This window comes from Talpa europaea (genome assembly GCF_964194135.1).
Source record: "Talpa europaea genome assembly, chromosome: 9".
In the NCBI taxonomy this organism is placed as follows: Eukaryota; Metazoa; Chordata; class Mammalia; order Eulipotyphla; family Talpidae; genus Talpa; species Talpa europaea.
Window position 1 is genome coordinate 99,662,878 of NC_140076.1, and position 288,358 is coordinate 99,951,235.

Consider the following 288,358-nt stretch of genomic DNA (forward strand, 5'->3'; position numbering starts at 1 on the left):
TCTGACCCTTTGTTTTGTTTCTCAACATTCTATAGATAAGTGAAACCATCCAGCATTTGCCTTTCTCTTAGATTCTGACATACTTTGCTTAGGATACTCCATCCTTGTCCCAAATGGCAAGTATTCATTTATTTTTTATGGCTATATAGTAGTCCATTGGGTATATATACAATATTTTTTTAATTCACTCCTCTGCCTTGGGCACTTCAGTGCTTTGGTTGCTTGGCTTTTACAAATAGTGTTGCAATAAACATAGGAGTGCATATATCCCACTGAGTTGGTGTTTTTACATTCTTGGGTAGATATCTAGGAGGGAAATTGCTGGGTCATATGTAGATATATTTTCAATATTTTGAGAAAATTCTACACTGTTTTTCATAAGGGATCAATCAGTGTACATTCCCACTAACAGTATATAAGATTCCCTTTATACATCCATGCCAATACTTGTTATTTCTGGTCTTTTTGATATGGGTGATTCTCTGAAGTGTGAAATGGTATCTTAATGTGCTTTCGATTTGCAATTTTCCTGATGATAAGTGATGATGAGCATTTTTTGTCTGTGCCTGTTGGCCATCTGCATGACTTTGCAGAAGTGGCTATTAAGCTTTTCTGTCCATTTTTTATTTGGTTTCGTTGTTGAGTTGTATGAGTTATTTGTAGATATTGGCTATTAGCCTCTTGTTAGATGAATGATGTGCAAATGTTCTCTTATTCAGTAGGGTGTCTTTTCTTTTAATAAAGTTATTTGTTTGTTTATTGTTGTACAGAAGCATATTAGTTTGCTATATTCCATTCTTTATTTTTGCTTTTGTTTCCCCAGCCATTGGAATCATAAAGACATCTATGAAGCCAATGTGGTGGGGTGTTTTGCTTATGTTTTCTTCTATGTATCTTATGGTTTCAGGTCTTACATCCAAGCCTTTAATACATTTGATTTAATTTTTTAAAGATTTATTTATTTATGCATACAAGAACTGGGGTACGGCCAGAGGTGTGGGGGTTGAAAGGATTCACCAGAGACAGAGTGGGGAACAGAACAGGCAGATCAACTGAAGTACACTGCTTAGGGGAGCAGCAGGTGAGACAGGAGAGGTCTGCTGCGCCATATGGGTTGCTCCCTGGCCGGCCAGGGCATCAAACTGTGCTACAGAGGCTGCGGAAGCGTCATAGGTCATGTCTTAACCCCTTGAGCCACCAGGGAGGCCCTGATTTAATTTTTGTGTGCAATGTTAGATAGTGATCTACTTTCATTGTTTTGCATGTGGCTGTCCAGTTTTTCCAACACCATTTGTGAAAGAAACTTTCCTTCCTCTGATGTACACACTTTGCTCCTTTGTTGTAAATTAACTTCTGACAGACATTTTTCAATCAATTGCTGCACTCTTTTCCCAGTAGGACTCAACATGATCTTGGAAATCCTTCTTAAAATAACAACATATGCGTTCAATATCCAGAGATGGACTTTAAATGCCTTTAGTATAACTTCCAAATCTGAAATATATTGATATTTCAGTTTCCTCATCATCTACTTTTTTGATAAAACTGTTGTGAGGATACCTAAAATAGTCCATTATACAATGCAAAGATGACAGCTAAGATAAATATTTTTCTATGGTATAAAAATTGGCTACTGCACTAACAGGTACAAGTGATTTTTACCTATAGCCTAGAAGTCCCTACTGTATGCAGATGTTTTTGTTTAGCCTATAGATTAGAGTACATACATGTTTCTCACTAGACTGTGTGCTTCCTGAGGGCAGGACATATGTCTTGCATCCTTGTATTTCTGGCACTAAGTATCTTATCAGGAGCACACAGTGTGCCCAATGCTTGTTGAACTGGCATTAGAATAAAACCTAGATATTTCACTATTTTTGTACTTGTGCTCCTCTGTTACCACAATATAAGATGAGTCCAGTAGTTCAAAATTTTGCCTTACACTACATTAGGCATTTTCTATTCACTGTAAGTTTAAATTTTATATGATTTAGTCTGGGTATTTTTATCCAATTCTTTGATGATGTTTGTAAGTCAGCACATAAGATATTCTTCTAAATTATGTAATAATGTGCCTGCATTTCACTGGAGATAGCTCCACAAATGAAATTATTAATCTAACCACACATGTTTACTTCCTAAGGTACAATAACCTAACATCGTGATAGAATCTTTGATTTTATTACTGTGTTCAGTCTTGGTACCATCTACCACTTGATTTTGAGAAAGCAAAGGAAAATCTTTTCATCTGAGCCTTCTTGAGCATTGTACACCTTATTTCCTAAGAAATTAGGATTCAACTTGCTCTATTCTTAGGGTGGGGTATTTTAGTTTATAGAAATATTGAGACAGCAATGCACCAGCAAATTTGCATTGGGAGGTGAGATGAATATTTCAAGCTCATATTCATACTGCCTTGGGAGGAATTTGTAATCTGGCTCCCACAGCTGTTGCTACGTGAACCAGAGGGGTCGTTTTCCTCTGGCTAAGCCAGTAGGGGGTTCCCAAAGCCTGTCTGTACTGCAAGATGCTCTCTGCATTTTTATTACTTGCTGTAACCTTAACAACTGTGTTTGGAACTGCATGATTTAAAAAAAAAATCCCCTTATAAATTATGTATGTCTCTATTGACTTTAAATATGCTCATTCACAGGTTCTGTGTTTGGAAGAAAACAAAGAATATTTGGAAGAAGCTAGATTCTTAAATATTTTTCAAGAAAGAGAGCTAAATCAAGAAGCTAATTTATCTGAATATTCTCAGAGATCAATTTTGGAATGATGTCATAAAATCTGGTGTATGTGTGTGTGTCTGTGTGTGCATGTATATGTGTGTACTTGACAAGATCACAAGTGTTAGCACTGATCCATCCATTTTACCTGCCTCTCCCTCGGCAGCATAGTGCTGCTTCAACAATTGAGTAACTATTAAGGATAGAAAGCTCTGTGATAGTACAAGGCTGTCAGCTAAAGAAAGAAGAAGCAATACATTTCAAGGGAGAAAATTCCCTAAAATAAGACAAACAGGGAGGAACATATATTGGGTGCCAAGTTTTCCATATCATCGTATGACTTAGAGCAACGTAATTCTTTGCACATAGTAGGTTTTCAGCAAATACTTATCTATCTGACATTCTCTATTCCTCACGTTGAGGAATTCCTTGGGGCGGTTTAATAATTTTGCTTTGGATGAAAAAACACATCAAGATGTATTAGCAACATATGGTTTACATAATATAAATATGTCAGCTTCTGAAAACACTTGCTGCTTTTGTTTTCATAGAACTTGCTTTAGGAAGAGAAAAATTGGTTTCAATATTTGCCTCTGATTATCTGAGAGGAGGCATTCAGTCCTTTGGGCCATGCTGTTCTACTTCTTGATTCACATGAGCCCTTAAGTTCATTCCTGAATGTGAAATGCATGTTATAGCATCTGACCACGTGACCAATGGCACAAGGATGAAGTCATGGCTAAAAATTACTTGCGATTTGGAAAGGTTAGTTTCTATAGATTTTACGTGCACAGGGTTGATATGCATGACGAGGTTGGTTGGTTGGTTGTTTTTATTTCCCCATTCAACTGCAATACATTTCCTTCAGTGAGCTTTGAATGGGTCTTATGAAGAAGATTTTCAAGTGGTGCCTAGGAGAGCAAGGCAGTCATCACTGACTTTACAAAAGCTGCTGTGGATAGATGTTGCCGTATCACCAACATTTCTGGTGATTTAAATTCAGCACTAAATTGGTTCTGATAATGTTAACCAACAAATTGGATGCAATTCCAGTAGCACATATTCTGACATCTTATCTAGGGGATCTCAGCTGTCCTCCTGTAGAAATAAGTTTGGAGCAGAGTTGCAATGCAACCTTAATTACAAGGCAGATGGACCAGCTACAAATGGATGTTCCGCTGCAAGATGTTCTGTTCCAGAGAAGATGCAATCAGTTCAAGCTGTTTTTTGACTTATATTTCAGATTGTGGTCTTGTAAACAGGTCTGAAAATAGCCACTTATTTAAAAAGACTATCAATTCCTATAATTAGGGTATGCCTTAAAAATTAATACTAAAAAGAATTAGGGCTGGAGGATGAAGTAGCTTTCAGTTTTGAATTACTAGCTGGATGGCTATAGCACTTAGTTCTTAAAAGAGAAGGAAGCAGGTCATTAGAGGGGATGCATCTAAATGCTGTGTGTCAGAAATGAAAGGAAAATGGAGTTTCCTTGGTGCTGAAGAACTGTGTAATTAGCTGGGATAACAAGCATTGATATTTATTGTAGGGGAACACAAGGAAGAAATTGAAAAAAAAAAACAAAACTCCTGGTGTCTGTACTCCACATCTGCTGAACTAATTTGGGGGTAATTTTATCATTTTAATCTGCATGATGCTCTTCCCCAGTCGCTAAAGTACCCTGGTGTATACCAGATGTCAGACTTTTAATGAGGCCTCCGAGGCTCAGGATGGGTTTGATTGCAGGTGTTTAATGCCTGCCAGGCCTTTAGATAAACCCACAAACCGGTGTTTCTGGTTTGCTGGTTCCTACTATCGAAGCCCTTCAGGAAATGATAATGGCTTCTCCAGCCACTAGGAGGAGCTGGAGGCTATTCTGTTTTCCATGCTCAACTTCACCCAAGCATCCTGCAGACCTAAGAGCGAAAGACCACAAGTATGCTAGGGTACTGTGTTAGTGTTAAGAAAGATGGGATTAAAGCTCCCAACCTAACGAGGTATGACTTGAAGGAAAGTGATTGCAGATATACGATTCGGTTGCTAAAGTACTGGATTTAAATCATACCAAAGCACTGAATTTCTGAGTCTCAGTTTTTTTCAGCTTTAATATAAGGATAGTACTTTTAAAATATTTTTGCTGAGTTAATATTGGTTTACATCATTGTTTCCAATATAAGGATAATATTAATTGTTATCCCTCATATTTATTTTTTAATTCTTTCAGCCACTTTATACCTTTTTGTTGCAGAATGTAATCTTTCTATATTTAAATATTGATAGACAAGAATTTACTAATAACATGTTGTTTTCTGGATACTTTGTAATTTCCTTGTTCCTCTCTTCCTGTCTTGCTGTTTTCCTTTGTGAACTGATTTTTCTTGCCTTGTATGTTTGATTTGTGGTTACTGGAAGCTGACATAAAAAATCTTATAAATATAAAAGGCTACTTTGTACTGATAACAATTTAGCTTCAATTAAATACAAAAACTCTACCCTTTTACATCTAAGATATGGTCTCTTGTATTTTCCACTTCATTGTATTCCTCAATGTATTTTGTCTGTTTATTGTTTTCCTACTTTTGTTAAACTGCGTTCTCTGTTTTCTTATAGCACACTGAGGTTTCTTAAAACAACTATTTTAAATTCTTTATTGGGTAAATTGCAAATGTAGATGTTTTATGCATCAGCTTCTAGAACATTATTATGACTCCTCAGTGACATCATGCTTTCTTGTTTTTTTGTGTCCCTGGAAGGCTTGAATTGCTATTTTCACATTTAAAATAATACCTCCTCTTGTCTTTACTGACTGAATTCAGGAGAGAAATATCACTGTGAGTGCCGCCAGAGGATCTGAGGCTTTCTCTGACCTGTTCCATATTTTTTCTCCCACTTGTGGCAGAATTCTTAAACTTATATGTTTCTCTTGATCCTAGAAAGCACCAAGCTGGATACCAATAACCTCCCTTTGCTTTCTCAAGAACAGTGATAAATGCTTAGGTTTGTAGACTCTCCCAGGCCCACAGATTCAGACCAGCTTTCAGAGCGTGCTCATCAGTCATTTGCAAAAGTCTGCTAACACCACCATCGGAAATGAACACAGGAAGCCCGCATCACCACAGGGGAAGGGATGAGGCATATGTGGTTCTGGGGGGTGTCCTTGAGCTAGTCACAAGAATCTGGGGGTAGGGAAACCCTGGAGATTCATGGTTAGACTTCCTTGTGGAGTCTGTAGTTTTGTTAGTAGAACCCACAATCTTTTTTTTTTTTAAAAAAGGGATTTATTTTATTTATACAAGAGCCAGGGTACAGGCCAGATGTGTGGGAGGGTGAGAGGATTCACTGTGCTCAACTGCCTGTGCCATCAGGGAGACCCTTCTTTTTTTTTTTTTTTTAAAGATTTACTTATGCATACAAGAATGGGGGTACAGGCCAGAGGTGTGGTAGGTGAGAGGATTCACCAGAGAGAGAGTGGAGAGCATAACAGGTAGACTGACTGAAATACACTGCTGAGGGGAGCAGCAGGTGAGTCAGGAGAGATCTGCTGCACCATGTGGGTAGCTCCCTGGCCGGCCAGGATGGAACTTGTGCTGCAGAAGCTACGTAACTTCATAGTGCTGTGCTTAACCCCTTGTGCCACCAGGGAGGCCCCACATCTCTTTCTTAACTTCATTTCAAACCCTAGGTATGCTGTCGACTACTGCCTCCCCTCCCCATCATGTGACTCATGACTCAGTACTCTGGATAAAGTGAGAGACAAGTGGGCTTTTTGGATGTGTATTACATGAGTGAGGGAACCACATACTCACATGCTCTCACTCTCCCCCATGGAGAAATCATGGACAAGAAAGGTTCTCTTGTTCCTAAGCTGTGCAGCCTTGGGGAGGGGTGATGTTGGTAAAGTCAAGCCATTCTTAGTACCCTTATAATCCCCAGGGCAAGGGAGTGTTCGGTTTCCCTGCCCCACCCTAAGGAAGGGTGGATCTGGATGGGGAGATGAAACTATCCATAGAAAAGACTAGGAGAAGGGGTCTGCTCCCAGTGGGTAGCTAGGGTAGCTGCCTGGCTGGTCTGGGAGATGTGGGGTCTGGTGTGGAACTCGTATTGCAGTGGCTGTGGATAGCTTCATAGCGCTGTGTATGTATTAACCCCTTGCACCACCAGGGAGGCCCAGTATTGTAACTCTTTAATCAAATGCTTATTCACTTAAAAATCTTTCTAGTCTCTCTACCATATTTTATTTTCTATGTTCTCTATTAAACAGCTCTCAGGTATCACTGGTCATAAGGGACTTTCTTTTATTGGACAAATGGGTATTCTTATTTCCCCTAAGCTCACATTCTATTTACGACAGCTTTGATTCTGACAAGTCTTTCTCCCTTACTTTCAGATGATCAATTTTTGGTTCAACATGTAGACTATACTTTTCATTCTCTTAGTCTTTGATATCTCATTCATTTAGGCAGATATTCCTGGATTTGAAGACCAACTGGATGGACTATTTTGAGAAAGAATATCTTTTAGCATTAGTATCCTGATCCTTAAAACGTGAATAATAATGAATAATTCATAGCATCGTGTATTAATGCTATAAACACCATAGCGATAGTACACAATTAATACACCATAATGCAGATAAACACCATACCTGGCACATGGTGAGCGCTCTGTAAATAGGCCAGATTGCTGGAGGAAGGTTGGAGTCCTTGGGGCAGAGAGAGACAGGCAATCTAATAGTAGCTTGACTTCACAACCTAGCCCCTATTTCATCAGAGGATGGATTCCAAACTTTCACCCTCATATAATCCCCTCTCTTCCTTCCTTCCTTTGGCACTAACACATTTCCCTTTGTCCATTCATATTTCCCCTTTCCATACCACTTGTCCAAGCCTCCAAATCTACCAGTGATTAAGTAGCCAAGTGTAAGTTGGAGCTCTTTTTATTAGTCACTGATGCTTTTGTATTTTCACTGCTGATGGGGACGAGTCAACAGTGAGGAAATGCCTTGCTTAGATCTGGAGAAAATCTGTCACGAAGGTGCTGTCAGCCAGAAAGGCAATCTGGGGACCTTCTGGATGGAAAAGGACAAGGACCAATGGTCAGGGCCAAGCTAAAAGATTGTTGGGACTCTCAAAAACACCTACTGTTCATCACAAATGAGGTAACCTTTAGCTCAGATTTCTAACACACAACTCCTTTGGTAGCTGATTTTTTCATTGTTTGGCTTCTGCCAGGTTGGATACACGTTGAAGTAAAAAATAAAAGCAAAACAAAACCCTCTTGCCACCCCTGATGAATCTGGTGAGAATTTTTTTCAACAGGTAACAACTCCTCTGAGAACAGTCCATTGACAGCTACTTGGAGTCAGCAGCAGAGCGGAAATTGAAAAACCACATGTGATAGTGCTGCTTGGTGAGAACTAGACATTCCCCCTAAACTTTAAACCTTTTAATATACCTGCCAAGGCATTTTCTGAATTAGAAAATTGCAAAAGTAACTAAAAAAAGAAAACTACTGAGAAGGTGAAAATATTTTTGCTGACATACAGGACGGGAAGAAAGAACTTTCAATGCTATTTTGTAAAGGACTGTGTCACATATCTTTGTAAGTTACTTCTGTATTTGTACATATCAGCAATGAGTATGGAATAAGTGCAGAAGAGAAGGAGATTCCAAATTTAGATAGAATATTACATTCCACTCAACACATGTAACTGGATTATTTAAAATATAATGAAAGAGGTACAAAAGGTGCTTTTTCTTTTTCTTCAATAAATATTGAGCAGATATTTTTGAAATATTAGTTAAAATGTGCAAGAAGTTATTAATAATCTAAATTATCCATATGTCTAGGTGTATCCTTGAGCCAAGGTGTCAGGGTGTCCTGTTTCAGATTTAGATAAATTTCCTTTGCTTTGTTCATAAATGTAATAATAAACTGCTTGATAAATAAAACATATTGCTGATAGTTCATCCTAAATAGGAAGGGGAAATTAAATTAAAATGTTAGTAACATTGTACTCCACGCTCGTTTTGTTCTATCATATTCTATAAATGTTGATTCATCATCTCTAACATAGTCTTTAAATATAGTGAATTCTCCAAATCCTTGTGTCTGTTTTTAAAGGATGACAGACAGAAAATTATTTTTTTTTAATTAATCATGTAAGCAAATGTGTTCTAAGTTCCTACATTGTGTGCTTTTGTGGATTCATGGTAATTGGAGCAGAGAACAAAAACAGGTAGTAAAGAATTACTTCTCTGAGAAAGAGATACTTGCGCTAATATAAAAACGTTGTAAATGGAACAGACAGCAGAGAAATTGAAGTGCCCTGTATGGAAAAGGTGGGACAAAGTGTGGGGTGTGAGTTAAGTTGCTTTCTAAGGGTAACACACTTAGTGGGCTGGACACCCAACTCTGAAGGAATCAAAATATATTCCCTTTAACTGACGCTAGAACAAAGCTCTGTTTTCAGAGCTTAGATATCAAAGAACAAGCCTCTAGCCTGGGCCTAATGGAGACCTGAAAACTCTTACATGGTAATTCAAAGTGAAAACAAAAAAATACATGTGACAAAGTCCATTAATGTGCTAATGGCTACTTTGATGCCTTCTGAAATATTAGATACTTTCAATAGGTATCTTTCTCTTTTTTTCAGAGCCTCTACTGTCTTGTTTTTTTAAACACATAAATGAGGACAGACAGAGGCCAGGCTTTCGCCACTCGGAAGAAAATTCCATGCTAGGCTGAAGGTTGACAAACGAAGGGATTGAACTTTAAGGTCTTTGCAGTTTCTTGAACTTAAACTTGGTATTAACTGGACTTTTATGTATTAGGAAACACTCTTTTCTAGTGGAATATGAAAATCTGTGGCTTTTTGCTTTCTTATGTATAATGTCCAAAGAGCATACTTGATGAAAACATGTGAGATTTGCAACCATGCCAAAGACATTAAATACAGATTTATATTTGCATTGGGAGGTTGAAAATAATTTTTTTGCTTAAATATCATAAAACAGATTTTTTTTATTTTCAAATCAACTGCACTTTTACATCTTGAATGTCTTCTGGCCATGCCTGTCTAGCTAACTCATCATTTTCAACAGTGGGGCTCTGGGGGTTCAGTGAACATGGAGTATGAGATCCTGGCTCTTCCCTTTCTTTCCCAATCCACTCATCAAGCAAACATTCTACACCACTGTGAAGAGTGGGAAGGCACTGGAACTCTTTCTTTATTATGTCTCAGTCTCTACCACAGTGCCTCCCATGTAGTACGGGCTTAATTACTGTTTATTAATTTTTTCACCTAAAGGTTTCACCCGAACTCAAACATTCAGCTGGAAATTCCCATCACAGGAAGGTGTTTAGATCAGGCATGGTAAGTAGTCCAAGTTTAAAATAAAGTGCAGACTAACCTAAAGTGAGCACAATTCTGGGCGATCCAGAAAGCATCCAGTATTCAATGTCACCATTTCTCTGGGATACCAGGAAACTGATTTGGTCTTCCATGTTAATCAAGGGTGAAGTAATTCTAGGCCCTCATTGCTTATAGTTAGCTAGAACATGGGCTAGTGAGTGTAAAATACAATAGTTTCCAGGATGTCTCTTCTATCCATTTTCTATAACATAAAATATTTAATAATGTCAAATATGTTGCAAGTCATGGTAAATAAAGCTAAATAAGACATGATCCCTATCTCAAGCATTTTTCAGTCTACAAAAGACAAAGGGATTTAACAAACAGTGATGAAATATTATGGGTGTTCTGATAAAAACTGATGTAGGTACTATGTTTGTAGAGTAAAAAAGAAATCATTTGCCTATTGAGATTTGACTTGCTTGATGTTTCTATCAGTTTATAATATTTTAAAAGAATCTTGACATATGAATGGCAATTCTTTGCTAGTCCTTAAAGTTTGTATTGTTTCACTTTGGAAAATAAGGGAAAGAAAATCACATATTAACCTGTAAGTGGGAACTGTCTGTAAATTAATTTTAAGTTACCTCCTTTTGGAAAACTAGTGCATGTCATAACTAAGTTATCTGCAGCAGTAGTTTGTCAGGCAGATGGAGTTCCCAGGCACAGAAAAGGGAAACTGTGGGTGTGCTTAGTGAATACAACTGTCCACTGTGGAGAATAGGTGGGAACATGGGTGACCTGGACCTATCACCTTCATTTTCTGAGCAGAAATTTGTGGTGTTCTCTGTCAAATATCTTTACTGCATATCTGATCTGAGCTTGAAATTGGAAAACTTTGGAGGATATTTAATGTCTATTTCTAAAACATAACTGACTATATGAAAGCCCAAAGAAGGAAGATATGGTGAAGAGGGAAAGCAGTACCACCAAATGATAAAAGAAGTATTATAGGAATGTGTTTATTAAGTCCAGGTGCTGTTTTCTAAATTCTAAAATTTCTCATGGTTCTTCAGAACATATGGGTTTAATTATATTTTTATAGCAGATGTTCAAAGACAATTTTTGCTTGCCAAAGACTGGGAAATGTCCAACCAAAAGGAGACGGGAGTGATAAATTTGACAGGAGTTTGGTGATGAGTGTATTAAGATAACAAATAGAATTTACATACTTAGATGCTTATTTTTATTGCAAAAGACTTTTGGGAAAATATTTAAACCACTATTTAAGGTCTCTAATATCATAAATGCCTACTAATTGGTTTGTATCTATCCTGCTTGTCATTTCAATTCAGCCTGTTCTATAACCACTGCATTTTCTAAATCTATTTCATGAAATCTAAAAATTGAATAATTTGCCAGTGAAAAGATATGAAAGGAAAGTCTTCTAGACTGAGTTTTCAAAGTGCTTTTCTTCTTCACATTCTGGTATTTTTCTCACCATTGGATGCCCAGTAATTCAATGAAATAATCAGTTGATTGGTTATATTCATACTAACCAAATTTAGCTAAACTGATGACTTTCACTAAATTGACACTGATTTTCATTTCCAACAACCACAATAGCCTTCTTCTTCTCAAGTCAATTCCTCCCCTGAGTCTGAGACTGTTGAAGTGGCAATTGGGGTGTTCCCATATTAAAAAAACTAGCAACAAAAAATGTTGGTGAGGATGTGGAGAAAAAGGAACGCTCCTGCACTGCTGGTGGGAGTGCAAAATGGTCCAACCACTATGGAAAGCTGTGTGGAGATTCCTCAACCTGCTAAAGACAGAGCTTCTATGTGATCCAGCAATTCCACTCCTAGGTATTTACCCAAAGGACACAGAAACATTAATTCAGAAGGGCACCTGCACCCCAATGTTTATAGAAGCACTATTTACAATAGCTAAGCTATGGAAACAACCCAAATGCCCCAAAATAGATGACTGGATCAAGAAGATATGGTAAATATACACGATTGAATATTACTCAGCAATCAAAAAAGATAAGCTCATGCCATTTGCAGCAACATGGATGGAGCTGGAAGAGATCATGCTCAGTGAAATAAGTCAGAAAGAAAAAGAAAAATAACAGGTAGTCTCGCTCATAGCAGGAATTTAGAAAACCTAAATAAGGTACCAGGAAAAGGGCTATATTTATAACAAAATCAAAATTAATATCAACAAGCAACTATAAACCAGACACACACTACGAGAGGAAGGGAGTAGGATCAAAAAAGTGGGGTGGGAATTGCGTGGGGACTATAACCAAGATGAAAATGCATACATTGTGCAAAAATGAAAAATGATGTAAAAAATACATAAAATTTAAAAAATAATAAATAAATAAAATTGGGATGTTCCTTGGTAGGCAAGAATCAAAAAGAAGCAGGATGTTTTGGGGGATGATTTTTACTGATCAGTCCCCCTCCCTGCTTTATTTTAGTTTCCACCTCTCCAATGAGTAAAAAAATGTGTTATGGTTCATGTATATCAAACTCATTTTCTGATTTTCGTTTTTCTGTGATCCATGATGTTATATTCACTTCTCTTAATGCACTCTGTCTTTGGAAAGATTTTAGAAGTCACGTAGTGTCACCTCCACAGTACTTGTTGATGTATACAAAGCTCTGTTGATGTACACTAGGAGGGAAAGTACTCGATGTAAGGAGCATCATGATTACATTTTTAGAGATTGTTGGCCCAAGAGATCCTGGTGATGGTTGTCTTTGCAGATTGCAATCTGCCAAGATCTATAGCCTGGTTGCAACAATTCACGTAGATAGATTTCACATGGAAGGTACATCTACCCTGCTCCAACATTTCCAAAGTTTAATCCCATTACAACATCTGCTCAAAGTCTAGGGTTTCATCCTATAAATCAGGTCTAAGTTCATCATATGTAGGTCCTCAAGTACAACTTCTTCAGTACAGTACCTCTCAAAATAAAGAGTTGTGAACTACGAGACAAATTATCAGCACACTAGCTCTCCTCGAAGCATACAATTCTGGTGTAAGGTAACTGCTCAAAAATGGGCTATGCAAGAGATACACAGTGTTCCATGGTTCACAGCAGATTTAAAAATCTAGTGGAAGCCATATGTCAGCTCTTTTATTAGCACTCAGTTCTACTCTATGGAGCTGTTCTCAGTATTTCTTGGTTCTGTCCTCTGATTTCTTCATCTTTCACAAGAAAGAAGCTGTGGTTTCAGTTGAGAGTCTTCTTAGTCGGCTTCCTGCCTTAATGTTGCACAATTTTCCTTTCATTTTATTCTGTATCTGCCCTTTTGATCTATGGCAGCAAAGCTTGTACCAAAACAATTCTCTTAACAATTTTAAAACTTTTCTTTGTCTTTTGTTGGTGTCCATTCCAACAGACAGAAAACCACAAGGACTAGTGTCTTTAAGGCTGACCCTCTTCTGTCTTCTGAAAAGAAGCTAAAGGACAAAACACAGTTTTTAGCAAGTCTTATGTTTTGGTGGAACGAGCAAGGCATACACTTAAGATCTTTACAGTGACTTCTGTTTGTAGGAAAAATTTTAAGGCACTCTGGAACTTTCTGAAGTCCACAAAAGAGCTTGTAGTCTCATCCAGAATTTGATCTTCGGTGTGATACTTAATTTGAGGATCATTTGCCATCTGGAGAGCCTGGGAATGAGAAATAATTGCATTTTTTGAGCCCAGCAAGTTATGACTCTTTGATATTTAACAGTTTTTTCTTTAGCTCAACGTGTTTCTTTCATATTTTATCAAAGCCTGAGAAGCCAGGTGCAATTTTAATATTTTGCCTGGAAATCTCCTTAGCTATATATTATGTTCATGCAGTACATTTCACATTTTTCACATTCAGTGGGCAATCCTGTTGCCAAGGCTTCTGTACTACATTAGGAATCTACTGTTGTAGCTTCCCAAAACATTTTCCTTGAGGCCCTCACGTGTAGACTTTGGGTTTTCAGGCTCTTTATCTATCTGTTAACACCTTCAGTCCCTTTAAAATTTCAATAATAGTCTTTTTAAACTCCCTTCAACTTCAACCCACTATTTCATGCCCAACCTGTATCTTTGTTATGACAGAACCCATTTCCAAGTATTAAATTATGCATCTATCGTTATATAACAATTCACTCTAAATCATAGTAGCTTAAAACAGCAACAATCATTTGTTTTGGGCAGAGCTCTATGGCGATAGGGAAGTGTTGTTCCATGCCACATGAAATAGGACCACTTGATTGTGGCCTGGAAGATCCAATTTCAAAATGGTTTACTTAGTGGAGGCTATTGACTGGATTACACATGATTTTCACCAGGACTCTTGATTCTTCTTCATGTTGATTTTCCATGGGTTTCTTGGATTTCCTCACAGCATGGCGGCCAGATTTCAGTACTGAGCACTCAAGAAAGCAAGATGGGGCCTCCCCTTGTGGCATGGTGGCTGAGCGCTGGGTTGCGAGGCTGCCCGCAGCCTCTGCAGCGCCGGTTTGATCCCCGGCCACCAGCGAGGGTCCCACAAAAAAAAAAAAAGAAAAAAAAAAAAGAAAAAAAAAAAAGAAAGCAAGATGGAAGTGCATGGAATTCTCATGACCTAGCCTCACCTCGGTGGATGAATATTTTTTGAGGCATATCAAGGTCAGATTATTGGAAGAGCATGTTAAATGAGCAATATTGTTGTGTCATTCTTAGAAAACAGCCTTCTACAAACGAGTTGCAATTTATGTCCATCTTTGAGTTACTTATTGACTATTCTTAAATCTTTATCAGTTGACTTTTTATTGATATGTGCAAATTATTGAAGATATTAATGTATCATCTATCATATCCATTGCCAATATTCCCCCCACCAACCCCAGAACATTTCTTTTTATGTGGATTTCAATGAATTTTAAATGGGCCAATCTAGTGCAGCTATCCCAGTGTGCTGTGTCTTAAGATTCTCTGGAATCTTACTTGTTAAATATGTGAAAATAAACAGTAAAAGGAAGCAAATAATTTATAAAGCAAAAGTAAGGATAATCTTATTCTAGTGGCATATTTAAAAGAAAGAATTTTCAAGAGTAAGTAATTAGAATATATCTTTATATGAAGATGGTGCCTGACATATAAGAAGTGCTGGTTTAGTACTTGTTTCCTTCCACCAAGGGCAGCCTAAGTTTGGATTCCCCAAAAGCTATCCTTGAGAGAAAAATGTGTGCATAAGTCATTTATTTGGGAAGGGATTTCAACAGAGTGAGGGAGTGGAAAAGTGAGCCAGGAAGGAGAGAAGGTGTCACAGTTAGGTTATCAGTGTGGATAAGTGAACTCACTACATGTATCTTTAAAATACTATAAAGAACACACCTCAGAATAATTCCACCAAGGGGCAAGGAGATTTCAGGCCATCCACTCCAGCCCCTCATGGGCTCACTGCTACTTCTTGGAGCACTTAACCTACAGGCACTTCTAGCCTCTCTGGATTACAGAAGTGTGAGATAAAAGCCTTTTTATGTAGAGTGATTATACCACAGACATAGGTGCCCCCACATGCTGGTGTCCATGACATGTTGGATAGGGGATAAAGAAAAGAAAAACTATCAAACTGAAATAACAGAAAAAGAGGAAGGAAAACAAGAACTTCATTTGTGGAAGGAAAAATAATTCTACAGCTCCTAAGAATGATGCAACACCAACTAAACTTACTATAGTGTTTGTGTCAAGTGATATAACAGAGAAAGCTTTAAATCAGTTTTGTATTTAATTATCAAAGATGAATATGTGAAGTGGTACATTTTTCAATCAAAAGTAATAGCATTTTGGCTGAAAGTTACCTGCTTAAAATCTGCCCTTGTCTTGAATGAAATAGAAAAGGTACTGGAGGAGAGAATGCTAGTTTACTCTGGAAAGATAGGAGTTCTAACACAAGTGAGAGCGCAAATAGCAAAATGGAATGGGAAGTCAGTCTGTAGCCTCTGAAGGTAATGACATACTTGTGATTACTTATTGCCTATTATTTACTATCTATTGGGCCCTTAGAAACTACCTACTCTTTACCTTAACCGCACACTGTCACAGTCTGATTACCATTTAGTACTGATCTCCCAGTGAATGCTAATAAAATTAACTTAACAAACATACAGAATAAAGTGAAATGTCAACTTTTATTACATATTTTTCTTCCATCTGCCAGAGTGATTTTAAATGCCAGCTTTGAAAAGTAAAGAGACAATCAGCAGTCCTTTCAGTGGCACTTGCATATGGCTGCCTCTGGCATACGGCATTGGGATGTTCGCATGCTGGCCCAGACATGCTGAGCCCTGGCCTGGTGGTGGCATTGAGCTGCACATGGCTGTAATCCCTTGTCCATCTGTGTCTTTTCTCTGCCTGCGATGAGCTGTTATGGTTGGACAGCTCTGTTTTGTCCTCCCTTTTGTAAGAGTTTCTTGAATTTTGAATCTTGGCTGTTGCATTGGCAAAAGTTCTACTCTCCTCTTTAAGAGAGATGCTGCATCTTCCATTCCTTAAATATTTATTTATTTATGCATAAAAGAACTGGGTACAGGCCAGAGGTGTAGGGGGTGAGAGGATTCATGAGAGCAAAGGTGGGTAGTAGAACAGGCAGACTGACTGAAATGCACTGCTAAGGGGAGCAGCGGGCGAGAGAGAAGAGGTCTGCTGCACCATGTGGGTAGCTCCCTTGCCAGTCGGGGATTGAACTCATGATGCACAGGCTGTGGAAAGCTTCACAGGCTGTGCTTAAGCCCTTGCGCCACCAGGAAGGCTCTGCATCTTCTATTCTTAATGGACCACCATCATTGATTGTGAGCCACCAATGTGCTTCCCTGTTTGGGGTTCTGCTGGTAATTGTCTCATGAAATATGGTAGTTTGAGATAAACTGTGGAGAATACAAAGGGCTGAATTTTTCCTCTCTGTGGATACATCAAACAGCCTAACCTGAGATTTTAGTAACCCACCCAGAATAAAATTAGCTACTTTGGTCAGATTCTACTATAGCATTATACATATTGCCTTCACACAGGTCATCAATATTTACTTATTGCATATTTTCTTCACTTATTTATTTTGTATAGTCCCACCAGAACACAGTTTCTAAGAAGGCAGGGACTCTGCATTTCTTCTATATAGGTTTGCTTCTGCATGCCTGATACATAGCAAGGACTCAGTAAATACACTTTGAACAATCGAGTAAATGTCATCTTGTTGCCTATTGAGTTCATCCATTTTATTTTTTTTTTTTTTTTATTTATTTATTTATTTTTATTTTTTATAATTCTTACATCATTTTTCATTTTTGCACCATGCATGCATTTTCGTTTTGGTTATATTCCCTGTATAATTCCCACCCCCCCTTATTTTGACCCTAATCCCCCTGCCCCAGTACTGTGTCTCTGGTCTACAGTTGCTTGTTGATTTTGATTTTCTCTTTATTATAATTAGTCTTTTTCCTGATCCCTTATTTAGGTTTTCCAAATTCCTGCTATGAGTGAGACAATCTGGTATTTTTCTTTTACTTTCTGGCTTATTTTGCTGAGCATGACCCCTTCCAGCTTCATCCATGTTGCCGCAAATTGCATGAGTTTATCTTTTTTCGATTGGTGAGTAATATTCCATGGTGTATATGTACCACGTCTTCCTTTTTTTTTTTTTTTTTATAAATTTTATTGTTATATTCCCCATACAATTGCAGCCCCCCATTCTGACCCCAATCCCTCCCCTCCCGCCCCCGCCCCCCTAAAAGTGTCTCTGGTTCATAGTTTTTTGTTGATTTTGATTTTCACTTTCTTATAGTTATTCATTTTCCTGGTCCCTTATTTAAGTTTTCTAGATTCCTGCTATGAGTGAGACCATCCGGTATTTTTCTTTTTCTTTTTGGCTTATTTCGCTGAGCATGATCCCTTCCAGCGCCATCCATGTTGCTGCAAATTGCATGTGTTTATCTTTTTTGAATGCTGAGTAATATTCCATGGTATATATGTACCACATCTTCTTGATCCAGTCATCTATTTTTGGGCATTTGGGTTGTTTCCAAAGCTTAGCTATTGTAAACAGTGCTGCTATAAACATAGGGGTGCAGGTGTTCTTTGGAATTGATGTTTCTGTGTCCTTTGGGTAAATACCTAGGAGTGGAATTGCTGGGTCATATGGAAGCTCTATGTTTAGTAGGTCCAGAAATCTCCACACAGCTTTCCACAGTGGTTGGACCAGTTTGCACTCCCACCAACAGTGCAGAAGAGTTCCTTTTTCTCCACACCCTCGCCAACATTTGTTGTTGCTAGTTTTTTTAATATGTGCCATTCTCACTGGTGTAAGATGGTATCTCATGGTAGTTTTGATTTGCATTTCCCTGATGACAAGTGATGTTGAACATTTTTTCATATGCCTGTTGGCCATTTGCATTTCCTCTTCAGAGAAGTTTCTTTTAAGCTCTTCTGCCCATTTTTTGACTGGATTATTTTCTTTGTTGTTGTTGAGACTCATCAGCTCTTTGCAGATTTTTGTGATCAGTCCTTTATCATTAGTGTTGGGTGCAAAAATGTTCTCCCAGTTGGTGGGGTTTCTCTTTGTTTTTGTTATTGTCTCTTTTGCTGTGCAAAAGCTCTTTAATTTGATATAGTCCCAGCTGTTTATCTTTGCCTTCACTATCACAGCTTTGGGTGATGTGTCTGTAAAGATGTCTTTGATGTGCAAATCACGTAGTGTTTCGCCTATATTTCCTTCTATATATTTTATGGTTTCAGGTCTTATGTCTAGTTCTTTAATCCATTTTGAGTTGATTTTTGTGTATGGTGTGAGGTGGTGGTCAAGCTTCATTCTTTTGCATGTAGCGACCCAGTTTTCCCAGCACCATTTATTGAACAAACTTTCTTTGCTCCAATGCATAGTCTTTGCTCCTTTGTCAAAGATTAGTTGACCATAAACCTGTGGGTTTATTTCTGGATTTTCTATTCGATTCCATTGGTCTGTATGTCTGTTCTTGTTCCAATACCATGCGGTTTTGATGATTATGGCTTTGTAGTATAGTTTGAAGTCTGGGAGTCTGATGCCTCCATTCCCTTCTTTTTTTTTCAGGAGAGCTTTGGCTATTCGGGGTTTTTTGTGATTCCATATGAATTTCATCAATAATTGTTCTATTTCTTTGAAGAATGACATTGAAATTTTGATTGGAATAGCATTGAATCTGTATATTGCTTTTGGAAGGATGGCCATTTTAATAATGTTTATTCTTCCAATCCATGAGCAGGGGATGTCTCTCCATTTCTTTGTGTCTTCTTCTATTTCTTTTAACAGTGTTTTATAGTTTTCTTTGTATAGGTCCTTTACCTCTTTTGTTAGATTTATTCCCAAATATTTGATTTTTTTTGTTTCAATAACAAAAGGGATGGTCTTTTTGATTTCTTCTTCTTCAGATTTATTGTTTGTGTATAGGAAGGCTACTGACTTTTGCGTGTTGATTTTGTATCCTGCCACTTTACTGAACTGATTGATGAGTTGAATTAGCTTTTCTGTGGAGTTTTTGGGGTTCTCTATGTATAATATCATATCGTCTGCAAATAGTGATAGTTTGACTTCTTCTTTTCCTATTTGGATTCCTTGGATGTCTTTCTCTTGTCTTATTGCCCTGGCTAGGACTTCCAGTATTATATTGAAAAGCAATGGTGAGAGTGGACATCCTTGTCTTGTTCCAGATCTTAATGGAATTGCTTTCAGCTTTTCACCATTGAGAATGATACTGGCTGTTGGCTTGTCATAGATGGCCTTTATGATGTTGAGGTATGTTCCTTGTATCCCAAGAATTTCAAGGGCTTTTATCATGAATGGGTGTTGCACTTTGTCGAAAGCTTTCTCAGCATCTATTGATATTATCATATGGTTTTTATATTTCTTTTTGTTGATGTGTTGGATAACGTTGATTGATTTTCGGATGTTAAACCATCCTTGTGCCCCTGGAATGAATCCAACTTGGTCGTGGTGAATTATCTTATGGATACATTGTTGGATTCTGATAGCTAAAATTTTATTGAGGATTTTTGCATCAGTGTTCATTAGGGAGATTGGCCTGTAGTTTTCCTTTTTTGTGTTGTCCTTGTTCGGTTTTGGTATTAGTGTAATGTTGGCTTCATAGAACGTGTTTGGTATTGTCCCTTCCTTCTCAATTTTTTGGAAGAGTTTGTGAAGGATAGGCACTAATTCGTCTCTGAATGTTTGGTAGAATTCATTTGTAAATCCATCAGGTCCTGGGCTTTTGTTCTTGGGGAGGTTTTTGATTACCATTTCAATTTCGCTAATTGTAATTGGTCTGTTTAGGTGTTTTATTTCTTCTTTATCTAGCTTTGGGTGATGGTAGAGTTGTAGGAATTTGTCCATCTCCTCTAGATTGTTAAACTTGTTTCCATATAACTGTTCATAGTAGTTACTGATTATTCTTTTGATTTCTGCTGTGTCCGTTGTGATTTCTCCTCTTTCATTGATGATCCTGTTTATTTGTGCTTTCTCCCTTTTTTCCTTTGTGAGCCTGGCTAGGGGTTTGTCTATTTTATTGATTTTTTCAAAGAACCAGCTCTTGGTTTCATTGATCTTTTGGATTGTTTTTTTAGTTTCAATTTCATTTATTTCTGCTTTGGTTTTTATTATTTCTTTTCTTCTACTGGTTTTGGGGTTTTTTTGTTGTTCTTTTTCTAGATCTTTGAGCTTCGAGATTAGGTTGTTTCTTTGCGTTCTTTCTTGTTTCTTGATGTGAGCTTCTATTGCTATATATTTTCCTCTTATTACTGCTTTTGCTGCATCCCATACATTTAGGATATTGGTGTCCTCCTTGTCGTTCAATTCAAAAAATTTTTTAATTTCTTCTTTGATCTCCTCATTAGTCCAATGGTCTTCCAGTAGTGTGGTTTTTAATCTCCATGAGGTAGGAAAGTTCCTTGCCTTCTTTTTATGGTTTATTTCTAGTTTGATGCCTTCATGGTCAGAAAAGATGGTTGATATGATTTCAATCTTGGTGTATCTGTTGATGTTTGTCTTGTGCCCCAGTATGTGATCGATCCTGGAGAATGATCCGTGTGCGCTTGAGAAAAATGTGTACTCCATTTTTTTGGGGTTTAGTGTTCTATAGATGTCTGTTAAGCCCAATTGCTCTAGGTCTTTATTTAGAGCTTTGGTTTCTTTACTTATTTTTTGTCTTGTTGATCTATCCATTGTTGATAGTGGTGTGTTGAAGTCTCCCACTACGTATGTGTTTTCTCTGATGTCTGTTTTCAGAGAGGACAACAGTTGTCTGATATATTTTGGTGCTCCTTCGTTTGGTGAGTATATGTTAATGAGTGTTATTTCTTCTTGAAGTATTGTCCCCTTGATCATAATGTAGTGACCATTGGGGTCTCTTTTTATCTTTTTGAGTTTGAAATCTGTTTTATCTGATATAAGTATAGCTGTTCCTGCTTTCTTTTTTGGTCCATTTGCTTGTAGGATTGTTTTCCATCCTTTAACTTTGAGCCTATTTTTATCTTTTGTAGCTAAATGTGTTTCCTGGAGACAGCAAAAGGTTGGGTTTTGTTTCTTAATCCAGGCTGCAACTCTGTGTCTTTTTATTGAAGAGTTTAGTCCATTTACATTTAGAGTTAATATTGATATGTTAACATCTGTATTTGCCATTGTGTTTGTCTTTCCTTTGATTTTATTTATTTATTCTTTTAATAACTTTTTTTTTTTTTTTGGCCTTCTTTCATTGTTATTCGTCGCTCTGAGGTTCTGGCTTTAGGACTCCTTGTAGTATTTTTTGGAGTGGGGGTTTAGTTGCAATGAAATTCCGGAGTTTCTGTTTGTCTGGGAAGGTCCATATTCTTTCTTCAAAGAGGAAGGAGAGCTTTGCGGGATAGAGTATTCTTGGTTGGCATCTGTTTTCTTGGAGTCTGTTGACTATGTCCCTCCACTCTCTCCTTGCCCGTAGTGTTTCTTCGGAGAAGTCTGATGTCAGCCTGATTGGTTTTCCTTTGAATGTTATCTGTTTCTTCCCTCTTGCCAGCTTCATTATTTTTTCCTTGTCCTGGATTCTTGGGAGCTTTACTATTATGTGTCTTGCTGTATTTTTCCTTTCGTCGTGGAAGTTTGGTGTTCTTCTTGCTTCTTGTATATCAATTTTCAGCTCCTTCTTCACATTTGGGAAGTTCTCTTCAATTATCTCTTTGAATATTTTCTCTGTTCCTACATCTCTCTCCTCTCCTTCTGGTATTCCTATAACTCTTATATTTCCTTTCCTCATGGAGTCAGATAGTTCCCGAAGTCTTTCTTCGTTCTTTTTCCTTCGTACTTCTCTTTCCTTTTCTGTTTTGGTTCTTTTTATTTCTGTGTCTTCAAGATTACTTATTCGTTCTTCCATTTCATCTATTCTGCTTTCATTGCTTTTCCCAGAATTCTTTAGTTCTTCCATTAATTCTTTGATCTCCTGCATTTCTTTTACTTCCCTCTTTAGGGACTCAATTTCTTTCTTCTGACCATTGTTTTCCCTCTCTAGGGACTCAATTGCATTCTTCTGATCGTTGATTATTTTTCCCTTATCATTGTTTTCCTTTATGACTTCTGTCAGTTTTTTAATCATGGCAATTTTAAATTCTCTTTCTGGAAGGCTCAGAAATTCTTCCAAGTTATTGTCGTTGCAATCTGGGGGCTGGCTTTCTTTTTGTGGTGTGCTTTTTCTCTGGAGAGTTGCTAGGTTGCGTGTGGTTCTTCTCCTCCCTACTGTCTGTTTTCTAATTTGCCGTATGCGTTGGGACACTGTGTTGTTGGGACTTGCCGGCATCTTGGGTGGGCTTCTCTGTTCCCCTCTGGTTCTTCCAGGAGTCATCTGTCAGTTTCAAGCAGCCTTTACTGGAGAAAGGTCCCTGTTCTAAAATGCCGATGTGGGGACACACTCCCCTGTGCGCCTGGTCTGCCCCGGCGGTGGGTTCCTGCTTCCCTCTGGGCTTGGACTGCAGGCCAGAGGGGGTCTGGCGTGGGCGAACTTCCCCCGCTCACCTCTGGCTCCTGAGGAAGCCTTCTGCAGGTAGTCTTTACTGAAGAAATGCCCCTGTTCTAAAATGGTGATGTGGGACACACTCCCTGCGCTTCTGGTCTCAGGCACACTCTTCTGCGCGCCTGATCTGCCCCGGCTGTGGGTGCTCGCTCTCCCTGTGGGCTCAGACTACTTGTTCAGAAGGGGCCCGGTGTGGGCTAACTCCCCAGCTGGCCACTAGCTCCTTCAGTAGCCTGTGCTGGGGTCAAGTCGCTAGGTGGCACCAGAGATCTCTCCTAGAGCCCTTGGGGAGCTGATTTTCCACCCCGTGGGACAGGGAGCAGAGCGGGGATGGTAGGGTACACCTCAACAGCTTTGGGGTGCTGTGTCTGCCTTGTGCCCCACCGTCGTGGGGAACCCACGCCCCTAATTTCGTGCCCCGGGTCTCAGTTCCAAAGCCCTCAGTTCCAGGACGCGGGCTGTAGCCCAGATCAGTGGCGCGGGAATGGCGCCTTTTGAATCCCGCTCCCCTGCCTGGGCGCCTTGTTCCTGCTCACTCAGGGAGGGCCTCGCCCGGGTCTCAGTTCCAAAGCCCTCAGTTCCAGGACGCGGGCTGTAGCCCAGATCAGTGGCTCGGGAATGGCGCCTTTTGAATCCCGCTCCCCTGCCTGGGCGCCTTGTTCCTGCTCACTCAGGGAGGGCCTCGCCCGGGTCTCAGTTCCAAAGCCCTCAGTTCCAGGACGTGGGCTGTAGCCCAGATCAGTGGCGCGGGAATGGCGCCTTTTGAATCCCGCTCCCCTGCCTGGGCGCCTTGTTCCTGCTCACTCAGGGAGGGCCTCGCCCGGGTCTCAGTTCCAAAGCCCTCAGTTCCAGGACGTGGGCTGTAGCCCAGATCAGTGGCGCGGGAATGGCGCCTTTTGAATCCCGCTCCCCTGCCTGGGCACCTTGTTCCTGCTCACTCAGGGAGGGCCTCTGCTGTCTCCCCGCAAGCCTAGGTCGCAGGCACAGGGGCCTGGGCAGCTGCAATCCGAGCGCCGCTTTCGCGCAAGCTTACCGGGCGGCCGGGGCTGTGTGCTGGTGCTGGTCTCCTCCTGGTGGGCGGGGCTCTCTTTTTAATGGCGCGTGGAGCTCACCTCCGCGGCGGATCCTGCAGGGTTCGCCTCAGCTCCCGTTCACGGGGTGTGGTGGCTGAAATAGTTCCTTTCCACTCACAGTCCCGCTTGCTGCATCCGTTTTTCTTGTTGGGCGTTTTGGTTTGTTGTTTCCCTGGTCTCTGCCGGTCGGAGAGTGCCGCCTCTGTGGGCGGGGGAGGGGAGCAGGGTTCTGCGCTTCCCTCCCTTCTCGTCCTCTTTTATGGCCACTTTCTTCTTCGGGCAGTTTGCTGGAGTCGTCCGTTTATCTTCCGTGTCCCAGTTCTCACTGGGACCTGCCGCTTTTCCTCCCTATTAACTTTTTTTAATGGGAGATCTTACTCGCAGCGTCTCCTCGCCGCCATGTTGCTCCGCCCCTCCGAGTTCATCCATTTTAAAGGTAGTTAAGAATCAGGATACAAGGGGCCTCCATGGTGGTGCAAGGGATTAAGACATAGCACTCTAAAGCTATCCTCAGCCACTGCAGCACAAGTTCGATCCCCGGCCAGGGAGCTAACACACATGGTGCAGCAGACTTCTCCTAACTCGCCTGCTGCTCCCCTCAGCAGTGTATTTCAGTCATTCCGTCTGTTCTGCTCCCCACCCTGTCTCTGATGTATCCTCTCAGCCCCCGCATCTCTGGCCTGTACCCCAGTTCTTGTATGCATAAATAAATAAATCTTAAAAAAAAAGAACCAATAAACTGGTAAGAATGGAGCTCACCTTCCTAAAGAGATGGTACCTAAAAGGATAGCTGCAAATTTACCTCAGAATAGTCCTTCCCTTTTCACTGTAGCACCCTGCAAGTTAAAAATGAACAAATCAGAATCGCTGAACTATCATCTCATTTTGTGTGTCTGGCTGGTCATGCCAAAGTGAATCTGAGTTTGAAGGTGGAAGGTACAAGGTCACATTGCTTAAGGTGCAAGGCTGATGACTGGCTAATACAAGATAATGAGCTCTCGGAAGCAGTCTTACAGATATGAAGGCAGAAATATAGGAAGAGTAAAGGTGCTGATTGGAAAGACTAGTGGAGACATGTTGTGCGTTGGTAAAGAGATGACTAGAAACTGAGGAAGTTTCTCAAGTTTATCAAGGGAAGAGGTTGACATGAAATTAAACTGCTTGGCTGTGGCAGTTTCCCAGAGAGGTGACTAACATGTATATTCTCGCTGTCATTAGAAGCAATAATATAAGTCCTCCCAGGCAGCCATGCTAGAGATCATTCCTCTTCTCAAAAACTGCTTCTTCCAGAGAAATGCAGCGCTCTGTTGGAGACCTGGACCAGTCAGGTGTGAAATGCTCCCATCCCTTTGGCAGAGTTCCCACTGTGCCCAAACACTAGCAGTGTTTGTTTTTTTTAAGAGATCCAAACTCATCCTTGTATGTAGTTCTGATCATTACAAAATATTTTTTTAATATTTGTTTTGGTATGTTTTAACTTTAGTTTTCATTCTATTATTCTTTAGGGACTTTTTTCAAATGGCTAGGCTCTCAAAATACTTTGAAGGCATTCATTATTCTTTGTACTCCTCAGGGTAATTAACTCTAGTGACCACATCAGATAAACCCTGACTTCTCAGTGGTTTAACATCATAAAGCCTTCTTTCTTCACATGTGGGTCAGGTATCTTTCTGAATCTTGTAATTATGCTTCCACAGCTATGAGCTTTCAGATCATTCTGCCACAAGATAAGAGAGGTGGAAGCAACAAAGGGACTGTTATTTGTCTCATCCTCAGTGTGACACACATTACTCAATTCTGACCAGGGTTGGTATGTGGCCGTAACATAACTGCAAGGGACTTTGGGAAAGTTAGAAGAGCACATGCATATTCAGTCAACTCTAAATGTGTTGTCTGCTACATGCTATACTCACAGTTTTTAAATTTTTTACAACTGGTTAATATTTTTTCCTGTTATTTTTTTAATTAAAGAATAATTGACACATAACATTATATTAATTTCAGGTATCTAACATAATAATTTGATGTTTGTGTATATTAGAAAGTAATCACCAAAATAAGTCTAGGTAATATAGTACAACATCTTTTTAAAAAAGATTTACTTCATTTATGCATGCAAGAACTGGGGTGTAGGCCAGAGTTATGGGGGGGGTGAGAGGATTTACCAGAGATAGAGTTGGGAGCAGAACAGGAGGATTTACTGAAATACGCTGCTGGGGGGAGCAGCAGGTGAGACAGGAAAGGTCTGCTGTGCCATATGGGTTAACTCCCTGGCTGGGGATCGAACTCGTGCCTGCCATGGCTGATGTGAGCTTGATAGCACTGAGACTTTAATCCCTGCACCACCAGGGAGGCCCTATAACATCTTTTCTTATAGAACAGAATTCCAAGTACCCTCTTCACCCTAAAAATCTATGGTCTGCCATGTACTTCATCAACCATGCTACCCTGCCTGTTTAGGAATTTTTCTCTATCCACCATTGTATCCAGGCAACTTTCCCCCTCAAAGATACTGACAGATAAATAGGAAATTAAAATATAAGAAGTATGCTAATGATGTAGGTATAGAAGCTATAGCCACACAGAGGAATACCAACCTAGATCCTTCCTAGAGGAAAAAATATTTAATCTGAAGATATGAAGTCAAGAAACTAGGAGAACTAAGGGTGAATGTGTCAGGCAGAGGGAAGGGCATATGGGAAGCCAAAGGTCTAAGTAGAACAGTGAGCATCAAGGATTCGAAGACTTCCATTGCTACTAGAAGGAGAGTGTGAAGAAGGGCTGGGCAGGGATGAGTGGTTTGGTTTAAGTAAGATATCTGGATAGATGTGCATTTATCTTTTAATCAGTTAAAATTTTAGTTTATTCTTCATTTTATTTCTATCTGAGATTCCAGGTATGCGATGAAAACTTTCATTAAAGAACCAGTGCTACTTCTCAATACAGATTCAACGGCATGTAAAATATACTCATGGTTCTCACTGTATTGTATAGATGAGTAATGGGATTCATTGAAGCTTTTTTTTTTAAAGATTTTTTTATTTGTGCAAAGAAGAACTAGGGTATAGGCCAGAGGTGCAGGGGGTGAGAGGATTCATAAGAAACAGAGTGGAGTGCAGAACAGGAGTATCTACTGAAATACACTGCTGAGGGGAATAGCAGGCAAGACAGGAGAGGTCTGCTGCACTATGTGGGTCAGCTCTCTGGCCAGGGATTGAACTCATGCTGCAGTGGCTGTAGATAGCTTCATAGTGCTGAGTCTTAACCCCTTACGCATCAATCAAAAAAAGATAAACTCATGCAATTTGCAGCAACATGAATGGAGCTAGAAGGGATCATACTCAGCAAAATAAGACAGAAACAAAATGATCTTTCTAAAATATGTCTGATTCTTGCATCTCCTTGCTTAAAAACTTCAGTGAAGTTTTGATTGCTGAGTAGTATTCCATTGGGTATATGTACCACATCTTCTTGATCCAGTCATCTATTTTTGGGCATTTGGGTTGTTTCCATAGCTTAGCTATTGTAAATAGTGCTACTATAAACAGAGGGGTGCAGGTGCCCTTTTGAATTAATATTTTTGTGTCCTTTGGGTAAATACCTAGGAGTGGAATTGCTGGATCATATGGAAAATACCGGGTGGTCTCACTCATAGCAGGAATGTAGAAATCCTAAATAAGAGATCAGGGAAAAGACTAATTATAATAAAGTAAAAATAAAAATCAACAAGCAACTATAAACCAGAGACACACTACGGGAGTTGGGGGGAGGAGGGATTAGGGTCAAAATAAGGGGGGGTGGGAATTGTAAGGGGACTATAACCAAGATGAAAATGCATACATTGTGCAGAAATGAAAAATGATGTAAAAAATATATTAAAGAAAAATTAATTAATTAATTAAAAGGAAGATCATTTTGATTTCAGATGGGGAGATCAGATTCAGGAAATGGCAGAAAGAATGAGCAGTTAACATAAAAATCACAGTAGGAATAGGTAACATTTTATATTAATTTAGAGATATTGGAGAGCTTAAAAGACACCTTTCAAGTTATCTCCACTTTTGTCATTTAAAACTCATGTCCAATTAGATTGCTAACCCACCTATATTTCAAATAGCCAAAATTTCACCTTTGGTTTAAGTAGGATATCTGAATAGATATGCATTTACCTTTTTATCAGTTAAAATTTTAATTCATTCTTCATTTTATTTCTATCTGAGTTTCTAGGTACACAATGAATACTTCATTAAGGAACCAGGAAGAACATCCTATATAAAATAAGCAAATTTTAAAATTGTATCTACTGTCTCTCAGATGATCTATTCAGTAATTCCCTGATTTTAAAATACTGCTTTGGAATATTTTGAAGTTGAAAGTCTTTACATACCTTCAGGAATACAAATAACAAACTTATAAATTAAATGGAAGACGCCCTACCTCTACTAGTAATTTTGTTTCAAGGATGATTTTTCATATGATTGTCTCTTCAATATACTAATCTGGCAAGAAAAACTTTTCAAAACTATTAATTAGGTTCATCTTTTGAAGATGGATTTAAAGTGTACATATTTCAAAATAGTAAAAGGGCTTCCCTGGTGGCGCAAGGGGTTAAGACGCAAACTATGAAGCTGTCCACAGCCGCTGCAGCATGAGTTAAATCTCCCGCCAGCCAGGGAGTTGCCCAATTGGCGCAGCAGACCTCTTCTGACTCGCCCGCTGCTCCCCTCAGCAGTGTATTTCAATTGATCTGCCTGTTCTGTTCCCCACTCTGTCTCTGGCAAATCCTTTCACCGCCATAACTCTGGCCTCTACCCCAGTTCTTTGCATAAATAAATAAATTAAAAAAAAAATAATAAAATACATTCATCAGAGGACACACTTCAAATAGTAGTGTCTTTTGGACAAGAACAAAGGTTCATCCTGACCCACAGATTTTAAGTTGTGAGATAACAACATCTAAAGGGAAGAGACTGTTGATTTCACATTAACTGCAGATACGGAGCTTCTTTGATCAAACTTGGAGCGGCGATGTTGATATATACGTAGGAAGATATTACTTAAAATTTTAAAGCATATGTGTGGCATGTTAGCAAAGCAGCTCCTTTGCACACATACCTGCAGATGAGACACATTCGCCATCTGCCCAAGAAGGAGACATGTTGTGCTCACATAGTTAGAGCTGATCTCTCTGGCAAAGAAATGAAACTCTCAGTAGGGGCTGAGCACCACCACAGAGTTGAAATTCTTGTTAAATTAAGATTATCCAACCCCACTGAGGAGGATAATCCATTTACATATTTACACTCCAAGCTCTTAATTTTCTAGACAGGCCTAAATAAGAACTGCACTTTGTACAAGAAAACAAGGAAATTAAATATTTATCACATTCCTTTCCCTTTTCCACCTACATTATGTAATAAATAACAAAAAAAAGGGGGGTTGCCAATAGTATTCACCAGCTTTAATTTCCAAATTATTTCATTTTGAATGTTTAATCTTTATGAGGGTAAGAATCTAAACACATTTGGCCTTTTGCTATCTTGCTTACAACATACAAAGAAGTGTTCAGTAAATTTTCACAGAGTGAAATTATGTGAATGAATGATCATATTTTATTTTTGTCTCTTAGAGAACTCTGTCACGAAATCATGCTACTTTTATGTTTTCAAGCTAGAACTAGATTTATAAAGTCAAATTTACATTTCATTATCCATAGAGTACAATAAATTAGTCTAATTTTTAAAGTACTAATAAAATCAATTACAAGAAATCTATTCATCTTTGTGCACAAATTGTTAATAATGCTAAATCCTCTTAAGCATTAAGTACCTCTTTACTTGATATTTACTTGATGTTTTAAGGAAAATGTTACTATATTAGCTGTTGTTACTGATTCATACTTTGGTGGCAAAATAAGAATCCTTATCACCATCACCATTCTTCAAAATGGGTATTCAAAACATTTTCACATGTTTTTAAAGTTTTCAAAAGACTTTAGATAATAGAATCTCCTTTGATCTTCACAGGGTCTGGACTCGCATTATAATATTTACTTTTAGGGACCTATGAGGACAGGAATGTGATTATTTTTGTAGTTATTTAATTTTTTTTAAGATTTATTTATTTACAATAAAGAACTGGGGCACAGGCCAGAGGTTGTGGGTGGTGAGAGGATCCACCAGAGACAGTGGGGAACAGAACAGGCAGACCGACCGAAACACACTGCTGAGGGGAGCAGCAGGCAAGTCCAGAGAGGTCAGCCACGCCATGTGGACACCTCCCCGGCTGGCCAGGGGATCGAACTCATGCTGCAGAGGCTGCAGATAGCTTCACAGTGCTGCCCTCAACCCCTTGCACCACCAAGGAGGCCCACATTTGTAGTTATTGATTAAAGAAAAGTCCCAGTCCAACATAGCCAACTCAGCATTTTAAATTCTGTCTGAATAAATCTCCAGCATGTGAGCAGCTCTGCATGAGCGATTTGGTTGCTAATCGGCATTAACTTTGTGCCTTGCTTTGTTTTAAGTAGATGAAAAGGAAACACAAAACTCTGAGCTATTAAAATAATTTGTCTCCTTTAAAAATTATACTTACATGAAATGGTAATTATAGTGGTTATTCAAAAACATGGAGAAGTGTGTAGGATAGAATGTTAAGTGGAATACATTTTATGTAAAAGTTAGATGCAAATAGATAAAGATTGGAAGCTAACACAAAAAAAATTAGAATAGTTAGGGTTGTGGTAACCATTTTTCTTTTTATCAAATTGTTTTCAAAACTTAGCAGCATTATCATTTTTCTTTTTAGGATGGTGAGGTAATGCATTCTGGTACCACTATAGGAAAAAAAATGTTAACACATAGTCTGGGATTACTTTATGAGAAAAGATATGATGTCTTCAGAAATGGTACAGTATTTTGTGTCTTTAGTATAGACATTCAGTTCATATACCTTTATCTTTTTATTTAAAAACAAACATTTTCCATTTATGTTATGACAAGCTATTAAATTCAGGCAAGTACATGTTGACAATTCTAAACAAAAATAAACTGTAGATTACAGATATTCAAATATAGTACTAGAATGGAAAGGACTAAAATAGAAATAATTATTAATGAAAAGGAAGAAATAATCACACTCAGTTCTATAAATCCAAGTAAGTAGAGAATAATATTTTAAATTTAATTTATTTTAAAATTCTTCCCTACACCACATTTTTCACTTAAAAGTGTACAACTTTAAAATGTTAACGTTCCAGACCTCATGATTAGCTTGTGACATGGATATACATAATGATATTTTGTGCTTGTCAACCTAGAATTCATACCATGTGCTGTTCAATGCATAACTATTGTTTATTTGCAACAGAAAAATTAAAAATCGATGTATGCTATTTTTACGAATAGAATAAAACTATTTACTCTCGAAATTATATTTTTTCTAAAACATTGTGAAATAATGATTAGTAGGAATTAAATGAAAGCTTTACCTATTCAACGACCTTGTCATTTTTGTCTTCTGTTTTTATCCGATAGTATCATCTAGTCGTCATCCAGAGCATGAGACTGTCCTGAACTTTCATTCTCAAGAATGTTTTCAAATCACCTTCATACCAGAAATGATAAGTTGCCCCCTCCCCATCCCATAATTCCAAGAGAACATCACACATTAAAATTTCTGTATCAGGGATCAAAGGGAAGCTACAGCAACTTTGTGGTTACAATAAGAGGAAAAACAATTGAGTTTGATGTATGACTTAATCTGGAGAAATCAGGTTTGCAAAGAGCTCTGTTGTGAGAAACACAGAGATACACACAGAGGTTAGACTGGAATGTTGATATTATTAAATATCCAAGGGTGCAAAATCTGCTCACGTATACTAACCATCAAAATGACATTCTGAGCATAAAAGATTTAAAATGAAAAGGAATCATGGGTCTGGAATGCGCAGTCAATAATATGACAGCTATAAAAGGCTTACTTTGGAATTCAGAAATCAAAAAGGAGCTGTAGTCTGCAGCTCCATTAGGAATTAGACCCAAACCACTTCTCCTTTGATGACAGTATTCAACTGTGCATTTTAGATCTTCCCAACAGAAAGCCTAATGAGCCCTGTGGAGGCCACACAACCTGCCAAGAAAATAATCCATCCTCCAAAAGCCCCAGCAACAGTATACTCAATGCTCAGAAAAAATGCTGAAATGTTGTCATTCAAAAAAAAAAAAAAATCTGCCATCTTTTTTGCAATCTTCCCTAGCAATCCTGAAGAATCTAAACTACTGACTGTCAAAAGTGACCTTCCTGGTGTGTCAGACAATGTCTGCCAAGGCTTCTCAAATTGCCCAGCTGGAGGGCCCAGAGCTGAGGACCACCCACAATGCATTGGTTCACTGCCCTGCTACCATGTATCCTGTCCTTAACATTCTTATTTCCATTTCATTTTGAAGTTATATTTTAAGGCCATATAATCCATAGGCTGGTGAGTGAGCAAACCTGACAGTGGGTGTGTTACAAAGGACAGAACTGTCTTTTATTTTTTTTTAAACTTTCCTCCCTTCTTTTTAATACCTATTATTGGCCATTCTTTTCTCATTAAATATTAATATTGTGTTTATTTTCATTAAAAAAATATAAAAATTGTCCTTGGAGCATTCCGAGATTAATATTTCTGACTCCAAGGTAGGTACTTCTCGGTGTATTGCTAAGAAAATAATAGACATGCAACCATGAGTAAGGCACCATTTCTGCCCTGGGGGACTTGTATTATAGTTATTACACAGACAAGTATAATTGTAGTTACAATACAGGATACTAAGTACTGTAATAAGGCAACAACAGAGACCTAAATAGTACCTAATGTGTGTACCAAATTTATCTTGGAGAACTGAGGAAACTTACTGGAGCAAATGATGATTAAAGTGAGACCTGAAAAAGGAATGGGAGTTGCCTTCTGAATGTGCCACCCTTTGATTATACAATAAAGAATTTAGAAGATCAAGGTTGTGATTTCAGCTGGCAAGTCACTTGAACTCTCTGCATCCTGGTTATCTCTTCTCTGAAAATAGTTGTGCCAAACTGATAAGATTATTTTAAGGATGTCTGGGACAAAGTAAAATGGGAATCCAGTGACAAACTCACCCTGTCCTTTATTAATTCCAAAAACTTAAATGGTGTGGTAGGCAAGCTTGTAGATTATCATGTCCTGGTATTTTTTCCTTTGTATAATCCTCTTAAGTATGGCCTGATTTATTGACTCAGTTGTAAAATAGAATATGGCAGAAACAATGGGATGTCATTTCTAAAATAAAGTAATAAAAAGACTGAGATTCTGTGTTGGACTCAACTTCTCACTCATTTTCCCTTGGAATGCTGACCTCAAGGAAGCCAGTTGCCATGACATTGGACAGCCCAATGCAGAGCTACCTATGCAGCACGAAACCAAGCTCTGACAATAACCATGTAGCGAAGGGCCTCCCTGATGACCTAAGGGTAAGTCTCAGCACTACGAACTCTAGGGCCTGAGTTTGTTCTCCACCAAGGAACTAACCCACATATGGTGCAGCAGACCTCTCCTGTGTGCTGGCTGCTCCCCTCTGCAGTGCATTTCAGTAAATCTGCCTGTTCTGCTCCCTACTCTGTCTCTGGTGAATCCTCTCACCCCCTGAACATCTGGTCTACACCCCAGTTCTTCTACACAAAAATAAAAATAAATTATTTTTTAAAAAAAAGAAGCAATAACAAGTCTTAAAAAAAAGTATTATTTAAAAAAAATTATGTAGTGAGCTGGGAAAAGAAAAAAAGTTGAACTTTGAGATGAGACCACAACTCTGACCAATAGCTACCTTAGCAGAGACCTTGGGCTGGTTGTAGCCTTGTTCTGCTGGGCCTAGATTCCTGACAGGCTCCTTAAACACCTTGGAATTTCCACTGAAACTGCAGAAGGATCATGCTTGAGAAGTCATGAACATGACCATCCCCAGAAAATTAAAGGCAATACTAAAATAGTTTCTCCCTAACAAATTGAAATGCGAGCCTCCATAAAATAGTCTGGCAATAATTTAACTGTGATAAGCAAGAAGTTTTAATTTTGATCAAATCTAATTTATCTTATTTTTTCCTTCTTTGGGTACTTTAGGTATTATAATTTAAGAAAATATTGCCTTATTTTAGGGACAGGGAGATTTATGCCATTTTCTTCCTGAGGTCTTACAGTTCTAGCTCTTGCATGTAGGTCTTTTTCTATCTTGAATAAATTTTTCATGTGAGTTAAGAGTCACACTTTGTTCTTCTGTGTTTGGATATCCAGCTGTCCCCAAGCCATAGTTGAAAAAGCTATTTTTTTCTCATGCGAAATATCTAGATATCCAGGATGACAATAATCTGTTGACCATAAATAAGGTATTTCTGAACTTCAGTTCTATTCCAGTGGTATGTGTGTATCTATGCTAATTTGAAAGAGTGAATCCTTCCACTTGCCTTTTACTTCCATGGACATATTTAAAATGGCTTATGTAAATCTTTGTCTACAATGATAAAGGTATGTATGGGTTTCTTAAAAAACAAATTTGATTTTTTTTTTCTTGTACATAGAGCCTACTTGTTTCTGCATCTTGTATTTCTTCCTTGCCAACTGGACATTTCAGTAATACAAGGTGCAACTCTGGAACTCAGATTCTACTCTTTAGCCAGAACTTGCCTTGTTGCTTTTATTGTCGTTACTTCTGCTTATTTAATAACTTTGCTGAAGTAATTCTGTAAAGTTAGGTTCGCTGTAATGTGTGACCCCTGAAGTCTCTGAAGAGCTTGGTGATCAGCTAATTGGACAGAAATAAGCTAATTAGACAGAGCTTTCCTTACATGCCTAAACCCAAACAAGTCTCCCAACCTTTGACAAGGGGTTCCGTGTATATTAGGGAGGCCTTTAATACTCAGGCAGACAAGCAATCCTCTGTGCACCCTTCACGGGATTGTGTTCAATATGGCTTACATGTATGAATTGTAAATGTAAATTTTCAATTATTTGCTGGGATCTCACTGCACTCTCAGCCAAAGTGCCTACAAATGGCCTCTCTGGCTAACATGAATGAGAATTCTTGCATGGCTGCTCGAAGCTGCAAGCACACGTAGACCAATGAACAAGGCAGAAAAGGCGTTATCTTTTCATATCCAGATTTCAATATTATACACAATCACTTCTGCATCCTTTTGGTAACATGAGTCACAAGCACGCAGATTCAAGGTGAGGGGCCGTAGAGCACATTTCTCCATCAGAGCTGTGTCAAAGAATTTCACGTATTTTTAAAACTGCCACAAAATGTGAAAAATGATAAATGGTAAAATAAAAAAGAAGAAAACATGTTAAAAAATAAATAAAATAAAACTTCCACAACTGAAAATAAATGAAAAAAAATTTTTTTGGTGGTGTTGTTTTGAAGAAGAGTTGAAATTTAGCCCCATCTAGCCTCAGTGGAAAACATTTTTGAGAGATTTTAGATTACATTTAGAAGCTGAGATCCATGTTATTATAAAATATACAATTTTTCTGTTAAGTTTCACTGTTTACAGTATTTCTATCAATTGAGTATGTTGGGCAGCAGTCAGGATTTGAATGGAATTAAGCATAAACATGTCCTTTTTGGTTTAGCAACTTTTTAGGGCTGCATTTCTAAGCGACCTGTTAGTTCACCTACATCAGAATAAGATTAGGCAAAAACATTGAGGGTTCTTTGGTCCAAAGGTCTTAAAGAGATTCTTTTATTTATCATTCATGTTTACACATATGACAAATTCACTCATTTATCCGTTACCTTTTGTTCCTTTTTCTAGGAAGCAAGAGAAAGTAGCCTCAACTGGAATGGCCACATTTGAGTTCTATGATTTCAACTCCCTACTGTGAGAGATATTGGTTAAGAGGTATCAAGGCCCTTCTGCAGGAAAAACACTTGGTCTGAGGCCTGCCTTTGGTCATGAAGATCACCTCTGATTGGACAAAGAACCCACTGATTTAGTCCTGACCAGTCATATTTAAAAGGAAAAACTGAGCTCTCTGATACTTTTGCAAATTTTCTTTCAACTCTGCAAAATCCCGTTCATCTCATAACAGGACATGGGCTCAGGGCCAGGGAAAGTGATGAGCGCTTCATTTATTTGCTGCAGCCTTTTGAAACATGTTGAATTGTGGGAAGGAGGGGTATTTATAAGCCTAGACTTTATCTCAAATGTCACTATTGATTTTGAAATGAGGCTGGTAAAATGCTTATTTATGACCACCTGCATTCCTTCATTCAAGACAAATTTGGTAGTAGAGTAAGAATTTATTTGTTTCGTTTTCTTTGACTCTGACATGATGATGTATTTGACAAATAGAAGCCATATTATTCTATTGTGCAAGAAAAAATTGATATAACTTCAAATGGTTCTTCTCAGACTCATTTTTCAAACAGGACTCCTGGTTTAGTTGGAAGCTAATGGCTGACACAGGCAGTATATGGAAAAACTGTTATTTTATGGTTATGCTCAAAAGTAAATGAGATGCTGTGGCTGGCAGTCAGTCAGTCCACTCTGTTAAGCATCATTTGTTCTCAGTAATGAATGATATCCTCTCAACATTTAACTTTTCTTGTGATCTAAAAAGTTTCCTGTTTTTTCAAAATCTTTTTGGGGAACTCAATTTGCAACTCTATTCTTTTTTAAAAATGTATTTTCTTACATCATTAAATTTTAGACAGCATTTGCTTTCTCCCCTCAGGTATAGTCCCCGAAGTTCTCCGACCACCATAGCACCCCATGATCCATCACCATAGTCCCTTGTGCTCTTCCTTCCTCTGTTTTAACCCTTTTCCCGCCCCCTGCCCTGCTGTATGCCTCAGATCCATATGGTCAGCTTGCAAGTTCTGTCTTTTATCTGACCTTTTGTAAAAACTATTTCTTGAAAACAAATGACAAAATATTTGAAACTAGTGCCACTTATAATAATGTCACCTTTCTCTGTTTTATCTATGTTTGAAGTTGAGTGTGAGGTGCCTTATGCTTTTAAAAGTCCCTTCTTCAGTGAGTCTTTTGCCACCAGCTGATGTTTCTCCTTTTTCCAAATCTGGGCCATAAATATGGAGTCCCTGGGGAACCTCAGATTTTTGGGTCGATCCTCACTTGAACTGGGAGCTCCAGACTTAGAAAGATGAAATGAAGGGACTCCAATTACTGGAGCAAAAGACAGATTAGAGTCATTCATTTTAATACTTTGTTTTACAACTGAGGTAAATGAGGCCAGAAGTGCATAGATGATTTTTCCAACTCACACAATCCTTTCCAACTCATACAATCTTTTCCAACCAATCCTTTTTTTATTGAACATGGGGAGAAAAATAAAGCAATTTGGTAAGTCAGTACTATAGAGCGTGATGGCCATGGGACGATTATACTGTCTCTGTTACTTGCAGTTCCTAGTTCCTAGGAAATGCAAATTTTGCATTTGTGAAGCTCTTGCTATAAATTACTGGTTAAAGCTCATCTGATGGTGATAATCACTTCTGTATTGTTTGTTTCCTCTTCACTATTGAACAGAGAATTTCTTTCTAGATCGTAACTTTTCCTCTTTGTAATTTAGATACTAGCATATAGATTTTCCCTATTGATTGAAGGTTTTCTTTTTCATGCCGTAAAAGTGATGGTATTCACTACATGTCCAGGCTCTTGCTGATTTGCCCAAACCTGTATCTTTCTAAGTTCATAAGCCTTTAGTTGTAGAAGAGACTAACAGCATTAAATAAATTTAACTGTCTCCTTTGCTCTAGCAAACTAAGGAGCCATCTGATGCAACTTCTTTTTTTTTTTTTTTAAACTACTTTTTTTTTTTAATTTTTTATAGAGGCATGTTTTATTTATTTGTTTGTTTGTTTGTTTTGTTTTTGTTTATACATGCACTGGGTACAGTCAGAAGCGCGGGAGGGTGAGAGAATTCACCAGAGCCAGAGCGTGGAGCAGAGCAGGCAGAAGGACCAGAGTACACTGCTGAGGGGAGCAGCGGGCGGCAGGAGAGGTCTGCACGCCATGTGGGACCCTCCTCAGGTGGCCGGGGAGCAGCCGGGGATCGAACCGGCGCCGCAGAGGCCTCGGGCAGCTTCGCAACCCAGCGCTCAACTGCTGCGCCACCGGGGAGGCCCCTGATGCAACTTCTATGATATCTCAATAAGCAACTGTGTCACTATAACTATTTCTGATGTACCAATTCTCATGTATTCCCAGCTACCTTTTTTTCATTAAATAATAGAACTCATATCTATTTTTGACGAACTTTAGTGGAATATTAAAATCATTTTAGAACTCGACTCAATACTACATACTTTAAAGAGGACCTGCTATTAAATAAGAAAAGGTTTTTTGGGGAGCAGCAGGCCAGTCAGAGGAGGTCTGCTGCACCATGTAGGTTGCACCCTGGCCAACCGGGGGCAGGGATCGAACTAGTGCTGAGGAGGATGTGGACAGCTTCATGGGTTGTGTCTTAACCCCTAGCGCCACCAGGGAGGCCCCTAAGAAAAGGTTTTGTAAAGCAAAAGTAGCACATAGTGATCTCAGGTGTTCTTTAAGTATCATTTTCCCTCAGCCTTAATATTTGCTAATAAAAGTATAGGTTTTTTAAAATCACTACTCATAAAAAATAACATTTAAAAGAATATGAGGCCTGCTCCCCTCAGCAGTGTTTTTCATCAGTCTGCCTGTTCTATTTCGTCACGCTGTCTCCGGTGAATCCTCTCACCTTCCTGCGCATCTGGCCTGTACCCCCGTTCTTGAATAAAAATAAATAAATCTTTAAAAAAATAAAAGAATACGAGAAAACACTTCAGCCAATAGCACATGTGTGCCACACTGTGATTTCACCAGGCATTATGAGTATTTAAAAGAAACAACTCCACATTGTTAAATTATGTAATTTGAAAAATTTACCACTGGATAAACTTTGCTCTTCTTTGATAAGGACATAATTTTCAATAAGATGATTTTTTTTGAACAGGCGTAATTCACTTTATTTTCTGGTATAAAAATTATGTGGAGGCCAAGGTGAGCCTGGGTCCTCTCCACCAAGACCCTCGTGGGTCTTCACCAGGTGTTCAGCGAATCCATGATCCCGCAACTTGGTGAACACTGTCTCTTTCCAGACATGGGGGTGAGATAGCCGAAGGTCTTGGAGATGGTAACCAAGGTGGCCTTGGTGAAGTAGCCCAAGGTGGCGGAGCAGCCCCTGGCTGAGGGGTTAAGAGTCATCAACACTGGGCATCAGCAGCAGCCTCTTGGGCACAGGGGCTCAGATGATGCCAGTGTCCCTGGGGGCAGGGATGAGGTGCATCAGCACAGAGCCACAGTGACTGGCCACCTTGCAAGGGACAGTGTTGGGCTTGGTGCTCTTGCTTCCCCAGTAGCCTTGCCGCACGGGGACGAGGGGCCAGGATGATGGCCCCTCAGATGACAGTGGGTTCCTCCTTGGAGCATTTAACACCCAGACCAACAAGTCCATTGAAATCCTGATGGTGACAAAAATTCCTGGAATTTGGTCCGCTGGCCATCACAGGAATGCTTTTGCATGGGCATAATTTTCAAAACTTCGTCCTTGAGGAACAGCCCCAGGAAATGTCAATGATCTCAGATTCCTTCATGGGCAAGGAGAATCAAGATCGCTTCCCACCCTCGGGCCTCTACCAAAGCCACCTCGACTTCCCATTCCAGGGCCACCCTGACCTCCAGGCCTTCATGCAGCACTGGCAGGGCTGCTATTTGGTGTGTTTGCAGATATGCAGCAAGGTGATTTTTTTTAAAGATTTATTTATTTATGCATACAGGAACTGGGGTACAGGCCAGAGGTGCAGGAGGGTGAGAGGATTCACCAGAGACAGAGCAGGAGCAGAACAGGCAGACTGACTGAAATACACTGCTGAGGGGAGCAGCAGGTGAGACAGGAAAGGTCTGCTGCACCATGTGGGTAGCTCCCTGGTCAGCGTGGGATGGAACCCACACTCTAGAGGCTGCTGACAGCTTCACAGCGCTGCGCTCAAACCCACCACTAGAGAGGCCCAGCAAGGTGATTTTTTTTCAAACTAAATTCAAGTGTGTTTTCTTTCTCTTTCAAAGTGTTTTCTGTCAACTCCCTTTAATGAAGAATAATTGCCTCAAATAAATTGATGCTGGTCGGTGCATATTTCCCTTAGGATAGCCTTCCCCACCCCCATCCCAAAACCAGGCACAAGTCATTTGCTTGGGTTTATAAGTTCTTAGAAAATGCTTTTGCAATCATTGCCTTTCAATGAATGGCGTTCACAGCACTGGAATTTGGAATCTCTTATTTATAACAGCCAATTAAACAAAAGTGCTGCTGATAGATCAGAGCTAGTTTGGGGGAAAGTTCTTCTGAAAAGCTAAGTCCTGCTACTGAATGCTACCTTGATTTTAATGGTTCTTAATAGAACCAAATTTTTGCTTAATAGCAAAAAAAAATCAGAAAACTCAATCATACCTCATAAGATCAGCCCCAACGCACACAAGAATTCATACATATTATTGAAGAATGGTTGTGACCAATAATTATATTCAATCTCATTTATATCTTCAAACTGTCAGGGATGAGTGGAAGTAAAACTATGTCAAAACTCTTCAACCATAAGCTTAAATTCTTTCTTTAGAAATACTGCTCTCTATATTAATCATACTCCTGGGTATTAATCATACTCCTGGATATTAATCATACTCCTGGATATTAATCATACTCCTGAAATAAGGTTTAGTATCATTGCCCCACAATCCTATTTCTCTCCTGCTTCTAATAGTGGGTAGGATTTTCTGTTGTTGATTATATAAAAAGCAGTCGGTTTGAAAGTGGCTCAGAACACCCAAGTCCAGTTCAGGAGCCTTGGAAATGACTCTATAATTCCTCCCCAACTTGGCTCATTCTATTTTGTCATCTTCTATGGATATGTCTCTGTGACATTTATGCCCAAACTTTATCTCCCACTTTCATAGCGTGAGTTGTTGCCCATAGTTCCACTGATGAGGGACTACTTTTCCTAGACTTTTTGCATCTGGTTAAATGATTTTCATCAATGGAAAATGAACTTCACCTTTGGACCTGGGTACTTAGACCATCTACAATATCTGTCATCCTCCCATTCTCTTCCTGCTGGCTAGAGGCAGAGGACAAAGACATCCTAAAGGAATCCAGAGCTACAAGACAGAAGACCATGGTGCTTTGACTCACAGAAGAAGGAAATTATGTCTGACAAACAGTAATAGTCACATTGGACTTTTGTGTGAGTGAAAAATGAGTTTCTATTGGGGTTAGCCAAGGAAATTCGGTATTTACTTGTTACAGCAGTAACATTTCTTAACTGTAATAGATTCATATACTTTTATGAATTTACCAAGAAATAAAACTCACTTGGTCTTTTCTGAAATTTTTTGTATTCTCAACTCCTATTCAGTGTCTAGTACACTGTCTGTATGCTCAGTGGGTAACAGTAAAATTGTCTCACATTGAGTTCTTGCTATGTGATCATCACTGTGCTAAAAGGTATTTTTTTTGTACACTATTACAATCATCTTTGCATCACATTATAAAATCATTGGAAGAGAACATGTGTAAATTTACTCATCTTTGTGTTTTGCACAAATCACCTTTAATCCTCTAACAAGCATATATTGAAGGTCCTTAATAATAGAAGGCATTCATACATTGTGCAAAAATGAAAAATGATGTAAAAAATAATTAAAATAAAATTTAAAAAGTAAGCCAGGTTTAAAAAAAATAACAGAAGGCTATTTTTCAGTTTGTGTACATTTAAGCATTTTTTGAGTGTTTTTACTGTGCAGTTTTACAATATGTACAAACCAAAAGAAGGTAGTTTTTTGTTTTTTTTTAAATAGAGGCATGTTTTATTTATTTATTTGTTTGTTTTGTTTATACATGCACTGGGTACAGTCAGGAGCGCGGGAGGGTGAGCGAATTCACCAGAGCCAGAGCGGGGAGCAGAGCAAGCAGAAGGACCGAAGTACACTGCTGAGGAGAGCAGCGGGCGGCGGGAGAGGTCTGCGCGCCATGTGGGACCCTCCTCCGGTGGAAGGGGAGCAGCCGGGGATTGAACCGGCGCTGCAGAGGCCGTGCAGCTTTGCAACCCAGCGCTCAACCGCTGCGCCACCGGGGAGGCCCCAAAAGAAGGTAGTTTTATTATTTGACAGAGTGGTTGGGTAGCCAAATGCTGATATTAACACAATTAACAAACTTAACTCATAGTAGAACATTAAAATGAAGCTAGTTTGTAACTTGGTCATGTAAAACTCAAGTAGAAAGTTATTTGTTTGTTAGTATTCCCATAACAAAGTACCAAAAACAGGGGTTTTTGGTAGAAAAATTTCTGTCAAAAGTAACAAATTTATTGTCTTACAGCTCTGGAGGCTACAAATCTGACCATAACGTATTGGTGGGGTGGGTTCCTTCTGAGGGTTGTGAGGAAGAATCTGTGATATGCCTTTTGTTAAGTTCCTGGTGGTTGGCTGGCAGTCTTTGCAGTTGTTTAGCTTTTACAAGAACCCCCCTTGATTCTGCCTTTACACAGGGCTCTCCCAAGTGTCCATCTGTCTCCAAAGTCACATTGGATTCAAACCTGCCCTGATGACCTCATTTTAACTTGATTACTTTTTTAAAGATCCTATGTGCAAAAACTGTCACATTCTCTGGTACTTGTTGTAAACTTCAGCAAGTGAATTTGAAGAAGGGGGAGGATCAGGGCCTCACTGGTGGCACAAGGGTTAAGATGCAACCTATGAAGCTATCCACAGCCACTGCAGCACGAGTTTGATTCCCGGCCAGCCAGGGAGCTACCCACATGGTGCAGCAGACCTCTCCTGTCTCGCCTGTTGCTCCCGTCAGCAGTGTACTTTGGTCAATCTGACTGTTCTGTTCCCCACTCTGTCTCTGGTGAATCCTCTCACCCGCCATGCCTCTGGCCTGTACCCGAGGTCTTGTATGCATAAATAAATAAATCTTAAAAAAATTAAAAAATAAATTTATAAAAAAAAAGAATTCAAACTATAACAAATATTCACTTAGTGAACACTGAACACTAGAGAGATCCTGGGTGCCAGGCTCTATATTAGGTGGTAAGAAAATAAGTGATGAGCAAAACAGACATGGCCCTTATTCCAATCACTTATTATCTTACATGCACCTCTCTAGTCTAAAGTGCTGTCCACTGAACCCCACCGGACTCTTTGAGTTACTGGACTCTGGGTTATTTTGATAAATTACTTTAATATTTCAATCCCATATTTCCAACAACTGAAAAAATATCTCCTCTTTTCCCAGTCCTGGACAATAAACAATTCAGTTATATTTAATAAGTGAATTTATTCCACCTAGACATAAAGTTTAAATATTAGAAAGCTATTTATTTTCCTTTTAGAGCCTCTGATTGGCCCTTATTGAATTAATTCTGGCTGTTCTCAAATTATGTAACCATAACATGGAAAGCAAATTAATTGTTATTTAATGTAACATTGCTTTTTATTAACTTTGCATTTCTGTTATTAAAAATGCTTTATACACTTTAGGCCTGATGTTTGTGAAGTTAAGCAATTTGAAAAGTGGTATACTAATGACCTTTTAAAATATTCTTACCACATCGTTCTTTCTAGTGTTTGAGCCTCGTGCATAGAAAAATATATTAATAATAGTAAGTAAATGCCAGGTAAAGGGAGGGAAGGAGTCCTGGGAAGAGGTGAGTATGACAGCCCTCAGAGGAAGGATCTTGTCCTGAAGAAAAGCTGAGGAATTGAAGAGGAAACTGAAAAAAAATGAATGTTTTTTTAAGGCTTCTCCTAGAAGGAGTTAGGAAGCTGACCTTTGAGATATGAGGCATACAGAGTAGCACTTTGTTATCAGAAAGTTTGCCAGTATCTTGAGGAAAAAAAATAGAGAAGAAAAAAGCATCCTTTCATTCAGGTGATTTCTGGGCCCAGTAAAGATTTATCTCCGTGTTACTGTTACTGACCTAACTTGGTCATATTGCTTGCACTCAGAAAGCCAAACTGAGTGTTTGGAAACACTGAGTGGTGGAAACACCAGAGTGTTCCCACAAAGGAAATGTTTCATTTACAAGTGACCTTATATTGGGAAGACAGAAGAGTCAGCACTCAAGTCAAGGCTGCCTTTGAGAGTGGTGAGTGAGGGAAAAGAAAAGGAAAGAGAGGATTGTGGAAACATAAAGTTTGAGGAGAGTTTCTTCATCTGGGGGGCACCAGGAAGTCTAGGGGTAGTCCACCCCAAGACTCTTGGTATTTCAAGAGTAGTTGCTTTCTTCTTTGTTGGGTGTTCATCAGTCACTGATGGTATCACTAGCTTCGAAAGGAACAGAAATATTTTTTTAAGCTTTAGGCACTTGTCTTCATGGCCCCGAGGAATGTACTGAGTGGGTTCTAGGGCAATGAGCATGTCAATATTTTTGGTTCAGGCCAGACCACATGACTGGCATCTGGGTAGCTTGAACAGAAGTGAGTTACCCAAAGTGGGGAGTGGAGGCAGTACTGCTCCACCCCAGTCAAATTCCTGGTAAATTTTCCTTCATATTGTCATTAACCAAAATTTACAGTGCTGATGCTGAAAATAGCATTTCTTTCCTTGCATCAAAAAATGTTTGCATTTTTAGGTCTCCCCGGTGGCGCAGCGGTTGAGCGCAGGGTTGCGAAGCTGCCCGCAGTCTCTGCAGTGTCGGTTCGATCCCGGCTGCTCCCCGGCCACCGGAGGAGGGTCCCAGATGGCTCGCAGACCTCTCCTGCCGCCCGCTGCTCCCCTCAGCAGTGTACTTCGGTCCTTCTGCCTGCTCTGCTCCCCGCTCTGACTCTGGTGAATTCTCTCACCGTCCTGCGCTTCTGACTGTACCCAGTGCATGTATAAATAAATAAATAAATAAATCTTAAAAAAAAAAAAGTTTGCATTTTTGAGTCAAAGTACAGGTCTCATGGCATCCGCAAATGTGTTTCTTAATTAGATGATGAGAGTCATTTGAATCTCTTCATTTTCTAGATGCAATCTTTAGTGTGTATGTGCTCAGAGTTTGGAAACTTGGTGTGTTTTACAGTAGAATCAGGGAGGATTTTGGAAGGTAAAGTAGTAAAATCAACCACTGTTTTGACTTTTTTTTCCTTTGAGGCACAATAGTTTCTTTTAAAGTTTCTCTTATATAAATAATAGTTTCTCATAAAGTTACTCTATTGCTGTGGTAGCAAATTATTACATTTTTTAAATACATCTGAGCTTTAGAAGAATAAAATCAAGGTGTAGCGTAGACCTGCATTTCTTCTGGAGGTTTTACTGGGAAATCAATTTCCTTCTCATTTTCTGCTGCTAGAATCTGCCAGATCCTTAGATCTTGGTCTCTGCCTTGAACTACACCAAACTCTTGCACCCATTGGTGGTACATCTCCCACATTTTAATTGACTCTTTTGTCCTTCTTATTAGGATTCTTGTGATTATATTAGACCCACTTGGGTAATCTGGAATATCTTCTTCATTTCAAGACCCTTCATTTAATCAAATCTGTACTTCCTTTTATCATGTAAAGAAGCAAAGTCACAATTTCTGGGGATTTGGATTTCTTTGAATCCAAATGGACATCATATTCTGTCTACAACTATACTGAAAATCCAATTTCTTCAAGTATTGTTTCTGGAAGCATTGGGTTCACTGTTTATTGACATTATAAGTGGTCAATTATGGGTTGTATTAGGGATCTTGATAAAATTGCATTAGAATGTTTACTTGCTATCTAAAAATACCTTCAAAATTTGCTCTTAAAACAACAATAAATATTTATCATCTTACTCAGTTTCTGTGGGTCAGTAGTGGCTTAGCTGGGAAGTTATGGCTCCCTTTCTTTCATGAGGTTTCAGTCAAGATGTGATCTGGGACTACAGTCATCTGAAGGTTTCACTAAGTCTGGAACTTGCTTCCAAGATGTCTCACTCCCATGGAGGGCAAGTTGGTGATGACCTTTAAAGAGAGGCTTCAGTTCTTTGCAACACAACCTCTCCGAGGCTTTTTAAAAAAAGGATTCACCAGAGACAGAGTGGGGAACAGAACAGGCAGATTGACCAAAGCACACTGCTGAGGGGAGCAGCGGGTGAGTCAGGAGAGGTCTGCAGCACCATGTGAGTAGCTCCCGGGCCGGGGATCGAACTGGTGCTGCAGTGGCTGTGGATAGCTTCATAGGTTGCGTCTTAACCCCTTGTGCCACCAGGGAGGCCCCTGTCCTAAGCCTCTTGAGTGTTCTCATGATGCAGCAATAGAGTTCCCCTAGGGAGAGCAAAGCAAGAAAGAGCAAGTCCAAAACCACAGTGTTTTATGAAGTACCCTTGGAAGACACAGTATCCAACTGGCCCCTCAGGTCAGTCATCAATCAGCGTAGGGGTGGACTAAATAAGGCAGGATACCAAGAGGGAGGAATCTTTGGGAGCCATGTAAGAGCTTGGCTATCAGATGATGAGTATTCTTTTGGAGTGATTGAGTGTTAACTACCTATGAGATCAAGGAACTATTGCAGGTCAAGTGATCTTTATAAAAGCAGCTACATGTTCCCCTAAGATAACGCAACAAAAGGCAGTTATAAGCATTTTCTCAGACGTAAGAAAAAAGCTGATCAAATAGAATGAATGTTAGATTCCAATATGCTGACTTGAAATTCAATGATTTTATTCTAAAACAAGTCATATTGGAAAATATACTTTCCACTGTCAAAAAAATATATGTATAGTGTATGGTCTACTATATTTCATCAGATAAGTGCTAGGAATTGACTTCTGACTGTAGTCTAATGATCTAGTAAATTAACCCCTAACAACAGTTTCCCTCTGCTGAAAAACCAACTTAAAAAAAAAAAGGTACGTGTAGAGTTATGAGAGAGATGGGCATCTGGCCATTGGTAGTTTTTCTTTTTTAATATAGTGGCCTGACAGTTTCTCATCTCAGAGGTTTCAGAACGCTCACCTTTCAGAACACTCTCCAGTGGCTTTTGGGATTCATCACATCCCACTTAGTCTGTTTCAGAATATTGACAAATGGCATACTTCAGTTCAATATTTAGGATTTTCTGGCATTATAGTTTTCTTGCTTTCTGCTTCTAACAGTAGCCAAAATTGTTTTGAGCTACCCCATCATACCTTCATTTATCCTCCAGCTGAAAAAACAGGGAGTGGAAAAAGGAAGACAAGAGAAAGGTAAGAGATGGGGGATTGGGAGGGAGGGGAGAGAGAGAGAGAGAGAGAGAGAGAGAGAGAAAGAGAGAGAGAAAGAGAGAGAGAGGAGAACCTCTGTTATCACATGGAAACTAATTTTGTCATCAATAGGTGTCAGATCTTCAAAGTTGTCAGCAGTTTGGAGTTGGCTGAGACTGCCAGAGATGCACAGTAACACTTTCTTATGGCACCGAAGGAAGTGTCAAGATAGAGCAGACACTTCAGCAGCCAGAAAAGCAGATTTAGCGACTGCCATTCTCTCATGGGCTATTTCTAGCGACCAGGATTTTTCTGTCATTAAGAACAAGTTTAAAACCAGATTAGTCTCTGAGGTCAATATGTGTCCTTTGAGTCTCTTATGGGGTGGCTGTTTTGCCTCTTGCATTTATAGTACATCAGGTACTAGAGATGAGATAGGAGTTACTGTAGCTCTTATTGTTGTCTTCTGGATCCTTCTCTTTCCTTTCTAAATCAACAGATTACACCACGTACAGCCCATCTACCAACTCATTTGCCAAACAACACCCCCTTATTCCATGAAGATGTTAGATCCCGGCTTACTGCCACTTTCTCCAACACTACTCCTGTCAAAATAGTGGTTATTTCAATGTTCACTTAGGTTATTTTTTTGAAACCCCTAACATCTCGTTTCATTAACTGCTCTCCTCCAGCAATTTTTCCCCCCTCTAAATCATCTCAGATTTAACTCCCACTGATAATAGTGTGGAAATTCCTCCATAATATTAAATCCAATAATAGTCTCTCTACACCATCTCTTAGCTCATGTGCCCACTCATAATCCCTATTTCAACACCTTTCAGGGTTAAATTCCATTGATTCTACCAGAGTTTTACTTATTCATGTCTTCCCTCCTTCTTCTTTCAATTCCATTGTCAATGATTATAATCACTTCCTTGCATATACTTTCATCTTGTTTGTTTTTGGGCAAAATCCCAATTCAGTTCAATGTAAATATCTGTTGGGTTTATGCTTGTACCTGTTCAGGTGAAAATGTCTGGAGAAAAGCAGCAACTATCATATGACAGTTTCGCATAACTTTACTATAGTTTTTCAAATGGGGTTATTAATGCTGCTCAACAGTAATGCCATCTACAATAGCTCCTGCTGCATTCATTTCCTCTTTCTCCCATCTAACTATTTCATACCTCCTCTTTCCTCCGCAAACATCTTTTCTCCAATGCCTTCCTCGCCTTCCTGTTGAAGCAATCAGAAGAGCATTCCCCAAGTGCTTGGTGCATCTGTGCACTTTCTATTCCTCGCGTTACCATTGAGGAATTGCCTATGCTCTGAGGTAAGACCAACTTCCCCTTTGTGCTAGATCCCATTATCCTGTGCCCATTCAAAGATATAGCTTCAACCAATTCTATCATTTTATGTCTGAGTTCATAGTAACTGTACTCTAATAAAATTTTCCTCATTAGTACTCAAAAACATTCCATCTTACAATTACTTCCAACTTAAATATTACTCTCTTGATCCAATTTCTCCCATCCAGCCCTTCAGCTGCAACCCTATTGTGTTTTCTTCTCTTAGAACAACCCTTTTCAGAATAATTGTCTCTACATAGTTTTACTCCCTCTCCATTTTCTCTTGAATTCACGATAGCCAGGCTTTCACCCCCACCATTCCAACACAGCTCATCTTTTCCAGGTCACCAGTTGACTTGCATGTTCAAAGGTCAAGTTCTCATCTTATTTGACCTATAAGAAGAAACCAGGGCCTCCCCTGGTGGCGCAGTGGTTGAGCACTGAGCTGCAAAGCTGCCCACAGCCTCTGCAGCACCGGTTCAATCCCCGGCCGCCAGCGAAGTTCCCACATGGCACACAGACCTCTCCTGCCGTGCCCACTGCTCCCCTCGGCAGTATATTTCAGCCAGTCTGCCTGTTCTGTTCCCTGCTCTGGTTCTGGTGAATTCTCTCACCCTCCCATGCTTCTGACTGTACCCCGGCTCTTGTATAAATAAATAAATAAATCTTAAAAAAAAAAAGAAGAAACTGAAGTTTGATCATCTTCCCTCCTAAATACACTGTCACCAAATTTCCAGTGTCTTAGTTTTCCAACTACCTCATTGGCCACGTTTCAGTTTCCTTTGATGATTCTTTCTCATCTCCTTGGTAACAATGTTGGGGTTTCTCAGAGTGATATCTTACGCTATTAGTATTTTCAGCATGTATGTTCATAGTATTTTATGTAAATCATATCTTTATATGTATCTTTCCAATAGAGCCCTCTATTACTTTTTTGTATTTGTCAAAGTCTTAATCCTGGTTAAATCTACACTTTACACATATACAATATATATTTAAGGAACATACTCTATGTGATCTCAATCTCTTAAATTTATTCTATTTTTATGGCCCTGCAGATAGTCTGCTTTGATGAATTTTTCAAGTACACTTGAAAGCAAAATATTTTCTAGAGTTGAACATTGTGCGTTATAAATGTCAAACAGGTTAAGATAGTTAGAAGTAGTCTATTCTTCTATATCCTACTAATTTTTTTTAACCAATTCATCTGTCAATTACTGAGAGAAATGTGTGAAAATCTCCAAGTGTTACTGCAGACTTACCTAGTGTTTTTCCTCCTTATCCCCCCATTTTTTCCAAGCACTGCTTAAATATATTTAGGGTCATTATATCCACCTAATAAATTGACACTTTTATTATTATGAATTCTCACTTTAAAAAATATTTATTTATTTATGCATATAAGAACTGGGGTACAGGCCAAAGGTGTTGGGGGGTAAGAGGATTCACCAGAGACAGAGTGGGGAGCAGAACAGAAGGACTGACCGAAGTACTATGCTGAGGGAGTAGCGGGCAAGGGCAAGTCAGGATAGGTTTGCTGGCTGGGGATGGAATTTGTGCTGCAGTGGCTGCGGATAGCTTCAGGGGTTGTGTCTTAACCAGGAAGACCCAATTCTCACTCTATCTCTGTTAGTACTCATTTGTGAACCATAAAGCGTATCTACTGAGTGAAATATCAATGTGGATACCTGGATTTATCAAATTTAGTGTTTGCACAGCATATAATTTCTTGTCCTTTTACTTTCAATGTAGCTGTGTTCTTATACTTAAAATAGCTCCCTATCAATATAATTTAGTTGAGTCTTTTTTTTTTCCTTTGCAGTCTGGCAATCACCATCTTTTAAACAGAGTGGTTTTTAATCTAATTAGGTGTATTGTAATTACTAATATGGCTGGACTTAAGCTTACCATCTTGCTCATTTTGTATGTGTCCCATCTGTCATTTGTTCTTTTCTAAGAAATTTTTTAAAAAATAATATTGATGTTTAACCTTATATTTACCATTTTTAGTGTTACTCATTACCTTCTACTGGTCTAGACATTCTCTAGGAACGTTTCTCTTCCACCCGAGAACATCTTTACTATTTGTGAATTGTGGGTTTGCTGATGTGGAATTTCCTAAGGTAATACTTGCCTTTGAAATCCCTTTATTTTGCCTTCATTTTTGGATAGATATTTTTGCTGTTCTCAATAGCTAGGAAGAATGGAATTTCATAATTATCCCCAGCTTTAATTATGGGCTTGGGTTTTATATCCATTTATTTTTTTCCAATGAATATTTATTTTGCTCCTAGAATAAGGCAGATTCAAATTTCTATTTTTCTTGGAACTTAAATTCTAGTGGGGAAGACAGGTAATAATAAACAAATCAATTACTTTGCATATTTATAAGAGCCATGCAGCATAAAAGGATTCTTGGGCTGTGGTGTTTCTGCTGTAGAAAGGCTGGTCAGGGAAAGTATCTCTGAGAGGTGACATTTGAACTAAAACTGCATGAGGTGGAATCAGCCTGGGGAACAGCTGTTGTTGTGGACACTGAAAGCAGCAAGTCTAAAGACAGAAAAGACCCTGATAGGTTCTCAAGACAGTGTAAAAGTCAATGAAGAGAATAGCAATGATGAGGCTTATTTCTCTCCCTTGTAAGTTAGTAGTGAACTTAGATTCCATCCTGTAAAACAGGAAAAATAATAGCTTTCTTGCTGGGTTGTGTAAAGATTAAATATAATAAAAGATTAAATATTTGCCTGTTGGGGTCAGTTCTGGAAGATTATGGAACTTCCCGAGAGAAAATTCATTCTGTAGGAAGGAATAATAAAGAGACATGCTTTACCCAGCAACAAATGCCCCCTTCAGAGGGAGGAAAGGTTTCTGAGAATGGGTTGGGGGCGGGGGTTGGTATCACACAAAATTCAGTCCCTATCAATCCAGTCATGGAGTATGGGCAATTTTGTCTGTGTTGACAATACGAAAGAGGGAACCAGAAGTAAAAAGTTTAAAATATGTTTACTTAAAGTATTGGAACACAGATGGAAATTACAGAGTTCACATGAGAAAGTATAAATCTTTCTGTCTGGAGAGTATTTTTGTTTTTACAGATAACACAGTAGCTTCAGTGCTTTGGCTTATATGGCAAAGTACCTGGATTGAGCTGGCAATTCCTGGAGAAGTAATGAAGTCTAGTGAATAAGATAACAGTCCCTGGTGGCTGAGGCACCTTAAAAGAGGTTATAGTGGTACCTGGAAAATATGTGGGGTTCATAGGCGTGGTGGTACTTACTCAGCAAGTATGAGAAAGCTGGAGATTCCTAGTGGAGTCAGACCTACCCAAGGAGCAAAGTGGTACCCAGAAGATGCCATGGTACCTGGCAGGAGTACCAGGCAGGAGAGTATTATTGTCTTGATGCTGTGGCCAAACTATCTTGGAAAAAGAGGTGTGGAACCAGTTTTGAGTCAGATTCTATCTTGTCTCTAAGCTGCCATGTTGAGACATTTTGGTGCAAATTAAACAGTGTGACTCAGCCATTTGGTGACTATGAAAAAAACGAGTTCCTTGGCTGATTGTAACAGCAGAACTTCACAGTGCAGTTTTGTGTCTGACCTGTTTTGTCCATCAATCAGAGACAGACAAACGGACTTAAGAATTCAAAAATTGGACCTCCTTGGTGGCACAGGGGTTCAAGTCTCAGCGATATCAAGCTATCGCCAGTCACTGAGGCATGAGTTCAATCCCCGGCCAGGGAGGTGGCCCGCATATGGTGCAGCAGACCTTTCCTGTCTCGCCCGCAGCTCCCTTCAGCAGTGTATTTCAGTAGATCTGCCTATTCTGCTCCCCACTCTGTCTCTGGTGAATCCTCTCACCCCCCAACACCTCTGGCCTACACCTCAGATTTTGTATGCATAAATAAATCTTTTTTTAAAGATTAATTTATTTACTTATACAAGCACTGGGTACAGTCAGAAGCGCAGGAGGGTGAGAGAATTCACCAGAGCCAGAGTGGGGAACAGAATAGGCAGACTGACTAAATACACTGCTGAGGGTAATGGCGGGCACAGCAGGAGATCTGCGCGCCATGTGGGACCCTCACTGTTGGCTGGGGATAGAACCTGCGCTGCAGAGGCTGCCAGCAGCTTCGCAGACCAGTGCTCAACCGCTGCGCCACCAGGGGAGGCCCAGCATAAATAAATCTTCAAAAAAAAAAAAAAAAAAGAGTCCAGAAGATTTACCACAAATGACCTAACCTCAGACCATTTCCCTGTCGGATTATTTAAATCACCCCTCATCCCTTATTCTGGTGCAATACTACTTGGGACTGCCCCTTGAAATCATGATTCTTAAATAAATGCTTTGATTATATGACAGGCTGATTATTTTTATGGTGAACAGAGAAGGGGAGGGAGGAAGCCAGGGGTGTAGGGGAAGGAGAGGAGATATGGCAGACTGTGAAAGAGCAACTGACACCTTGAACTGCATTCTGGAAATTTGTAGAGAAACTTGGGAGATGGATAGCAAGGGACTGGACATCTTAATGTGGGGGTGAGACAGGAAAATGTGTGCATGCCTCATGCTGTGCCAGATATAAATAAAGTTGAGGTCCATCTACAGCAACCAGTAAAATACAAGATGCCCAGTTAACTTTGAATTTCAGATAGTGAATGAATAATTCTTTAATATAAGCATGTCCCAAATATTGCATAGGGCATACCAAAAATATTGTTTGTCTGAAATTCAAGGCTGGGCATCTGTATTTTAATTTACCAAATTGTAAACGTGTGCCTATAAAAACCCCATGTTTTTATGGTGTGGTCTAGTTTGAAAAATTGCCATTTCTTATGTAGCAAACTTCCCAGCAGACTTAAAATTTATTTTTAATTTTTAATTTACAAATTATTTACTTAAAACACAGTGCCACCTAGCTGAGACTTTGCTATTTAATGGTTTCATACCCATTTCATGTAAGGCTCAAGGAAGCAGTAACAATCTCTCCTGTGTTGCTATATGAAAATTTATAAGCTTCAGTTTATTTCATTGCCTCATTGGAAGAACCCAATGGGCATTTTCTCTAGAAACTTAGTTTCTAATCAGACAGTCTGCATTTCTTAAATCATAGCAAAGTACAGGCTGAGAACTTTTTTTTTTAAAGATTTTATTTTTATTTATACAAGAGTTGGGATACAGATCAGAGGCATGGGAGGGTGAGAGGAATCACCAGAGACAGAGCGGGGAGCAGAAGAGGCAGACGGACCGAAAGCACTGCTGAGGGGAGCAGTGGGCAAGACTGGAGAGGTCTGGGCCTCCCCGGTGGCGCAGCGGTTGAGCGCTGGGTTGCGAAGCTGCCCGCAGCCTCTGCAGCGCCCGGTTCCATCCCCGGCTGCTCCCCGGCCACCGGAGGAGGGTCCCACATGGCGCGCAGACCTCTCCTGCCGCCCGCTGCTCCCCTCAGCAGTGTACTTTGGTCCTTCTGCCTGCTCTGTTCCCCGCTCTGGCTCTGGTGAATTCTCTCACCCTCTGGCGCTTCTGACTGTACCCAGTGCTTGCATAAATAATAAATAAATAAATAAATCTTTAAAAAAAAAAAAAAAGACTGGAGAGGTCTGCTGCGCCATGTGGGTATCTCCCTGGCCAGCCGAGAATCAACCCCATGCTGCAGAGGCTGCAGACAGCTCCATAGCACTGCGCTCAAGCCACTGCGCCACCGGGGAGGCCCTAGGCTGAGAACTTTTGAAGGAATAAAAAGATAAATTACCAAGCTTGGAGTTGGAAGAAGTTAGAAATTTTCTAAAAAGCATTTTGGCAGTGGAGGAACTATGGTGAGAAACTTTAGGTAGCCTGGATTGTGAAGAAACTAAAAGGGGGCATGCTGAAGTTGATTTGAAAATTTAGTCTTTTTCACAATTTTCTCAGAGTTCAGTCCTGGCTATGCTTCTAGATATCCTGACTTTGCTCTGGTTCTAGAATTAAATTTTCCTGAGAACCAACTTAATATCATTAGAGCAAATCACAACTTCTTGAAATTTCTTGGTCCTCGTGTGCGAAAGCTAGATCACTTGGTTTCTCACTGTGAACAGATTTGATTGTTCTTTCTGTATCCACTTTGAGTTGTCCAATCAAAACTGATTATGAGCTGCCTCTTGGCTCAGTGAGAATAATTCAGTGATGGATGAAAAATGTCTGCATAAAAAAATGGAGTGTGGCTGGAAGACAGTTGTAGTAATATGGACTGAGAGTGATGGATTAAACTGCTACCTTCAGGAGTGTTTCAACCTATATATTCAGGGCAAGAGCAACAAGAACCAGGCAAGTTCCCCCAAACCAATTCAAACACATGGGCGTGGCAGATCTTTAAGTAGGATTATTGCATCAAGAGTAGTAAATGGGAGAGAGAGATGGTATCCCAAGCCTGGGAGGGATTGTGCTCAAATTTGATGCCCTTACACCTATGAGGGGAACCCTAGAGTCTGCATGAAGAGTAATTCTCTAGGGCGCACAGTAGGTTGATTAACTCATTTACTGTTTTTAGTGTAGGTGAGGGGAATCCTGCAAATAGAGACTGTAAGAAAAACAAGTTAAAATCAGGCTATTTTTCCTATTTTTCACCTTCCAAAAAACAGACAGCCCGTAACCTTGAAATGCGATGTTTTCCACCTTGCTGACACACAACAAACAACAGATGGGCCTTGCATTTGCAACAGCGTATCAGTTGTGTGGCTGTGGGCACTTAACCAGGGACCGGAAAGTAGAATTGCTGTTCTGCTTTCAGTCTCTGCCAGTGTTTACGTCTAGTTTCAGCATTAAAGGCCTGCAAAATCCACCGAAGTCTCCAAAAATTCCCTTTTTGTCTGTGAGAACTGGCAACGAACCTGCCCAGCCTGGTTGCACAACACAGCCCTAGTTAGAATATGGTAGAAATGGAAGCCTCAAGGGATAGAGGTGCCAAATATGGCATATTTCCCAATAATTCTCCCTTCAGCGTTCATGTTCATGGCCGTCTTTGCTAACTCACCCTTAGTGGGATTCTTTCCCACTAAGCCAGGATGCAACTTCACAATCCGTCTTAACTGAGCAGCCCAGACAGCAATTACTAATATTGATTGGAAACTGATTTGACATTTGGGGCCTGAGACCAGATTCTGAGCTAACACAATTTCACACCAAGCTCAAAAGAGTGTAGCAAATTTGGTTTCCGGAACTAAAAAAGCAATAGATTGGGAAGAGTCGAAGTTCAAGAAATGGATACAAGAATCAGGGCACAGGAAATGCCCTGAGCTTCGGTCCTGAGCGCCCCACCAGCTCCATTGTCTGCGTCTCCTAGACCCGGAGAAAAGGAGTCCTGAAAAAATCACCTAAAAATGAAGACGCCTGTGGTTCTTGGTTAAGGTAATTATCTCTCTAGTATTTTGAGTTCCTCAATGTTGTATTAGATAGTATTTTACTATGAAAAAGTCTCTCCCTTTCTATGAAACCTTTCTATGAGAACCTTTCTATGAGAAAAAGGTTCTCCCTTTCTATGAGAACCTTTGAAAATGTTTGAATAATTTGTAAATGAAGGTGCACTGTATTTGAATGGTTTTTAAAATCCTTGCCACATACATTGATTTTTTGAAATGCTGTTTTAATTCCAGGATGTTGTATATATTTGACTTACATCACAGAACTTATGACTATCCTCTGCCTTTTACAGTTATCAGCAAAAACTCAAAGCAGGTATTGATTTATATGATGCAAACGCCAAGGATGGTTTTCTTACCCTCTTCACCCTTCCTCCACCGACTCCCTGCACACCTTTCTGAATTGTGTTTTAAAGTGCTGACTATATTGAGTTTGTACAAAGTGCTGCTTATACTTACAAGTAGACCTGGTTGCTTAAACAGTTATCACATCGATTGCTTCAAAAACAGGCTCACCTATTTTGTTTATTTTGTCAGGTTTTGTCTGCTTCTACCAAAGGTTTTTGCATAGTGGCTAAGAGCAAAGACTTGAACTTGGTTTGAGTTTAAGTTTTGTATCTTATTATCTGGCAGTTTTGTACCTTATTACTTATTTTACTCAAATTATTAAATGTGTCCCTTTCCTTATGTGTAAAATGGGGGTAATAATAATGTGACTTATAGGGATCATAAAAAGATTTTTTTTAAAGATTGATTTATTTATGCATACAAGAGCTGGGGTACAGACCAGAGATGAGGGGGGATGAACATACTCAACAGAAAAGGCAGACTGACTGAAATACACTGCTGAAAGGAGCAGCAGGAGAGTCAGGAGAGGTCGCTGGGCCATGTGGGTTGCTCCCTGGCTGGCTGGGGATCAAACTCGAGCTGCAGAGGCTGCAGACTGCCCCATAGTCTATTGCTTAACCCCTTGAGCCATCAGGGAGGCCCTTAGAGATTTTTGTTGTTATAGTCTTCTCCATCCCCTACTCAAAGGTCTGTAACCTTTTAAATTCCTGTATTTTGTTTCATTCCATTCCCTAGAATCAGTCCTGGTACAGACAAGAAAAATTTAAATAAATTCAAACTAGACTTTTAGGATTAGCCTAAAAGCCTCATTCATTGTCTCCCCACATCCCTTTTCCCTCTCTTTCCTCTCTTCTTCTTTCTTTTCATCCTTTCAAAAAAACTGTATGAAGAGCCCATGTGAGCCAAGCTTGCTCACAGGCATGGAAAACAGAAAGATTAAAATTACCTCCTCTTTGGATGGAAGCACTAAGCTCCAGTCCCCACTTAAGGAGTGAGGTAGTTAGGCCCTCCTCTCTGTTATGTTAATTAGTTAATTACACTTCTGCTTTGCTGTTTTGTCTATGTGTCCATTATCCCCAATTATTTATTCAACCATTTATTTATATCAGCATCCATCATTAGCATTTATTTTATACTTTGGATTATAATACGAGACCAATTTATTTTCTTGTTCAAACTATTCCAGTGTTGTCTGTGGGGAATGCTTTGGTCATTACCTTTGTTTCTTCAACATACCTCTCCCCCTTCATTTAGTGTGTTGTGTATTATCATTTCCTTTCTTTATATCACTCCAAGTTGTCCCTGGTGCATCTTGTTTATTTCCTGCCCCAGTTCTAGAACCAGCTATTTTGTGGTTCCACTCACTGGAGAATGGTATTAAAAACCAAGATAGAGGCACTGAGCATGCCTGTCTACACTGCTTCTAGACATTCTCTTCATTCTCTTCGGAATATCCTAGGTAAGCTGAGGTTAATCTGAGCAGTGGTAATGAAGATGTGGAAGGGTTTGGTTATGTGCCACTTGTTAGTAAGCAGTTGAGAAATTGGCAGTAACAAGCAAAAAAAAAAAAATGGGGGGATGGGAAATGATAGCTTGAGCCGGATCATCACCGTGAATATGTTTGTAGCTGAAGGCAAGGATCCAGTGACAATGGGAGCAGTTTCAAGACGCAGAATGGGAGTAGACATTTACTGAGGAAACATTATTTTATCTGCAAAGTATCAGCAAGATGTCATTATTTTGTTATGGTTTTCATTAATATGCGCCAGTGAAACACCACAAATTAAAAATGTCCAAAATAATTACTCATAGGCCAGTTAGTAATTGTTGCTACCTTCCTTCATTTAGCAATAAACGTGAAGAGATTTTTCAAATGTGTGTTACAAGTGCTTATATGGTACATTTTAGTTTCTCAAAGCACTGTTAGATGTCTTCCTTTTGCTTTAAGATTCATCCCATGAGGTAGTATAAATGTTATTTCCCTCCGTCTTACAAAGAAGTAAAATGAGGGACAGAATTTCAGTGACTAACTCAAGGTCATCATTTTACCAATAAAATTAAAACTGAAAGTTGGTTTTCTTCGCTGTCAAGCTTGTATTTTTCTCACTCCAGCCCAGGGTATCTCAATCCGGGTACTAAGGACATTTGGGGACAGAAAATTCTTTGTGGTGGGTGCTGTCTGGCACACTGTAGGCAGGATTTTTAGCAGCATTTCTGGTCTCTACCCACAGGATGTCAGTAACAAAATCTCCCCATGTTTGACAATGTTTCTATAGACATTGCCAATGACCTGTAATGGGGGCGGGGGGGGGGGGGGGGGGGAGATTGACTCCCTGTTTTAGAAGTACTTGCCTTAGTCTGTCATCTCTTTTCAGGCAATGAAGATAGATTCACACACACACCCCAAAACTTGAACAAATGAGGTATCAGATATCTTAACATTTAATCCACATCTCAGTGTAATGTATTAGAAATAAGATATGACTAATTATGTCATTCATTAAAATTTTGTTTGAGATATAGGACATCATTGCAGTAATAATTTGTTTAGAAATCATGCAAATGTTAAATTTAGAATTATAAGTTAGGATAGGATAAAATTTGGGTAGATCAGAGTACCTGGATATTAGGATTTCAGTGAAGATCAAATTCTATGGATGGGGAGGCATTTTCTCTCAACTCTTAATTATATTTTGTGTCCATTACATAAACAATATGATAGAATTACATGTTAACCATTTTGTAAAGGTAATGGAAGGACTGAAATAGGTTTTTAAATTACTTCAGATTTGCTAGTTCTAGATTTCACTTTTCATGTTCTCTTTTAATCTTATGCATTTACATGCATGATTTTTACATCACACTTATTATAGGGTATAATTTACATCCTTTTAAATTTAAAATTATATCATAAACATTTTTCCTGTTGCTACATAGTGTGCATAATTGCCATTTTAATGATATAATATTCAGTGTAGCTGACAAGATGTAATTCATTTAACCATTCCCCTCTTGCTCTATACTCAAGTTGCTCTGATATCACAATAACACTGTAACAATCATCTTTGTGATTATTAAATTATATCACTTTTGGGGACAGATTCATAGGAGTGAATTTACTGAGTCAGAGTTATGAGCATTTTAGAGGTTCATGAAATATAGTGCCAAATTGCTTTCCAAAAGGATTTACACTGCTAGCAGAAATATGTTTGTATCGTTATATTACATTCTTGCCAGAATTGGGCAACTTAATCTCTTTTCTATGTTATATAAATTAATAGTTACAAAATTCACTTCAAGTCTTTAGTTGATGTTAATGATCTAGGGTATTCATGAGAAAGGAACATTTCTTTGGTGTATATACTTCCTAACACCATACTATAACATTTTACTGATTGCCTAAAATATCTACCCAGCCTCTACCTTATCACTTCAGTGTGCCTCGATACCTTTTCCCTGCTTTATTTTTCTTAATAACATTTTGTAAATATATGACATTGTATTATACAATTACATTTTTATTAGGTCCTATAAAATGAAAACTTGCTATAAATAAGGGTTTGTGTTATTTGTTTGTTTATTGATAATGTTTTTGGCTAAAAATACTCTGGGAGGGGCCTTCCCTGGTGGCACAGGTGGTTGAGCGCAGCACTGTGAAGCTGTCCGCAGCCTCTGCAGTGTGGGCTCGATCCTGGCTGGCCAGCAAGAATCCCATATGGCGAAGCAGACCTCTCCTGTCTCACCCGCTGCTCCACTCAGCAGTGTATTTCTTCAGTTTGCCTGTTCTGTTCTCCGCTCTGTCTCTGGTGAATCTTCTCACCCTCCCACGCATCTGGCCTGTACCCCGGTTCTTGTATAAAAATAAATAAATCTTTAAAAAAATACTCTGGGGCACTCACCTAGATCCAGGTAGATTTCCCATATTCACTTTCCCTTTTTAAGACAATATTAGGACAGGACTAGCCCTGGGGGTTCTTATTATGATTGCAAGATATCCTTCAGCAATAACCATAGGAGACTTCATGAAAAATAGAGGTTTGTTATTTATGAGACCTGGATGCTATGCACCACACCTGGGCCACAAAAAGGTTGCAGGTAAGTATAGAGAGAGCGTGGGCCTGGGATCCTGCTTTTAGTGAGACTGAGATGCAGTGTTCTAGGGCTTCAGGGGCTTGCTTATTATTGGAGAAGAATGTTTATAACAGCTGGAATTTAAAGTTGGGTATGGGGGGATGGGGCAAAAAAGGAAAAAAGGAAAGGCAGGAGTCAAAATTAACCAGGATCTGTAAACCGAATGAGCCTCACTGTAGGATGTGACCTGGGTATTATTGGTCTTGGGGATGATCACCAGCTTCAATTCGCCCTCTTTGAAGTGGATGTCTTTTTTGATATGGATGTGTTGGCATCCAACTGGAGTCAGGAAATTGCATAACAAAAAAGAAAAGTCAACTATGGGAGTTGAAGTTATACTACTACTATCTGGGTTGGTACTGGTGGGTAGTAAGGTTTGGATAAACGATGGATGAATATATGAAGGATTTAGTTTGTTTATTGTAATTTGTGATGATACCATTCTAATAGATGGTTATTGGGATTGCTAACACGTATTTGGTACTTTTTCCTTTTTTTGTACCGCCCTACCTCTACTGCATTTGAATGTGGTTGATGGTGGTCTGTTTGCTTTGGCCAGTGATAGGTGATGTGTCTTTTTGGACAGACTAAGACCAATGCACACTCACCACTGGTATCTTTTCCTACTGTCCAAATACCTGTTCCAAATAGCCTCTCCCCTGCCAGCCTGGTCTCAATTTAGGATGACTATGAAAGAGATTAAATAGATCAGAGCCTCCAAGTGATCCTTGTTTGACATGTGTGAACCAGAAAAAAACAATAAATACTTTATGCTGAGATTTAAAGGTTGACTGTTATTACAGTAAAATTCTAGTTTGATTTGACTGAGAGTGTTTAGTAGGTTTAAATAATAAACTAAATCACAGAGCCAGCAGTGGAGAAACCAAGAATCAAATCTGGTTCTGTCTGTACCTTTTCCACTATTCCAGAGTAACACAGACAGTATAATTAGGTGAATGAGCTGTTAAGATTGAGGTGGCATAAACAGGGGAAAAAATTGTTTCACAAGTCTAGGAATGACAAATCTGAAATCAAGGCATCAGTGGGATTGGCTCTCTCAGAAGGCTGAGGGAGAATTTGTTCCATACCTCTCAACCTGGCTCTTGTTGGTTTGCTGGCAAATTTTCTAGCTCTCTGGCATGTAGAAGCATCATCTTGATCTCTGCTTTATTTTCACATGACAGTTCTTGAGTGTGTTTGTACAAATTTTCCATTTCTATAAGGACACCAGTCACATCGGATAAAGGCCCTCTCTCTACTCCATTATGACTTCATAGCTCATTACATCTGTGACTACTCTGTAGATTCACATCCTGAGATACTTGGGGTTAAAACTTCAACATATTCATTTTAAGGGGATACACTTTACCCATGATAATAGAAACAAGTGCTTTTTTGGCCTAATACCTAAAGTGAAATAAATATACATGTTTAAGCTATATAAAATACCATCAGTTGATAGCAGGGTACAGTGTATAATGATTTTATGATTTTTCTCTAGATTAATTTAGACATAAGTGGATTTAGCTTACCATTCTTCCTATTATCCTTACCATGTTCCTGGAAATCTGTTGACTTAGAAAGAGTCAGCAATAAGGAAAAGACTGGAAGTTGAAAGATAGCAGTGCTATCTCTTAAAAAGATAGTAGTGTTATCTCTGAAATAGTGTTAGAGCCTCAGATGATGGTGGCTCAGCCTCAGATGATGGTGGCCCATATGGATATACCTATCCATATATCTTTAGAGTTTCAAGATTAAGATAAAGTATTTAGAATAAACATAAAGGCATTTGAAATTGTACATATATGATCCCAGATGCTGTCATCTTGTCTTATGAATTGTCCATTAAAAAATAATTCTGAATCATTTGTCTTATTTGAGAAAATAAACAAATTAATATCCCTTAACAAAAGGTACTGAATCACAAATAAACTAAACCAGCTTAGAGTAAGAGAGCTTGAAATTTTCATAGCCTTGAAATTTCACTTTTAATAACTGCAATTTAGGATCTCAAAGGTTTAAATTTTATTTATAATAGAACTATATTAACATTGAACCATACGCTAAAATCATTCTTTAAGAGAGCACACCTAATTATTTGACATCTACTTGCACTCTTGCAATTATGCTCTAGCATCCAGAAATCTGTTTATTTTTTTCTTTTAATAGTGAGAAAATAAATATCCTGTTTTCAACATATGCTTATCCATAAGAAATAACCATGGTTCCATTTTTGACTATCAGATGACTTTAATTACTAAATTTGGACCATCAGAAATAAGTAGAACAGCAAATAAGTCAGAATAAATGCAGTGAAAACACCTATCACAAAGTCCTTAACTTTTATTATTTATTTATTTATTTATTTATTTTTGTGGGACCCTTGCCGGTGGCCGGGGATCGAACTGGTGCTGCAGAGGCTGTGGGCAGCCTCGCAACCCAGCGCTCAACCGCTGCGCCACCAGGGGAGGCCCTTCCTTAACTTTTATTTTATAAGAAGAATCCACTTCAGACTAATTGACTTAACTGTACATGTGATAATAGCACCATAGTTAGGTGTTCTGTTAATATCCTTTAGTTTTTCTGTAGACCATAACTGTAAGAGATAAAATTTTAAGGCAGTGGGCAGTTGTTATGAAGTAAGTGTGCCACCCCAACATATAAGTGGAAGCCCTAGCCCCAAGTGTGACTGCATTTGGAGATAGGCCCTTTGGGGAGGTAATTTAGTTAAGTGGGGTCTTAAAAACAGGGCCCTAACCCATAGAACTAGTGTCTTTGTGAGAAGAGGAAATACCAGAACTCTCTACTAGCATGTGTACAAAGGAAAGGTCCCTTGGAGAAAGCAAAAAGGTGGCTTCCTGCACCCCAGGAGAGAGCTTTCAACACACACTAATCCTGCTGCTACTCTGATCTTGGATTTCAGGCAACAGAAGTGTGAGCAAATAAATTACTGTTATCTAAGCCACGCAGTTTGTGGTATTCTGTTAGAGCAGCCTGAGTTCACAAATACAATAGCGCACTGGAGCAGGTGAGTGTTGCGAAGAGAGATTTCAAGACAAGAAATAATGAAAATTAACAGTAGAGGGCAGAGAAAACCATAAGAAAGTAAACAGGAACAAAATCAAACAATCATAGCTTCTGAAATTCTTTAGATCAAGAGAGCAAACTCCCCTAAATAGCCCAAGAGCTTTACTTTGTTAGAGCACCGAAAAATGATTACTGTTCACAACGTTAAATTATGTATCTACATACACTAAGACTGAATGTGAATGATATAATTTAGAAAATTACTTAATGTATAAATTCAAGTTATTTGGAATCACTTTTCTCAATTTCCCCACTATTTCTTTCAATGAATAGTCTGGATAATTGCAGTGGTACTCCATAGTTTTTAATCTTTATTTTTTTTTTAATTGAAGAAATTTAGTATTACCATAATGCCATTATATAATATATAGAGGATATTCAAATTTTAATAGTTTTCTCAATAATGCCCTTTCTAGCATTTTGTCCCTAATCTGTTTGATTCAAAATCACCATTGCATTTTTTGTAATATTTTTTATTGAGGTAACATTGGTTTATAACACTGTATATGATTTAGGCGTATAGATTCATACCCCTCTAGATGTTTGTCATTACACCGTTCACGACCAGAGCACCCAGAGTCCTCCACCATAACCAGTGGGCTGCCTCCAGGAAGTGGCTCCTGATAAAAATACATTTCAAGCCACTGATAAGATTATTTCTTAATTTGGCCATACAAAAGTAATTGATCAAATAATTACTATAGAGAGAGATCTATTAATAAGCAGTTATGAGACTACAGACTACAAAAATCTTATTCTGGGTATTAATACAAAGTTAAATAACATTTCTTTTAAAAGTTTATATATACATATATGTATGTTTACATGTGATATATACACGCATACTATAATATATATGAGGGATTAAATATACATATGTTTGTGTCTCCGTGTTTGCATATAAGTATAAGCATCTCTGTATACATATGTAGATGTATCTGTATAAACATATATGTACATGTACATACATGCATATATAATCTTCACTTTTTGCAGCAGAGATCATAAAAATAATCATGCAAATTGAGTTTGTGCAATAAAGAGAAAGGATATAGTTTCCAAACCAAGCACCCAAAGTTACCCTTCCCCTTGTGGGTAAATGCTCTGCCAAACAACGTTGGCCCATGCATGGCAACTGAGGCCCAAAGCTTGCCACGCCCCTACAACAGTTCCGTCTGGTGGGGACCCATAGGAAAAGGGTCAGGTAAGTCTGGGAGGAAAAGAGCAAAGTCAAGATCAAGATAAAGGCTGTGATTGTCAGCTTTCCCACAGGTCTCTCACCCACATCTCTGTCTCTTTCAAGTGTCTCCTTCCATGTTCCCCAAGTCTCTGGTACAAGTCCAAGCAAGTACAGTTTCTTCTTCACATGTCTCTCTGCTCCAGGTGCCTCCTCCAATTCTACTTCTTGATCTCCAACTCTCTCTGCATCTTCTTAGTGCTTTCTTCTAGCTTCCAGTTGCTAGTCAGCTCCACCCTCCCTTGGATGGGGCGGGGAACCTGAAACCTCCCCTTTCTTTTTTTTTTTTTTTTAAAGACTTTTTTTTTTAAGATTTATTTTTATTTATTTATACAAGCACTGGGTACAGTCAGAAGCACGGGAGGGTGAGAGAATTCACCAGAGCCAGAACGGGGAGCAGAGCAGGCAGAAGGACCGAAGTACACTGCTGAGGGGAACAGCGGGCGGCAGGAGAGGTCTGCGCGCCATGTGGGACCCTCCTCTGGTGGCCAGGGAGCAGCCGGGGATCGAACCGGCGCTGCAGAGGCTGCGGGCAGCTTCGTAACCCAGCGCTCAACCGCTGCGCCACCGGGGAGGCCCTGAAACCTCCCCTTTCTATGGCTATCAGACTATTACATCAAGTGACCCCCAGATAAAGAAGTATATCCAGCCAAGATTAACCTGATTATCCATCAGGGATGAACCCAGCTCGTATTAGAAAAAGGCTTTGTTGATCCATAGACTGTTGAGTGTGGTCAGCTAATACTGGGGGGAGGCCGGGAGGTGTGGTGGTGAAAGAATTCACCAGCGACGGCGAACAGAAAAGGTGGATTTATTGAAATATACTGCTAAAAACTGAAGCAGGGTGCAAGAAGGGAGAAGTCTGCATGTGAATTAGGATTTGGGGCTCTCTTTTGTAACCTGTTTGGATTGGCTTTTCAAGACTGGGAGAGTCTATCGCTGGGTGATGTTTGTCCTTTTTCTGCATTTCCTTGAAATTCTCCATAGTCCCCTATTGGTCAAGAGGGCCAGGTTTCCATGGCAACTTCAGTAGTCTTGTTATAGAGCAACCCCGATATTAAACGGGTTCCTGGCTGTGGGTCCTCACCCGCGCGCTTTAAAGGGACTTATGAATACTCTACTACAGACACACACAAAAGGGTTAATACAAGGTTTATTTACAAGAGAAAAAGAAATAAGGAAAATGTACAACTCAGGGAGAAAATTGGGAAATAAAGTCTTTAATGCGTCCTACCCGATCCGACGACCTGGAAACCCAAAGTCACTCTCAGAGCTGGCCAGACGCTGCGAGCTGGCTGAGAGCCCAAAAATGGAGAGCCCCCAAAGCCCACGTGTCTGCCTTTTGTATCCACCTGGCTGCTTAACCCCACTCTCAGGTCCCAGCCACCTTCCCTTGGGTGGTGATGGGATTTGGAGTTCCCAGTGTCTTTGGCTTTGACCTGGGGTGGGGGTGGAGTCCACAAAGCCTATATGGAATTTGCTTTGGGACATCCTTTTCCCCCTAACACACTCTCTCTCTCTCTCTCTCTCTCTCTCTCTCTCTCTCTCTCTCTCTCTCCCTCCCCCCCCCATCTACTTTGTGTCTTCTAGCATTGTTTAGATGAGCAAAGTCCAAACTTAAGTTTTAATTTTATTAAGTGATACCTAGAGAGTGAGGGATAGTAAGTGCCTGTTACCACAGCATTTTAGGGCTTCTTAAAATCATAATCACCAAATTGCAAAGAGCTGTTTATGGAGGCAATGTATTTTAAAAATTACCCTTAATTGTGTATGTGATTTAGAAAACTGTCTTTGGCTTAGTCCTTCACTAGTTAACTCCAAGTAAGGTCTCCCACCTTAACTTTAAACCTTCAACCGTGGGGGCTGAACAGTATAATTTAAAGCAGCAAGGACCATGTCTGTTGTTAATTTAGTCACTGAATTGCAAAATAGCAAATATAAAATGAATGAAGAATGGTTTCCTTGAGCAGAAACAATACCTTTAGGGAAACCTAATTAAAACTTAAGAGTGTCTCAATATTTTATAAAGGATTTCTTTTTTTAATGTCAATATAAACATACTTTTTTTTCCTGTTGGAGTGAAAAAAATTACCTCCTTTTCTAAAAGTGATTGTATTTCAGTGAAAAATGAAAATAGAAAAATCTTTGTAAGTGCAATAATAGTTAGGTAAATAGACTAGAGAATGATGCCTGTCAAAGAATACACAATGGAATACTACTCAGTGACCACAAAAGATAAATTCCTTCCACTTGAAGCATTTGAAGTAACATGGATGGCGCTGGATGGGATTATTCTCATTGAAATAAATCAGGAGGAGAAAGACAAATACCAGGTGATGTCATTTATGTGTGGGCTATAGAGAAACTATGGGTCAGGTAAAGTCAAACTTAAAAAGTGTTCTTCCCTTACCCATCCCCCAAAAAGAAAGAGAAGTCTCAGAAGTCAACTATCTGAAAGGTAGAGATGGCTCAGTATCCTCTCATCTATATTTACTTATGTGGGGGTCCTAGGGAGCCAGGTCGCAGATTTGAAAATATCAGTATGAATGTACAATTAAGATTCTATAAGCCACCCATGACCAAAAAATTTGGGGTTAAGGAGAGTGTATTTATTTTTTAAACTTTGACTATGTCCCTCTGAGGCTTATCAGGCTAAGAACCAGCTATCCTCTAAAGTAGAAGGAACAGGAATGAGGAATTTGAATGCTCTTTTGAGAAAAGACTCTTTCACTTGAAATCTGGAATAAATTTCCTTAATTGATATTTTTAAAGACTCATAATTCACAAAATTTATTAGAAAGCCCAGACCTGGAAACTGTGAGAAGATTGATGTTTGCGAGGTGTAAATAAAACCATTTGGTGTATGTCCAACTATTTAAAGCAAGCCATCAAAGTTTAATAAATAGTGCCCTAGAGGCAGGAATATGAACATTTACATCTATTCTTTAGCACCTTCCTCATAAATAAGAGGCAGGTTATGTAGATGTATATCTGTTTTGTGTCCCAGGGAGTTTCCAGGAGGTTGTGATTTACAAATAATGGGGTTGATAAGATCCCCGGATGGCCCCAGGGATGTAGAGGTTAACTTTGCTGCCCAAAGAACTGGTTAGCTCTGAACCTTTGTGATTTTTTTCCGCACCTTTTTCAGTCACTCTGACAGTCTCATTTTCATCACATTAATAAGCATTTTTTATTCTCTACACTTGAGAAATGATTCATACAAACATGAGGAAAAAACCAAACTTAATTTTTAAATTTAATTTTAAAATTTTATTTGAAAAATACAATACACAGCAGAGAATTTCTTCCTCCCCTACTGCACTTTCACAAAGAAAACTGTATGGTAAATGTAAGTGAGCTATTTGGCTAGGATAGATCCTGAGGAAAGAGAGGCCCAGTTAGGAGTGGGATAGACAAAAGTTTGTCAAAGAAGGTTCTCCTCTCTTTTAACATAAAAGAGCCTTTTAAATAATCTTAGGAATCAGATAAAACATGTGCAGAATTTCTGCCATGCAAACAGAGACTACTGAAATTTTCAGGCTGACCAATTTATACTGACCTGGGCCCCAAGTAAGTAGAATAAAAAGATGCCTTTATCAGAAAGATACATGTTTGCCTGCTTTTGCTAGACTATGTATATACATATTTACACAAGTTAATATTTTCTTAAGCCTGGTTTTCATTATTCTTGGTAACAGCATCATGGTTAAGGACTCCTGGCTGACTTTTGCCTTAGGCATCTGTCCTTAATGGCAGGATCAGTCATTACACAGTCTTAGGCCCATGACATTTAAATAGTAGAGATGGCCTTACTTTGATCCTAGATTAAACTTGGGTTTTTAGGAACAACAGCTTCTGCATTAGACCAGGGTTAGACAGGTGTGTAGATAAGACATTTACATACGTATATATACCTAAGACTTCCAGTGGAAAAACAATTCTAATTGGCTCCTTGGAGGCCACTGCTAAAACTTAACAGAACTGGCTAGCTCTGGAAGTCATATCTTCTAAAACAATGTGATCATCTCTTACTTACACACCCAATAAAAGAATTCTTTACCGTTCCTGCCCTAAAAAGTCTTTCAAGAGGGTCAAGACATTCCAAGTTTGTACGTTTGAAATTTCCGACAGAATTTAATTTTTATAGAAGCATGTTTTGTTTTGTTTTTTGCTTTGACCCTATTGGAAGTCCTTTACCTCCTGCAGTGATGGAATTGAGCAAGTTATATCTAGGGAATAATGGGCAAGTCTTTGGTTATATTTAGTTGCAGATTTGAAAGTTAAATAAAAAGTTGAAAGTTAATTTTCTTTAGTACTGACAAGGTAGGAAGATTCATTTTAGTCAGGTAACTACTGCTCATATAAGTCAGATACTCAGGATAGATTTAAAGATTGTAAAGATACTGTTGAGTATATTGAATGCTTTTCTCATGTTCTAGTTCATCTTCCTTATATTATCAGGATTTTCATTCTTAATTCCATGGGGTCACTGTAAAGGTTGGCCCTCACGCCGCTCAGAGAGGTAGGGGTTAGTGCAGGTGGGGAAGGGTGGCAAGACACATCTGATTTAGGTTTTGATTTCATAATAGATCTCACCTGTACAATCCTGACATGACTCTTTCAAAACATGTTACTATATAATTCTATATTTGAAAAGTGTTCATTAAAAAAAAATATTTACAATACACTTTTGCTTTCTAAGCTCTATTTTGCTATTTCCTCATTTTTGAAAACATAGGAGATGCCCACAATGCTACTGACCTCTGAAAGGCCTCAGTGTGTCCAAAATGATTTTAAAAAGGAATACTATTTTGGTATTAGAAAATCTGAATTTTAGTTTTCACTGTTTCTTATAACAGTGGAACCGAGCATGTTATTTACCCTGTTTTGTCTTAATTTTCTTCATCTGTAAAACTAAAGTCATATTCCTAACATTTACCTGGGCATATTGTAAGGATCAGATGAATTATATAGGAAAAGTATAAAGTACTTTACATATGCAAAGTAAAATATATCAACCATATTTGTTAATGTAATTTCTATAAATTATGTATCAGGGTGGGGTTCTTTCCACTTTATGTGAAATTGTGACTGGTAAATAGCTTAAGAATGGGGCCTCTGACCACTCTTGAGGACAATATTATCAATGAAAAATTACTCAATAAATAGATACCACTGCTGGACTTAGTCACTTACCTATCCTAAGCACTGCCTGCATTCAAAACTGTAAGTCAATAATTAAACCACAATTGTCAGGAACAGAAGTTCAAATAAATAATATTTAATTATGATACATTACTTATTACAGTAAAAATTGGCATATTCCCCTTCAAAAGCAGAAGCACCAGTCTTAGAATGTATAGTATGAATAGTATTTAAGTGAAATATAGCTTAATATTATGTGCAAACAGTATTTTAGTATAGAACATACTTTCTAAAAGTAAAGTAATTTCACACACTGAAATCTGTTAGAATGGGAATAATGTCATGCTGAATAATAAAATAAAAACCCCCATGACTTTCCAAGTCCACTTCAAATGAAATATGGTTTACTGCTAAACAGATATAAGAAAAATTAAAAAGCTTAACTAGCCCAAAATGGAGGGATTCCTCTACAAATAGGACTTGTGTTTTTCACATCATTGCAGTGATTCTGTGAGAAACAAAAGTGAACATTTGATTTAAGAATTTGTCCAGCCTGTCAACATGTTTTTATTGAACACCTACTTTGTGCAGGTCTTTGCTGTAGGTGCTGGGGAGTCAGAGAAGAAAAAGACACAGTCCTGCCCTTGAGGAGCTCACAGTCTAGTGGGGGAAACAGATAGATTAACACTGATTTGAAAAATTATAAAATTATTAGACAACTTTATAAAGTCTTGTAATCAAATAAACTTTGGGTGTTATGGATGGATGGTGAAGAGGGATGATGTCCAGTGCAGTGCAAAGCCGTCTGCATCAATATCATGTGACTTCTGCGAAGGCAGTGATGTGGTTCTGTAAAAGGAAAAGGAGTGACAGAGTCAGTGTCTTGGGGGGAATTGGCTTTTAAGACACTTAGAGCTTTTCTGAATAACCACTAGCCTAGTTTAAAACTGCCCAATATATGTTCACATTGCAGAAAGATACAGCATTATTAAACTAAGTTCAGTGTATTATTACCTAAACTTAGCTGCTAATTATATATTTTATTCAATATTCCTAATTAACCAAATAGATTAAAATGTTATACCTACTTTATTTAAAATTAAGAGGAAATTTGCAAAGATAAAAATGGCAATACCAGACACGTTAATATTCTGTTCAGTGTTAATGGAATTTTAATGCTGCACTGGAGTTTCAGATTAATTACTCCCTGTGAGACAGATGGCATAGAATGAGGTGGCAAAATGCTCAGACTAAAACAGCATTTGCTAACTGACAAAGATCTACTTAAACACTTCATTTTTGATGCATGAATCCAAGCACCAGGCTGCAATTTCTATTGTTTACCTCAACCAGAAAATTCTTCACACTCTATTTTTTTTTAAGCAACAGGATTGTGTACCAAGAAACCGTGCATAATTGCTAATATTTAAATGGATTCAGACAAGCAACAGGCCCTGTCATGGCTGCTGAAATAGTGCACTGGAAAATTGATAAGGCATAATTAATCACACCACATATAGGGATATGTCAAGATCTAAAAACAGCCCACCATTAAGAGCAGGATTACAAAGGGATCTTAGGAGCACATTATCACTTTGGACTGTTTTTCATTTGGTTTTTGTGTTCTCTTTTTAAGTCAAAGACATCATAAATAGAATTTCATATAATGATTGCCACCCTATTTCTTCCATGTATATATGTAACTTTCAAGCTAATGGGTTTGCACTAGTTAAAATATACTTAAGATGTGTGTGAAGAAAAAATTTCACTGAAATTAAGCATATTAAACCACAACTAGAAGGATAACACTACCGATTAAAGTATTATTTCTAGGTTTGACCCACTTAAACCTAGAGAAAAAAAAAATATGAGTAGTGGATGAGCAATGAGCAGTGTATGTTGACTTTTTACTACTCACAAGACCTTAGCAACTAATTTCCTATTAAAAAATGCATGATGAGATTTTGGAGATTCAGCAGCTCCTCTCTAAGCTTTCCCTACAAAAGCACAAGGATAACTTTAGAACAAAACCATTTATCAGAGTTATTTAATGCACTACGATTGCATAAAAACTGAAAATCATGCATCACAGTTTTATTTCCAGTGACCCTGTGGGGACTTAAAATCTATGAATTGAGATAATACAATCTGATACACAGGCTCTTGCTACAAAATTGACAGGAGTGCCAGCCCACTAAACAGGACCTAGCACATTGTAATTGCTGGAAAAATGGTAAAATATAAATTGAAGATTAGGGGCTTCCCTGGTGGCACAGGGGTTAAGAGTGCTATCAAGGTATCACCAGCATCTCTTCTGACACACCCGCTGCTCCTCTCAACAGTGTATTTCAGTAGATCTGCCTGTTTTGCTCCCCACTCTCTCTGGTGAGTCCTCTCACCCCAGCAACTCTGGTCTACACCCCGGTTCTTGTAAGCATAAATAAATATTTTTTTTAATGAATAAATCTTAAAAAATACAAATTGAAGATTAATCAATCAGTGCTAACTGGTGGGTACGGAAAGGATGAAGAAGTGACAGTTGAAAGGAAGGGAGATGAGAAAAATGCAAGGTGTTGCAAAGGTCCCTGGCCTAGATAGCAGTGTTTTCTTGCTGTAGATAATGAAGTGTCCAAAGGGCTCATTCAATCTGCTGAAGTTGATCCCAGGTGGAGGGGACAGCCATGACCTTGGAAGCTAGGCCTGAAATATTAGCAGATCTCAATAGAGCAAAAAGTGATCAGAACCAGATCATGGATGATCGTTGCAGGGAGGATTGAAGTAAAGAAGAAACCAAGTGACAAGTAAAATCTGGAGAGAGTGATAAAGAATCTGCCACAGATGCAGGGAGATTATATAAATGGTCCTCTAACCCTGGACATACTGAGGAGGAAAGTGGATGTTAATCATAGGGACAATATACTTAAGTCAGGACTCTCCCAAATAGTGATATTAGATTACCTTTGACAAGGCATTGAATGTGAAACTCTGTGCCATTGAAATCTAAGAAATACAGGATTCGTTCTTGGAATTTAAAAACCACATCATGGTGCAGCAGACCTCTCCTGACTTGCCCGCTGCTCCCCTCAGCAGTGTACTTCAGTCAATCTGCCTGTTCTGTTCCCCACTCTGTCTCTGGTGAATCCTCTCACCCCCTGCATCTCTGGCCTGTACCCCAGCTCTTGTATACATAAATAAATCTTTAAAAAAATAAAAAATAAAAATAAAAACCACATCATGGTGGCAATAAGATCTTCCTTTCGCTGTCCGTTAATCCTAAACGATATTACCCTTTTCCTTATGCTGTCGTTGCCAAGTAAAACTACACAGGTAACAGTTATTTCTATTTAAAAAAAATATTTTAGCATAGAAGAACTAGGGTGCAGGTCAGAGGTGTGTGAGGAAGGGGTGTGAAAGGATTCACCAGAGACAGAATGGGGAGCAGAACAGGTATGTACTGAAATACACTGTTGAGAAGAGCAGCCGGTGAGAGAGGAGAGGTCTGCTGCGCCATGTGGGTTACCTTCCTGGCCAAGGATCAAAGTCAGGCCCTAGCAGTGATAGTGCTGAGATTTAACCTCTAGGCCACCAGGGAGGCTCAGTAACAGTTTATTTCTAGACTGATGACATTTTCAGCTCTCAGTCTCAGGGTTCTGTGGAAACACCATCCCCCCCCCCCCCCCCCCCCCCCCCCCCGTTAGCACATGTTCAGTTACACAGCAAGCTTAAGTTTTAACCTCTGAGATGATTTTTTTCCTATTGACCTCCTCCTGAGGGTCTATCATTTAAAGGTGCTTGTTAGCAGCGAGAGAAACAGATGAAAACATAACTGTGAAGTGACTGGGCATTGGGAAGAGGAAATACAGGGGGAATTTAATAATAGGTCTAAGTACATGAGAGGAGTACTCTGCAGCACAGGGCCATCTGTTTATTAACTTCGATGTCTAAGAGCCAATGAACCCACACCACAGACTGAAGGAGATGGATTATTTATCTCAGTAGGCTTTAAAAAACAGGGTTAATTCTCTTCTGGCACAGAGGAGGTTTTCCCCGAAGGAATCTAGAAAAAGGACAAGTCAATTACTTAAGATCCTTATCATTTATGTTCCTATCATTCTATGTCATAAAAATTACATTAGCAAAGACCGTACATTCATACTTTGAAATATACAGATAGCAAATTCCTATGCAGAAAGTGATGTTATTGCATACTTCCCCATCAGCATTTTTCTTAGTAGCACCAAAAACCAAAATTGCATTTAATATTTTCAGATCATCTGCCTGAGGAGTGAACTCTCTGGGGGCAAATGAGGCAACGAGGGATTTCTATTTTTAATCTGGCTAAATTCTTAATATGCAACAACATTAAAGCTGATTAGATGATAGTGCAAACACACACTAGGCAAACCAAAAACTCATGCACAAACGTTTGACTGGGAATCCCAAAAGGAAAGGGGTCATGTAATTTTTAGTGCCATTACTGACACCTTCCGTAATATGTTGCAGAAATAAATTCTAGCCTTTTACCCAGGCAGGGGAAGAACAAGCAGTATTTCAGGACTGGTAAGGTCAGGAAAGCTTTATCGCTCATACATGAGGTCTCAGACCTGGGTAGTCCCATAAGGTCTGAGCCCTGGTCTAGAGTTTCTTTTATACATAACCACTTTACATTGATAAAGTTGGTTAGTTAGCATACAAATTCTTGACACAAGAAAAGGGGAGAAAACAGATCTTGGAGGGTGGCTTTGGAGATCAGTCAGCCTAGCAGGCTGCCAGACCTTGTTTAGATATGCTTGTTAAGGAAGCAAACTTGTTATTTACTTTACATTTCCAGGTCTATGACTCTGTAACAGGGAAAGATTTCCTTTTCTTGGCAGTTCCCTTTCAAATACACCGAGGCTTATAGAGATGACATCTTGACACCAAAGAGTTGAAGACCAGGCTGTTACATTCATTAGAAAGCATTCCTTATCACAGCAAATCAGCAAGCAAAATACTGAGTCTGTTCCTTGAGTGCAGAGTTCCCATCAGAATAAGCCCATGCATCTAAAAAGCAGTTTTGGATTCACAAATTTGATAAATTCTGATATCTATAGTATATTTTTTTAATGTTTTAAGTCCTCCACTTTATTCTTTCTTTTATACCTCCATTTATAGAAATTATACCCTATAATTTAAAAAAAATCATTTATTTATTACATAAAAATTTGGCAAAGACAAAATCTCCTACTTGTGATTTCCCATTGTAAAAAATGGGTAAATGCAAAAAAGAGCCTAGCAGGCAGGAAAACACACTAACATGTCATTATTATTCAGGGCTACTTGACTTTGAGAAATATTAAATCACAATTAATGAGTAAAAAGATCGGTGAAAAATTCAATATATATATATGAAAAATGAATAACCACCACAGTGATCTGGTGCCCAGATTCCTTTAGGTTTTAATGGAGATCTACACAGAAGGACAGATTTTTCTATATTGGCCTTAGCTTTGCAATCGAACTCCAGCACCAGTGCGCTCAAGCGCACATACGTTTATTGCCTTAATTGAAGGTGTTCACGGTGGCTTATTCCCAATATCCAGCTGAAGAGCCTTGCAAGACAGTCTTTAAAGGACTTTTCCTGTGAATTTTCTTCTTGATCATTCTCAATAGGTTCGATTCGGGACACCTACAAAATGTGTATTATACATTATTTAAGTTTTTATTTAAATGCTGACTTATTACTTGGACGTAGTACTGCTTTATTTAAAACTGTATGTTGCCATAATGTTAGATCAAATGCTGAGGTTAAATAGTGTTTCAGTTTCTTTCAAGATGATTATAAACAGTCTTTGTGTTTTTGTTAGGGGGGAAAGAATGTGAGGACCCACAGCCAGGCAACCCGTTGTATATTGGGGCTGCTCGGTAACATTTTCATGTGAGTTTATTAGTGTTTTTTTTTTCTTGACAACAGAAAAGGCAGATTTATTGAAATACACTGCTAAGAGAAGCAGGGGCAAGACAGAAGAGGTCTGTTGCACCAGCAGTCAGTTTTTAACCTAAATATAAAAGGAAATAAGTGAATATAATATTTTCAGTTCAGTGATTTGTCTTTAGCACTCTTGGTAAGGAAGCTGCATGGTAAGTAGATGTGTTACAGTGAGGAAGCGTGTTGTCAACCGGTTGAGATGGGCTCTGTGAGAGGGGGAATTTTTTAAGCAATTTATCTTTTCAAAATCCCAGCTTTCTCATCTGTGAAAAGGAAATAACATTACCTATTTAAGTAGATGTTTATGAAGATTAAATATGATTAAATACACAAAGGTCCTTGTCTCTATTCAAACATACCTGTACAATTTAGAAAAGTTACAGAAACAAAAGAAAAAAAGAAAAAAATCCAGAATTTAAAAATAATTGTTTGAAATGTCACAATTATAGAAAACTTTAAAACCCAAATGTTTCTTATAAGATTGGTGCAAGCTCATTTGGTGGCAGAAACGAATCTTAAATTGCTATGAGGTGATTTATATTGTGTTGTGCTATAGAAGTATCCATCTTTGATTGCAAAGTGCAAAAATGCAAGGTCTTGCTTCTGTGACAGAATACACAGTATCTTTCCCCTAAAACACAAACTATAGTTTTAATCCTGGGGGAAAAAAAAAAAAAAAAACAAACCCAAACATTTAGCATTAAGAATTTAGGATTAGGCAGCACAGTCCTATGACAAAGTCACTAATTCTGTAAGATGCAGTCTATATTTTATCAGGGGTAGATAGATGTCATCACCAAGTATTGACCCCCTTTATTTTATTTGCTTGCTTGCTTCGTTGTGTCCTTTGAAGGGGCAAAATGGGCAAAAAAGAGGAGGAAGAAAATCAGTGGGGCAAGGCGTGTGAGCTCTAAGACTATCAATTTACAATTGCTCCTGGTAGGTGTGAAGTTGGTTTTGTGGGAGGAACAGTATGTCCTGAATGAACTTCACGCATTGATGTTTAATGGACTCCGCCCCCACATAGTAGCAAGTCCAGGCTCTGAATACTGCAACTCCCATCATGCTGTGAAACCACCATGACCCTTGACTTCTTGAAGGGGGAGATTGCTGGGAACTAAGGGTGGAGTTAAGCAGCCACTCTTGATATAAAACACAACACTGGTGCACCTGGGAGTCTTGGGTTTTTGCCTACCTGCAGGGAGTGCCGGGGTCATGGGGCAGCATTGCAGGTAGGATGTATTGAGTAATTAATCTCTCTCTCCCTTGCCTCTCTTTTTATCCCCCTGTAAATAAACCCTTTATTAACCATTCTCTCTGTGCCTGCCCTTGGGTCTTTTTTAAGTGCATTGGTGAAGAGTCACCCCCAGGCCATTCCATTTCCTTTTGGGGATGTCCTAGAACAGATAAGTATTGTAGTAATGAGAAATTATCAGAATTCCACATTTGAGGCCACAAAACAGATTGTAAAATTTATGTGAAGCAATTTCTTATTTCAAGAAATTGGAGATAGGGAGACAAAAGCTAAAATTTCTCTTGGGAAAAGTGACTTTTTGGCAACCTTTTCTTTGCTATGGCGCTTCTGTTGTAGCTCAAAGTTTTATATTAACACAGAGTTGTGTTTCCATCCAGGAGATTCCTTTTTGTACTCTTTGGAGAAAGGTACTAAGAGCTACTCTCTGGTGGAGTTGTTAACCTCCTAGAGAAAAGAGAAATCTCTAGGCAGCTTTTTCCTAATAAGCTAATTAAATCAGAGGCAGGCTCAGCATTTATTGGAGCATAAGCTACAGATCTTATGAAGTATTTCCAAGTCCTAGGGAGCCAAAGAAGCTGAAGGCTTTCCACGCTGGTGCTTTAGGAGCACTGATTCTTGGTCTTGGCTGCAAATTGGAATCACCTGGGGGCTTTAAAAACATCCGGATTCAACCCCACAGGTTTGGGTTTAATTGTTTTGAGGTGGCTTGGTCAAGGGAGTTCCAAAAGCTCTCCAGGTGATTTTAACGTGCAGCCAATTTTGAAAAACACTGTATCAGAAAGCACTGTACCAGCTGCACCAGGGTATCCAGATCACCTGAGGAGCCTGTAACAGTTCAGATCACCAGTCCCAAGCCCAGGTCCACTGGATCAGAGTCTCTGGCATGCAGCTGGAAATATGCCGGTTTTGTAAGTGCTGCAAGTGATGGATTCCCTTTTACACTAGTCTGAGAGCCGCCTGAAGTTGTAGAAAAGTAACTGGTTAGTAAAGAAAGCGTTATCAGATATGTAAAATGAATATTTTCTTTAGAATGCCATCGGTTCTCTGGGAAAAAGAGCGTTGCCTTAAAAAAAGCTAGGAATCCTGAGTGCGTCTTAAAAACAAAGTTGTTTTCAAATATGTTTGGGAAGACGCACTCATCGTATTCCTTGCCTAAGCTTCATAGTTGATTCCATAAAGGTGTTGAGAAGATCTGTAGCAAAAATTTGTTGCTTTCCTTTGACTTTGGTGGATTTGGGTATCTGTCTACTCTGAGAAGTTTCATAAGCTTTCTAACTCCAGTGACCTCCTGTTCACCACTCTTTTAGCCTGTAGTTACAACTATTCTCTCAACCATTAACCATGCCAGAAATACCAAATCCCAATTTACCTCCTATTCTGGCTCCCTCACACTATGAAATTTCTTTGGCCAGTTTGGAAATTTCCAGACTCGATTTGTGTATTTCACTTCATCTTGCTCCTTTTCAATTCTATTGTTTTTCCCACTTATTCTGGACCCCACCTAATACTGTTGAATGAAATCCTCAAGTCTCTTACCTCATCTACCAAATAAATCTGTGTACAATCTTGTTCCTCTGAAGAAATTACTTGGGTAATTACTTGGGTAACAGTTCTGCAGTCTCCCCTTATTAGAGATGTTTCCAGCGTTGTTAAGTTTGGATGAGTCCCCTTTTGTGGTCTCTAATAGTCATGTATGCCTGCTCCATATTTTCTTATATAATGATCTATCTCCCCGCTAGATTATAAAAGCTCATGAGTCCTGAAAATGTGCCATAGTGTTACTTATTTGGTATTTGTTTTATTGCATATTTCGTTTATTCCAAATCTAATTACAGATAAAATTTTACTGCATATAACAAACCAATAGGGAGGGTAACATCCACAAATTGTACCGATGTTTTGTTTTACATTCATTTTTAAATATATAACTAAATGGTTTAATTTCTCTAGCTTTAAAAAATGCTTTATATTTACTAAACAAGCTGCCTCATGCCACTAGTAGAGAAGAATTAGAGAATGTAGACACTGGATCAAATGCAACAATAACTTGTATAAAGAGAAGCTGATTAAAACTCCTCATTAGAAAAACTTGCCTATTTTCAAAAATACTAGTCAGTAAAAATGTGACTGAGCCATATCAACATTCAGTTCAGAATCAATCAAAACCATAAGGGCTGTTAACTATGACACAGACACTTTGGAAAAATTTTTATAAAGGCAAATATAGTTACCATAGCCCCAGCAGTTGTATCCCTCAGTATTTAAGATACATATATAAAAAAATTCACACAAAAACCTGTTCATAGACTTTTATACCAGTTTTATTCGTTATTGTGAAAAACTGCAGATAGCCCAGATGTCCTTCAATTGGTTCATGGATAACAACAAGAAAATCTGTGCATTCTATCCTGCAGTGAAAAGGGAAAAAAAAAAAACCAAAAATAGATGCAGGTAATAATATGAATGAATTTCAAATGCATTATGGTAAGTGAAAGAAGCCAGACATAAAGGCTACATCTGAGTCCATTTATATGACATCATATGATAGGAATTAAAAAAAAAAAAAGGTGAAACTATAGGAAGAGATAACAGATCAGTAGTTGCCAGGAGTTGGGAATGAAGAAGGGGAAAAGGGGAAATATTTTAAGGTGATAATGAACGTGATTATGGTGATATGCCCTTGTCAAAATTCATAAAATTGTATGGTAAGAAAGGGGAATTTTACAAGTTAATTTTACAAGTTATATATTAATGCCCTCACAAACTCCAATTAAAAAAATTAGAACCATTAGTTATATATGAATTAAGCCTAAAAGACAAGTGATGTCTAGTCTTTGTCAGTTATTAAAGTCTAATCAGTTGCAAAAGAAAGATATAAAATGTGAGAAGATATTAAAAACATACAAACCAAAATAATTTACTTTGTTTATTTTTGACCTAGAAGATGACTATGGTGAAGATGATTGAGAATATTCTCCATTATTGGGTGCGGACATAAAGGTATGAATCAAAGCAAAAGTCTTGAAACATTTTCAGTATTTCCACTTAATGATTTAATATTGCAAATAACTAATTGAACTGACAGACATTTTAGACTTTTTATTGTGGTGTATTTTTTTTTTTTTTAAAGATTTATTTATTTATTTGTACAAGCACTGGGTACAGTCAGAAGCGCGGGAGGGTGAGAGAATTCACCAGAGCCAGAGCAGGGAGCAGCGCAGGCAGAAGGACCGAAGTACACTGCTGAGGGGAGCAGCGGGTGGCAGGAGAGGTCTGCGCGCCATGTGGGACCCTCCTCTGGTGGTCAGGGAGCAGCCGGGGATCGAACCAGTGCTGCAGAGGCTGCGGGCAGCTTCGCAACCCAGTGCTCAGCCGCTGCGCCACCAGGGAGGCCCTATTGTGGTGTATTTTTATAGTTGTGGAATAGTGGAAGTACAAACAGTTCTCTAGCCAGGTAGTGATTTATGTAAATGAATTAGAACTTTTTCAGTGTAATTGTGTCATTTTGCATAATACACTGCTTAGGAATTTGAACTTTGAAGTGATAAATTCAGAACATGAGAGGAAATGGGAAATATGGTTCCATATTCTTGTTTCACACAAATTGTGTGACCTTGGGCAAGTTACTGGAAAACAGAAATAAGACACACTCAAATGAGTTCTATAAAAAGCAACATGATATTTTATGTGTAAAATTCTTTGCATAATTCCAGACGCTTTTTAAGCTCTCATTGAAGATTAACTATTACGCTTGGTGTGATTATTGATCTGTAACCATTGCCTATGAAATACTTTTATATGTGCTAGAGCAGGGTACCAAAAAGATCACCCAGGGCAGTCCTGTTCAGTACACAAACCCCACAGGTACATTCATGGGTCTGGAAAGCTACTTTAAGAAAGCATTTTCAGTGACTACTGTAGTAGAATATGGATACTTCCTATTCATTTTGTTTTGTTTATCCAGATTTTCAAATTTTAAATAATACATATGGATGGCCGGTTGCTTTTTTAAATTTTTTTTATTTTTATTTTTTAAAGATTTATTTTATTTATACAAGAACTGGGGTACAGGCCAGATGCGTGGGAGGGTGAGAGGATTCACCAGAGACAGAGCGGGGAACAGAACAGGCAGACTGACAAAATACACTGCTGAGGGGAGCAGCAGGCGAGACAAGAGGTCTGCTGCGCCATGTGGGTTGTTCCAAGGCCAGCGGGCATCAAACTGGCATTGCAGAGGCTGCGGACAGCTTCACAGTGCTGTGCTCAACTGCCTGCACCACCAGGGAGGTGGTTGTTTGTTTGTTTTTTTTTTTTAAAGATTTATTTATTTATGCATACAGGAACTGGAGTACAGGCCAGAGGTGCAGGGGTAGAGGGTGTGAGAGGATTCACCAGAGACAGAGTGTTTAGCAAAACAGGCAGACTGACTGAAATACACTGCTGAGGGGAGTAGTGGGCGAGTTAGGCGAGGTCTGCTGTGCCATGTGAGTTAGCTCCCAGGCTGGGGATCGCTTCATAATGCTATGTCTTAACCCCCTGAGCCACCAGGGGGGCCCCACCGGTTACTTTTTTAATGGAAATAACAAACAATACAAAATGGTTGTTCATAAAATAGTGAGTGAGATCACTGTTCATTTTTCTAGTTTTAATTGAATAAAAGTTAGCATTTTCTTTACCAAAAAAAAATCTTCATAGTATTATGGTACTCTGATTAAAGTACCTCCTGTGGACACAAATGTAAGAAAAGTGGGGTATGAATTGGTATAAGCAGTTTCTCATCTATAATAATGCGCATTAGGAATGATTTTTTTAAATCATCAGAGTTTTATTTGCTTCTTAACTAATGATTGCAGGAGTCACAATCTAAAGATGCAGTCATCAGCTCCATAGTTATCCATACAGATGATAGGAGAACAGATGTTTATACTCCAAAGTAATTTACTGAAAGATGCTTTTATAAAAGATCTTTTAGAGAAATAAAAAAATCTTTTATTCTTTGTGTAGTATATTATGATTTATAAATAATGTGGAGAAATAAATACTGAGGCATAAATACTAGAGCATAAATAGGAAAAGTGACATATGGCATAGTAATAATGAAATGTGCTAGTTTTTCTAACCTTAAAAGGGTGATGTTGGAATTTTTTAGCTTGCATTTTCCATTGACTTTTTTTAAGCAAAATTAAATTTAACTGATGAGGAAAGAGTATAGCATATAAACATTGTTTTGCTTAAAATATTTTTCAAAAGTGCTCAAAGTTTAGATCGAAGAGAATGCCTAAAATATGAATACATTTAGTTTCACTAACTATTCCAATATCGGATCACTAATAAAGTTGTTTTGACAAGGTCCTGTATAACATTTATATTATAGTTCAGCAGCTCTGTAAAACAAAGATTTGCATTATAGAATAGCAACAGAATTTTAAATAGATTGCCGTGGTTATTCATACACAGCATTCTGAAACCTCAAAGGAATTTACTGCAGAGAGCACAGTAATGTATAATCATATTTGTCTTGGCAAGAAACCATGGGATTGTTTTGCTGTTGCTATGACACTAATGTATGCAACATTTTACATTGTAATATTTTCTGCCACATGTGCTATGTATGACAAGGGCAATCTGTATAAACTTTTAAATCCATGAAATACATCTATCTATAAGGGTATCCTAGTATGAAAATCCTATTAAGGGAATCATTATTGCAAGGGAGAAGTAACTTGTGTTAAGCACCTACTATATAACCAAAAAATTAATTTGTGATAATTCAGTCAGTTGTCTTATACAGGGGAACTGTAATTACATCACAGAAGAGAAATCACCTGTCTAGTTCCATCTAGTTATTATATGGATTGGGTTTCAAACCCAGGATTTTCAACTCCATCCCCGCTCCCTAAATTCAGCTCAGACTTTTCCCTGTAATCTTAGCAATCTGCAAAACAGTCACCTTAAAGGTAATTAATGCATATGCTTCTGCAGGTCACTGATTTTCCTCAGAATTTCCCTGTCCATGTAAATTTTCTTTGCTGTTGCTGTGGGAATTAAATATGGTTCCATCTGCAATAGTACACACTTAGGACATTTCTAGATTTTTGCAACTGTCATTACTGTTTACCACTCTCTTTCAGGTGATAATTCTGTTCACCAGGGAGTGCTAGCACGCTACCTGCTTCCTGGGTACTGCAGGTGGGTGAGAAGCACCTTTTATGAAGCACAAAACTATAATGCTGTAAATTATTCTTACCATTACCTTCCCTTTCTTCTTGTTGGCAAGAGGGAATTCCCTTTGGTTTAATTGATTAGATCACATAAACCTAAGAAAAAACAATGCCTAGGTTTAGGTGGAAAAATTATTTTCTCAGAAAAACATTTTCTCTACCTGGCTATAGTCACAAAATTAGCTTTCAAAGTTATCAAAATAGCCATGAGTGGCTACAGAGGTTGCTCTAAACTCTCTGAACAAAACTGTGTTAATTCCCCTTAGACTACTTGGAAATATTCCATTTTCTATCAAAGCTCATCCATCTTTATATTCGTTTTTAAATTATTGTTCCCTTGCCAGATAAAGTGTCCTTGTCTTTATGAAGTGTCAATTAAATTTGATAATGCACACACATGTATTATTTGCATGTGCTTACCTATGCAAATCTGAATGGAAGCATTCTGCCTCAGAGTAGGAAAAAGCAGGGGGAAAAGGAAGGGAAAGGACAAAAGAGGTCAGTGCCTGATCCAGGAGGACCCCTGGAAGGAAAGGCACTGCGTCCTTACCCATTAGGTACCTTCGATAGAAATAAGAGAGGACAGGAAAATGGCATAGAGGAAAGGTCAGCATGTTTTTTTAAACATTTATTTATTTATGCATACAAGAATTGGGGTATAGGCCAGAGGTGTGGGGTGGGTGAGAGGATTCACCAGAGACAGAGTGGGGAGTAGAACAGATAGATCTACTGAAATACACTGCTGAGGGGAGCAGCAGGTGAGACAGAAGAGGTCTGCTGTGCCATGTGGGTCACTTCCCTGGCTGGGGGTTGAACTCCTGCTGCAGTGGCTGCGGACAGCTTCATAGGTTGCCTCTTAACTGCTTGTGCCACCAGGGAGGCCCGGTCAGCATGTTTTTGACTGAGAGTGGGAGACATTTTCTTAGTAACAGTTGTCCAACAGAGCTTCTCCACTATAAGTCATTGGTGTAGTTAAGTAACTCATGCTATATAGGTAGCAGACTGAAAGACTGTCTGCAAAATTCTTATGTTGAAACCAAGTCTACAACGTGATGGTATTTAAAGGTGGGGCCTTTGGGAAATGATTAGGTCCTAAGGTTGGAGCCCTTGTGAATGGCATTAATGCCCTTGTAAGAGAGAGTCTATAGGGTTTCCTCATGTGTCCCCTCATGTGAGGACACAGGGAGAAAATGGCCATTTAGAACTAGGATGTGGCCTTTTACTAGACACTAAGTTGGCTATGCCTTGATCTTAGACTTCCCAGTTTCCAGTACTCTGAGAAATAAATTCCTCGTGTTTATAAACCACCCAGTCTATGGTACTTGTTATAGCAGCCCAAGTGGACCAAGACAGCTCCTCTGACCAGAATGAGCACCAGACTAAAGCAGACTTTGCCAAAATACACCACATGGCTACTCTGATAATCTAGTCCATGCCATCTTTATCGGATGAATTGTTAAACAGCCTCGCAAATTGATTTATTATGTTTTATTTAGTTTTTTTTTTTAACTTCAGTACCTCTCTACTATTTATTCTCTACTCTGAGCATACCATTTCCTTGATTAGATCCTCCGATGGTTTTCCACAGTTTACAGGGTAACAATCATCTCCATCAATGTCACATAAAACACCTTCCATAGATTTTCATCAGAAGTGATAGAATACTTTTCAATATATGTATTTTTAATTTGCATTTGCTCTCTAATAATTTGCCTCTTCATGAATCTCGCCCATCTTTCAGTTATATTTTTATATTATAGACATCAACCCAGTGACAATGGTTTTATTTATATTTTGTCACTGGCCTTTTATAAATGGTTTTTAAATATTCTTTGTAACTTTTATTTTTAAAACATCTCAAACTTATATTTTTCGAGTCAGCAATGCCAAGAATAAAATAGTGAGTCTTTCCTTTTTAAGTCTAGAAATGATCAAACTTTGGCACTTTTGTTGGTATTACCTAGGATTTCCATATCTTTTTGTCATCAGTCCCCTTTTTTACATAGCTTCAGTAAATAAATTCTATAATTTCTCAGTTTCTGTTACTCTGTTTACCACATCCCATTCTGATTATGTAAAAGGTTTCCATTCTTCCAATTAATTTATACCATGACTTTCCCAACTTGAGAGCTGTAGATATCAGTGTGTTGCTTATGTTAGCTGGCAAACGTTATATGGTATCTTGCCATTTGTAATATAATTCTGAAATTTTTATTTATTTATTTATTTATTTTTTAATTTTTTTTTTTATAGAGGCATGCTTTATTTATTTGTTTGCTGGTTTGTTTGTTTGTTTTGTTTATACATGCACTGGGTACAGTCAGAAGCGCGGGAGGGTGAGAGAATTCACCAGAGCCAGAGCGGGGAGCAGAGCAGGCAGAAGGACCGAAGTACACTGCTGAGGGGAGCAGCGGGCGGCAGGAGAAGTCTGCGCGCCATGTGGGACCCTCCTCTGGTGGCCGGGGAGCAGCCGGGGATCGAACCGGCGCCGCAGAGGCCGCGCGCAGTTTCGCAACCCAGCGCTCAACTGCTGCGCCACCGGGGAGGCCCAATTTTTTTTTATTTTAATATAGTGTAGTAGTTAAGAGCTCAGACTCTATTGCCTTTTTTGAATTATTTTATTATGCATACAATAGCTGGGGTGTAGGCCAGAGGTACAGCGGGGAAGGTGAGAGGATTCAGCAGAGAGAAAGTGGGGAGCAGAACAGGCAAGACAGGAGGGGGTCTGCTGCACCATGTTGGTTGCTCTCTGGCTGGGGATTGAAGTCATGCTGCAGTGGCTGCTGATAACTTCATTGTCATGCTGAGACTTAACCCCTTGTGCCACCAGGGAGGGCCCTGTTTTTTATTGAGGTAACATTGATTTAGCACACTGTGTGATTCAGGCCTCCCTGGTGGTGCAATGGTTGAGCGCTGCACTGTGAAGCTGTCCATAGCCTCTGCAGTGTGGGTTTGATCCCAGCCAGCTGGCGAGAGTCCCACACGGCGTGGCAGACCTCTCCTGTCTGGCATGCTGCTCCCCTCAGCAGTGCATTTCGTCAGTCTGCCTGTTCTGTTTCTGGCTCTGTCTCTGGGGAATCCTCTCACCCTCCCAGACATCTGGTCTGTACCCCGGATCTTGCATAAATAAATAAATCTTAAAAAAATTTATAACACTGTGTGATTCAGAGGTATAGGATCACCTCCATCAGATGTATGTCACCACATCACACCACCACCAAGACACACCAGTTTTCTCCCTCCAGCTCCCTTTCTCTCTCTGGTAGCCTCCATTCTAGTGTTGCATTTCTACCAGCCATCCTCAACTGATCTGGTTTTACTTGTTTTGTTTCTCCATATTCCACATAGAAGTGACACCATGTAGTGCTTGTGTTTTACCTTCTGATTAGTTTCTTTAGCATTATAACCTCTACTTCCATCCACATTGTCACAAATGGCAAGAGTTCATCTTTCTAGAACTGAGCAGTAGTCCACTGTGTGTATGCGCCACTCTTCTGACTTTGTGTAATTAAGTTGTTTCCATAGCTTGACTGTTACACATAGTACTGCAGTGAACAGAGCAGTTCATATATCCCTTTGAATAAGTGCTTTTGCATTCTTTGGGTAGATACCCAGGAGTGGAATTGCTGGATCCTAAGGTAGACCTACTTGTAATATTTTGAGAAAAATTCATACTGTTTTCCACAGGGACTGGACCAGTCTGCATCCACACCATCTACATACAAGGGTTCCCTTTTCTCGGCATCCTCACCAACACGTGATATTTCTGGTCTTTTTGAGTATATCTGATATTTTATAGTTACTTTAATTTTACCTTGCATCTATTTAGCTCTTGCAGCCTAAAGATGCAAGTATTTATTTGATTAAAAAAAAATTCCTTATGGAATATCTCAATATTGCTACAGCTCCATTTGTCCTGTTCCTCATGCCCTACCATGATCTGTATCAGATTTCTGTTAGGTTTTTCACATCTATTATGTTTTGTCCGATCAGTTTTATTCTCTTACATATTTACTACATACACTGAAACCTGTTCTAACATAAGTGACTTGACTTCAGTGTGGATTTTGTTCTTTATAACTTCTAGCATTGGCTTTAATACTGCTGTGACATAGTTTGTTTTCTTAGTTCCTTATTGTGCCACTTATCTTTCATCTCTCATTTCACATATTTAATTACCTTAAAAGTGGATGGGTGATGCTATCTACAGTGAGTTTAATTAAATGTCTTGTAGTTGATCTTTTCTTCCAAAAACATTTTTTTTTAATCTCTTGAAATGTCTCCCTCCCTTCTTTGTCATAAAATCATTTTAAAGAACATAAACAGAATTGGGATAGATTCGTTTATCTTATTTTCATAAAATGAGCTGGAGAAGATTCATCAAAGATCTCTTGACTGTTTCTATGAATAGTCAGGGAATCATCCACCGAGATCTTGAGCTGAGAGCTGGAGAATGAAGTGTATATTGTAAACCATTAAGTTGATAATAGGGCTTCATCATCTGGCATGAACTCATAGTAAAGAGATATCAGAGGGTGAGAGGAAAGCTTCCTGCCTGAAGGTTTTCTTTTGGTGTGTATTTGCCTATTTGCTAAATCTTCTCAAAATGATGTTGGTCCAACAATCTGAAACCCGAAATGGACAGGGTTTCTTATTCTTTTAGAGGGTGATCCTGTCTCTCATTCTCACTTTTTGAAAGTTTGGGGTTCTAGTGAGATTCTATAAGATTTTAGCCACTTGCAATCTTGAATTTCTTTATTGGCAAAGAAAAATTTTAGTTGTCCTTTGATGACTTCCTTCAAACTGGATCATTAATACTATATACTTGAAAATTTATTCTGTGTAGTTTTCACTCAGAGGCATAGCTACTAAAATATTAATTCCCACTTTCCTCTTGCAAATAAAGGAGACTAAATGGTATAAATGTTTCCATCAGCACTTCCTAGGAGGATGAGACTTTCCTTTCTTGATCTTCTAAGAGTAACTAATAGTGTCTTCCTGTTTGGAGACTTGGGGCAGCCAGCAGTATTGAAGCTTTTGTTTATTGTGCAGGATGCTTTATAAACAAAGTTGGCTCTCTGGGGGCCTTGGGTGGGTGGGAACTTTGTGGATCCATAAATGAGAGATGTATGCGCACAACTTGAGTGCAGGGTTCCTGCACAGGTAGGACCTGAATGGGAATGGCTGCAGGTGTGCCAAGGGAGACTGGACTCTGGCCATAGACATGAGGATTAGGAGCTACAACCCAGGTCTCCATGCACAATTTGAAAGAGAAAAATAGACCAACACTTTCAAAAGGATTGTGTGAGTCACAGGGATTTAAATTATTCTGGGGGTGGGGGGAAAGCTTTTCAGTTTTGTGTAATTGGCTTCATTATACACATTACCTACCTACTTACATACATTCATCAATTTAATGGACTTTGGTAATCTGAACATATCAGTATGAGGACTCATAACCAGGACCTCCCCTTTGAGAACAATACAAGAAAACAATGACTGAAAAATATAATTTTACTTTATTATATAATAGAGTATAATAATAATAATAATAATAATATCCTATAGTATTATAGAAAGAAAAGGGAAAAAAGAGATGGAGGGAGAATGAAAATGAAATCCACTTCATTATTTCAGTTTCCTCCTTAGGTTTAAACATTATTCTCAGGCTGGTATCTGTTTGTTTTTTTTCTCATTTACACAGTTTTTTTTATATCTTGGTATTGAGAACTATTTACACAGTATCTTGCATAACTGGCTTCATTATATACATACTATATCTTTGCCTGCCTGCCTATTTATAATACTATCAACTTAAAAAAAATAACTTGACAGTACGTAGTGAAAAAATTTCCACATCTTGATTTACCTCATCCATTTTAACCTTTAAATAGTAGAAATAATTAGAGTTGGCAGTGATTAAGGACATCATGTGTGCTAGATACTGTTCTGAGTGCTTTACTATTAGCTTATTGAACTCTCCTAACGATCGTGCTATGAATGAGAACACTGGGTCACAGAGCATTATTTTAGGTAAGATGCCAAAGGTATACCTCCAGAACTATGAGCAGCAAATCCTAGCCAGTGTCCCTCCAGAACTATGAGCAGAAACACCACACTGTAATGTACTGGATCTCATTGTAGGCCTGGACCGCCACTGATTTAATAAGTCACTACTGACAGACATTTAGACTGTGCATGATTTGATATTACAAAGAGCTGCAATGGAGTAATTGGTAACTTAAATATTTAGTGGACATTAGGATATGATGGGCTCATTTTCACAGATGATTAATTCTTTAAAAAAAAAAAAACCCAAATGTAATGACTGTTCAGATTCTTTGAGAAAAATCATGACTTTTCCTCATTAAGTATGGTAATTAGGGATATGACAGACTCCCTATAATTAAGGGACAAATTGCTAGCATAAAAATAAAGAATGCTTGTATGCTGTAATTACTCGGTAGCTTACAGTTTATCAAATACGTACTATGAACATAAGAGGTTATGTAAGTACATAACGTCTAAAAGAAACCCTTTGCATTCTCCTCACAAAACGGACGACCGGATAATGATAGCTTGGCTTAACAGTGCTAACCTATTGGCATGACTGCAGACCAAGTTTTAGTACCAGATCCCTTCCCTCAGAGGGCCTTTAAAGATTTAAAGTCACTTTCCAACTATCAATTATTAGGATCATACTGGGAAAAATTTTGCAATCTCTTGTTTCCCGTTGTGTTTTATGATGAAAAGCAACATGTTTATTCCAAATACTTCTTATCATAAAAAGAAAAATCTTTTGTGGGCTTCCCTTAAATGATGTCTTTCCTCCCTTGCTGGCTGATGAGCACAAATACATGTCCTCTCAGCAGCAGAATTCCAAAGGGAAGCCCGAGATGTATTCCCAGCACCTTGAGCCATGATCTTCCTGTGGTCTGTGTGAATGTTGGGAGCAGACCACACTCTGTGCAAACAGCATTCTGCCTGGAAACAGGAATGAAAAGAGCGGAGAGGGAAGTCGGGGTTCAGGGTGTGGTGCCAATGCACTCTGCTGGGTAAAGGGGAGAATCAAAACAGATTCAATTCATCTTTGTTCCCTAACTACCAGAGAGAAAACAAAGCACATGCATTTGTCACAAACAAAAAAAGATAACAAAAGTTAATAACACTGGTATTTTGCAATTTATAGATTCTAATAAAATGTTTTTGCTTTCTCCATCAATTATTTTAAATGAAGTCAACAACAAATTTAAAAAACAATCATTTTATAGTATGATGTAACGATACATAAGAATACTTGGCAATCTAGTAAGCTACTAAAGAATGCTTAGGGAGATAAATAGGTTAAAAAGCAGAATACTGGTTATTATTCAAATTCAGTTACATAAAGACTGGTGGTTACCTTGACCATTCTCGTCAAAATATGATGACAATCTCTTCCTAAATTCTATTACTTCCTATATTTAAGTTAAGGTATAATTTTGTATGATTCATATGCAAACCATTTTTTATCACAGGTATTTTGAAATATTATAATTTCTCTGTTCTGTTTATTAATGATGTAGGCTTTTGAAAATTGCTTATCCTCTTGGAAGTTTAGCTTTCAAACTGAAAAATGGGAAATTTTATTGTAATAGGGCATCGGCTAAGCCTCTGAGAAAAGAGATTACAATCTAGTGAATTGGAGGGGCGGAAAGAAGTTTATTTCTTGGAACCATATAGCGTGTGAATGTTGATGGGCTTGTGAGCTAACCAGGAACCAGACTTTCTAGGTGGACCTTAGAAAGCTAAAGTTTACTCCAGTCATTATCCTTTTCGTTTGGCAAAGGGGAAGATACTGTCCAGCACAAGAACCTTCAAAAGATGAATCAGAGACTTTACTTACTATTGCTTATGTTCCATTGTTCTATTTTTAGTTCATAGTCACATCTCACACTGCAACAGAAGTTGGTAAGTATCAACAATAGCTGGGCAGTTATGGATGTAAGCTAAAATTAGTTTAGGGAATTCAATTATTAGAAGTGAAGATGAGGAAGGGTTTAGTAGTCTTTGCCATATAGTGATACCCATCTTTGAGAAATTGTTAGATGGAATGAAATTATTGATGCAGTAATGATGATGCAAACATTAATGAAATAAATTGCATTACTTACAGAGCATAACAGTTGTTTTATGGACTTGCCATAAACAGCATAGTTCTTGACACATGCTGACTCGTCATTAAATGTAAATGTTAGCTGTCATCATCATTATCATCATCTAGTATCTTAACCTGAAATGCTTAAATTCCCTCCACTGAATCATGGAAAAGTGATTATATAACTATTTTGAATACCTATAGTAAAGTGAAATTTCATTGCTCCTAGCCAGCTATTCTGTTCTCAGGAAGTTTTTCTTCTTTCTACAAATTATCTTTTTACACTCTTTTTATCCTAAATGTGATCTTTGATGCCCTGCAGAGCAAATTGCATCTTTCTGTAATACAATAATCATTAACATATTCATAGAAAGGCATTACTACTTTGCCTGATTTTGCTTTTTCTCCAACCACAGTCCTTCATAATCCATGATTTGAGTTCATTCACTAACTCTGGGCATAGTCATCCACTCATTTAACAAATATTTATTGGGTGCCAATTATTTTATCAAAGTTCACATTAAAACCATCTCCAAGGGCAGTGCACAACATTCCAAGTTGGTCTGAGCAGGGCTGAGCAAAGCAAACCATCAATCCCCTTATTCAGAATCTTATTTCCCTAACTGGAATTTCGGTAAGATCATGTTAACACTTCGGTAGATATATCTTGCTGTTGACACATGCTGAGTGATAGCCTACAATACCTTTGAGACCTTAAGTCAGTGATTCATGCAGTTAACTTAGATGTACCTTAGCCCAACAGGAGATGTTTCTACTCCAAAACGTTTCTTACATGTATAGTTATCAATTGTATCTTATTGTAATTTCTCCAAAACTTTTATTCTTTTATCCAATATATAATCACAGATTTACACCATCTAAACACTTGATTAGCATGTCATTGACCTCTTTAAGATATAGTGATCAAAATATAGATGCAAACAGGGCTAAGGAGAAGCCATTAGTAACGTTATGAACAATCAGCTACTTACAAATACACGAGTGCACTGCCATTTAAGAAATACTACCCTAGCTAATTCATAGAAATCTCTTTTTTTTTTTTTTTTTTTTGTTAAATTCCTGGCATCTGTGTTTAGTATCACGTCCAGTGAGGGCTTAATCTACTACTGGAATGCTACCTGGTCTGGCTCCATTCAGCCCCAGCTGACTTTCAGTGCTTCTCTGAGTAGGAGCACACAATCAGTGTTTTCCTGCTGCTATACCTTTCTGCATTGTGACTCAACAAATACTTACCAAATCCTGGTTCTGTGTCAGACATAATACTGAGTAGCTTCTTATATAAATGGAGCATGGGAGAAATGGAATGAATTTCATGAAAAAAATAAGATAGTAGAACTTCTTATTTTGCTTGTGTTTTGAGATCATTGCACAATATTCCTTATCTTAGAAGCTATGGCAAAGTACACAATATATCCCATGTACAGGCACTCAGCTTTTAGCATAAGAGAGTCAGAAATATTATAAATGTGACAGGCATTTTTCTAAGATGATGTGTTCAGTAACTAAATTCCTACTAAATATTACATTAGACTTTGAGCTTGTTTCAGTAAATCAAAAATGACTGTGCAGAGACTCTCAGGAATAGTTACTCATTTGCTGTAGATAACAATCACATTTTAGAATTTAAATTATGAATCACCTGTACAGATGTTACCTTTTCCAAAGGACTTTCTACTCGAGGAATGCTGATCATTGGCATCTGTGCCAGATTATCCATGTGTATATGCTCATTTTCTGGTTGTCTTCCTTTGAAATTATTTACCACACACACTACCTAAAATTTCAGAAAAGAAAAATTTGTTAAAGCAAAGCAATGTTCCCTACAACTATGATAATTTTGAACAGCTTAAAACTTATTATTAACAGAGTATTAACATTATTAAAACATGGCATGTATATACATATATCCATATTTATCTTGTATAAATTTTATTTTTTATTTTTATTTTTATTTTTATTTATTTTTTTTTATAGAGGCATGCTTTTATTTGTTTGCTGGTTTGTTTGTTTTTTGTTTTGTTTATACATGCACTGGGTACAGTCAGAAGCACGGGAGGGTGAGAGAATTCACCAGAGCCAGAGCGGGGAGCAGAGCAGACAGAAGGACCGAAGTACACTGCTGAGGGGAGCAGCGGGCGGCAGGAGAGGTCTGCGCGCCATGTGGGACCCTCCTCCAGTGGCCTGGGAGCAGCCGGGGATCGAACCGGCGCCGCAGAGGCCGCGGGCAGCTTCGCAACCCAGCGCTCAACCGCTGCGCCACCGGGGAGGCCCTTATTTTTTTATTTTTAAAAGAATATTTATGCATACAAGAACTGGTGTGGGGGCTGAGAGACAGAGAAAGAGTGGGGAACAGAACAGGCAGACTGACTGAAATACACTGCTGAGGGGAGCAAAGGGCGAGACAGGAGAGGTCTGCGGCACCATGTGGGTCACCTCCCTAGCTGGGGATCGAACTTCTGCTGCAGTGGCTGTGGATAGCTTCATAGTGTCCGTCTTAACCCCTTGTGCGACCAGGGAGGCCCCATATAAATTTTAATAGTTACTTTAATGTTAATATATAACTCAGTTAATAATGACCACTTTATTATAAAATTTTCATTAGATTTTGTTATAGTCAGTGTTCAGATCATCCAAAAATAACATCATAACCTTATAAAAATTCACAGCAAGCTAACCTTTCCCTTATGTGGCTAACCTACAACTTTGTTCAAATGCTAATTATTTCCCATTGCTTCAAGAGCACTATATTCATAATAAACTTTCTACAATCAGTGCACTCTAATTTAGTAGCAACCCTTTAATTAACCTGCTTATTATCTATTATTGTATCCCATATATACTTGGCATGTCAACGATAGCTTACCGGGGCCACTACTACTATAAATGATCCTTCATATAAAGGGAATAGACCCTTGTTTCAGTTCATTGTTTCCCATAGGTGACAGAATTTGAACTAAAACTAAGGTTCTCATAGTTTGTGGTGCACACAAATGAAGTTCTAATACTGTTAAAGGTTAATATTCCTAAGCCCTCCCCTAAACATTCTGATTTTACAGATGAAAGATGGTGCCTAGAAGTTGGTATTTTAAAATGTATTCCAAATACTTGTGATGCAGATGGACTATACTTAATCAAGCAGTGAAGTAAATAATGTAGGAAAAGTACTTGCTATTATTTGCTTATATTAATTAGTGGGTAAGCTATTCTTGAGTTCTTTATCTGAGTTCTATATTTTATCAAATACAAGTCAGAACTTACTGGCAGTTATAACCTAACATTTAAAAAATGTTTAATATGTAATTATTCATTTGTATATTTTCACAAATCCTCCATTGGAAAGCTTCTTCAGTAGGGCTTATCACTGAATTTTTTCCAAAGCTAATTAATTATTGGTTCTTCTCAAGTTTTTAAATAAAATTTATCAATCTGCAAAATAATAACATGATATTTCATCTCAGAAAAAGCATTTCCTTGCAAACTGTTATATGTGTATTACTCTTGCACTCCCTTGAGTAGTTACAAGAGGGCTGTGGAAGAAAGTAAAATATTCCCTCCTTCATTCATAGATCAAATATTTCCTGAGAATCTCCATTGTGCCAGACCCTCTACTGAATACTGGAATACTCAGTGAAGAAAACAGAAGCTTCTTCATGAGGAGCTTACATTCCAGTGGACTTGATAGCAAAACCTGAGACCAAAAGCAATGTACATGATATATTAAAAATTGAATCACGCTGTGGAGAATAGTGAACTAGGGATTGGGAAAAGCGTCTTCAAGGAGGAGCAGCCATTTTAAATATGATTCTTCATTAGGAATGATGAGGGGCTAAGTTCAAGTTCACACATTAGCAAGTAGAAAGGCAGGATTCAACCAAGGTTTGTTGGATGCCTGGAGCCCTATTTGGTTAGAGAAATAGAGAAAGGGCATTCCTACCAAGCTAAACGTACAGGCTGGACAGAGTCTGCCTGAGATGAGAAACTTCTAAAACTGACCACGTTTGAAGTATAAGATTACACTGTAAAAAGGAAAAAAGTTATCTTGACTGGGAAGAGTGCAGCCAGATTACTAGCGATCCCAGAATGCAGTGAAGTGTCTGGATTTGTTTTTATGCTTTTAGCTTTTTTACTAGCAATGAATTACATTGTTCTGTGTACAGAAAAGGAATACAGTTGAAGGGTGTTTAGAGGAAAGCCTCAAGTGAGGAATCAACTAGGAACGAAGAGATCAACATAGAGAACAAACACGGATCTTTAAAATTGACAGGATATGGTCAATATGCAGGAGAAATAAGGAAAAGAGGAAATAGTTCTGTAGTGGAAATGAACTGGGACTAGATGAATCACCAGGTGTGGAGGATGAATGAGAATGAGTCAAAGGCAAATGCTAGACTTTGGGTCTGGGTGACTGGGGGATGACACAGTCATCCTTTAACAGAAACACAGGCTTGGAGATGGTTATGCTCATTTTGTTGGAATCACTTTAGATTCTGCACACACTGCAAGAAAACTGGATACATCCCAGAATGTTGCAAGCAAGCCAGAACTGTCGTCACTGCTTGAAATAGTCTCCTTAGTTGTGCAAATGTGGGATCCAGGAATCATCATAGTTCGTTTCCCCCCCTTTTTCCCCATCTTCTCCAAACCATTTCTCTCCTAAACACCCCCCTGGACATCTTCCCTCTCCTGGTGTCCTCTGAGGTCCAGTTTCTGCCATCTTATTTCCCTGGTTCCCCGTAACCTGTCTCCTCTATCCTCACCTGGAGTTTCATTTTGCATCCAGTATATTTTCAAAGCACAGATTTTATCATAGAATAAAAGGGACAGAGAGAAAACAAACTCATTTATGGGGCTTATTTCAGTCATTCATGTGGCCATTCACTAAGCTTACCACCGTTTCTTTTGACCTTAATAAATCCTATAATAATCCTTTAAGGAGGTTGTTATTAGTTTCATTTAGAGAGGAGGAAGCTGAGGATCCAAAAGGTGAGAGAAGGTGCTCACTGGCACAAACTGAGTACATAAAGGAGCTGGGATTCAAGCTGGCTGTTCCTGTTTCCACTCATTTCAACACAGTGGCGCTCAAAACAGCTATATTTTAAACAACCCAGATAAATCTAACACAAAAGGACATTCAGCCTGGTGTGCCTTTCCATGCTCCTATCTCGTCACTTAAGCTGGATGACAGGCACCACTCCAGGATGCCCTTGGCCTGGAATGTACTAGGTAAGCATGTTCATGTACATGCTTATTGCGGGAAGCATCTCGTTGTCTCTGTGCACTTTGCAATTTGTGTCTCATTCCTTTTCACCAGCCTAGATATACCTGCTTTGCAAACTTCTCACATTTATATATCAGCGCCCTCCCAACTTTTCCCTAATCCCAACCTCTGTCATTACATTTAACCCTCTGTAATACAAACTCTTTGTCTGTCTCATCCTACCAGAATGCAATCTCTTTATGTAGCCTGTGTCTTTTTCATGTATTTTTTCCCAGCACCAAGCACAGTGCCTGCATTATGGGAGGGCCACAGTAAAGGTTTACTTTCGAAGGAAAAGAAGGGTGGGAATGTGTGGGGGAATAGCCCGGCAATTATTTTCTGACTCCCTCCCAAACTGGACGGTACTTGAGCCTCCTTGCATCCTGCACAGCGCTGGCACCTGTAGGCAGTCAGACTCAGAGACAGCTGTAAGTGAATGCGTAAATGCTGGTTCCATTGTTAATAGTTAAAGCATTATTTCCCATGGCTTTTCAACTGGAGCACTTTCCTGGGTGTGTGCTGATTTAATTGGAGGCCATTATACATGTTCTGAACATGAGCACTAGGCGGGTAGTTGGAGGGTCACAGTCCAACAGCATGCACCACATGGTTCTCAGTGGGGAAGTGACTGGGACGATGCAGGGTTCTAGTTAGGGCTTTGCAGTGTATCCAGATGTTCACTGGAAGTAAAGGGAAGTTGGCAGCAGTCACTGGGAGGATGTTCTGGACTCGTGGAGCTGAATTGCAGTTACATTGATAGTAGTTACTTAAATTCTGACTTTTGGTATGCTCCGTCCCTTGCCTGTGATTATTTTCTTAGAATTTAAGTTTTTTTTTTTTTTCGTTTGTTCTATTGCTTTTTCAAATGTCTTAACCGATTTCAACCACAGTGAGTAAAGCAAAGGAATGGTTTTGGTTCAGATTTGAGCCCTAGCTTTCCTGAAGGTGCAAGGTATCTCTGGAGAGAGTGAGAGGGTAGGTCTCAGTCTCCTGGTGACCTGGAGAATCAGAATATGATGCCAGAAGAGCAGCAACACTGGGCAGAGAGTTGGAGGAGGCCTGCTTGACCACAGGGAAGTCTAAGGCCAGGCACCTTAATGGCTCACATTCTTGGTAGTGGGAAGATTCGTGTATGTTTTTGTTTACTGGCTATTAACTAGTGAGAAGGGGTTGAGGAAGGAAATTTAATTGTGAGAGGCAATTTAAATGTAATCAAGAGGGAAATAGTGCCTCACATATGATGTGTTACACAAAAAATATGTTTTGATTTATAGTCCACATTTTTTCATTTGGGTGAAATGTTATATATTCATATTGTACTGATTACTTCTAAAGCTAGATGGAAATATATTTTCCAATAACCAAAGCCTACAGAAATATTCCAGGGAGATTCTGTGATGAGGTGAAGCCTGGTTACTCCCATTAGAAGTCACTGCTTAAGCTTTTCACTACTCGGAAAAATCCGATTTGCAGTCGTATTGTCTTGGAAATTATTCATGAATTTTAAGCTACTGAAGTGAACTGGTTCATCTCACAAATGAGGTTTTCCTGTAGTGTGCACTATGAGATGGCGGTTCACGGAGAGTTCTTGCTGAGGTACTCGAGTGCTTGCTCGCACATGGTCCAGATACTCTAGGATGTACTAAAAATTGTTCAAGGGTTTAAACAACTGTCTTAAAACCTATTCGAGGAGGACTCTGTGTTTTTAGCCCTGTTTATTTGAAAATATTTTGTTCCTCTTTAAGTGTAGAATTTACATGTTTTTATTCTCTAACCTGACTTTAGGCAGAACGAATGATGGAGGAAGAAGAAATGAATGACATAAAAACATGTATTATCATTTATATACCACATCAAATAAGCCCAATGATTCACACTTGTATTTTCTTAAGGGTGGCTATACAAGTTAATTAAAAACCCATTATAGCCAGAAAAATTTTGTACTTACCAGAAATACTGCTATAGATATCCCAACCAGAAAGCCTGCTATCACGTCTGACCAGTGATTTCGATACTCTGCTACTCTGTTGAGTCCAGTAAGAAAGGCCAGACACATTAGGCCCAAGCATAGGACCGGCTTAGCAAGTCTTGTTCCTTTGGCTTTGATTGTATTGGTAATGTACATCTGAAATTTGAAATGAAAAGCATGACTTCTCATGGTAGCATTTCCTGAATACATATCTATGTGGATGTACATACACACATTTATAGACACATCTATGCCTGTGTGGCTCAAATAAATAATAAATGTTTTGAATGAAGCTTCTTAAAAGTGGAATTTGAGAAGTTCTGATTAATTTTACTTACCTGATATTTACTACTGGCCGTTTCTTATGTAATATAAATCACTAGAAACACATCTAGAATAGAGAGCATCTAGAATCATCTAGAAACAGAGCATATACTCGTGTCTTTTAACATTTAATGTACCTATTGTTTGAATTGAATTTACATTTTAGATCAATTGTATTAGAAGAGGGAAGATGAATGTGTGTAGTGTTGGTGTTTTTGAATGCTCTATTGAGAGGATACAGACTTGATAAAATCAGAACTTGTGAACAGAATTATAAAAAATAAAACACAGTAGGTTTTGACAACAGATATTTGGAGAAGTAAGATTCAATGGTTCAGTGGAATCCCAAGGTTTGCTTTCCAGCTGTTAAACTTTATCAGCCAGAAATAGAACATAAAAAATGTGATTATAATGGGGAAAAATGTGTCACCTAAAACCAGAACAGAACAAGAATTGGATACCCACATTCCTGGCATTGCCACACGTGCCAGTGAAGAGCATGCAGTGTTAATGGATTAAATGAACCGTGTCCCCGTGTTGTGGGGTCACTATGTTCAATAAATCAAATCTGATTTATTCTATAGCCCAGTTGCTTATCATTTAAGCCATGTGCTGGTATAGGAGCATATCTGTTGGGGAAACCTGTCTATTTTACTTTTTTTTTTTTAATTTCTAATCATTAGTAGAATAAATATGAAAGAGATGGCTTGGTGAGTACACTCAGTTTTTATGGTATTAATGTCAGTACTTGATACTGGCGTTATACCTAAGAGATGAAACCAAGTTTCTTTTTTTGGGGGGTTTTTAGTTCATGGCAACCATTTTAGGATGCTATGACTCAGTCATTATATGCTCCCTGCACCACCCTCCCTATCCAGGGCAAGGTTTGTAGCCCTAAGTTGTCAGAAGGATTTGTATGAATATTTAAATAACCCTTGGGGCACAAAGATCTACTTAGCTAAGTTCAAGCCCTTTGCAGTCCATCACAGGTTTAAATACTGTAGGGAAAAAGAAAAGTTGAATTGTCTCCATCTCAGACCTGTGGCCTTAGGAGCTAAAGCAACGTATTCTAAGCTTGTACTCAGAAGAGATGATTAATTTCATTTATGAAGTATAAGTATATATGAGAAGGAAAGAGAAAGATGAGAAAGAGGGAATGATGTTCTTGCCATTCTGAGAGAATGTGTTAAGAGCTCTGCCTGCACAAATTAACAAGGCAAGCATATCACACCATTTCAGGTCTCCAGTGATGCAGAATAGAGCAGTTCCTTATGTGATTAGTGCATATGAATAGAGAGTGAAATTTGGGTTGCTGGAGAGATTTCCTTTAACACAGCTTCAGGACAGATTAATGATTTTTTTTTCTTGAAAGATTTATTTATGCATACAAAACTGGGGTACAGGCCAGAGATGCAGGGTGTGAGAATATTCACCAGAGACAGAGTGGGGAACAGAACAGGCAGACTGACTGAAATACACTGCTGAGGGGAGCAGCGGGCTAAGGGAGGAGAAGTCTGTTGCAGGAGAGGTCCCCTGCCCGGCTGGCTGGCCGGGGATCGAACTCATGCTGTACAGGCTGGGAAGAGCTTCGCAGTGCTGTGCTTAACTCCTTGTGCTGCCAGGGAGGCCAGATTAATGATTTCTTACCTTTTCATTTCTTCACAACTGTCAGAACCATCCTTATTAAGATAAAATAAATGTGGGATGATAACTGAATAATATTAATGCTATTATGAAAGTTAACATTTAAATGAATGATCCCTGCTCAAGACCATGCTTTAAGCATTTTTATATTAAATACCATATTAAGTCCTTAAAAATGACCGTATAAGTCAGGTAACATGGTTACTTCACTTTGTAGGTGAAAAATCTGACTCAAGCTAAGGCTTACAATGAAGAATATACACCTTGACTCTCGAGGTGACCTTGTTGAGAGAGGACAATGGCCAATTTTTATGTAATAGGGAGAGCAAAATGGGAAGTAAGGGGAAAACAGGTACCTCTCAACCTTCCTGTTTTCTTTCTTCATTGATTTCTTGCCTGGAGGAAATGCCCAATTCACATAAGTATCACTGAATGCAAGAGAGCTGAGATTAAAGATTAGAGAAAGAAGGCCACTGCAGTATCATAGGGGTGAAGTTACATTTCTGCTAGGCTGTTAGGAAGAAGTTGGCAGCGTGGTCCATGTGAAAATCTACAGGATCTTTCTTTCTTTCCTTTTTTTTTTTTTTTTTTTGAAATTTTGCCTTCCTTTTCATCTCCAAAACCCATCTCAGATGCAGCCCAAGTCCTTCCTTGTCCAAGTTATGTAGGCCTAAAATAATCTCTAAGCCTGGATACAACCCTCTACAGTTTCTCTTCAATATTACGATCATCCCTAAGTTGCTTTAATGATGCAAGCATGTTTTATAAGGAAATGTAAGACAGTCTAGTCACTGTGCAAACTGTGCACAAACTTCCACTTTAGGTGTAGCCTGGGACTTGTTGCTTCTTCCATCAGATTCCTGCTTAAAAGGCTAGAAGCAGAATGGAAGACTGAAGTTTAAAGGTTATAGGGGAATGGCCTCCCTGGTGGCACAGAGCTGTCAAGCTATCACCAGCCACTGCAGCATGAGTTTGATCCCTGGCCAGGGAGCTAATCCACATACGGCGCAGCAGACCTCTCTTGTCTTGCCTGCTGCTCCCCTCAGCTGTGAATTTCAGTAGATCTGCCTGCTCTGCTCCCCACTCTTTGGTGAATCTTCTCACTGCCTGTACCTCTGGCCTACACCCCAGTTAAATAAAAATAAATCTTTAAAGGTTATAGAGGAAGGTGACTTTGTTCAAAAATATTCAACTTTGAGGTGGATCTTTACAGTGTTTTATATTACACAGATTTTTTCTGGGGCATAATCAGTTGACATGGCTATCACAAAAGAAAAATTAGTTTCCACTTAATATCTGGCAACTGTTTAGTACTTTATGAATGGAAGTGCCTTTTAACCAGTTTAATTGTGTTATCTGTACAGAAAGTCTGTTAGTCTTAATTTGCAAAATAGGAAATTATGGCATAAAAATCTATTAAGTTTGGGTACAGGACAAAAATTGATTATGCATGCTCCCTTGGTTTTTAATTCACTTAGGAAAGCATGTAGGTTAACCAGATGTCAAAATGTAGCTAAAATAAAGCAAACAGAAGGAGGTATGATTTGAGCTGGATGGTATCCACTCATTCCTCAGGGGTCAGTGGATGCTAACTATCTTCTGGGCCAACACATTTAGGCATTATTAGCAGACCTCATTCATCCATTCCAGGAATATTTAGTAACACAGAGACACAGAACACCGATGCTGATCACATGCTCCTCATTAACAGGCTGGTATATGTTCTACATTTTTTCTCCTTGTGAGTAGAAACATCTATATAATCACTGACACACACAGAAAGGGATTTTGCTTGTTTCCTTTTACTAAAATGTAATCACAATGCTTATATTACTCAGTAATGTGAACTGACTCACTTGTTATAATAAACATTCATCTGTTGGGTAAATTTAGAAAGAATGTACAGTTTTATAACAATACTATTATAAGCGTTTAGTATACATACTTGAAACTTTCTTCAAAGAGGACACATCTAACGTAATACTCAGAAAGATGAGTACAAAAGTTGCTTTTTTTTTTGTGTGTGTGTGTAGAAGACCTGAGATGTAGGCCAGAGGTACAGGGGTGAGAGGATTCACCAGAATGTGAGCAGAGTGGGGAGCAGAACAAGCAGCTCTACTAAAATACACTGCTGAGGGGAGCAGTGGACACGAGAGACAGGAGAGGTCTGCTGCGCCATATGTGGGTTAGCTCCCTGGCTGGGGATCAAACTCAAGCCACAGTGGTAAAAGCGCTGAGACTTAACCTCCCTAGGCCACCAGGGAGGTCCTAGCTTGTCCTTTCTTAGGATATCTGTCACAATGAATGGTTTTTATTAGGTTTGGTTGTTTCTGTCAAAATGAGGATGTAGAAGCCAAGTCTGTGTTCTGCACTGGAAACCTTGTGCTTAGTTAGCTCTTGCCAGCAACACATTGAGTAAAAGAATAAAAGAAAGAATGGTTGAAAAAAGCAAAGGCACAGAGGAAGAGATTATGAGTATTTTCTTTGTGGCATTTCCACTACCTAAAACCCTATTCTCTATTTCTATGTATATGTTTTTATCTGTTCCTTTTCCTGGAATACTCTGTTAGAATGGACTGTCCATTCAGTCAGTGTTCTACTTGGCATGCATTGAACACCTTCTACATAGTAGGCATTCAAAAATTATTCAGTGATTGAATGAATCAATGTAAGAATGCCATACTTGGGGGAAAGTGAATTTTGAACTTTCTATTTTCTGAAAGTACATATAACTCTCTGAAATGCTCTTGCATATGTATTTTTCTTTTTTACAAGCTGGGCTGGATACTTCCTATCAGGCTAGGGAGATGCATGTTGGAATTCTGACCTGTAGAACTCAAGACAGTGAAATTGAGTTATTATCAAGTTTGTGATAATTAGGCATGATGTCAAAAAAAAAAAAAAACCCTACTGCAATAACAAGTCAGTATCTGCTTAATATATGAGTGAATGAATGTACTGGGTGCTCGCAAAATTATCCATAGGAGGAGATAACTGTGGCACAGAGATCACATCTACTTTGGAGTGAGTAAGATCCTACCTGTTGAGTCCTATCTCTGTCCCTTCAATTAGACAAGTCATTCATCCTACCTAAGCTTTGGTCTCCTGATGTATGAAATACAGAGCACTAAAAGGATTAAATGACATAATAAAGCATGTTCTGGACATAGCACAGAGCTTGGCCCCTACTGGCTCCTCAGTAACTGCAGGGGTTAAGTCAGGGCCAGGCTAGAGACCATACAGAACCAGGGCCCTGATGTTGAGGGCAGTGCCTGACATGTGGAATCATTAGTTTTCTAGGGGTGTCATGGCCACAAATGTAGAGAAATTAGTTCCTTCTCTTGTATTCTTGGTTCATGCCATACCCCTACCCCGCCCTTTTAAGTTCTACGCCTAAAGACATCCACTAATGGGTAGTTTGCAGGAGATTATCATGTACTCTTTAGCTTTTGATTCCTCTTTCCTACGGACTAATTGACCTCAGTTCTGCCCATCCCTATAGAAACCCTTCAGTGGCCAGATCCCCCTCCACAGCCTAAACACAATTCAGACCTTTCAGGACTGTGATGGGGAGGTACTTGTGATCTACTGTGGTCCCCCAAAATGTAGATCCCCAAATTAAGCTCAACGGTGCACCTGTCCTCTGACCACACTTTATTTAGTCTTACTCATGGGTTGATACGTCATAATCAAGATGTGATTGACTTGTCTTTAAGCTGATTTTCAGGTTTCGACTATTTTGCTTAATATAATCTAAAAGAGCAATAGGTTTATTTTAACCATATAGCATTATTTGTCTTATTGTACATGATCTACTAAATCCTCCAAGACTTCCCCACAAGGACTGATTCCCTGGCAAGTTACCCTTATCTTAGATTCCTGGAATTGTTTAAAAAAATGAAAATTTTGTAATTGTTTTCAAAATGACATTCCATCCTGTCAAGACCATTCTGAATGTTTATGCTGCCATCTCTCACATTACTTCTCTTTCTCCCAGTTTCCCTTTAGTTCCATATAGCTAATAACCAGTTAGCATGTAGGATCGAACTTGATGGCACTGATCTCGAAGTCTGTTCAATATTTGTAAATAGATTTGGCACAAAGATATTCAACAAAATTGGGGGATTCACTTAATACTCCAGTTATGCAGTGTCCTGGTCTTACTGCATCCATACTTACCTACGTTAATAAATTTGCCAAACAGCAGTGTAAAGGTATCTTTAGGGTGCAGGGTATGGAGCCGACTTGTGATGGCAGATAATGGGATGGAGGAAAGGCCATAGTCAAGATTTGTGTTTACATAATTCAGACCTTTCAGGGCTGTGATGGGAGATGCAATAAATGGTGTATAGTGAAGTCATAAATTTTATATACTGTAGTCTAGATGCCATAAAGCATGTAACTACTCTTTTCCCTAGCTAATCTGAATTTCATCACGCACATCCATCCTGCACTGAAAAGGAAAAGAATGGAAGAGGGAGAATGTTGAATAAACATTTATTTCTCATATCTAACTTTCTGGCAAAAGGACATAGGGGTCTGGTTTAAGGCCTGAGAGACCTCAGTGGCCAACTCCCAAAAGGTCACAGTGCTGCCCCCACTGAGTGTTTCCTCAGTCTCCATTGGCCCACACAGCTGAGTGCTGCCCCCATGGGGCAAGATGGGAGATCACTGGTAACCTCTGCTAATGCCTGCAAACCTGTGTTCCCTCGATCCATCCAAGCTCATGGGCTGCAGAGACCCTCAGAATATCCAGCACAATATCATCCTACCCCAGGGGAGTGGTCTGCCCTCCCTGGCTGATAGCGTCCTCTGTTCCACTCTCCTCTGCTGCACACCCTCCTCACCCCAGGGGTGCAGTGGAGTCAAGTTGCCCAGCTTCAAGCCTGAAATAAGAGGCAAGCACATCTGTTTCCTGTGTTCTCGTCAGCCACTCGAGTTTGTATTATCTTGTGGCCAGCTTCCTTCTCAGAGTTTCTAACCTAAGGGTGCTCACCTTTGCTCTCCTCCAGTACTCCCACTTCCTAGACCCCCAAATGCTGCCGTTTTCTTCATGGGGCTGGTGGTACTATTGTACTTCTTGTGTAGCTTATCTTATATCTCTTATGGGCATATAATAAAATACTGAGGTCTTTATATTTGCTTCTGGAATTAAATATAGTTTCAGAAATTAGAAATTCTTATTCTCTTTTTACAGAGATAAGGTATTCAAAGTCGTCTTTTCTGACTGGTATTCACTCAGCTCTCTTTTTCCCTTCAGCTCGATTGAGGTATAGTGGGCAAATAAAATTTATATGTCCTTCGATGTACAACTTGATGGTTTTATATACATAAACAATGTGAATTAATCACTATGACCAATTAGTTGGCATTCATTATTTCACAGTTACCATTGTGTGTATATTGAGTACATTTTAAGACTGTACCTGCCCTGTTAACAAATTTCAAATATAAATATAGTAATGTTAACTAGTCATTTACTATGTTAAATTCATGCTCACTGTCTCACACACAGGAATATTATTCAGTCTTTAAAAAAGAGAAAATCGAGGGCCTCCCTGGTGGTGCAAGGGATTAAATCTCAGCACTATGAAGCAGCCACTGCAGCATGAGTTCCATCCCTGGCCAGGGAGCTACCCACATGGTGCAGCAGACCTCTCCTGCCTCGCCTACTGCTCCCCTCAGCAGTGTATTTTAGTGGATTTGCCTGTTCTATTCCCCACTCTGTTTCTGGTGAATCCTCTTACCCACCCACCTCTGCGCGCCTATGGCCTACTCCCCAGCTCTTGTATGCATAAATAAATAAAATAAATCCTTAAAAAAAATCCTGCCATTTGCAACAACACAGATGAACCTGGTGGACAGTATGCTAAATGATAAAAGGCAGACACAGAAAGGCAAATACTGCATGGATCTCCCTTATATGTGGACTCTTTTTAGTTAAAATCATAGGCGCAGAAAGTAGAATGGTTGTCAGGAGTTTGACGAGCGGGAAATGGAGATGATGACCCTTTCCTTATGGTTTAGCCTAATATGAGGCACCAAATAATAGATGAAAAATCCGAGAGCTGTGTTGTCCAATGTGGCAGTCACTAGCTAGTTAACTGTTGAGCACTTGGATTGTGGCTAGTGGACCAAGGATCAGAATTTCCATTTTGTTTAATTTTAGTCTATTTAAATTATAAAACTGATAATTTGATTATTAGAAAACTCCTGAATATATTTGGGGAAAATCTGGGTATATGCAGCTACATTTTACATAGCAAATTCTATGAAGTCTAAATACAGATCAATATTCCCAATGAAAATTCAGTATCTGAATTCAGATATATTACAAAATGTCAACCATATACTGGATTTTGAAAACTTTACAGATTTCCTCCCCAGATACTGAATAATTTTTATATTGACACGCATTGGCATGGTATCATCTTAGAGTTGGTTAAATAAAATATATTTTAAAAATTAACTTTAAAACCTAAGTAGAACTGTTAGAAAATTAAAAATTATACATGCAGTTCATTTTGTATTTCTATTGGACAATGCCAAAGTAGACAAGAACATCCCTATTTTAGGGTAATGAATAATATATCAGTTTATATTCAAACAAGATTACACAAATTCATCATTTATCCCTATTTAAATATTATATTGCTTGGAATTGAATACTGAACCTAAAATCATTTTTTAGAATACTTGTGTCATTGAAAAATACTTGTCTTTACCTCTTTATACTTTTATATTTATCAATATATTGTTATTCATATAGAGCATAATGTAAAATGATACTAATTTAAATTTCAGCATTAAGCTATCATATTCGGTCTATTTTTTCAGATTCTGATTAGCACAACAGCTGTTTTACCTCATCAAGTTAGTCAATTGTTTTTTATTGATTTCTTTAGATCCTTGGACAATTCCATATTTTCAGTGCAAACCAGGAGGAAAAGCTCAATTATAGGAGGTTAGTATTCTGGTTAGTAATCTGTGTTAATATGTCAGTAATCTGTGGCTTAAGACTATTTACTTTTCATAGTCTTAGTTACATTAATCTGTAAAGTGAAGATGATGATAACAGTTTGTAACATTTAATGTAATGATCATAGAAGGAATATAAATTTCATTCTCACCCGGCGACATGAAAGTTTTTTTTTTGCTTTGTGAATGAAACAAATCTAAAATTTTAAAAGAGCTGGATTTGAATTATAACTACACATTTTTGGAAGAAATAAATTTAGTTGCCAGACTTGTGGCAACTATGTTTATAGGTTCTTAAACATATACTGGACTTGAAAATTCAAGAGTAACTTTCACTTTCTTTACAATATATTTCATGGGTACTAACAAAAGATTACATAACCACAGACACTGAATTTATCATGTAGCTGATCTTGAATGGGCAAACTGAGGACTGAACAAATGTGATGTAAATAATAACAACCTCAGTGTTGAGGACCAGCTGGTGCGTGCAGTTAGGATCGGAATATGCTCAGTGACTCAGCTGTCCCCTGCACAATGGCCAATTGATGGTCTGCTGGTAAATAACAGCCCCTTCATCAAGGACACATGTACCTTATCCCTGAAGTACAGCCCTGGCTGATTTTGCATGCAGACCATTTCTCTGCGCTGTGACCCCCTGATAAATATATTGTACCTGTGGTACTTCGTCTATCAACTAGAAGAACAAACAGCACTTCTACTTGACATCTTCTGTCACCTACAAGATTGAGAATGACACCTATTTATCATCTAACATTCATTTTCCATGTACCAGATGAAAAATAAGATCATACTTAGATGAAGAGAGTTTGTTGTTTTATTCCTGATTGTGACACAAGGAAGAGAAAACTGCATGACACGTGCGGAGTTATATGCCAGAAAAAGGTACTTGATTCCTAGGATTTTAAAGTCCTCTCATCACTGAGATTTAAAATTCACTGACTAGCAAACAGCAAATTAAAATTAATATGTAAAAAACTAACCTGGAGATTTTAAGTACTACCAAAAAAGTACACTAGACTGCAAGATAAATTTAGTAATTAATAGGCAAAGCTATTAACATAGCCATTGAAAAAATTAATGTCAGTGACAAGAAACATGCAGTAAAACAGTGAAAATATATCTCAAATAACTGATTAATCCTCAGACTTTTAGAATTTATTTTTTCATATTTCTCAGACTTTGTTCAGTTAAGAAACTATAATTAATAATGTGATTATCCATGTGCATTATCTTGGTGTGATACATACTGTATATAATGTAGCTAGATGTCATAGAATCAGAAAAAAATTCAATAATAATATTTGAATTCCAGATCTTGAGATATTACCTTAATTTACATGATAATAGGAAAAGACTCATACCATACCTTAAAAAGGTAAATGCAATATCACTACAAGAAAAAGATGTGTATCACAAGGCATATATGCACACACACACAGTTTCATAGTCATTGTGGGTATATATGAATTTTCATTCAACTAAAAGCTGCCAAGATACATTCTCATTGTGCCCCCACAATTTGCTACACTCACTTCACTCCTCCTTATAAAGAAAGAAAATGGAAAATATGAAACCCCATTGCTGATCTCTCCTCTCCCACACCCATCAGCTTCTATGCTTTACCCCAAATGCTCTGGGTTTGGGGCACATGAATTGTTAGATGTCAAAAATGCCTCTCTCCTTGGTGCCTCTGTGAGCCTCAGATCATAAGCTCAGCCTCCATCCCAGCTGGAGAAATGAACTTATTTTCATTTTGCTTTCCAGCATTTTGTTCATAACTGTTAGGAAAAGATACCATTTTTTTGTATTGAAACAAACAATCTGTTTACTCTCTCTTTTTAAAAAAGATTTATTTATGCATGTAAGAACTGGGATACAGGCCAGAGGTGTGGGGTGAGAGGATTCACCAGAGACAGAGTGGGGAGCAGAACAGGCAGTCTGACCGAAATACACTGCTGAGGGGAGCAAGGGGCGAGACAGGAGAGGTTTGCTGCGCTATGTGGGAATCTCCCTGGCCGGCCAGGAATCGAACTTGGGCTGCAGAAGCTGCAGATAGCTTCACAGTGCTGTGCTTAACCCCTTGTGCCAACAGGGAGGCCCCTGTTGTTTTCTCTTTTACCAGATTATAAGTGTTGGGAATTCCTTTCCTCTGTCACCCAGTGGCAATAGCATGGTGTTGGGGACAGACATAAGAAAGATTAAGATTTACTGGATGCTCATTTATGCATGGAGGACTGTGCTAGTCTGTATGTCGGTCAGGAAATCCAGATAATCCATGGCATTGACACCTAACAGTGGGGAAACTAAGACATAGAAAGGCTAAGGAACTTGCCCATGGATTTGTGACTGACTGTTGAAGTCAGGCTCCAAACTTAAGCAAGTTGGGTACAAAGTCTGTGCTCTGGGCAGGAACTCTGCATTATGCATAGAGAAGTCTTTAGCTTAGCCTGGGTGGGAGTGGAGCTCCAGGAGTTCTCCAAGCAGAGGTGAGAGTATGCAGAAAGGAGAAACTGGAGGAACTAAAAATAACTCAGTGTATCAGACTGAAGGCTCTGTGGGTAGGAGCAGGGATGAGCACTGGAGGTACATGCAGAGAGCAAAGGGACAGAAAATTAGGTCAGAAGGGGCAGGTTACCAAAGGCCTTGTACATCCAGTGAAGGAGTTTGGATTTTATTAAAAGGAAAATGGAAAGTAATTAAAGAAATGTGAAGAAATGAGAGGTGGATATTTGAGTTTTAAATATCCCTTTGTTTGAAATGGCTCCAGGTGTTAGATCACCAGGCCTGACTGGAGTGATGGCTGCATTGGAAACATTGGATAAACATTTAAAGAGGTGAATTGAAGACTTATCGGTTAACTGTGTGTGCCTGTGTGCGTGTGCGTGTGCGTGTGTGTGTGTGTGAGATTCGTTTGAAGGAGCTTGAACTGGAGATCAGTGGGGCTGGAAAGTACGGTAGGGAAGCACAAAGCAGAGCTTTCTTAGGTCTTAGTCAACAGAAGCTACTTCCTAGAGAGGAAATCTGTATTCCCACCTGGAGGGACAGTTAATGTTACACATACACTGAGAATCAAAATGTTTCACCTGTTTTTTTAATAGAAATATGGAACTCCATGGTAGCCTTATGGCATTAACAGTTAAGATACTAAATTTAAGACACTAGACTGGAAGGTCCTCAAGGTCGGGGGTGAAGGGTAGAAGTGGGGGGGGGGTTTGGCCGGTGATGGTGTTTGATTTTTGTCTTATTCCATACTTTACACCTGCCCCCCAGTACAGACATGGGAATATAGGAAGCAAAGACTTGGGGATATAGGAACTATGTGAATGAAGGAACAGCATACTGCATTTGAGAAATGGACTTGTAACTATAACACACTGGAAAATATAATTAAAACAAAATATGCAACATTTGCAGCGAATTCCACAATGTATAAGCTAATGTGAATTTTAACTTTTTTCACTTCGGCAATTTTTTAAGTGTGTAATACCTTTTATGTTTCAGAAATGACCTCTAAGAAGTTGAATGTTTTCCAGGATTCTATTGATTTCTGAAAAATTAATGCATTTGGCAGGCTATGGTAATAGAATCTCTACTTTCTCTCCTGTTTTCATCCTTTAAGAGGCATCCATATTCAGTGGCCTTGGTGCATGGTTCATGTCCCCTGTGAAATGAAGGCCCAAGTTCCAGTTGTTACTCTCCAGTACTTATGGATGTGGCATCAGTGAGTGATTTATCCTCTCTGAGCCTTAGATTTTCAGTTGGTCAAATGTGGAAGATATTGATGTTGCCTGGCTACAGTCCCACAATCCCTTATCTTTTAGTTGAGAATGTGTTTGATTTGGAACTCTTTGAGTTGAGACGTATTCAAATTCAGAATTTTTTCAGATTTTAGAAATGTAATGTGATACATGTACTGCTGGTTACATGACACACTGGTGGAGTAAGATGCTGCTTCCCGCAATGAAACATTCACATTTCAACATTAAAATATATGGAAATTCACAGAAAGGAGAATAAATAAGACTTTGGAAGTACCTTCACATTAATTCACCACATTAATTCAGAGCAGATCAGATTTTGCTACCCAGCAACCAACCGAAATATAACATAGACTTGCTTTGAAAATGTTTTGTTTTTGTTTGGGTGACTTCAGAATTGATGAGATAGGACTGAGACATTGAGCTGTTTGGAGACCCAGACCCGGATGCAATAATGACACTGAAGGATCAAAATGAGGAGTGAGTTCATGTAGCTAAAGCTGGTGCTGTAACCGCTTGGTAATTCTGGCTCAGGCAGTTGGTGGACAGTGACTCCCAACAGGGAAAGGTTCCCACCTGGCTTTGAAAACAGAAAATACTTTAAAGACACACTGACCATTCAAATAGCAGAAATGTATTATCTGTCTTGGGGACACATTTCCTTGTAAAGGAGCAGCTAGGGGCTGGTCAGAGGTGGGGGTGCATTTTGAAAACATGAAGTGGAATGAGGAAAGGCAGGGCCTCCCTGATGGTCTAGGGGTTAAGTCTCAGGGCTATTGCTGTTAGGGCCTGAGTTTGAAACCCAGCCAGGGAGCTAACCCAGATGGCACAGCAGACCTCTCTTGCCTCACCCACTTGTACCCTCAGCAGTGTATTTCAGTAGAGCTGCCTGTTCTGCTCCCCACTCTGTCTCTAGTGAATCCTCTCACCCCCTGCACCTCTGGCCTGCACCCCAGTTCTACACTGCATCAATAAATAAAAATAAATCTTCAAAAAAAAAAAAGAAATGAGGAAAGGCACCAAGAGATGTGGTGTAAAGCATGTGCTTGGCAGAATGAGTTGGCTGGCTTTTCTATATGTGTGAAGAATTGTGTTAGGAATACCAGTCTGGCCTTGAAAGCTGTGTGAATGAATGTGGTCAAACATGAAGGAGAGGGGTAGGCAGATATCATAGGTGCTTGAGATGCTAGAGTATGATGTACGAGGTAGGTGGAGCAGTGTGGGGTGCAGTGAAAGAAGAGGGAAAGCAGGAGCCCGTGGTTCTCACCACATCCCTACACCACTTCCAACATGGAATCAGGAAGCATGAACACTTGATCTTACTCAGGGGATAAACCTCAAGGGAACATGAATGATGGGAGAGATTATTTCACAGGTATGCTCCTTGAACACTTCTGCTTTGCTGGGTCTTTGAACTTGGAGGGCAAGAGGACATAGCTTAGGGAGCAGTGGCAGGAGTAGGCTTATAGACAGGCAGGAGCTGGTATCTGGTATTATTCCACATAGCAGATATGGCAGAGAAGGGAAGGTGGGCTCTATATTTCTGGGCAGACAAGAAAAGAGATTTCCTAGAACACCATTAAAAACATACCCCATGCGCCAGGGGAAAAAAAAACAAAAAACAACAGATTAAAAGTTTAAAAACAAGACAAGTTTTCATGAGAAGGAAAGAGAAGCAAGTAGAATACATTCATTGCCTTATGAATTTTTAGTGAATATTGATCATGCCCTTATTGTGTCCTAGACAATGTGCTTGGCCTAGGAATGCCACAAGAGGGAAATTTTTCACTGTTGACCCTAAGGAACTCTCAGTCTAAGAGAAGAGAGCCATGTAAAAATATTACTACTATTGCAAATCAGGAATAAGAATAATTGAAGCACAAATCACAGGAAACAGAAGTCATATTAATCAATGGTTCTTTCCAGATCCTGAGTAGAAAGAAATATATACGGTCCTTCCCTTCTCTTAAGAAAAATTGACACAACTATCTCGACATGGGGGATGGATCAGAAAAACATTTCTGTTTTTTTTTTTTAAATAAGATTGAAATATAAAGAGACAGGAGGAGAAAGAGGGATGGAAGAGAATTTAAGCCAGAACAAGGGGTAGAAGCTCATTTACTTGAAGGAAAGGTCAGGCAGTGTACCCATACCAAGTTGACTAATAGAGAAGAGGCCAACACTAAAAGTGGGGTGTGTGGCCCCAGTCTTGTATTCCCTGTCTAAGGAATGAGAGATACTGAGGCCAACAGAAAAGAAGATGTGCCTTGTAGAGTGAGGAGCTGTGCTTAGCTCCAGTTGCTGTCACCGGGGCATATAAATTTAGGGCTACCCTATCACTAATAAGTGCACAGTGTTCTGACATGAGGATCTCCAGTTCTAAAAACTTGGCAAGTTAGTATGTTCATTGTGCTAGATGCACTGGATTAGCTGTGTACCATTAGTTCACAACCCAAGGGTGCAAGGAAGAACATGGAAAGTACAAGGAAGAGCATGGAAAGCTCAAGGGAGGGCAAGTGGTTAAATAGCTAGTTCCCTATTGAATTCAGAATAATGTTGCAACGTTTAATCATGACGTACAAGGCCCTTCTGTTACAAGGCCTTTCCTTCAGCCTCGTCTTCTCTTTCTCTTCCAGAGTCTAGGCTGGAGCCATGCACAACTGCTTCCAATTCCTCCCCCAGAGAGCCACATACTCTGCAATCCTGACTCTCTGACTCCTTGTAGTTGGTTTAATAATGAATCCCGTGAGAAGAAATATCTAAATTCTAATCCCTGAATTTATTGAAGGTACCATATATGAAAAAGATGTTTGCAAATGTCAGTAATTATGCATATAAGGCACTTTGTGACCATAAAATTATATAGACTTATAAAAGAGCAATTTTCAGAAAATCCAGATGTTTCTAAATCATAGTCTAGGAATTCTTAGGAAAGTCACAAAGGAGCTTCCAAAGCATTTACCAGAACAGTGTAAAATAAAAATGAGAGGCCCCTTGTTCAAAAACCATTAGGTAAACTAAGGGTCTGAAAAAGACAAGCTGGGCCTCCCTGGTGGCGCAAGGAGTTAAGTACAGCACTCTGAAGCTATCTGGCCTGCCAGGGAGCTACCCACATGGCGCAGCAGACCTCTCCTGTCTCGACTATTCCCATCAGCAGTGTATTTCAGTAGATCTGCCTGTTCCCTTCCCCACTCTGCTCTGGCGAATCCTCTCACCTCCCGCACCTCTGGCCTGTATCCCAGGTCTCATATGCATAAATAAATAAATCTTTAAAAAGAGAGAGAAAAAGACAAGCTTAAAAAACAACCCTTGAAAGTTGACTGTAGAACTGAAACATCCAGAGAGGGGAGAGGTGGGGAATGGATGAGAACAGAGAAGGAAGAACAGTGGGTGATAGTAGGGGTTTGGGGGGAACCATTGGTGATTTGCTGGCAAGTAAACTTCAGTGGCGATACTTGAGGGGGGATCCTATACTTCCAAAATACCAACAGTGATGTAAGCCAATATTATCTCAGTAAAAATAAACCATCATGTCTCTAGATGGGACAGCAGAGCATTACACCAAGTGTGGGGGCTCCCTAAGCACAGGTTACACACCTGTGAAGCCAGTCCTTCTAGTTATGGTCTCCCCTTAGACAGTTATCTGAGCAGTAACAGGAAGAATAAATGGATTGCAAAATTGGCAAGAGAGGGCTGTCAGCAATTTTATTAGTAGTCTTGGCAAGCAATGATGAAGAGAACCTGAGACAGATTTGTCAAAGTGGAAATGAGGTTTATCCTAAAGTGGTGCCTTTTAGGACTCTTTAGGTTTACTATTGAATTTTTCCAATTTTAATTGTATTTTTAAATAACCCCAAAGTGATCATCTTGACACTGAAGTGCTTCAGAAAATAAAAAGTATACCCTGTAGGAAAACTTTACGGAATAAAGAAAATCAATTGAAGAATGGGTTAAAAGACCCTGTGACTCTTGGGTAAACATGCCCCCCCTTAACTCAGTGGTGTCACTGTAAGTTTAACTTGAAAGCAACGAATATATGAGCACATTAGGGCCATTAAGAATACTTAAGTACAAGAACTACTCCTGATTTCTGTGAAGTAGTTTTTCTCTAGCAGTTCTTCTTTGGTGAGTGCACTGTGATTTCTGGCTCAGCCTCCTGAGCAGTCAGTAGGGCTCGAAATTTGCCCTGTGCCGTGGCCTGTCAGCAGCGAAGGACATGCATGATGCAAGTCCAGACTGTGCTCACAGGGAGCTAGAGAGATGACAGCCACTCAGAACAATGGGGCAGGGCTAAGGCACCTGGAATTCTGCATCGTCAGCACCTGGTGGCGCTCAGTTTGCTGCCTGCAGAGAGTGTTTTGGAGAGTACACGTGGGAGGAATTCTAAGCTCTAGTCCCAGCTCCGGCCCATACCAGTTGTGACCCTGGGCTGCTTATTAAATTTCTCAGAGCCTCAGTTTTCTCATCTCTAATTTGGGAATTAGAATAGTGCCAGTGGCATACGAATGTGGGTTGAACAAGATCATCTACTTAAAGTACTGATACAGTGCTGGCACACATTAAAAGAGCATTACCTAGTTGTTCACAAATAACGGTGTATTCTTTTTAGAGGAAATCAAAGTCAAAGGGATTTTATCTTTTAGGGCTTTTTAGAGGGTTTAAGGAATATTCTCAAATTGGCTGCTGGAGGATATAAAACCGCCAGAGGCTCAGTTAGGGACAGGGACCCCTCCAGCCAGCATCTTTGAGAATCCAGTTCTGCTGCCTGTATATCCTCAGGCAATTGCAGGTGAGGAAGATTCCTTGCATGTGCAGCGGGGATTCCCTGCCCTCAGGATGTGCACAGAGCTCCTCAGGCATCATTTCCACAATTATGAAACTGTGAAGTGAGAGGGCTTATTGGGACCTCATATAAATGTCTGAGTGTAACCCCCAGTACCTCTCTTGGCTCTAATTGCCATAGAACATGCAAATGCTTGATTTATTGAATGAAGTAGACTTATTTAAACAAGTCAGAGCAATTCATCATCCAGTGCTTTGTGTATGCAGAGCCTGCCTATTCCTAAGTCTTGATTTCCTCTCAGCGTGGTGGCCCCTTAGGCAGAGCTCTGAGTACCATTTTAGGCATCACTATACTTTTGTGATTATTTATTAAGGGGTAGGGGCAAGGAGTCTGTTTAAACTTCCTAGTTATAAATAATAAGCACTTGAGACATGGTTCTGGTTGTTTGAACCAATCAACCTATTTTTCAAAGTCTGTTTTATATTCATGAAATGGCTGCCATTGTGGTAGCTGTAAAAAAATGACCTCAAACCTCAGTGAATTTATAATCTTTTGGAGGCAGAGGTACACAAATAATAATAAAACAACATGGCAAACCTTTGCCCTTTTTAAGTGCTCATTACCAAGGTTTTCCCAGTCAGAACACAGACAATGATAAACTGTTTGGGGCAGCAGCAGCAGTCAGTCCAGGCCCAGGCAATAAAGGTGGTGCAATAATAAAACCTACAAGATGCCTGCTTTTATGATTGTCATGCTCTGGCAGTTATAAACAAAGTTAGTTATTCACCCTCCTGCCCCCCCGTCTCTCACTGGACATGGCAGAGTATATCCTTTAAATATGGCTGCAGCTCTCCCTAACCTCTTGCTTTCTTATCACTCATTAAGAGGCAAATAACATTTCCATCAGATCTGGGAAGGCTTGTCACTTGCTTGTAACCAACAAAATGCAGCAGAACTCATAAGAGCTGGCTAACTTCTGCCTACTACACTGGAACATGGCTTGGGAGTCTTGTAGGAAACCTGGAGTCACCATGCCGTGAAGAAGTCAAGACATAATGAAAGATCAGTTGTAGGTAGCCCCATCTTCATATCCTCCCAGCCCAGATGGCAGGCATGTGCATGAACAACCCTTCCATGATTCCAGGTCCCAGATAGCAGGAAACCCTTGGTCAGCCTTTTACCCTTCCCATTTCAGATGAGAAACAATTACGGAGCAGAGACAAGAAAGTGCAGAATGTTTTTTTTTTTTTCCTAAATGTTTGACCTACAGAATCAGTGAATCTAGTAAATTGTCATTTTATGCCACCCAGTTTGCAAGGTTATGATGTCATGTTAAATGGAACCTTGGTTTCAGTTGAAATAATTGCTACTGAGTGTTAATAGACATGTAAGTTTCAAATTAGCACATTTTGGTTACATAATCTCTAATAAATATTACACAAAGGAATCCAATTTCATCTTCCAGCATGTGGATTCAGCTAGGCAATTCAGCTAATCATAGGAGAATAAGTCTGTAGAGGCTGGGAATCATTCAAGTTTTGGTTAGAGTGTCTGTGACCTCAATTGTGTTACATTTATATTTTTTTAAGATTTATTTATTTATGCATACAAGAGCTAGGGAACAGGCCACAGATGTGGGGGGTGAGAGGATTCACCAGAGACAGAGTGGGGAACAGAATAGGCAGACTGACTGAAAAACACTGCCGAGGGGAGCAGTGGGTGAGACAGGAAAGGCCTGCCGCACCATGTGGGTAGCTCCCTGGCAGGGATCGAACTCATGCTGCAGAGGCTGCAGATTACTTCATAGTGCGGAGCTTAAAAGCCCTTGCGCCCACCTGCGAGGCCCCTTGTGGTACATTTAAACAGATTTGAGAGGTGAAAAAACACGAGAGCATGAAATAGTAAAGAGGAAGAGAACTTGAGTTATCTCAGTTCTGATAAGCTATGTGATTACTGAGACTGAAATTTAATGAAATAATGAGATCTTTCATTACATTGAAATAATATAAATGCAAGGCATATATTTTTGTTGGGTGAGTACAATTTTAGTTCATACATCAAAACACAGAATTTCTAAGTCTTTATAGTCAAAATATATTTTGTTTACTTTAAAACCAAAAATGAATCAAATAATGAGTATTACTGTTACCACATAACTGTTAAGAAGTTTTCCATATAAAGGAAATTAAAAAATGGCTTGCTATGGTATCAAATATGCTTTGGTATCAACTATACCTTCAGTGTGCCACTGATGATGAGTAGATTAATTTCTTTTTTTTAAAAAAAAGATTTATTTATTTATACAAGAAACCGGGTACAGGCCAGATGTGTGGGAGGGTGAGAGGATTCACCAGAGACAGAGCAGGGAGCAGAACAGGCAGACTGATGAAATATACTGCTGCGGGGAGCAGCGGGCTAGACAGAAGAGGTCTGCTGTGCCATGTGGGTCACTCCGATGCCAGCGGGCATCAAACCGGTGCTGCAGAGGCTGTGGACAGCTTCACAGTGCAGTGCTCAACTGCCTGTGCCACCAGGGAGGCCCAGTAACTTAATTTCAATTAAAAATATAAAAAGGCCTACAAAAAATCCATGAACCTTCATCTCAGTCACAAAAGCAAAGAACAAGAGGACCCATCTCTTGTGAGTAGGAAATCCCACATGGTGTGCTTGCTTTGTGAGAAGCGTGTCCTCTGCCTCACCACCGAAGTCTGCATGAGAGTTGTATATATCACTTTCCTCAGCACCTGGCAAGCAGGCGGCTGGCACATGATCCCTGCTTAACTGATCAGATGTGCCAGCAAGTGACACAAACAGATAAAGTGGACTTGCTGGTGGAGGCCTGGAGAGGCAGCGGCAGCTGTGGGGTCCACAGTCCCCGGGCTCAGTGTCAGGTCTTGACCACACTCTTCCTGTGTTCTGATGGTGACTGTGATCTGGCTGTACAGGTTCCTCAGTCCTGTTCACTCCCTGAACTTTGCTTGTCACCCAGTTTTCCACCTCACTTTGTCTAAATCTGCCACACTCACTTTATTTGCAGTAGAGAACACCAACTAATACATAAAAGGTGAATAGAAGTTGAACTAGGCTGATGGGGAGTAAGAGGCACTGGGGATACTGTAATGTAAAGAACAGAAATAGTATTAAAGTAGGAAAAAACATTGGAATGAGAAGCTGGTACTGGTCTAGTGTGATGGGAGTTCATATAAACCAAGAACTTAGCTTGAAAAAGTGAGCATTAGGACAGGAGGTGTCTTAGTCAGCTGGGGCTGCCATGACAGTACCATCGGCCCAGAGGTTTAGACAATAGATGTATGTTTTCTCATGGAGGCTGGAAGTCTAAGATCAGAAGTTGCCATGGCCGGGCTGGGCTGAGAGCCTGCAGCCCTCATCTAAATCTAACTGCTTCCCATAGGTCCCACCTCCAAATACCACCTACTGGAGAAAAGGGGTTCAACATAAGAATAGGGGTGCGGAGGGGTGACACAGTTCAGCCCATAGCAGAGAAGACAAGTTTTAGCCAGGACCAAACAAAGCCTTGTATGGTACATGTAGGACTGTGAGTCTTGAAAGGTTGGCGAGGGCAGGGTATGGGAAGCTTGTGCAAAGAGATGAAAACTCAGACTTTAGGCGTGTTTCTCCAATGATAGAGCTGAATGAAGAAGGGGGTGTGAAAAAAATTTTTTTTAGGAAGCTTAATGGAAAGGCTCCTGCACCAGTCAAGGTGAATGATAAAGCAGCTGAAATCCAGCAGTGGAAGGGTGGGGGTGGGGCTGGGGGAAGGAGAGTTTGGATGTGAGAGGTATTTCGAATGTGGAACCAACAGAATTAATCAGACATCTGGATGCGGGGGTGTGGAAGTGGGAGGAGTTGAGGGTGACTCAGAGATGTCAAGCTTGGGAGCTGGGTGGGTAGAGATGCCAATATCACATCAGAGGATACAAAAGCAGGGACTAGTATGGAGCAACAGCAGACCATGATTTTGGTGTTGGAAATGCTGGGGTTGAGGGAGATAATGGGCCACCATCTAGTTATGCTCAAGTTAGGAATAAAGGACTCCAGGAAGGAGATCTGGGGTGTCTTGAAAAGATACGGGGTGGGGGGCTGGTAATGGAGGAGACCATCCTTGGGAGGGATAACTGGTAAGACAGGAAGTTCAAGTACAGAAACCTGGTAAACGCTGGTAGCTGGTTTTCAGACTTTGCAATGAAGCACTTAATGAAGAAGAAAGCAAGAGCTCTTTAAGTATTAAAAAGAAAGTTCAGACAAGAAGGGGTGATGGACAGTATCAGTGTTGTGAAGGCAGCCAGCAGGACAGGATCTAAAGAGGCTCCTGATAAGATCAAGGGTGGGTGACGTTGAGACTCAGAGTGAGTGAGTGTGTGTGTGTGGGGTGTGGGTGGGGAGAGATAGTGAGCAAAACCCCTATTATAACTAGTTTATAAGGTGAGGAAATTTCATCTTTTAGAAATTTCAGAGGTAAAATAGCAGGTCAAATTATGACATGATTAAATGTGGCTGTTGATTATATATTTTTTGAGCATGTCCAAGGAAATCATTTTCTTGCATTGTACACAGCTAATGGCATATATCTCTTACAGATATTTGCCTGATTGATGTGTGTGACAAAGAAAGCACATAGTAAATGTACTGTATGTAAAGTACTCAGAGAGTGAGAAGCCTCTTCTCTAGTGCAACAGAGGCTCCCTCATGATTTGCACCCACTTTTCCTGCTTACCAGGCCAATAACTATGGCTAAGTTGCTCTGGATATGAAGAGGCTGATAAGGAAAGCAAGAGATCATAACCCCCAAAGCTACAAGATACAGCCAACACATATCAGCAGGAGTCGAGGGACGGCTGTGTGTTGGATTTTAAAGGTCTTTATCAAGGATGCTCAAACAAACAGGATGAGAGTGTCTGCTGACTGCTGAGGGGAAGGCACTATCTCTGAGGATGTGGGATTTAATATTCTAGTCATGTACCTATGTTTAACCATTAGAAGCCTGAGGGGGTGGGGGCAGGAGGGTCTTCAGTTATCATAATGCAGAAGGCCTGAGTGACAGCAAGGGGACTTGACCAGCAGAAGATGTGAGATGATTTAGAGAATATAGCTTCCCCTAGGGGCAAAAGAGATGGGTAACTAATGTATCTACCAAATATAGAAAATGACAAGAAGACAAGAATGTAGAACTGAGAGTGGATGCCCTAATAAAAAGTTTCAATCCTTTGGAGTGTCATCAAACCAGAAGAGGGGGCAGATCCCAGAGGGAAAGTATATATTGTCATGAATTCCTTAGTCATTCACCAAAAGGATCTATGTATTTTTACTCAGAGAACTAGATAGTTGGGAAAAGAGATGAACCAGATATTTTCAGAACTACAGGACAAAGAATCTAAGTGGACACTGATATTTAGGTACTTGAAATAGGATCTTAATGGCCCATGTAACAATAGGGACAGATGGAGATTAGGTAATAAATGAGTCCAGGCCAAAATCTGGTTCACAGAGGATCCCCTAGCTCCAATGAATACATCTTGTCATTATTTCCCCCTTGGCAGGTGGAGTACTGGGGGAATGTAATTGGAAATTTATGAAGCTCTCCCTTCTCCCACTAACATAGTACATCTAAAGCAATTTTGTATTTGGGGAAGAGAGATGGAGAACATTTGATGCCACCCATTAGGATCTCAAGAATGCAGGAATGGTGGTCTTTTTAACCCTATTTCCATTTAATTCACCACATCTCCACTGATCTTGGAGGAAACTGTAGGCAACTGGCACTCAATCAAGTGGTAGTGGTCATGGACTTGTCCAGTGCGTTCTTCTCTAGCCCATTTGAGAAAGGATGAGAAACAGTTGGTGTTCACGAGGGGTAGGCAAGCTCTGACCTCAATGTGTGTCAGTGCTGTGTTAACTCTTCTGCTTTCTGGCATCATCTGAAGATGTGGACCATTTGTTCTCTTTGCAGATAAACACTGGATCCATCATATCAAAGACTTTGTCCTGATCGGGCAAGATAAACAGGACGTGGCTAACACACTGGAGACCTTGCAAGACACTTTCAGATGATGGGAAATAAACTCTGTGAGATTCATGGGTGTGGGGCATTAGTACAGTTTTCAGTCTAGACACCAGACCCAAAATAAAAGACAGATGATTGCATCTTGTATCCTTACCACAAAGAAGGAAGCCAGTACCTTTAGATCACTTTGTTTTCTGGGGAAACACATTCCACACCTATGAATAGTGCTTTGTTTCACATAGCAACTAACGAAAATATGACAGTTCTGAGTGTGGCCTGGAATGGGAAAGAGCTTAGAAAAGGTAATAAGCTGTGGGGCCAGTAACCCTGCCATTTGGGTTACATGATCCAGCTGACCCTCTGGTGTCAGAAGTGCGTTGGTGATGGGAAAAGACACAGTCTGGACCTTGCGAGAAGTCCTAGTTGAGCAATCAGAATGTTGGCTTCTAGAATTCAGGAGCAAGATCATGAGAATTACATGAGAGAATGATGTTTCTTTTGAAATACAGATTTGAGCAGGTTAATGGGCCTGGCAGAGAGGAAATGTGTGACCCAGGGATGTTCAGATCTCCCCATTAAAATCTCAATGCAATTGCTCATCAGGGAGTTCTAATCAGCCATGAGCATTGTCTATGCCAGTTAGGCTATTATGTAGCCAACTAGTGTACATCATAAAGAAATTAAAAATAACTTAGATGCTGTCATTTTAAAAGCAGGTAAAATCCTTAGCACCTCAAGTGATGTGCAGAACATAAAATATTAAAAATTAAGCATCATAAGAATAAAATATGCATTCCACAAAATCAAAGTACAATTAAAATTCAGTCATCAAAACCATTAATGTTACCATTAGTGCTTGAGTACTTGGTTACCAGGAAAATAAGAGATGAAACAGGAACTCTTGGCGTGCACACTTTTTCAACAATCTGTTAACAATTGTTTTAGCCATAATTTGGGAAGTGAATCTTCCTAATTCATCTTGTACAACACTGAATTCAAATTAACTAGTTTTTTTTTTCTTTCTAAGGTTTGTAAGGCACTGTACTCTGTGGATAACTCAAAATCTGGCTGCCTGTCTTCACTGGGGTACATTCTGGGATATAGTGTGATATGAAAGACCACACACAGTAAGTCCTCACTTAATGTCTTCAGTAGGTTTTTGGAAAATGCAATTTTAAGCAAAATGATGTATCACAAAATGAGATCCTCATGAAAGTGGAGGTTAGGAAATGGATATAGGCAGGCAGTCAGGAGCAGGGTCCCCCAAATGCATTCATCAGCCTGATTGAGAAACAGTCACAGACCAAGAAGGTGCCCACTCCCAACAAGTCTATTAAAAACGGAATATTTAGAACACTCACATGGTAACACAATGCTCAGGCAACATACCAAGGCTAGTTTCAGAAGGATAGGCCAGGTAATGTGGGCAAACTCAGTGGACTTTGTAGCTTAAGAGACCACACATGGGGGCCTCCCTGGTGGCGCAGTGGTTGAGCGCTGGGTTGCGAAGCTGCCCGCGACCTCTGCGGCGCCAGTTCGACCCCCGGCTGCTCCCAGGCCACTGGAGGAGGGTCCCACATGGCGCGCAGACCTCTCCTGCCGCCCGCTGCTCCCCTCAGCAGTGTACTTCGGTCCTTCTGCCTGCTCTGCTCCCCGCTCTGGCTCTGGTGAATCCTCTCACCCTCCTGCGCTTCTGACTGTACCCAGTGCATGTATAAACAAAACAAATGAACAAGTAAATAAATAAAACATGCCTCTAAAAAAAAAAATTAAAAAAAAAAAAAAAGACCACACATGGGCTCATGACAGCAAGAGACATAACTCAGAAACATCCCATGACCAATCCCCCACTTCTTGCCCACTATACCCATATAAGCACCTGCTTCTTGCCCCCTCAGCAGCTACCCACCTAGGACCCTTCTCTGTTCAGAGAGCTTTCCTGCCCATCTTCCTACCTGTCAGTAAATCTCTTGCTTTTCAGAACTGTTCTTGAGGTTGAATTGTTTCCTCAGACCCCAGGCCTTCTCCCTAAACCTGATCCATCAGGGCTGTGATTCTGATTCACCGCTATCAGTCAAATCTGTCTCTTTTAACATTTTCTCCCTCTGTTCTCTGGAGGACCTTGCGTGATCCTTGAAGCACATGAGGCAGCTGGCCTAGGCTACCCTAGGGAGCTGCTGAAGACTTCTTGAGGAGTTCATGTACCACCTATAGCCCAACATGGTAGAGAACATAGTCTCCTTCCTTTGAACTCTCCTCTAAAAATCTCAACTGGCTTCACCTTTCTCTCCTCGCAGGCTTTTTTAAGCGCTGGCAGCTCTTCTTACTGCACTACTCTGGTGAGCTTTCTGGGAACCCAGAAGCTGTTGGGTGAGTTCTGTGGAACTCTGAAAATGCTGAAGGGTGAGTGTGTTGTCCTTTGCTTTCATTTCTATAGTCTTTGAGCTACTGAAAAGGCTCCCCAAAATTACCAGGACTGTGTTGGCCAGTTAAAAACCACTAGGGTGACCGTAAGCCTAAAGTCGCAGGGGACACTTTATGTGGTATAGAGAGGGGAGAATCCCCCATCTCTTTTGAGGCGGGTACATTGTGCTCTCTCGAACCACTTTCTCTTTCCACTATGACTGTCCATCTTAGTCACAGGTCCCTGTGTCCCGCTACAGCCACCTTCGCTCGTCGCCTTGGAGACCGTTTTTTAGGCCCAGACCTCCTTTTCTTTCTGTCCCGGCTCTTTCCCCAGCACCCCTCATACGAGTGTCCTTTCTGTAAAGGACCTAGGTGGGGACTAGGGGTATCCCTCCATGATGTATCTGATCCTCGCTGTTCCCCCATTTGGCTGCGCCTCCTAAATCACATCCTTAATTGCACTGCCCCCCCAGACCCTTACACCCGTCGGGTAGACTCTTGTGCATGGTTTCGCTTTAATAGTCGGTGGCTTTTAAATTTGGCCCGAGTTCTGATTTCCACCCATACTTCCCAGAGCACGGCATGGTACATATTAATCGAAGATATTCTCCCATATACACATTCTAAAACGCCCCAAATTCCGTCCTCGCAAATTGTCCATCCTACCTGGCTTGGCCCCACAGTTCCCTCTTTGACGTCCCTGATCCTCCGTTCACTGACTGCAAACATTTTCCTAGAAGCCAGGAAGCAGTTCTCCTTTTACTATATCTGGGCAGATCATCAGGCTTCCGAGACCCGTCCCCAGATCGAGGTACCCGCGTACATGTGCATGCACATGGAGAGGAACAGGGACAGAACAAGGGGGCGACGCCGGCGGCGTAGGTAAGGGTGATGAGCCTACTGGACCATTTGCAGTTTGTCTACCTCTCACAGGTCTCCAACCCAGAAAGTTTTGGTTAGGTCAGAGATGACAGAGAAAGGATGCTCCTCCTGTCATTCTCTTCCACATGGCTAATAAACTCTCTACTGCTTACCCCTGAAATGTGTCCTTAAAAACTGAGACTATTTTGCTCCATCTTCAGTCCCTCAGAAATGCCTGATCATCTTTTGCACACCTGCCTGGCCATCCAATAAGCTGGAGGTGGGGAGTGCTGGCTCCCAGAGGGGATTATCAGTTACAATACTGTCTTCAGTTAGAGTGTTTTCATGACAAGTCAGAGTCCCATATGTCTAGGTGTTCTTTGCCTTATGTGAAAATCAGGATTTATGTCATTCATGTAAAATAGACGTGGCCCTTTTGACCACGGTCTCCTGTCCCTGCAAGGGAAAACAACAACCCGATTGCTCAGATTCTGAAGAGCATCCAAAGCCTACCTCAAAGTGCCTCCTAAGGGGCCCCCTCAAGCCCTTTATCCCTCCTCACCTTCCATCCTCTCTACCCTGGGCCCCTGTAAAACCCTCCAGGTGCTATTCTCTGTGCTTTCCAGAAGACGCCAAATGGCAGCTGGGGACCAACCATGTCCCCTTTCCCCTGAAAGACCTCAAGAAAATTAGGGAAACTTTGGGGAAGATTTCGCAAAACCCAGACAAATATCTGCATTACTGAAGGGTTATGGGCTACCTGGTCCAAACCAATAAATTATTCCAAGCTGTCTGCTGTAGTTCAGGGACCCAGTTCAAATCCATCTTTGTCCCTGGAATACCTGAGAGAGGCTTTAGTCCAACATAGAAAGTGATATCCGGGAACTAATTCTAAAAGCTAAATTCATCTCTCAGTCTGCCCCCAACACTAGGAGGAAGTTACGAAGACCAGCTTTGGACCCAGACCCCACGCTGGAGAAGCTCATAAAGGTGGCCAATTCTGTCTATCACAGTAGCGATCAGGAGGCGGCTCCCCAGCAAGAGATGAGAAAGTAAGGTTACTGCCCTAGGGGCCACTTTGCGGGCTTTCCACTTCTGCTCCCCAGAAAAGAACCCCCAACAGCTGCCTATTTTGATTGTGGCAAACAAGATCACTTTAAAAGGATTGTCTTCATAATAAACTGGGCCCAGACTACAAGGGCAGCCACTGGAAACCAGGGTACCCCTGAGATGAAGGCCTCAGGGATCAGTTCAGGCCTCCCAGTTGGTCCAGAGGGATTGAGGGCTTGCCTCATTCCTGTTGGAACAGCCACAATTGCCATTTAGGAACCTTGCGTTCTTTTGGGGGTTGAGGGGATTGGATATCAACTTTTTATTAGACACTGGGGCCACCTACTCTGTTCTTATCTCCCACTGGGGTCTGTTCTCTGAAACTGCCACTGCGCGGTACAGGGTGTGTCTGGGATCTCTACTCTATCATTTTACTGAGCCCCTAAGCAGCTCCTGGGACTCCCACCTCCTCTCCCGATCCTTTGTGGTCATGCCTGACTACCTGACCCCACTCCTGGGCAGGATGTCCTGGTCCAGACCTCACCCAGTCATCCTTGCCACTGTAAAGTGGGAAGGCCAAGAGTCCAGAATTCATCACTTGGGTGTAAAGGCCTGGAAACCTGTGCCTGCTTCACAGCCAGCTACAGCCCCTCCTTCTCAGTACAGCTGTGAGACTCTTGAGGATTTGAGATTCCTGTTCTGTAGACATCTGGTGAGGCCAGTCCAGACCCGCCCCATGTGCTTCTTCTCGTTATAGCCACTCTTTTTGTGTCACACTGTTTGAATGCACCTCTCCCACTGCCCCGTAATTTTGCAGAGCAAGGCGGGGTCTTTGTTGTTGTTAATAAATCTTATTGTGCCTTCAACTCCAGCTCACCAGTGAAAGAGGACATCCTCACCCTGTATGACAAGGCTTCATGGCTCCACAACCTTAAGGAAACATCTGCCACCCAACTCTGGGACCAGATGAAGGGGTGCATTCCCTTCACTGCTTGGTTCCTCCCGCTTTTGGGACCATTACTAGCCATCCTGCTGCTTCTCATTTTTGGTCCATGTCACTTAAATCTTATCTTCAAATTTGTTTCTTCCAGGCTGCAAACTTGGTCAAGCGCCAGGTGGTGGTCCAGATGGACCCACCTTTGACCGTCCTCACTGATTTCTACCAGGGCACCTTGGATAGACCCCCTTCTGGGTGTAATCCCTGACTGCACATCCTTCGCCCCCTCTCAGCAGGAAGTAGCCAGATCGGTCATCGCCCAGTTCCCCTAATGGCAGTTGGGGTTACAACTCTGAAGTGGGGGATGAAGGGAAGAAGGTAGGAAATGGATATAGGCAGGCAGTTAGGAACAGGGTGCCCCAAGTCATTTATCAGCCTCACTGGGAAGCAGGCACAGACCAAGAAGGTAGTCCCCCTTCAACTCAATTAAAAAATGGCATATTCAAAATTCCTACTCAGTAGCACAATAATAACACAGGGCTCAAGCAATAGACCAAGGCTAGTACGTTTGAGAAGGGTAGGCAAGGTAATGTGGGCAAAATAGGAGACGCCCACAAACTCAGTGGCCCCTTGGTAGCCTAAGAGACCCTTGCCAATCAGAAAGAGGCACAGCGCAGACCAAACCCTCACACTTTGCTCACCATAAGCACCTGCTTCTTACCCCCTCAGTGGCTACCCATTTGGGACCCCTTTGTTCAGAGTGCTTTCATGTTCTTCCTAGTTCTCAATAAATCTCTTGGTTTTCTGTAACTTTGGTTTCGATATTGAATTATTTCCTTGCCAGAGACAAGAACTGAGAAAGAGCCTGACTGGGGTCCTCAGACTCTGGGCATGCTCTCTAACCCCAGTTTACTCAAATAGTGTCATTTTGTCCAACCTGAGATGAGTTATTTTTTTTCTTATCAAAGTTACACTGAAATGATACTGAGTTAACATTATTTGAGGGGATTCTTTGGTAGCTTTGGTTGACACTGATTTGGGTCACATTCCTGACTCTCACACAAGCTAACCAACCTCAAAAAAGCTATTAATTAGCTATTTTTGTCATCAGTTTTGTAGCCTATTGAATGAAGATGGCCTCACTTTCATCCAGCCACTATAAAGATTAAAACAGAGAGAGTCAGGCAGGGGCCTCCCTGGGGTGCAGGAGGTTAAGACTTAACTTATGAAGCAATCCGCAACCACTGCAGCACACATTCGATCCCTGGCCAGGGAGATACCCACATGGCGCAGCAGACCTCTCCTGCCTCTCCCACTGCTCCCCTCAGCAGTGTATGTCTGTTGATCTGCCTGCTCTGTTCCCCACTCTGCCTCTGGTGAATCTTCTTATTGCCACCCCCTCTACCTCTGGCCTGTGCCCCGGTTCTTATGTGCATAAATAAATAAATCTTTAAAAAAAGAAAAAGAGGCAGGCATATAAAATACCTAATATGCTAGGCAAAGAGGTACTTTTCAATAATTAGTAGCTTATTCAATAATTGGGGATCAGGAGGTTGAAAGGTTGCAGCAGAGAGGAAAACTAAAATTGGAGCAGGGGCTATTTAGCATTAGGGTTTAGGAAAGCTGATGATGGTGTAGAAATCTTGAAGTGTGCACAGGAGGACTTTCTCTGGGTCCAGGTCTGACTTTTCCTATTCCTGTGCCATAATAAGAGAAAGTGCTTAGGGATTCCCTGACTGCTCTGACCTGTAGTCACCTTTACGCAGCTCAAGCCCATGGAAGCTCATTTGAGTCTAAAGCTCATGTCATCCCTGGCATTTTATTTAGTCTGACTCTGGTTTCATCTGCAGTAGCATTCCCAGTCCCAACACACAAACCACCTGAGTTCATATCCTTATTTCATGTGTAAGGATCTCTAACAGTGTCCTTAAGACATGCCTCTTTTAGTTTCTTTGCTTTTAAATTCCTCTTATACTTTTTAAACTTCAGAAGGAATTTATGTCAGTGTGTACAGGCTTGTTGCATTCTAGGTGTTCAATACCAATTTTTGGAAGCAAATGAATTTTGAAGCACCACTTTTGTAATGTCATTTGTCAACTTTATTAACTCATGCATGAAGTCACAGATTTATATAAATAATTTTATAAGATGATTTATTTTTAAAAAATATTTATTCATCTATTATGCATACAAGAGCTGGGGTGCAGGCCAGAGATGCAGGGGGTGAGAGAATGCGCCAGAGACAGAATGGGGAGGAGAACAGGCAGATATACTGAAATACACTGCTTGGGGGACCAAGGAGTGAGACAGCAGAGGTCTGCTGCGCCATGTGGGTCAGCTCACTGGCCAGGGGTCGAACTCATGGTGCAGTGGCTGCGGACAGCTTCACAGTGCTGTCTCAACCCTTGCGCCACCGGGGTGGCTCCAATTCTTTTTTTTTAATCTTTATATTTTTATTTTTTTTAATTTTATATATTTTTTACATCATTTTTCATTTTTGCACAATGTGTGCATTTTCATCTTGGTTATAGTCCCCATAAAATTCCCACCCCCCTTTTTTTGATCCTACTCCCCCCCCCATAGTGTGTGTCTAGTTTATAGCTGCTTATTGATTTTGATTTTAATATAAATATAGTCCTTTTCATGGTCCCTTATTTAGGTTTTCTAAATTCCTGCTATGAGTGAGACCATCCGGTATTTTTCTTTTTCTTTGGCTTATTTCACTGAGCATGATCCCTTCCAGCTCCATTCATGTTGCTGTAAATTGAATGAGTTTATCTTTTTTGATTGCTGAGTAATATTCCATTGGGTATATGTACCACATCTTCTTGATCCAGTCATCTATTTTGGGGCATTTGGGTTGTTTCCATAGCTTGGCTATTGTAAATAATGCTGCTATAAACATAGAGGTGCAGGTGCCTTTCTGAATTAATGTTTCTGTGTCCTTTGGGTAAATACCTAGGAGTGGAATTGCTGGATCATATGGAAGCTCCATCTTTAGCAGGTTGAGGAATCTCCACACAGCTTTCCATAGTGGTTGGACCAGTTCACACTCCCACCAGCAGTGTGGGAGAGTTCCTTTTTCTCGGCATCCTCACCAACATTTGTCATTAGTTTTTTCAATATGTGCCATTCTTACTGGTGTAAGATGGTATCTCATTGTAGTTTTGATTTGTATTTCCCTGATACAAGTGATGTTGAACATTTTTTCATATACCTGTTGGGCATTTGCATTTCCTCTTTGGGGAAGTTTCTTTTTAGCTCTTCTGCCCATTTTTTGACTGGATTATTTTCTTTGTTTTTTGTTGTCTCATCAGCTCTTTGTAGATTTTTGTGATCAGCCCTTTATCATTAGTGTTCTGTGCAAAAATTTTCTCCCAGTCGGTGGGGTGTCTCTTTGTTTTGGTTGCTGTCTCTTTTGCTGTGCAGTTCTTTAATTTGATGTTTTCCCAGCTGTTTATCTTTGCCTTCACTATCACTGCTTTGGGTGATGTGTCTTTAAAGATGTTACTAAGGTGCATGTCATGTAGTGTTTCACCTATATTTCCTTCTATATATTTTATGGTTTCAGGTCTTATGTCTAGTAATTTAATACATTTTGAGTTGGTTTTCGTGCATGGTGTGAGGTAGTAGTCAAGCTTTATTCTTTTGCATGTAGCAACCCAGTTTTCCCAGCACCATTTATTGAACAAACTTTCTTTGTTCCATTGCATATTCTTTGCTCCTTTGTCAAAGATTAGTTGACCTTAAATCTGTGGGTTTATTGCTGGATTTTCTATTTGGTTCCATTGGTCTGTGTGTCTGTTCTTGTTCCAATACCATGCAGTTTTGATTATTATGGCTTTGTAGTATAGTTTGTAGTCTGGGAGTGTGATACCTCAATCCCCCCTTTTTTTTCAGGAGAGCATTGGCTATTTGGGGTTTTTGGTGGCCCCATATGAATTTCATCAATATTCTGTTTCTTTGAAGAACGTCATTGAGATTTTTATTGGAATGGCATTGAATCTGTAAATTGCTTTTGGTAAGATGGCCATTTTGATAATTCTTCCAACCCATGAGCAGGGGATTTCTTTCCATTTCTTTGTGTCATCTTCTATTTCTTTTAACAGTGTTTTATAGTTTTCTTTGTATAGGTCCTTTATTGTTAGGTTTATTCCCAAGCATTTGATTTTTTTTGTTTCAATAATAAAAGTGATGGTTTTCTTAATTTCTTCTTCAGATTTATTGTTTGTGTCTAGGAAGGCTACTGATTTTTGTGTGTTGATTTTGTATCCTGCTACTTCACTAAACTGATTGATTAGTTTGATTAGTTTTTCTGTGGAGTTTTTGGGGTTCTCTGTATATTATCATATCATCTGTGAATAGTAACTTTTTAACTGCTTCCTTCCCTATTTGGATTCCTTGTATGTCTTTCTCTTGTTTTATTGCTCTGGCTAGGACTTCCAGTATTATATGGAAAAGCAGCTGGTGAGAGTGGACATCCTTGTCTTGTTCCAGATCTTAATGGAAATGCGTTTAACTTTTCACCATTGAGAGTGGCCCTGATTCTTAATTTGTTCTTGTTCATCTTTAAATCATATTGTTTCCCACATATATAGCTTATATAAGGTTACCTTCTCAATAAGGTCCTAATTGTTTTGGCTGTTTCTTACTCCCTACTTTTGCTCTCACTGTTCTCTAATCTGAGACATCTCTGCCCATCCAAATTATTCTCATCTCCAACATTCATCCCAAATACCATTCACTTCTGAAGCTCTCCCCTGCTGTTTGCCACTGTGACACTGAATGGCTTCCTTCCTAGACACTGCTGAATGGCTCTCCTTGTCATTACCAGATACACTAACCATCATATTCCACCTAGAACTTCACTAAGTACCATGTCCTCAGAGGTAGCTTACCCAGTGGGTATTGTACCTGGTGTCTGTGACACTTCTAGGGACCCATGAAACTATAAAGTTCTATTAAATACAGAAGTTAAAAGTGAACATTTAGGTTGGAGAAAGTGTTTAATATATCTATAAATTCATTTTTATAGCAACAAAGTTATAAGACAACTTTTTTTAATCGCAAAGGGGGTCCATAAAGGCATAAGACCTGGTGGCCTACAGAGGCTCTAATATACCCCTATCCTACATTACCCTGTTAATAGTAAGTCCTGTATTTTCCAATTACAATATACAAGATGCTGCCAGAAGTCTCCAAACTGGTTTGCTAACACCTAAGAAACCTCAGACAAATTAATGGAATTCTGTGACATGTTTGTCAGTATTTCCAAGAGCCTAATAGAATAGTATTATTTATCCATAATAATCCCATACGCATTAGCTAGAATGTCAGTGCTCTTTGCTTTTGGCTGGAACTATATTAAGTCAATTGGCAGTACTGGTGATCTCATGCTGGTTAGTGGTTCTGTTACACTATAGAAAACAGGCATTTCTGTGCTGTGACTAGAGAGCCAGATAACACCAAAAGCCACATGTTCATCACAGAATTCCCACATATAGGTGTCCCTTACAGAAGCCAGGTGATTTAGGTAAAGATGCAGACTATCCATGTGTTTGTAATCATTTTCTTAACTGTTTATTATCACCCCTACCATCTTAATAATAGTATGCAATTCAAAACAGCATTATATGTTTTTTATGATGGTTCATTGATTAATATCTGGCCCTAAACTGGGATGGGAAAAATTAATAGGAGATTTAAAAACATGGAGTTTACGGAGGAGTGTGCAAGAAGGGAAAGAAGGTAAGTTGTAAAGAGTCCATGGTTGTGAAAATAGCGGAACCTAATAGCTGCTTCACAGATGTCTTTTGTAACTTCCCACACCCCGACCAGTAACACTTAGCTGCAGGCTGACAGGAGAAATGTCAATTGACTAACAGTAGTGCTTGTAACACCAGCAGTCACAGTAATAGTATAGTAGTCACATTATGTGTGGGAGCTCAATAAGTACTTTTTGATCTATTACCTAGTAGACAAGATTTGTTCATTTGAAATCTGGAGCACAGGACCTTCTACATGTCAGCATTCAATTACTCCCGAGCAGGGAAGATTTAGAGCAATGACTTTCTCATGCAGGCATATCTCATCAGCCAGTGAAGACAAATAGTGAAAGGCAAACCAGAGCTTGTCTTTTTACCTACCCCTAACCCTTTTCTTCCAAACACCAAGCCTGATCAGTCTCAAGAAATTAAAAACAGTGCTAAAATGGGAACCAAAGGTGGGGGCCGGGTCATTCTCTGTGGGTTCTTATCCGTGGGTGCTCATCTAACTATAAGACTACTCACGCTCAGGGGCCAGCAACAATGGGGTTTATTTAACAAACAGGAGATTGGGGGAAAAGAAGGAATTTCTAAGGCCACAAGTGGCTGGCTGTCTCATCCCAGGTAATGACCACAGTGTTCAGAAAAGGTTGCTTGTACAGGATGGCACTGTCCCATCAGCAAGCAGTGGGCCAGAACTCATCTTACAGTGGCAGTTGGAGGTGCTCACAGATGGGGCCACTGCAGTGACACTATAGCAGTCATCTGCAGTAGTCTGAAGGCCAGGCTGGCCAGCACTAGGTACTGGACTGGACAGCAATAGCAATAGCACTGGGAGGCTGTGCTGGATGACCAGAAGCAGTGGAGTGTTCTCAAAGGTGAGCAGACACAGAGTACCAGTTACCTGTCAACAATGCTGCACATCACTTTCCAGTTGTGCCAGTCACCACCAGTCACCCAGGAGGCAGTATCAGGCACCCCAATATTAATAGCTTTTTGTGAGCTGCTTGTCTGACCCAATAGCTAACAGTTCATAAGACACCAGGCCCTTGGCTACCTGTGCAAGGTGGTGTCAGAGTCAGGGGCTAAGAGGTACAGTGGCCAGGACTGCGAAGGTCTACAGAAGCCTGCAGATCTATGTAGGTCTCTCAGCATGGCCTGGGCACTGCTCATGGGCAGAGTACTTGGTCATAGGAGGGAAAGTCCCCACTGCTGCCCCCACTGCCTTTAGAGCTCCTGGTGGGAAAACTTGCTGCTGCCCAAGCAGATGCTGCCAGAGCCCCAGGGGCTCCAGTGGGGGAGGGGCCATACACTTCTGGCACCAACAAAGCTAGCAGGCCCTGCCATTTGAGCAGCAGGGCCAAATTACAAAATCAACTGCTGCATGTAAACTGGAATGCATCCCCCAAATTCCTGTAGCCTGGAATGAGAAGTCTGCTCATGTTCCTGTATAGAATTAGGTAAAAGTACCTTAACAGACACCAGTGGGCTGTGTTTATTTGCTACTTAGTAGCCTGTGAGTAGAACTGCTGCAGGTGGAACCTTGGAGGCTTTTGATACAAGAAGCCATGTGGGAAGTGAGAGGTCACTGATTGGATGACTGGCTGCTATGAGGAGACACACAGAGGCGTTACATTATAGAGATTACCAGAGCCTTGTCTTTTTATCTACCCCCAACCTTTTCCCTCCAAACACCATCCCTGATCAGTCTCAAGAAATTAAAACAGTGCTAAAAAGGGAACCAAAGGTGGGGGTGAGGTCACTGTCTGATACTCTTGAGAAAGGACTCTAGTAAATTCAATGTTCACAAATCCTTTCTGCCCCAGCATACTGACCTCTTCACAATGTGCCTCTGCTGCAACTTGCACCTATCGGGTGCAGTCTAACTTTTTCCCCCATCACCCTTGGGATTCACTTGGACCATGGAATACAAAGATGGGGTTGCTGGACAAGTTTTGAAGCCTAAGCTTCAAGGTGCCTTGCATCTTTGGTTTTTTCCTTCTTTGAAGGCTACTATAAGATGCTGTCAGAGACGATGACCTATAAAGAAGACCCCCCCAAGAGCGAGCAAGACCCAGATATGTCCCCGTAGAGTCCAGCTCCAGTCAACTGGTCAATTGATTGTGATCTATGAAGGAAGCAAGGACTGATGCCAGGAAAACCACAGGTCATCCCACTGAATTTGGTAGGTGATTGATTGCTATTGTTTTGAAGTTTAGGGTGGTTTGTTATGTAGGAACAGATAAAAGAAATAGGCCAATAAATGTACCAATTCTTTTTTTTTTTAAATTATCTTCAGAAAATCTAAAGCCAGAACTGGAAGTGATCTAACTAAATAGGTCATTTTGTGTCTTTCAGTTTCAGTGGTTTATGAACTTAATTGGAAAGTCACTAAACATTATTTCTCATTCTCAACTTCGAAGTTCACTTTAACTTGAAAAAATGTTACCCATCTTATAGGGAAAGAAATACCACAAAGCTGAATTTAAATATATTCTAATGCAATTTAATGCTGAATTATAAATTTAACAGTAGAAGGTTAAGTAACCTTCAGAATAGCTTACTGGGAAATCAGCAGTATTTGCAAAAATAGGCATAGAGATTTTTCTCCCTTGAAAGTTCTCAGTAAAGCAAAAGAGAACAACTGTGTGATCAAATGATCCCCAAAGCCTTAATTAAAGTCAGATGTTAAGGGAGAATTCAAGTTCTTTAATTTTATTTACTAATTTACAAAGAGAAGCATCAGAAAAAATATTTCTTAGTTCTTATTTACATTCTTCATAATAGGGTTCATTCATTCTTATTTTTTGTGTTTACATATGTTTATAACATTTATACCATATTAAACAAATATATCTCTACCTAAATACAGCAATAAGCCTAGTTCCACAGGGAATAGTGAATATATGGCTGTGTTCCCCTATTTACCTACTCATCAAAATTCTGGCAAGCTTTTCATGAGACTATATTAGTTAGAAACACCCTAACATTTCTATTATAAAGTTTTCCCAAGGTGTTTCTGGTGAAACTGGGAAGAAATATTTTTGTATATAGGATCAAATATAACAGCAAAATCTGACCGTAATGCCTACATTTGCAGCAGGAGTTATATTCAGAGTTGCCATAGCAGCCACCCACACACACACACACACACACACATACACACACAAAGGGGTGGTAGGAGAAGAGAGAAAAGCAGTTAGCAAAGAACAGAATCTATTGTTAAAAAGACAGAGGTACCCTTCAATGTAATTACAAGCAGGAACCCTAACTTTTAGTCTAAACCACTGTTTGGTGATAGATTTCTAAGTTTTACTAAATGCTTTTTACTCTCAACATCTGAACTCTTGACTTTAACCTTTATGGAAGCTGAGATTATAAGGTAGAGAAGAAGCGATTTCACTTGTATACCTTGGGGTTGATATGATTTAATGATTCCCTCTATGAAACATTTGGTATCATTGTAACCAGGAAAATTTGTGGTTCTATGGGTCTGGATGAGTATTTGAGGGCTTTCGAATGTCCTTGACTATAAAATGGGTATAATACAATGACAGTACGTCAAGGAGTTATTAGGAAGATTTAAGTAGTACAAATAATTATTACATAAAAATGAGGACAAATAAAGAATTTTAAGCAATAGATAAAATGGGTAAATTTTTATTAAGTATATACTGCTATATATTAAATTAGTAAAAAGGATCTGTTACTTTAGCATCTGACACAGCAAATGCTCAATAAATATTCTATAATAGTAATACAGTAAATTATCAGCACATTTACCACCATTGGTAAACCCTGGGTACACAGCAAAATCGATCATCTCTTAGTACTAAATAATCATGTAACAGTATTTGGACTCAGAGTATTCTGGAATTTGTCTGAAGAGAGGGTTCAATCACATATGTATGGACAGATATACTTGCAATTCATAGTCAGATACATATAAATACCACATTTATATATGATGCAATGAATGAAAAGTATTTTGTGATTTCTGTTTCATTCAAGTTTTAAATCTTCATCTTGAGGCTGAATGCTACATATTCTAGGAGGACGGAGAGACTAGTTAAAAATATGCAGAGATTACATATCTCATATCAGGTCTAGAGGTATCTTAGAATGCAAAGCAGAAAGCAAGTCCGATGGGATAAAGGAAACTGGGAAACAGTAGCAGAATTGGAAGCAGACAGAAGGCAAGAGGGAATTGTCACTGACACATGGTACAAAATCAGAACATAGTGGCAGAGAAGTGAATAGATGGTATCTGATCCCTAACCCTATGCAATTTTTCTTGATGGGATTTTTAAAAATTTCAGGCAGGAAGGGATCGCATGAGCTTGACTTAAAAACTTTTAAAATGTTCAAACGCATTCTGGCCTCCAAAATTATCCTACTATTGTGAACGTTATGAACAATGCTATATACTCTTTCTAAATTGTCAGTAATTTTTATCTCCAGGCACAGGTAGGGCATTGATACATGGTCACAGGGTATCACAGCATATTATCTCTGCTTTTAGAGCTAACCTGACATGACTGTATCTGGAACATCAGAAACGCTTCCATGGTCATACAGTTCTTTGAAAGTAAAAATAACTGAGTTGCTTTCAAATCATTAGAAATGACTAAATCTGATTTCTGAGTCTTTACAAATGACCAAATTGGTTCTGAGTCTTTTGTCAATGATCTAAAACAAGATGGAAGTAACTTACTGGCACCTTCAGAAAGTAGGATCCAAAGGTATTTAAATTCTCCAAATTTATTACTAGAGCTATGGAAAAGCCTACAGAGCACTCTTCTGGGGTGCACTGGGTGATGGAGGGAAAGCTTGTATCAAGGACTGCCTGCCAAGGCTGCCATTTCTTTCTACTGCCTATCAGAGCAATGTACTCAGGGTGAGCAAGAGCTTTCACCTGAAGGGCCTGAGATAAATGCACTTGGGGTCTAAATCTCACCATTAAAATAATAGCAGGGCCTCCCTGGTGGCACAGGGGTTAAGCACCACACTATGAAGCAATCGCAGCCTCTGCAGCACGAGTGCAATCCCTGGCTGGCCAGGGAGCAACCCACATTGCGCAGCAGACCTCCCCTGACTCTCCTGCTGCTCCTCTCAGCAGTGTATTTCCATTGATCTGCCTTTTCTGTTCCCCGCTCTGTCTCTGATGAATCTTCTAACCCCCCTGCATCTCTGGCCTGTACCCCAGCTCTTGTATGCATAAATAAATAAATCTTAAAAAATAAAATAATAGCAAACACTCAAGAATAAAAGAAAGACATAAGTTGTGAGCACATATTTTGGTTACTTCCATGAAAAGCTATTTAGATTGGTCGAAATATTAAGATGCTATAGTTACCAATAACAAAATGTTTTCTAGAAAAAAGAGTGCCCCTTCCTCACCCACACCAGAGAATATCAAAACTGGAGTAGACAATTGTGGTATCTGGTCTGGGCAGTTCTCTTAAATCTCACTGTTATAAGCTCATGGGGGACTGCTGTGGAACAAATTTGTTCCCATTAAGCCCTATTTAATAGAAAGACAAACATACTCTCAACTGGAAATGCTAATGGCTATATTTTTTAATACCACAGACTACCCACACATAACCTCATGAGAGTCAACTGACTTAATTTTATTCTCAATGCAAACAGCTATTATTGAACATAAATTAAATGGTCTACCGAAGGCTGTTAATGAGACTTCTGGTATGGTAGGAGAAATTATTTTGATGTCGGTAAAACTCACAAATATAAAGACTGGTTTGTAATCTTTACTTACTGTCAGATACATCGCTGCATAGACGCTGAGAGCTGCTTCTTTGGATGGAAAAGTTTTCCTCGCTCTCATGATGAGATCTGGGTTGCCAGTGCAGGCCTCTTCCCCACTGATGAACTGGGTGTACTGCTGACATCCCAGCGCGGTGTAGTTGGGTTTGCACAGAGCAAGGAAATGGGGAGCCAGATTCCCTGTCACTACTTGTCCAGCATTTACAAAGATATCCGTAGCAAATAGTCCAAACGTGTAAATTCCTGAAAAACAAACCATTTTAACTCTTTAGTCTTTGTATATTTCAGTTTACAGTCAACCAGCACAGAAATATTTTAGAAACTATAGAATAGTTCAAGCATACATACATATGTTCCTTCCATCTCATCCCTCTCCAATTTCTCTCTTTCTTTCTGGAGCAGTGGGAGTGTTAAATTATTTAACATATTGAGCTGTCTACCACTGGCTAAATTTTTATTCATGGCAAGTTTATAAGACATAGGATAAAAGAAGAATAGATATTCTAAGAGTGAGTTTAGGAATGGGAATGTTTCTCTTGAGAAGTTGCAGTCTCTCACCTTCTACCAAAATACCAATCTTTATCTTGTCCCTATCTTTAAAAATACTTTTTGTCTTCCTAGCACAAAGGAAAGCAGTTGTCTCCCTTTGATTATGCCTCTTAAGTCCATTCAGACGGATGTTAACTCTGCTGGAGATACTAATTAGCAGTAAAATCCAATGCCATCAGTCTTCATTTCAAGATCGTGAAAAATTTTAAATAAAGTAGAATATTTCAGATTAATCTCTTCATTGCTTTCAGAAACAATTTTAAGTCACAATAACTGGTAACTTAGTTGCAAATTTTCTTTTATGGATTGAGTTTAATTGATCAAATTTGGGTCAATTTAGTAAATAATAAAGCAATCAAAATTATAATTTTTCAGTTCTCTTCACAGTATTAAGAATTATTTGCTCTGGTTACTTGAAGGCATAAAATTAGATATGGAAAATTTCTCTCACTTTTGTAAGGGACTTGCGTATTTACTCAGATAATAAAAACATTTCCTAAATTCAAAGTCATCAGTCATTATTGCAAAAACTTATTTTCTACTTATATAGGATAGGCAAAATAAATTATTTAGCCTCATTTTCAATTAAACTGACACATCCAACTTTCAAAGAAGTGGGACTGAGGTGAAGAAATTCACTCTTTCAATCTTTAGGGAAATAAAATCAATCAGGACATTTTAAAACTGAACCAAAAATAATACTTCCCAAACAGCTGGTTCATTAAATAGTCATATAATATTGTCATAGGAATTAGATGCTGTCCTTCTTAGTCATGCTCTTTGGAGTAATTCCTAAGTCTTAGCATAAATTTACTGACTGTTGTGTAGAAAATCACCAGGAAATTTGCACAGGATCAAATAATTTTCCAGCATTAGATGCACGGCTATCCTTTTACTTTTCAAAATTTTATGTAAGATCATAAAATTTTCATGCACAAGCCTGCACATAGCAAAATCTATGTGTAGACAAATGGCAATGAAACAAAGTCCTTAGTTCTGCCTCTAAACATTTTTAAAGGAAACAAAAGTTCCATCCTTATAGCTCAGCATTCTACAAGTCATAAGTAAGTGTTATCAAGGGCAGAAGTTTGAGGGAGGCAGAGATATAAGATAGTGGAGCTCGAGAATGTTGGTGTATACAACCTTTCCTTGCCAAGCCTCATGACCTAACAAGAGGGGCTAAGTAACAAGTTTTTACCTCTATGTCCTTGAAATTAAGGCCATAAGATGTGCTCAATTTTACCCAACTAAACCCTTCTTTTTACCTGGTGTAATAAACTTTCCTGTTTAAATTAGAGAGAAATATTTGATAAGGATATGGAATGTCTGTTGATACGTGTAAAGGTTCCCAAATGTGCTTTAGAATTAAACTATTAGCTCCTCAGGCCCAAGGCCAATATTGCAGTTGACTACAAAGACACATATTAAAATGAGATCTCAGGGTGCCTCCACTCTGCTGATCCCAAAATAAACTCTCTATAAAGAATGATGCCCTATTATAGTAAAGCTTTGCTTACAAGCTTTGTTACAATAAATAAGAAACATCCGAATCATGATAAACAAGGAAACAAATCAAACACTGCTAAACCTTTCATAAAATTTTACAGAAATTATAAAACATGCAAAAACTTAAAAGCATGCTCTACTTTGTGCTACATGCTCTTTCTGCAAAAGCAGAAAAATTTTACTTAAAGTAAGTAAAATATTTCCTTAACAGTGTTTGGGAACCTGTCAACTTTCAGTTCTGGGTATATTATTACACATTGCTTATTTTGTTATTAATTGACTCTAACTCAAAGAAATACATTAAGGGCACAGTATAACACAAATGAAAAAAAAAACTGTTTATATAAAGTTTCCTGTCTAAAAGTTTTCCCTTTAAAAGTATAAATCAGGGCTCTGTAGATGTATAATTTGATGATAGAAATGAACAGTTTTAAATATGAAGACCTTACCCCAAAAACTCCACAGAAAAGCTAATTCAACTCATCAATCAGTTCAGTAAAGTGGCAGGATACAAAATCAACACGCAAAAGTCAGTAGCCTTCCTATACACAAACAATAAATCTGAAGAAGAAGAAATCAAAAAGACCATCCCTTTTGTTATTGAAACAAAAAAAATCAAATATTTGGGAATAAATCTAACAAAAGAGGTAAAGGACCTATACAAAGAAAACTATAAAACACTGTTAAAAGAAATAGAAGAAGACACAAAGAAATGGAGAGACATCCCCTGCTCATGGATTGGAAGAATAAACATTATTAAAATGGCCATCCTTCCAAAAGCAATATACAGATTCAATGCTATTCCAATCAAAATTTCAATGTCATTCTTCAAAGAAATAGAACAATTATTGATGAAATTCATATGGAATCACAAAAAACCCCGAATAGCCAAAGCTCTCCTGAAAAAAAAAGAAGGGAATGGAGGCATCAGACTCCCAGACTTCAAACTATACTACAAAGCCATAATCATCAAAACCGCATGGTATTGGAACAAGAACAGACATACAGACCAATGGAATCGAATAGAAAATCCAGAAATAAACCCACAGGTTTATGGTCAACTAATCTTTGACAAAGGAGCAAAGACTATGCATTGGAGCAAAGAAAGTTTGTTCAATAAATGGTGCTGGGAAAACTGGGTCGCTACATGCAAAAGAATGAAGCTTGACCACCACCTCACACCATACACAAAAATCAACTCAAAATGGATTAAAGAACTAGACATAAGACCTGAAACCATAAAATATATAGAAGGAAATATAGGCGAAACACTACGTGATTTGCACATCAAAGACATCTTTACAGACACATCACCCAAAGCAGTGATAGTGAAGGCAAAGATAAACAGCTGGGACTATATCAAATTAAAGAGCTTTTGCACAGCAAAAGAGACAATAACAAAAACAAAGAGAAACCCCACCAACTGGGAGAACATTTTTGCACCCAACACTAATGATAAAGGACTGATCACAAAAATCTGCAAAGAGCTGATGAGACTCAACAACAACAAAGAAAATAATCCAGTCAAAAAATGGGCAGAAGAGCTTAAAAGAAACTTCTCTGAAGAGGAAATGCAAATGGCCAACAGGCATATGAAAAAATGTTCAACATCACTTGTCATCAGGGAAATGCAAATCAAAACTACCATGAGATACCATCTTACACCAGTGAGAATGGCACATATTAAAAAAACTAGCAACAACAAATGTTGGCGAGGGTGTGGAGAAAAAGGAACTCTTCTGCACTGTTGGTGGGAGTGCAAACTGGTCCAACCACTGTGGAAAGCTGTGTGGAGATTTCTGGACCTACTAAACATAGAGCTTCCATATGACCCAGCAATTCCACTCCTAGGTATTTACCCAAAGGACACAGAAACATCAATTCCAAAGAACACCTGCACCCCTATGTTTATAGCAGCACTGTTTACAATAGCTAAGCTTTGGAAACAACCCAAATGCCCAAAAATAGATGACTGGATCAAGAAGATGTGGTACATATATACCATGGAATATTACTCAGCATTCAAAAAAGATAAACACATGCAATTTGCTGCAACATGGATGGCGCTGGAAGGGATCATGCTCAGCGAAATAAGCCAAAAAGAAAAAGAAAAATACCGGATGGTCTCACTCATAGCAGGAATCTAGAAAACTTAAATAAGGGACCAGGAAAATGAATAACTATAAGAAAGTGAAAATCAAAATCAACAAAAAACTATGAACCAGAGACACTTTTAGGGGGGCGGGGGCGGGAGGGGAGGGATTGGGGTCAGAATGGGGGGCTGCAATTGTATGGGGAATATAACAATAAAATTTATAAAAAAAAAAAAATCATTAAAAAAAAAATAAATAAATAAAGTAGATGCCTGATTCCAAAAAAAAAAAAAATAAATAAATAAATAAATAAAAACTTACTGGGTTGTAGGAAATATCTACATCTAAGAAAGAAATTGTTTAAATATTCTATTCAGCCTCTAATTTTCATTAAACTTCACAATATTGTTGTATGTTTCTGTATAAACAGCTATTCTATCATGAATTATTCTGGCAACCTTCAAAATTTAGTTAAAGATAGCAAATTTCTTCTGCAAATGTATGAAAAATTGACATTCTTAATAAAGCATATTCTAGTTGGAGTTTAAAAAAAAAAAAAAAATAAATAAATAAATATGAAGACCTTTTGTCTCCAGAGAAATTTAAAGGCATGATGACATTTTACTAATCTTTAGAGAGTTTATATATAGATTAAATGATCTCTGCATAATATCTTCAAGCTTCACCTTGTTCCCATCAATATGAGAAACACATTGAAAGGTTATAGCATTCTTAATCTTAATTCTTTTTTTAAGATTTATTTTTATTTATTTTTGCATACAAGAACAGGCCAGAGGTACAGGTGGTGAGAGGGTTCACCAGCGACAGAGTAGGGAGCAGAACAGGAGAATTTACTGAAATACATTGCTGAGGGGAGCAGTGGGCAAGACAGGAGAGGTCTGCTACGCCATATGGGTCAGCTCCCTGGCTGGGGATCCAATTCATGTTGCAGTGGCTGGTGACAGCTTCATAGTGTTGAGACTTAATCCCTTGCACCACCAGAGAGGTCCCCTTTATCTTAATTCAGATCAGAATCTATCTTAAATGTTAATTAGTATATACAAGACACACTTATTTTTATTTGATAAATCCAGGCATAATAACTTATATTAGATTTACGTTACTTAAAAAATTTGTCTTGATCAAGCTTTTATTGAATTGATAAGTTTTACAATATTTGTCAATGTTCATAGATATTATTGCTAGAAATTGAAGTTGAAAGTTGAAGTATCAGTGAATCTTGACCTCTAATAAAATCACTAATACATTTTGTTTACATAAAAAAACAGCTCAGACATATTGCTTGGTATGCTACATACAGTAATTGCAAATACATTTTGTTATTGACCAAGCTATTTTTCTTGGCCTTCATTGTATTCAGCAGGCTATCTAGATTATCATTCCCCCCAAGCATTTTTGTTCTGAAATTTTATATACATTGCAAATAATTTCTCTTATTTATATAATTTTTGGGTTACTTAAAGATTTAAATATTTAAGTGTGTGATGTTCTTTTTTTTCCTTAAAATAATATGAAAACGATACCCTGAAATGGAGTCCTGCATTATTAGAAAATGGTATGTAACATTTATTTTTAAAACCAAATTGAAAAATTTCAAGAAAAAATATAACCTAATATTTACATAGAGTTAAAATAGGGCTCATTTTAAAGACTAGTTTATACACATAATCATTGTTTCAGTAATAATAAAAACAATTCACTGAGCACATACCAAGAAATCGTACAGTCCGCCGCACCAGTGGGTTTATATAGCAACAGTCTCCAGTTAAAATAGTTTTTTCCTGGTTTTCAAAGTCCCTTGTGGCCAGTTGTAGGCAAAACACAGCAGTTTCTCCAACTATTATCTTGCAAAGAAATAAAAGGTTAAAAAAGTTAGAACTAAACCAATATAAATGTAGAATGCTTTTTTTATTTTCAAAAATGCAAAGAAAAGAGGCTTCTGTGAGAATAGTAATATCAAATACAAAATCAAACCAATACTTACTTATTCATATATTTTTCTATTGTATTTTTTGAGGTAATCTTGGTATACAACACTGTATGATTCAGAGGTACAGGCTCACACCTCTTCAAATGTATGTTACTACACCACACTGAAGCACCCATATAATCCTGCACCATAGTTCATTGGACCCCGGCCTCCCTTTTACTCCACCTTCCCCCTTTGATAGAGTCAGTTCTTTTTTTTTTTTTTTTCAGATTTATTTATTTATACAAGAACTGGGGTATAGGCCAGATGCATGGGAAGGTGAGAGGATTCACCAGAGACAGAGCAGGGAATAGAATAGGCAGACTGACGAAATACACTACTGAGGGGAGCAGCGGGCATGACAGGAGAGGTCTGCCGCGCCATGTGGGATCCTTGCCAATCCCGGCTGTGATCGAACCAGCGCAGCAGAGGCTGCGTACAGCTTCACAGCACAGCGCTCAAAAACCAATGCCACCAGGGGAGGCCCTAATAGAGTCAGTTCTTCAGTCAGATTTGTAGCCTAGGTTTTGGTTTGGTTTTATCTGAGCCTTTCTTTTATTTCTCTGTATTCCACATAAGAGTGAAATCATCCATTGACCAGACCGTTTTATCACAGCCTTGTCCGTATGTATACCACCCGCATTTCCCTTAAGACAAGGGAATATTAAACCGATAAATTATGAATACAAATGGACTATAATATTTTTTTTCTAAAAGACTTCATTAAAAATGAAATATACAAAGGATCTTTGCTTTAAGGAAGCGCTCACTTATTTTTCATGTGTAATTAAATTCCATGTTTTATATTTAAGTGCTTGTGTCTTGTTTAAATTTGACTCTGCCGGAGAAATAAGAACAATTCTCTAGGCAAATATTTTTGAAAGGAACTAATATAGGCATACTAATTTAAAATTATTTTAATTATTTTATAACAAGGGGGGAAAGTCAGTTCATACGTGTTTAGACTTGAAACTACCCATTGCCAAAATTCTCATTATTCTATCCTGAGACGTTATTAAGAATTGTGAAGATTAGTGTGCTGTTTATGCTTTTGTAAACATATATCATTTTAACCTTCATAAAATCCATAGGAGACAGGGAATATTATCATATCTCTTTTACAAGTAAAGAAACCAAGACTTGGAACTCAAATAGTTACCCAAGGTTACAGAGATAATAAAGGAGAAAAACCAAGTTCTGATAACAGATTCTTTGCTTGATTATTCTAGGCCCTCTCTTTTGTTGGTGTCTGTATCACTTGGAGTGGTTTTCATCTCAAAATCACCCAACAAGGAATTAAATGAAGTGTTACTATTCCATTTTAGAGATGTAAAAAATGGAAACTTGGAGTAGTTAACTAATTTTCTCCCCATTAGGTCTGTCAGAAGCCAAGCATTTCTGACTCAGCTCCAAAGCTTTCGGCTATTTAATATCATGAACAACACTAAAAATAAAATCAAGAGAAAAGAAACCGGAGCCAATAAATAGTACATCTCTTAATCTGTCATTGTTAAGGATTGTTTTTAGTACATCTTGTCAAGGTGAAGTAATAGGGAGTCCCTGACATCCTCTGGGGAAATGCTTTTGAGGTCTTCATGTTAAGTAGTATCTATGATTACAGGATAGTCAAAATAAGTGGGAGGAAAGAGAAGGAGGTCACCGGAGATTAGGTGCTTGATTTACTTTAACTCAAAGATGAACAACAGATGATGAGGCATCTCTTAATTTTTATCCTTTTTTCTTCCTCCTCCTCTTTCCTTACTACATGTCTTCTTCTAAGTAGGTCAGGGTGCAAGATTAAACCAGAAGATGTTGAACTGAGCTATATTAAAGGAATCTGGTCTTGTCTACCTAGTGGGATAGACTGAAATAGGAGAGGCTAGAGAACTCAGCTTTCCAAATCCTCCTGAAATGTTAACTTGGGTGAAGTAAAGCAGCAGTGTGATGAATCAGTTCATTCCACCCAAAGAGACACAAGAGATTGTACTTTATGGGTTTTTCAGTTACCACCAAGTCCCTAGGAGAAACTGACAAATAGACAAACTGTGTGCTTGACACCTTCTTATTTATTTCCCTTTCTGAATCACTCTTTCATGCTCTACCTCCTCTCTGCTGCTCCTTGAAAGAAGGAGTCTGAGTCTTCATTTTCAATTCCTTCCAGGATTGCTTTGCCCTAGAATCCTCCAGTTCTAATGTTCTGTCACCCATTTCCCCCATGAGTTCTATAACACCCCCCAACTTTGCCCTCTCTGACTTCTCCACAGCAGGTATGATGAGATGTCTACCCACAGGGCTGCCCCCCCACAGCTCACTGAAACCCCAGTACAGTCTGCTAACACACTAAGAGCCCTAGAATATATTAAAATAATATACCTAACAATTCATACTTATGAAATTCATCCTCAATAGAGCTCATTTTTCAATAGATCAGAAAGTCTTAGTTTGCTTCAGACATTTTACCTGACTCCTCATGACGAACTTCGTGTGTGAGGAAGGCTCTGCTCTGTACCCCACCTCTTCTAACTAGATCTTCTACCCTTAACCCTTGACTTGCTAATTCTTAGTTACCAGCTTCCTACCAGGCTGAGAATTACCTTGTCTTATATTCCTTGCCCCAGGGTAATTCTTCCAGTAATCTTTATGAGGCTCACATCTTACCTGCCTGTCTCTCAGGACACTGCCTGTTTTTAAATTTCCTGTTCGTGACTTGAGATTATCTGTCAAAACACTGGCTCAATTAATACTGTTTGGCTGTTACTAAAAGAAATCCACCCAATCTGGAACTGATTCCAGGATGGGCGGGTTATCTCAGAACCTATCTCAGAATCAAAATTACTCAGGAATTCAGCCAGCTGTTCCCTGAGTCTCATTTTTTTCCCCCCTCTGGAATGACACTATGTCTCCCATCTCAACACTTCTCTAAATGCCTGGCTCAGTCTTCTTTTTTTGCAAGTTGCTTCCCTCTCTCTGGGTGTGTATGATTGCCCAATAATCTCTGCGAGTCTCATCTTGAATATGTCAGCTCAGTTTAAGGCAAATTCAGAAGGGCTAGAAACAACAAGTACTGGTAAGGCTGTGGAGAGAAAGGAAGACTCTTGTACATTTTTGGTGGAAATGTAGACTGGTCCACCCTATATGGAAAACAGTATGGAGATTCCTTAAAAAACTGAAAGGAGAAATATCATATGATTCAGCAATACCCTCCTAGCTATTTATCAAAAAACAACCCCACTAATTCAAAAATATATATGCACCCCTCTGTTCATCACAGCAACATTCACGATGGTCAAGACATGCAAACAACCTAAATGTCCATCGACAGTTCCAAAATAAATTCTGGTATAAAAACACAATGGCAGGGCCTCCCCTGGTGATGCAGGTAGTTGAGCGCTGCACTGTGAAGCTGTCCACAGCCTCTGCAGCACCTGTTCGATCCCCGCCGGCCAGTGAGGGTCTCACATGGCGCGGCAGACCCCTCCTGTCGTGCCCACTGCTCCCCTCAGCAGTGTATTTCATCAGTCTGCCTGTTCTTTTCCCCGCTCTGTCTCTGGTGGATCCTTTCACCCTCCCGCGCATCTGGTCTGTATTCTGGATCTTGTATAAATAAATAAATAAATAAATCTTAAAAACAAAACAAAACAAAACAAAAAAAAACCCACAATGGCATTCTACTCACCTATTGAAATGATAAAATCTTGCCTTTTGTGACACATGAATGGAATCTGATAGGAGGAGAGGGTAGAGGGGGTCAATTTGGTAGTGTGAATGGCACTAAAACTCTGGTGGGTGTGGCGAGGTCTGTATACATATAGAGGTGTGAGGAGCTGTATTCCCCAAACCTACATAGTATTGTAAGCCAAAGGGAGTCAATATAACTTTATTAAAAAGGGGTATATTTAGGGAAAAAAATCCTGTTTACAATTTTCAATGTGTCTTCATAGCCAATGGAGTAACACAAATTGACATTAGAGACTGTTTACAAATTGACATGGGTTCAGGTGAGTCTGAACCCATCTTATTCAATGTTGGCAATTCCACATGTTCTTTGGACATGCTATGTTCTGGTTACAGCCTCCCGTCATTCCAGGCATTTCTGTATAGCCAGGCTTTCATCCTGGTCTATGGTTTAGCAGGGCATACCTTGGTCGGCATTTCTGTGCTTACAGGATTGAAATATTGCTGCAGCCTGGAACTAAGGTTATTAGAGAGAGTGAAAGTTTGGTGTCTTTTGTTGTGATCCCTGTAAGATTCAGCAGTGTTTTTCTGGCCAGGATAGAAAATAAATACTTTAGACTTTTCAGGCCAAATAATCTTTGAAGAAACTTGTTAACTCTGCCATTGTAATACATTAGCATTCATAGATCTGATCTAAAGGAATGGGCATGTTTGTGTTACAATAAAATTTTATTTATGAAAACTGCAAAAAAAAATATTGCTTACTGTGTGCAACATTATTTCTATTCCTAGTTGCCACTCTTCTCTCCAGCTCTCTGGGTTCTAACAGCACTTGATATATTTATTCACATGGTTTTTATAAGTTTCAGTAACACCTGTTTCCTCCACTTGACTGACAGTTTCTCAGAGACAGGGACTGTATAATGCTTATCTTTAGACTTCCAGTTTTAAAGCACAGTGACAGGCAGTACATGTGAATGGCTGTGTGAATGAATGACATGCAGTTCATTTCACCCACATTATAAAGAAGACCTATTCAGAGAGAAACAGAGAATTTAAACACAATTTCTAGGACGACCAGAATCTGAATCCAAGTTCAGAGCTATTTTGACTGATCAGGCTCTGTCTAAGAATTTACAAGCTTTTCCTCCAACTTTTCCAAGTGAAGCCAAGGCAGTCCCTGTGCCCCACTCACTCCTCAAGGCTCAGATCACAGCTGTGTGTTCTACTACATTCTGACCATTTCTCCAGTTATATAGGGCAGGTATGAGGACACAAGTCACCTCATAAGGACTTTTACAACTCCTGGGGTAGCCTGTAAGATACCCCAGAAGAAGAAAAAGATCGTTTTGACACATCTACTCTCCAACAAGACCTTTGTAACTACTGTTTTTGTCCTTTATGAAATTTCTTCATGTGTCTTCTGCATGCAGAATTGAGGGCCTTGTGATTTGACCATTTTCTCACTGTTTATAAGAAAGGCTTCTTGGGCCTCCCTGGTAGCGCAAGGGATTAAGCACAGTGCTGTGAAGCTGTCCGCAGTCTCTGCAGCACGAATTCAATCCCTAGCCGGCCAGGGACCTACTCACATGGCACAGCAGACCTCTCCTGTCTCGCCCGCTGCTCCCTTCAGCAGTGTATTTCAGTAGATCTGCCTGTTCTGCACCCCGCTTTCTCTGGTGAATCCTCTAATCCCCTGAACCTCTGGCCTGTACCCCAGTTCTTGTATGCATAAATAAATACATCTTAAAAGTAAGGCTTCTTAATCTGGAGTCACTGTCTGCCAATTTCATTAGATTGCCCTTGGGTAAAGCGCGTAACTGGTTTGCCTTTTCTCATGGGACAGGAGTAAAGACAGCAGCACTGGGAGGGCACAGAACCCAGATGTGGGGGTGCTAAAAGCTTGACACTTTGAAATTTTCCTTGATAAAATTTTCTTTCATCTGTGAACTAATAAATGAAAGCTGTTTCCAGAGAGAATTGAGGTGATGAACGATGTTAACAGAGTTTGGGAAGGCGCAGGGCCCCGCCTGCCTGCCATAGCTCTGGCAGTCTATTCGGAGTAAAAAAGGAGCAGAACATGAGAAAGAAGGCCTGCAGACCCCAAGGGGAGGTTGCAGTGGGGGGCTGGGTCAGTTGTTTATAGGGGTACTCCTCTCCTACCTCAGCAAAAGCTCTCCATTCATTGGAACACAAAACAAAAAGCAGAAACAGACGACTGACAGAGCGAGTGCAGGCTGGCGCGGGAAGTGCAGAGCTGTCAACCCTCACTTCATTTCTTGCATCTGCTTTCTAGCGCCCCTCATCTTGGCTCACTGACACATCCCACCCCCACTTCTCCTCTGCCAGAGCAAGCACCTGCCTGTTCCCCAGCTCTACAGGAAGCCCTGAAGCAACCTCCATGAAAGGTTAGTGTCTATTTACGGTCTATGTCAATTTTATCTGAAAGGTGACAAGATTTCCACCAAGGGCTGAGGAGGTGACACTGAAAGGCTCTCACAGCCTCACCTACACAGCCAGGACTGTGTCTGAGCAACTGTGTTTTTCCTTGAGGCATAGTCCTCTCCCCATCACCTTCTTAGAGGCAAGAGTTGGATCCCACCTAGCCTGATAAATGAAAGCCTAGTATTGCACAGACCTCCCAAATCAGAGTAGAGTTCCCTATGAAACGCCATTCTCTTCTAGAGTCACTCCGTTATGCTTTATTACACCCAGTGTTGACACTTAATACCCTGCGTGGATATGAGCCCAACGTACACATTCCCCCTTCCTAAATAACAACTTATTATTGATACATTTCATCTCATCTTTGAGGACAGATCTTACACCCATTCCTATTTCTTATCCTTTACCCTAGGTGGCACTTAGTTAAAAAAAAAAAAAGGTCCCATCTTGCCAATGAATACCAAGCGCAAAATTGTGAATCATAAATCTCCAAGTATAAATGAATACATATCTCTTTTATGAGCATATACATTGCTCTCATACCTCAATTCCCAGAGGCTGACCCTCTGCTATCTATATCCCTTAACGACAAAATACCAAAGTCAGTTTTTCCAGGAACATAAAATCATGGTAGACTTTCATCAAATGCCAAACTCCAAATAGCTTTACGTTTCCGTTTATAAAAATCCAATTAGAAATTTCTCTCCACTTCAACTGGTAGTGACTCAAAGATATTCATGCATCATTGGTTTGAAATTGGTACAGGGAAACTATTTCACATGTAACACAGCAGTAGAGGTCATGTAATCACTGTGAAGTGAGTCTCACACTTCAGAAATATATCCAATAATATCTGAACTTTAATTCAAAAATGTATTAGTCATGGGACACTTAAATTTTAAAATGGGGGTAGGCATTTATATTTAGGTTCCTATCAAACATCTTGCAGTCTTGGTCGTTACACAGACACATACAAAGAGTTCATTTCCCTTCATTAATTCCAAGCTAATCAAGGAAAGTTCTACCTATACTGAGAGGTAAAAAGCTATGCTGGATACTTTCTCATTAACTTTGTGTCACGAAGCAGACACTTAGATTTCTTCTTTGTGTATAATAGACTTCAGCACCCCTGTTAAGACAGTTGCAAATTTAAATGTTCTTACCACAAAACAAAAATGATAATTATATGATAGAATGGAGATGATAGCTAAGGCTACAGTGGTTATCACTTTGCAATACATAAATGTATCAAATCAACACATTTTCTCCCTTAAAGTAACACATGTTGTATATCAATTATATCTCTCCATAAAGCTTAGGAAAATGTTTTTTTCTTTAAAGCTAACTTAAGTGGTGTTTACTAGGTTTTATTCACTGTTCTCAGTGCTTTGCAAATTTTTACCAATGTTTGAAACAACCCTATGAGACAGGCCTTGCTATTAAAATCCAATTACAGATGGAGGAAATAGAATGTAAAGTAACTACCTAGAGTTAATATAGAGGGAGGAACCAGCATCTAAACCCAAGGAACTTTATCTCCCAAACCCATGCTATTAATCTTTCTTTATGTGTCACTGGTGGTGATTAAGATTGTGGGTACATGGTGACCAGGAGCCCCAGTACCCAAGAGAGTACTGTTTTGGTGAAGCAGTGAATCAAGGGGCCAAGAATTCAATTTGTTCCTTAAGTTAAGGTGTGCAGTGTTTAAGAAACCTCTTAAAAGTTGGCAAGTAACACAGGAAACTGCCACCCCAAACACTGGAAAGGACAAGCCTATTAAATCATTTTTAAGTGGGGAATCAGGAAAAGACATTTGTCCATTTTGAAAGTGTCCTATGGATAGTGGTTCTCACATGTGGCCCACAAACTAGCAGAACCTGGGAAGTAAACAAAAATGCAAATGCTTAGGTCTCACCCTGGATCTACTGACTCAAACTCTGGGTCTGTCGCTCAGCCATCTGTGTTTTAATAATCCCTCCAAACCTTCTACAGGAGTAAAAAATTCCGGATTCTTTCATGTTTCAATTTGTAAGGGATATTTTTAAGGGGAAATTTTTTTTAAGATTTATTTATTTATACAAGAACCATGGTACAGGCGAGATGTGCGAGAGGGTGAGAGGATTCACCAGAGACAGAGTGTAGAACAGAACAGGCAGACTGATGAAATACACTGCTGAGGGGAGCAGCGGGTGAGACAAGAGAGGTCTGATGCACCATGTGGGTAGCTCCCTGGCCAGCCAGGATCGAACCCACACTGCAAAGGCTGCAGACAGCTTCACAGTGCAGCACTCAACTGCTTGTGCCACCAGGGTGGCCCTATATTTAAAGGGATTTTTAGATATTTACTTGAACAGGAAGTTACTATGTACTTGAAGTGTGCGAGGGGCTATATGAACCATTGTAATGAAGCGTGGAGTCAGATAAAGATTCAGTGACACCTAAAATAAAAAGAAATTCAAAGTTCTCCCTTTCTAGACATTTTAAGTGAGATTTGTAGAAATGGAACATCCTGACAAGCTACTCAAAGCTCAGCTCCCCTGCAGGCCATCCTCCTCCACTGGCCCTCAGTTCACTGTATTCTCACTGCCTGAAGTGCAGGAGGCTGTTAGCTTACCTGCCAAGACAGAGAGACAAAAAGGATTCTAGTAAATAAATAAAGAAGGGATAAGGTAGCGAATGAAAGGTGACTGACAATGGGGCACGCAAGTGACCAATGCTGGTGTTCCTTTTTTGGAACACTCTGGCAAAAAGAGATCCAGTCTTCTTCAACCCTATTTAAGCAGTAGAGTCAATATTTACCTTCCAAGGCCTGAGGAAGAGAGAACAGGATGGAGGAGAAGTATTGTCTGCAGTGTCTGTCCCAAGCACTGGGAAGGCATACTTGTCTGCAGAGCAGCATAATGAGTGTGAACTTTAGGGGCGGGCTGAATCTCCTCTGCCTCTTGTTAGCATAATGACCTCAGGTAAGTCACAGTAACTTCTCTCTGCCTCAGTGTCTTCATCAATGACAAGGAGACAATGGAAATAATACCATCATAGACTGTTGTAAGGATTGAATGAGTTAATTGCTACAAAGTTCTTAGACTAGGAGCAAGCACAGAGGAAACACTGCACACCTTAGTTATTTTTAGATCACCTTGAAGGTTCTGTTCAGGTCAGATCTGTGATGAGTTAATGCTTGCATTAATGGGACCCATGGACCCTGGAAAATGAGAATTAAGGAGTTGACATATTAGAACTATGTGAAAGTTCAGACATGATTCACAGTTCTGAATCATATTTGTGGGGCGCAGGGGCTGAATGAGGATACAGAAAGAAACTGGTCTGCTTAACAAGGTATAGAGTTATAAACTATGTGCATTTTGATTTTTAATGATGAGAAGCTTGTGAAACCATTAAAAATTATAGTTAAATGCTGCTAATTAAATTTTACATGCTTTTCACATTTGACCCAACTATGTAAATGTAGTGAACACAAACTATAAGAAAAATGAATTGTGAAAGTATTATAATGCAAACTCATTTTGCATACTTATAGATTTTTAGACTTTAATACACAAGGTCAAATTTTCCATGTTCACAAATCTGTAGGTTGGTAATTTTATTAATGTACCTGTCATCCCTCAAAAGAACTTACTCATACTTGATAAAAGCTAGTATATAAACAATATTAGCAGGCTTTCAAGCTCTTCTAAAATACACATTTGAATGAATTTCTTCTGTTCCTAATCAGTAATACAAAAACAATGTAATAAAATTTAAATACTCTTTGGGACTCTGAGATGGTGAAGCTTTTAGAAAGGAGCCTTTGAAGCACAGACAATAATTAGAAGTCCCTATGTCAGCACTTCTATTTTTAAGAGGATGTTAAGTGGTATTATGGGGAGAGGGGGAACTTCTGGTTAAAAAAAAATTAAAAAATCAGCTTAACAAATACAGATTCTAATTCCTCCTGCAGATTCACAACACATGTGAGCACATCAAGATTCATAATTTCTAGTTTCCCATGAGGGCATTATTTTATTATCTTCATTTTATAGTGAGGACACTAGTGCAGAGAGATTCTATAACTTACCTAAGGTCATTCACCTTATAAGTCATAAAACCAGGACTGGAATCCATGCAGTACAGTTCAGAAGTTCAACTTGACATAATGTTTTATTATTTTATTTTAGGAAGAAAATCTGGCAGTTAAAGCTTTTTTTGTCTGAAACTCCACATTTATGAGTATAATTTCCTCCCAATTAGCTTTCTTGCATGAACCAAAATCATGACAGTTAGCTAAAGAAGACAGTTACCTTTACAGCCCAGTGTTTTCCAGATGTATTTGATCTTATAATTTATGTCCTAAGAACAGTCCTAAATATCTGGTAGAGATTGTATCCCAGAAAGAGTAGGGAGAGTAAGTAAAAGCAAGACTTTCTAGAGAAGAGAAACTCACATTTAGGAAGGTTTAGCTAGGCAATATTTGGTAACTGGATAAAAGATTTAGAGTTCTCCAGAAAGAAAATGTATCATTGAGAAAGGTGAATTCTGTAATAACGATGAACTCATGTACTACTTCCCTGGTTACTATGAAGTGATGCGAACAAAGTTTAAGACCAAAAAGTACTGATTCACATAATGAGAGAGAAAAATACTACGTTACAAGGTGACAGAGGTGGGAAATAAAAAAGGCATTTATGTAGCATTCTGAGATGGAAGCACAGAAGAAAGGGGCCAGGGACGGATGTTGGGATTTGCCTGACCTTTCAGATCTGTGGCTCAGAATTATACCAAGGTGCCCTACTTTGTCCTGATGGACTTCCTTGGCTGTCTGCTGGGAACTGAGTCTGGGGAGAACTTTCAGAGGATGCAAGTCAGTGTGGTGACTTCCTTACTGTTTTGTAGCAGAGAGTAGTTCTACCTCTATTTTTTCTATTTTTTATTTTGCTAGTTCAGAAAAGCCATGCCGCTCTATGGTTTTGATTTCTTCTGTACCAAAATGTGGAATTCTGCTGTGCAACAGGACTGAGTTATTTCTGGTCTCCTTCAGGTGTCTGACCGCATTAAGGGAATATGCATTCAGGAGGGTGAACCTTAAGGCTGGGCAACAGTGTCCTTTTCATGAAAATAGGTTCTTGAGGTGACAGCGCTGCCCTGGTAAGCAGAAATAGTATTCTTTACAATTTCAAATTCATCATACAGATCTTCCCCTTGAGGCCATCTTCTTCCTGTTCTCTAGGCTTTCATTTCTCCCATCTATAAACAGACTGCCAGAACAAATGTCTTTATGCCATTCATTTTTTACAGGAAAAATGACCAGACATTTGAAGGACTTTATTTTTAAAACATTTTCACAGAAAGAGTAAATATAAAGTTGATTGCACAGGAAATCCTTATACTTCACCAAGCCATTCCAAATGTTTGATGAGACTGTATGAAGAAAAGCATGATTGAAACTTGAAAATGAATGAGATCAATCTTGGAGCATGAACTCATTTTGTAGTCTCGTCTCATTTGTATTTGGTGTGAGTGCAACTTTCCAGCTTACTGCTCACAGTGTATCAGGAAAAGGTATAATTATAATTTAAATGTGAAACCTTAACAGTTCTGATTCAGTTGAATTTATTAAGCAGGCCAATTTAAGGGTTTCCATTATATAATGGGAAATATTTTTAAAATGCCTTTTATCCCAAATGCCTTTAAGTTCACAATATACACATATTTATTGTCTCTATCATTAAATATATTTCTTCCATCATCATGTTAAAAGCTGACATGTACCAGTTACCAAAGACTATTCTAGATACCTCACATAGGTCAATTTGATTTAGTACTCACAATCACAATCATAGGTATTATTACCCCTTTTTAAATAGATAGATAAACTAAGGCACAAAAAGGTTAAGTAGTGTATCCATTAGTAAATGGCAGATCTGCCTGAAATTCAAACCCCGGATCTGGCTCCAGTTTTAATATTATATTTATCAAAATTTTTTGCAAGAATGGAGTTATTGCACTTTATAAAATACACATTAACCTATTTTATCATTCAATGTCAAACCTGACATTATAATATTTCATCATTTTGCTTTATTTTAGGAAGAAAAGTTTAGCAGTTGAAGTTTTTCATATGAACTTATGCACTTATGAATATAATTTCTCCTACTTAGTTTTTTTTTTTTTGCACAAATATGGGAATCTGTTCTCTTTTTCAACAGAGCTAGATAAGTAAGGTTTATAGATATGATGCTTTAGGGAACAGTTCTATTTATTCAAAATAAGAGTGGATGACGTAGTCTGTATAGGTGGAGTGCAGTGGGGCTGGGAATATTTATTTCCATAATCATACCAGTTTACTGCATCTTATTTTTAGAATCAGTCTGATTTTAAAATGTTCAACAAAATACTTCCTGTTGAAGTATTGGTGATGGAGCAGTTTTGTGGAAGAAAAACAAAACTTTGAAGAAAAGTTAGAGATTCATACTATTTCTCAAAAGAATAACAACATTCTTATTTGAAGAAGATGAAAACGACAATAGAAGCCTGCAGAATTAACATGAAAAATTTTCCATTGATTCAAATTATCAAGCGTATGTATAAAAGAGCATGACTTTAGGGACCTCCCTGGTGGTGCAAGGGGTTAAGATACAACCTATGAAGCGATCTGCAGCCACTGCAGTATGAATTCTGTCCCCAGCCAGGGAGCTACCCACATGGCGTAGCAGACCTCTCCTGACTTGCCCGCTGCTCCCCTCAGCAGTGTATTTCAGTCAGTCCACCTGTTCTGTTCCCCACTCTGTCTCTGGTGAATGCTCTCACCCCCATATACCTCTGGCCTGTACCCCAGTTCTTAAATGCATAAATAAATACATCTTTAAAAAAAAGATTAAAAAAACAGCATGACTTTGAAATCTTCCATTTCTTCCATGTATAACTTACTCAGTTTCAATATTGTTTTCCCACCAGCTTTCTTGTGGGATTCATTTTAGCATTTACACATATTTGAACATGCGAAAAATTGCCCTGCAATAAGAATCTGTGACTTTTTATACCTGGAAGGAATTTCATCTAATCCATCCCCTTTATTCTTCAGAAAACTCATTCATATGTCCAAACCAGGCATGATCTTAGATTCTGTTTCTCTACTGAGTCCTACTGTGGGTTGTCAAACTATTTAGAGCCATCAGAGCTTCGGGACACAGAATGCCAGCTCTAAGCACTCTGGCACCAAAGTCCACTACTTTGAGCAGCGATAACCAAGGAAGGTTTAGAAGCCGTTTTCCTCTAGTCTTTCCTTTCTATTACTTTCACAAACAAAGTGAGTCTTTGCGAGCCTTTTATCACATGAAATATTTTCATGCTAACAGTGCTTCTCATGGAGATCCAGGAAGTGCTGGTCCCCCTCTGGGCTCTTCCCTGGGATGGTCTATTTAAGAGAGTGGTAACAATACTTCAGAAAGTTGAACAAGCCCCTATTTGCAGAGTACAGTACTAACTGCTGTGCAAAGAACACAGAGCCAAACTCTCAGATTTTTGCCTTTGACTTCCATGTTGGTTTTTGGGAGGTAATGGGTCTGAACAGATACTGGATGGGAAGAACAGGAGTCTCTCATGGGGATGAGAGAAATGGACCCTCATTTAGTAATCTCTCTCTTCCCCAGCTCCCCCTTTGTGCTCTAGGATATGTCGATCACAGTTTTTTGTACAGTTATGTATTACATTTCATAGTGGCAGACATTTTGAAAATTTGACAATTTATTACCAAAGGTAAATCTGTAATAGACAGTTGAAATCCAACCAGTACTAGAGTTTTATGAATGTGTGACTCAGTCAACATAGCAATCCAGTGAATACAGGACTCAAATACTTTCCAAAACATCTCCTCAAAAAGGAACAGGAAACAATTCTACTTAATGAGCAATTCTGAGCATAATTTGCTGGCCAGCAGTTTTAGATGGCTATTAAAATCTCAATCAAGTTTTCTTTCAAAATCTTAATTACAATTTCTCCATATGAACTTAAGCAAAATAGTATTGAAATCAACCTGTTGTGTGCAGTACTAATCATTTAAAGGTTTATTTAATATCAGTATTTATAATTTGAGACAGTATTATTCAACTGAATGAAAATCCATATCCTAAAATAAAACAAAAAATTCCATTTAATAAATGTGGTTTGAATCCACATTTATATATAGAAGACACTGCTATTCACCTAATTGAAGTTAACCATCCCTTTTCCTCACAAAGTATTACTTTTATTCAGTTATCAAATTTCTCTTAATGAAATTCAGGACAGTTAGAGTCATACCCAGTCTCCAAGGATGAATCATTTGTCATGTCTTGATGGTCATATCTACGACCTGTTTAGGCCTGAACATGTGATGATGTTCCTTTTTTTTTTTAATTTTTGCATAGAAGAACTGGGGTGTAGGCCAGAGGTGCCCAGGGTGGGGTTCGTGGTGAGAGGATTCATCAGGGACAGACTGGGGAGCAGAACAGGCAGTTCTACTGAGATATACTGCTGAGGGAAGCAGCGGGTGAGACAGGAGAGGTCTGCTGTGCCATGTGGGTTAGCTCCCTGGCTGGGGATCGAACTCAGGCCATAGCCATGATAGTACTGAGATTTAACCCCAAAGCTGCCAGGGAGACCCTGTGATGAATGTCTAACTAAGAAAGAAGTAAGAGACGTCTGCCAAGGATGGGTACTTCAAAATGGGGGTTCATGCTTTTACACAGAGACTCAGAAGAAATACTCCTGTGCTAGACTTCTTTGTGTTTGCATGTGATTTCTAGATCCAGGATGGCTATTGTGTGAGCACAAGAGAAGCCAGCCAAGAGCAGAGCAGAGACATGTTAATGAGCAGAGCAGGAGACGGAAACCTGATCCTTGAGCTGTCACTCCAATGCTGAATTAGTCATTTCTGAGCCATTCTTACTTAACACTTCCTGTTCTATGACATAGTAAAATTTCCTTACTATTTTAATGGTTAAGTCAGAGCTTTCTGTTTACAGATGAATGCAATCTAGTTGATACAAAAAATATGGTCTTGAACTTGTGAGGTACTGTGGAGGATAAAATTAAAAATACACACATATCAACCAATATTCTAGTGCCATGTTGGAAAATGAGGGGGTCGAAAGTAGGAAGGGAAGATATTAAATTGGTCAAAGGTAAGGTGAGGAGTGAGAAAAAGAATCTCATGAAAGCTTTTTTAGGCATGTGGCTTAAAAAGGAGAGGGTTAGGGGCCTCCCCGGTGGCGCAGCCATTGAGCGCTGGGCTGCGAAGCTGCCCTCAGCCTCTGCAGCGCTGGTTCGATCCCTGGCCAACGGCGAGGGTCCCACATGGCACACAGACCTCTCCTGCCGCACCCGCTGCTCTCCTCAGCAGTGTATTTCGTCAGTCTGCCTGTTCTGTTCCCTGCTCTGGCTCTGGTGAATTCTCTCACCCTCCTGCACTTCTGACTGTACCCAGTGCTTGAATATATAAATCTTAAAAAAAAAAAAAAAAGAGGGCTAGGCTTATCATGGGCAAAGTTAAATGAGTGCAGACTGGGAAAAAGATTGAGAGAAGAAATAGGAAATAGAGTTTTACAGGTAGGGTGGCCACATAATTTATCATCCAAATTACCTACACTTCTGAGTGTGAAATGGGTACATAGTGATATTGATACCAAGACAACAAGAACAAACCAGGATTGACCCAGGCAAACTAGGACATTTGGTTACCTCATTACACAAAAAGGAACATATAAATCCTCCGAGAAGAGGATAGGATGTTCCTGAGAAACAAGAGTAAGTGGTTCAAACTGACTGGAACATGGACTGGATATGGGGGCCTAGAGGGAAATAATCCTGAGACCGTGATGTAAATGCTTTGTGATCCAGGTGAAAAGTCAATATTTCATTTGGGTCACATTGGGAGGCTGTAGCTTTTCCAGGTGGGGGTGTGGTGTGATCACTTATGCTTCAGGAAAATCAATCTGGAAGCAGGGGACACTAGTGGGATGGTTGAAGAGCCTGGTAAATAACTGCTGCAGTAATCTTTTCTGGATATGAGCCAGGCTTAGAGCAGTGAGAAGCAGAGGGTACATGCCAATAAGGAGGAGGAGACAGCACGGGAAAGAAAGGCTTACAGGTACATTTCCAAATGACCTACAATGTGGGAATGGGGATTAAAAAAGAGGAGAAAACAAGGACACAGAGCAGGAGTGTCAGCTAAATGGAAGAAAATGAATGATCAGGTCATGGAAACCAGAAGAGGGGAGACTGTCCAGAAGGGGATTTCCTTGATCAGCCATATGCAGTGTTGCAAAGAAGTGGAGGAAGTTAGTATCTAAGCAAGAAAGTTGTTGTTGGTAACCTCTAAGAAAGGGCTGGACAGTGATGAAAGAAACTTTTCATCTTGTCTTTGCCTTTCAGAAAATCTTATTAGTTGATTCAATGGAGCAATTCCCCAATCTAACCTTAGACCACCAGACAGTGGGTTTGACTTAAATAATGGAATCAATTTGGTGAGTGGAAGGTGGGACTCTGAAATAGATCACAAGTGTTTCATCTTCCATCCTTCTTAGCTCTACACCAACCACGCCCCATCCCCTTCACAAAGCCAGGTCACTCCAGCATACTTCTCTCCCTTGTGTTACCAAAGCTTAAGCTCAGATCTCCTTGATCTCTGAAAACTCTGATCTTAGACAGGAGAGACGACACAGCTGTAGTTCAAGCTCAGGGATTCAGCACCAAGTCTCATCTGCTGCTAATTCAGGTTGAACATTCTGGCCTATATTTGATAAAAAGATTTATGTATCATTCCTGAAATACAGTTTCTACTTTGTACTTGATTTCAACTAGCCGATGCCTACCTATTTCTGAGTCTCACTTCATTCACCTACTTAGCACTCCAGTCCCTCTAAGGATGACAGTCAGTTCCTGCCTGACTCCCAGGCAGTGGAGCTCTGCTTAGCTATATGGCAGTGAAGGCACTACTCTCTTTTTCAGCATCAGATTTTGCTAAATGTACCAGGTCCTAGATGCCTGGTGCTACGTCTTACCCAATATCAGCAGATGCCACTACTCCCAATGGAACCTCCTTGATGCAAACTTTTCTAGAACACTTGTCTTCTGAACTTTCCTGCTATATTCTGTAGCAGATCCCAATGCCCAGTGCACCTCTGGGAAAGTCTAAACCTTCTGTGTCCATTCTTCAATCATTTCCATGTCCCAGTTCTTTCTAATTTAATCTATTCCATTGGGTTATACAGACCAATTCCATTGGTAATAGGTTTTTGTATTCAATTTCACCTTTGCAAAGAGCATCCAAGCAAGTGAGAACACTTGTAAATTGGAACCAGGGAAAACAGACTTTAAATTGTCTCCCCCTTTAACAAAAATCATGGCATGTGATGCAGGTACTTGGACATGTACAGAAAGCAATGAGAAAAGCTGATCCATGTATACAGAAGCCTTTTAAGGTTGTAGTAGCATATTTATTGCCAATATTTGCAGTGTGAATAAAGTTGTCAACAATGATATTTTGGTGATGACACTTGAAGTAAAAGTAAAAGTATAGCCCACATGTAATTTGAGGAAGTATTAACTTCTCCCAGTATCTACCCACCCTTATCTGATGCCTCTGATAATGGAACCAAATACAGACATAAGCTCCAGACAGGGGTATGTGCGGCATGAAAGTGTTGGTGGAACCCAGGGGTATTTACATCATTAGCATCGTCAATAAAAGTAAAGGAAGAAGAAAATTTCTCCATTTCCAGGAAACCTGGGTCCAAGTTCTGCCACACCAACAAAGAATAAGAGCTGTAGTCTCTTGAGGGTGGTGGTGAATGCCATATTTTGTTAATATTTGTCATGCTCACATAATTTCCCCACTATATTGTGAGTTCTGTGAGTGCTGCCTTTTTATCACTTAACTTTTATTTCTAATAAATTGGGCATTTAATAGGTATCCATAGAGCCTCCTTGGTGGCACAGATTGTTAAGCACAGCACTGTGAAGCTATCCACAGCCTCTGCAGCATGAGTCTGATCCCCAGCCGGCCAGGGAGCTACCCACATGGTGCAGCAGACTTCTGTCTTGTCCACTGCCCCCCTCAGCAGTGTATTTCCATCAGTCTGCCTGTTCTGTTCCCCACTCTGTCTCTGGTGAATCCTCTCACCCCCTGCACCTCTGGCCTGTACCCCAGTTCTTGTATGCATAAATAAATTAAATCTTTTAAAAAATAGGTATTCATTAAGAGTTGAATTAACAAATGACTGAACAGATTATGATAGAGCTAGGGGTAATAGTTGTAGTTCTAGAAAATATACCAACTTCATGGATGCTGGAGATAAGATAAAATTCTATTCAAACAACAACAACAACAACAAAAAAAACCCAAGGATACCTAAAAGATGCCATGAATAACCTTTCTCCACAACTGCTTTAACATATGCAGACAGCTGGCAAAAAAGGAAGGGGTGATTAGGGGCAAATCTACACACAACAGTGAATCATTTCCTCCCACGGTAAGACATGGGAAGGGATAATGTGTGCTAATCCACTTAAAACTTCAAAACCCCCCATATAGTTTACATCCTTCTCTATTTCATAATCTTGATGAAAAAGTATTTTATTTAAAAAATATTTTCAAATCTTATTTGAAACACAGTAAACCAAGTGTGTGTTAATTTGAAAAAACTTGAAAATCTATTTAGGTCTGTCTTCTGAAGCACAGATCAAATGGTGCATATCAATTCAAGAGCACTCCTAAGTCACAGGAAACCACTACGTTTCCTTTAAACAACAGAAAAAAAAAAATGTATCGGACCTGCCTGCCCAATACAGTTGCCATTTGCCTTGAGCACTGACGATTGAGCATTCAAAAGGCTTGGTACCAAAAAAAATAATAAAGAGTAACTTATTCATGATTTTTTATAATCATGATTTTTTTTATAATCATTCAGTAGCCAAATACTGAAACAGTATTTGGCTATCCAGGATTGAACAACGTGTTAGTAAAATTAATTTTATCTATTTTTTAAAATTTTTAAAATGTGGCTACTAGAAAATTAAAAAAAAGGTATATATTAAATGTTCATATTGGAGATCATGGGACTGCATTCGATTTTTACATCCCCTGGACCATTATAATCGCAGATGGCTCAATAGGTCCTGGGTTTTCAGAGATGCCAGAGCAAAGAAAGAGCTGTGTGGTGTTATGGATAGATATTTTATGTGTTTATTTAGCATGAATGTATGATTGATTTCCTAAGGCAGAAGCATAAAATTAAATGTGAGGAGAGCTTTCAAAAAACTTCATTTTTTAAAATTACAGTGTCTTAGTCTTTAAAAGATAAAGCACCCTATGATAGACCCTCTCAGACAACTGGGCATACATTTGTGGATGGATTAAATAAATATACATGAAACTCTTAGAGTGCATGACAGGCAGTTTTAATCAATTGTCCTGACATTTTCATGTTACTGAATTAGATCCAGCTCTGACCTGTCAATCACATCTGAGGTCTAACCTGCAACAATCCACTGACCGTCCATTATTCCTACATAGTCTCACGAAAAGAAATAGATCAGGATTCTTACAAATCAACTTACAAAGTTTGTACCTTGATTTCCCCACCACCACCTTCAGAAAGTAAGATTATCACTGTTTCTAAAAACATGTGTGGTAATGTATCTAGAAGTTCTAAACTTGGTTTTTCTTAACTATGATTTTTTTTTGCCAATCAGCTAAGATTTTTAAATAACCTTTTTTATAGATACAAGTTATTTCAATGCACTAAGTTCAATAAACTCTTCTATGTGAACCACCTCTTCCCTTAATCTAGTTCTTCACCTTAACATTGTGAACACATTCTTCCTAGTATGTTTTTCATCTGTTAGTTTCCCTGTAAGTGGCCAGCTGTTGTCTGATATTTGCATGGGAGGGTCGGCTTATCCTCTGGGAGGGAACTAGTCTCTTTACCTAAAGAGGTTCTTATAGAACATTTGTATCATTATATACAGTATACACACATACTACAATAGATGAATCTTTTGGAATGTACCTGAAAATTGGTCTTATAAACCAGTAACCAAAACAAATGATGAGAAGGTAGAATAGCAAGAAAACGATTTCAGAGTGCCTATGCAACACTGACTCTACCTCTGGTATTATAGCTGTGAAACAGATCATTATAATGTAACTTTAGACAAAAGTCATGAAATTTTTGACACCTCCAAACTTTTGTCTGTCAAAAGCAAGAGGAAAAAGGCAGAAATAGGTTCTAATTCCACTAACATGTACAATGGCAGAGTCTCAACTCAGACTTCCTGATTGATTTATTTTTGTATCGCTACAATTTTGCACAATTCCAGAGACAGAAGACATTCAGTGAATGTTAGCTGAAGAAAGAAATGGAGTAAGAGACAGAGGGTGGGCAGGTGACAGAAGAAAAATAAAATGAGACTTGGCTGAGCTAGTTAACAAACTGGGCAGTTGCCATCTGAATAAATGGTGTTAGCGATGACAAGTGTAGGATCTGGTTGGGAGAGTCATGTACCTGACCCCATAGCTATGATTTGGTGGCAGTGTGATGTCACCCCTAAACACACTCACTTAAAACTCATGCCTTTGCCAATATTTTCAGATGCTGAAAACTATTATTATGACATGCATATCAAGGCTTCTTAATTCTATTACCTCACATCTGTTATTGAGACACTGCTCAGAGGACAGACTCTTCTTCAAGGACATATGAAAATCTACAAGCCCTCACATTTACATTTTTATCATATCCACTTATCTGGGATCCTACATCAATTGAAAATAATTTTTAAGAAGCAGAATTGACATAGGGAAGAGATGAAAAGAAAGTAAAATACAAATAGAGAATGTTCTATTCAGTCTTTCTTTCATTTCTATTCTAATTTATGTTCTTATTGGTCTAGCTGTTTTCTCCTAATTCAAAACACCAGTTGTCTATTTCAAGTCAATATTATCTCAGTTCACTAGTTGAATATGTTTATGTCTCTAGATCCTTCTCACCTTCCATCATAAATGTGACATTTTCAACTGGCATCTCAATTGCTTGAAGACCACAGGGAATTTTTAGCCCTTTCTCTAAATTCCCTTCTCTCTATCAATGATGGTTCATGGTTGCATTTAAACTGATTGCACTTAAATTATTGCTTTCTTCACTTGTTATTCTCTCTTCCTATAATCAAATGGACTAGGTGGAAGAAATATACTCCTTTTAGAAGCTCCCCTGAACACATCCCTCGCATATTATTGGCAGGTGGTAGTAAAAGAATGAATTTTTAGAGCCAGAGGCCTTGTGGTTTCAAATTACTTAATTTTATAAAAGTTAAATTTTTTTGAGTCTGTTACTTTTGCAAAAGGGTGTTGATGATACCAAATGACAGAATTGTTGTTAAAATTGAATTAGCATCCTCCCAAAGTTAACATGCTCAGAAACACTAGCATCTCCCAAATGATTACCTACTTAAAAAAAAGAATCAATGAGGTGAAGTACAGCCCGTTATTATACTAATTCATTGCAGTTCAAGGATCTGAACTCAGATATGGCTGATTCTATATCTTTTCTCCTTCTCTTCTTCTTTTCCTCTTCTCCAACCAAACCCAACCACTTCAGTCCCTTTCATTCAGTCATCAAGGAACTAAAATACCATATCTTCAGTTTAATTTCAAGCTGGTATTTTCTTCAGTGGGTGACGACAGTATTTAACTAGTTATTCATTCATGCATCACATAGTGACTAAATGTCTCCCAATTCCAGGCACTCTTCCAGGGATGAGTTTACGAAGCATTAAGGTTATTTCTTCATGAGTCTGGATTATTGACTAGACTGTAAAATTCTGGAGGTCAGAAGAGCCCTTCATATATATGTTGCAAAAAAAAATTCAAAACAGAGGTTTAAAACACCAGGGACAGGTTCTAATCTAAGCTCTGCCACTGGTTTGGCTGCAAAACTATAAACCTGGGTTTTATTACCTCTAAATAATAATACCCATGTCACATGATTATGCTGTGAGCCTTCCTGTAGGTGACAGTTCTGTGTAAATTCAAGGGGCCATGTTGTTTTATGGTTGATGCCACATTGTAATTTAATACATGAATACCAGGATGAATGTTCTGCAGGTCATTTCTGCACCAGCAGCTGTAAGGTCAGAAGTTTGGTTCCCTATCAAGGCTTTCTTAATTCTATTACCTCGCATCTGTTATTGAGACACTGCTCAGTATTAATTTCTGAGCCCCTGTATGCTGCCTGCTGGGAAGGGTTCTGCTCTCAGCTGCTGCTGATCCTGATGTGATCTGCCAATCCCCAGTGCTCGGACTGTGTGTGTGCAGCCTCTTCTTGCCACCCAGTTCTGTCCTTTGTCCCCTCTGAACTTTCAGATTCTCACCATCCTGCCTTGTGCTGCTCAGGTGTGACCTCTGCTTACCACCTCTTTCCTGCCTCTACACTGCCTGACTCTGTCCTGTTTCTAGTGTCTTGACCAGGCTGCCATTTCATCAGTGACCATGGCTGATGACTAGTGATGGTCTCTGATAATGACGTGGGAGAGTGGCGTGCCAGAAACCTACCTGCCCACCACCTAATCCTTGCATTTGCCTTCTCCATCCTAAATGTAGCACTGGTCCATCAGGAGTCAGAGCTACTCGAAATTTCAATCCTTTTGGAAAAGCCAACTGCCAAAATTGTGTGGTCTGATTGGGTTTCCCATCTCTTTTATTTTTTTTTCCCCTATGCCTAGCTTTTCCAGGCTTAGCCACTTTATATGTTGCCAATGCTTTGTCTGCTTTAGCTCCTTTGCCATAACTGACTACTTTTACATGCTTCCTTTGCCACCTATAATGTGTTTCCTCATTCGAATTCCTTAATTCTCCCGCTAAGTGAATGGAGCCAAGACACTAGCACATTCACATCATAAAATTATATGCAAATCCAATTAATCCAATCAAAGCTCATTTGTGTAAAAGCCTGTCTTATGTGCTCTTTGAAGTCATTCCCATGAATGGAAATCTTAATTAGATGACTAAATTTAGAAGGAAAGAGCATCTTGCAAGAAAACCAAGCACATTTAATCCTTAATACCATCAACTGGAAAATCTGAGTTCCACCTACCAAGAATAGTACTGTTCGATTTCACATAAATTTTAGTCTTTGCTTTCTGAAAGAACTGAAATATCACATCCTTAGATTTCTAGAATAACATATGGATACATGTATTTCATTTAATTTCCAATTCATAATAAGGAGATGGAAGACATTTATTACACAGGTGAGCACACCTGTTATACAATTTAGAAAATGCAAGTCAAGATGATCTAATTATAGTAGCAAAGTATAGCAATAGTAACAAAATACCCATGCCAATTTAATTTCAGTTCTGCATAGCAAATAAATTTTCACAATTGTACCAATATTGATCTTTTGTCATTGATGACATGATTTAAAATCATGTAATTTGCATGTCACGGGAGTTACCATCCTAGTAGTTATCTGATTCAAAGTTTATTTTCTAGCAGTATTTTTATTTTAAGGTAGGAAAACAGAAGTACTCTGAAACGTACTTGGCAGGTGAAACCCAAGGGATGAGTATTGCCCTAGATTACTTAAAACTCTAAAACTATTTTTTTCCTTTATTTACTAAATTAAAATCAGTCATAGGAATACAGTGTTTTTGGTAAGCAAGTAGATTTAGGTATCCTATTTTGCAGATGGAGAAAATGAAGTTAAGAGGTTAGAATGTGTATCACAGATATTCCTCTTCAAGTGGGGAAGGGAACTTTGATTCTAATCTCTGAGTACTGCCGTAATGTTTACAATTTAACAGTCTTACCTTCTGAGACTGATTACTTCTGGGCTACATGCCTTTCCATTCCAGACTCTCTTGGAGTTCCTTCAGCCTATGACTTTTTCTCCAGCCTAAATCACTTTGTACATCATGCTTTTGCTTAGGAAATCCTTCTCTTCTTTGCCTCATTAGCTAATAACATCACCTACTCTCAGAAATATTCTCTTCATTTTTCCTCCTCCTCCTACCTTCCTCACTCCAATCCACTGCTGGTTATACAAATCTCTATCAAAATTACAGTCATAGCCTCCACTGATATCCATCTTTGAAGTTCGGGTGACCAGGAATCCTTTATTTCATCCTAGAATATGCAGACCCCATTACACACAAAGCCTGCTCGGGGAGGACTCAGTAAATGTCTTTTAATGAATAAATGAAGGAGTGAATTACTGAATGCTAGATCATTGTGCTTTAATGTGATTGCTAGTAGACTATTTCATTTGCACCCATTTGAAAAGGTGAAGCCAATTTACACTTATGTGATATTTTACTCTAATTGAGGAATCCTGAATTTCAATGAAAAGCATCCATAAACAATAAAATCCTAATTTCATTTTCCCTATTCCCCCAAAGTTAATTGAAGTTGTAAGCAATTTGCCTGCCCAACCAGCACTAAAATTTCCTTTACTCATTAATGTCATTCTCTGAAGTACCACAATTTTTATCACTCACTGAAGAAACTCTTCTCAAAAATAGTTCCATGTATTGAGTCAAATGTTTCAACACTCAATCTATGATTACTAATGAAAATGTACAGAGTATGATTCAGAGATCCTGAGTAGCAGTAAAACCATGACTCATCTCATTTAGAGACACCGCCAGCTATCTGAATAGTACATAAGAGCCACATCACCAAAAAAGTTTTCTAATTTACCATCCATACACTTTTGAGATATAAAATATATAGATGGTTTGAGCTACAAAATTAAAAAAAATGATCTGCTTTTTAAATTCATCTGTCTTGGGAAAAATGGACAAAAGGTATTGAAATAAACTTTTGAAAAATGTCATAGTTGATGAAGAAGGAGCCTATCCCACATACATGCTTAAGTAGTGACCATTTAGTTATAAAAGTATACACCTTGTATAGTTAAGGTTATAGTGACAGGAAACAGTAGTTACAGAGACATAATATGATGATATTAGTGATTTTTGCAATAAAAACAGGTATTCTAAATATTTTCTGTTTGAATTATATAGGATTTATACATCCTATATGAGTTTAAATAAATTAAAAATTAAGTAAGTGTGTACATGTGAAAATATGTAAAACAATCATCTCTATAGTTGATACACATATTAGGCACCATGTAGAGGTAATTAGGAAAGATACAAGCCATATTTGCTGGTCTATAGGAATTTACAAGCTTTTGACTGCCAAGGTATTTGTTCGTAATTAGCTGTAATGCATAATCACATAGTACATTGTGTATGCTATGTACAATTGGAAGCATTTTAAAATTATCTAATAATCAGCAAATACAATTAGAAGATGTTGCCTAGAGTTCTGTCTCAGGGCCTGAAAGTCTAGATCAGTCTCTGTTGGAGAGAAAATGCCACAATCTTGTAGCAAAGTCTGGTGTGGACATAGGAAAGTAGGACAGTGTATATCATTGTGCAGTGCTTTTGCCTATTTGGAAAAAAGTTTCATCTACACCCTTTACTGATTGACAAGAATGTGACTTTCTGATCAAGGCTGGTATATTAAAGGAAAAAAATAGTAGACGACACTGCTGCCCTATTGTTTTGTGTAAAAGTGTAACTGAAATGCTCAGTGCTGGCGCCACACCTTAAAAATATAGGGTTCTCAGGTGAAGTCAGAGGTGAGCATCCAGGATGGTAAATGGACTCACATCCATGCTGTGTGGAGATCAGGACATTAAGTCTCAGGAAAGGAAGAGTCAGAGAATGAAAAATAACTTCTACATAGGGAAGCCATCTAGGTAGTTTCACATGCCTTCAAAGGTGAATGAGGCCAGTGAAGTAAAGGGAAAGGTAGCCTTTATCCTACTGTGAGGTAGTTCCCGACAGTGAACTTGTTTGATACACAGAAAGGGCTGGCCAGGAAACCCTGTGTCAGAGTCCTGCCCCAGGGGGAGTCTAGACCCTTCTAAAGCAAATATCTCATAATACAGAAGCCAGAAAGGTACCTGACTGTCCTGAGGTCTCACAGGTGTAAGCGGCAGAGCAAGGAGAAAAGTTTATGTCACCTGCTTGTCAGGCCGGTGCTTCTTTTATTTATTTCAATTCTGTATCATCACAAAATGTATTTACAAAATCCTCTGCATTCACTAGTTTCATAAAATAGACCATTACTGCTGCTGTTCATTTTCTTTGTCATACTTTCTCTCCTACACCTGCAACTGTTTATCACTTTCATGGAAAGTACATTAGGTAAGGAGAAAGACGATTATTCAAGGAGTTTATAGGAAAGACAGACCACTGCTTCTTAGAAGCATCAAGAAAAGAGTTATGAAAGAGGTGGGACTGAAATTGCCTATATGGAAAGGTGGGAGTCTACCCAACAGTATAAAGTCACTAAAAAATAAAACCACCCTAATAATCACATACTCTTTCTCCCAACACTTCTGGTCAGAGAGATTCACTGCAGATTCTTAAGCCTTCCAGAAGATAGAGACCCTCCCTGTGTTAAAAGCCCACATAAAGCCACGCTGTCTACGTTAGCCACATTCCTACTGTGGCGTCCTGGGCCAGGTACTTAATCCTTCTGTGCAGTCTTGGGGTCCTTGTCTGGAAATTGAGATAACAACAGTTCCTATCTCCAATGATATTGTGAGGGTCATTAGTCAGAGCTGTGAATTACAATGCCTGATACATATACCAAGTGCCCTTCGTACTTGTAGCTCTTTGTATAATCTCTCATCAGTGGCATGGCCTTGGGTGAGTCACTTAACCTCTCTGGCCATTCATTTGAAAATTAAGAGATGAAACTGCTTGATCTCTAAGGCCTCTTTAATGACTGAAAAGTTCCAGCTACAAAAAAACGTGCTGTCTTTCCCACTGCGTTCACAAATCTTTTCCAAAAACAGAGTGACAGAAAGAGCTAGAGTGTGGCTTGAATAAAGTATCTACTACATTCCTATATCTGTATTCTAGACTCAGCCCCAGGAAAAATGAAGGGGGACCCCAAATAATCATGTGACGAGAAGCCAGAGGAAAGAAGAAACAAAGGTCTCTTTGAGAAGGACCAGTAGGGTGTCACTAAGTCACTTCATTCATTTTAGAACTAAGCAAGCCCAACACTGCAAAGGCACATGTAAAGGAAGAGGTCATTGTCACCAACCCAAAGATACTGTTTGTTTTATAAGTGGAAATGTCAAGAGTTCATTTTCAATTACAAGATGAGCCCCCAGGTGCACTATCTATCCAAGACCGCTCAGTTTTAGAGTTTGTGAGACCATTGCATTCTCCTTTGATGAGAGACTCCATCACATTGCTTCTCAGTGTGAAAAGTGCCTCTGTGCACCCCAGTGTGAGAAAATGCTAGATCTGAAATCTTGACAAAAAAATCTCGATAGAAAAGTACAGTTTCTGCTGGCACTACTGAAAGCACCCTTTAAAAAAAAATGAATCATCGCACTCGGAACACAACATACAATTTACTCAGCAAACAGCTTCTGGTTCTATCAACACAAATCCTGCTTCTCTTAGAGAGGAAATGTCATAAATTATTTTGGTAATATGTAGATATGTGACGACTACATTTGCACTTAACTGTCTTGTGATTCCATAGTCTTTTGTTTCCTGCTATTACTTTAAAAGATTTGGAGAATGAGGAGACCGACAATCTTAGTTTTCTGATTTGGAGCAAGTCAAATAGTTTCCTTAAGACTTATTTGCAAGGTTTGCTACACCAGGAAAGTGCCCAACAAATATTTTTCAGGACTATTTGAGAATGAGGGAAGAAAGAAGAAGGAAGGAAGTCCTAGAGATTCATTAGCATTTTATCAGAAAGACATCACTTCAAAGAGGCTGCTACAAGTCTTTTTGTTATTTCTGTGTTAATTAACAACTGATTTAATTAGGATGGTGACTATAAAAAATGATTTTTTTATTGATGAACTAAATGACTTTTAATTGGCATGATGATGAATGCTAAAAACGATCTCATATTGATGAAATAAAGATTTTCAAGCTATGCAGATTGAGGAAAATAGTTTGGGGTTATTTCCCACCTTTGAATGAACAGGATGTGTGTGACTACAGTGAGAACTGTAATTTATGCTCCAGTGACTGTTCTCAATGGGACTAGAGTTACAGTCATTGGTTTAGGAGGATTTTTGCTTGAAGCATGTCAACCTAAGATACAGAATCGCACCTTTCTATACTAATCCTTTCATACAGAGTTCAAAATGCTTAAAACACCTCAAAGGACAAAGAGCTGTCAGTTGGCTGAATTTAGAGAACAGTACACATAGATTATTTAGCCTGTTTTAATGGTTATTAAGAAACTATGTTAGGGCCTCCCTGGTGGCACAGCGGTTGAGCGCTGGGTTGCGAAGCTGCCCGCGGCCTCTGCGGCGCCGGTTTGATCCCCGGCTGCTCCCCGGCCACCGGAGGAGGGTCCCACATGGCGCGCAGACCTCTTCTGCCGCCCGCTGCTCCCCTCAGCAGTGTACTTCGGTCCTTCTGCCTGCTCTGCTCCCCACTCTGGCTCTGGTGAATTCTCTCACCCTCCCACGCTTCTGACTGTACCCAGTGCATGTAAAAACAAAACAAACAAATAAAATAAATAAATAAAACATGCCTCTATAAAAAAAAAAAAAAGAAACTATGTTAAGCAGAATTTGTTTATGATGACCTCATCTTCACACATTTCAATTGGTGTCTGGATAACTTATCTACCAAAAATAACCTAAGAGTTGGGTATAAGAAAATTAACTTGACTCAGATTACCACCCACTGACTCTGAGATTCTCAAGCCTAGGACAGGAAACATGAATGAAAATAAATACAAAATAGTTATTTTAATGCCATAATTTGTTATAGAGTTGCAGAAATCATAGAGGAGAATGCAACTATTTCATTTGGGGGAGTTCTGGTAAGAGGGAGTTGTGCTCAGAGATGTTGGTGTTAAGACTGGAAGAATATAACAGAATGTTCATGAAGATGAAGATTACAGTGGCTGAAGCAAGGGAGATAAAAATGAAGTCATAAAAAAACTACAAAATTATTATACATATATACTCTACATACACAAAACATATACATGTATGTGTATGTATATATGTGTATTTATGTATACACATACATACGCACAGCACACACATAAGCTTTTACAAAAATGTGTTCTCAGTGAGAAAGAGCCACCAAACACTGTCTTTACAGATATAAGTGCACCTGGCCTAAGAAAAAAAAAATCTCTAAGATTCTGTTTCTACCCCAAAAATGGTGATTTTACTGACAGTGATTCTCAAACTACATCTGTCATAAGACGACTAAAAAAGTAATCAGCCTGCTGAGTGAAAACTGGCATTCTCAGAAATAGTTTAAATAGTACTGAATATAGAACTTCATTTCACATATTTAAAATATCTTCCAGCAGAATGATATTCTTTGTGATTTTCCAAAGTTTACAGGTTAAGAAGATCATAACCCTGACATCAGAACCTACCTTTTGATCTGTAAGGATGGGAAGGTAAAGTTGGGAAACTCAAGTCCCATCCACTATTCCAGTGGTCTTAAGAAACTAATGAATCTTTTGTCTTTAAACACAGATTTTAAATTCTCCTTTGCACTTCTGGCTGTAACTAAGCCTATACATTACCAAGTATATGGATACTGTAAAGAGCACAAGAAAAAATAATTAGTATGCTTAAGTCTTGTCTCTTCCAGGAATGCCGCCATTTATGCTATACATCAAAGGAGTAGATTACTGCAGGTAGTCAAAAGAGCACTGGGTTTGAAGTAAGAGATTCAGATCCTAGATGTGTTATTTACCAACTACAGCAAATGACTGACACACCCCAGATGTATGACTTCTATCTGAAAGAGTTAATGTGAAGAGTAAATGGCTTACATCACTCATGCAACAAAAATGATTAAGAATACCTGAGGTCATTTTGCTGTGCACACTCAATAAGCATTATTGGCATTTATGCCAAAAGAGCAGTTATCACTTATTGAATATTTACATGCTTACATTTAATTCCATTTAATCATTTTAAGTATCATTGCCTCAATTTTACAGACAAGAAAACTGAGGCTTGGCAATATAATTTTGTGCATATTTTCTGAATTCTTGAAAGAAGGTATTCCACTTACTCATTTTATAAGCCCAGGTAAAATCCACTAGGATATAGTAGATACATTATCACCATTCGAACCTTTAACAAATAATGTCTATTTGGGCTAAACTTAATATGCTATAATGCATATTTAACAGATGGTATCAACAGTGCTCCCTGGAAACATTCTTTCAAATTATACCAATGCATGGGAAGACTCTTTTTTATAATCTTGTCAAAACTCAGAGCTTACCGAAATATTCTGAAAAATTGCACTGGGTATTGGAATAGGAGTTGATAAAGAATTAGTTTGGAGATAATTTCATATTGCTAGCTTTTATTTTATTTTTGCTATTTTTTTACAGGGAAACTCAGAAATGTACCAAGATCTTATTCTGTACCAGAGTTTATGTATCAGACTGGCAAAGCAGGCTGCAAGCAGTCCTAGCATCTCCAGTGACCAGGTGGCTACATAACCCAGGTAACCTGCTCGCATTCTCACTCATATGCATGAAGTGATTTATTGTCTTCAGAGTGCGTTCTCATCCATTTGACTCTCACAACAGTTCTGAAAGGGAAGACTATGTCAACATTTTCCAGATAAGGTAACTGGCTCAGGAAAGCCACAGGAATAACGAGTGATGGGGATGAGGCCAGAAGTGAAGTGGGAGAGGGAGAGACAATGAGAAGGACAGGGAGGCTGGCAGGGAAAGAGAGAGGAGAGGCAGGGAGAGGAAAATCTAGCAGGTTTTCAGATTTCTAAGCCTTTGCTTTCCACTCAGCATCACCACCCCCTTATCAGTATGCAAAGGGGAGAGAATAAATGGAAAAAGAGAGACAAAGAGGAACGCAGGAAGGGAGGGAGGGAAAGATGAAGAGAGAATATAAATGAATGAATATGAATGAGAATGTCTAAGTAAAGCAAGGTCCCGAGGGACACAAGGACGTGTTTAAATAGATCCACAGCCCTTCAAAGACTAGTTCCTAACTTGTGGGGGATCTTGAACCTCTCTACGATTCTTATAGGGCTAAGGATGCTCTTGCTGGAGAAATGCACACCGTATAGTATTTATACACAATGTCAGTTTGTCCGCTGCACCCCCGATCTCATGCTAGGTCCCGCTTTAAAAAACATGTCTTTGGAACAGAGGCCTGTTCAGCTTTGACTGCACTGTGATTCCAGACCTGCACCTTAAGGGTGGTTCTGCATGCATGCAGCACCTGCAGCACTGTTTCTGTGTGTGTGTGGCAGAGATAAGAAACATGGCTTCAAATCGGAACAGAAATATCTTTGAATCCCTTCTGCTGCCACCCACCTCTCCACAACATTTCCAAGCTTAATAGGAAAGAAAACAATTTCCTGCACCCCACGTTGCAATACTGAAATACTGGAACACAAAGCTTCCAGTCAAATCAGAAAAAAGAAAATTGAGGATAAAAAGGCTTAAGAATAGTTTGGCTCGGCTAGGTTTGAATCACTATGACTAAAAATCTTTAAAGATTCATTAACTGTTTTGATAAAGGTAAGGGAACTAAAGGCACAGGCGTTGACACTTGACACTGGCACTGTGGGACTCTGAATTGCTCATCTAACTTTTTTACCTCCAAACCACCCTCATAAGATATTGTGAAAATTAATTTTATGAATGGATTTTAATAATTTAATAAAAGTCTGACATAATAACCACAGTATCTTCCGTATTTTTCACTTATAAAATGGGTTTAATGATAGTACCTAGATTTCAAGAAAGAACTACCATGGTGAGCTTAAGAGAAGCAGGCACTAACTACACTTCACAGTCATCTGGTACATAAGAGATAACAGCTAGGGTGAGCACACCTGAAGAAATCGAGAAGTTATCAAAGGTAGGGACCATTGACTTGATTCTAAAAAGCACAGTTCTCATTGAATTTTCCTTTTCTTGCTATTCAGACTCCCCAATTTTTGTGGGTAAGTGGATTAAACAAGGTGGCTTCTGTCCTATTTTATCAGATTGGGATCTTCTACAATTACAGCTATTTTGCTAGGTTTTTTAAATAGTTTATCTTGATTAATCATCACAACCTTGGGAGGTCTAAAGGTAGCTGACATTAGCTGGATACTATACTGACACCGATACTTGTTAAATCATTTCATTGTTATAATAATCCTATGAGGTCAGTACTCATATGATCTCTGTTTTACAGTCGAGGAAACTGAGGCATAGAGTGCCTGGCTCAAGTTCCCACAGCAAAGTGGCAGATTTGGACTTCAAACCCAAGAAATCTGACATCAAAAGCTGTGATCTTAACCTCCACGTAGACTGCTTCTCAAGAAGAAGGTATTTTTACTCTGACTTATGAATAAGAAAATTTTGCCCAAGGTTACATGACTAGTAAATGAGAGAAAAAAGGGTAAGGATCTAGACTTGTCTGAAACCCATGCTGGTGCCTTTTCTCCTGCATGATGACACGCGAGTATATTCTACCATTGGGGATTGGTACGGGCATCTGACACATGCAGAAGGGAGAAGTGGGCTACTGGGAAAGTTCTAGGCGCTTTGACACACTTTGGAGCTCTGGATAAGAGATGACTTTCTGTCATCATCTGCCACCTCCACACCTTGTGACATAATGCCCTTGGGATAGCAGCAGCAGTGACATCCCTCAACTTTAGAATAGGGAGTTTCCTGGATGCATTAGAGGTGTACTCTCACCCTCAGACCTGCCCTGCTCTGTGCTGGTTTTCTCTGTCTTGGTTGTGAGGCGCTTCCTCTCCTTCAAATCATCTGTGTCATTCAAAGATCAAAGGAAGAAAAGCTAATAGTGGCCACTGTATCCAAATGCAAGGAGCAGAAACCATTGCCATCACCACTTCTTCCAATTAATCAAAACCAAAGCTCACTAATTAAATTAGTATCCGTGAATGTGAATGTGCTTGGCCAAGGCTGTATAGGTCAAACTGAACAGTACCTGTTTTCCAAGAGTTTATGAACCATGTCATCTTTGCAAATGAACCCAAATGATAAGCATTTTCAGAAAATACAATTAAAATAATTGTATTTAATAGTACACAACAGACTTGGGGATAAAGAATTTTAAGTGATCTTACAAAATCATTTTAAAGACAGGAGATCCCTGCCCAGTCCTCCCAGTATCCTAAAACACCACCCAGCATCCTGTTTCTACTCAATTACCAACAAATTAAGAAAATTCTGACCCTGGTATTCCAGGTCCCATCAATGAGACCTTAGTCTTCTTCAGCTATACACCCCTCCGTCCCCTGAGCCCCATTCTTAGAAACAAGAAAAAGAATCATTGTTTTAAAAGTACAGTCTGCATTTTCTACTCCCAAGGGGTTGTTCACATCCTTGCTTCTGTAATGCCCTAACTCAAAATACTTTTCAGCTTCTCCTTCAAGTCACATCTCACATGCCGCAATTTTCTTCATGAAGCCTTTTCTTCACCCCTCAATGAAAATGATCTCATCCTCTTGTGAACCACCAAAGGTCTCTGCGAGATATTTCTATATCTCTATCTATGTCTCTATATAGATACGTATAATGCTTTTGTTATGGTTATTTATATGATGTCTTTGGCCTATTTACCTAATTTCCCAAATTAGGCTATAAACGTCACAGGCTCTGACCATGGTTTTCTTTTGAGGTTGCCTTTGTCACATCTGCTTTACCTGATAAGGCGCTTGCAGCACAGGAATTCAACAAACATGTGCTGAATCATTATTTTATAATGTTAATGACATAGGGATGCTTTATGAGGCATCAATAACAGACAAGGATGGCATTTACTTATTATTTACATTGCATACACTAATACTCAAAATCCTGTGTCTTAGGACTGTGAGGCTTAACAAGCTTAAATAAGTTGCTCAGGGTTACACATCAAGGACAGTTCCCTACTCAACAAGTAGCAGAATGTACTTTGAATGTGAATTCAAATTTATTAGACTCCAAACCTGAGCCCCAAGTTACCACTATATAAAAAATGATAAAATTGTAAAGACATATTGCTTTTAATTTTTAAAAGATATATTGGTTTTAATTTTTAGATAAATACATTTAGCAAGGATGCAATAAAACTACAGATTATGGTAGTGAGTTCTACTTTTCAAAATTAATCTAAAGGATTAGAATTGAGTTTGAGGGTTAGAAATATTATAAAGACCCTTTATCACTATAATCCAAGATTTGTGAGAAATGGAGAAAGAGACTAAGACATTTATTTAGAATGACTTAAGAGAACATGGAACTCATTTATTGTAAGAGAAAAGGCACAGACTTGGGAATTTGACAGAGTGTGGTTAAAATTCTGATGTAGTAGTTTTAGCTTTGGTCCTTGTATAAGGTATTTGATCTTTCTAAACCTTTCTAAGTTTTCCCAGATGTTTAGTGACAACAATAATTGCATTCATAGTTGATGTAAATATTAGTTGGCTATAATGTATGCAACTCAACAGATGATGGGGCACTACTAATGGTATTATTAATAACAGTATTTTCCTGTAAAGTGATTGTGTCAAGCCAGCATTCTTGATAGCAATAGAAAGGAGAAGTTACCATTAATGTCCCCAACTTATCACAGGGTGAGAGCATATTACTACTCAGAAGAGCAGGAGGAAAAACAAAGATCAAGAAGCACTACTATCGGGGCCTCCCCTGGTGGTGCAGCAGTTGAGTGCTGGGCTGCGAAGCTGCCCACAGCCTCTGCAGCGCCGGCTCAATCCCCAGCTACTGGTGAGAGTCCCACATGGCGCACAGACCTCTCCTGCCATGCCCGCTGCTCCCCTCAGCAGTGTACTTCGTCAGTCTACCTGTTCTGTTCCCCTCTCTGTCTCTGGTGAATTCTCTCACCCTCCCGCGCTTCTGACTATACCCAGTGCATGTATAAATAAATAAATAAATCTTAAAAAAAAATTAAAGAAGCACTACTATCTTCCCAAACCCAACACTTTCTCCTCTTCAGACTGGCTCCAAAATTCTGTTTTGTACCTAAAAAATGGAAGGTCAAAAGATGGAAAACAAGTTGGATTCTCCCTTTTTAAATCACTCAACTTATATTCCAGAGGCCCATGAGTCATCTTCCCTCCCATCATCCTGCCATCATCCTGCCGAGAGCATGTTCTTTGCAAGTAGTAGAGGGAGCACAGTACTTGGCATTAGTCCTATGGGTATATACATACCCTGCCCCCCAATGTATTATCTGTCCCTTAGTGTTCTCCATTGTTAGCTGGAGAAAGTATCTCCTGGAAGGGCTGCTCTGAGAAATATATGTGCCTGTGACTACTCAGTTCCCAGCACAGAACAGGCACTCAATAATGACTAATCAATTCCCTCTCCCCTTCTAAGCAGAGAACAATCAAATTCTTTGGGCCAATATGTTCTTGTCTCTAACCAGCACCTGCCACCATGAATGGATGATTAGGATCTGAAAAGTGCTATCTCATTTAAATAAGACACAGACTGGTAATTACCAAGGGACAAGTTACACACCCTATTGATTATGGTTGCAACCAAACCAGTGACCTGAAAGTGAGTCTTTTTTTTTTTTTCTTTAGAACAAAAAAATATTTGAGAAAACATGCGCTGGAAAACCAACATCTGGAAAAACAAAAACAAAAAAAAGGCCCCATTTTTCTCTCTCTTCCAGTTTTTCAAATGGAGTACAGAAGAGCACAAACATGAAGCTGGGTTTTGCATTTCTGACATATTTTAGTGACTCACAATTAAAACAACAAAACATTCTCTGGTGCAAAGTCTAACACTTTTCAAATGTGTATGCTGGCACTGAATTTGAACTCAACATCACAGTACCTGTGATAAAGTTTCTTTGAAGTTGCTAAGAAGTTCCTTGGTATTTTCATGGAATTCCATTGTGTGGTAGGAACTTTCTCATATTTTTGTATACTATTAAATAATTTCCCATAACAGGAAAGAAAACATGCTGTCCAAATACAATAGATATGCTTAACATTCATTATTGTCATAACTGCAATTTAAACATTCCACCACTAAAAATAAAAGTTCCCTTTTCCATTTGTTTGAGAGAGGGAGGGGGGTAAGGGTAAGGCTGGAGAGAGAGTGAAGAGCAGTCTCACAGGAGTGGAACTTTAATATTTGACAGTATTAAAAAGAAAACCATAACGCTTCCTTAAGAAATACTGATTCTCCAACCAAACTTTGCACCACAGTCATATATTCATATATGTAAACCATTGTGATTATCATCTTAATAGTTACATATGTATATGTGTATGAACACACACACACACACACACACACACAGAGTCCAAAAATCTGACAGCTTTTCTCAGTGAGCTCCAAGAGGAAAGGACTTGAGCTGCCCAGGGAGGGAAGCAGCCTTTAAATAAATTTTGTGACTGAGCCACAGCTCCCGCTTTTCAGCAAGCACTGCTCCTGGAATCTCTTTCTTCAGTGCTTCTCCAATTCTTGCTTAGATATTTATTCCCTGGTTAGTTTCGCCTCATGGGCACCGCCATAAGACATAGAAGGAGGTGGCAAAATAGGAAATCAGCTCTCTCGGGAAGCCCAATTCCCTTCCACACCCCAGCCACTGACCCTTTTCTCCCTCTCGCCCACCGCTGCTGCTCATTTTCCAGTCGCCAGCTGCGAGGAGGCAGCTGAAGCTGCAAGGCCACAGACTGGATGAAGTCAAGATTCATCCCCAGGGCTCACCTTGTCCCCGGCGCCGACCCCCACCCTTTCCCTCCCATCCCCCTTCGGATCCCCAATACCGCAGCCACCTCGGGGAGCGCGTGGGTGGCCTGTGGGTTGAGATGGGGGCTCCTTTGCACCCATCCCTGACATGCATGCCCTGGAAGCCGGTCCTTGGGGAAGGGGCTCCCGCAAGTTGGAGGAACTTAGAAGGCACAGGCTGCCGCGCCCCGACCCTCCACGGGGCACCGACCCCGAAGACGCGGGCTGCAGGCTAGCACCCCGGGGCTTACCACGAGCACGGGGACGCCGGCGGCCAGCGAGTAGAGCAGCACCGGGGGCACGGCGCTGCTGTCCTCCGGGCCCGGGTAGGGCTTGCGGTAGGCGCTGTCGTGGCAGAAGAAGCCTTGCACATTCACCGTGAACGTGTCCGTGTACTCGAAGTAGTACGCCAGCATCACCGTCCCTGCCATGATCACCATCTGGAAATAGAGCATGCTGCTGGTGAGCGCGGCGGGCAGCAGGGGCATGCACGCCTCCCGGGCCGGGCCGGGCCGAGCGGGCGGCGGACGCGGCGGGCCCCCTCCTGGGTGCGCCCAGGCAGGCGCCGGGGGCGCAGCGGCGAGGGCGGCCGGAGAACGAGGCGCGGGCGCAGGGCTGGAGCCGCCGGAGGACGAGGCGGAGGCAGGTCCGGGTCTCCAGGCGCCGGCTGGCTGCAGAGGAGGTGGCTAGGCTACCCCCGGACGCACCCCCGCGCCCCTCCCCGCCCCCTGCCCGCCACTAGCGCCGCCCGCCCCGGTGCGGGGTCGCGCGGGAGGGCGGGGAGTCGGGGGCCACGGGCAGCGGCCGCAGCAGCGCCTGGAGAAAAGACCATTCGCGATGCTGCTGGTGAGCGCTGGGTCAAGCCCCCTGGCCCGCCTGGAGGAGCCGGCGATGGGGGGCCCGGCGGCGACACCTGTACCCCTCGGCGCTCGGACGCAGTGGAGGTGGAGAGCCTGCTCGCGGGGGAAGAACCCAAGGGAGCCGCGAGGGGGAGGGGAGGCAGAGGAGAAGGAGCTTCTAGAAACTCCCTTCCGAGGCGGCAGCTGGGCGCTTGGAGGAACCCGCACAACGCATGGGAAGATGCTGCGTGGACGTGTCTCCGGAGCGCAAACAGCAGGACGGCGCGAAGTGCCCGGCGCCGCGCCGGGAGTTCCCGCTGGATTCCTTGACCCGGCGCAGGACACGCGCCAGGGGGGGTTGGCGGGCGCAGTTAGGCTAGCATCGTCTCCGAGGATTCTCAGATTCGGGTTTCTTTGCCTCTCCTCCTGCTGCCCAAGGCTGGGTGTGGAGAAGGACAGCAGAGTTCAGCAGCAACCAAAGCGTCCTCTGTACCACGGCCCCTTCCTCGCGCGTCTGTTCTCTGGCTCGGCTCAGGCTGCCTTTATGAGCTGCTTGGAAGGGGGAGGCATGGCAGGTTCCCGGGACCCAGCGGTGGCAGCCACCAGCGTGCAGAAAGGGGCCATTTGCCTCACTGGCTCTTTCCTGAGTTCCAGGGAACTGCTGGGATTCCCCAGAGGTCAACTGAGAACAACGTGGGCTCAGACCACATGCATTCAAAACACACCCATGCGCGGGTGAACACACGTGTGCGGGCGTATGTAAGCAGCTCCGGGGCTGCACATACGTGAAAGCCAGTTTTGTGGGGCCCTGAGTGCAAAGGACTGGGGGTTGGGGGTGAGGGAGCTGTCCTTAGAGCCTGACACTGCTCAATCCGATCCAGAGAGCAGGTGGGGTCGCTAGTGCTTGAGGCTAGAGGATGGAAATACTCCCAGAGCTTTGCCCTTCTCATTAAGATGTAGAATTGCCATAGCAGGTTTCTGGAATGTTTATTCCTTTCAGTAGGTCATAGCTTGATGATTTTGAGGTGGGTCTTTGTAGTGAAAAAAAGACATTGTTAGGCTAAAAATGCTGGTTCAAGCTGGCAAATGATGGGTAGTTTGGAGATGGTACCCTAAGGGTAATGTGAATTTCTTTAATGGAGAATACCTTATTCTCCACGTTATCACAAATAATTACTAAACTAAACGAATAAATAATCACTTAGCGTTTACTGCATAGACACTACTAATCAATGCATCTATAATAGGCAATTGGGGCAGTGTGAGTAAATTGTTCCTAAACGAACAAGAATGACTTATTATATATAGTATGAAAATGCAACTACTACAAAGATACATGATTGGATACGCCATTCAGAAAAATCAGCCTTTAAGGGTGTTTCAATTGTCCCTCTAGTTCTAAAGGGGAATCCCTAAAATCTTCCAGCTTAATAGAATTTTTAAGGGTAGTTTTTAAAGCTAACTTTGGATTAAGGAAGGTAATGGAAGTAATTTATTTAAGCTCATGAAAAATGTATTATTTTTTAAATTAACATGCATTGTAGTGCATTGTTAATATGTGTGACTGCTTAGTACTCTGCCTGTAACAAAGCTGGGTGCTTGTGTGTCCTGTTCCCTGCTTTACACCCAACCTGAGCAGTATAGGGTTCATTGTAGGTATTCAGTAAATACTCTTGATAAATTATTGAACCTACTTCTCTAAGAACATTGGGAAAGTATTTCTGCATACAATTTTTTAAAGATTAATTTATGTATACAGGCCAGAGGTGAGAAGGGTGAATGGATTCACCAGAGATAGAGTGGGGAACAGAACAGGCGAATCGACTGGAATACGCTGCTGAGGGGAGCAGCTGGTGAGTCAAGAAGAGGTCTGCTGTGCCATGTGCGTCACCTCCCTGGCCAGGGGTCAAACTCGTGCTACAGTGGCTGTGGATTGCTTCATAGTGCTGAGTCTTAACCCCTTGCACCACCAGGGAGGCCCCTCTACGTATAAAATTTAAGTCAAGGAGGGGCCTCCCTGGTAGTGCAAGGGTTATAGATCTAGGAGCTATCGAGCAATCTATAGCCACTGCAGCAAGAGTTGGATCCCAGGCCAGGGAGCTGACCTGCATGGTGTGGCAGACCTCTCCTATCTCACCTGTTAATCCCCTCAGCAGTGTATTTTAATAGATTCGACTGTTCTGCTCCCCACTCTGTCTCTGGTGAAGCCTCTCACCCCCTTGGTCTATACCCCCATTCTTATATGCATAAATGCATAAAAATAATCTTAAAAAAATTAAGTCAAGGGTTAGGGAATCATACTCCTTATGTCCCCAGATAAACATGGCTTGCGTGCTCATGTGGCACACTGCATTGAAGGTGAAGGTCAATTTAAGAACCACAACACTGGTGCAGCTTGTTTATATCTCAACTCTGCCACCAACCAGCTCTGAAAACCTGGCCAAGATTCTTGACCTTCTGCCTTGATTGCATCATCAATAAAATAGGGCTGATTCTAGGACCTACTTTATAAGATTCATAGGAGGATTAATGATGCCCAGTTCATTGTCATTCATCACACATTGACATGTGTCATGGCACATGATGAACATCTACATTGTATTTAAATTCTATAAGATCTAACTTTTAGACATTAACAAAGCTAACCTACCTTAACTCAGGTCACTCCAACATCTGTTTTGAATCACTTCCTGCTCATGTCACTTCTTTCAAAGGATTCTGGTTGTATCCATGTTTCTGTTGGTGTACACATTTTTCAGTAGCAGGTGGCACATGTATCTTTTCTTTCAGGTGGTATGCGTCTCAGGAATAACATAATTTTTCCTTTATAAATCTCAATATCCCTATCAGTTGTCCTTAAATGGTCAAACAGTATTGTTGACTCATTTGTAGTTGACTAGGATTCCCATGCAGAGATTCAAAGTTAATACTGGATCTTAACTCATTTTATGAAGATGCTAGCACTAAATTCAACTTCTATGAATATTTGAGCAGATTGCTTATTCATAGAAATGGTACAAATGGTTGAAAGAGCTTGAACTATATACCCTTGGGCAGATAACTACCTTCCTAAGCCTGTGCTGCTTTGGCAAAAAAAAAAAAAAAAAAAAAATTCTTTATCTCTGGACTTGTTTTGACAATAAAATAAGAACGTGTAAAGATCTTGGCTCAAAGAAGGTATTTACTTGGTGTGTTTCTCTATTTTCTTATAAATCACTTAAGCTAATTCTTGTCTAAAATACATCTTTTCAAGTTTAAAAAACCTTGGGAATCCTTTCTTAATTCTTAAATGTCTGTTTTTATATTTAAAATGGCATTCCTCCCATTTAATTCTTGAGAATCCTGCCTAAATTCTTCATTTAATGTAATTCGTAGGCATTTCTAGCAATCTTTCTTAATGAAACACCATCCCGTTCCTCAAACATTCATGTCTTACAAAGATGGATCTTCTAGGTATATGTGTGACATCTGTAACACTTATTTCCCGACTTCCGTTGGTTTGTATTGTATTTATATGTGCATGACACACGATTTAACCCCTCCTGTCCTACTAAGTTTCTCACCCAAAACCAGACTAGAATAAATACCGAAACAAATATTTGCACAATCATTTATCAATTTCCATATTCCCATCTCCCTACCCCAATACTCATGTTCTTGTAGGAGGTAGTAAGGTGCTCGGTCAGCAGGGAAAAAGTGTAGTCGTTACATGTGATTTGTAACTCTTCTTCCACAGATAAAAGACAAATGTACAAAAACTGGGTTCATGTGAGCAACAAATGCATAGACCAATTGAGGGGTCTTTGGAAAGCCCAGCATAAATATCTGTGGATAGTCAGATAAGTTAAGAGTGTTCTTCTTTAACTTTGAAAACCTAAGGAAACAGGAGATGTATGAGGCTCCTCGAGATTATTACTAATTGGGTTTATAGAACAAATCCATAACTCTTAGGGGAGCCAGACAGAAATTTTGTGTGAAAGTCCAAGGATTTGGGCCTTATTATTTTATTGACAGAGTGTTTTTTGGCAGAGATACCTAAGGCTTTTCAAGGAATAAAGAAGAAATGAAATGTTAAATATTGGCCTCTATGCATTTCAGGTAACTCAAAGACAAACACAGGTATTTTCCTGAAATTCTTTGATGCCATGTGCAAAAACAGAAAATAGCATTAGTGCTTTCAATGGATAACTGAGAGGGTGAGGTATGAAGGATTCAAAAGCTTTTACACAAGACAAAGTAGGGAAACCTCTCCAAAAAAACAACCCTGCTTTTAAAGACAATAACATCTGTATTCATAATACTAAGCTCCACTTAGAGATATTTAAGATCCAGGAGTGTGAAAAGTTAGATGACTTAGTACTAATGAGGAACTTTAAATATTAACATATAGATTGGCGGAAGATCTCATGGGACTAGACTTTAAAAGAGATTGAAAAAAAAAAATAGGCCAGTAACTGCTTTCAGAATAAATAAGGGTATCTGTCAATTCATTGTAATAATGAGTGACCTATGAAAGGCAATATCAACATGTCTTTATTGAACTGAATCTAGAAAGTGAACAAATACACTAGCTTACTAATTCCCAGGCAATTTGATATAGAGACTATCCTGAAGCTTGAATAAAAAATAAGATGTAGAACTCATTCCCTTGAGAAGTGAGCTTATACATGTTCCTATAAATTCAAAGATACAACATCCTCAAAGGCAAATTAAAGGAGCTAGAGTCATCTGGGATTACTCTTTTGACCTCTTATTGGCATCAAAACATGCTGCATCCTCACAAAATCTTCAGTGCTTGATTTAGGAAGTGTCCCCTTTCTTAAGAAAACAGGAAGAAAAATGGCTAGATAGTAATTTGCATGTCTATCTTTGAGGTCCCAGATGTAATGGGATGCTTATTTCAAAGGCCAGATGCTTCTGGCCTGGACAAGTGGTACTTATCTTGAGCTAGAGTCACCGGCCATCTTTTAAGCACCTTACTCTATGACTTTATTACAGCTTATTCTATTCTTGTACATTTTCAGTATTTTAAGTTAACACCTTCAAAAGTTATCACAAAACACATTTTATTAAAGAACCTGATTATATTTTACTGTAGATACAAGCATGAAATTGATGGAGCAGGTAAAAGAGCCAAAATAATAAAATATTAAGACTGGGAAAGAATTGAAAAATTTATTAATTATTTTAACAATTGAAGATTCATAACATAAAGCAAACATGTTCAATTACTGTTGGCAAAAGCTCACTAGAAAATGCTGATTATACTTACTGTGTGGTGATGGCAATCACTTCATCTCTCTGACTCATTTGCTCATCTCTTAAACTGGGTTGGTAAATCTTTACTGTACAAAAACATTTAAAGGCTTACATTTATAAAATACTTCATAAATATCAAACTATTGGGGAAATCTACATTAGAAAACATTTTTACTTGGAAGAGAGTTTAAATGGGTCCTGGATTTTCTCCCCAGCATTGACTTCTAACTTACAACAACTCAAATTAATTTCTGCCTAGTCTGTTTCTACTTCTGATGAATATTGGATCGTTTGCCATATGCTTCAATCATGCAAAAAACCACATGGTTTTGTTAAATATAAATCCATGGATGCATCACAGCAGGGGATGTTGCAAAATATTCAAGTTTCCTGATATTCACTTTAAACAGTTATAAGGAAAAATACATAGTGTATCAGTGAGGTATGATGTTTAAGCCTAAGGATGGGGATCAACAAAATTGAGTTCCTACCTTTGCCCTATAGATTCATAATTATGGCAAACTCATTGTAATTTCTCAGTTTCTATAGTATTCTAAAATGAGCATAATGTTACCCACTTTACCAAGATGCAGCACAGAGTCTAGGCCATTTGTGACCATAAATGATCATTACCCTTCTGGTACAATAAATGTTGTTACCCTTCTGGTACAATTAATCTTGCCACTGATGGATCACCAAGATTTTCACTGATCCATCTGGAAATGTGCTTGCTCAACATCCTGCTGAACTCTTTGTAACTTCATGTTACAAAGACACCTGAAGCCATTGTTTGTGCTATGATAAATGAGCACCATCCAGAACAGAATCACAAATTCTGCTAGCACTTTGAGAACCAAAGTTTCTTTAGTATGGAACACATGGGCTAATGACAGATGCAGTTTCTTTGGCAAAGATAGGGCTTGTGAATGATAATCAGCATTCTGTCCTTGTCTTTCAGTGTACTAAGTAATGATTGAAACAGAGGAAGGCAGAAACTAAAATACTCAAATAGTTTCTCGATATGAATCTTGAAATGGATATTTGGACCGTAATCTACTATTAATTTTCAATCAGATGATTTTCAGAATGCTATTTTAGTGAAGGTCCAAAGCTTCTGCCTTGAACAATTCCTGCCTTAAATTTCATCATACTTAAATGGAATATTAAATTACTGGATTCCCCCACCCCCAAAAGGGTTTATAACTATCAGCAAAGAAAACAAGTTTTTGCTAAGGAAAGAGAATATTGTCCTAATTTTTAATGGGAAGATGCTAAGTAGCAGAAAACACCAGTTTCTAAGTATTCATATATTCTACCACTTTGAAGTATTTGGAAGAGAAACTTAGGACTGTGCATATTGTTTTGTTTACTCTTCTAATTATCACTCTTTGTTATTAAATCATGTATAATTAGCCAAATTTTATTATCAATCATTTTACTATATTCAACACTTCAACATGTAACAAGACCCTTAATGTAATATAGCAAATAAGGATAAAATATCTGCGTTTGTTTTCCATTCATTAATGACTTGCTTTAATGCGTCATTTGGCTCATATAGCTCTCCTATAAAAAGGAAGAACACGAATAGTAAAACTTTAATTAACTTCATAAAAATCTCATAAAATAGAGTATCCTAGGGAACTACAGCTTTTATTAATAGAAACCCTTCACGTTTTTCCTTGTCAGAACTCTTAAATTAGTAATCAAAGTGTGCTGAATCTACTGTATTTTTCTTTGATGACCTGACATGTAGGTATTATTTTGAAACTCAGTTCATACTATTCCATACTGTAGTATTACAAAATATAGGAAAGACTTATAAGTCAATGGTAGGGTAAACTGGATATTTTGTGGGAAAAAAAAAATGCCTAAAATATGTTTTTGTTTTTTTGAAACAACTATACTGTTTACTAAGTGACCACTATGTGCTAGAAGTAGGGGTGGTGTATATACACATATCTCTCATCCTCACTTCTGTCCCAGTTAACTGAAGAGGTGTGACAGCATCTGTCTTGGTTTGCAAAAGTAATGTGCCAGATACTGTCACTAAAGTTTCTCCAAGTCATTTCTCCAAGTCATTTCTCCAGTGTGTATGGAATCCAGTTTGAATAATTCAGGTTCTTACTAATCAGGATACCTATTTGTAATTCTTTTTTTTAAAGATTGATTTACTTATGTATACAAAAACTGGGGTAGAGGCCAGAGGTGTGGGGGGTGAGAGGATTTACCAGAGACAGAGGGGAAATACACTGCAGAGGGGAGCAGCAGGCGAGTCAGGAGAGGTCGGCAGCACCATGTGGGTAGCTCCCTGGCTGGGGATCAAACTTGTGCTACAGTGGCTGCGGCTAGCTTCTTAGGTTGTGTCTTAACCCCTTGCGCCACCAGGGAGGCCCCCTGTTTGTAATTCTACAGCACAAAATAGAAGCTGCTCTGGAGTTTGAAATCCTTTCTGCCTTGTGGACAGTGAGTTCTCACTGTATCTTCCCATGGCCTCTCCTCTGTGGTCTCACAGAGAGAACTCTGGGGCCCATTCCTCTTATAATAACACCAATCCTATCAGATTAAGCCATACCTACAGGACCTAATTTATCGTTAGCTAACTCTCTAAAAGCCCTATCTCAAAACTTAATCATCACATTGAAGATTAGAGCTTCAGCATATGAATTTTGGAGGGATATAAATCAATCCATAATAGCACCCATTGCTCTCCCAATCCAATATAGTCAAATATTTTTGTTAAGTTAAATCGTATAAAATTGCCATTGCCTCAGGTGAAACATAGTTGATTAGTGCAACTTCATAGGAATCAATCTATACAAGGTCAATACAAATATACTTGGCTGCTAATATATCCAGGTATGATAACCTCATAAACTATAATGTTGGGGACCAATAAATAATAGTTACTCATTTTTTAATGATGTCTGTATATCCCAATCTGGTCAATTTCCAGTTGAACTTTTAAAGTTAAGTTTGAGACCCAGTGAATTTTATGGCTCATTGTAAAAGTCAGAAAGCATGAGCTAAAACTGGATCAATGGCACATAACTTTTAATGATTTACTTGACAGCACAACTACACTAAAGCTCTCCTCAACATGATTTCCAGACTATAAACGTGGGTATCTGAAAGACAGTCTTACTCAGTTGTAGAACCAGAAGTATCAAATGATAAAATATGGGAAATTTGAGCTAAGCACACCCATATTTTTCATCTGTGGGTCAGAAATTTAATTGCCTCTTATTGCTTCCACTGATAAAGAAGCCAGATTTTATGCACCAGGAATTGCAACAAATCAATTACTGACAAGTAATGTGGTCCAGTATCAAGCAAGATAAGGATGTTAGAAATCAGTTTCATCAAAGGACTTTACCAATGTTGTCTGCATCTCACAAACCTCCTTTGTATTTTAAGTAATGCCTTCTTCTCTCCAGCTGGCTGTCACTGCACAAAAAAAGCTGATAAAGCATGCATTTATCGTGTATTAGCCTCACATCACTCATAGCTTCCCAGTTCCATGGGTGCTGCTCAAAACAAATTTACCAAATTCTTATCCTTAGAGCTAGAGCTCACTTTATAAGATAATCTTGTATTAGAAAAGCTTGCAAAATAGTCTTTTACACTTTTTTCAAAATATGTTTATTAAGAATATATGCTCTTGGGCCTCTCTGTGGCGCAGGGGTTGAAGTCTCAGCACTATCATGCTATCACCAGCCACTGCAGGCACAAGTTCGATCCCTGGCCAGGGAGCTAACCCACATGGCACAGCAGACCTCTCTTGTCTTGTCCACTGCTCCCTTCAGCAATATATTTCAGTAGATCTGCCTCTTCTCTCCACTCTCTCTGGGGAATCCTCTCCCTATATCTCTGGCTTACACCCCAGTTCTTGTATGCATACATAAATAAATCTTTAAAAAAATGAATATATGCTCTGCAAAGATCTGTACCAAGCATAGTACAATAGATTGTCTCCCATCTGCTCATAAAACAAATTATAATAAAGTCAGTATTATGTTTCCTCACCTGAAAATCAGGATAAAATTTTCTAAAAATATGTATACTATGAAACCTTGACTTGGTAGCAGATGGAAAGAAGACAGACACATTTGAATATTTACTATATGCCAGACACTTTACATGTTTTAATTGTATTTATTTTTAGAACCCTATGAAATAAGTATCATTACCTGCTGTCTTGGCCAAATCTGAATCTCAGAAACAATTTCCCACTTGTTTGCAATTCATAAGTAATTGCAGAATTGATATCTTAATCTAGACTTGATTGATTCCAAAGAACTTTTTATTCATCATATTGACAAATTTTAATATATTCTACCAATTTTACAAATACAATTATGCTCATCAGAAATGTGTTTGAACAAACAGTCTGTGGTATATCCATGCTAGAGAATAATGCTCAACAATATCAGAAAGAATAAAACTCCGTAATTTGGATGAATCTCAAAGGCATTATTACTGAGTGAAAGATGCCTGTCTCAAAAGGTTACATATTGTATTAATCCATTTATATGTTACTCTTAAAAAGACACATCTAGAATGATGGATGATGGATCAGTGACTGCCAAGGGCTGCGAATGAGGGTGTGTGTATCTAAAGGTCTGTCAAAGCAATTCATGGGGTGATGGGGCTGTTCTACATCCCATTCATTGTTGAACTATGCATGTGCTATAATACACAGAACAGCATGTGCTATAATACACAGAACAGTACACCAAAACATCAGTGCGAAAAATTAAAGGCGAAATATTTGAAGTGTGTTCTTATAGTTGAAGGTGACATGTTTTTTGAGAGTTTGTAGTCCCATTTAGAAAGGTATAAATTCTGACTTAACTGTATTTGAGAAATGATAAAATATGACTCTTAAGAATAATAGAGATTGATATACGTGTGTGTGTGTGTGTGTGTGTGTGTGTGTGTATATATATATATGCCATAGCCTTTTGGAATTGAGATATACATTATCATAAGGAATACTTTAAATATTTCAGACAAGAAATCAGTATATTAAGAGGAGCATCCTATCCAATACCAAGGGAGAATGTAGATAAAGTCCTTCTACAGGAGGTCTTTTCCATGATGGCAGTTGGTAGAAATAGGGATTAGGGTAAAACATCCAAGTTCCTATAGAGAACTAGGGACAAGAACTGAAAAACAAACACATTTGTGCTAATCGAGACTAGAAAATGGTGTTTGGAAGGAGGCTGAAGCCTGTGGAAGGAGACAGCGCCAGAATCTGGTCATAGCAGCTCACCCTCTGGCTATCTCCACTGACCACATCTGTTTGCCTATATCATCTTACCCAGGATTGGCTTAGGAATTTGCACTATTGCAGGATAGTGACACACACTGGAAGGAACTGGCCCTTTAGATGATTCTTTTATAGCTTCAAAAGGCTATTGAATTTTCCCAAAACTATCAGCTTGTTATCAAATGAATTGACGTATCTGAAAATAGTACAATTTATAACAGTAAGTTATAGGGTACCCCTGGAGTGTTAGTTATTACTAACCTTGAAACAGGAGACTGACTCAATGGACTATATTAACCTAGAGGATTAATATCTATAAGGTAACCAAAATACCAAATGCTCGGTCTCTCAAGTGTTTATGTATACATTTCGAGTAGATGAAATAGCTGTGTGCCTGTTCATTGTGCAAACATTCATACTGCACATTAATAAACACTCACAAATGAGCTGAAAATTGTGAATTAGTAAAAGCACAGCAGCCCATCTTGATGAGATTGCCCTTTCAGAAAAACTCATTAAAATGCAAATATGTTAAATAAATCAAATTTGGGGGTCAAATTTTCTAGGGAAGTACAATCTGTTAGCAATATTGCATCTCTACAGGATTTCCATCTGAATTGTACTAATGATGTGCAGATTGAGAGCAGAATGAAAGAAAAGTTTCTAAGACTATAGGCTTTAGCTTTAGCAGATGTTTTATGTTCTGATAACTAAATCAAAAAAGATGGATAAAATCCTTTGTACACACTTTACATATATTTGCCAGAAGAGAGATACACTATAATGAGCAATTCAGAGGAGAAATAAGAAAGTACTCACTCTTTTAAAATAACATAATTCACATATATCAAAATATTAAGTATTTTTGCAACATTACACTAATGTTTTCTCCTAGGCATGCTGGGTAAAGACATGAATTCTGTTTCAACGATGACTTTTACATTCAGAGCTCCTCTCCATCCAACTGATTCCTAAGTGATAGTGAGGATGTCACATTTGATGTATCTCTGGCTCCCGGGTTTCTCAAATGAAAACTGAGACGCAGACCAAGATAGTAAATAGCTATTTGTTTATCATCAGTGCCTCGTTCTGCTCACTGCTTAGTCTAACCCTTTGAAGTCATCCAAGCAGAACAGTTCAAAGCCACTGTCTGAAGTGACCAAGTGCAGGGAAAGTCTGCCAGACTCTCCATGCATTGTGTGTGTGTGCACATGTGTGTGTATTTGTGTCTTCTTTATAAACCTCACAGCACCTGCATCCCTGACTATTCTGGTAGGGTTCCTAAACTTTGTTACACATTAGAATCTTTAGAAAACTTTTAAAGTTCTTGTTCCCTAGGTCACACTCCATGCCAATTATGTCACAATGTCTGAAGGTTGGCTCCAGGCAGTAGTAGGTTTTTTTTTTGTTTGTTGTTGTTTTTTTTTTTTTTTTTTTTGGTAACTAAAGGTGATTCCAATAGGCAGCAAAGCATGGGAACCACTGCTTTGCAGTCAGTTAATAAAGATGATAGTACATGCCTAGCAGGCCATGTACATTTGTAGAATAAGTGGAAGGATCTAGCTGCAAGTCAAACGTTTTATAGCTACTGGTGTTCAATTGTACTTTTTTTTTTTTGCAGCAATGTTCTTAATGATTCTTTAGATAACTTATAGACAAATATTAACCCTCATTAATTACAAATATTCAGATTGAAGCAACACATACTTTTTTAAATTTTATTTTATATATATTTTTACATCATTCTTCATTTTGGTACAATGATTGCTTTCTCCTCTCAGGTGAAATTCCTGCCACCAATTCACCTGTGCACCATCATCATAGTCTCTTGTGCTCTTCCCAGCCCTGTTTTGATCCATCTCCCTCTTCCTCCCCTGCAGAATGTGTCTAATTTATAGTTGCCTGTTGAATTTGATTTTTAATTTATTATAATTACTTTTTCCCCCGATTCTCTTATTTGGTTCCTCTACATTCCTCCTGTAAGTGAAACCATGTGATATTTTTCTTTTTCCTTCTGGCTTATTTCACTGAGCATGACCCTTCCAGCTCATCAATACATACTGGTTTTTAATAAAACACTGAACCAAGTAATCGTCAAATCTTGTGCTGGGGAGAACGTGCTGTGGTGAACATTCTCATACTCAGTCTCTCCTGCAGACTCAATGGAAGACTATTGGGTTGTGTGTAACAAAAATGGCTCCTTGACCCACACTGTGCATAGTTTTTAATCTTTTTTTTAAAAATTTATTTATTTATACAAGCACTGGGTACAGTCAGAAGCGTGGGAGGGTGAGAGAATTCACCAGAGCCAGAGGGGGGAACAGAACAGGCAGACTGATGAAGTACACTGAGAGGGGAGCAGCGGGCGCGGCAGGAGAGGTCTGCACACTATGTGGGACCCTCGCCGGCGGCCGGGGATTGAACCAGTGCTGCAGAGGCAGCGGGCAGCTTTGCAACCCAGCACTCAACCGCTGTGCCACTGGGGAGGCCCAGTTTTTAATCTATCTTTAGAAAATAATTGAAACTTAAGGAAGTATGATTTACATAGATCTGAGGCATGCAGTGGGGGAGAGGAAGGGAGTGGTCAAAAGGAGAGAGAAGACCGGACAGGATGGTGGAGATGAATCAGGGGTGCTGTGGTGTGGGAGAAATGAGGAGACTACACCTGGTAGAAGAAATCAAATATTGTCCAAAAATGAACAATGGAAGGAAGGACAGAAGGGAGCGGGGGAGAGAGGAAGGAAGGAGGGAAGCATTTAGGCACATTACGACAAGATGAAGACAAAGATGTCAATTATCGGTAACAAAGCATGTGCGAATATTATGAAACAGCAACTCAAAAGTATATCAGGCAGCAAATAAAAAATTACCAAGTAATTTTTAACAGCTCTGAAAATATTTTATTAGAATAAGCTCCTTTTATCCTTCTCTTTTTCTCTATTTCTAAATCTTTCTCTAGAAAACAAAATTACATTCATAATGGAAAAACAGAACAAAACAAAAGTCCCATCACTGAGATGGCCATAATCTGGGTCTAAATTGACACATGAAGCCAAGATGATGGTGCCTAAAAAGGGAAATAAATGGTGTCTCATAAAGGACATCCACCCATGCAAACACATTCTTGTGTCCCTCTGTCACAGCTACACAAACACCAACAGAGTTTAGCACAAGTGAGTTCACGCTGTGAGTAGTCAGCAGATGTGTCATAAAGGAGATAGAGTTTGAGTAGATGCTTGGATATGTTTGGATTTCAGTAAGAGGAAATATTTTGGCAAGGAGTGAGCCTGGTGTTTGGAAGACAGGCAGAATATTGGCTTAGTCAGAAAAGAGGGTCAGTGTTGGGGAAAAGTAGGGAGTTATTTTGGGCAGAGAGACTCAACCCAGATGGTAGCAAGTCCTAGTAAAACAGACTTAACAGCCTGAACTTTATACCAAAAATATTGGGGTGTCATCTAAACTATTTGATTAGGAAATTGCGCATGGAGAAGTTTATTTTGGCACTGGTTTGTGTAATATCCATGAAGTGGGGGAAAGGAAGAAACACAAATGATCAATTGGAAAGCAAATTAATGATCCAAAGATGCAACAATGAGCTCAAAATCAATGCTAATCACATCGCCCCTTTTTCCAAACATATCAGTAAATTTCTTTGATCTCAAAATTAAGAAAAGAAAAACACAAGGAAGAGCCTCCTTTAACCTCTGAGCTAAGCTTGGAACAAGTAGAGAGGCAGAAGGTATTGGCCTCTAAACAGTTAATATCCATTTCTGATCTCCTATTTCTAGTTTTTTAATTGATTCAAAAGTATGCAGTATAATCTAGTGAGGCTTGGTACCTTCAGCACTACTGTTCTAGAAAGTTTTAGAAAGAAAAGTGTAAGGGTGAAGAATGATAGCGGAACCAGTGAAACAGAGATGTAATTGTTGAAAGTGTTTGAAGATATCCAGAATTTCCCAGTGTTGAGGAGATCAAACGGGGGGGGGGGGGGGAGTTTACAAGGACATGTGAGAGGAGCATTGATCAAATCTGCCAAGTGTGTGGGAATTAGGACACAGTCTGAACCCCTGGATGTCATTAGGCTCCTTTAGGACCTGAACAGTTTTATCCCTCATGGAATGGTCAAAGAGGAGGCCAGGATTCAGAAGGCAGTAAGGAAACAGAGACAGTAGGTCTAGGTTATTGAAGTAGTTTCAGAATTAATCAGCTACTAGGTTATTGGAATAGTAGCTGGAGGAGGTTGTAAGGTCAATAATGACCTTTTACTGGTCAAAAATAGACCAGTAGAATAATGAGTCAATGAAGAGGCTAGAGGACAGAGAACCTCTTCATGGGGATAAATATTAACAGACAGAAGAGGGTGAGAAGATGAGGAGGGAGCCAGGTCAGCTGCCTTTCTGGAGCCATCTCTCTTAGCTGAGGCTTAGAAGGGAGAGGTAGATAAAACAACCCTATGAAAACAGAGAGCAGAAGCTGGAGAAGCCCTCTCACAAGGGGAGGTTGTGAGAAAAGAACCATCGAGAAAGTAAATCAGTCAAACCATAAGGTTCTCAGGAAGGCTGGTGACTCTCACTTTATCTGCAAACAAGCACAGTTTCCTGTCTAATTTAGCTCTGGTCTCAAAGTCTCTCAGATTATGGAGTAAGTGAGAAGTTTACTAAAATAGAACACACTAACCCTATTGGAAAGCAGAAGGGTAGATATGCATGAAGGGACTTGGGCATCCCAATTTGGAAACCTGAAGTCCCATGAGAACAAAACTTAATCTTTTGAAGTGGAAAGGCAGACCTTAAAATCCCTGCCTCCAGAAACATGGTTCCCTCCCTTGACTCATCTGTCCCCGTTAAGATCCCTTTAACCTTTTTCCCTTTGGGAAAAAATAGCAAGGACACAAAACACTTTCATTTTTCTCTTTTAGCAGTTAAATCATCAAATCTACCGACTGATCCAATGCCACCTTTGCAGGAGGAAAGTCCTGGAGCACATCTAATCAGCACCGTCTGGGGAATGCAAAACAAATCAGTCCCATGAGGTTTTCCTCATGGTCTAGCACTTGTCAGTGAAAATCAGTAATGTGTTATACACACCTCCTTTTTATGAAAAAGATGAAAACATTTCAAATGTGGGCTAAAAGAGTTTTGCATGAAAAACAAAAGGCAAAAGCAATGTAGTTGATTGCAAGTTGGCTTATACCCCAAATCATTACACTTTAATGATTTTCTTCAAGTAACTTGAAGCACAGGATAATAAAGTTTACTAAATTCTCAATTTTCGTTTGTTCCCACTTTAAAAATAAGAAAGTGAAGAACTAGCAGGAATGAGATGTCATTGATTTTTCTTGAATCAGCAAGTTAGTATCAGTTGAAAAGAAACTTCTTAACATGAAAGCATGAATAAAATGAGTAATAGAGTGGGGCTAGCTACTTTGAGGATGTGAAAAAAAATAAATCTCCAACTTCTTTCTTTTTTACATGTCAGGATGTCATAATAAAATCTCCAATTTAGGTCTTTTACATGGTCATTGTACTAGTTGCCTTTCTTCTTTTGCAATAGTATTATGAAAACATTTTAAGCATTCAGTAAAGTGTGACTGTATATGTGCACAAATGTGCATATATGCATACTGTGTGTATATGCACATATATGTGTGTATATATGTGCACATGTGTGTATATGCAACTGTATATATGTGCATACAACTGTAAACTATGGTTATATATATATATATGTACACACACACACCTGTAAACTATGGTTTTGATCCATGAGTTTTATTCTTTTTCACACCTCAATTATCATATTTTTGACCAGTAAAAGTATTTTCACATTGATTTCCTGGATCCTTTTGATCTAACTCTAATTATCATGGTAGTTTGCCTCACTTCTGGTATAACATTCCAGAAACACCTCATGCATGTTTTGCTCCAAACCTAGAAGCAGCTGTTTTTCCAAGATACTTTGGTTTCTTTTAAGGACAAATGGTGCTTAGAGAACCACAATCTGATCAGTCAAGTTTGCTTTATTACCATCAGGTTGGTTATTGTTTCTACATTTTTTTAATGGCTAAGCTAATTTTTTTCTCTTAAAGAAAATGCACCTTGAATTCATACTAACATTCCAATATTAAATCAGGAATATCCCCAGACGTTTATACTTAACCTCTTTGGTCTTACATCAGAATCTCCTTTCTCTGATGCTAAAACAAAAGTCCCCCACTTATATAACCTACAGTATCTCACACTCAACATCTTCAGAATTAAAGCCATGATTACTCCCATGTTCTCCACAACCAATTTTCTTCTCATCCCCTATTCCACTGAAGAGTATCACTTGGCATCCACCCAAGGCACTGGCCTGGAAGCTTGAAAATTATTTGTTTACCCTCTTTCATGAGCACATTAAATTGGTCCAAGTGCAATAGATTATCGCTGCACTCTTTGAAACCCACTCCTTTTGCATTCGCTCAGCTACCATCCTAGTTCAAGTCCCACTGATTCTTGTGTATTTCTTAACAACAGACATGCCATACCTCTTGAGCTGTGTCTCCCTAAATTCCTCTCCACTTTCCCTTCAGAGTGAGGAACCCACCAAATGAATAGATTACGCCCATTTCTTTACTTAAATAAACATCTTTAATGTCTTCTTCTCTTGGCATATTCTCCATTCTTTTATCATCTTTTAGAGTTTAGATTCTTTTTTTAAAAAGATTTATTTATTTATGCATACAAAACTGGGGTATAGGCCAGAGGTGCGGGGAGTGAGAGGATTCACCAGAGACAGAGTGGGAAGCAGAACAGGGAGACTGACTAAAATACACTGAGGGGAGCAGCAGGCAAGACAGGAGAGGTCTGCTGTGTCATGTGGGTAGCTCCCTGGCCAGCCAGGGATTGAATTCATGCTGCAGAGGTTTCAGATATCTTCACAGTGCTGTGCTTAACCACTTGTGCCATCAGAGAGGCCATAGAATACAGATTCTTGTGTGCTACACAAGCCCTTCCTGATCACCCTCCTTCACCTTTCTGTGTCCATGACACACATTTGATATGCTTGATGCATTAGAGTCCTTTGGAAATCTTCCCTGATAACCCCCATGGGGTTTTCTTCCTGGGTATTTACATAGTGTTCTCTTTTTTCCTCCTATTCCACTCTTTTTTACTTCATGTAGTTATTGCTTTTGTGTTTTATTTTCCTACAACATAATGTGCTTCTTTAGAGCAGAGTATAGTTAAGAACATCTGGCGTTGAAAACACTTAGGCTGACATTCCAGCTTTGTCTTCATATAGCTTTGCAATTTTTTGAGATTTAACATCTGAAATCTCAGTTTCTTCATCTGTAAACTGGCCACAGAGGCTGTTGTGAAGATTAAGTGAGGCAGTTTCTGTAAAATACTAGGTCTTACTGCTTTCAAAGTTGAGCTGTTGCTACTACGATCTATGTCAACAGAGGATTGAGGGAGGTAAAATGAGGACAAGGGCCGCCTCCAGGGGAGAGAATCTTCTCACCAGAGGCAGGTACAGATGCAGGAAAAGCAGAACTCAGGGCCTACTGGGGACAGACACTGTGGGTCAGCAAGTGGCTCCTCTAATTAGACCAAGAGTAACAGCTAATCCAGACCCAAGAGGGAACTCTCTATTGAGGCTGTCAGGAGGTAACGGAAAAGCTAAGTAAAGAAAAGTAGGACGTACAGGGACAGTTCTCAAAACAGGTGCGTTTGTTACACTGCTCTTCTGGTTATGGGATCTGAAGTTATATGACGCCTTCAAAGCACAGTACTACAATGCCTGCTCCTATAGGTAGAATTGTGTCTCCCCAAAAAAGTATGTTGAAGTTCCAATCTCCATATTCTCAGAATGTGACTTTATTTAGAGTCTTTGCAGAGGTAATCAGTTTAAGATGAGGTCAGAAGAATGGGTTTTAATCCATGATGACTGGTGTTCTTATCAAAAGGGGAAACTTGGACAGAGAGACAGACATGCCCAGAGTGAAGACACAAGGAAAATCTGACTATCTGATTAGAGTAACACATCTACAAACTAAGTCAAACATCACCAGCAAACTCCAGAAGCAATAACACGCAGAAAAGATTCTCCCCTAAAACTATCAGAAAGAACATGGTCTTGCCAACACCTTGATTTTGGAGCTGTGGCCGCCAAAACTGTAAGACAATACATTTCTGTTGTTTGGAACCTGGTTTTGGGTATTTTTGTTGTTGTTGTTGTTACAGCAGCCCTAGAAAGCTGATGTATCCAGTGATATAAAATAATTGCTCTTTGGTACTTTATAATATGCATTAGACGTTGTGCTAAGCACATGTCATGGGTTCTCATTTCAATCCTCACAGTTCTGTGAGTGGGGAGTATAATGGCCACTTTGTGAATGGTAACACTTAGGGTTAGTGAAGCAAAGCAACTTGCCTGCAACCACACAGTTAGTAAAGGGCAGAACCTAAGAAATCACACTCTCAATCACTACATACTGGCCCTTGGTGCATATAATAGCACAGAGTTTTACAGCAAATATGGAACAAAACCAAGAACCAAAAAAATAAAAAATTAAAAAAAAAAATCAAACAACAACAACAAAAAATACAACCAAACCAAAATGTGGAGTTCAAGGATATTGTCTTCTTAGTAAAGACACCTGTCATCCAGGTCTATATGCCATCTTGCTGAAACAGTGCAAAAGGCACATCTGTGGTACCATGGAAAAGACTAGATTTAGAATTAGGTGATCAGGGTTCAAGTCCAGATATTGGGAGCCATGCTACTCATGTCATCTGACAAAAGTCCGGGCTTGGGGCAGATTCCTGAAAAATCAGGAATCTCGTTAGCTGACTCCAAGATTCTCCTCATTTGTTTATGGCTAGTTTCTACCATTGCTAAAAATACGCATTTAAAAGTAAAACTGCAAATACTGATCAATCACTGAATAACCAATTTGATGACAAATGGCACTGCATGATACAAATATTACATTTTTTATAAAACTAGTCCTTCTCTGCCAAAAGGCAGTCAACATTTGGCCTTACATTAACAAGTAAAAAAACTTCTGGGAACAAAAGGCTATAAACATCCCTTGGCCAAGTCTTTAATATGGAGATGTGGTCTTTTGAGGCAAGAGCTAATTGGAGAAGGAAATTCTATTACTTTAAAGATAGCAGTTGGGTGACAGATGTGATCCATGCTCCAAGTGTAAGAAAATTCCTGATGAGCCAGGAGGCGCCATAGCTAACTCCTGCTAAATTCTTCCTGTTTGTTTAGGGCTAATTCCCATGGAGGTGACAATTGGTATGGTAGCTGTTAGAGTGTGCATTCAAGAATAAGTCAACAGCAATTTTATGACTGGTCGAGCTAAAACAATATAGATAATAATTTCTAAATAAAAGCCTTCTGTTTTTTTACTCTAATCAATTAGTTATATGTTGGTCTAAACTTTATAGGTTAGTTAGAAATAATCTTTGTCTCCCTCCTCTCAGGTAACTTCCTGCCCTTTGTTTCCCTCAGCCCATAGTTAATCATTCACCATGGCAAACTTAGAAATGTTAGTTGTAGACTCATAGGCTTTTTGCTAGTAATAAAATAGCTGTTAGATTGTTTAAAGTAAATAACTATTTTGAAAACATTTGTTTAGCAACTGTGCCTTCTTTAAGACAAAGAATAATAAATGTTACACCTCTGCCGGAAGGCAAACAGACCCTTGGCGGCTCCTGAAAAAGGACATGTGATGATTGTTATCTTCCTACCTTATGCTTGTGTACTCACGATTTGCTTAGTATAAATAAAGGGCTGCTGAGACCCTCAGCAGGATGATGTCAGCACCCTGATCAAGTGTCTGCATCTCCTCATTCCCTCTCCCCCTTCCCTTACTATTTTTCTCTGACTCCTTCCCATCCTTCAGGAACCCCTGACACCCAGACTGCTGCGGCTGGCTCGCAACATCCAGACATTTTGATAAGATCAATGTTTGGCTTTAGAATAGACATACATTTATGTGTGACTTAAAATATTTTAAAAATTGTGTTTTTTTTTTTAATTGAGGCAATGATCGTACATATTCAGAGGTTTAGATTAACACCTCTTCACATGTACCACACCACACCATCCTAGGTCAGACACGTAACTGCTTAATTTCTTCTCGTGCAAATATATCTCCTAGCTTGTTTTCCTTTGTAGTCATTCATTCATTTATTCATTCAACAAATGTATCTTAAACAATATCTATATAGCCAAAAAAATTAAATAAATAAAGCAAAAAAACTACCAAAAAACAAAACAAGTTGAAACTTCAGGGTTTCAAATGGTAATGAAGAATCCTGCCTCTCAGAACTTAAAATGCCAGTTTCCATATTTGTGTTACATCACTGTGATTTCTGTATATGTTGTTTATCATAGGTTGACATTAAAGATGAGTCAAATTTGTTTCACTTTTTTTTTTTTTACTGTTTGTTAATTGATTTGTTTTTTCTATAAGCCTTATATCTTATTTGTGGTACATTATTTTTTTGAAGTTTTTTTTTTCTTTAATTGGAGCAACATTGCTTTACAATAATGTGTTTAGCTTAGAAGACTAGGTTCACAGCTATTCAGATGTATATTGCCACAGTCTTTCCTCATGATTATGCATAGTAATTAAGAGCACTGATTTGAAAAAGACATTTCTGAGTTTGAATAATGGATCCCCACATATTATTTATGTGATACTGAGCAGGTTATCTAAACTGTCTACATTTAAATTTTCTCATTTGTAAAATGGGAATAATGTTAGTTATCTCACATTGTCATTTTGAGGATTAAATGAGATAAGGTGTAGATAGCAAACAGTTCAATACCTGACAAATCAGAAATAATAATTGCTCAAATAGTCAATACGTTAATAAAATATGAAAACATCTCATTAACTGTCATGCTATAAAATAATCTAGTTTCTAAAAGATCTACATATGCATTCATTCACTCTCTTACTATTTCTTTTCTACAGGGTAAAATTTGAACTGTCTGATGCTGCTAGATTTTAATTTTCTGAAAATATTGGTGATAAAAAGAGTATCAATATTTGTTCCATGAGCCAGAAAAGGCAACTAAATATGAGTAGCTGGTATCTTTTTTTTTTTTTTAAGATTTATTTATTTATTTATACAAGCACTGGGTACAGTCAGAAGTGCGGGAGGGTGAGAGAATTCACCAGAGCCAGAACGAAATACACTGCTGAGGGGAGCAGAGGGCAGGAGAGGTCTGCGTGGCATGTGGGACCCTCGCTGGTGGCCGGGGATCGAACCGGCGCTGCAGAGGCTGCAGATGGGCAGCTTCCCAACGCAGCGCTCAACCGCTGCGCCACCTGGGAGGCCCAAATAGCTGGTATCTTAAGAACTCATTTGTATGCAAAATAAATTCAGGGTTATGTGATTGACTGTTTTGTTTAAATCAGCTGCTTAGTTAAAAATTAGGCTGGCTCATAATTTTGATGGATTAAAGCTTACAATAACAATATAAACAAAAGTAAACAGATTGTTTGGAATAGGTATTGCTGCTCACTTTATTTACTTCTGCCTCGACAATGTATGAAAGTCCAAATAAGTCTACTTGTCATAAGGGTTAGCCTGAATGACACCTATTCTAGAAAACATTTATAGCTGCTGGCCTAGTATAAGTACCAATCTGTTTTTCTTTGACTCCTTTTATTACCAGACCACGTTGCACCAATTATTTGAATGTAGTCTTTTATTGAGCGCTAGCATTCTTGCCAGGAAAAAATCTATATGACTGGTCTCTGTTTCTCATGGCACTTGACATAGTGCTTTGCACAGAAGAAATATCTGTTACATGAATTAATTAAAGAAAAATACCAGTGAACAAATAAAATGAATGAGTAGCTGAAGAGCTGCATTTCTGAACTTTATTTAGCAACATTAGCCATCAACATTAGCAACTGCTTAAGCGTATATTTTAGAAAACTTGGCCAATGTATTGTAGTGAGATGATCTCACTTTATTCCCCTGCTGTAACCTACTCACTCATTCATTTAACATTTTCTGTTGCATACCAACTGTGTATCAGGTGTTGTATGATGCTAGGGAGATCTGTTCTTCATGTAACAAAAACATGTTCTTTCTAGAGAAGAAACATTCCATTTCATCATTATTTTTCAGGCAAGGTGGAAAATTTTTAGCATGGCAAACACGTCATCCTTCCGGTAGCTAATGAGATTCCGGTCCCATCCCCTTTTGCTTAATTTTGTACTTCAACAAACTAACTTGCATCAACATTTGTTTTATTTTAAACAACTAACATCTCATATTTTATACTTTATAGTTATGATACTAATGCTCTTCTGCACTTCATGATAATGTTCCTTGCTCTCTATAAAACTCAATATAACCAAATATGATTTTCTCCTATAACTAAAATATTCATTACAGACATCCTTTAAATAGTAAGCTCCTGACGAATTTAAATGATGACAGTTCATCAACTAATTGACAGAGAATCTTAAAGGGCAGAGAGATGGTGAAGGTGTTATGAAGGACTGCCAATTGCAAATCAATCAGAAATACAGATAAAATAGCTCATTTAATGTAAGTCATTGTAATTAGAGTTGCCTTTATTTAATTAGCACATAACTTTTCAGAAATTTATCTAATGAATAAAAGACACATGCATAAAATTAATTCAAAGGTTTACCATTTGTGTCTCTGCCTCCAGTTTCCAAATTTTTAAAATAAATCGCTAAATTTTCTAAAACATGTTTTTAGTTAAATAAGAATAATCTTACTTAGACAACATTTATTTGCATGACCATGTTAAAATATTATGCATTTCCAATCTCTGAAAACTCCTCTGCTACCTCATCAATCAGCTTCCATACTGAAGCTTCTCATATCTACTTTGTGTATTTTTTCCTATTCTCTAGTCCCATCGTTAGTTTTCCAAGTAGGACACACTAATCCTCAAATCCCATAGGGCATGTATTCTTTCAGAACATCCTTATGGAACATCAGTCTTACAGGTATTCTGCCAGGTGTTAGAAAGTGTGAACCAAATAATGTTTTCTAAATATTATTTCTAATCTCAAATCAACTTCAAATTCCCCCATTGGATAAAAACTCTGTTGCCAAAACATATTTTAGGCTATTTTCCCTGGAATCATTATTCAGCATTTTCCTCTATCCCCATTCTTTATGTTCAATCTGCAATTATGAATAACCCTCTTTAGATTTTTGCAAAATTTATAGTTTAACTTACCAAAAAAATTTACTGAGCACCTACTATGTGTTAATCTGTGCTGAGGAAATACAATGAAGGCATAATAAAAAAAAAAGTTTTACCTATTACAGGCAAGAGTTAAATCATAAACAAATACAAAGTGGTAAAGAAAGCTATGAAAATGCAAGGCATGAAGAGGAGTAGAGAGTATGACTGTAGAAAGTTAATTTTAGCAGTCAATGAAGGGTATCCATTCTCCTTACGTACCATAAAGTATCTCTGGCCCCATTCCTATGCTTGAATTAGTACAAGCTGTGTTCTTCTCGACTCTACATTTCATTCTCTTATTTACCTTTTCATTCTCTCAGGCTACTCCTCAGAAGACACTGGGCCTAATGGTCTGTCACAGCACACTGTTATAAAATGACTTCCAGTGGATTCTATGCTAAACATAGCCATCTCAAAATTCTTTGTCATTGTCTGATTCTTGTTCAATTGCCTCCAACTTCCTGAGGGTGATTCCCAAGTTTCATTGCCTTCTTCCTATGCCTTTGTCCACACTTATTGCTGTTTTGGAATTTTCTACTTTCTTTTCAGTATTTGTGTCTTCTCTTCGCTTAAACTTCAATGCAAGCCTCGCTTTTCTGCTAAAGTTTTTCTTTCTGCATATAGTAGCCTAGTATATGCAGTCTTTTTCTCCAAAATAATATACTAGGAAGATTAACAACCAACAATTGAATTCATTTGTCCCCTCAACAGACAATACTCTGTAGTACGTGCAGTTAGACAAACAGTGCTCCTCAGGGTGCTCCCCAGAGTTCTCAGAGTGTTCCTCATGTAGTGTCTTTGCCCCCTGAGACCAGTCATCAAGTTTTCTCATGTTCTTTTAAATTTCCCTCATTATTGACTGCAAGGGCTCCCCAAATGCAGCCTATTGATTATGAGCATATTCTTTGTTGTGTGGTTGTTTATTTTATTTTGTAAGAGAGAAAACCTGGAGGCACTTTGATTTATAGGGTCCTAACCTCCCTGTCCCCATTCAACTTGAAGCCCTGCTTGAAATATTCTACTTCTCATAAATTCCATCTACTGTATCACTCTTGCCAGTGAATAATTTGGTTTCTCATGTCACAAGTTTCTTCAAATAATGAAGTCACAGAAATGGTACTGTAACAGGGTGGTCCCCAGGGAAAGGGGAGGTTCCAGGTTTCCTGCCCCACCCAAGGAAGGTAGAGCTGAGCAGGGAGGAGAATTAGCTGGAGAGGAGACTGGAGGAGAAAGGAAGCAGGATGGAGAGCCAGAAGGAGACCTGGAGGAGGCACATGAAGCAGAGAGACAGGTGAAGAAGCTGCACTTGCTTCTGGGCCTTGGACTTGTACCAGGGACTTGAGGGACATGGAAGGAGACACTTCAAACAGACGTGGGTGAGAGACTCAGGGGGATATTAACAATGACCGTGTTTATCTTGATTTTGATTTTACTCTTTCTTCCAGACTTGTCTGGCCCCTCTGCCTCTTTCCTATGGCTCCCCAGCAGGAGGTGCCTTTGACTTGTGGCAGGCCTTCCTGACTTGGTGTCCCTACTTGGGGCCAACCCTTCTTGACTGGGCATTTACCCACGAGGGGATGGGTAACTTTGTACTCTTATTTGGAAACTATATTCTTTGTCTTTTTCTTATTTATCTTCTTTTTCTTGGATACTAATTGTATTGAAGTTCCTTTCCATTAAATGTCTTATATACTAGAATATGTTTTGTCTTGATACAGCAGGTAGCAGAACCTAGTTAAAGTGGGTAGGTTTGGGGGAGCTCCTGGGGTGCCCTTCTCCCTGCTCTGTAACAGTATCCCAGAGAACATTTAGATTATTTACTTTTATTCACTGATGGAAATTCCTTTAATCTGGGAGTGCCTTCAAAAATATATAGTTGGTTTTAAATTATAACACATTCTGATTCATGCCAAAATTCTATCAATCACTTTTCTATGCCAAAAAATCTAAAATCAATTTGTTTTGTGATTTTGTGTAGAAAAGCAGGACAAGATTTTGTCATTCTTGTAACTTAGTCTACTCATTCCTGACATACCCAGTAGGATAGAACTGTGACTATCACTGTTCAATTTATAAGAATGATGAAGGGAAACTAATCTGTATCTGGCCAGCGTTTGTGGCCACAGAGACCAAAGAATTTAAACATGAAAGTGCCTTCTAACTGGGTAGATGTGTCATGTTTTATGTAGCTAATTTGTCCTTGAGTGAATCTTCTTTGTTTAGCATTCAAGAGGCACACAAATGGAAAGCTGGATTGCTTTTGTTGTTTTCTGTGTTCTTGGCTACTCCATCCCAATATCACATACAGCATGTTTCAAAGAAAATAAGCAGTTTAAATCTGGTTAGTACTTTGCCTAGGGAGATGTTGCTTGCTGTTCTTCTAAGTCCACTGTCACAGCATCAGCATCATGTAAACAGAGAGAGAAAAAGCAGGTCGTCTGCTTTACTCAGATTAAATCCTTGCAGGTCTGATTAAATAAAATTGTGTTCTTTTGTATGTCAACATAATTATATCCAACAGTTTTATTACTAGTTTAAGTTTTAAGTTATTTTTAAAAAGGGTAAAAGCACAAGTATTTACAAAGATGTCCTTTTTCAAAAATGCATGTCTTTATTATTGCCAATCCTGCTTATTCTAAATTTCATGCTAAATGCATTAGGCTATAAATAAAAACCTGCATCTTGAACCTTGTCTAGAACATACCAAATGTTAAATGAATGAATAAATGAATGGATGCCAGCTAACTTTAAAAAAAAATAATATTTCTATATAATTGGGCTCCCAGGTTATTGCTCATGACCATACTTGAAATTGGGAGCATATTTTGAAGCATTTCAAAACTAACAAACTTTAAATAGATTGTATGTTTTCAGGTATCATTGGCACATTTCAGAACCTAAGGCTACACTATGTTAAAAATAAAAGGAGAAGTGATCAAACTATGACATAAGTTGTCTTAATGCCCACATCAGCTTACCAATTAGATTTTTCTTTTACAAATCAAATAAATGTGAAATTTTTCACTGTAACAGGTTAATCTTATTCCTGTTAAAATAATTATCTTGATTTTCTCAAAAGGAGATACTGCCTATTCCTGTTTTTACTTTCTGCTACTCTGCTTATATAACTTTGCCCAGAATTCCCTTCCCCCATCATTCTGTACAGCAATTCTATTTCTATTCTTTAATAACAATTCTATTCTATTTAATAGCAATTCTATTCTTTTTTTTATAAAATATTTATTTATTTATTTATACAAGAACCAGGGTACAGGCCAGATGTGAGGGTGGGTGAGAGGATTCACCAGTGACAGAGCAGGGAGCAGAACAGGCAGACTGACGAAATACACTGCTAAAGGGAGCAGCAGGTGAGGCAGGAGAGGTCTGCTGTGCCATGTGGGACCCTCACCAGCCGGGATCAAATCAGAGGCTGCGGACAGCTTCACAGCACGGCACTCAACTATCTGTGCCACCAGGGGAGGCCCAGCAATTCTATTCTTTAATAACAATTTCAGTAGCACCACTTCATGAAAATCTTTCCATAAATATCAACTGAAAGAATTATTTTCTTCATACAATTTTGCTATTTGATTATGTCACTTGCCATAATGACCACTATTTTTAAATTCAGAAAGGCTACTTAAAATTTCAATTCAGCATTTATTGAGTGTATGATCATGGGCATTCATTGTACCTTGATGCACTTCCCTCTATCGGTCTGAAAATGAGGGATGTTAATGCCTATAGCAGAGAAAAAAACTACTTATTTAATATATTATTTTCTTGTTATGAACCCACAGGAAAACAATATTTCCCAACTTCTCTTGGATTTGCATTCAAGCCAAAGGATTGATTCTAATCCAGAAATTGTGAGTAGAAATACGTCATGTTGAAAAAAAACAAGGGAATTAGCATTAGGTATGACCCTTTGACAGTACTCTATGCCTTTTTGAGTAGATGTATCAAGACAGATGGATGAGGGCTGAGATTTATGACTGATTACCATGTTTACCATGGTCAAAGATTTTAATCTCTCTCATCTAGCCTGAAGGAGCGGCCTCAATTCCCTCTTCATACATTACTTGAATGAGAAACGAACTTTCATTGAATATGTTACTGAAGTTTCAGGATTATAAAATAACCTATCTTATTCTGATACTTAGACTCCCTCTCCTGTCTTGCAGAGTTGAGGATCTGGTTAAGAGTAGTTTTCACCATGGGCTATAACACCGTAAGTGTTATGCTAATTTTTGTATGTATACAGAATTGATGAAAGTACTTATTTTACTGATTTGTATTTTTTTTTTTAGAGGCAAGTTTTATTTATTTATTTATTGGTTTGTTTGTTTGTTTTCTTTGTACATGCACTGGGTATAGTCAGAATCACGGGAGGGTGAGAGAATTCACCAGAGCCAGAGCAGGGAGCAGAGCAGGCAGAAGGACTGAAGTACACTGCTGAGGGGAGCAGCGGGCGGCAGGAGAGGTCTGCCCGCCATGTGGGACCCTCCTCCGGTGGCCAGGGAGCAGCCGGGGATCGAACTGGCGCCGCAGAGGCCGCGGGCAGCTTCGCAACCCAGCGCTCAACCGCTGCGCCACCGGGGAGGCCCCTGATTTGTATCTTTTTTTAAAAAAAGATTTATTTATTTATGCATACAAGAACTGGAGTACAGGCTAGAGTGTGGGGGGCAAGAGAATTCACCAGAGATAGAGTAGGAAACAGAACAAGCAGAGTGACAGAAGCAGGAGAGGTCTGCTTCACCATGTGGGTAGCTCCCTGACTGGGGATCAAACTTGTGCTGCAGTGGTTGCAGATAACTTCATAGGTTGCATCTTAACCCCTTTGCCACCAGGGAGGCTCCTGATGTGTAGCCTTTTTTAAGAATAGATTGCAATGTAATTTATTTAGGAGAGGCAGTATTGCATAGTTTCTAAGAATGTGGACTTCAGAGAGAAGTCACTTACTGGCCACAAGATTATGTACAATGTATTTAAAATATCTGTGTCATATTTGCTTCCTATAAAGTAGGGTGAATCAAACTGCCTATCTCATTTAATTGTTGTGGTTCATAAATGAATTCATGCCAATAAAGTGCAAAGAAAAATACCTGTCATAAACCATGGGTTCCAAAAATGTCTAATTGTCATTACTTTCTACAAGTTCTTCCAAGAATTCAGCAGTATTTTGGAAAAAAAAATGAAGATGATAAGACTATTCATAAGTCTAAAAATAAGACTAATGTTTTCTCATTTCTGCCTTACTGAGCTTTCTTAGATGGCAACATAATTTTATACATGTTGGTAGTCAAATTTCTTTTCATTTCTTTTCCACATTTTTTGGGCCCTTTGCATTAACATTAAGTTTTTATATTAAGGATGGCCCTTTAAAATAAAAAAGTGAGGTGCCACCTTGGTGGCACAGGGGGTTAAGCACCGCACTATGAAGCAATCTGCAGCCTTTGCAGCACAAGTTCGATTCCCGGCCGGCCAGGGAGCAACCCACATGGTGAGGCAGACCTCTCCTGACTCACCCGCTGCTCCCCTCAGCAGTGTACTTCAGTCAATCCGCCTGTTCTGTTCCCCACTGTCTCTGGTGAATCCTCTCACTCCCTGCATCTCTGGCCTGTACCCCAGCTCTTGTATGCATAAATAAATAAATCTTTAAAATAAAATAAAACAGTGATTTTAATTTTTTTTGTCATCTGGATGTATACATGTGAAATGTTGAGGTGTGAAGCAATACTCCCAAAATTACATAGCTATGTAAACTCATGGTAAATCAATAAGATTATTTTTATTTATACAGTAGCTGGGGTACAGGCCAGATGTGTGGGAGGATGAGTGGATTCACCAGAGACAGAGCGGGGAACAGAACAGGCAGACTGACAAAATACACTGCTGAGGGGAGCAGCGAGCAAGACAGGAGAGGTCTGCTGTGCCATGTGGGACGCTTGCCGGCCGGCTGGTATCGAACCGGTGCTGCAGAGGCTACAACAGCTTCACAGCGCGGTGCTCAACTGCCTGCGCCACCAGGGGAGGCCCTAAATCAATAAGATTTGATCAAAAAGGAAAAGAATAACCTAAGGCAAAACTATGGCAACAATGTGGAAAAAAAAGATCAGTGGTTTATAGGATTTGGTGATGGGGTGAGTGTGAAAAGGCAGAGTCAGAAAATGTTTAGAGCAGTGAAAACACCCTGTATGATACCATAATGATGGATACAAGTCATACATCTGTCCAATCCCACGAATGTGCAATACCTAAGTAAGAGTTTACTACAAAATATGGACTTTGGATGATGATGATGTGTCGATGTCGCTTCACCAAACATCCCAAATGTGTCACTATAGTGGGGGTGTTGATGGTGAAGAAGGCTAAATGTGTGAGGGCAGAGTATATGAGAAAATTTTGAGCTTTCCATTAGTGTTGCTATGAACCTAAAACCTCTTTAAAAAGCACATTTGATAAAATATTAATAACCTCAAAAAAAAGAGTCCCCATTGAATTGCTATGTGCAGGGGTAAATAGTGAGAGCAGAGTGGTATTAGCCAGACAAAAGAAAAATAAAACTGTAGTTTATGGAAATGAGTTGAAATTTTATTCCTAAAAATAATGGGGAGCAATTAGAGTTTCACATAAATATACATTGATTTGTATTTAAAATAAACTGCCCCGGCTGTTTATCTAAAATGATTTGAAAATTGACAAGATATGATTGAAAGCTGTTGCCATAAGCCAGAGGCTTGGACCAGAGTTTTGCAATAGAGAAGTTTGTAGATTGGAGTTATATGGAAACTGGAGTCGACAGAATTCAGTGATGGTTGTGATGTAGGGATCAGTAGAGGCACAGTAGGCAGGGAAAGGAATTGCCCTGTGTGATTTCCAGGCATTGTGGAAATGGTCCTGGGTGAATGCCATAGGCTTTAGCTGTGCTCTTTGGAGATAAGCAAGGCATGGAGAGGAACAGCGGTTCAGAAAAGGTACTCTATGTAAAATCCAGCTTCTTCTCAAATGTCTGGATTTTCATGCATTCACTGAAGTTTTTGCTGCCTCCCTCCCTAAACTGTAACTAATTTGGGAGCAGGGTGAGCACGGCTAGAAAAGTTACAGAAATAACATGGTAAGGCATATGTTTCCCTTTTGTGCCCCCCATCAGTTTGTTTGAGCCTATAATATATCTGCAAGAATAAGAAATAAAGGGCCTCCCTGATGGCGCAAAGGGTGAAGCACTATGAAGCAATCTGCAGCCTCTGCAGCACGAGTTCGATCCCTGGCCAGGGAGCTACCCACATGGTGAGCAGACCTCTCCTGACTTGCCTGCTGCTCCCCTCAGCAGTGTGTTTCAGTTAGTCTGCCTGTTCTACTCCCCACTCTGTCTCTGGTGAATCCTCTCACCCCCTCTCATCTCTGGCCTGTACCCTGGCTCTTGTATGCATGTATAAATAAATCTTTTAAAAAAAAGAATAAGAAATAAAAAGTTCTGGGAGTGGGGATGTTGAAAGTGTGTGTGGGCAGAAAGTAATAGAAAATTAGTGGTGTAAAAATAATTAAACCTGAAAAAATGTTAAAGGTTGAGTTATTTTTAAAAAATTAGATCAATGAATAAAACATCTAGGTTCAAGTTTTCACATACTTCATCAAGCCTTACTCTCTCTGAAATTTTTTCTAAAAATAGAAATTTCAAAGTCTCACAATGCTGAAACTGTGTTTTTTTTTTTTTTTTTAGCTTTCATGCCCTTTCAATGGTTTAGGCAACTCCATTATTTCATGAAACTTAAGTGCTTTTGTTAATGAATATAGAAGAAAATAAAGGCAACTGGGAAAATCATTCTTATCAAGTGGTTCACTCAACTGCCATCTCTATAGATCCAAGTTTCAAAGGTATATGTGTGAGACACACGTTTAATTGACCTGTTACTTAATTAAATTTCTGACAAATGGCATCATTTGGGCTATAAATGTTAGCAAAGGAAATTCAAATATAAAGCAATAGGAAAACCTTTGTCTTGAAATTCAGGAATGAAGTTTGTGAAAGGTAACCATGTTCAACAGCTTTAGTCTTTTTGGATTTGTCTCCATATCTATAAAACAAGGATCATATAACCCTGAACTCACAGTCCTTGTGAGGCCTAAAACAGATCGTCTATGTAAAATTCAAGTGTTAGGTATCATTAAAACATCTCATAAGTCTTGTAAATTATATCTCCATTTTCATTAGTCTCTAGATATTTTTTTAATGTCTTCTTTGATCTCTCCACTGACCCAAGGGTGGTTCAAAAGCATTTTATTTAGTCTCCATGTATTTTGGTTTGTTCCAGGATTCCTTTTACGGTTAATATCTAGCTTTTATAGCATTGTGATCTGTGAAGATGCTTAATATAATTTCTGTTTTTTAATATTTTCCAAGACATGTCTTATATCCTAGTATATGATTTATTCTTGAAAATGTTCCATGTTCACTGGAGAAGAAAGTGTATTCATTGCTTTTAGGATGGAAAACTGTAAATGTCCAGTAAATCCATCTGATCTAATATTTCATTTAAGACTTTTATTTCTTTGTTAATTTTCTGTCTGAATGATCTATCCCTTTGTGTTAGTGGGGTGTTGAAATCTCTGAAAACAATTGTATTTTTTGATATATTGTTTTTTTAGGTCTATTAATAGTTGCCTTATATAACTAGATGCCCCTATATTTAGAGCATAAATATTTATAAGTTATATCTACTTGGTAAGTTGGTCCCTTGATCATTATATAGTGGCTGTCTTTGTCCCTGATTATCTGTTTAGTTGAAAGTCTAGCTTGTTGAATATAATAAGAATAGCAGCTCCTAATTTTACTCTATGAGTTATTAGCATATATGACCTTTTCCACCCTGTTATTTTTAGTTTGTTTTTATCTTTCAGCTTTAAATGGGTCTCTTATAAATAAAATATTGATGGGTGAAGTTTTTTCACCCACATTGTTAGCCTATGTCATTTTATTGGTGAATTCACACCATTCACATTAGGGTGATTATTGACATGAAGTGTTTATTTTCAGTCAGTTTGTATTTGATTTTTGATTGTTTTATTTTTCTGTTGTTTCTTTTCCCTTTTGTTTCTCTGTACTCTTTCTGGATGGCTTTCCTTAGTATTTCTATCAATTTCATTGCTTCATCTGTGGAATCTATTGTGGATTTTTGAGGAGTGGTTACCGTGGGGGGTTTTCTTTTTCTTTTTTTTTTTTCCCAAAGATCTATTTATTTATGCATACAAGAGCTGGGGTACAGGCCAGAAATGAGGGGGTGAGAGGATTCACCAGAGATAGAATGGGGAACAGAACAGGCAGATCCACTGAAATACACTGCTGAGGGGAGCAGCTGGCAAGTCAGAAGAGGTCGGCTGTGCCATGTGGGCTGCTCCCTGGCCGGGGATCGAACTCCTGCTGCAGAGGCTACGGATTGCTACGGATAGTAGGGTGCTTAACCTCCTGCGCCTTCAGGGAGGCCCAGCGGTTTTCTTGAAAACCTATATTTTAGATCCTTTAATTGTTGGTGTCTACTCTCTGACATTTAATCCATTTCTTCCTTCTCTTACTATTTGGTGGTGTTAACTCATAGTAATCTTGCTCTTGGTACTGGTGTTTTACTGTGATTGTCATTTTGCTAAGGAGTTTGTAATTCAGTTTTACTTTTCTTCAAGTATTACTGAAGAGCAGTTTTGGTGGTGTCAAGCTCCATTTGCTTCTGTTTTTCTGAGAAAACCTTTATTGCCCCTTCTTGCCCCTTCTCTAAGATAGAGAATTCTTAGCTGACAGTTTTTGTCTTTTAGGATTATAAATATTATTTCTTCCACTCTCTTCTTACCTGAAGAGTATCTGAAATGAAATCTGGGTAAATCTTAATTTGGAAACCCTTGTAAGTTATTATTTTTCCCCTTATTTCCTGCAAAATCTTTTCATTGTTTTGATTTTTGATAATTTGACAACAATGTGTCTGGGTGTAGATCTTTTTGCATCTAAGAATTTAGGTGTTTTCTCTTCTTGCTGGACTTCTATATTTAATTCATTCTGAAGGTTTGGGAAATTTATTATTATTATTTTTTAAAGATTTCTTCATTTATTTATACAAGCACTGGGTACAGTCAGAAGCACGGGAGGGTGAGAGAATTCACCAGAGCCAGAGCGGGGAGCAGAACAGGCAGACTGACAAAGCACACTGCTGAGGGGAGCAGGGGACGTGGCAGGAGAGGTCTGTGCGCCACGTGGGACCCTCCCAGGTGGCTGGGGATTGAACCGGCAGAGGCTGCGGGCAGCTCTGCAGCCCAGCGCTCAACTGCTGTGCCACCAGGGGAACCCCTATTTTTTTTTGAATAGGCTTTTTAGTCCTATTTCTTTTTCTTCCCCTTGTGGGAATACAATACTTTGTAGATTTTCTCTTCTGAGTCTGATATTTATCATAGAGTTTCCTCATTTTTCCTTTATCTTGATGCGTTCTCTTCTTCTAAATGGGTAATTTGTTTCTTTGAGTTTTCTACAGCTGAAATTCTTCTACCATTTTGATTTATTTAAAGCACTAAGTTTGTCTGCATTTCATTCAGAATCTCTTTATGTGATCTTTTTATATATTCAATCTCATTAGTAAAGAACTCTCTGTGTTTGTGGAGCTCCTTTCTGAGATCTTGTGTCTGCCTGTCTGCCTTTTGACTGGCCTTACAGTATCTCATTTAACATTCATAATATTGTTTTGAAGTTGTTGTCAGATAGTTTGTCTATTTCTGTCTTCTTTACACTTGTCTCGGGACTTCTTCTCATTTTGCTTTTCCATCTGCATTGAGATGTTCCTCGCTTCCTAGGCATGCATATTGCCTTATTTATTGCTATTTATGTGTGTGTATGTGGTTGGGACACGGGATTTATTTATCTTTCTTTGTCCCATTCTTAATTTACCTCGGTGTGAGGTGGAGGAAGGAGGGGGGAATCTGGTACTTTAATACTCAATCTTACTTCAAGGAGTAATGCTAGTCATCTCCACCTCTTGTTTTATTCTTCAGTGAGCTCTTTTCTGTGCTTAGTTGTCTTCACTTGCCTTCCCACCTACTGTTGTTTCATCTTCTGGGAATCATGTCGCTGAAGCTTGGGCCTCCAGTGGGACAGGCAATACCCTGATCTCCAGGCTCACACTCAGAGCAAAGTCTGCACTTGGCCAGAAGTTGGCGCTGAGTGTGTGTGTGTGTGTGTGTGTGTGTGTGTGTGTGTGTGTCAGGCACACGTGTGCCCACTTAACACCAAGGCACTCAAAATGGCGGTTGCTGCTCCACCGTTGTCTCAGCTGCTGCTTCTACAAGGTTGGGAAGTATACGCAGCCTTGGTTTGCCTTCCCAGAGGATTTGTGAGTTCATTCTAAAGTCGTTCTTTGTGGTGTAGGGCTTTTTGTGGAGTCCAGGTTGCTCCACTGGGCTTTTTCTTTGATCACTTCTGGGAGAAGAGAGGGAGATTTTGGTGGGCATTCCCTTCCACTTGTGGGGTTACCAATTTCCTGGGTCGGAGGCAGCCAAGATTCCAGGCCCTGGATTGGGTGGTCCAAGGAATTTTACAATGTCCTGGAATTCCCTCCACATAACTTGGAAAGTGTCTCCCCAGCCCAGACAAGCTTCCTCTCTCCTCCTAATCTTTTCCCTCATTGGCCACCAACCTTAGTTCTTGAACTCGCTGGGCATGTCCTGGAGCTGTATAAATGGTTCGAAGAGTCTGGGTTTTTCTAGGAACACATATCAGCATTTTTTTCCCTAGTTGTTTTGAAAAGAGAGAGTGATTGCAGCTGTTTTATTCCACCATGGTGTCTTGTAATTTCAGCTCCGTGTTGATGAATTTAAAATTTATACTGATCAGCAAGGCTGTCCATTTTCCTCAAGCCAAATTCAACTGCTGTGGCAGGAGAGGAAATGTCAGAAAATTGAATTCTACCATGGTTGGGGTTTTCATATATAATTACATTGGAGAAATAGTTAAGTCCAAGTGGATAAATTAAAGATGGTTTCTGGGCAGCACATGCATTTGAGATGGATACTGGATTTGCGTAGAACTTGAAAAGACAAAATGTTTGAAGCATTCTCCAATTAGAAGGAATATATGGAAAAATAATCTTAGGGAGATAGAGAATCATAATCATTATCATATAGAGAATTTGAATGTCTGTATAGTATATAAAAATATTTAATGAAGTGAGCAGTGATGGACATAGATTTTGGTGGCCTTTGTTGTGTTAAGTAACACATGAAAAAATGAGCTTTTGATTTGACAAAATACCCTATTAGTTGTATCCTTTGTGAACATATAACAAACACTTTTATGGGTTTGAAAACTTGCATCAAAGTTAAGAACTAAACTATGAAAAAGGCAAAACAAAATCTTTGAGCTGAATGATTAGTGTATGAAGAGATCTATGACTAAAAGTTTTAGTTTTAGCTTTTGAATTTTATAACAGTTTAAGTGTGCACAGAAGTTGAATAGGGCATGGTGCCCAAATATACCCAATACCTACCTGCGACTATGTTGACTGATAACCATTCTCTCTCATCTATGAATTTCCAGTTACATCTTTCACCCTTGGGTTATTTTGAACAATATCTTAAACATCCTACCATTCATTCATAAGTTCCTTTAAAATATAACAATTTTTATGTAATTTGATGTATTTTAAGAATGTTCTAATCTACAGATTTCTCTCCCCACCCCCCACCTTTCATTTCTATCTTTTTATTTTAGAAACCTGATTTTTATTCTATTATTCTATGGAGATTTTCACAGTCTAGATTTGATGATGATTTTCCTTTGGTACCATTTACCATGCTTTCTCTGTCCCCTCATTTTCCCTGTAAATTGGTCCTTACTGGAGCAAATTTAATTTCATTTAAAGTTGAACTTACGTTTTTTTCATCTAGAGACACATAATGTCAATTGTCTTTTTGTCATATTTGCAACTTTACTTTGGCTTTTCATTAGGGACTGTAGAAAGGAGATTTGCACTTTAATCATCCCTTCTTTATTTATTAGCTGCAAAAATCCCATAATGAGAAATTTCCACTCATCATTTTGGTTATTCTGAGGTGTAGTTCCTATGGGAAGGGAAAAAATAAATGGCTGTTTACTTTATCTGTATTTTTCAATATGTTAAGGTGGTTCCCAAGTAGCTTTGTAGGTATCCATGGCTTTTTAATTTGCTTGTGATGGGAAGGGATGGGTCTGGGGAAGGCACTAATCTTTATGAACTCATGGACTTCAACATATTTGATGTGTTTCAATTCAGACCAGGTATTGTTGTTCAAAATGCCCATATTTGCCAGTGGCAACCTCTTTATGGTTGTTCTTTAGTCATTCTGACATGAACCCATTATATATTGAGAGCTTTCTTACTTTCTGTTGTGACGAATGTTCTGGACTTAAACTGTACAGTTTCTGTTCCAGACGTGAAATCAGCTTTCTTTAATGAATCATGGTTCCTTTCAGTAGAAAATGACACCCAGAGACCATAATCATAACTCATAACTGGGGTCATAACTCATAAGTTTCAATAGAAACATTTTGTCACTATTTTCTAAACACCTATAAATATAATTTTAATTTCTTCTTTGACCTAAAAGGTATAGATAACATTTCTCCAACTAGTCAAATGTTTTTATAATTAGGTTTTTGACCTTTTTAAATTTTTTTCTTCATCAAAGAAAACCCTCTGAACAAATTTTTCTTTTTGCAGTTTAGTGAGTTCTTTGTGTGAGACTTAACATGTTTGAAAATATTTCATCAGTTCTTGAAGAGAAGGCTTTTGTATCTGTTGAAGCATGCTTAAGTTTGTTATATATATATCACTTAAACAGAGATACGTTTTATTTAAATCTTGCTATAATGCAGTTTGTCAGCCTGAAAACATATGCATTAAATAATTGGAGCCTAAACAAGTTAGAACTTTCTTTCTCTCTTTTGTAAGTCCAGCATAAGCAATCCAAGATTAATATGGACAGTTTTTCATCTTGCTTTATAGACATTTCTAGAAAGTTCTCATCCACATGGAATATGGGTCACCTCCATGTTCACATCTCAGCCAGCTGGGAGGTGACAGTGGAGGAAGTGTGGATATATTTCTTATCAAGGGCATGCATGACCCAGAGGTTATATATACAAATTCCTCTTATATCCTTTGGACCATATTCCTGGTACATGGTTACATTGAGATGCAAGGGATGTCTGGAACATGTTTTACCTTTGAAATTAAAATTTCTCCAACATATGTATAGATTTGATTCTTTCATTAATTTTTTTTAAAGATTTATTTATTTATTTATACAAGCACTGGGTACAGTCAGAAGCGCTGGAGGGTGAGAGATTCACCAGAGCCAGAGCAGAGAGCAGAACAGGCAGACTGACGAAGTACACTGCTGAGGGGAGCAGCGGGTGTGGCAGGAGAGGTCTGCGCGCCATGTGGGATCCTGCCCTGGTGGCCGGGGATCAAACTGGCGCTGCAGAGGCTACGGGCAGCTTCGCAACCCAGCGCTCAACCGCTGCGCCACCAGGGAGGCCCTCTTTCATTAATTTTGACTGTTGAAGCACAGTGGTTCCCTTTAACCCATTAGGTCTTAGTTCTAATTAGGCAAATTTTCTTGTATTTTTCTGGAATCATTTATTCATCTCTAAGAGACAGTCCTTTTCTTCGGTCCCTCTCACCCATCTAAGATCTGGACCTTTTTAGCTTGAATTACAAAAATTAATTGCAACATATGTAGTCTCTTTTAGTAGAAGATTTAGGCTGAATGATTTTTATGGCTGGGAAAGAAAGTGATTTTTGGTATTATCTTCAGCTGATAACCTCTAGGATTCTTCTCAATTCTAGAATTCCCTACTGTCATAACATGTTTATTAGATCTTAAGCTTATTGTCTTCTTTATGTACTTCCTGTGGATCTTATGGACTCTATGAAAATTAGAAGATATGCTCAAGGAAGTTGAATTTTCCATGATCAAACCTAAATACAAGTATGTTATATGCAGGAAAATGTTTGCTACATGGATCTTTCCATGTTGGGTAGGTTTCCTGGTACTCATAATATCTTATGAGTCCCTGAATATCTATAGAACAGTCTCCTGGAGTCACTATCCTTTCACTTTCCCAAATTGGTATCTCCTGAACACATGATTTGGTTCCATACTATATGCTAGGTTCTTTATTAGAAAGCAAAGATGAAAAGGAGCTAATGTGCCCTCATGCATATCATGGTCCAGAAACCATGATAAAGGCAGATGATTGGGAAGTTTATCTTGAAAAATATTTTAACTATGAGTTCATATGTAGTATAAATAGCTTTGATTAGTAGAAAAAAAAGTTCTGATGAAACTTTAAAGGTTAGCTATCAGTAAAGCAAAAACCTGAATTTTTACATAGAACAGTGTTATTACCAGTTCAGCCTATTAAAGGAGGAGAAACCCCTGAGGGTATCTTGAGCTACTGATTAAGTAACTTAACAACTAATAAATCAGTATTCTAAACTTAGAGCAGAAATAGTAGAGCATAATCTTCAAATATTCTTTTGCATAGATGTAGAATAAAGGAATTCTACAGAGGTCCAGTACACCTAACATCTATTTAACATGTAAATGTGTCACTACATCTTTCCTTTCACTATTTTGGGAGAAAAAAACTATGTAACAATCCCAAAGTTCTTTCTTAAGTTGAAAGGACAGCTTTTAAATGGAGTTAAAGTATAGTTTCATGAGTCAAGTACTTTTTTTATATTTAACTGGTGATTTCAGTACTACTTTGTGAGAGTTAACACAAAAGACATTTATTGAGACAAAAATGCACTATGTCTTAGAGAAAAACTTAGTAAAGCACTCACAGTATGTGCCCAGTGGGCATGCAACCTAATTAGACTGATTGGTCTAATGTAGTCCTTGGAACTCACATCACATTAACAATTCAGTTAAACACATTTTAAAAGTGGGCCAACAAGGTTAAACTCTCCTGGGGTTCATTATGCCTTAGCGCAAACTGGGCATCTCTAAAACCACAAATGGCTTGAGATAATAAAAAATACAGGCAACAACTTTTATAGTCTAATGCTGCTCCAGACACCTTTCACCTGCCAAAGGATAGATCTTTATGATGCTTCTTTGAATCAGCTTTCGAGTCAGCCTCAATCAAATGCTTTTATAGTCACTTGTTGATGGTAGTTCTGCTTTATAGGCTGTGACTTTAGGTGATCTATATTCTCACTGAGCTAGGTCAATTTGCAATGGAAAAATTGGAAGGAAAATTGAAGTCTTGGGGCATAAATAGAGAATACATAGATTGTATCATACCTGATATATAAATACATACTATTGCCACACCTTACAGGTAGCACTAATAGTAATGCGCAAAACTGTACCTACTGGCACTGAGTCCTAGGTCAAGACCTGTCTAAACAAGTCTACCTTAAAGAAGACACACCTGTAGAGATATCTCTCCCATCCTCCTCTTGAAGTCTTTAGGCAGAATAAAAACCTTAGATAACACTCCTAAGTCTCTTTTAACTCCTAAGTGTCATAGAAAGCCCTGGAAGACACCACATGCCCTGGGAGTGAAGTTGATGTGGGGATATAGAGGTGGTTGGGAGTCCAGTGGTGGTGTCTGCCAGTCTTTCCACAAGACCTGGGAATGAGTGAACTACAGTCAAGTATAGTAACCTATAGGTACCAGACGACCACTTGGCACTAGTAAGTCAAGGTAGGATTAATTAAGGATCCAAAGAGGATGCAACAAACTCTTCAGTCATAATCTTTAGCATAGTATCTCAGGAGATATGAGGACCTGCATGTAGAGCAGTCTCTCCCCTCCTTTCAATCAATGACAGATGATATAGCCAACCCCAGCCCCAGCATGAGAACCCCTTAGACATATCAGGGCAAGAATAGGCCATGTGAAAGATGAAGAGTTTACTTAAATAAGACTGTCATCTCATGCAAAGTTTAAATTATGGATCAGTATGTTATTGGATTAAGTCAAATTATATTTGTCCTGCTCCCCCGCATTGCTGGTGAGGACAACAGGAAGATGGTTTAAAGGAAATATTACATCAGTTATTAGAAATAAGTTTTTTTCTGTAGATAGAAATGTATGACTCATTTAAAAACATATATATTGATGGAATGCCTAATTAAGTAGTCATGTTCCCATTTGTTCTATGATTTGTTCCCTGTGTGGGGACAGTCTGGAGTTAACCATAAAAATCAGACTATCAAATCTGAGTCAGGAAATCATACTATGTTAGAAAGTTAGAAAGATCTGAATTTATATTGAATAACCAGACATAAATGAGTCAGAATATTGAATCACAAGACATCTATCAACTAATTATGAAGATAGCAATTTCATTCTGTTGTGTTTCTAGAAATACCAGTATGTCTCTAGAATCTACACTATAATCTGGACAATAACTAGTGCTCAATAAGTGTTTATTGAATGAATGATTGAAGTATGAAATATGAATGTGAAGGTTAGAAAGACAGGAGGTTAAAATCAAGAATTAAAGGAATATTCTGTAATTCAGGCTCAGAGGCTAGCCAATCGTCACCTTGAAATAAAGTTATGAAACATTGAATGTCTCACAATTCATAACTGATATTGTTCCACTTACTTGTACTTGGAGGTGAACCCTTGTGTTTAGTTGCTTCACTTTCCTTCGAGTCCTCGCTGAATGATCAAAAAAGATTTCATGCAAAACAGGGACAAGGCCTAAGTATTAAGTTCATTCTGAGTTGTCAGAAACCTTTTCTGTGGTCCTGAAGGTACGGGTTACTTCCATATACCTAATGTAGTTATTTCCACCTTAAAAAAGCATAGAAATTTCTTTCCTGGTGACACACTCTAGGAGAGAATTTCACTCTTCGACATCTTTGTCTTAACTGGGGGTAAAAAAGTTAGAGATAAGATTTCCAGCATAACAGAAAAATATGGAAGGAAATAATGTTCTTCTAAAATTAAACACAGTTCAAAACTGCCATGATTGCTGGCTTATTTGTGATTTTCTCTACCCAAATCACATACATTTATGAATTTTTTTAAAAGACTATGAAAGCACAGAAAATTAGAAAATATTCCAATGAACTGTAAACTAAGTTCACTACAGTGAAACACATTTTAAAATCTATGAAATCTTGCTAAATACAAGGTTAGTAAAATTAATTGAGGCACAATTTAGGAAAACCTTTTCTCCTTCATAAACAAAATAGGTTCCCAATGCATGTCCATTCTCACCAGTTTATATGAACCAGAAAATATCCCAGAATTTGTAATATATTTGCAAAAGATTAAAAGGGATGTATTTGTTGATGTTTTGAATGACAATGTGACAAATACACAGAAATATTTGCACATGGATGTTCATTTTAGCACACATGTGCTAATAGTGGAAAATTGGCGTGGACCTAAATGCCCCTTGACAGGGCAATAGGAATATATCATAGAGTATTTCAAGGCATTAGAGATGATGTGTGCCAATTATTTATTATTAAGGGAAAATATATTCTTATAAGGTAGTGAATACTTATAGAATGGAAATTCCATGTTATCTTTTTTTAAAATCATGTCTATTAATATAAACAGAAAAATCTTTGAGAGATTGCCACCAAACTGCTAATACTAATTGTCACTTGGAAGTGATTAGCAGTGATTTTCATTTAATTTTCTTCCCCCAGGATAGTTATTATATAAAATATTTGCAATAGCAAATATATATATATAACAAGTATATAATCAGTTAATTTCTTAGAAAAAAAATTCCTCAAGGTTTTTATGTAACACTGTGAATAGGTGACCGAATGCCATTATCATAAAATATAAAAGGACACAATCACCACAATCTAAATGCTAGTCAGCACACTCTTCTTCCATGCTATAGAATAAGGGGAAAACATTATTAAATTAATCACCAAGTTCATCCACTACAGTTGTGAATAGTCACATCTTTGGCTGAGTATCCAAAAATTGTATATTTTTGGAGAACACAGCTATTCCCTCTTTTCTCATGTCTATGTAGGGGAATAGGGTTTGTAATTCTGCTGAGAAAGAGCAGCAATTATTGATATTAATAATGAGACCAGTGAAATCATTGAATCCCCACTACAGTCCAATTAGGGACCTGGGGTGCTTGACCATAAAGCAATATTCCTTTTCTCCTATTTTTTTAGTATATGTGCTGCCGAAGCGAGCACTCCTTTTCTCCTAAACTGACATAAATATTTCCTGATACTGTTTCTAACCCCTCACTTGCTTTGCTCTATTGAGATTCAACTGATTAGTGATGTGAGAACTTTAGGCATATTTATTAGGGATAGAGAAGTTTTCTTGCAATATAGGCAATAGGTCATTCATCTCTCCCACCCACCCAACATCCCTGTGTGCTCTTGCTCTTTCTCTAATCTAAATTTTGTAAAATTCAGAAAAACGTAAACTTACTTCAGAGTTGTCATGATAGCTGAAAAAAACATGCCTGGCTTTAAAGCTCTTGGCATACAATTTAGCAGTTCATGGTACTCTACAAATGTTAGTTCTTGTAACTAATGCTTGCTACTTTAGAGGAAGAAAGAAAGAGAAGAATTTAAGAAGGGAATAAAATTTTAAAAGCTCAGCTGGCCTGGCTGAAAGAACAGGGGAGCAACTGCAAGAAATCGAACAGTGAGACTAATGGAAAACTTCAAGGAGAGACTGAAAGAGCAGCAGTTTGGATACTTATGCAAGGAATGGAAGTGATTCAAGTTCTACCAACTCTAAAGCTCTGGGGAAGGCAGATTTGGACAAAGTGCACAAGGGAAGGATTTATTCTCTTAATCCACAAGGCCACAAGCATTTGAAAAATTAATAGCATCTTCTGTTCAGGAATATGTTGATAGAAACTCTCCAGTTGAGGCAAATGTGAAGATATTGGCGTGATCTTCCTAAGACACAGGATTCATAGGCTCAATGAATTTCAGAAGAGGTGCAGCGGTAAATGGCAAACTTACCATAAAAGTTTAAAAATGCCTTTTGATATTTCTGAGGTTGAAGAAATCCAGAAAAAAAGAGCATAGATTGACATCATGGAGAATGTAATGCAGTGATCTTGAGGCATTGACTCTTTAAATCTAGGGCACCCAGATGTCAAGGGGAAGTGGAGGTTGTATATCTAGGCAGCGTGCCCGCTCCTCGGCATCCACATGCCAGAATCATACCAGAGACCTACAGCTCTGAGGAGACATGGAAGTGAAAAGATGTGAAATGAACATAAAGTGGAAGAAGAGAGCTTCAACCTTGGCCCAAAGGCTGAGGAAGCCACGACAGCAGATTTATAATTTTTGCAAAATGTGGGCATGTATTAAATGTGAGAAAAATATCACATTAACCCCTTCAGGGAAGCACTCATAGCTCAATTTAAATTTGTGGTTTAAAGACTCAAAATAAACTACCCTAAATGAGTGGGCTTTCTGGAAAGGTTGAAATAAAATCTACCTTTTTTTTTTTTTTTTTTGCTGTGGATCAATGCTGACAAGCGTGCTGCTACTTTATGTAGTGCATGGGGTTATTATGGGAGAATTGAAATTATTTTCTCTTCTAAGTTATCTGAGTTAGGATGTAGGTGAGCTCATCTTAGTTGTCCTATTGACTCTCTGATAACATGCCACGTATGATTGTGACTTGAAATTGGAGTGATTAAATTTTGAAGTTACTGCAGAGGCTACACCTAACCTGATAAGTTAAAAAAAAAAAAAAGCCAATCTGCCCGTTATATAACCCAGATCACACATGAGTAAGATCCTTCTTGCTGAAAATAGAAAATGTGTATATACATGTATTGAATGGGAAAGATGGTGGGGTTTTGACTTCTTATAAGTTTCACTAACTTGAGTCAGATTTTGCTCTTGATGTTTAATTTCTCTTTGAGAACATCATAATAGGAATTCATATTGAAATGTGCTATATCTCAATATTGGAAATACTTTGATTTTTATGGATTTTTTTTGTAGTTTTTAATAAGATACACTTGATACTGGAAATTGAATAGGAAGTGAGTTTCTGGTCAAGAACACATTAAATGTGGGTATATCCATGCGTGAGTTACATCAACTGATGGTTTACTTTCTGAGCTTTGTCAGAACTTGGTGGGTGCAAAAACCTAACTCTTCACTGTTAATTGACAAGGAGGCCTAGAGGGACAGTGGTGGGGAGTGAGGCCTCTCTGATACTCTGCTTGTGCTTGCATTGAAGAGATACAACCACAACTTTGGTTGACCACAGGCTTGGCTGTTAAGCACAAATAATTAGATAAAATGTCTGGGTGTGTTAGGAAGAAAGGTCATTCTCTGACTTCTTTCTCCTACTTACTTGGAGAGGGGAGCTTGTGCATATACTCCACATAGAGAAGCAGAGGGCAAGTATCTGATTGGGGAGATTTCAGACAGTTAAAGTGTTGGCCGCATGTACTGGGAGGCAGGGTCACCGTTGAAACAGTCATCCATTACCTCCCTCAGGGCTGAGGACACAGCCACACTTGCACACCCACCAGCCTGTGGAGTCTGGCAAGTGCCCCCGTAAAATTCAGCTTATCTTCTGTTCACTCTTTTTTTTTCCTCAAAGATTTATTTGTGCATACTCAACTGGGGTACAGGCCAGAGTGTGGGGGGTGAGAGAACTCACCAGAGACAAAGTGTAGGGAGCAGTACAGGTGGATTGACTGAAATACACTGCTGAGGGGAGCAGCAGGCAAGACAGGAGAAGTCTGCTGTGCTATGCGTGTAGCTCCCTGGCCTGGGATCGAACTCGTGCTGCAATGGCTAAGGAAAGCTTCATAGTGCTGTGCTTAACCCCTCGCACCACCAGGGAGGCCCCTGTCTTCTGCTCACTCTTATCCAGTGTCATTGCTTGGAAGTAGGTGATCACCTCCTAAGAGCCAGAGCCTCAGTACAGAAATGAGCACAGACAGCACGATTCTGGCATTGGGTCCAGGCTGTGTTCTCAGTATAACTCTCTCAGTCATCAAGTTAGCACTTAATTTTGGTCCTTCTTTGTCAGCACTTAATATTGTTCCTTCTCTAGCTCCTTGACTTTATTTCTCAGCTAGCTAGAGTCAGGAGGGGACGACGAGCAATTAGTAAACCACATTTTATACAATATGCACGTCCATTTTATATATGGAGTACTATTTCATTCAAATCTGGGGTTCAGGTATATTCAGATAAGTAGAGTACATTGTCTTCATTAATAGAACATGAAATCCATAAGCGCTAAGTGTCCTTTCACCTTTTCTCTGTACTACTAGATCTAAACACTGTGCTTGGCATAAACAAGCTGCTGAATAAATAATTATGAAGTAAATTGAAAAACCCTGAGGGACTTCAAGGAGATGGCAGAAGGGGTAAACCTTTCAGGGGTGGACAGCAGCAATTATAAAGGGACAGAAGAGACATAGACAACAGGATTCACTAAGCACAAGGAATTGAATGACTTGATGGCTACCTTGCCTTCCTGATTTCCAAGGTACATACCTTTTATGGCATAAAGGAGGGACTACAACATACTCAGAATACCTCTTTTTGTATGTGCATCTCTTTAGAGGGTTTTTTTTTTTTTTTCCAGAAAATATATTCAATTTTTATTGCAGAAATTTTAAGTGATAATAATTCCTGATATAAGTAAGTTATGCATTCCATAGATATAGTTCCCATAACTATCAAAAGTGTACTATGTAAAAGGAAGTATTTAAAAATAGAAAAACTGTTTAATAGTCTACATAGTTTGAAAGCAAAATAAAATTATTTCTGTTTGTAGTATCATTGAGATGTAGTATGATTTAGCTTCACATAAAATGAAATGACCAGTAAAGACATTTATGGTGAGAAATCAACCCTCAAATACCTTTTTTCTGTCATATGTTCATAATTGACACAGGGGAGAAGTTTTCTCTATAGATGCAATTTGGAGTAGCTTTTAAATTATAGGATTACATATTAAAAATTGTATATTAATCTTTGACCTACAAGTGCAAGCTATCACATATATATGATTTAAATTTTAGGAGTAACCTCTAAGAAATATTTTTTTTTTTTATAAATTTTATTGTTATATTCCCCATACAATTGCAGCCCCCCATTCTGACCCCAATCCCTCCCCTCCCGCCCCCGCCCCCCTAAAAGTGTCTCTGGTTCATAGTTTTTTGTTGATTTTGATTTTCACTTTCTTATAGTTATTCATTTTCCTGGTCCCTTATTTAAGTTTTCTAGATTCCTGCTATGAGTGAGACCATCCGGTATTTTTCTTTTTCTTTTTGGCTTATTTCGCTGAGCATGATCCCTTCCAGCGCCATCCATGTTGCAGCAAATTGCATGTGTTTATCTTTTTTGAATGCTGAGTAATATTCCATGGTATATATGTACCACATCTTCTTGATCCAGTCATCTATTTTTGGGCATTTGGGTTGTTTCCAAAGCTTAGCTATTGTAAACAGTGCTGCTATAAACATAGGGGTGCAGGTGTTCTTTGGAATTGATGTTTCTGTGTCCTTTGGGTAAATACCTAGGAGTGGAATTGCTGGGTCATATGGAAGCTCTATGTTTAGTAGGTCCAGAAATCTCCACACAGCTTTCCACAGTGGTTGGACCAGTTTGCACTCCCACCAACAGTGCAGAAGAGTTCCTTTTTCTCCACACCCTCGCCAACATTTGTTGTTGCTAGTTTTTTTAATATGTGCCATTCTCACTGGTGTAAGATGGTATCTCATGGTAGTTTTGATTTGCATTTCCCTGATGACAAGTGATGTTGAACATTTTTTCATATGCCTGTTGGCCATTTGCATTTCCTCTTCAGAGAAGTTTCTTTTAAGCTCTTCTGCCCATTTTTTGACTGGATTATTTTCTTTGTTGTTGTTGAGACTCATCAGCTCTTTGCAGATTTTTGTGATCAGTCCTTTATCATTAGTGTTGGGTGCAAAAATGTTCTCCCAGTTGGTGGGGTTTCTCTTTGTTTTTGTTATTGTCTCTTTTGCTGTGCAAAAGCTCTTTAATTTGATATAGTCCCAGCTGTTTATCTTTGCCTTCACTATCACTGCTTTGGGTGATGTGTCTGTAAAGATGTCTTTGATGTGCAAATCACGTAGTGTTTCGCCTATATTTCCTTCTATATATTTTATGGTTTCAGGTCTTATGTCTAGTTCTTTAATCCATTTTGAGTTGATTTTTGTGTATGGTGTGAGGTGGTGGTCAAGCTTCATTCTTTTGCATGTAGCGACCCAGTTTTCCCAGCACCATTTATTGAACAAACTTTCTTTGCTCCAATGCATAGTCTTTGCTCCTTTGTCAAAGATTAGTTGACCATAAACCTGTGGGTTTATTTCTGGATTTTCTATTCGATTCCATTGGTCTGTATGTCTGTTCTTGTTCCAATACCATGCGGTTTTGATGATTATGGCTTTGTAGTATAGTTTGAAGTCTGGGAGTCTGATGCCTCCATTCCCTTCTTTTTTTTTCAGGAGAGCTTTGGCTATTCGGGGTTTTTTGTGATTCCATATGAATTTCATCAATAATTGTTCTATTTCTTTGAAGAATGACATTGAAATTTTGATTGGAATAGCATTGAATCTGTATATTGCTTTTGGAAGGATGGCCATTTTAATAATGTTTATTCTTCCAATCCATGAGCAGGGGATGTCTCTCCATTTCTTTGTGTCTTCTTCTATTTCTTTTAACAGTGTTTTATAGTTTTCTTTGTATAGGTCCTTTACCTCTTTTGTTAGATTTATTCCCAAATATTTGATTTTTTTTGTTTCAATAACAAAAGGGATGGTCTTTTTGATTTCTTCTTCTTCAGATTTATTGTTTGTGTATAGGAAGGCTACTGACTTTTGCGTGTTGATTTTGTATCCTGCCACTTTACTGAACTGATTGATGAGTTGAATTAGCTTTTCTGTGGAGTTTTTGGGGTTCTCTATGTATAATATCATATCGTCTGCAAATAGTGATAGTTTGACTTCTTCTTTTCCTATTTGGATTCCTTGGATGTCTTTCTCTTGTCTTATTGCCCTGGCTAGGACTTCCAGTATTATATTGAAAAGCAATGGTGAGAGTGGACATCCTTGTCTTGTTCCAGATCTTAATGGAATTGCTTTCAGCTTTTCACCATTGAGAATGATACTGGCTGTTGGCTTGTCATAGATGGCCTTTATGATGTTGAGGTATGTTCCTTGTATCCCAAGAACTTCAAGGGCTTTTATCATGAATGGGTGTTGCACTTTGTCGAAAGCTTTCTCAGCATCTATTGATATTATCATATGGTTTTTATATTTCTTTTTGTTGATGTGTTGGATAACGTTGATTGATTTTCGGATGTTAAACCATCCTTGTGCCCCTGGAATGAATCCAACTTGGTCGTGGTGAATTATCTTATGGATACATTGTTGGATTCTGAAAGCTAAAATTTTATTCAGGATTTTTGCATCAGTGTTCATTAGGGAGATTGGCCTGTAGTTTTCCTTTTTTGTGTTGTCCTTGTTCGGTTTTGGTATTAGTGTAATGTTGGCTTCATAGAACGTGTTTGGTATTGTCCCTTCCTTCTCAATTTTTTGGAAGAGTTTGTGAAGGATAGGCACTAATTCGTCTCTGAATGTTTGGTAGAATTCATTTGTAAATCCATCAGGTCCTGGGCTTTTGTTTTTGGGGAGGTTTTTGATTACCATTTCAATTTCGCTAATTGTAATTGGTCTGTTTAGGTGTTCTATTTCTTCTTTATCTAGCTTTGGGTGATTGTAGAGTTGTAGGAATTTGTCCATCTCCTCTAGATTGTTAAACTTGTTTCCATATAACTGTTCATAGTAGTTACTGATTATTCTTTTGATTTCTGCTGTGTCCGTTGTGATTTCTCCTCTTTCATTGATGATCCTGTTTATTTGTGCTTTCTCCCTTTTTTCCTTTGTGAGCCTGGCTAGGGGTTTGTCTATTTTATTGATTTTTTCAAAGAACCAGCTCTTGGTTTCATTGATCTTTTGGATTGTTTTTTTAGTTTCAATTTCATTTATTTCTGCTTTGGTTTTTATTATTTCTTTTCTTCTACTGGTTTTGGGGTTTTTTTGTTGTTCTTTTTCTAGATCTTTGAGCTTCGAGATGAGGTTGTTTCTTTGCGTTCTTTCTTGTTTCTTGATGTGAGCTTCTATTGCTATATATTTTCCTCTTATTACTGCTTTTGCTGCATCCCATACATTTAGGATATTGGTGTCCTCCTTGTCGTTCAATTCAAAAAATTTTTTAATTTCTTCTTTGATCTCCTCCTTAGTCCAATGGTCTTCCAGTAGTGTGGTTTTTAATCTCCATGAGGTAGGAAAGTTCCTTGCCTTCTTTTTATAGTTTATTTCTAGTTTGATGCCTTCATGGTCAGAAAAGATGGTTGATATGATTTCAATCTTGGTGTATCTGTTGATGTTTGTCTTGTGCCCCAGTATGTGATCGATCCTGGAGAATGATCCGTGTGCGCTTGAGAAAAATGTGTACTCCATTTTTTTGGGGTTTAGTGTTCTATAGATGTCTGTTAAGCCCAATTGCTCTAGGTCTTTATTTAGAGCTTTGGTTTCTTTACTTATTTTTTGTCTTGTTGATCTATCCATTGTTGATAGTGGTGTGTTGAAGTCTCCCACTACGTATGTGTTTTCTCTGATGTCTGTTTTCAGAGAGGACAACAGTTGTCTGATATATTTTGGTGCTCCTTCGTTTGGTGAGTATATGTTAATGAGTGTTATTTCTTCTTGAAGTATTGTCCCCTTGATCATAATGTAGTGACCATTGGGGTCTCTTTTTATCTTTTTGAGTTTGAAATCTGTTTTATCTGATATAAGTATAGCTGTTCCTGCTTTCTTTTTTGGTCCATTTGCTTGTAGGATTGTTTTCCATCCTTTAACTTTGAGCCTATTTTTATCTTTTGTAGCTAAATGTGTTTCCTGGAGACAGCAAAAGGTTGGGTTTTGTTTCTTAATCCAGGCTGCAACTCTGTGTCTTTTTATTGAAGAGTTTAGTCCATTTACATTTAGAGTTAATATTGATATGTTAACATCTGTATTTGCCATTGTGTTTGTCTTTCCTTTGATTTTATTTATTTATTCTTTTAATAACTTTTTTTTTTTTTTTTGGCCTTCTTTCATTGTTATTCGTCGCTCTGAGGTTCTGGCTTTAGGACTCCTTGTAGTATTTTTTGGAGTGGGGGTTTAGTTGCAATGAAATTCCGGAGTTTCTGTTTGTCTGGGAAGGTCCATATTCTTTCTTCAAAGAGGAAGGAGAGCTTTGCGGGATAGAGTATTCTTGGTTGGCATCTGTTTTCTTGGAGTCTGTTGACTATGTCCCTCCACTCTCTCCTTGCCCGTAGTGTTTCTTCGGAGAAGTCTGATGTCAGCCTGATTGGTTTTCCTTTGAATGTTATCTGTTTCTTCCCTCTTGCCAGCTTCATTATTTTTTCCTTGTCCTGGATTCTTGGGAGCTTTACTATTATGTGTCTTGCTGTATTTTTCCTTTCGTCATGGAAGTTTGGTGTTCTTCTTGCTTCTTGTATATCAATTTTCAGCTCCTTCTTCACATTTGGGAAGTTCTCTTCAATTATCTCTTTGAATATTTTCTCTGTTCCTACATCTCTCTCCTCTCCTTCTGGTATTCCTATAACTCTTATATTTCCTTTCCTCATGGAGTCAGATAGTTCCCAAAGTCTTTCTTCGTTCTTTTTCCTTCGTACTTCTCTTTCCTTTTCTGTTTTGGTTCTTTTTATTTCTGTGTCTTCAAGATTACTTATTCGTTCTTCCATTTCATCTATTCTGCTTTCATTGCTTTTCCCAGAATTCTTTAGTTCTTCCATTAATTCTTTGATCTCCTGCATTTCTTTTACTTCCCTCTTTAGGGACTCAATTTCTTTCTTCTGACCATTGTTTTCCCTCTCTAGGGACTCAATTGCATTCTTCTGATCGTTGATTATTTTTCCCTTATCATTGTTTTCCTTTATGACTTCTGTCAGTTTTTTAATCACGGCAATTTTAAATTCTCTTTCTGGAAGGCTCAGAAATTCTTCCAAGTTATTGTCGTTGCAATCTGGGGGCTGGCTTTCTTTTTGTGGTGTGCTTTTTCTCTGGAGAGTTGCTAGGTTGCGTGTGGTTCTTCTCCTCCCTACTGTCTGTTTTCTAATTTGCCGTATGCGTTGGGACACTGTGTTGTTGGGACTTGCCGGCATCTTGGGTGGGCTTCTCTGTTCCCCTCTGGTTCTTCCAGGAGTCATCTGTCAGTTTCAAGCAGCCTTTACTGGAGAAAGGTCCCTGTTCTAAAATGCCGATGTGGGGACACACTCCCCTGTGCGCCTGGTCTGCCCCGGCGGTGGGTTCCTGCTCCCCTCTGGGCTTGGACTGCAGGCCAGAGGGGGTCTGGCGTGGGCGAACTTCCCCCGCTCACCTCTGGCTCCTGAGGAAGCCTTCTGTAGGTAGTTTTTACTGAAGAAATGTCCCTGTTCTAAAATGGTGATGTGGGACACACTCCCTGCGCTTCTGGTCTCAGGCACACTCTTCTGCGCGTCTGGTCTGCCCCGGCTGTGGGTGCTCGCTCTCCCTGTGGGCTCAGACTACTTGTTCAGAAGGGGCCCGGTGTGGGCTAACTCCCCAGCTGGCCACTAGCTCCTTCAGTAGCCTGTGCTGGGGTCAAGTCGCTAGTTGGCGCCAGAGATCTCTCCTAGAGCCCTTGGGGAGCTGATTTTCCACCCCGTGGGACAGGGAGCAGAGCGGGGATGGTAGGGTACACCTCAACGGCTTTGGGGTGCTGTGTCTGCCTTGTGCCCCACCGTCGTGGGGAACCCACGCCCCTAATTTCGTGCCCCGGGTCTCAGTTCCAAAGCCCTCAGTTCCAGGATGCAGGCTGTAGCCCAGATCAGTGGCGCGGGAATGGCGCCTTTTGAATCCCGCTCCCCTGCCTGGGCGCCTTGTTCCTGCTCACTCAGGGAGGGCCTCGCCCGGGTCTCAGTTCCAAAGCCCTCAGTTCCAGGACACGGGCTGTAGCCCAGATCAGTGGCGCGGGAATGGCGCCTTTTGAATCCCGCTCCCCTGCCTGGGCACCTTGTTCCTGCTCACTCAGGGAGGGCCTCCGCCGTCTCCCCGCAAGCCTAGGTCGCAGGCGCAGGGGCCTGGGCAGCTGCAATCCGAGCGCCGCTTTAGCGCAAGCTTACTGGGCGGCCGGGGCTGTGTGCTGGTGCTGGTCTCCTCCTGGTGGGCGGGGCTCTCTTTAATGGTGCGTGGAGCTCACCTCCGCGGTGGATCCTGCAGGGTTCGCCTCAGCTCCCGTTCACGGGGTGTGGTGGCTGAAATAGTTCCTTTCCACTCACAGTCCCGCTTGCTGCATCCGTTTTTCTTGTTGGGCGTTTTGGTTTGTTGTTTCCCTCGTCTCTGCTGGTCGGAGAGTGCCGCCTCTGTGGGCGGGGGAGGGGAGCAGGGTTCTGCGCTTCCCTCCCTTCTCGTCCTCTTTTATGGCAACTTTCTTCTTCGGGCAGTTTGCTGGAGTTGTCCGTTTATCTTCCGTGTCCCAGTTCTCACTGGGACCTGCCGCTTTTCCTCCCTATTAACTTTTTTTAATGGGAGATCTTACTCGCAGCGTCTCCTCGCCGCCATGTTGCTCCGCCCCTCCCTCTAAGCTCTTTAGAGGGTTTTCTCCTGTATATTTGTTAGTTATTTGCTTTGGAATTTGTCCAGAATTCTTTTCCTTCCTTCAGACCTCAACTGAGCATCATACCTCAGCTGAAATCTTACTTCTAGGTCAAATGTAGACCCACTCCATTTTCCTCTCTCTCTCTCTCTATTCATCACATATTTTCACCTATTAGGCACAGAGAGTGCAGAAAGAAATATGATAGAATTTCTGTAAGGGCTGATTGATAGTCTATTAGTAAGCTAAATTGCACATAGAGTTAGCTCACTGTCCTTGAAATTTACTTTTTACTTATGGTGACAGAAAGGAAAGTAGAAATAAAATATATTAAAGTCTGCATATTTCCAGACTCTCTGTTTTACATTTTGCATGTGTTATTTCACTATGCCATATAAAGTAGGAAATTTATGAATAAGCATATCAGTGCATTACATACATGATTTTCATAATTGAAACTCTGCAACTTTGCCCTAGGATGTTCAAAACTGGTCTAGACATCCCATCTGTTAAAATTCTCAAGTGATGTCACAAGGGATGTTGTAGCCCTTGGCTCAATGACCACATTAGTTATATTTCCAAAAAAAATCTGGAATTTTATAATCAGGGTAAAATATAGGAAATGACAGAGACATAAACTAAAATGAAAAAAATCTTTAAGAAATAGTAAGATATCATAGGCAAGAGTATTTAATTTCAGTGTACACCCTCATAAGAAAATGACAGGGGTTACAGGAAAAAAAGGATAAAACCCTAAAGAAAAGAAATTCAGACTTAATATATTCCATTAGTTGAGAATTGTATAAATACTTCCTTAAGTTCCTGAAAGACTTGAAATTTGTGTGTGAATGCCTTCACCTTTTAAAATCTGGTCTAAATAATAAATTTACCCTAGCGGCTGAGTCAGAGCAGACAATGCTAATCAAGCCTCTTGTACCTGCCTCTAAGAATGGCTGTCAAGAAAAAGATAAGAAACAAGTATTGCTTCGGATGTGAAGAACAGGGATCACCTTGTACATTGTTGGTGGGAATGTAAATTGGTACCGCTCCTATGGAAGATTGGAATATCTTCCAGTATGGCAATTCCTTGAGGAATTAAAAATAGAAATACCCTATGATCCAGCTATTCCACTTGTAGGTATCTATTCAAAGAATACAAAATCACTAGCTTGAAAAACTATATGTATCCTTATGTCTATCCTTTGGCATTATTTTTAATAGCCAGGATACAGAAACTGCCAAAGTGCCCACTGTGGATGGATGAGTAAAGATGATAAAGACAGTATAATACAGGGGCCTCCCCGATGGCACAGCAGTTGAGTGCAGTATTGTGAAGCTGTCCGCGGCCTCTGCAGCGCTGGTTCGATTCCCAGCCAGCCAGGACAATTCCCACATGGCACGGGCAGACCTCTCCTGTCTCTCCCGCTGCTCCCCTCAGCAGTGCTTTTGGTCTGTCTGCTTATTCTGCTCCCTGTTGTGTCTCTGGTGAATCCTCTCACCCTCCTGCGCCACTGGCCTGTACCCCAGTGCTTGTATAGATGAATAAAGCTTAAAAAAAAAAACACAATGTAATACTACTCAGCTATAAGAAAAGATAAATATTTACCATGTGTTTCAGTGTGAATGTACCTGGAAGGTATTATGCCAAGTGAAATAAGTCAGATAAAAAAGACAAGTACTATATCATTTCACTCATGTGGAAGATAAGGCAAACAAATGAAACACAACCAAAACAAACTCTTACGTTATAAGAACAAAATAGTGTTTAGCAAAGGGAAAGGAAGGCACAGGGGTACAGAGGGTCTATTGTATGGTGGTGAGTGGAGACTAGACTTGGTGATCGGAGACTAAACTTGGTGATCTTATATAGAATGCATATGTTGAATGGTAATGTACACAATTGAAACTATATTGAGACTATATTGCTATAAACAAATCCTTGATCAAAGCATTTTTTAAAAGAATCTTTTATTTCATGTTGAACCCAATCTTGATTTCAGGTTTCTTTTCACCAGTGGCTCCAGGCAGCCCCCCACACCCCCAACAGACCAGTGATAAATTGGTTGAAATTTATTTTCCTTTTCCTGTTTGGTTTAATGCTTATTCCCAACACTTCCCTCACCTTCCCCCCACCAGCCCCCGAGAGTACATTGAGTAATTTCCAGGTAATTCCTTAGATTCAAGAACTCTTTGGTTAAATAACTGTTTGATGTTGCTGGAGTGACCCCCGGTGATTACTACACTCAAGAATATTATTGCTTCTAGCAGTGTGCAGAAGTTGCTAATTAGCATTCTTCAGACAATTTTAGTTGACAAGACATTTCTCTTCTTGTTAAAGAGGTTTGTAACTTTTATATGAGCAAATGCCTCATTGCATTTTATTAATTATTTAAAATCATAGTACTTTCTTTCTCCAAATACAAGATCAGAAAGTCTTGCATTTCCTAATGTCTGGAGGAAATGACTTCATGCTCTATAAATATCCCACAATAATCTGTGTTTATATAGATACCTAGAGCTATACATTATACATATTTACATATATTATATGTGAATATATACTTATATTCTGAAAAAAAATCCCTATTCCACATTTTGTTTTTTATCAACAGCTTTTATTTTATTTTATCATTTTGGTAAATACGTTATTAAAAGAGATGGTAGCTAGGATTTAGGGGGAAATATTTCCCCACAGATAACCTTTTACAAGCTGCTACCACCTCAGGATAATATGGCATGATAATCTTTGAGAAACAGCCCTAAAATCAAATACACTGACAGGTTGATAGAGTACTAGGTTTGTATTATCCACAAATGGCAGAGTCTGAACATGTTCATAAAATGTCACAGTAGAGTTAATGGTCACTCAGTTTCAGAGGAACTCAAAGGAGAACCTTTTTATAATAGATTACTAAAATTTCCATGTTCCCACTATGAGGACAAGGTTCTTTGTTAATTAAATACAGATTTTTGAGGCAGTTTGTTAACTTGAAACATGGTTCTTTTTTTTTTTTTTTTTTTTTTTTTTTGTGGTACCCTTGCTGTCCAGGGAACGAACCGGCACTGCAGAGGCTGCGGGCAGCTTCGCAGCCCAGCGCCCAACTGCTGCGCCACCAGGGAGGCCCAGAAACATGGTTCTCTTAAAGCATAAATTGAGTAATAAAAATATGTTAGCTTATTTTCTCATTGATTTAGAACATGGGAACTTTAAAATAATGCTTTCTGCCAAAAGAAAGCAGAACAGAACGATTGCAACAATTTAAGGATTTCCCTTTTGGGGCCCTCCCTGGTGGCGTAAGGGTTAAGTCTCAGTGCTATCATCACTGTGGCCTGAGTTTGATCCCTGGCCAGGGACCTAACCCAAATGGCACAGCAGACCTCTCCTGTCTCACCTGCTGTTCCTCTTATCATCATATTTCAGTAAATCTTCCTGTTTTGTTCCCCACTCTGTCTCTGGTGAACCCTCTCACCCACCCACCCTTGTACCCTGTCCTACACCCAGTTCTTCTAAGAAAAAAAAAAGATTTCCCTTTTGCTGATCCTTTTGCAGTCAGACTCTCCCATTCCTAACTTGGGATAACCACTGATGTTTTCTGACCTAATCATGTTGGCCACATAAATGTATGTTTATAGAAACTAACTTACTTAGCATGATGTCTCTGATATTTATTCTTCTTATCATATGTATCAGTTGTTTTTATGGCTAAATCTTACTACTCCATTGTGTGGATACTTGGATAGCTTGTAGATTAAGAATTTGAAACAAAACTATTTCCATGTTCAGGGCCCTGTTCATTGTACCAGGTCAAGAATTATGTATTTCCTACAAAAGTCTCTTAGTAAGAAATGATAATTGGACCATGCTTTTTGCCCTCCATTGATGAATATTCACAAAAATGAAGTAAATTAGTAAAAGATGTCTGATCATAAAAACAGCAAAGGAATATTTTGCCTGGAACAATCTGTATAAATGAATAATCTCATCAAATAAGGCATATTAATAAAATATATTTTGAGTTTATCCAATCAGTTGACTGTCTGGATCAGATTTTAACTTTACTACCTCACCAGGGAGAACACTAAATTCTGCTTTGACTCCCCCTGCTTAATCAGGAGTCTCGAATCTCTATTTGGGTCTGCTGGGCAGTCACTGGACTATCTTGATGTTCACTTGTTCCCGTGAATCATTTCCTTCACTGCCTGGTGTCTAATATCCGAAAATGGTTCAATATGTTATGTACCTCTCCTAAGTTATTTCAGATATGAGTGTCAGTACAGTTTTTGTCCCTAGCTTTTGGTTGATTGCAAACCCTATACAGGACTTGAAGAAAATATAAAGTAAGTGAATACATTAAAGTAAGTGAATACATTATCAAATGCTTCAAAAAGGAGAACATCTTTTCCTAGAAAATAAATTGTTACATGGTAAAGCGTTCAACATTTTTTCCTAATTTTACAGGCATTAAGGTAGAAATTTGGGGGATCTCATTCAACTCATATTTAGAAGGCTAAATTTGGGTGTCTCTTTGAAGTCAGTATTTAAATTTTTCAGAAATTAAATCACAGTATGAGAGGTAAATATTTCCGATATTCAAACAACACATATAAGTCAGAATAAAAGGTACATTTTTAAAACTTGGTTTTACTACAGAGGAAAGTTCCTCCTTGAATATCAAAATGATCTTTATTTAAGTTTATTATTTTTTAATTAACTAAAATTAAAGTCTCAAATCAGTGACATTAACTAATAGTTATAGAATTACCAGAAGATAATTTACATATTTTATTTTAGTTAATTGGTGTATATCATTAGTAAAAAGTATTGCCTTTTATATTCAATGAAATATTTCCCTGAGACCCAGTGTTTATTAATTATGCAAAGCATAATTATTAAGTAATTAATATGTATCTACTACTTTATGCAAAGAATGCATTAGAACACTGTGAATCATTATTACTATGGCACATAATTGTGGGACAAGGGTTCCTATCATTTTGCTAGTAAATATTAGTTGCAAATTATAGTACTTATGGACTTTGGCAATTGTTATTAGAAACCCCACGGTGCTTCCTTAAAGTCCATCTTAGCTCAGACTTTGATAAGGGACTGACTGAGAATAAAAATCTTCTGAGTTAGCAATATCACTTTCATGTAATTGGGTTAGATACTGAGCAAGTGCTACACTTGATGCTGTTTTGATTTAACTTTCAGTCTTCTTTTTCTATTGTTCCTCTTACTGTTTTGACTGACAACAAATCCTCCATCAGATGTGATTTTTTTGTACATCTTCAAATACCTGTTTACTGTCTCATATAATGGATCTTAATCAAAGCACTTTGGTTTTAAGTAATAGAAAGTAAATTCTACAAACTTAAACAAAAAGGAAAATTGATTATTCAGATCTTTTTGTATGTAACCCTTATGTATAAAGTGCAGTTAGATTATGCATACACACACAGAACCAGAAACTGGAAAACTTCCATGAGTTAAGGCAGCAATACTCTATTTTATTCTTTCCTGGCATATCAGACATATATGAATCATTTTGCAAATAAGTGACCAAGATTTACATAATTCCTGAATATGCTTGTTCTCACAGGTAATTTCCAGAGATTAGCTTGAATTTCTTAATGCTAATTCTAAATTCCCCAAAGTCATAAACTGACTGATTCACCTTGAATCAGGTATCAACTCCTGGTATAATCTCCTGGTTAAAAGAATAGCTTACAGAAAGAAAAAAAAAAATTGTGGCTTCAGGCTTGCCATTAGAAATCCTGCTAGTTTAAATGACTTGGCTCTGAGTTATCTGTTATATTAAATTGCATGGTGCTTGACTTGATCAGTCTGAGATACTCAAAAAGCCTTTGGACCAGAGGGCAGCCCAATAGACATTTATAGAAAAATGGAAAAATATTAACAATGAACATCACTGAAAAACAAATTTATACTAACATTGCACTAGATGTTTTACATAATTTATTTATTCCTTATAATCCTGTGAAGTAGCTACTATAATCATTTCCATTTTACAGATGTGGAAACTGAGTATCAGCAAGAACTTTCTTGTTTTCACTTTGATTAAGAAATGAATTTGAATCTAGGGATCTGACTCCAGAACACGATTATCCACTGAAACACTAAATGATCCCAAGTTTCACAGAGATCATAAACTTCTCAGTTATGTGACCTTTCCCTCTGCCACACTTTCGTTTTGTTGTTTCTTGGTATTTACCAGCCTCAGTTAAAACTGCAGCTACATTTTTTCTGCTTAAAAATGAACCACAGAGAAAGCACATATTCAAGCACATATTCATTGCTGTTGTTTTTTTTTTAATTTCATTAAATTATTATGTGTGTGTGTGAAGTAGAATTTACTAGGTTGACTGTCATCTCTTTCATCAATATAAGACAAGCTTTTGTTTGGAAGCTGTTTTTCACAATTATTTTTAATTGACCAATCCTTATAGAGACTTAAAGGCCAAATCCTCTAAACAATTCTGTTTCTGTTATTCCTGTGGAAAGTTGGCAATGTCAACCATCAGGCTGTCTTGCAATGGATATAAGAATCACAGCAGGATTTTACTAAGCCGAGGAGTTGTGATTGGATGTAGGGCCTATTGTCTGAAGTTGTCTCAGCTCAGGGCTCTATGGGAATGAAAAAAGCAATAAGCCTGCTGGGGAAGATGCTTTTGTGGAGTCTGAAAGCTACCTGAAGAGAGTGAATGTAAATTGCCAGGTTACCAAAGCAATTGAAATTGTCTGATGGAAAGAATATTGTACACAGCTACAACACTGCTCTTTGTTCCTTTAGAGGGAACTTTTGAAGAATGTGCCTCTTAGAAGATAAAAAGTAGTATGAGAGGGAAAGTGAGGAATCAGCAGGAGGCACACACAAAATTTAGAGAGCCAGTAGAGTTTAGAATGTATTGGATGGAATAGGAATTAAATAAATAGCCTATTGTTCTAATAAGTTATAAGAAATAAGAAACCATCATCTACTCACGTGTGGTGCATATTTGAGGCAGTGTGCATTCTAGTCACTAATAGGATGTGTAACCATCATACAAATTCAAATACATGAAAATAGTCTATTGACAATGTGGCTCTGAATTTATTTTGATTGTTAACTTGTTCCTCTGTCCTGATAATTTTGAATAATTAAGATATAGAATTTCCCCAGAAGACTTATGGAAACAATTTTAGCTTAAGTTTAATTTTAAAGAGAACGTTAAGATAAAATATATGACATGAAATAAAATACTGACCTCAGGCAGCTGAAAATAATTATTTGCCAGTTTGGACTTCTTTTTCTCCCCATCAATCTTTTAGTTGCTATGAAAATGTCTGATACTGGTCTATACCTATAGTATTGTGTGCACCACTGTGACTTAGTAGGCATTTTGCTCATGTTTTTGTTGGCTTCCAGGTGATTTTGGGGGTGCTAATGAGTCACTAACCTGCATCTCCATGGCATTTAGGTACAGTCACTCTGTCATTCTTGTGTATAATGGATATTCAAATATCACTAAACATTGGGAAGAATAGGTAATAAAGAAGGGGGAACTACTCAGAAAGAGAAGAAATTAATAGAAAGCACAGGCGATAATGGAATTAGAAGACTTGAAATCAACCATTTTTTTTTAAAAAAGATTAAATAAAGACAAAAGAACAGGAAAGATGAATGAATGCAGTTTTCTTGCAAATTAGAGAATTTCATAGCTTTTTTTTTTACATTCAGTGAGAATGTTAGAAGACAAAATTGGAGAAATTTCTCAGAAGTAAGATGGAGTGAACAAAAGGAAGCAGAGAATTATACGTACATTCAATATATGTTTAATGATATATAACAGAATTTTTATATAATTTAAACAATTCCTAATCTCCTGCTATCTCTTTCTCTCTCTGTCTGTCTCTCTCTCTGTGCATGTGTGTGTAAGAGAAAGAGAGTTGTTGGCCTCATCTTTATGTGATCTCCAGGAAATCCAACATCCAAGCCATGTGAACTTCAGAGAAAATAGAAAAGTAATAAGAAGGAAATGAATAATTAGTTGTAAAAAAAAAAGCCTTCAGAAAAAGCCTTCAGAACAGAAGAATGTTTGTCTCCAAAGTGAAAGGATCATGCCCAAGTGCACAGATCAATAAATAAAATATTCAATTATGATGGTAATTTCATTAATGCCAGCAATAACAAGTTCCTTAAAGCTTCTTGAGATGTGAATGACATCTGAATTGAAGGGAAAATTGCAAACTATAAGAAAGTGAAGTAACATTTTATAAATTGTGAATGGAATCATTTAAAATCTATAATTCTATATCTAGCCTATCAGTCAAATGTCCATATACAAGGAAGGATCTAAGACATATTTCCCATATATTCTGAGGTACGCAAAATCATGGACCCCCTAAACATAATGAAGTCTTATCCCTGCAAGCTGTATCAAAAGAAAGTTAACGTTGCAAATGGAGTTGATTTTATTAATCAACTGTTCTTAAAACAGAGAGATTATCCAGATAGACCCATTGCAAACACAAAAGTGAAAGAGGGAGGTAGAAGCGGATGTCAGAGTGATGCAATGTGAGGCTCAACCTGCCATTGTTGGCTTTGAACATGTTGGGGGTCCACAAGTCTAAGAGTGCAGGCAGCCTCAAGAACGTGGAAGAGATAAGGAAAGGGATTTTTTTCCTCTGATACCTGGAAAGGAATGCTGCGCTGGCTTTAGCCTGATGCAATCTGAGTTGGACTTCTTAACCTACAGAATTGACAAGATACATGTGTATTTTTTTAAACCACAAACTGTCTAGTGATTTATTACAGAAGTAATAAAAAATGAATGCTTTCAGAAAACTACTGCCAGATTTTCTCCACCAGATAATAAGCCGAAACAGGAGACCTGGGTTATAGCAATAAGCAGTACAACACAGGAGAAAAGGGGGGAATAATAATTCCCAAAATGATGGCAAAGGAAAACAAGATAACTCTCGTGGACCTGACCTTGGGAGCAAAAAGACCAGCAAGAAACAATAAAATCAAAAGTGCTGGAGGGATTCAGAGGGAAAAATGTAGCTAATGGATGATCCAATGGCTTTGATCATGTAGAAAATTATAGTAAGACATTTTTAATAGAGCTATTAAATTGAGTTGACAGTTAATTAGATAATTATAAAAAAAACAAATATGATGAAGCTATTTTTAATTCCAAGGAAAACAAAAGTTGTAGAAGTAATGAACCACTAGTTCATTGCTGAAATAGCATCTGCAGAAGCATAATAATAATGAAAACATATATAGATTTTGTATATAGATTTTGTATATAGATTTTGTATTTTTTGTATATAGATTTTGCCAAAAACTGTGATACATCTATTTTAGGAGATGGATGGGAGGGAATAGGAGCAAGGAATATAAAACAAAGTCTTCATTCCCTTAAAAGAAAGCCAATAGGTGCTATTCATAATTTCTGAATCAAACACTTAGCAGTGTACCTGTTATTTGTAGAAAAATGTTACTTCATGGCAGGGAGAACACAGAATTAGTACACTGTGATTTTTTGTTAAAACTTTTAAAAACACGTTTTAACCTTTTTAAACTATGTGCATGTATTAATAGATTAAAAAGTAGAATGAATTAAAAAAAGAAATTCATGGGAAGTTATATGCTGAAATAGTAACAGATATTATCTATGAGTGGCAGCATCATAAGGAAAATTATGGGGTTGCCTGCCATCAATAGATTTCCTCCTCATTCCTTACCCCCCCCCCACAGAACATAGGCACAATTGATACTCTAAATATTCTGTTCATTTATTTGTTGTTTTCCCCTATCATTGGAATATAAAACCATGAAGAAAGAGATATTGTCTATTTTCATCAGCAACACATGCTACATAGAAGGTTTTCAAAAGAGATAAATAAATGAAATTTGAAAAACATACTATATTTGTTATAATATCTACTTTCAAAACTTAACATTTACTTTAAAGTCAGAAAATAATCAGTACTATATTAAACAAAACGATTAAAAGGTGCTATCTGAAAGAAAATAAGGGGATGAAGGTGTGGTCAAGCAGGAAGAACCAGGAGAAGCTCAGAACAATCTCTCACTGTTCTGAGAGATTGAGAGGCTGAAACAGTACATGAGCATGAGCTCCCGAAGCATGAAAACTGCAGAGTGGAATACTACTCAGCTATTAAAAAGATGAACTCTTACCATTTGTCACAACGTGGATGGAACTGGAGGGGATTATGCTAAGTGACATAAGTCAGAAGGAGGGGGAAAAAGCATATAATTTCACTCATCTGTGGAATGTGAGGAAACAAAATAAAGGATCAGTCAAAACTAAAGCAAAACAAACACTAGAAATCAAGACTACAGATTGAGGTAATGGATAGGGTAGTTTGAGAACAGCAGTTTCCCTGTTGGATTGTGGTAGAGGAGTACTGGTTCTTTTGTGGTGGGTAGGTGAACCTATACCCCTAAATCATGTACAGTGTTGTAAGTCAGTTACATCAATAAAAAATATACAATTAAAACCAAAACAAAACTATATTCAGACATTTGGAGTTGAGCTTCCCAAAGAAGGGTGAAAGAAACCAGGTCAGAGTTTATAAATATTCTGACTCATCTAATTAGGTATGGGGTGGGTGAAGCTGATGAAATAGTGGGGAAAGGAAGGACATGACTGGGTTTTCCAAAGTTAAGTAGATTAATGTATGCTATGTAAAAGATGTCTCTCGTATGCTATGTCTCTACAGAGGCACAATTTAATATCACCTAAAGTAATAGGCTAACAATCTCTGTCCATATATTAACATCTGTTAAAATACTATTTAAAGTTAATTTAAAACACTTAGTCACCCATCCATGCCTTTCCACCCTCCAGTCTCAGCTATTTTCTATCTCTGCCTCGCTCTCTGTATTCCTGAATTTACTCCACAGATAATTTAGCAAGTGTCCCCAATTCACCCTATGCATTTTTTTTTGTTGTTAGAATCGTGCTAAAGAACATCCATTGCTCCCCAAACACCAGAGTTGTTTCAGTTTAAAGAACAACATGATTTGGCGTTAGAGGTTGTCATTTATCCTGCTGTGCTCCAGTTCTCTGGCTCTATCCAATCTTAGGAACTTAAAATAGTGAGAAACTCTCATATCTGTGCTTCCCATTGAAAGCCCTATTTAGCTACCTACGAGTTTCTGCTTGTTTTACTTGTAGTCTGATTGCGTTTTCAAATTTTTCCTGCTGCCAATGATATTCCTTTCCAGATCATGAAAGAAAAACTGGCAGAAATAGCATGTTGTATATTGTTCATCCAACTATAAAGAAAACATTATCTGGAGTTCGTCACTTGTCAGCTTTATTTGTCTTTGCCCAAATATGGCTCATACTAAGGCTAAAGTTGTTTGCTATAAATATTAACCATAGTTAATTTTAGGCTAGTTTTTGTGCTTTTGCTGAAATAAAAAAATCTAATTTCTTAAAGAAACTTCATCTATTGCAGTACTATAGTTTTCGAGCTTATTTTTATATGACCGAAAGTTTGCAAGATTGAAAACCCACTTGCCAGGTTATTACCATTCTCCCTCCCCTAAAGTTTTGATACCCTTATCTCCCAATATGTGTGATTTTCATGCATCCTGATAGAAGGTACTAGAAAACGCTACTGCAGTCAGAAAGAAAGGAGGCTGCCTCCAAGGAAGCAATTGCAATGTCTAAGAACTAAATTATAATCTTGTTAAAATCATCATTGGAAGAAATTATAACCAAGTTTCTATTTCTGGCTTAATTAAAATTAATTTTACTTATTGTAGCATAGAAGACAGATAATATGATAAAAGGAGGCAAATGTAAAATGTATTTGTGATACTTCAAATGTTAGACATACATTTAATAGAGAAGTAAATACACAGGAGCGGGTTGAGCTGACCAGCCAGGTTTTGATTGATTGTCTCTTTCCAGTTATTGTTGTTGATTATGGCTAAATTATTTTGTAGTCACACTCTAGCAAGGCCAATATGAGTAACGATCAATCCAGATGCACATTTAGTCTGCAGTGAGCTCTTTCATTGGAGCACAACATTGGCTTGTACAATGTGAAAACCTTGGAGAAGTATTTTAACTTTCTATCAGACCAACTTCCTCATAGGATTATCATTATCAGCTGTAATGAATCTAAAAGAGGAATTTATGAGCACTCACAGATCTTGTTAGAGCAGATGAGAACGGAATGTGAAAAAAAAAAATGAAGGGAAACAAAATAGATGAGCAGTGCTGGTCCCAGGGGGGAGAGGCAGAAGATCCTGTAATGCATGACATTAACCTCAAGGCTTGCTGGTTAATTTGAGCAATAGCTGGAATAGCTATGTTAATCCATTAAGTAAAATTGACACTGTGGAGTTCCAGAATGTGGTGCAGAAATCCTGGGATAAAGAACTGGGGAGAAAGATGGATGTTAGAAAATGGGGTCAAATGAAGGAGGTGCATCAGTGAGGTAATGAAACTGTACCTCTGGATCTGGTGTCTTCCTCGTTCATAATCATCATGGCCACAAGCCATTTTAGATGAAAACATGAAGTATTACAGATTTCCATAGTGAAAGATTCAGCATGCACAGAGGAGGATACATGAAGTGATTTTTGAAGAGACAACATATTTATTCTGAACAATACATATCCTAAAGGTGACTTTCCAGAATTTTCTTACCTCTACAAAGATGAAGCAGGGAAAAATTGTGTAGCTCCTAAACTCTTGATTTTGATGATTTGGGAACATGTTTTCCTGTTAGGATAGGGGAGAAAGAGTACAATGATTGTGAAATCAGCTGTATGCTTTAGAAGGTCCATTCATTCTCATTATGAAGCTAACTTTGTACCAGAACATGACATCTTGCATCCTTAGTTATTGTTTGGAATGTGAGAAGCATCATTAAATTCCCTTTGTACTAGACCAAGTATCCACTAGGGTTCTTCTTAGTTAAGTGTGACCTTTGGCTTGAGAGATCATCAAACATTTCCACTTCCACCTGGTGCAGCAATAATCAGATCTCCAACATCTGGCACCATCTGCCAGAGAGCAGGCATCAAGACTGTGGAAATGGTGTGCTGGGTCAGGACACACCACAGCCACACCTCCCCCTGCAGCTCTGTGCCTGCCTCTTGCCAATCCTATCACAATATTAAATATTTCTTTACGTGACCATTTGTCAATAAATTCTTATCAGTAACCTGACAAAGGTCCCCCTGAGTCCAGGAATATGATGGAGGTGGAAGCTGTCCCAAATTCTAATCTGTGCAGGAGCTCATGTGAAAGACAATTCTACATTGTTCTCACTATCTAATTTGGAAAATTTACAAAATAAAATATTCAAATTGTCAAAACCACCTGGCTAAATACACGAGTGACAACAATGAAATTGTCTATGCAGGATTATCGTTAATACATTGTGATTATGATCTTTATGAAATGAAAGAAATAAATTTTTCGAGCTTCAAATTGTCAAGAAGGCAAAACCTTACACAGTCAAGAACTTGCAGAATCTAAATTAAATGTTTATTTGGGATTATTAGCAGAAAATATGTGGAGAAGTACATGCACATTAACAACTCATTAAGGAAATAATATCTAAATTGTTTTCCTCTGCAGAGGAAGCTGCAGTGGTGGCAAGAGTGATTTTTGTTTCTCTGTTGTATGGTGATCAGGTCCAAAATTTGGTGTGCTCCTTTTGATAAGTTCAATTGCTGTAAGCAGCTGGGATCTGTCTCCTTACTGAGGAGAGCCAAGTAGCCCCCATAGACCCCACTTTTTCCCCATAGTTCAGAAGTTTTCAGTATAATGTTTTACTTCTATAAGTATTTGGAAGTTGGTTATAGGAATTCGGGTGTCATAATGCGTTGCACCATTTCTTGGCACTTAGGAACAAGGACCAAGGAAGCTACATGATCTGCAGTGAACAGGATAGTTCTACACACCGTGAAAACTTGCTCCCACTTCCTGTTTCACTGTCTGATTTCCTACTGGCTTATCCTTACTTCAGGTATGGTCGGTGCCATTAAAAACTAACCCTAACAGACAATGATGAAAAGCAAATGCGGTTTCTAAAATTTAAGGCGTGTGTGTATGTGTGTGTGTGTGTGTGTGTGTGTGTGTGTGAAGGAGAGAGAGAGAATGAATGTGAATATGATGGAGGATAAGGATAGAAAAACTGCAAAGGAGGCGACAGGAGATTAGAAACATGGCTCACACAATGCCAGGAGCTCAAGGTGGGGATGGAAGGGATTAACATAGCCATTAACCCAACTATAGGAACTAAGGCCCTCAGGTGCCAATGCCTGGATCACAAGCACAAGACCCAAGCAGGTATCAGACTGCTGTAGGGGGGTCAGAGTGCAGAACTGAAGGTAAACACAAAGGAGATTGAGGGCATTGTAGAAATCTGGTTCCTTTCAAATGCTACATAGTTTATTCAAAGGTAACAGCAAACAAATCACTCTGGGAAGGGGAAGGAGCGAGCCCCTCCCAAAGAAGAGCAGGCTATATCAGTGCAATCTCAGCACTGGCCCTGGGCTGCAGTCCCTCTGCCCATCTGTGACTATGCAGGTGCTCCTTTTTCCCACCTCTCTGTTCCTCTGCAGGGCAAGGCTGCTGCCCGTCACCTGTACCATGAGCACTGACCTCTCTCAGCAGAGGTAGCTCTCCTCAGGCCGCCCGCCTGCGACCATGCAGGCCTCTCTCTGAGCAAACCTGTCCCTTTCAGGGCAGCCCTTTCTGCCCACTTGTGTCAATGCAAGTGTCCTTTATTCTTCTCTCCCTAATAATGAACCTGCCCTTTTTTTGTTTTTGTTTTTTTTTTAAAGATTTATTTATTTATGCATATAAGAACTGGGGTACAGGCCAGGTGTGTGTGTGTGTGTGTGTGTGTGTGTGTGGTGGGGGGGTAAGAGGATTCACCAGAGACAGAGTGGGGAGCAGAACAGGCAAGCATTACAGAACAGGGGAGCAGCAGGCAAGATAGGCGAGGTCTGCTGCACCATGTGGGTCACCTCCCTGGCTGGGGACTGATGCTGGGGTAGCTGCGGATTGCTTCATAGTGCTGACTGATGTTTAACCCCTTGCGCCACCAGGGAGGGCCCTGAACTCGTCCTTTTCGATATAACTAACATATCTGTGTCATGGAGAACTTGCCTGGAAACTTGCCAGTGTCGCTGAAGGGGAACTCTGGTGAAACCTTTCCCAGAGTGAACCCAAGGACCCGGCTCTCTGAACCCAACAACTCCAAAAACAACATCAAATATGTCTCTTGCTTCAGTTGTGGCTCACACAGCCCATAGAGGCCTACTGCCCTGCAAGCTTTATCAGCGAGGCATGTTTACCCAGCACAGCCATCCCACGCCTTCCCCTCTCCTCTCTGAATATAATCGTTTGTGAAATTTAAAATATATAGTGAATTAGAAATGATAAAGGAAATGTGAACTTTATTAAACTAGAAGGAAAATTATGATTAGTACAACAGTGGCACCTTACAAGCATCATTTTAAGCATTTTTTTCAACCTTGGGAGAAGTTGCCAATTTCTTTGTAAAATGAAGATGTTATTCTTCAGCCCTAGGTTCTCTCTCATGGAGACCAGAAACAAAGTAAGGATCTGCACAGAGGTGGATAACTTTTGTAAGCTAATTTATCATAGTCAGTCTAAAACTAACATATTTCTGTTAATTTTATTTGAATTCTGTGCAAGTAATTAATTTGGGGGGATTAAATTAAGTCAGAAGCTGGCACAGCTGTAATATAGCAGCAACAGACTGGCCGACCATGTAAGAATGGCCTGTGTTTGATCATGTACCGAACGCTTTAGCATCAACTATTTTGCTATTTTGTTTCTTCTTAATATATTTTTATTGAGGTAACATTGATTTATAACATTATAAATCAGGCATACAGTATTATAATTCAACAGCTTTATGTGCTATATCATGATCACCACCAAAAGTCTGGTTGCTATCCATCGCCATACAATTGACCCTCTGATAACCATCAGTCTATTTTTTGTATCTAAGAGGTTTTTTAAAATTTTGTTTTGTTTCTTTATCTCGTGCATAGGAATGAAATCTTACATTATTAGCTTTCTCCATTAGCATAATCCCCTCAAGGGCCCTCCATGTGGTCACACATGGCAAGATTTCATCTCTTTTTTATAGCTGAGTTGTATTCCATTGAATATATATATACCACATCTTCTATATCCATTTGTATGTCAGTGGAAACTTAGGGAATTTCCATATCTTGGCAGTTGAAAATAAGGCTGCAGTGAGTACAGGGGTCCATATGCCTCTTTGAATTAGTTACTTTGAGTAACTACCAGAAGTGAAATAGCTAATTCATATTTCTATTCTTTCTTTTTTGAGGAATCTCTATAGTGTTTTTGATAGTGGCTACACTAATTTGCAATCCCAACAACAGTCTACAGAGGTTCATTTTCTCTACGGACACTATTGATTCTTGTCTTTTTGATAATAGTGACTCTAACAGATGTGAAGTGATATCAGTGTGGTTATGATTTGCATTTTCCAAACAATAAGCGATAATAAACATCTTTCCTTGTGCCTGCTGACCATCTGTTTGTCTTTGTATATTTTGCACTTTTAAATAAATCAAGATCTGCAGGTATGGTCAGTTTTGTTAAACTATGTTTCCAAAGTGTTTAATTCTAAGTTAACTTATTTAATGCATTCGGCGTATATATAAAGCCTAAGACCTAAATTTTCCTATGCTGGAATGTCAATGACTACTTGAGAGCCATAATTTGTGATTATAAGTACTTCTTGGTATACCATATATGCAGTATGGTAGTTATAGAACATAAACACAAATTCTTTGATGCGCTTTCATTCAAGAAATGGAGCCTAATTTCACTCTCTTAGACTTAGAGACTCACTTCTAGTGAATGGAATATAGCAGATGTAATGGTGTGTGGCTTCACATACTGGGTCATGGAAAGCACTGTGGCCTGTCTCCTGGCCTGCTCTCACGTTGCTGGGTCTGGAGCAGTTAGCTGCCATGGTGTGAGAAGAGGCTTCCTGCCAAAACCCGTGCTAGCAACTGAGGCCTCCTGCCAATTGTCATGTGAGTGAGGCATCTTGGAAATGGATCTTTCATCTTCAGCCAAACCGTCATGTAACTGCAGCTTCTGCTATGCCCTGCCAGCGACATGAGTGACTCTCAGCCAGAACCACCTGGCTAACCCACTCCTAGATTTCCAGACCCCAAATCTGTGAGATAATAACTGTTGTCTTAAATCACCAGATTTGGGGGTGATGTTCTATATAGTCATAGATACCTGCTGCATCTATTACTGACTCATTTGCATATTAGATGATAATCAGGATGAAGGATTTATTGCTTATTTTGTTTTCTATAAAAAATGTTATCCATCCTGAGGAAAGGACTACCTAATTGTTAAAGTCAACTTATTTTGACTTCTCACTGGATGGTAGATTCATAAGCAGCTAATATGGGAAATGGTTATTTTATTTTTTAGTTTTTAATTTTTGTTCATGACTCTCTCACTTGTTCACTCTCTACCATATACATTTCCAGCTCTGTCCTTACCCTTCCAGTTAGTTCCCAGATTGGTATCATGAAGGGCACAACTATAAGCAAGAAGGCTAGGTTTGAGATGCGGTCAGATGAGAGATAGGAGTGGGGTAAATCTCCAGTGAAAGAACTGAGGACAGACACAAACAGGGAATTGGGTGTTCACTGTTTTTTTTTTTTTTTTTGGTTTGTTGTTTTCTAAACCATACAAAATTGCCACACTAGGTCAAAACTGGGTGAATATTGGCATTTTTGTTTGGATATATAAATAATATATCATATAAAATTTCTTAAAGACTCATCCTAATTGACTTGATAGTATGTGAAAAAATTAAATAGAGCACTCAAAACAGAAAAGAAGGGAAAAATGAGAGTCAAGAAGGGGAAAAAGGAGGAGAGAAAAGGGAAAGAAGAAATTTGTTTGGTTAATCCCTTGCAGGTGGTATGGGCTGAGGACTCTGTGGGAGTCTGGGCTTAGTCAGTCACTGTGGAACATTGCACAGTTCATTTTGTCCTCATGCTCCTCAGTTTCTCCATCTGTTTCATGGGTGTGATAATAATACCTGCCACACAGGTTTGTCTTGGGGATCAAATGAAGTATCAGATAATTTGTGTGTGAGAAAAGACCTTTATGAAGCACTTCACAATTCAAACTGATTGGAGACACGGTACCTGGTACTCCAGACCTTAGATCCCAGCCAAATGGATGGGTTATAGTCTTCTGACTGCTGAAACTCTGTTTGGGATCTCTGCAATAGGAAAAAGGAGAGATTGTATTTTCTAGGTGCTGAGCTGAGTAGTGTCTTCCCAAATTCATAGGTTGAAACCCTTATCCTCCAGTGTCAGTGTCTCAGAATGTGATTACATTGGGATATAGGGATTTTAAGCAGTAATTAAGTTAAAATGAGGGCATTTGGGTAGACCTAATCTAATATGACTGGGGTCATTATAAAAAGAGGAGTTTTAGGACAGGAAGAAAAATAAGTGGACATACAAGGAGACGATGCCCACCAAGTCAAAAAGAGGTTTTGAATAATACCAAACCTGCCAACACCTTGATCTCAGACTTCTAAGTTTCAAAATCAGAAGAAAATAAATTTCTGTTATTTATAAAAATAAATTTCTGTTATTATCTGTTATATCTACCCTGACAAACTAACATACCAGATAATGGGTACCAAGTTATTAGAGTAAGTCTCAAATGCTATTTTACAGTCAGCTATGTAGATTTGGGACTAGCTGGTATTTGTATAGCAGTTTTTTGGTAAGGAAAGATTATTAGATTTGGGGAGGAGTCTTTTTATTGTGTTATTTTTATTGAGGGAACAGGGGTTTACAACACTATGTATTAATTGGGAGTATAGGTTGACCCCAGCCTACCATCAAAGCATCAACAATTCTCCACCATGGTCCACTGGGCCTCCTCCCCCATTTTGCTCCCACCCCACCCCCAGCCTTCTGGTAGCTTCAAGTCTATGGTCAGATTTCTAGACTTTGTTTTGGTTTTGATTTTCTGTTCTTTTGTTTAGTTTCTCTATATTCTGGGTTGGGGGAGTCCTAAGAACTGTTGCTAGTTGTATAATCTTGTAAAATTTTCTACATTGCTATAAAATAGATTGAAAAGTTGAAAGAATAATTCAAATGTAAATTATTTTGAAAGTTTTTTCCCCACTCGGGAAATTTAAAATTTTTTCACATGGAAAGTAATATAAGCAGAAAAATATACTTAATTTGAATATGGCTTAATTGTGACAAATTTAAATTCTGGAATAATTTTCCTGTGAGTGCAAATGGAATGCTAATTAATGTTAATATTAGTCTCAGAAAAAAACATAATTAGGAAGGTAAATCTTTTGCATTTTCTATCTCTCAAACCAAACAATGCATCCCATTAGAAATGATTTAAGGACCATCAGGAATTTGGCTTAAATTCACTACATGATTAGTGCAAAAAACTGAGAGGGTACAGCACATTATTGCTACTTTTATAATATTATTATGTTCTCAAAGTATGTGACTATCAGCAGAAAAGTTCATATAATGTGTTCAGGAAAAAATGATATAATTGCTTTGCACCATTGCTATTCTATTATTGCCAGGATGCCTACAATATTATTCTACATTTTATTGCCATTTATATATTGTTTTAATACCTTATTCTGTATTAATTGATTTACATTAATTGTCCACTTGTACCTCAAGCAGTGCATACATATGATCCCACCCACTACAAGAAAATAACTGCATTGACTATTGATTGCAGCTTCTATGGAAGAACTTCACAAGAAGATATTAAAATGTTCCATAATGCCAATAACCTTGCATGTCCTAGGGGACTATCATAAAGGGTCGTATCTAATTTCAGGGAACATTTGGTTAGACTGTCTTCTCACCAACCTAGGGTATTTTAACTGTTAGCTTATATGCTGCATTTTCTTGAGAAAAAAAAGTGAGGGGGCGGAGAAACCACTTATAAATATAAAAATCTTTTCTCTTTGTTAAACTCTAATCTTGATTTTTAAGTAATAAGGTTTAGGAGATTATAAACAGTGAAAGAAGGTATTAATTTTCTAGCAAGTGAGGGAGCAGCATATAAAGGGTTACTGATTTCTTAGCAAGTCTTAAATATGTATTTGAATTGACCATCTTAAAAAAAAGGATTCACTTGTTAATCCATCAATTTTGAAAAAAAGGAGTGCATGCATTATTTAGGATATTTTTCATATGCTATAATATAGGACTTAAAGAAAAAATAATTTTATTTCCCACTTAATAGTCCAGGTATTCATGATCTGGGGCTGATAGGCAGTTGCGAGTTGTTGAAGATCCAGGCTCCTACCGTCATGTTGTTCTGCCATCCAACCCTGGCTCTCATCTGTATTAGTTCAATAAGGTTCATTTCCCCCCTGTCTGCTTTATAAGAAACAGGAAAGAGGAAGGCAGTGGAAGACGAGCATGTGCTCTCCCATAGGAAATGTGCACATCACTTCCATATTGATCAGAATAAAATCAAAAGACCTTAGCTAGCTGCTTGGGAGGCTGGAAATGTGCCTAGCTGAAATGTCTCCTTGTATATAGACGAAATTAGGGGACTTGTAATCTCTACCACCTGAAAGAAAATAGATTTTTTTTCTACAGAAAATTTTAATTCAGAATCCAGGAACCTAGGACTTCAGCAAATACTAGGTTAGAAATTTTAGCCATGTTTAGGATTTGTGTGACATTTGTGTTGACTTGGTAGTGTTGTACACTACCAGATGCAAAAAAATTTCATTCCTTAGAGAAGTAGAACTACATAGGAGCTGGAAGTCCAATTTTAAGATAGAATGGTGTGTTTTGAAACGTTTCTTTGAGGCTGTTGTTTCCTGTGAACACTAATTCTCCTTTGTGAAAATTTTAAGTATGTAGTGACTGTTGAAACCCAAGTGTATTTGTCAGAATCCTGGATTATTTTAGGAACTCTTTCTCTATTAATTAGTATCTTTCATTTTCTTTTTAAATGTTATTTAAACACCAACTGAATAGTTGGCCATATGTGTATGATCAGGGCTTGATATTCAATTGGTAAATTTTCATTGGAAATACAGATTCTCTGGTAGAAGGCCGATTGCCCAGAGATTTTTCACTGATTTTTTTATGGTAGATAAATTCTAGTTATGGAGTTTTTGAATTTGTGATTATTTCTTTTCAGTTTTCCTTCAAGTTTGTTTAAGAAAAAACCACATTCCTTAGCAAACAAAAGTGTTTGGACTTTACTCATTCAGAATTGATCAGTTCTAACTTTTTTCCCATCTCAGTCTCTAATAATCACAGTCACTGTAAGGTATTATTTACTGTCTACCAAAGATTCTAATCTGGGAAATAAAACAATGTGTGCTCTCAGGTCAGAAGAGACTGACTCCTTTGCCCTACCAAATTCAGTGATGAGGGCTTAACAATGTTTGAATTAGAATCAAGTTAATTTGTGAGGAAGATATTACATTGGTAAGATGATGGGTAACTCACAAGATCCTGAGCGATTAGTAAGATCATGATGTCCTGCTTGAGTCCCAAAATTTAGAAATTGATGGATGATATGGAAATGAATCTGAAATCTAAAAGTGAAAGTTTGTTGTTATTATACCCATTATGCAGGTAAAGGGAGTGAATTTTAAAGTAACTTGGCAGACAACTAGTAGTTGAGTTAGTAAAATGAATCTCAAGGTCAACATACTTTTAAACTGTACATTCCTATCTTACAATTTACATATATCAAGATAAGTGTTAGGGGCATGTAAGCCCAAGGAGACTGTGCTTTTGATGGCATATAAACTGGGGAAGGTAATCATGAATTATACCAAAGTCCCTGATTTATACATTAAACATTCAGAATGTTTATATTCTGAGTGGTAACTGTCACATATCAACTAGTGACAAGTAATGAATAAATTAAAAAAGCTATTTGGAACTCTTACAGGACAACTTCAAGGAGAAACCGGGTGACCTGGGTGTGAGTCTTCACTCGAGAGCCTAAGAACTCAGTACAAAACTCAAAGCAGGTACAAAGAGAGAGGTTAATAAAATCTTCATTTACAAAGGAAATGAGAAGGGGGAAAACACAAAGAGAGAGAGAGATTAACTGGTCAATATATCCTACTACCTAACACAGTCTGAGATGAGACCCAGGATGCACATTGAAAGCAAGAAAAGCTAAAAGAGGGCCAGACCACATGTATGCTGTTTTATACCAAGCATGGCTGCTTAACGCCACTCTTCACTTCCAGAAATTAAGACTCATGGTGGATTCATGGCATCATGGAAATTATAGTTCTCTGCACTCGAGATCTTTTTGGCATTGATGTGGGGGTGGAGTCTATAAAACATCAGTGGGTGGAGTTCATTCAGGAGATACTTTTCCTCCAGCAGTGTGATATTTAGCAAAGAAAAATATACACTCTAAAAACTCCTAATTCCTAATTTCAGGGAATAAAACTGCAGATTTATGATGGAATGTTTTTTTCCCAGGGAGACACAAGAAATAGAGGGAGAGGAAGACGCTAAGATGGCCGCAGTGCAGATGACACAGCATCATTCTCAGGCATGAAAAAGTGCCTTTTGCTTTAAAAAAAACTATCTGGCCTGTATACACTAAGGTTTGTTAGACTTTTTTTTTAATCGAATGCTCCTAGATTTAGCAGGAAATTGTAGAGGGATGATGAGAGCCCAGCTGCTGCCTCCAGAGAGCAAGGATTGATTTTGCCAGCAGCTGGGAAACCTCATGTAATCGCTGATAGGTTAAGATCACAAGTGGGTAAATTCACTCCTGCTCCCACTCCCACAGGATTTTACTTCATTGAGGTTTTAGTTTGTTGCTGACCCAAATAAAATATAAAAGAGACTCTTTTATTTTTTCCTTTGCTTTTATTTCCTGTTTTCTTTTGTTTCTATGAATCACGTATTCACAATGAAATTGGATGATATGAAAATTCACATACCCCCAAATATCATTATTCCATTCAACAACAGTCTCTTAATACATAAAAGATTTGCTTCATCCTCTTATTGGGGTCATCCATCTGGCTATCCTGGTGAGAGAAAAGCAGTTTTAACAAAAAGATTCTTTTTGGTTTGAGTAAATGCAAACCTTCAAGATAAAACTCAAGCAGGGTTAAAAGTAACTGACAAGGCAGCTTTCCTTTTTGATCTTTGCCTCATGCCTCAGTGAATCACTCTGTCAGGTGTGGACCACTGAAATGAATCCTAACACCTATCTGTAGCTCTTGGCTGGTAGATAACAAAAAGTTTATAAATTCATTTCCTTCTTTGAGACATAAACACAGTCAGTCATTGTCAGAGGTTCTTGACTGTGGAGAGTTTTCCTCTTCCTTGAATTTGTTAGCTGTTGTGCATGTTTTGTTCCTCGACTTAGTTTTTCTTTGATCAGATCCAGTTATGTTTTTGCATCTCTGGCTACATTTCCCATCCCATTTTATACAAACACATAAGTGAAAATAACCATGTTTGCTTTTGTAAGAATGCAGTGAATATATTAATGGTCCAATTAAAAAGAAACAACAGGTAAGCACAAGACCTCTGGTTTAGAAATCTCCTTAAGAACAATCCCTATTATAACACAGCCCTTAAGCATTCTGTAAATATCCTTCACTGAAGAAATACAAGAAGTAGACAAAGACTTCTTTTTGCTTTTTCTTTTCTGCCAATCTGTTCTCTGTGTCTTCAAAATTTAACCCTTTCCAAACACTGTTCAGCCAACACCCACACAGCTGTCTGTTTATTTACTTGGCATTCATTGATATCCGATTTTATGGAGAAAAGACATTAATATTTATAAAGCATCTACCAATGTCAGGAGCTATACTAAGTAATTTCACAGGCTATATTTAAATCTTTACAAAGTTCTCCTTTCAGAGATGACAAAATAGTGACTCAGAACAGTTAAGATTTCCTTATTCAGGTAGAATGTAGAAAATCACAAGAGATCGTTGCTCCCATCAGAACAATGGAAAAATGAGTAGACTACAAAGACTTGAAGTTTTTGTACCCAGTAGAGAGGTGACATACACAAAAAGTTAAAAGAAACTAAATTTCTCAGCTTTATAAGCTGCTCTTAAGAGAGAAGACGTTTCCTGCTACACTCACATCTGGAAACACAGTGGGAGAAGTTGCAAGCCCAACAAGATGGTGAGATTTGCAGGATAAGGAGAAATCAAACTTTTTAAAGGTCACACACAGGCTGATGTGGCAGAGATTGGAATCTCGAGGAGGTACAGATGCAGAGTCTGCTCCCATCTGCCAATTCTTTCCGCTGGGACCTTTACCAGCACCCAGGGCTAAGGCTGGGAAAATGAGAGCGGGCTGAAAGAAATCCTACAAGCTTCATGGAGCCTTCACTAACTGGCAGAGAAAGAGGATGGAGAACTCTAGAATGATGAAGCCTGGGAGTAGAGCTGGAGTGCAGAGAAAGCTTCCTGACTTACATAAAAAGCAGAACTACAAAGCATTGAGGTGCATCAAGATTTCTGTTGGTCCTTAAATTCAAGTCCTGCACAATGGTGTTTTCTTATTGAACCCTCAAATTATTTTGAGACCTTGGTGCCCTGAAACTCATTCAAATTGTAAATCCTCCCAGTCTCAGTTCAGTTCTGGATTATAGAAAGCAGCATGACCTTTAGTGGGAGTAAGTATCATTAACTTCATCTCTACTCTTCTTTTATACCAGATTACAAATTATAAGGTATGCAAAGAAGAACAGACATGTGACCTGTTGTTAAAAAGAAAGACTGGTCAGGGCCTCCCCGGTGGCGCAGCGGTTGAGCGCTGGGTTGCGAAGCTGCCCGCCGCCTCTGCGGCGCCAGTTCGATCCCCGGCTGCTCCCCGGCCACGGGAGGAGGGTCCCACATGGCGCGCAGACCTCTCCTGCCGCCCGCTGCTCCCCTCAGCAGTGTACTTCGGTCCTTCTGTCTGCTCTGCTCCCCGCTCTGGCTCTGGTGGATTCTCTCACCCTCCCGCGCTTCTGACTGTACCCAGTGCTTGTATAAATAAATAAATAAACCAAAAAAAAAAAAAAAAGAAAGACTGGTCAATAGAAGCAGACTGAAATAAATTCCAGAGATTAAAGGTAACAGATAAGAACTTTTGTTCAACTTCAAATGTTGGTTTTTTTGGTAGTGGTCTTTGCTGTGGTAAATTGGTGTACAACATTGTATATGATTTAGGGGATCAGGTTCATACCTCTTTAGATCTGTGTGTTACCATATCAACCCCACCATCAAATATCCATTGTCCTTAAATCATTGGGCCCCCTCCCCCTTTGTTTCTAACCCCCATCCCATCCTACCCCATCCCTATTTGCACCAACTCTACAGTCATATATCCAGAATTTATTTTGGTTTAGTTTAAGAACTTTTAAACAGCTGTTATGATTGTGTTAATGTTAATGTAAAGGGTGGAATAAAAGATATGAAAAGAAAGGGAATTTTAGCTAAAAATTCACAATGCAGAAAATAAAGGAAATTCTAGAACTGAAAACTACAATATTGAAAGTACAAATAATTTCACATGCTTAAGAGCAGAAAAGACAGTTCAAAAGAAAATGACCAGTGAGCAGCAGATATCATAGTTTTTATATCTATCAGAAAGTTAAGGTACAAAAAAAAAGTGCAGTGAACTAAATTTCAGAGCTCTGTCTTTTCTTAGGAGAGCAAGAATATTCTGCTACTCTCATTCCGAGGTGGACCAGAAATAAAAGAGAATGGTTGAAGTATTTTCTAGAAGTAAGAGTTTTTAAACACTGCAATTTATTCAGGTCATCCTGACACCAAATCCTAGGATCTTTTACAATGTTTTTATAAAGCATTGTATCTCAAATTATACTCTCAGCTCTTACTACAGTGTTCTTATTCAGTTACTTCCTACCAGATGTTTCCTAATCTATGTCACAAAATACCAGTGGGCAAGGACTATGTCCTCAAGCCGGGCCCATCTTCTGTAACTTCAAATTGATGCATTTGCATACCAAAATTGCTGCAAATAAGATGTCAAAATGAAATGATCTCTATACCAAAAGCCAACTCAAATGGAGAGGGTGAAAGGTACATACATACATAGATACAGATACTGAAGTTATTTAGAGATTTAGAGCTAGATTTTCAGCTAGTCTTCCTGATTCTAGATCTTTTCAGATTCCCTCCCAAATGCCAACATTGGCTATTGTACTGCTTTGATGTGATAGAACAGGAGTCTCAAAATCAAATGTCATCTGTGGCCAGACTAAGTAAAATCAGTTGGGTCATCAGGCAAGTGAGTCATGAGAAATAAAAAAATGCAAAGAGCTGTAGAGTGATGTCAGTGTGTGATGTTGTCCTATTTGTTTATTTTTACTTTTGTTTTCCTTACCTCTGGAATTGAATCTCCAAAGAGATCACTGAAACCAATGGCATGAAGTGTTTTGCTTTTATTTTCTTCTATTTATTTTAATGCTTTCCAGTCTTGCATCCAAGTCTGTAATCCATTTTAAGTTAATTTTTGTGTATGGTATGAGAGAGTGATCTGATTTTGTTTTTCTGCATGAGACTCTCCAGTTTTCCCAGCACCACTTATTAAAGAGGCTTTCCTGTCTCCATTGTATATTCTTGGTTCTTTGTTGTAGATTAGCTATCCACATAAATGTGAGTTTAATACTGGGCTCTCAATTCTACTCCATTGGTCTATGTGTCTATTTTATTCCATACTGCTTTTATTACTGTAGCCTCCAGTTTAATTTGATGTCTGAGAGAGTGATAACTCCATTCCTCTTCTTTTTGTCAAGATTACTTTGGCTATTCGGGGTCCTTTGTGGTTCCATATAAATTTCAGTAATGTTTGCTCTGTATCTTCAAAGAATTCCGTTGAAACATTGATAGAGATTCATTAAATCTCTGTGTTGCTTTGGGTAAGATGGACATTTTAACAATGTTAATTCTTCCATGAAAATGGAATACATTTCCATTTCTTTGTGTCTTCTATTTCTTTTAATAGTGTTTTATAATTTTCACTGAATAGGTCTTTCACCTCTTAGAAAAGTTTATTTTAAATTAAACATTACCAGATACTTAGTGTTAGGATCTACTCTTACATTTATTCACACAAGTATAATGTCTGTGATCATATATTAAGTACAATATAAAATATATTAACAGTAGCAACTTACAGATAACTTATGTCTGGGACATCATTCAATAATGACATCTATAACTTTTTAAAAATATGTTCAAGTAGAGACTTTGTTAAATAAGAAACTGAAATGTGGTTGAGCTGGAACAAAGAATAACTATTTACTTGGGGCTTTAGGACTGCAACCCAGAAGACAGACCCAAGTAATCCAAACCTGGAACCCTGTTTTCAGGTTGCTTGGGGATAAGAAGGATAAATATACAGAAAAGTCAGGTTAGTTTACATTCTGGTCTGCTATGCAAATTAGTCAAGAAGTTAGTCAAGTTCCTACTGATGCAATAACATGCAAATTGGGTAAAGTTTTAGTCTACGGTGATGATTGGTTCAGTATCAGTCCTGGGTGGTCTGTGGCATACCTACTTTGTTTCTTTCTGGGTATATATTTGGACATGTCCAAACAGGTGCCTGGGACTCAAAAGCCAGTGACAGACTCTGTTTTGTTTTTACTTAGACTCTAATGGCTCCATTTTCCCCTTCTATTTGTATTTCTTTTTACCTGTAATTTCTTTATTTTGGAAATACTTTCCCTTCAAAAGTGTGCTGCTCTCATTATATTCTCCTGGAATGTTATTTTAAAAATTCTTGACCAGTTTGCAGATCTGAAATGTTATTTCTAAAATCTTGATCATTTGATAGAACTTTCTTTATTAAAAGCTACTGTAAATATCCAATAAGGAAACATTTCAGTGCAATGGTGACAAGAGTTCTTCTGGAAGTGACCATTAAAATGAAAATGAAGCAGGATTATTGCTCATTTTACATGTTATTTTATCTATTTGTCAAGTTAGTAAATTGCTGTTGATGGGATAAAACTGTTGGCACTGTTTGCATTGCTAACAGCCTATTTATATACACCATATAAATGTTTTATGATTAGATTTCCTATCATATTTTGACTTAGAGCAAAATTGAGATACTACTTTGCTGAAGGACATCTGTGCTCACAGTCTCTGGATGACTTTTAAAATAAGGAATTTTAATCCTCAAAATATCCTCAAAATACAAAACAATATTATTTCTTTTCCTGAAATGTCCATTCATCACTTATATTTCTCTATGCAAACCTTTAATATTAACATTTACTGTAGCCTCATAATATTTATAATAATATTAATTTATAACAAGAAATAAATTTACCAATAAATAATTTGTTAAGTTATACCCTAAGGATGAAAGTTTACTGTCTAATGAGGAAGAAATTAATTTTTGATAAACATATTAATTCTGCAAAAAAGATTTATTAACTTTCAATTGTGATAAGTATTGCAAAGCAAAGACAATTTATATTCATTACATTTGTTCATTTATTGAGTTTATATTGAAAATAATGTTAGATGTAAGGAAATATGCAGGGTAAAAAAACAAAACAGGTGACTGTTACAGTTCTTCTGTCAAGAAGCCTAGCTCAGTAAGTCTATACAGAGTGGGTAAATATGGGCACAGCAAAAGACAGTAGAGACATAGTCAGAAACTACCTATAGTAATGCAGCTCCACTGAGGTAGAACTAAGACTATCTGGCAGGTAGAAGTGAAGATTTCCCAGCGAGGGTTACATTTTAGGTGACTATGGGAAAATGAACAGAAGATAACAAGATAAAGAAGGCAGAAAATGTGTAGAGCACACATTTTTCTATAATGTCCACCTCAAAACAGCAATATATAGTGAGGCCACAGACAGGATTTTATTTCGAAACAGAACAGAAGAGACAAGCAGTGGACATTCATGGACATTGCCACCTGCAGTTCTGCTTCCTCTCCTTGGACCCCTCACCTGTATGACTTGGGTAGATCACCCCCTTAGTTCTGTTGGGAAAGGAAACTGGAAAAGTGCAAAGTGTTATTACGGGTTCTGGAGTTTTCTGAGCTACATGTGTGTCGAACATTCTAGTCTCACAATCTCATTAAAAACGGTTCTGAATATTAATGTTGCTTGCAAGAAAAAAACATTGATATAAAAAATGATGTATTTGGGGAAAAATGTGTTGCTTCTATCACTCATCATATGTAGGAACTATTGTATGAAATGCATGAAGAAAGTAAGTGTTCTTTGCCCTTTTGAAGCTCAAAATGCAGAAGTTGAAGGAGAAAGTACAAATAAGTAAGAGATATAAAATATTTTATTACTTTATTAGAATTTTATGCCAAATCTATGATGTATCCCCCAACGGAAAATATACCACATGTTTTTTTAATCTGGGAAAATTAACATATTAATATCCATTAAAACAACTTGGGGAAAAGGGCAAGAGAAGAAAATGACTTAGTTAAATATTTTTAGATGCAATATTGAACACTTCTATAATTTAACTGCTGTGGAATTAGTAAATAAGTGGACAATTGCCAGCTCATGGATAAATATAAATTTAGTAATTAAAAAAATAGCACTTCAAGTCAGTGGAAGAAGAGTTTTTTTTTTATAAAAGGTCTTAGAAAATCAAAATAATTTTGGACCCTTACACTGGGGGTTCAGTAATACTTCTTCCTTATAATTCTGAATTTTCCTAAGCTCTCTGGCCTCTTGGCACTTCCTCTCAGTCCTAAATGGCTTAGTAGGAAAAACTAGGCTTAGCTCTACTTATTTCTCTCTCCTTGCCTTTGGAACTGGTTTATCTGCAGAGAACATGTTCACTCCCAAGTGTCAAGTAACAGAGGCAAAGGAAATCATCCTATATCCTCTGGATTCTCCTAGGCCGGCAAATAAAAACAAGCATCAGACACACTGATAATAGAAAAAAGGTCAAAAAGAAGTTTACTCACATGTATACCTCTTGTATATTTGAGAAAGACCCAGTATGAGTAAGTCACTTACCCGAGTGATTTTTCCTGCCTTCTTAAGTAGTTTAGCTAAGATAAGGGAAGACAGTTCAGTAGGGAGTTTATCAGGGAAGGCACATTAGACAAAGTTTTGCATGTTGTGTTTCTGTCTCCAAGGAAAAGAAATACAGAGATTATGTCTTCCTGAGAGAGGCTCTTATAGAGAGAAGTTTACATGTAAATATCAAAAGCAACCTTCACACACACAAACACACAACACCCACCACCATTTTAAGAGCCCCTCCCATTAAATCCACCTTTTGCAAAAAAAAAAAAAAGGTATTTGTGGGGGGGGGGGCAGGTTTTTGCTGCCTTGCACATGCTTGTAGTAAACTCATAGTGCACACTGTGCCTCTCCAGCAGGCATCTGTTGTCTGGTGCTCCTATGACTGGATGTGCTCATAAATAAGCAGTGTTTGGGTGCAGGGCCAAAGACTTTGAAAGACCAACAAGGCCTGGCATTTAGCTTTAAAAAATACATTTCAGACTTGTAGGGTACTTGGAAGTACTGGGTATCTTTAAGCTTTGCTGATGCTTGACTAAGTACAGGCCAGGTAGGATTTTGACACCAGCAGCAAGTAGTGCTGTTGTGTTGTGCCATATTTTTACAGGTGTACCTGTGGCTATTAATGGCTCCAGCCTAAGTCAAAAGCTTTAAACTTTAGACATCAAGCAAGCAATCTAGGCAAGGTGTGGACCTTGGTGCATCACTGGAGATGCACATCAGATTTTCCCAGAGATGAGTGGCTGCTTTTCTAGGAGGGACTGCAGGCAAGGAGCTTTACCTAAATAGCAGGCAGGCCGTAGGCCTTTGGCTGGTGAGCTTGACCCTGAGCTCCCTTGGAACAGCTTGGTCTGTCATTGTAGGAGAAGCTGACATAGGATTCAATTTTTTTTCAGTCTTTGGTAGGCAGTACAATATTTGCAAGCTAGCTGATACTTCTGTGAACGTGTGAATATTGGACTTTAAATTGTCAGTGTTAGGTCTTTAGAGGTAGAGTTAGAAAACTGCCCCGAATCACATCTATATCATGGCCCTGTGGAAGGATGAACGCTGGATTTGTGTAACTAGTCCAGAGCTCAAGAGTCATGTTCCACCATGTGTTCTCTAATTGGTCTGTGTTTGTAAATTATGCAAGTTCTGGTCATGGTGTTTGGTTTCCAGAATCCAATTTGCATACAATCTAATGGGGCATATGGCAGAGGCACTGGCCTGTCTCGATCCTCAGGGACATAAGCTTCAGAAGCAGTTGTGACAACTGCAATTCAAGAATCCGTGGCACAAAATTCTCCATGGGATCCAATGAAGAATGAAGGAAAAAAAACCTTCCTTACACATAAAATTATTGATCTAAACAAGTCCATGACAAAAGGCTGAAAATGCCTGCTACCTGCTAGGGGAGAAAGAAGTGGTTAGAATTCACAGTCCATTTCTCAGGACCTTACCAGAAACTCAGAGGTCCAGGGCAAAGTGAAAAATAAAGAATTTTACACAGAGAAAGAATTTTTATTTCCCAGGCGATGAGAGTTGCCCAAATTAGCCTCTTTCTAGACTTCTCCTGAATGATGGTTAGCTCACTGGTCATTGATTCTGGCAAACTAGTATAAAATAAGGAGAAAAATCAAGATTTTCTTTAGCCACCAACTTTTGCCTGTTACATTGAGCTGTACTGAGTACTAGTGGGGGGCGCCCGAACGTGGGGCCCGACTTCAAATTTTGCTGAGTTGTCCACCTAAACAAAGAGGTGAGTAACGAAGAGGTTGCGTTGGGTAAGCTATCTCCTTCTTAGTGTGAGTGTGTGAGTGAATTTTTCCCTTAATAATACCCTCTTTTAAAAGTCAGGGATAGGATCCTCACTGGAGCGTCCGGAGCTCGCTGATAAAGGGTGATCAGTTTGAGACAGTGAGAAGTTTTTCTAAATTTGAAAACATACTCGTGGTGCTGAGTGTGTGAGAGAGTGCATGAATACGGCTCCACGGCCTTAGGGCTACGGAGTCTGAGTGGGCTGCACCCGCGGTTCCCGTGGAGGACGTCATACGGCATAACGGTCATCTGCTCCTTGGAGCAGCCTGGTCCGGGGTTTATACGGACAGACCTTAGCTAAGACGCCTCCGCAAGTTCCCGCGAGGGACACGGGCCGGACAGCACAGTTGAAATAAAGATCTTGGGTGAGTGAACAAAGCACCACGAGGCCATGGGTCAAGCACAGACCAAAAACAGAGATCTTTTTCTTTCTATACTGAAAAATATGATTGAAACACGTGGTATTAAAGTAAATAAAAAAGCTTTGTTGCAACTTTATGAATTTATAATGTGGGTATGCCCATGGTTTCCAGAAGAAGGCAGTTTATCACTAGAAACCTGGAAAAAAGTAGGAAAAGAAGTACAAGAATTCTATGCCCTTCGTGGCCTATTACTAATTCCTCATCTACTTTAATTGGTTTAGGCATGGCAAACAATGTAGCTCAAAGCTCTCAGCTTTTACATTGGCAAATGAATGAGCATTCTGGTTTATTTCAGCCATATGTGATTCCTTCCTTGCCCTTTTCATTATGGGGCCGTGACATAATGGAATCCATGGGGTTAACTCTCACCACTCCTGATTTAATTGATGAACAGGCTTTTTCTTAGAGGCCATTGCGGAAAATTTATTTGCTGATAAAATTGCTTGGAAAAACAATGATCCTGTCTGGATACCTCAATGGCCCCTTACATCTGACAAAATCCAGGCTATACATGACATTGTCTCTGACCAATTACAAAAAGGGCATTTAGAGCCCTCTAACAGTCCGTGGAACACGCCTGTCTTTGTAATAAAAAGTCAGGAAAATGGAGACTTCTTCAAGATCTCCGCTCAATTAATGACACTATGCATGACATGGGAGCCCTTCAACCAGGCCTCCCCTCCCCTGTAGCTGTTCCAAAACAAAATCATATTATAATTATTGATCTGCAGGACTGTTTTTTCACTATTAAACTTCACCCTGATGATTCTCCTCGGTTTGCCTTCAGTGTTCCCTCTGCAAATTTTCACCAATCCTGGCAACGCTTTCAATGGAAAGTCCTGCCTCAAGGCATGAAAAATTCTCCTACCTTATGTCAAAAATTTGTTGATCAGGCTTTACAAGCTACCAGACATAAATTTCCTGATGCATATATCATTCATTACATGGATGACATTCTCCTGAGCCACTCCTCTAAGGAAGGTGTGGAAACGCTTTTACAATGTTTAATTACTGACCTAACCTTTGGTCTTGTCATTGCTCCTGACAAAATTCAGTGTGAGAGACCACTTAACTATCTGGGAAAAACCATTCATGATGATTTCATCATGACTCAAAATCTTCAAATCCGCCTTGATAAACTTTCCACATTAAATGATTTTCAGAAATTGCTTGGAAATATTAATTGGATTCGTCCTTATCTTAAAATTACTACAGGTGATTTACACCCTCTTTTCCAGATATTACAGGGAGATCCTAACCCTAAATCACCTCGGTCCTTGACGCCCGAGGCCATTTCAAAACTGCATTTGGTTGAACAAAAACTTTCTGAAGCTAGAGTTTCTCAAATTGATTATTCATCACCATGGGAATTACTTATTTGGCACACAATCAAACAAAAATGGTCACATCTTATACATCTATGTGTGCATTTCTCATAATGAAAGGGCTGACGCGTTCTAAAGAATTGTTTGCCAGGCTTCCTGCCACTATTACTGTCCCATATACTAGAACACAGTTTGAATTTCTGCTTCAAAATGATGATGACTGGGGCATAGCCTTGCTCAATTTTCCTGGTCAGGTCAAATTCCACCTGCCACAGCACCCTATTTTAAAATTTGCGACGGAAACTGCTTTTACTTTTCCAAGAATTATTTCCTCACAGCCTCTGCATGGAGCTGCCGTTGTTTTTACTGACGGTTCCTCCTCTGGAATTTCGGCAGTATATCATCCTGATCAGCCTCCTATACAGCGTTTCTCTAAAGGAATTTCTGCTCTCCCGCCCAGCCACCACTCTTTTTCCAGTCATTACTAAACCTACAACTGCATCACATAAAAATCTTGTTCATGAAAGTTCCCTTAAATGCTTCCCCCGCGGCACTAGATCAAGGGTCTAAATTAAAGAAAATAAATAAAAAACTCAAAAACTTATGGCTGTCTGTATCCCTAAATAACATCAAAGAGGACTCAGCTGACAGCCCCATATTAATAAAACAATTGCCTGAACAAATAGGTCGTTTTTGCCTGGCTGGAGGCAAAAATGAAACATGCAAAACAAAAGGTAAAAGAAAAAATAGCCTGCAGTATTAGAAAAAGTGATCAGGATTATTGGGATAGTGAAACTGTTTTTCAAAAGCCAAAAGTTAATTCTAGAGCCAATACTGACCTCTTTGCAGAGGCATCGGCTCCCAATTATGAGACCATTCCAAAATCCAGCCCAAATTTCCAGCTCGAACTTGGCTAAAATTGTTGAGATAAAAATAAAAACTCAAAAACAAATAAGAGATAATGTGTCATAATCTTAAATGAAACAAACAAACAAACAAAAAAAATGCTCCAATCTTTTCCTGTTAATTATTTGGGGAGGAGGCTAGGTTCCGCCTGGTGGAGTTTTGCCATTTGTTTCTTTAAAAATAAATAAATAGATAAATAAGGCATTTATAAATTCAAAGTTCATTCACAATTGTTAAAGTGATAAAAAATGGTTAAATATGAGTGTATGAGACTATATGACTATAATATGAATAAAAAGTTTTTATTAAAATAGTATAAACCCACTGCAGTGGGCTGGTGGGGGCTGCCCTTGATCTCAACAAGCAGCTGCCTGGACTTTTTCTCCAGTGTTGGGATCACTGACAGGTCTCTACTACCTTCCTGCTGTGGGGAACTAAACTTTTCTATTATCCACCTTAAATAACTATTTTGGTTCATTCTACCAAAAAGTTCCATTTCCCTGTGTTTCTCTGATTTTAAAATCTACATTGTCTTAGGCAAAAACTGCTGAGTTACTTTTGACCTGCTAACAAGCTATACAGAATGCTTATTGGTTGAATAAAAGCTTTTAATTTTACTTATGGGACCTGTAAAACATTAAGTTTCTTGTTAAAACAAACTAACCTGGTAAAACATAAAGTGATAATACAAACATTTTTGAGCTAAATTCTAAACCTCAAATTTTACAGGCAGACTGTAAAAATTTACCTCTTCTCCTGTTCTCTAGATAACAGTGTTCTTTTATGTTTTAAAATATGACTGTTCCCAGTGACATAATGTGTTAACAACCTAAAGCCAAAGAATCATTTCTTAAAAAAGCAAACTCCAAAAATATTTTCTTATCAAAAAAGTTAGTAAAAACTGCTGTGACTGCTGTGGTCTCGAGCTCAAGGTCTTTGGTAATAATTAAGATTAGACACTTATTCTGCGTACAGATTTTAGCTGTTAACTCATTAAAAACCTCAGTATCTTCACACATATTGATAAAATAACCATGTTTCAAAATATATGCACATGGCCAAAATTTTAAATGTATATCAAGAGATCTCGGTATCTGTTTGTCTTTCTTTGTGTTTGTTTTGTTTTTTACCTCCGGAGGACTAATTATAGACGGCGCCTTTATAAATTATCATAAAACAAATCTTGAGATCTTGATCAAACAATTTTTTAATAAACAAAAACTAGTTTAAATTTTATGATAGAATTCAAAGCATATATGCCTTAAAGTTATGTTAAGTATTAATACTTTGTTTAAATGTGTTTATTTCAAAAGAAATTTCTGGTATAAAAGGTACTTTTGTCTTTCCTACTGAGTCACATGTATGTAAAAAATGTACATAGTATCTATATAGTGCTCTAATTTTTTTGTTTTTTATTGATTTGCCTAATTGCTTCTTTATTAGCCAGCCTAGAAAAACCTAGGTATGTGCCATTATGTTATTAACAGCCATGCAAAATGCAATTCCAGTCATAACAAAAACTAAAGCTACAACTAAACTTTCAGGTTTACTTTTTGCAACTATTTATAAAAGCTAAAAATTCTAATGTCATATTACCTTGTGTGTTCACATTTAAGTCATCTAGTTCAAAGAGATGACAGTATTATAATATATTATAATGCCTTACTGCTAATGAAAGATGTGACAATCCTAAATCGATGTAATGTGAAATCTGTGTTTACAAAGAAAAACATGTATTAAAAATAAATATTTTAATGGTCTTAAAAGTAAAGTAATAAGTGTTAAAACAAATATTAAAAGGTCTAAAATAATTAAAAGTAACAAAGCTAAGTAAAGTGTTAAACATCTGAAAAAAGAATTTTAGGAAAACAAATTTTGTATACTCAAATGATTTATATTATTTTAGTGTTTTGGGAACACATTAGCTGAAATAATTTTTGGTTAATAGTAACTGAGTTATAATCTAATGGGTTGTTTCAAAACATGTACTTATACACTAGCATTGGGTATAATCTTGGCCCTTGTCTAGGTTAATAATGTTGGGTACATAATGTCTTTTAGTGTCTGAAGAACTAAGGTTTTTGAGATGACAATTAAAGGTTATGATTTAATTGTCAATATTATCACTTAGGGCTAGAATTTTTATAGAGATTAAATATGGTTGTTTTTGCTGTTTTCTAGTATTTATGACACAGCTTCCCAAACATTTAATTAAAGTAAAAATTGGTAGCCTGTCATTTAATCAATTAAAGGAAATTTTGTGGAACCTCAGCAAAGCTTTAGAGACACTCCACAAACTTTCTCCCTTTCCTCCTGGGAAGGACATTAGATAAATTTATCCTATCTGGTTTACCTGGTAAAGTTACACTACAAGGGAAGCACTGTCACTTGGGAAAATGGAAAAACTCTAATATGTACAAAAATGTTAACATTGGTTTTCTTAAACAAAATCTTTCAATACCTGATATGTATGTAAATTGTCAATGATTATTGTTGCCTTGCAATATTATATACTTCAGTGGTTTAATGTCTGCAGGACTTGTTTCTACACACACACACACACACACACACAAAAGGCCTCAATTGATTCAAAATGATAAACTTTTGAGAGTAAAAATCTTTCTACAAAGGACTGTATAGACTGTTGGAAATACACCTGATTTTTACTGTTTTGTTTGACATAACATTGAAAATGTTTTTTTACATTTTGCCTTGATTCAACAAAGTTTTCTTGTTTTGACTGACCAGACTCTACAACAATGTTATAGATATATATATTTTTTTCTTTTTCTAGCAGAGCTAACCTTTTGTGTGGCTTTGAGTACAATTCTTCCAGGAAGTTGACATAGAGCTAAACTAAAATGTGGAGAAACTGCTGCTTTGTTTGTAGGGTTCCAGAAATCTCTGAAAATGATGACAAAGCTTGCCTCCACTGGCAGGACTGAATAACCCGGTTCCCTGAACAGAAAGCTCTGTCATAAAGCCTGAACTTTTTCGTCTTTTCACTGCCATTAATGATGTACACTTCAAACAACCTGGTCAGGACACCGATAAGATCCCAGTGCGTGCCTACGTTGGATACCCCTTCGTTATACTTCTGGGGAATGCCTCAGCTACACGTGGGACTTCTTACTCCATTCATTGTTCTGGCTGCATTGTTACAAATTGTATTATCCCCTCTCTTGTTCGTTTGTATCCTGTTGTAGTCTTACTTAAAAGACCCCCCTATGTTATGTTACCTGTTGATTTACATGATATGCCTTGGTATGATAATACTGCCATGCAAGTTTTAGATGAAGTACATGTTCTTCTTCGTCCTAAACGTTTTATTGTTACCCTTATTCTAGGCATTGCTGCCTTGATTTCCTTAGTTACCTCCTTGGCTGCTTCCTCTGTTGCTTTAGTTCAGGAAGCTAAGACAGCTTCTTTTGTAAATGACCTTACCAAAAACGTGTCCATGGCGCTGTCTACACAGCGGGACATTTACTACAAGTTAGAAAGAAAGATAAATGCCCTGGAAGAAATTGTTATTGCCATTGGAGATGAAGTTCAGCTGCTAAAGCAGCAATTATCCACTCGCTGCCACGTTCAGTTTCGTTTCATTTGTGTTACACCTTTGCGTTATAATTCCTCTCTACATTGGAATCTTACTAAACATAACCTATTGGGCATCTGGCATGACAATGACCTCTCTCATGACCTTGCATCTCTTCAGTCTGAAATCTCTGCTGTCAGTAAATCTCACCTAGATACTTCAGTCTCTTCCTTTGCCCATTCTCTGGCTTCCACTCTCCAATCTTTAACTCCTACTCACTGTATCATCTTGTTCTCTCCTTCCTTGTTCTTTCCCTACTTGTCCTGCTTCTCTGTTTGTTTATTCCCTTCTGTGTCCCCTCACTTCACAGGTCCATCTACCGCATCCAGTGTGACATGTATGCTTACCAACTTCGTTCTAAAATCAAAGGGGGACCTGCTGCACCCCCCCCTGCAGTGACCCTCAGGGCTAATGGCTGTTGCCATGATCCCTGAGGTCCGGCGTGGGCAAGGAACCATGCGCGCAGGGGGAGAACAGCAAACTCCCTAAGATGCAGAGAAACTGAATGCCTGCCAAGAAATAATGACCATCAAAAGCGGCCACAAAGATGATTAAAAGAAATGCTGACCACCTGGAACCTTATCTCGCTTTCTCAAGGCCCACAAACTTTATTCTGCTACAACTGTCTTTCTAAAATCTTTCCTTTTTCTGGTTATTGATTGCTAATTAAAAAACATACATAATTTAATAATTAGGCTAATGCAAATGAAACATTACTAAACACTGTTATAATAGAATTGTTAGTTTAATAATCTTTCTATTATGTGCTTAACTTTAGTACCTTTGATATTAACTGCATTATAAAATAAATTCACCCATGATAATTAATTATGAGTAAAAATGATAGTTAGTGCAACTAGAAAATAATTATATAAAACAGTAGAAAGAATTTATAGCCTGTCCAATTAGGAATGAGGCTAGGTCCAGATGTAACTTCGAACATAAATCACTGCCCTGTCAATTAAGCTAAGTCTATGAGCAAACTGATCTCTTTGATGTTCACTGTTCCTATGCTTTTGGAAAAACATATATATACTGACCACTAGCTTAATAAAAGCGCACTCAGATTTACACTCTCTCTTGAAGTGTGTCTGTTTGTCATTTCTTTAGCCGAATCCCTGACCACCCTGCGCAGTCTCTCAACCCTGAGACGGCCTCATCGTCTACTGCTGTGCTGGTCTGCGGCAAGTGGGGGCTCAGTATCATAATTTTGTCTCTGAGAGCTCTTTCACAGGTAGAAGACTCACTCACTTTTATGTTTTGAGAAAGTAGGAACAGAGTTGTAAAATCTTGCATGTCCTTGTAAACCTTTGGGCTTCTTTAGAATTTTGTTAGTGACTAGTTCTGAAACCCAGAAATAGTTACCTGTCCCTTAAAGAGAATACAGCCGCTGAGAGAACCCCAACTCCACCCAGTCTAGAAAACTTCACAAGCTAAGTCTGAAGCAGAAGAAGTTAGTTTATAAAATGAATGGGAGACTTTTATTTCTTTGGGCATTTTGTTGATTAGAAAAGACAATCTGATATCAGACTTGGATTCATTTTAGACTTTAACTTTGGACTTACAAGGAATTTAATTTTTGAAGTAATTTCTCCTGGGGGAAATTGGCAATATGACAAGGCTTATGGTGGAAAGTTTGTGGCATCTCTAGGACTTTTTCATTTGTCACTGGAAATTGCTATGTTGGACCATACGGATGGTCATCATTTGTTATAGGACATAAATAAGGAATAAACTTTTGGCTTTGAGCTCAACATTATCTTGGGTTCAATTAAATTATTGTACAGTGGTGACTCATTTCAGAGTCTTTCCAGGAAAACTGTCCACTGCTCACCAGAAAGAAGCAGATAAGGGCAGCAGTTAGACATGGGGGAGAGACTTTATCAAGATAGAAATGTGAGCGAGAAGAAATCTTTTTCCTCTGCCCTTCTAAGTTCTTTAACTGTAATGAAAGACAAATGAATAAGAGAAAAGCACACACTTATTTAATATAAGCTTTATGTAGCACCGGAGACTTCATGAAGAAATGGAAAGCAGAAGAAATCTGAGCTTGTTGATGCTAGGTTTGGGGCAGAGTGGAGAGATGTGGGAAATGTGAGAGAGTGTGAACTAAGAGTAGTGAACTGGGGGAAATTTAGCAAAGCCTGTTCTTTCAGATTTTCTTTCAGTATTTGCTTATCTTTGCAGTTAAGGATGCTTCTTTCCTCTTGGTAAAGTTTCGGCACTTCTAACGAGAGGTATAATGACTCGATTCAGGAGAAGCTAAAAACAAAATCCTTTCAGCACTTATTATTTCTCACAGCCCTTCATATTGAAGTATTCAGTATGCCTAGGTGCCATGTTTTGGGGCCACCTGTGTAAGACACATGACAGCCTCATAAGCTGCTTCCTTTCCTCTCTGAGGGACATAGCCACACCCTACAGGCCACAGGCTTAATAGTTAAGTCCAGGGTACTAAGAACACTGTAGGGAGTACCTTTCCCTTCTAATGTTCTAGTTTCAAGATAAAATGATTATCCCTAATACTGGTAGCCTCTTGCTCTACCTCCTACTCATTCCTCCTCTGTAGAGATTAACTGAGCTAACTAGTGTTTTATTGCGAAATCTTAACTTCCGGCATCTCTCGCACTAAACTGCCAGCGTTAGGCCTGTTTTTCCTCTATCTCCTGTCCCTCTTCAGGTAAGCAACCTGGGTGCTAGTATCCTGTTCTGGAGGCTCAAAATATCTCTCTGGTGAACGTTTTCAAGGGCTAACTTGAGGTGAAGTAAACATTAGGCCTATTCAGATTTTTTTTTCTGTAGAAGCTTTTTCACTATGTTTCAGTAGTAACTGACTGTAACAGGTGCCATAATAATGCAGACAAACACCAACGCCCCTAGGCAGGAACATGCGGTGACAGCCACCTAGCTTCATGCTCTTAGTCTGCAGCTAGGCTGGGGAAGGTGAACTACTCCATGGGTTGAATTCTGTAGTCCATGCAGGAGGTACAGCAAATAAAATTGGAGCATATTCTTCTCATCTTGTAAACAAGAATTTTCCCCAAAATATCAGTAGGAGAGCTGCTGTGTCTTAAGTACTAGGTATGGACGTGGTACACCCTCACCTACACCTTCTAGACAGAATATGTACAATGGCCAGATCAACATCTGGAGTTAAGGAAGTGCCTCCTCATATAGAGATCCTGGGTATGGGGAGGGGCTGACCATTTATTGAATCATAATATATAACCACCAGGAATTATTAGGATATGTCACTGCTTCTGATGAAGTCAGTGTGAAGAATAGTTCAACATGAGGCTTGACTTTCATAGTTCCTATTCTGTCCACAACAGAAAGATAAATAGATCTATATTTTAAAGAGTTTAAGAAAGCTTAATTTAACTGAAATATGCTAGGAAGAACTAAAACAATGGTGGATAAATTAAACAATTGAATCCATAAAATATTGTATAACATTTTTATCCTCTTGAATTCTAATAATTCTGCTCCAACTTCTTGAGGTCAATTTGTCAGTTTAATTTTTAAGATAGTGATTTAAAAAAATCAATCAATAAATGATTTATATAAAGTATTTTGGTGGTTTCAAAAGGCTTTTGCATTTGCAATCCATTTGATTCTTATAACAATCCTATGATACATGATGTGTATATATCACATAGATCATTTACACATATATGTTATTAAATTTATATATGTTTAAAAATAAAGGAATAACAAGAAATAATGAAAATTTAAATGACTAGCCAGTCATACAAGTAGGCTTAAGTTCATCTTTTTGCTCTAATCCTGTGTTGTTTCTCTGTCAGCAATCTTTAGGACTGTGAATAGGTCCAATAATAGGCAGAGGTTACACGTATAAGGATAATTTACCATCCTATTGGTCTTTCTTAGCTGAAAAGCTTCTAAAGAACTAAAAATGTATTCTGTACTTGCAGCTGTGTTTTCATTGAGTTTTGGGTGCTTTGTTTATTGGAAAATGAATTAACAGTCTATGGTAAGTTTTCTATGGGAAATAAAGAAATAGAAGTTTGCATACCTATGCTGATTCTTCTGCTGATCTCTATCTTGATCTTATATCTTATTTCTATACCCCTGTTCTTACCTACATCCTTATGCATAGTTATACAACCTGTGCTTTTACTTACTAAAAAGATTGTGGTTACCTGAAGTGGTAATTATCTATTAAAAAATTTACTAGTCAAGAAATAGGACTAGAAATAGAAAACTTGCAGCTCTACTTTAAAAGGAATATGATAAAGAAATGGGAGTAGTTTGGCAACAAAGTCAGGAAACTCAGACAGCAACTGAGTCACTTGAGTGAAATTTGAGAAATGGCAATTCCTTGGAAGTGTGGTTTCCTGTAACATAAACATCTCAGTGGCAAATATTGTAAGATGAGGTGGCAGGATGAATGCCAACGAGTGGTGAGTAGCTCTGAAAAATAACACTTCCACAGCTATCACCAGCTTCTTTTTAAATGAAGGACAAATAAGGTAATTCTTTTTTTTTTTTCCACAATAGAAGTACGTGCAGGTTTTTTTTTTTTTTTTTCCTGTTGTTGTTAACTGCATCCAAAATATATTCCTCACTACTGCTTTCCCTAAATCTGGGACTTTTGAAGATCATAGGTTTGGGAATGTGGCATTTAAGCTGTCCTGGATCAAAGCTTTTGTGCTAAACCAGATCTGTATTGAGGGCAGAAAAAAGAAATAACCAAAGAATTCTTTCATTGTTCACCTTTGTAAAACATTGAGCAACAAAATAAGGGCTCAGAAACAAGAAAAGGAGCAACATTTTATAAAGGTTGTCATATTTTGAAATGTGAATAAGAACACTAATCATCATGAGTGCAGTAGCTATGGCTACCACCTATTGGTGATTGTGCTACCACCACCACCACCAAGTCATTAAAGGCAAGGAATGAGAGCGCTAATATGGTATTTTTAAGTTATTGGCTTATCCTGTGTATTCTTAAGCTGGCACTGTTTTCATAAAGTTTATAATAAAAATGGTCTTCAACCCAATTTGTTCCTAGTTTTCTCGGGTAACAGCCCTTTTAAACAAGATGCTTTTTATTACAGATGCCTCTATCCTATAAAGAAAATCCTATACTTTTGATGTAAAAATTTCCTAATACCTCTTGGTGATTTCTGACATCCCAGTTATTTTCAAGCAGAAGTAACTATGTATCATTGGACAGACCAGAGCCTGGAAAATCACGGACACTAGATCATCAAAATTTGTTTTAATAGGAATGGCATTCTGTGTGCCAATCCTTTCTTCTTGAATCTAGCTTGGTATGAAGGAAAGGCAGATATAATAACAAATATTTACGTTGATGTTTACAAGCAAAGTTGGCAGAGCAGCCTTTTATTTTATCTGAGGTATTGCAGTAGTCTTCCAGCTGGTTTCTTAGCTTCTATTCATGACCCTATGCTGTTTATTTTCCACAGAATAGCCTGCGTAGTTTTTTTTAGATTTATTTATTTATGCATACAAGAGCTGAGGTACAGGCCAGAGGTGTGGATGTGTGTGTGTGTGTGTGTGTGTGTGTGTGTGTGTGTGTGTGTGTGAGAGAGAGACAGGATTCACCAGAGAAAGAGTGGGTAACAGAACAGGCAGATTAACAGAAATACACTGCTGAGGGGAGCAGCGGGTAAGTCAGGAGAGGTCTGCTGCACCATGTGGATCACCTCCCTGGCCAGGAATCGAACTCGTGCTGCAATTGCTGCTGACAGCTTCATAGTGCTGCGACTTAACCCCTTGCGCCATCGGGGAGGCCCCTAGCCTAAGTAGTTTTAATGATAGGTAGTTGTACTATCACTTCTCTGCTCAAATTGGTTTCCCATTGTTCTCATGGTAAGATGTAGAGTCCTCATCCCAACCAATGAGACCATCCTTTATTTGTCCCAGATAAATCCTTTATCTTGACCCCCACCCCCAGGTCAAGTTTCTCTCTGATACCATTTCCAAATTCTGGTCATTCTACTTCAGATCCTGTAGCTTCCTTACTGTTCTTAGGCTGCAGTTTCTCCCAGTTTAGGGCCTTTGTATTTGGTATTTCCTTTGTGTGAAAAATATTCATCCAATAGAAAACCGCATGGATTGGTTCATCATTATATTCTAGTCTTTGCTGCAATGGATCCTTTCCGAGGGCAGTTTATCTTCCACTGCTTTGCCCAAACAACAAACTCTACTTTGATTTAATAGTCCTTTGTTTGATAGTCCTTATCAACAGTCAGCCTAGTTTGTATGTATTTATTGTTTAATTGTCTCTATTAGCACCCTACTTAACTCTACTCTGTAAATTCTATAATGGGAACCTTAAAAGTCAGGCATTCAATTCTAAGCACTCTTTAGCAAATAAGTGAAGTAAGAGTTGTAAGATAAATTGTCAAATGTCACAATCAGTATATAGCATGAACATAATTAAATACTAGTTTTGTGATTCCAGTTCCTATTTACTTTTTTTTAACCTTAAATATTTTTTCTCGAAAAGGAAACATACTAAACGCTGGAAGATGGAGAATGTGATTGGGGAATGCTCTTCATATCTCTACATTGAATCTTCCTAATTAATATTCACTAACACACACTTCTCTTTGCCTGGAGTTGTGGTTTCCCTTCTTGCCATCTATTTAAATCCCTATGTTTTTCAAGGCCTATCTCTATCTCTTCCCCCAACATGAAAACTTCAACTCTAATTGTTATGATCTACTGATGGTTATTATTAGCGGCAGAGTCCTTTATTCAAGCTAAATCAGTAAGCAACACACACACATGGAACTGCTCTGTTGAGGCAGGTTTGCAGGATCTACTCTGTTCTCTGGGTTCTGCTACAACTTAGGAACCACCACCTATGTGCTGGGAAGATAAAAAAAGGTTCAACCTTTCTGTATATCTTGAGTTCTAGAACAAGAAAGACGCTCTAAGTTTGTAAGTTATGCCACCTGGATCATCTGAAGAATATATCAGATCCCACAGAAGAGATGAACACATTTCACAGGAATTTTATTTTTTTAAACCCAGAAATACAATATCAACAACCTTACATTTGTTTTATTACTTTCTAATTTCTGAAATATCTCACTATAATTACAGAAATTTCATAGCTAGAATCCATTTCAGAATTTCATTACAATTCTCAGTTTCCAACAAGACTGGTAGTTGTATAAGCAGTTTTGAGGCTATTTTATTTTGTTTTCCTTGTCTGGCCATTTAAGTTACTTAATTGCAAGCATGGTTTTTCTCACCCTTATGAAGTCAATCTGTGAAACAATAAGTTTTCTAATTGCACATGAAACAAAGAAATCTTGTACATGAAACCTTCCTAAATAGATAACTTCTTGAGCTTTTTGTCCTACTGACATTATTACTTCTTTTCTGGAAGACTCCCAGAGTGGAATGTCCCCAGAAGCTATGTCTTTCCTCCTTGCACTATAAATCTTCACCATAAATGATCTTTCCATTGGCAGGCACCATACCCAAGCCAGGCAAATTAAATTCCTCTCCAGGAATCTGAAATTTCAAAAGGGAAGATACAAAGCCTAAGAGCTTTTGTATTAAAGTGGCATGATTTTAATAAATTACTGGACATATCTCAGTATCCTGCCAAAAAGATTTCTTGATCATCTTCCTTTCACTTTCTTTCAAAGATGACAAACTTCTTGGTTGCAACTAAATAAAATTTTCTCACTCTCCCTTCCTCTTGTCCCATTAAGATCTTTCTGTCCATCTATCCATCCATCCATCCATCCATCATCTTTCTCAACTATCTGTGTATTCACCTAATAAAGCTGTACTCCAATCTTGATATTTTGGACGATACCCTTCCCTTCTTGGAAGAAGTATTTAAATTTTACATAAAATATAGATCATTCCATGCAAACTACTTAAATTGTCCAGTTGGGCAATTAGATTCTTTTAGTTCCACTATATTCCAGACCAACCCGTCATGCTCATAATAGACTGCTACCTCTTTGGTAGCATTGACTCAGGCAATAATTCTGGATGGGACAGTATGCAGCTTGGAAACATTTCCTGGCATCTGGGCCTCAGTTTCTCTGCCTAAGAAATAAGGTGCACTTTGAATTTAAACTTAATTACTGATTGAATTTAAACTGACTACCCAAAATAAATTTATTGAAATTTATTTGCTGAATAGAAGGACCATATCTTGTACTTTTTTATCCTTATAATTACCAACATGGAGAAGGTGTCAGCTAATATTTGCTGAATGAAACTGAACTTTCATTGTGTATTTAATTACAGCTAGCAGGATAGATCTGAATGTTAATTTTATGTTGGTGAGGTTTTCAAATTTTACATAGCAAAATTTTTATATTTTTATATGCTTTTTACATTTTAAAATCATTGTAGTAAGAACTATGGAAAGCAAGCTACTGACAGGAAGCAGATTAATGAATGGTGGGATGGGAGGTAGAAGAAGAGGTAGTAACTGCTTAATGAATAAACGGCTTTCTTTTGAGGTGATGAAGGTATTTTGGAACTTGATAGAGTGGTCTCTGCACAACACTATGAATGTATTAGATGCCACTGAACTATATAATTTTATCAGTTTTATCTTATGTGAATTTTACTTAAAAAGACTTGCTATGGGGAAATAATGTAAATGAGAGAGATGGGAGAAAAAGTCTCAGCCTTCTTAATTTTTCAGTATTTAGAGATTAATGTAAAAAAGTTGCAGCTATATGGCACTCATTGAATAAAATTCCCCCTTTACTCTTCAGAAGATAATGATGGCTTATAAAATGAGCAAACAGATTAGGTTGGAGGCAAACAGAATTAGTGTTCATCAATCATAATTATTAGCTAGCAAAAGGATTTTCATGAAAAGAGTGTATTGATGCACATGTCTTCATGAGAAAAATTAACAAGATTAACTTGCTGAACATATCAAATAAGTATGTAAGCATTAAAAAGAGATTTTGTTTATAGACCATGTGTCTAGTTTAAATGCAGAAGAGGGTATCTAAAAGAAAAGTAAATCCACAATAAAGTAGAACCTGAAATATAATGTGACCTTCTAACTTCACTTGACTCTACCAGGTCATAATCTGTGACAGGTCAACATATTGTTTAGAAAGCAATATGATTTTACTGAACACTTTAGTGACAAGGACACCTATACTGATTGTATAAACCAGGGTTCTCCAGTTACTTCTTCAAGCCTTTATGTAACCACCACCAAGTCTGGTTGATTTCACTTATCTGTCCATCCATCTGCCCTGTAATTGTGAACTGATCTACTTCTCGACTTCCCCATCATCAGTACTCCATTCCAGTCTCCCATAGCCCCTGGCACTATGATAACTTTGGACACACAAGAAAACCTGCCCTGTTCTCGCCCAAACAAGTTGTACACATAGGAGCCAGGGGCTCTTTAACATATGAGCATCTGATCATGACATCCCCTATTTAGAAACCCTCAATGATTTTCCATTGTGCTTAACATGACTTTTAAGGACTTAGTAGCCTGGCCTTTACCTTTTCTTCTTTATCCAGGTACCTCTGACCTCTTTCTTGCAGTTCTTCAAGTGCAAAATGTCACCAGGGCATTTACACAATTTCCCTCCACTCATATCCCCATCTTTGTTTTCTGTTCTTCATTCAGATTAAACTTACATGACTCTTGAGCACAGATGTTTTATCTAATAACACAAACTAGGTCAGGACCTTCACAGGAGTATTCGTTTATAACCTCAATTATAGTTTTGAGTCATGGATCTTGTGTAAATATTTTAATATTCTCTTTTACTAGACTACAAGCTTCATGAAGAACAGAACTTTTATCTATTTTGCTCACCATTGTATCCCAATTATAGAGAATGAATGAGTTTATAGTTGACAGTAATTAAACTAGAAAACAATCCAGTAAATGATGATGAGTTATTATTTGGCAATTAACACTCATACTAATCATCCTCCCAATTCTCATTGGCAAGTGATCAAATTTAGCACTTAAATGCACTATGATTAATTTATGACATTAGTAATATTCCTAGGTAGGTAGTATCTACTTAGAGAAAGAAATATGTCTAACATCTTCTCTGTTCCTTTGACACTTTACATCATGAAAAACACATAGAGGAGAGTCAATAAATGCTTCTTCTTTAATTGATAGCTTCATCTTTTGAGATACTAAGACCGCATTATAGTCATCATCTTTCCTAGAACTTGAGGCCCATTTCATTTCTATGTACAGATATATTATATACACAACAAAAAAAGAGGCCCAAAGAAAAATCCTTGATTTCTCCCCTTAAACAAGTTCTTCCTCTCATCTTTCCCATCTCTTCAAAGGGCACAAAAAATTGGGCATGCCTGGTGACTCAGACAGTTGAGCACTGTGCTGTGAAGCTGTCCGTAGCCTCTGCAGTGCAGGTTCGCTCCCCACCAGCCAGGGAGATGCCCACTTGGTGTGGTAGAGCTCTCCTGTCTCATCTGCTGCTCCCCTCAGCAGTGTATTTCCATCAGTCTGCCTGTTCTGTTCCCCCCCTCTGTCTCTGGTGAATCCTCTCACCCTCTTGCACATCTGAACTGTACCCTGGGTCTTTTATAAATAAATAAATCTTTAAAAAAAAAGACACTAAAAATTGCCTTAAGTAATTCTTGGAAAATACTACTACCCTGCTTAAAATTTTATGATGTCTCCCCATCAGTACAATAAAAATAAATTCTTCATGATAAACCAAAATTCCTGCTTGGTCTGGTCTTTGTCCACCTTCCTACTAACCTCATCTAAAAATCTATCTTCTTATATTCCTTGCCCATCCAGATTGACATTTTTGTAATTGAAGCATGCCCAGTTATTCTTTCTTTAAATATTTTGCATCTATTTCCATTTGCCCTAAAATCATTCCTTTTGACTCACCTGACTGAATGTATCTTTGTCATTTGTGACTCTGTCTAGGTAGAGAGTTCTTCCATGGCCCATCCAATTTAAGGATGTAAATACTCAGCTTATATTTCCAAATAAAATTGCATCTAGTAAGAGAAGAAATTGATGAGGCAAGGGTGGGGCAGATTTTCTAGTTAGGAGGCTCAAGAAAGGCTTCACTGAAATGTCCTATTGAATAAAGAAAAACTAAGAAAACAGCCCATTTAGTTACCTGAGGATGAAACTTCAACGGTAAGGGACCAGTCATACAAAAATCTAGCAAAAGTTAGTGTCTAAGGCGCAGCAAAGAGGCCAAGGCTGCTGGAGCTTGGAACAAGGAGAATGGTAGAAGAGGAAGCCAGATGGTCCATAGAAGATCAGGTCTTACAGAGAGCTGTGGGCCATGGTAAGGATTCTGGGTTTAATACTGAGAAAAATAATAATCCCTTAAAGGGTTGTAAGGAGAAATATTATACTGTCAAACGTATACATGCATTTTGAAAGCTGAATGGATAAATGTACAAAAAAATGAAAAAAATTATAGGATTCTACCTATCTCTCTCAGTTTGTCAGCATCCATCTAACAAGACAGAGAGAAACTCTATAATTCAGATAATTTTGAACTGATTCTTTTTTTAGAGAGTTATTTATGCATACAAGAATGGGGTACAGGCCAGAGGTGCTGGGGGTGAGAGGATTCACCAGAGACAGAGTGGGGAACAGAACAGGCAGCCTGACTGAAATACACTGCTGAGGGGAGTAGCGGGCAAGACAGGAGAGGTCTGCTGCGCCATGTGGGTCAGCTCCCTGGCGGGGGATCAAATCATGTTGTGGTAGCTGGATTGATCACTTGATAGAACTGTGTCTTTACCCCTGCCCCTCCCCCCAGCCACCAGGAATTTATCAATCTGAAGTTTCCTTTTGAACAAGAGATTCTTCCCTCTTTCATAGTCTTAAAAAAACACATCGGGAAAACTCTCCAAATGGTTGAAAGAAAGACGTGTCACTTTTATAAGGAAATAAAAGTCACTGGGTATTTTGAGACACAAGAGAATAGCATGTATGTCTCATGTTTAGCAAACCCAAAAATAACAACAGTTTGGGCAATTTTGTGAGTACCTTATTTTCACAATGTTTTCAGTTTATGATATTTCTCATACTATCAACATATGGACAAGATTTACCATTGAGTAAATTAGCAGCTTTTAAATGAAATACAATTTCCTGCTGTGACAATGATAGGAAGATTAGAAAATGTTTATCTCTCAAAAACATACCCATAATTATTGGCCAAGTCTACTTTGACTGAAGGGTTAAATTAAATGAAAACAACAAATGTATCTCCAGGGGAAACATGAGGGAATTATATATGTTTTTAAGTAACCAGCAAATTTAGGGGCATATGCTCAGAATTTGGGACATAGTATTCAAATTTGTACTGCTTTCAAGGTCATTCATAAACTGTGAAATCAGGAGTTGCCAACAGAGATTAGAGTCAGGGTAGCACATTGACACACTGAAGCAAATTGCTCCAGTGTTTTCATGTTTGCACAAAGTTCGTCATAGTGAAATTAAAAAAAAAAAAAAACACTGGCAATAAAGGAAAAATAGTTCAGCACTAACAATGAAATATAGCTTGGAATGATTATAAGCAAAATATAGTCTCTTCTAGAAAAGAAAAAAAATGCATTACTTTCTGTGATATTAGTAGCTGAATTTTCATTTATTGTAGTTGATGCTGGATAAAGCTTGATATCATAGAAAAACGGGGAAATTTTTCCATCCATTCTCTGTCTATGACATGTTAATTTCTACATTTGGCAAAGGAGTTAAGTGTCCCCCATTAATTTGTTGACTTGGAAAGAAAATTTCAAGTTGCAGATAGAGCTGGTTTTATCCCAGAAGATAATCTTAATTTAACCTTAAATTAACATTCAATTATTAAATATTAATGTTCTTAAGACTGTCAAGTGGACACTAAAAATTCAGATTTTGATTCAGTAGGTCTGGGCTGTTGGTTGGGATTTTGCACACTGAACGAGTCTCAGGAAAGAGAGACACAGGTCACTGGAGGACCAAACTTTGTGAGGTCTAGTCCCTTCCCAGGGAGTGCAAACAGTTCATTGTGAACCTATACAAAATGTGATTATTACAAAGGAAGCTCCTCCTTCCAGAAATATCCTATAATTTATTTCAAATCAGAGTAAACACTTCTGTTTCATCTATTATTATAGATTCATACCAAAATTATTTTCTAATTTTGAAATAAGATAATAATCAAGGGATGATTATATTTGAACTAGTAAGTCTTTCTATAGCACATTTCAAATCTACATTCTAGGGCTGAAATCATCTAATAGCTGAGATAGTATCAAAATATTGTCCCTTATATATATCCATAAACAAAACATGGAATTACTAATGTGTCTTAGAAAATGTTTCTGATAATTTCTACTCTGAATAGTTCATTTGGATATTTGTTTAAATATATAATACAAAAAAACTGGAATTGGGTGAGAGTTATGAGGCAGCTATTCTAATAGTTCTGGTCTCTCTCCAAAATACCAAATAACATATCATGTATTAAAGGTAAGGAAATTTTTGAACATTCCTCTGTCATAGGTGGCCAAAT

The 288,358-nt window shown here is 38.7% G+C and overlaps 1 protein-coding gene across 2 annotated transcripts; it reads right to left on the reverse strand.

Annotated features, from left to right (window-relative positions):
* Positions 1-70,938: 70,938 nt before the first annotated feature.
* On the reverse strand, positions 70,939-182,855 carry PLPPR5 (phospholipid phosphatase related 5; the record flags this gene model as incomplete). Of its 2 annotated transcripts, none has more annotated exons than XM_084244168.1 (6): positions 70,939-70,971; positions 93,379-93,498; positions 98,930-99,106; positions 139,282-139,532; positions 145,170-145,302; positions 182,619-182,855. In XM_084244168.1, the coding sequence occupies 6 exons, from the start codon at positions 182,853-182,855 to the stop codon at positions 70,939-70,941; spliced, it is 951 nt and encodes a 316-aa protein (XP_084100294.1). The 2 variants fall into 2 exon arrangements, with proteins under 2 accessions (XP_084100294.1, XP_084100293.1); XM_084244167.1 differs by having other exon boundaries at positions 93,364-93,498.
* Between the last annotated feature and the right edge of the window lie 105,503 nt (positions 182,856-288,358).